Source organism: Syngnathus typhle, linkage group LG4 (assembly GCF_033458585.1).
Source record: "Syngnathus typhle isolate RoL2023-S1 ecotype Sweden linkage group LG4, RoL_Styp_1.0, whole genome shotgun sequence".
Classification (NCBI taxonomy): domain Eukaryota; kingdom Metazoa; phylum Chordata; class Actinopteri; order Syngnathiformes; family Syngnathidae; genus Syngnathus; species Syngnathus typhle.
Window position 1 is genome coordinate 1803634 of NC_083741.1, and position 288358 is coordinate 2091991.

General features: G+C 45.1%; 5 protein-coding genes and 2 long non-coding RNA genes across 24 annotated transcripts in view; 2 read left to right on the plus strand and 5 right to left on the minus strand.

Moving 5' to 3' along the window:
• The window catches only part of LOC133153086 (serine/threonine-protein kinase BRSK2-like), a 180370-nt gene extending 159328 nt beyond the window's left edge, over positions 1 to 21042 (minus strand). Inside the window, exon 1 of the mRNA XM_061277139.1 lies at positions 20677 to 21042. Within this exon, the coding sequence (XP_061133123.1) occupies positions 20677 to 20770 (94 nt within the window). The 5' untranslated portion in view covers positions 20771 to 21042. The remainder of the gene's footprint in view (positions 1 to 20676) is intronic.
• Positions 21043 to 82288: 61246 nt separating this feature from the next.
• On the minus strand, positions 82289 to 108616 carry LOC133152270 (uncharacterized). The gene is made up of 2 exons (XM_061275735.1): positions 108525 to 108616; positions 82289 to 84814 (listed from the first exon to the last, which is right to left on the minus strand). The coding sequence occupies exon 2, from the start codon at positions 84587 to 84589 to the stop codon at positions 83294 to 83296; it is 1296 nt and encodes a 431-aa protein (XP_061131719.1). The 5' UTR covers positions 84590 to 84814; positions 108525 to 108616; the 3' UTR covers positions 82289 to 83293.
• A 49-nt stretch (positions 108617 to 108665) lies between these two features.
• Positions 108666 to 234346, plus strand: si:ch211-220f16.2 (golgin subfamily B member 1). 18 transcript variants are annotated; one of them, XM_061275715.1, is made up of 26 exons: positions 108666 to 108805; positions 111318 to 111371; positions 117468 to 117617; positions 117744 to 117923; positions 118253 to 118375; positions 118496 to 118609; positions 119042 to 119345; positions 133326 to 133441; positions 134210 to 134327; positions 134448 to 134539; positions 134607 to 134757; positions 151086 to 151192; positions 157054 to 157234; positions 162987 to 163120; positions 173649 to 173758; positions 178471 to 178639; positions 190124 to 190228; positions 190367 to 194830; positions 201394 to 201467; positions 202612 to 202639; positions 203781 to 203927; positions 204179 to 204295; positions 220905 to 220999; positions 221853 to 221945; positions 222031 to 222142; positions 230037 to 234346. In XM_061275715.1, exons 2-26 carry the CDS (start codon positions 111327 to 111329, stop codon positions 230193 to 230195), a joined length of 7488 nt encoding a protein of 2495 aa, XP_061131699.1. In that variant the 5' UTR covers positions 108666 to 108805; positions 111318 to 111326; the 3' UTR covers positions 230196 to 234346. The 18 variants fall into 18 exon arrangements, with proteins under 18 accessions (XP_061131699.1, XP_061131698.1, XP_061131700.1 ...); XM_061275714.1 differs by lacking the exons at positions 201394 to 201467; positions 202612 to 202639; positions 203781 to 203927; ... (3 more) ...; positions 222031 to 222142; positions 230037 to 234346 and having other exon boundaries at positions 190367 to 196055; XM_061275716.1 differs by lacking the exons at positions 178471 to 178639; positions 201394 to 201467; positions 202612 to 202639; ... (4 more) ...; positions 222031 to 222142; positions 230037 to 234346 and having other exon boundaries at positions 190367 to 190506.
• On the minus strand, positions 134034 to 137142 carry LOC133152271 (uncharacterized). The gene is made up of 2 exons (XR_009714100.1): positions 136251 to 137142; positions 134034 to 134723 (listed from the first exon to the last, which is right to left on the minus strand). It is a non-coding gene; the product is annotated as an uncharacterized LOC133152271 (long non-coding RNA).
• On the minus strand, positions 203362 to 232890 carry LOC133152272 (uncharacterized). Its single transcript, XR_009714101.1, has 2 exons — positions 232752 to 232890; positions 203362 to 205613 (listed from the first exon to the last, which is right to left on the minus strand). It is a non-coding gene; the product is annotated as an uncharacterized LOC133152272 (long non-coding RNA).
• LOC133152269 (uncharacterized) lies at positions 205596 to 219376 on the plus strand. Its single transcript, XM_061275734.1, has 2 exons — positions 205596 to 218355; positions 218647 to 219376. Exon 1 carries the CDS (start codon positions 214298 to 214300, stop codon positions 216101 to 216103), a length of 1806 nt encoding a protein of 601 aa, XP_061131718.1. The 5' UTR covers positions 205596 to 214297; the 3' UTR covers positions 216104 to 218355; positions 218647 to 219376.
• A 13434-nt stretch (positions 234347 to 247780) lies between the features above and the next one.
• On the minus strand, positions 247781 to 252096 carry LOC133153210 (tubulin alpha-1C chain-like). Its single transcript, XM_061277335.1, has 5 exons — positions 251836 to 252096; positions 250853 to 250877; positions 250052 to 250274; positions 249029 to 249177; positions 247781 to 248953 (listed from the first exon to the last, which is right to left on the minus strand). The coding sequence occupies exons 2-5, from the start codon at positions 250853 to 250855 to the stop codon at positions 247976 to 247978; spliced, it is 1353 nt and encodes a 450-aa protein (XP_061133319.1). The 5' UTR covers positions 250856 to 250877; positions 251836 to 252096; the 3' UTR covers positions 247781 to 247975.
• Between the last annotated feature and the right edge of the window lie 36262 nt (positions 252097 to 288358).

Here is a 288358-nt window from a genome sequence, read left to right on the forward strand (position 1 = left end):
TCCTTGATGGTGTGTTATTGTCAAATATTGTTTGTTTTTTAATCTCCATCGCAGACCGGATATCATACGGAGGCCGCCATGACAGTATGCGCAGTAAGGATGCGCAAGACACGTCAGCTATATAAAGAGCGAGAGTTCAGTTCTCTACCTAATTGTTTCAATTCCCAGTTTAATGAGCAGTTTCAATCAGCAAATAACAAAATGCGTATTACAGGTAATTTTTTTTTTCACAACACTTTGTTCCTTTCTTCTCTGCTGTTCACTTCAAACACGCTCCATACGAACACAATGCTCTCGTATCAGACGCTTGCTTGATCACCTGCTCGTTTGCTGTCACAATGTACCCACACAAATCCGAAACATTTCTTCGCTATCGAGTTTGCTAGCGCATGCGCAGTGATACTGACCGGCAGAATAACATCCGATTGTTCCCAAAGATGATCTTTTTTCTGAAATAATTTTACGTTTACGGACTTAAGTAAGAGTCAAAATTTGGGTGCGTATTATACATGGGTACAGGCTTTTTTCCAGCATCGACATGCCATTTTTAGGGTGCGTATTATGCACGGGGGCGCATTATGCATGGAAAAACACGGTATGTATTTACCCCCTGACAAGGAAGCTCCTCCTGCACTCCCAAGTCGATAATCTAAATGTGCATATTCACTGCGTGGGCTAATTAAAGGTCTTCCCAGGAAACAATAATCACAGTTGTTGAGGGAGAGGGGTCCAAGACATCAGTTGATTGTTTGAATTTTTGCCTTCTTGTTTTTATATTGTGTCGCGTACTTGTATGTCTATCGTGTTATGTGTCTCGTCACCGTGGGATAGAGAAAAACGTAATTTCGGTCTCTTTGTGTGTTGTGACATGTGGAGAGATTGACAATAAAGCTGACTTTGACTTTGACAAGGGAAATCTCTTCTCAATTCCCACACATACAAGGGATTTGGCAAACTATTATGAGGCGATTTAATTAAAAAAATATATATCAGCTGCCCTGGCGGGGAATGTGACAGCTATAACACAAGCCTTTTTTAAAGACGGAATTTCATATAAAATGTAATCATGTAATGAGATATAATCAAAGATGTACAAACAAGATATAAGAACTACATTAACTCTGTATGTTCATGTCACAAATAACGATAATAGTAAAAAACTGAAATGTATTGAACTATTCGTGTGGGGGTTAAAAGACTGCAGAAAGGATAATATTTTCGGAAACAAAATAGATTTTAGTAACCCCCCCAAAAAAACAACATGATCAAACAAAAGGTATTTTATAACCACACACACAGCAGAGAAATACAATAATAAATTACAATGAAGCGCTCCTCCAGGGTATGCCAAGGCCAAAATCCCAAACAAAAAACACCTAACTTTACCCAAATACGCTATCTAGACTCTGCGGGGGGAAATATGAAACAACGATACATTCACTAACTAAGAAAGACAGAAAAAAACAGATGGCATGTTACCGTTACCCTCACTGCTTTGTGCTCTACGTACAGGTAATGAGACAAAAACACTCAATTGCCAAAACAGAAATAGCATTGGACTGAAATAATGACATATCAAATATTTAAAAATACGTACGTACATTATTCTTCAGGGAATGGGCAGATGTTTAACATTCTGAAAAACAAAAGTGTCTACACATGGTACTATAGTTTCATGATTATGTCAGGCTCGGGTATGATCGTGGCTTGAAAATCAGAAGTAAAAACAAACAATATTTGTTGTGAAGTTCCTTACATTCAGCTGTCACTGGATCTGAATTTAATTTTGGGTTTTGGTCTTTAATTTGAATATTTCATTCGGTTAACAACCCTGGTTGCTCATTAAAACTTTCAAGTGGCAACACCTTAACAAAATTATTGCTAATTAACATCTTATTAATTAATTAAACAAATGAAATAGTATTCAATTATGAAATACCACATGACAGCTAGGAATATGAATTATTTTCAGTGGTTGAATTTGTTAAAAGTTAATTTAAGAATGGATCAAAGCCCTATGAGTGCAATACATCGATAAGTTAGTCTGCAAAGTCTTATCTAGATGAAGAAAAAAAAAATACTGCAATTTCTGGACTAAAAAACGCACAATTAAAAGTCGCATCACTCTTGGCATGCGGCCAGTTCTACTTTGTCACACAAGACTTCCACTGAATTACTCAAATGACTGAAATGACCGGATGAGCACAGACTAAAAAAAAATTCATCACTGTGACATGTTTGTTTCTTTCTTTGATCAGAGGTAACAAGACTATCAGGAAATCTATTCGTGGCATGAGGTTCGTTAGTAAAAATCCATAAATTAACCGTGTCATATTTAAAGCCTCATGGTTCAAAGCATGAAAAAAAAAAGGTTTATTGCCCAATAAATATTATGAAAGCTTAAAGGTAAGATGAACTAAATTAGCATTTGTTAACGCTCCCAAATGCGCATTTGTCATCTTGGGAGCTAAAGCTCTAACCCCTGGGCTATCCATGGTCCAGTAGCAAGACAGGGATCTTTTGGAACAAGCAAAGGGCACAGGATTTTTTATTTTTTTTATTGTATATTAATTTACATTTGCTTTATATATCACATCCACAATCTTTTAATTTTTATTCAAAAAGTAATCTGCCCTCTACCCCCCAAAAATATTACTAGAGAACGTCTTAGAAAAGAAGTGCCTGACTTTTAAATAAAAAATGTAATGTTGCAAATTAGATGCAAAATAGAACTGTTCACTGTTATTGGAAAACCGTGCGTGTGTGTGTGTGTGTGTGTGTGTGCGTGCGTGCGTGTGTGTGTGTGTGCGTGTGCATGTGTATGATAGGGGGGGGGGCTCAAAAAGGGGGATGCTGCAAAAAAAGGTGACCACTATTTCAAAGATTAGTGTTCAATTAATTACAATTAATTAATTAATTAATCGACAGTTTAAAATTCCCCATAAAATAACAATTTAAGGAAATGAAGATTGACCCCGTACACAGAGAGAGCGAGAGAGCGGTAGAGAGAGAGATTTATTGATTAAATCAATAAATTTAATAAAATAAATGTGTAGTACATTCAAAATTCCTAATACTCTTACAGTTCTTAATTCAAGTCTGAATATTACTTTTAATCAATTATTATTCTTTTTTGCTCTTACACATCATTTTCAGTTGGTGCCAGGGATGTCAAGCACGTAACACAGATCATGGCAGCAAAGAAGACTAGATACCAGGAAACAGTGCTTTTGCTTATCTGGAAAGAAGCATGTATATATATATATATATATATATGCAAAATATATCAAAACATTTATTGATATCACCTTAATCGTATCAGATCATTAAAAAGTGATATATCGCTTTGTGTAGAATCGTTAGCATTAGAATTAAATTGTCCATCCATCAATTTTCTGTACCGCTTTATCCCCACAGGGGTCGGGGGCTTGCCGGAGCCCATCCCAGTTTTCATTGGGCAGTAGACGGGGAAGAATTAAATTAATAAATTAAATTAGAATATTGTGATTAAGTTCTTTATTTTCTGTAATACAATTAACAAAAATGTCATACATTCTGGATTCATTACAAGTCAACTGAAATATTGCAACCCTTTTATTATTTTAATATTGCTGATTATGACATACAGCTTAAGAAAACTCAGATATATTTTCTCAAAATATTAGAACATCATGAAAAACTATACTAATAGGGTATTCAACTAATCACTTGAATCATCTAATTCACTCGGAACACCTGCAAGGGTTTCCTGAGTCTTGCAAAACACTCAGCTTGGTTCAGTAAACTAAATCACAAGCATGGGGAAGACTGCTGATCTGACTGCTGTCTAGAGGACCATCATTGACACCCTCCATCAGGAGGGTAAGACACAAAAAGAAATTTCTCAAAGAACAAGCTGTTCACAGAGTGCAGTTTCAAAGCACATCCACAAAACGTCTGTTGGAAGGGGGAAATGTGGCAGGAAACGATGCACAACCAAGAGAGATGACCGCACCCTTAACAGCATTGCAAAGAAGAGTCGCTCCCAGAATTTGGGGGAGTTTCAAAGACAGTGGACTGAAGCTGGAGTCCAGGTATCAAAAGCCACTGTTCACAGACGTGTCCGGGAAATGCGCTACGATAGCCGTATTCCCATGGTCAAGCCACTTTGGAACTCAAGACAACGGAAGAAGCGTCTTACTTGGGCTATGGAAAAGAAGGACTGGATAGTTGCAGAGTGGTCCAAAGTCCTCTTTTCAGATGAAAGCAAATTTTGTATTTAATTTGGAAGTTAAGGAGCCGGAGTCTGGAGAAAGGCCGAAGAGGAGCAAAATCCAAGTTTGCTTGAAATCCAGTGTGAAGTTCCCACAGTCAGTGATGGTTTGAGGAGCCATGTCAACTGCTAGTGTTGGTCCACTGTGTTTCATCAAGTCCAAAGTGAATGCAGATTTTAGAGCACTACATGCTTCCGTCTGCTGAAGAGCTCTATGGAGATGCTGATTTTCATTTTCCAGCATGATCTGGCACCTGCCCACAGCAGGGCTGTGGACTCGGTTCGGACTCGGGGACTCGGACTCGGTCGGACTCGGTCATTTTTGCCGGACTCGGACTCGGACTCAGTGCTGATTTTGACCGAGTCCACCGAGTCCGACAATAAAAAAAAAGAGGCAAGACGCAGCCAGAGAGTGTCAGGTTACAGTCAGTGCGGTAGGAGTTGGAAGAAGCAGTAAAAACTCCACCAAACTCGCCGTAATGACTCGTGATATGTTATATCCTTACTGCCGTTTTTTTCCATGTATAATGCACCCCCATGTATAATACGCACCCTAAAAATGGCATGTTGATGCTGGAAAAAAGCCTGTACCCATGTATAATACGCACCCAATCTTTTCAAATTTTTTTATTTATTTTTTTAAGTCCCAATGATCGTCACACACGCAGGGAGGCAATGGGTCCCATTTTTATAGTCTTTGGTATGGTCTTAAATAGGCTGGATGTATTTTTTTCGTTGCCGTTGATTTCTCCGACTGCCCATAAAGGCACCACCGCGATCAGATGAAAAGAGAGGGAAGTGGCGTGCGGACATGTGAAAAAGGCGGCTCTGTATGGGAGAGACGTTGAAGAGGAATAAAAACACCCTTGGAAACCAAAACTTGCCCCACGTCGTGACTCCGAGCCGCAACAAACGTTTTCCCCCCCACACTGATTCACTACAGTTATTGGCAAACACTACCTATCGTCAGGGTCAATTTGGCTGTATATTCTCAGTGACCCTTTGCTGCAGAATGACTTAGCTATAGCATGTGAACACATGTAGCAAATTGGTTATATCAGGTGAATTTATCTTGCAAGGAGGAGCCTGACTAAGACGACAGACAGAGATGCATGAGACTGGTTTAGAAGATACAAATCATGCTCCTTCCTAATAATGACTCATTCGAGCTGCAGGGGCGCTGAGATAGTGTTGACCTTTAGCCTCGGACCGATTGAGAAAATGAGAGGGAACGTCTGGTGTAGCTGGAGTCAGACAACCATCGAAAGAAATGATGGGATGAAACAGAAGTGTCTGTTGTGAGAAGGGGTGGGGGGGGGCGTCATGGCCAACAGGACACCCCCCGGTCTGATAATACATAGACAAACTGCAAAAGTTCGATTAATTATAAACCAAGTATGTAGTCTCTTGAGCCTTTTTATCAAAGTTGAATACACGGCAACTTCTCTTGGCAATGTGGTCATTGATGTTTGAGGGAATGTGTTACTTCTAAAGATGTACACCAGTATGGGAACTTATATTGTCTCTTGTGAATCCAAATATGCTCAATTTCACTGCGATTGACTGGCAACCAGTGCACGGTGTCCCCGGCCTACTGCCCAAAGTCACCTGGGATACGCGGTTCAGAAAATGAATAGATGGATACTCAATTTCAAAATTTTTCTCAAATTGATATTAACAGTCAGTCCCCAAGTTGTCAGTTTTTTACCAATCTTAAGAATTGATAACAGCTTGAAAGAGGAATTGTCAGACTTGGATCAGGGAGAGGACTCGGATGCAGAGTGCCAACAAAAGGTGTTTATTCTAACAGGCTGAAGACAGCACAAAAACAAAAAGCGTCTCAAAAGGAGGGACAACAAGGCTGGAGACAGCAAAACAAAAAGCCCCTCACAAGGAGGGACAAAAAGGCTGGAGACAGCAAAAACCAACAAAGCGAGGGAAATACGGTGGCAAAAAACATAACTAAAAAACACAGAGCTCAGGCTTGACAAAAAGGTATCTTCTAAACTAGGATCTCCAAGGGGATATCTGTTTACTCACGCAATCGCTAGTGTTTAAGACGGGACAAGACGCACTGGCACAAGACAAGGGGAAGACGCAGGCTATATACACACAGAAGGGTGAGGACACAGGTGCAGACAATTAGGACCAACGACACAGGTGCACACAATTGGGATCAGGGAAGTCAAGTGGCCTGACCCACAGAGGAAGGACCCACAAACTGAAACGAGAGGAGAGTTACCAAAACAAAACAGGAAGTGACAATACGACGAACAGGACAAGACAAAAACAACTCACAAAACACGAGAGGATGACATAACCCCCCCCCACTAAGGCCGGATCTCCTCCGGCCCATAACCCTCCCAGTCCACCAGGAACTGCCAGCCCCGACCCCACCTGCGCACCACCAATAACTCCTTGACCGTGTAAGCCTGCCCACCCACCACTGTCCGCGGAGCTGGAGGCGGCACGGGGCCCGGCACCATCCCACTGTCCCTGGCTGGTTTGACCCTCCCGACGTGGAAGGAGGGATGAACGGCAAGGGATCTGGACAGGCGAAGACGCACAGCGGCTGGGGTAACGACCTTGGAGATGGGAAATGGACCCATCACCAAGGGAGACGAGACTCAATACAGGCTGGAGGTTGACCTTCTGACCACGTGGTGCAGGGACAACAACCTCCTGCTGAACGTCGACAAGACCAAGGAGACTGTTGTGGACTTCCAGAAGGGTCACACCCAACACCTGCCGCTGACCATCGACGGTGCTGTGGTGGAGAGAGTGAGCACCGCCAAGTTCCTGGGGGTGCACATCAGTGAGGATCTCTCCTGGTCCACCAACACCGCATCACTGGCAAAGAAAGCCCAGCGCCGCCTGTACTTCCTGCGGAAACTCAGGCGAGCGAGCGCTCCTCCGGCCGTCATGACTACATGTTACCGCGGCACCATTGAGAGCGTCCTCTCCAGCTGTATTGCTGTTTGGGGTGGCGGCTGCACTGACTACAACTTGAAGGCCCTGCAGCGCATAGTGAACACGGCTGGTAAGATTATTGGTGCTTCGCTCCCCTCCTTGAAGGACATTTACACCTCCCATCTCACCCGCAAGGCGACCACGATTGTGAGTGATGTGAGTCACCCCGCTCACTCTTTGTTCGAGCTTCTGCCCTCTGGGAAGAGGTACAGAAGCCTGCGCTCCCGCACCACCAGACTCTCAAACAGCTTCATACTCCAGGCTGTTAGGATCCTGAACTCGCTTCCCCGTTCTGCGTAGCGTCCTGTACTTTTACTGTCTGTATGCGCACTAGCTCTTATTTGTTGTGTTATCTGTTTATTTATTATTTATAATTACTCTTATTATTTATTGTTTGTGCCTTTTTGTTTTTTATATTGCGTCGTTTACTTGTATGTCTATCGTGTAATATGTCTTGTCACCGTGGGATAGAGAAAACGTAATTTCGATCTCTTTGTGTGTCTCGGCATGTGAAGACGTTGACAATAAAGCAGACTTTGACTTTGACCCACAAAACAGGGGGCCAGCTTCCTGGAGTCCCCCTGGAGGGGAAGGTATTTTGTGGACAGCCAGACCCGTTGGCCCCGCCGGTAGACGGGCGCCGTTCGTCGCCTCCGGCCGGCCATCCTCTTGACCCTATCACCTTGGCGGACCAGCGTGGCCCGTGCCGCCGCCCAGATGCGACGACAGCGACTCACCGCGGCGCGCGCCGGGGTAACGGACACCTCCGGCTCACTGTCAGGGAAGACCGGGGGCTGGTAGCCAAATACGCACATGAAGGGGGACATCCCGGTAGGTAGGCAGGGAATTATGGGCGTATTCCACCCACGTGAGGTTCTTGCTCCATGAGGAGGGGTTCTGGGCCACGAGGTAGCGGAGACCTGTTTCCAGCTGCTGGTTTATGCGCTCCGCCTGACCGTTCGCCTCCGCGTGGTAGCCCGAAGTGAGGCTCACGGTGGCCTCTATGAGCTTGCAAAATTCTTTCCAAAACCTGGATACAAATTGGGGACCCCTATCAGAAACGACGTCCCGCGGGAATCCGTGAATTCTGAAAATGCGGTCCATCATGACTTCTGCCGTTTGCTTTGCCGAAGGCAACTTGGGCAGGGCAATGAAGTGAGCCATCTTGGAAAATCGGTCCACCACGGTGAGTACAGTCGTCTTCCCCTTTGACGCAGGAAGCCCCGTGACAAAGTCCACCAAGATTTCGGCCCACGGTCAAGAAGGAATGGGGAGGGGTTGCAGCAGACCCACACGGGCGCCAGGGGTGTTCTTGTTCCGAGCACAGACGGAGCAGGCTGCAACGTATTCCCTGATGTCTGCCCCCGTAGATGGCCACCAGAATCGCTGTTGAATCACGTACAGGGTTCTTCGCACGCCTGGATGACAGGCCCAGTGGACAACCTGGGAACGCAGCCTGGTGGGAACAAACAGTTGATTCTCTGGGCATACCCTAGGGCAGGGGCCAACCCGTGGCTCGCGAGCCGCATGCGGCTCTTTGGCTGGTTTCATGGGGCTCTTTTACGTTCATATCAACATTTGTGTTTATTTTTCGTGTGTATTTGCTTCGCTTGAGTTCAATATGGTATTTTGGTCAGACGTGCATGCGCGGGAGGTGAAATCCCGCAAAGGAGGAGGGACAAACCCATTTGAGGAGTGTCAATTTCGCTCTCAAAATGGCAAGGAAAAACTCCACAGCTAATTGAATATATGACGATGAACACAGGGCAGAGCGTTTGGTTTTGTTGGCTTTTTAATGAATGGCAACTGTGACTACGGGGGCCCATTAGGTCCAGAAAAGCTGACAAGACGCGAAGCCAGGTGTGGCCACCCCGGCCAAAATGGCAAGGAAAAAATGCACAGCTAAACGAATATATGACGATGAACACAGGACGTTTTTAATTGAGTTAAAGTTGTTTTTTGTTGAACGCAATGGCAAGCCATTCTGCCTGATATGTCGGACGTCATTAGCGCATTTAAAAGCTTCAAATGTTCAGCGCCACTTCAGCTCACTTCATGCCAATATCTATAAGGACTTTGCAAAAGGGACTGAATTTTGCAAGCACAAGTTTGGACATTTTGAAAAGTCAGGCAGAAGAATAGTTACAAAAGCCATACAATGAAGTGGAGTTCGTTAATAAATGCCTCAGTGACGTTATTGAAATCTTGTCTCCTGAAAACGACAAACTAAAACGAATGGTCTGTCCCGCCACACATAGTAAGTGAAAAAACGTATATTTTTGTTAGTGGAATTTGTTGAACTGAGAGTTTGTCTGTGTGAGACAATTCACACAAAGTTCATTGTTGAAAATGTGGTCTTTGGTCTGTGGTTTTAGTACTGTAGGAGTCAATTTGTCATTATCATGTTGGTGCGGGACATAATAATGTCACACAATAAATTTGGCTGAGCAGAGGGGTGTGTGTGTGTGTGTGTGTGTGTGTGTGTGTGTGTGTGTGTGTGTGTGTGTGTGTGTGTGTGTGTGTGTGTGTGTGTGTGTGTGTGTGTGTGTGTGTGTGCGCGCGTGCGCGTGCGTGGGGGGGGTTTCATGTGTGCTCATGTGTATGTTGTGGCATCTTTGGCTCTTAGTCTCTGAATGGTTGACCACCCCTGCCCTAGGGGGTGGTTCGTCGCCGTTTGCCTGCTTCACCAGGCCTTCTATGGGCCAAGTAACTGCTCCCACCAAACAGTCAGGGGGGAGAATGGGTTAGGGCTCCTTGGCCACCAGATCTGGACTGTAGATGCGTGATAGCCTGTCAGGCTTAGTGTTTTTGGCCCCCGGTCTGTAAGACAAAGTGATATTGAATCGATTAAAAAAGAGGGACCAACGAGCCTGGCGTGAATTCAGTCTTTTAGCCTTTGAGTGAATTGATTTGAATGAATAATTGAGAAGAAATTTCAGTTCTGAATGCTCCTTTTGTCCCAAGCAAAGTGACAGATGGTGGGGAGGGGGGATAAAAATTGTAAAATTAATTCACTCAAATCATTCTCGTTATGAAAGATTTGATCACAAAACGTGTTTGGCTTTTTCTTAAATGAACACCTTTGACATTGCTATCGTGTCAGCTTTTAATTATACTGTGCTGTCATGTTAAAGCAAATTAATAAATGCAACAATATTAATTTGCTTTGAAAATACCTGCGTAATAAGATAAAATGGATGGATGGATGATTGATGATCACAATTAAGTATAAAGTCTCCTTTGTAATATATACTCCTTATAGCCTGTACCCAAAAAGAGGAGTTTCTTTGCATCGAGGTTTATGCAAAGAGCTCACGTAATTATATTGTTGGATAATGTTTTGTCCAACCTGTATTTAACATTTGTAACCTATCATTTCAGACCGGTATATTTCCAGATAAAATGAAAATAGCAAAAATCATACCTTTGTATAAAACCGGGAACAAACACCACTTCACAAACTACAGACCTGTATCATTGCTATCACAATTTTCTAAAAATACTGGAAAAACTTTTCAATAACCGACTGGACAAATTTATAGATAAGTATAAAGTACTCACTGAAAGTCAATATGGATTTAGATCCAACAGAGCAACATCACTGGCACTAATTGACTCAGTGGAGGAAATTACCGTTTTTTTCCGTGTATAGTGCGCCCCCATGTATAGTACGCACCCTAAGAATGGCATGCTGATGCTGGAAAAAAGCTTGTACCCATGTATAATACGCACCCAATTTTTATGAATTTTTAAAAAAAAAATTTAATTTTTTTTTTCTTTTTTTTTTTTAAGTCCCAATGATCGTCACACACGCAGGGAGGCAATGGGTCCCATTTTTATAGTCTTTGGTATGGTCTTAACTAGGCTGGATGTAATTTTTTTTGTTGGCGTTGATTTCTCCGACTGCCCGTAAACGCACCACCGCGCTCCGTGCGCGCACGGGAAAGAGGCGGCTCTGTATGGGAGAGACGTTGAAGAGGAATAAAAACACCCTTGGAAACCAAAACTTGCCCCTCGTCGTGACTCGGAGCCGCAACAAATGTTTTGGATTTGTGTAGGGTACATTGTGACAGACAGCAAACTAGCAGGTGATCGAGCGAGCGTCTGATACAAGAGCATTGCGGTCGTATGGAGCGTGTTTGAAGTGAACAGCAGAGACGAAAGGAACAAGGCAAAGTGTTGTGAAATAAAATATTACCTGTAATACGCATTTTGTTATTTGCTGATTGAAACTGCTAATTAAACTGTGAATTGAAACTAATAGGAAGAAAACATATCTCGCTCTTAATATAGCTGACGTGTCTTGCGCATACGTTCTGCGCATCTGTAATGGCGGCCTCCGTATGACGTCCAGTCCGCGATGGAGATTAAAAACAAACAATATTTGACAATAACACACCATCAAGGATTGCACCATCGCATCAAACGATGTGTCGTCAATTATGGATTTTTTTGACTAAGTGTGTTGGGCAGGATGGCTGAATGCGATGCGCGATTGACAACAAACAAGAAGAAAGGTGAGTTTTATTTCGGGGGAGATTTGTCATGTCTCGTCCCCAGTTTTGCTATGTGTCTAGGTTGCCATAGTTTCTGTTCGCGTCGCCCCTCTCTTCCTGTGTCACCTCAATCGATGTAACGTGTTTTGTATTTAAGTCCTGTCTGCCCCTCGCTCACCGTTGGATCATTGCATGTGTTACTGTCATTCTGTTCCTGTCTTTGGTAATGTCACCCTGTCTTTTTGTTCCACGACTTTGTCGGTCAGTCCTGTTGTTGGTTTTGTTGTACCATGACTTATGTATATGCATGTATTTTGTCATGTCTTTTATTGTGTACAATAAGCTTATTCTTTCTTTCACATGTTTGAAATAAATAAACGAAATGAAACGAAAGCGCTTACTTTTGCCGGGTCCATTTGCACTTTGCCAGGGGCTATGATGAAGCCAAGGAAAGATACAGTATTGGCGTGGAACTCGCTCTTTTCGGCTTTTACGTAAAGCTGATGATCAAGGAGGCGTTGCAATAGCGTCTTAACATGAGACTCATGGGTCTCCAAATTCGGTGAATAGATCAAAATGTCGTCCAAATACACATAAACAACTACTATCCAAACTATCCAAAAAGTCTCTCAGTGCATCATTAATCATGGCCTGGAAAATAGCGGGTGCATTGGTGATTACTAGGTACTCGAAGTGTCCTCTGGGAGTGTTAAATCCCATTTTCCATTCATCGCCCTCCCGAATGCGCACTAGGTGGTACGCGTTGCACAAATCTAGCTTGGTGAACACCCGAGCTTGTTGCAATTGATCAAATACGGCTGACATGAGTGGAAGGGGATACCGGTTCTTAATCGTGATCTGATTGAGGGGACTGTAGTCTATGCAGGGGCTTAGGGTACCGTCTTTCTTGCCCACAAAAAAAAAACGGCCCCCGCAGGAGACGATGATGGTCTAATCAAACCCGCTTTAAGCGACGCGTCAATATATTCGGTTAGAGCCTGCTTTTCGGGTGCCGAAAGGGAATAAAGCCTCGCATTGGGTATTGTAGCGCTGGGCAAAAGCTTTATGGCGCAATCGTACGGACGGTGGGGCGGTAGAGAGGTAGCCTTTACTTTGCTGAATACCTCCGCGAGTTGATGATAACACACGGGAACCCCGGTCAGATCTGGGGTTTCTGGGTCTGGGACAGGAGGATTAGAGATTGGGTTAGATTACAGGGGTGGGCAAACTTTTTGACTCGCGGGCCGAACTGGGTTCTAAATTTGGACCGGAGGGCCAAACCAGGAGCAGATGGACGTAGTGTTTGTGTGAAGTAATATAAGGGACCTGTAAAGGTCATTGCATAAAAGATTTTGGCCTTTAGTAGGTAGTAAAGCATGGATATTCCAAATAAGTTTTTTGAAAACAAATGCATTTATTAACAGCATTAAAAAAAAAAATTAATAATTCACTAAAAAACTGCTATGAGTGATTTTTTGCTAGTGCGTCATAGTCTGGAGTAAAATTTGTTGTGGCAATTCTTAGGAGAGATCTGAGGTGTTGGTCCGTTTACCTCGATCTGTGACGGGTTGATGTTGACGTTCATGTGGCTAAACGTCACGTCGCGTACGTCGAGCCAAATTGGCCACTCTCTTTTAAACACTCGGCACTGTGTCCACCTTGCTTTTTTCCTTGGGCGACTCATTTTAATGGAAGGATTCCAGGGGAAGGTTTGTGGGTGGCTTTAGCGCAAAACTGCATCTGAAAGCTCAGCGCGCAAATTACAAGAATGCTTTCGTCACAGCCCACGCTCTAAATTTGGGACTGATACAAATAGAGCGCGAGTGCGCCATGTACACGTACACGCACAAAAAAAAAAAGTTTAATAATACAATTTGTTCAGGGCTGGCGGGCCGGATTAAACGGTCCCGTGGGCCGGATGTGGCCCGCGGGCCGTAGTTTGCCCACCCCTGGGTTAGAACCACGTTTAGGGTTTTTCGGGGGGTTAGGTTCAAGACATGACACTTTGCAATGGGGTCCCCATCCCCTTCCCGTCAGGTAAGAGACCATATAAGCCACCCGGGTGGGTTCCGTGGGGAAGTCGCCTGGGGAACCGGAGTATCGTTCCGGAGGAGCCAGTCTGACGCCCATTGCCAGGGGAGCGGGAGCAATGCGGTCCGCAGGGGAAGCAGCTGGTGGACTGGGTGTCGCTGCTGGTACCACGGTCAGAAGCGAGATAACTTCTTGCATCTGCTTGGTCAGCGTTCCCACCTGGGCGGCCACCACCCCTCGGAAGTCTTCCTGAGTCTTCACGAGCCCTTGGACTCCAACACCCAGAGCCTCCACTTGCTTCTGGTGTTGGGCGAACTGCGACGCCTGGGAGCGTACTGCGGCGACCAGCTGCTCCGACTCTGCCGAGTCCATGACTGGCCACTGCATACTGTCAGACTTGGATCAGGGAGAGGACACGGATGCAGAGTGCCAACAAAAGGTGTTTATTCTAACAGGCTGAAGACAGCACAAAAACAAAGAGAGTCTCAAAAGGAGGGACAACAAGGCTGGAGACAGCAAAAACAAAAAGCGCCTCACAAGGAGGGACAAAAAGGCTGGAGACAGCAAAAACCAAAAGCGCCTCAAAGCGAGGGAAATACGGTGGCAAAAAACATAACTAAAAAACACAGAGCTCAGGCTTGACAAAAAGGTATCTTCTAAACTAGGATCTCTAAGTTTACTCACGCAATCGCTAGTGTTCAAGACAGGACAAGACACACTGGCACAAGACAAGGGGAAGACGCAGGCTATATACACACAGAAGGGTGAGGACACAGGTGCAGACAATTAGGACCAATGACACAGGTGCACACAATTGGGATCAGGGAAGTCAAGTGGCCTGACGCACAGAGGAAGGACCCACAAACTGAAACGAGAGGAGAGTTACCAAAACAAAACAGGAAGTGACAATACGACGAACAGGACAAGAAAAAAACAACTCACAAAACACGACAGCATGACAGGAATACTGGGAAATCCAGTCTGAATTCTCTCAGGCGCTACAATATTCATCACAGAGAAGGGCTGCTCATACAGATACTAGCTACGATCTCTCCTGGTCCACCAACACCGCATCATTGGCGAAGAAAGCCCAGCGTCGCCTGTACTTCCTGCGGAAACTCAGGCGAGCGAGCGCTCCTCCGGCTGTCATGACTGCATTTTACCGCGGCACCATTGAGAGCGTCCTCTCCAGCTGTATTGCTGTTTGGGGTGGCGGCTGCACTGACTACAACTTGAAGGCCCTGCAGCGCATAGTAAACACGGCTGGTAAGATAATTGGTGCTTCGCTCCCCTCCTTGAAGGACATTTACGCGTCCCATCTCACCCGCAAGGCGACCACGATTGTGAGTGATGTGAGTCACCCCACTCACTCTTTGTTTGAGCTTCTGCCCTCTGGGAAGAGGTACAGGAGCCTGCGCTCCCGCACCACCAGACTCTCCAACAGCTTCATACTCCAGGCTGTTAGGATCCTGAACTCGCCCCCCCTTTCTGCGTAGCGTCCTGTACTTAGCGCTATGCTTACTGTCTGCTGTACGCACACTGGCTCAGTTTTGCTCCTCTTATTTATTGGGTTATTTGTTTATTATTTATTCATCACTCATTTTATTTATTTATTATTTATTATTTATTGTTTGTGCCTTCTTGTTTTTATTTTGTGTTGTCTGATTGTATGTTTATCGTGTACTGCGTCTCGTCACCGTGGGATGGAGGAAACGGAATTTCGGTTTCTTTATGTGTCTTGACATATGAAGGGATTGACAATAAAGCTGACTTTGACTTTGAATTGATACACAGCATTCGAGCCACATGTTGAAGGAGCAGTGGAATGATTATGGGTACAGCCAATAAAAAAAAGTGTCATTAGTGCAGTGCTTCTCAATTATTTTCTGTTACGCCCCCCCCTAGCAAGAGAAAATCTATTCGCGCCCCCCCTCCCCACCGTGACTATCCTAACTTGTCTTGTAAGTCGTAAAATGTTGCACTGTCGCAAACGTGACAGAAGTAACAATGAGAGCGCCACTGCCCCCTGCTGTAGTAAACGCGCAATTACACTTTATTCTAGTACTGCCAAAAAAAAAGCCTGTTCCCCAGGGTCACACGCGCCCTCCCAGGAATAGCACCGCGCCCCCCAAGGGGGGCGCGCCCCACTATTTGAGAAGCACTGCATTAGTGGAAGAGTCGTTTCCCAGTATGCTTTGCAATACTTAACATTATTATGGTTAATTATGTTATGTTTCTGTAATATATACTGTTAGTGTATACCGACATGGTGTAATAGTTGGGGGTGTAACGATTCATCGATACACATCGATTAATCGATATAATCCTCTACGATTTGTTGGCATCGATGGTAAACGTAAACATCGATCTATATCGCCCGTTTTTGACCTCGGACATTAGAGGCGACTTTATTTTGAAATCCAGTTCATTGTTGCTTGCTTCCTCTTTCCGGGAGCAGTGCGGGGCGTGTTGTGTTGTGAGCAGACCAGGCACGTGAAAGGGGAGCCGACAACTACGCGGCTCCTGGGCTGGTGCTATGGCTAGTGTCCAAGAAGACGAGGAAATTCGCTCCCCTTTGGGCTTCAAGTCATTCGTTTGGAAGCACTTTGTAATTTCCTAAATAAAGAGTTTGCAGTACCTTGTTGATTTTGCGTACGAATTGTTATAAATCAGGATAGTGTTCTATATCGATCGTAGAGCACTATATCGTGATGTATTGTGGATGAATCACACCAGGCTTTAAGATATCGGCAAATATCGTATCGTAGTTCTTTGTATCGATATGATATCGTATCGTGACAAAACCCGCGATTTACACCCCTAGTAATAGTTAATGTGGTGTTGTTTCTAATTTAGTACATTTAAATTATTGCTCGGTGGTGAATATAGCTCTCCACACCTTTTTTTAATTGTCTACACTGTTTGTACGATGTGTCCTCTCTGCATCTATTGCAGCCTGGTCATCCTGGAAGAGGGACCCTCCCATCTGGGGTCTCTTCTCAAGGTTTCTCATTTCCCCTAGCTGGAGTTTTGAGTTTTTCCTTGCCCTCCTGGGAGTTGAAGATCAGGGGATGTTTGAGAATATTTGTCATTTTTCACATGTCCTGAGTGTTGTTAGTCACCTAAATGTTGAACAGAGGTTGTGATGTACCAAAGTCAAATTCCTCGTTTGGCACGCTCAAACATGGCGAATAAAAACTCTTGAATCTTGATTTTCAGGAACAGAGACAGGTCGACCAAATGCAGCACGATCCTTTATTGAAAAGGGGAAAAGGGGAAGTGGAACACTGGACTCGCGATCGGGCTGGCGCCGCAGGAGAGCGCAGCGCGAAGTCGTGGTCGGGGCGAGCAAGTAGTCGGGGCAGGCGGCGATCCGAGAGTGGTCACGGATGAGCAAGTAGTCGGGACAGGAGGCGATCGGAGCGTGGTCGGTCAGTTTACGGAACCGATTGGCAACAGAGAAACGGCACAGGCTGAACGTACAGGGAGCAACGGGTAGCATACAGGAACGAATTGACAAAGGAGTGACTGGATGACAGGTTTTAAATAGAGAGACTGTGTGGGTGATTCAGCTGATTGGGGCGTGGCCGAGTGGCAGGTGACGCAGGAGCTTCACAACGATCAGTTCAAATGTGTTTTTAATGACACGCTGCAATTGTTAAGAAGATAGATTTTTGTGTCTTTTTAAAGTAAAACGTTCTAAGATGAATAAAGATACATGATATATTTTCATGCTTACCTGGTGGACTAGTGGACAGTATTATCAAATGCACTTTAAATTAAAGACCAATCAATAAATCTAGATGTCGAGTATTACTGATTAAATGCCAATAGGCAATACTGATTTTATTTAACTCTTATCTAACAAAATATTTGTGATGCACGGAGATACGGAAATTCGCTGTGCTTCTGTGTCCGTGCTGCCTGCACTCTCTTCCTGAGTTGAGTTGCGTCACACACACAAACTCAGATCGACTCAGATCGAAGAGGGGAGAAACCCTTCTTTTACTCCATGGTGAGGTGTGACTTTGTAAAACAAAACAAAAATTCACTTTTGTGCCTCATGATATATAATCCTCGCATAAACCCGCAGTTAGTTTATTTATTTATTTATTATTTATTTATTTATTTATTTATTTAGAACAAAATTTAGAGAGTGGGTTACATCGCATAAGTTGCATCTTTGTGAAATGTACAAGGATATATTAGTTATCATGGCCACAATTATACTATACAAGACTTTTATGTTGCTATGTTTTTACAGGATATTTGCACCTTTGTGAAATAAAAATTGTACACGTAGGATATGTTTTGTACTCTTTTGCATTAAATGTTAAATTATAAGGGAAGGCCATGTTCGACAAAATATTATACGTGAGTGTGTAATGTGTAATGTTTCGGACATACAATATCAAGCATGTTGCCGCGCGTGTGCTCACACACATACTGAGTCTTCATGTTGAAAGCAGTGTGAGTGGTGCCACCTGCAACCTGCTGATAATGAAGCTGCGTATCTCAGGAACCTAAAGGCAGCCATCTGTGCTGGGCTTTCTCTTCTGCATTTACACGGGCACACGCATGCGCATCATTTTCACAGGATGACACATGAAACCATGGCAACCTTGCCTACAGTTGGCCAAAACAAGCATCAGGCCAAGGGAATGAAAATATGAAGAGGAATTCTTCATCCCCGACATACACGTGCCCACTCTCTCTCTGACTCGCTCTCTCGCACGCGCACACACACACAAACTCCACAGTCTAATTATTCGTTCAGCGTAGCCTTGCGCCATTCAGTCACTAGATACACACCATGATTGCATTGTTCAACTCAAGTCTCAGAGCTGAGAACAGAAAGCTAGCCATTTATCAGCGGTGGTGTTATACATGACAGAAGTGAATCCTGATGGCCAACTTAGCTTGGATGATCCCTACTGAAGCTGTCACAATGTTTGAATAAAAAATAATTCTATTTGAAAAACAGGAGATTTAATTAACAAACAAAGAGTGTCAATTTGAACAAAAACAGAAATGCCGCAAATACAACAAATCCTTATCAACAATGCGGAATTGCTTTGTGTAATATCAATGAATAAAATAAAACGTACAAGAGCGGATGACGTTTACTTCAACAAGCTAAAATAGCCTGGTACACAGCCTCAGATGTCCCCTTGGGTTCAGAACAGACACACGCATACACACACACGCACGCACACATACACACATTGAGCATTATTGAGGAGAGTTTAATGAATGATATACCGTACAGACGTCCCCTTACTGCCAACTAAGTACTGGAGACTTCAATTGATACAAAGTCATCAGCAAACAGATTTTGCCTCTTCTTGAAATTCCACAGCAGCCTCCTCACAAGTACTTGCGCATTCTTTTATTTTTTTATTTAAATTTCATTCAACCAGGTAAAAGACAGGTTGAGATTAAATCTCTTTGATGGTGACCTGGCCAAGAGGCTGTGTTACAAATATACAGAAAAACATCCACAAAAAATCATCACATAAAACATACAATGAGATAAAAGACTAACCATCAATAACAGCAAATCAAACACCATGGCAAGACTCCGACTCTGAAAAAATGGAGGTGAGAAGTTCGACAATTTTCTGCTTAAAGCACGTCAAAGAGACTAGAGAGGCCATCTTAATTCTAGTTTGGAGATCGCTCCAGGGCAACCAGGTGCTGGATCTCAGATTGCGGGAGACTTCAGTAAACACACATTTTGTTTCAATACGTACGTAGTATACTAATAACGGATCCTATGCAATTTTATTGAGAGAATATATAAAACCATATAATACATACATTGGTGAGTCCTAAAAGCAGATTTTGAAATGAATCTCAATACAGCATGACACAATGGGCCAAGACAGTCGGACAAGCAAATTTATAGTGTCACCATAATCAAGCTGCGATGAAAAAAAAGTGCGCTATGTCCACATGCATATGCAGTTAAACTCTCACAAGACTCGAACAGTTTGCATGAATACGAGATGCGAAGGTAATTGATGAGAAGGTAAATCAAAGCTTTGTAGATAGATAGATAGATAGATAGATAGATAGATAGATAGATAGATAGATAGATAGATAGATAGATAGATAGATAGATAGATAGATAGATAGATAGATAGATAGATAGATAGATAGATAGATAGATAGATAGATAGATAGATAGATACGGATGGACGGACAGAGGGGGGGGGAGAGAGAGAGAGACGGAGGGAGGGAGGGAGGTAGGGAGGGAGAGAAACAGACAGACAGACAGACAGACAGACAGACAGACAGACAGACAGACAGACAGATAATATTTTAGTCCCAAACTGTAAGTGTACAGTTCTCATTATAGCTGCAACTAACGACTATTTCAATAATCAATTGTTTTTTTGAGCAATCAGTGCATCTTGAATTTTTAACTTCAGCTCTTGAAATATAGCAAGAATATTAACATCAATTTGTTCTCTTATGAAATTAAAATCCTAAACGCATCACGCAAGAGTACTGGCGAAAAAGTAAAAGAAAGGGAAAAACACAATCGCGAAGTTGAATCAACTTGTCGAGCACATAGAATGAGCCTTAACTGATAGTCGGACAGTGCAGAAGCCTCTGCGGAGAGGAAACCCCTCAGCACGGGGTACCAATGTGACAAATAGATGCTATAAGGGAATTACAGAGAAAAATCTCAATGGTCCATTATCAGCGAGTACTCTCTGCCTGACAACAAGGATTAAAGGCATACTAGCACCGTCATCATCACACAGCCGCAAACGTAACACAGTGCGTACGCTACACATCTGCAATTCCAGGCGTTCCTCACTTCGAAGCAGAATTGGCGATGCTCGCTATGTCAGCAAGACAGGTGCTGCGATGACGAAGACCAACAAGCCAGCAGCATCCGCCGCTATTATCACTAACCTGTTTGTCCTTTTCCCAGCGTCTTCTCCAAGCGGTAGGGTCCCACATAGTTGGCACAATGCCCGCTGTTGGCCTCCTTGCCCGATGATGACATGTTTAGGCGTGATGTGATACGAGGGAGGATAGTGTATTTCTTGTCCAACTTGTACACGTTTCTGGAGAGAGAACCGCTACCTTGCTGCGCAGTGGAGTTCTTCCTCTGTCGGCCTTTCCGAATGTACGCCCGCTTGCGTGTATATCCACGTCCCTTCCTTGCTGTCCTCGGGATATCCTTGGTCCCAATGCGGCTCAGTTTAAGGTTTTGAACCTGGGTGTCATGCTGGTCTAGTCCGCGGAGCGGTGCGCTGCAGCGCCGTTGGGTGTGAACTGATGATGGGACAGCATCTACCGCCGTTGTCTCTATAGGTCCCTACACCATCTTAAAAATTATATGATGGTGTAGTTCCGGCTGGTGCTTTCAAAATAAATGCCTCAAGCCCAGGGATGCACCCTGCACATAACTATTTTTGTCTGCTTCTCAAAGGAGCGCCAGGTCGGTTCTCTTTTTGCCCGAGCCACACTGTCAGAGTAAAATGAAGGGGTATGATACGCACTTTCAAAACAACATACCAAGTCACTTTGGCTCATGTTCATTTGTACCTATTGATTTTTTTTCATTGATTCATTTATTGTGCATACAGACACACAACACGAAAAGTCAAAAGTTTGAAATTAAAAGGAAGATCAATACTAGCCATAGTTGGAATCAGTTTGCCTATTCAAACGGAGTGGGAAGAAGTACAAAATTTAGCTCATCCCACATGCTTGTATTAAGCGGCTTGTTTTCTGTCATATTTCACATGTAAAATACTACCTCGACAGGTTAATTATAATCCAAATGAATACCAAAACAAAAGCAGACAGAAGAAGAAAAAAAGACTCCTATTTCCGTTTTGGCCCGAATATAAGACGATGTTTTTTGCATTGAAATAAGACTGAATATGTGGGGGTGGTCTCATATTCGGGCCCTCGACATTCACAACGCTAGAGGGCACCAGGTACCCAAAGTGAATGCTGAACTTGACTCCCTAGGCCAGTGCTTCTCAAATAGTGGGGCAAAGCGAATCTTACAGTAGACCAGATTATTCTACTCCCCCACATTCACGTAATGCAGTGCTTCTCAAATAGTGGGGCGCGCCCCTCTTGGGGGGCGCGATGCCATACCTGGGGGGGCGCGTGTGACCCTGTGGAACAGGCTTTTTTTTGGCAGTACTAGAATAAAGTGTAATTGCGCATCTTCACAGCAGGGGGCAGTGGCGCTCTCATTGTTACTTCTGTGACGTTTGCGACAGTGCAACATTTTACGACTTACAAGACAAGTTAGGATAGTCACGGTGGGGAGGGGGGGGCGCGAATAGTTTTCTTCTTGCTAAAGGGGGGCGTAACAGAAAATAATTGAGAAGCACTGCCCTAGGCCAAAGCGAACCCGTCACAAAGAAGAAGAAAAAAAAATACTAAAAATAGCGGAAGCACTAAGAAAAATAGAATAAATAAATATAGCGGTAGCACAAAGAAGAAAAATAAAAAATAGCGGTAAGAAAGAAATGACAAGAAAATAAAAGAAGAGATAACAGAAAATGGAGAAACGTAGCGACAATCTGGACAAAAGTGCGTCGAAAATCGGCCAGGTTAACCGGCAGCTGAGGAGAAGTTATGACGCAAACTTCAAGATGATAAATGAGGCAGAGTCTTCAAACATTTGCCAAGCGGCTGTGAAATATGGTGTCACAGTGCAATGTACGGAGATGGAGAGCTAAAATAGATCACTTAAAAAAATGCTCACAGTCAGACAAAAGCTTTCCGTGGTCCTCAGAGCGGCCACTTTCAAGAGTTCGCCAGGAGGGTGCGCGAGAAACGAAAGGAGGGGATACCCATCAGCAGAGCTGTCATTCAGCTCAAGGCCATGGAAATAGCCAAAGAGCTAAACATACCATACAAAAAATGTTGCATATCAAATGCCCTGGACGGCAGTGAGGATGACGTGCTATGGGAGGAGCCAGCGGAGCCAGAGGATGGGAGTGAGGACAGTGACACTGAGCACAGCAAGGCAGAGGATGTTTGTGAGGAGTAATGTTCTGACATGACAGATGTCAGCTACTCTCAAGTTTTATTAATTTTATTTTTTTATTAAATTATTTTATTGCAATGTTTTTTCTTAATCAGATTGTCATTCGTTTCAGATAGACTGTAAATATGTTCTGTATAAAAATTAAATTTGGCGTTCAAAAAATATATGTATATGTATATATAAATATTTTTTTTCAAACTTCAGTCTTGAAAAAGGGGGGTCGTTTTATAATCAGGGCAGTCTTATATTTGGGCCAATACGGTAATAGTACAAGCTGTCATGGGATTAACATTCTATCGCCTATTCTAGAACAAAACAAACAAGCAATAGCCTCATATTAGTATACAGTACTTACTATTTATCTATAACGTTAGATTTTTGTAACACAATATCATTAAACCTCGTTATGAACACAAGAAATTCACATTTTTTCAATTCATTATCACAGTTTTTCCATAAATTGACCCCTTTGACAAAGACACACAATTGTTTAATATTAGTTCTTTTAATTATTTTTTCTAAAGTCTCTTCTGTTTCTTAAGTAATAACAGTGACTTTTGCTGATTTCAAACAGCTTCTAAATATTGTGGCAAAGGTTCTCATTGGATACTTTGTACATTGTGCTATTTTGGACTTGACCAAATCATAGAATTTGAGAGTGTTTAGTTCGATAAATAATTAATTAGTTGGTTTGACATGATTTGAATGGATAATAAAATAGACATGGATGAGGACATCCCGCACAAAGAGCACAGCCATTGTGTTTTCAGTTTAGGCTTTAATGCTAGGATACTTGTAAGGTGGCATAATTAATATGCATGTACTGGACTTTCTCGTGTAATTGTTATTGCTCTCATTATGACGCATTGAAAATGAGAGCCTATGTCAGTCGGTTTCTATTTCCTTTTGATGGTGTTCAAGTGTTCAATCAACTTTATTCCTTTAGTTTGTTCCTATTCAAGGCACACATAATTTCTGTTAAAATCTGTTAATAGTATTTCTGTTAAATACTTTCTGGTGAAGGTTGTCCTGTGGATACATTTTTGTTCTTCCCAAAGTAAAGCACTGAGCCGTGTTACTTTCTTTTATCTGACTTTATTGCCAGGTAGATTTTGGTTGTGTCATTGGGACAAGGTGCTTCAGGTTGATTTGGAAACTAAGCAGAGAGAGTTCATGCAATGAAGATGACATGAAAATATGGCTCCACTTCTCTTGAAACTTCATGTGCTTATCATGCCTCATACTTTATTTTACTGGGAACACTTGACTTTTTACTTGCTCACCGCCTCTCCTGCCTTTTCACATTTTTGTTTTCTACTTCTTCAACCTTTTATTCCCTCATTACCTGTTATATTGTGTGTCTGCCCAACTGGGGTTGATTTTTTAAAGTGATTAATTTGTGCCAGCATCTCACATTAGCCAGCCAGTAGTAACCGAGCAACAACGAACATGCACTATGATCAAGTGTGACAATCTTATAAATGTAAGCAATGCAGATTGTGTTTCAGGTTTGACAGTTCCTTGTTTAGTATACATCATTAATCAAAGTGGACAGCAAATAGTAGCTACAAGGTATGGAAATGCACACACTTAAACCTGTGTATTTAATATTCTCAGTGGACAGTCACACCTAGGCACCTCTTTCTCTTTCTATTAATATTATGGTAAAAATAAAATGTAGTCCTCCTGTTAATCACTATTCAGTGAAAATATTTCTCAAGTCCGGAGTAATGGGTGAGCTAATCAACATACGGAAATGATCAAATAAAATAGACAAAAGTCAAAAGCAGGAAGCTACAAATTCAGATATTTTTATTATCTTTACATTTTCTTATTACATTAAAAAAAAATAAGGAAAATTCAGCCGCAAGAAATGGTCTAAATGTATTTTTTTTTGTTTAGACACATGAAGCATTAGACTTTTCTACAAAATTTGGATCTTCTTCCAACTTGAAAACCCCCCACAAATTTAGGTCTATTTTTAAAGTTTAGATTCAGGATTCAAGAGTTTTTTATTCACTATGTTTGAGCGTGCCAAACAAGGAATTTGACTTCGGTAAATCACACTCTCTGTTCAACATTTAGGTGACTAACACTCAGGACATGTGAAAAATGGCAAATATTCTCAAACATCCCCTGATCTTAAACTCCTAAAAGGGCAAGGAAAAACTCAAAACTCCAGCTAGGGGAAATGAGAAACCTTGAGAAGAGACCACAGATGGGAAGGTCCCTCTTCCAGGATGACCAGGCTGCAATGGATGCAATGGATGCAGAGAGGACACATGGTACAAACAGTGTAGACAAATTCAAAAAAGGTGTGGAGAGCAGGATGTTATTGCACAATAATGACTCTGAGACTCTAAGAGTGGTGTGAGTTCATCAGAGCAACAGCCTGGGGGAAGAAGCTGTCTCTGTGTCTGCTGGTTTTGGCGTACCGAGCTCTATGACGCCGTCCGGAGGGGAGTAGTTCAAACAGACTGCAACCTGGGTGAGAAGGGTCTGTAGAGATGTTCCTTGCACGTTTCCTGGTCCTGGACAGGTACAAGTCTTGGATAGATGGGAGGTTGATTCCAATTATCTTTTCTGCAGTCCTGATTGTCCGTTGCAGTCTGTGCTTGTCTTGTTTGAAGGCCGATCCAAACCAGACAGTGACGGAGGTGCAAAGGACAGACTGGATGATGGCAGTGTAGAAGGTCTTCAGAAGCTCTCGCGGCAGGTTGAACTTCTTGAGCTGTCTCAGGAAGTACAGACTCTGCTGGGCCTTCTTCCGGACAGAGTCTATGTGGCCGGTCCATTTCAGGTCCCGAGAGATTGTGGTTCCCAGGAACTTGAAGGTGTCTGTGGGGAGAATAGTATTACTGCGGATAGTGAGGGGTAAAAGTTGTGAAGGGTCTCGCCCGAAATCCACTGTCATCTCCACGGTCTTGAGCGGGTTCAGCTCCAGATGGTTTTGGCTGCACCAGTGGACCAGTCGCTCCACCTCCTGTCTGTACGCAGTCTCATCACCGTCCTGGATCAGTCCGATGAGAGTGGTGCAGGGCTCGAAACTAACGATTGCCCGATTGCCCGGGGCAAGTAGCGATGGCAGACGGGCAAGTAGAATTTTTCCTCACTTGCCCGAACTTGCCCTGCCATAATACCATGTTTTCAAGCTGTAAAAAGACGATTTTGTGCATAATTTCTCGCAACTTCTGCCGCTTCTGGTCCGACATTTTGTTTTCTAGGGAGCGGTTAGTTTCTCGTGTAAGTCTGCAATACATTGATAACGGCAAAGCGCTTCGTAATTAAATGCATGCTCCCTCACCCGTCCCTGGCTCTTCTGCGCCTGCGCACCAGCAGAGCTTGTTTCCGGTTGGCGCGAAAATACTAATCTATAGACGTGACCTCCAACTGCAAGTTTAACAAACAATGAGCATCTTGAATTACTTCGCCCTGAAGGGTAAGTTTTAATTCCAAAATATTACAGTAGATTTTTTTCTACAGTTCCCAAAATATGAGCCCTGTGGACCTGAGATGGGGTGTTGTGCAGGTGTGGGTGTGGGCGTGGGTGTTTTTTGGGTGTATTAAAACAGGCTGCAGGCACAATATGATGGAATAAAAACATATGAAGGCAAAACTTATAGTGTTGTCTTTTTTATTGCAAAAATGTGTCGGGCAAGTAAAAATCCACTCCAAAAAAATTCGGGCAAGTAAAATTTTGTTTCGGGCAAGTAAAATTTTCTCCAACTTGCCCGAGGGCAACTTGGGCAAAAAATAAGCTTCGAGCCCTGTGGTGTCGTCTGCATACTTCAGGAGCTTCACAGGAGAGTCACCTGAGGAGAAATCATTGGTGTAGAGAGAGAAGAGCAGTGGGGAGAGGACGCACCCCTGAGGGGCTCCAGTATTGGTGGTCCGGGTGTCAGATGTGATGCCCCCCGGCCTCACACGCTATTTCCTGTTGGTCAGGAAGCTGGTGATCCACTGACAGGTGGAGGCAGGCACCGCAAGCTGGATGAGCTTCTGTTGGAGGATGTCAGGAGCGATGGTGTTGAACGCCGAGCTGAAGTCCACGAACAGGATCCTGGCGTACGTTCCTGGGGAGTCCAGGTGGTGCAGGATGCAGTGCAGTCCCATGTTGACCGCATCATCTACTGACCTGTTTGCCCGGTAGGCAAACTGGAGGGGGTCAAGCAGGGGGCCCGTGACCTCCTTCAGGTGGTTCAGCACTAACCTCTCGAAAGATTTCATGACCACAGATGTCAGTGCGACGGGTCTATAGTCATTCAGACCTGTGATGGCGGGCTTCTTGGCCACTGGAACGATGGTGGAGCTCTTGAAGCACGAGGGCACCTCACACAGCTCCAGAGAACGGTTGAAGATCCGTGCAAAGGTGGGCGGCAGCTGCTCAGCGCAGACTTTCAAGCAGGAAGGTGACACACCGTCTGGGCCCGGTGCCTTCCTGGTCTTTTGTCTCCGGAACATCTGGCGCACTTCCTCCTCGCGGATCTGGAATGCGGGCGTGGTTTCTGCAAGAGAGAGAGTGGGTGACAGCGATGATAGAGGTGTGGACAGAGCAGTTGTGGGGAGAGGTGAGTATTTAGATTGTGCTGCAGGAAGTCCCGTTGTGTGGGATCAAACCTGCAGTAGAACCTGTTTAGCTGGTTAGCAAGCCTTGGGCTCTCCACAGGACGGGGGATTCGTTTCTTGTAGCCCGTGATGCTCTGCAGACCTTTCCACACTGTTGAGGGATCAGGATTGGCAGAGAGGTGTCTCTTCAGGTTCTCCCCGTAACACCTCCTGGCTTTCCTGACCTCTCGGTTCAGTGTGTTTCTGGTCTGCCTGAACAGGTCGCGGTCGCAACTTCTGTAGGCCTCCTCCTTAACTTTGCGCAGCCTCCTGAGATTCGGAGTAAACCAAGGTTTGTCGTTGTTGCACGTGCAGAAGGTCTTAGTCTGCACACACAGATCCTCACAAAAACTGATGTATGATGTGACAGTGTCAGTGAGTTCATGCAAGTCTGAAGTTGCAGCTTCGAAAACTCCCCAATCGGTGCAGTCAGAGCAGGCTTGGAGGTCCTGCCTTGACTCCGCTGTCCACTTCCTCACAGTCCTCACCACAGGCTTAGAAGTTTTTAGTTTCTGCCTGTAGGCCGGGATCAGATGAACTACACAGTGGTCCGAGAGTCCTAAAGCTGCACGAGCCGCAGAGTGGTATGCATCTTTGATCACGGTGTAGCAGTGGTCCAGAGTTACGTGCTGTCTGTATCTGGGGAGTTCGTGTGCGAGGTTCGCCCTGTTAAGATCACCCAGAACAATGATTAGTGAATTTGGTAGACGTTCTTCCATGTCTGTTACCTGGTCAGCCAGCATCTGCGTGGCTTCACTCGCACGTGTGTGTGGTGGAATGTAAACAGCCGCCATGACGATCGAGGAGAACTCTCGTGGTGAATAGAACGGCCGGCAGTTTATGAAAAGTGTTTCTAGGAGAGGGCTGCAAAACTCTTTCAACACCGTGACATCAGTACACCAACGTTCATTAATGTAGAAACAGAGACCACCTCCCTTTGATTTTCCGGAGAGCTCCGCGCTGCGATCTGTACGAGTTAGCCGAAACCCCGCTAGCTCCACGGCGTGGTGGGGGGTTCGTTCGCTGAGCCACGTTTCAACAAAGCACAGCGCGGCGGATCTGCCGAAGTCCGTGTTCCTTGAAGTGAGGAGCAGCAGTTCGTCCATCTTGTTCGCCAGGGAACGGACATTCGCCAGATGAATTGACGGTAGGGCAGAACGGAACCCTCTCTGCCTCAGCATTACGAGTGCTCCGGCCCGTTTTCCGCGGCGCCGTCGTCGCGCTAGCTTGTATAGCACCGCCGCACCGGCTAGAATCTCCGACAAGCAGTTTGAATCGAAGAGAACAGGAGAGAAAATACCAGAAGAAGACTGTCCGATGTTTAACAGCGCTTCTCTGGACAGCAGAGGACACAGAAAACACACAAAATAAGACAAAGAAACAGAGCGACTCACCGTGCTGCCATCCGCGGCGCCATCATATGATGTCATTTAGGTGTGTTTTGTCAGGTTTCATCATTAGCTACTTTAAGTTGTTGTTGTTATTGTTTGCAAGCCTGTTAATCAATTTTTTCCCTTCTCAGTGCAAGCTCTATACAAATTAAGAAGAAATTAAACTGACTGGTGTGCTCAGTAATGGTTTGTTTGGCTGGTATTTTATATGTACTGTCCTCACTCTGACATCTGTACTTAGTCTGCGCTAGAAATGATGACCTTAGAAATGTCATCTTTTAGTTTGTGTCACGTCTCGTCACCGGGTGCTTTATTATGTCCAGGTTACCATGGTTTCTGTTCGCGTCGCCCCTCCCCTCCTGGGTTGCCTCACAATCAATGTAATCACTGTCACCTGCCTCTTGTTACCTGTAGAGTATTTAAGTCCTGTCTGCCCTGCACTCCCTGTCCGATCATTGATTTGTCTCTTGTCTTGTTGTTCTAGTCTTTATCTTGTCTTTTTGTTCAGTTGTTCTTGTCCCTCTTGAGTTCTCCAATAAACTTTGGTCCAAGCTGCATTTGGTCACCCTGCTCCATTCCGATCCGTGACAGCCTAAATGTACAGTGTTGACACCAGACAGATCATTTATTCCCATTTGTTGGTTATTTCAATAAAGAAGACACAAATTAGTTTTATTGCTGTTTATCTCGAGCTGTATGTGATATTTTGTACACCTGCATTTATTTTTCAGATGATAATTATAATTAACAAGACAAGCACAAGTAGCTTGGATGCTAGTGTGCCTGATTTATTTCAGATCCAGATAAGAATGGTCTGGAGTGATAGCTGCTATTTAACTTCATTTCAAAATTTGAATGACATAAAAACTAAGGCCAGTTTGACACCAATAAATCAAGTCAAAGTCAAATTTATTTGTATAGCCCTAAATCACAAGTAGTCTCAAAGGGCTTCACATAGACAAAAATTGACAATTAATCTCAAAGCATCCCCTGATCTTAAGCTCCCAAAAGGGCAAGGAAAAACTAAAAAAAAAACTACCAGGGGAAAATGAGAATGGATGGAAGGACCCCCTTTTCAGGATCACCAGGCTGCAATGGATGCAGAGAGGGCACAAATAATACATAATATGAAAATCAATGAAAAAGTGGATGTCCAAATCAAAGCGAAGTGCTGCCAGAGGAAACCTCAACCTTGTCCTGGCAGTGTCTTCGAGGAGGTTGAGCTGCAGTTCCCCCATCCTGAATTGGTCCACGAGAATCCAGATAGCCGCTGTCAGCTTGGGTGCCACCTAAGCACCTCCCCAGCCGGGGAGGGGGGGTGGGGAGAGGGAGAGAAAACAAACTCCAGCCGAATCGGCCACTACAGGTTAATTAAAGGCCATATCATAGAAATGTGTCTTTAAACGTGTCTTAAATGTTTCTACTGAGGTAGCAGTTCTAATATCCATTGGTAGGGCATTCCAAAGGTCTGGAGCCCGAATAGAAAATGCTCTAGACCAGATATGGGCAAACTACGGCCCGCGGGCCACATCCGGCCCACGGGGCCGTTTAATCCGGCCCGCCAAACCTGAATAAATTGTATTATTATTTTTTTTTAGGTCATTTTCCCTGCAATTACTATGTTTCCCCAGTAGATGGGGAAGCGTCCGCCCACGCATTTACTCCCGGGAGCCGTATCAGAAAGCTCGGTGCACACTCACAAGTGTGTGTGCGTACTCAGTAGTAGGTAGTAATTTCATCTATCATTAAAATGAGTGGCCCGAAGAAAACATATGGTGTTTTCCAATGTGTCCACTGAGTGCCGAATGTTAAAAAAGAGTGGACAATTTTGCTCGACCTACGTGTGTGAGAAGACGTTCAGCCACATGAACGTTGTTAGAGTGGTGCTCACTCCAACTTATTTTGCAAGAACCACATGGGAGACAATTAAGTCTTTTAGGGCAGTGGTCCCCAACCTTTTTTGCGCCACGGACCGGTTACATGTCAGAAATATTTTCGCGGACCGGCATTTATATAAATAAATAATACATTTACATAAATAAATAAATAAATAAATAAAGAAAGAATATGTTGGGAAAAATATACTTTTTATCATTGGATTCTATGTATCTACTTATGTGTGCAAGATCTTCTACAGGAGGTGACATTTTGACCTCGTGATGTTGACTTGGGAGCATATGGCTGGCTAAGGAACTTATGTCTGGAGTCACGAGTCGCGCTATACAATAAGCCCCATTGTTAGCTATCCATACACAGGACATGAGGTTGTCATGCGATAAGCTGAAGCAGACAAACGTCCTGTTTAAGTGGAGATCATGAGACCGCCACAAGGGTATCCGTCCCATTTGTCTAGCTAAAGTCACGAGCCGACCATACCGCTTCTGTCCGAGATAGTATCCTGTTGTGCTGTGGAATGTCCTTCCTGTCTAAAGAAGCTATGCATTCATGTACACTTGCCCCATTGTTTGTTCCTCAATAAAAGGCACGACCAAACTGAGGGAAGGCGCAGATCCCATCCACATTCGCTGTGGCTGGGGTGTGTCCTTCTGCAGAAGTCGCTGGCCATCAAAGACATATCCCGCCTCTGTGAGATTCTGTTCAGATAAATGTTGTGAACCCAACAGAATACATTTACAATAAATATATAAATACGATGAAATAAAATGATACGACTGACATAAAAACAAGTACAAATGACAAAAATAAAACTCACCATTACGTTGAATTAGTGGGAGCACTGAGTTTGTTTCTCAGAAACGAGCCGGTCCCATCTAGACGTAATCGGAGACAATGACACCTGAAGTGATTAAGGCTTGTCTTTTATTGCAGGATGCTTGGTCTCCATGTGTTGAAGTGTGTTTTGAATGCTTCATTGCCTTGTTAGTTAGCCTGTCGCCACATATTAGCTTTGCGGGCTCGACTGGGGAAACATGTCACGTGACCGGGACGAGTGTCTTGACCTGAATTAATTGATCATCAATAATTTTTTTTTCTGTGCGGCTTGGCGGCCCGGTACCAAGTGACCCATGGACCGGTACCGGTCCGCGGCCCGGTGGTTGGGGACCACTGTTTTAGGGCACCTGCAGGCGGAGAGTCCATTCGTCACTGTGCGTACAGCAATGATCGGATGACGTCTGACTCTGGCCTCCCACAAGAGCCTTTTTATTAAGAGAAACAGGGTGGGGGTGAGAATGGACTGGATACAGAAGAGAAAGCCCTTGACCTCTAGTCAAAACATACCAAGGGAATGTTTTACAACGTTGTGTAGGACGGGACAAGCTAGGTTATTTATTACTGGTTACATACATTCCAACATGACCATACGATTAAGATAGTTTGGAAAACCCTGACAAACGTCAACAAAGCCCGTCACAGATCTAGGTTAACGGACCGACACCTCGGCTCTATCCTAAGAATTACTACAACAAATTTTACACTAGACTATGATGCACTAGCAAAAAAGGGAAACCAACAATACTATTGATTTCTTTATTACTTTATTTAGATGTATTCTTTCACTGATTCTTCAAGATGATGTATTTGGTCAGAATGTTTGCCGTTGGATGTGATTTCGCCTCATTAGACAAACATATTTCATAAATCTGACCTGCAGGCGCTGAAGTGATGGAAAATGTTATTCATCATAACAGTGTCGTATTTACCGTAATTTTCGGACTATAAGTCGCAGTTTTTTTCATAGTTTGGGTGGGGGGCGACTTATACTCAGGAGCGACTTATATACATATATATGGTTTTTTTTTCACTTTTTTGGGCATTTTATGGCTGGTGCGATTTATACTCCGGTGCGACTTATAGCCCGAAAATTACGGTAATAAGAATCACTGATAGTAGTTTTTTGGTGAAATATTTTTTTTAATGCTGTTAATAAATGCATTTGTTTTCAAAAAGCTTTTTTTAATATCCATGCTTTAGTATCTACTAAAAGTAAAAACCTTTTATGCAATGACCTTTACATGTCATTTATATTACTTCACACAAACACTACATCCATCTGCTCCTGGTTCGGCCCCCCGGTCAAAATTTAGAACCCAATTCGGCCCGCAAATCAAAAAGTTTGCCCACCCCTGCTCTAGACCCTGCAGACATTTTCTTGGCCCTCGGTGTCACTAAAATACTAGCGTTTTGCGAACGAAGGTTACGAGACGGAACAAGAACTAGTTCGACGAGATATGAAGGCGCTAAACCATGCAGTGATTTCCAGGTTAATAGAAGAACCTTGAAGTCACATCTTAAATGGATTGGGAGCCAATGTAAGTTGGCTAATATTGGTGTAATGTGATCAAATTTTCTTGTCCGTGAGAGCAGCCTCGCAGCAGCATTTTGTACTAATTGTAGGCTTTTGATGCGGGACTTAGGAAGACCAGAGAATAATATATTACAGTAGCCCAGGCGTGACGTGACGAACGCATGTATAATAGTTTCCGCATCACCGGTCGAGAGGATCGGACGAATCTTTGCAATATTACGAAGGTGAAAAAACGCAATTCTGGTGATATTCTTAATGTGCTTTTGAAAGGAGAGCGTTTGGTCAAATATTACCCCGAGATTAGTTACAGTATCGCTCTGAGTGATAGTACGGTTATCTATAGTTACAGTGGTTTCCTTAAATAAGTGTTGATAACGAGTTGGACCAATTATCAACATCTCAGTTTTATCTGGGTTAAGACGAAGGAAGTTGAGAGACATCCATTGCTTGATCTCCGCAAGGCACGCCTCAAGATTACAACAACCCCGCGGATCTGTCATCGATAACGGCATATATAATTGGGTGTCATCCGCGTAGCATTGAAAACTAATATTATATTTACGTATTATGTCCCCAAGCGGAATCATATAAATATTAAATAGGATTGGTCCGAGTACCGATCCCTGTGGGACACCACACGTAACATTATAGAGCTCAGAGGACGTATTGCCATGGACCACTCGGTGTGTCCTGTCTAGTGCTTACCCTGAAATACCAACACAACTTTTAAGACGCCCTAATAAAATATCGAAGTCTACAGTGTCGAAGGCAGCACTAAGATCGAGTAGTAACAGTACAGATGAAGTGTTTGAATCCATAGCTATGAGGAGATCGTTAGTCACTTTAGCAAGTGCTGTCTCAGTGGAATGGTTAGCTCTAAAACCAGACTGAAAAGAGTCATATCGATTATTGGCGACCATGTAATCAATAAGCTGCTGCGCTACTACTTTAATAATAATGGAGCCTGTCGTATTGATAGTTTTATATTACTATAAATATATAACAACCTTTCTGAATACCAGTCTGTATAAACTGGTGATTTGTAAAATGACATTTGATCCGTTTAGGGTAGCTGAATAATTATTGAAATTAGGATGAAGTGTGTGCATGCGTGCGTGTGCGTGCATGCCCGTGCGTGCGTGTGTGTGTGTGCGTGTGAAAGTGTGCGCACGAGTGAGAGTGAGCGAGAGAAAGAGACAGAGAGAGGGGGTGGTAAGAGATAGAGGAGGTAGGAAGCGAGGGGAGCAGGGAGGGTGAAAAAGAGAGAGCAAGAGAGGGAGAGCTCTGCCATATTTACCGGATTTGGCAGTTGGTGACAACATTTAGCTATATGTCCCCTCCACAACAAAAGGCAACACTCTTTATGGCAGATGGATCCCGGCTCCTACTACCACCCCCTCCTCTCTCACCCATCCCCATCTGCCTCCCTCTTATCTACCCACAAATCCGACCACCCCTTCACAACTGTATCCCTAACAAAGACAGGGTCACTATGTCATAGCCAGTTGCCAGGAGACAGCTTCTACCCAAATGATTTCCTTCTAATTAAAAGTGACACCAACGACACATGTGAACACTCACCCCACCACACCCAACCAAAATGTGAGTTGGGGGAGGTTGTGACCCTTATGTCCTGATCAATTTAGAGTTTTCTCCTCAATTCAGGACCCCACCCCGTATGTGTGTTCTCCCCATTGGTGGTGGTAATGCACTCTGGCACTGGCAAACCGTAAAGCTATAAAAAGGAGACATTTTAATCGCCTCAGTGTGGAATAATCTGTCATAAACAGTCTTCAAGGGGCCTGACTGAATGTCTGGGTCTCTGTTACTACAACACCTGAGTTTTTGCCGAACCAGGGAGGTCCATTAAGGCAGTGCTTCTCAATTATTTTCTGTTACGCCCCCCCCTAGCAAGAAGAAAACTATTCGCGCCCCCCTTCCCTCCCCACCGTGACTATCCTAACTTGTCTTGTAAGTCGTAAAATGTTGCACTGTCGCAAACGTCACAGAAGTAACAATGAGAGCGCCACTGCCCCCTGCTGTGAAAATTCGCAATTACACTTTATTCTAGTACTGCCAAAAAAAAAGCCTGTTCCCCAGGGTCACACGCGCCCCCCCAGGTATGGCACCGCGCCCCACTATTTGAGAAGCACTGCATTAAGGTAACATAACAGTTGAGGTCTAACAGCCACAAAATTACTACTAGCCAAAAGCTAAGCTGAGTAACAACAAAAAAGCTAATTTAGCTAATGATAACAATTTAAACAAATATAACGTGTATTTTTTTTTCTTAGTTTGGATAATTTTCACAAGCATCTGTTTTTTAGAATGGCACAAGACATCCATCCATTCATTTTTGTATCGGGGGTCGCGGGCTTGCTGGAGCCTATCCCAGTGGTCATCGGACAGTAGACGAGGGACACACTGAACCGGTTGCCAGCCAATCACAGAGACACACAGAGACAAACAACCATTCACACTCACACCGGTGCTCTTCACCCTGCTGACGCATGACTGCGCTGCGACCTACAGCACCAACCGCATGGTGAAATTTGCTGACGACACGACTCTGGTGGGTCTCATCACCAAGGGCGACGAGACTCAATACAGGGCGGAGGTTGACCTTCTGACCACGTGGTGCTGGGACAACAACCTCCTGCTGAACGTCAACAAGACCAAGGAGATTGTTGTTGACTTCCGGAAGGGTCACACCCAACACCTGCCGCTGACCATCGACGGTGCTGTGGTGGAGAGAGTGAGAAGCACCAGGTTCCTGGAGGTGCACATCAGTGAGGATCTCTCCTGGTCCACCAACACCGCATCACTGGCGAAGAAGGGCCAGCGCCGCCTGTACTTCCTGCGGAAACTCAGGCGAGCGTGTGCTCCTCCGGCCGTCATGACTACATTTTACCGTGGCACCATTGAGAGCGTCCTCACCAGTTGTATTGCTGTTTGGGGTGGTAGCTGCACTGACTACAACATGAAGGCCCTCCAGCGCATAGTGAACACGGCTGGTAAGATTATTGGTGCTTCACTCCCCTCCTTGAAAGACATTTACACCTCCCATCTCACCCGCAAGGCGACCACGATTGTGAGTGATGTGAGTCACCCCGCTCACTCTTTGTTTGATATTCTGCCCTCTGGGAAGAGGTACAGGAGCCTGTGCTCCCGCACCACAAGACTCACCAACAGCTTCATACTCCAGGCTGTTAGGATCCTGAACTCTCTCCCCCCTTCTGCGTAGCGTCCTGTACTTTTGCGCTATGTTCTGACTGTCTGCTGTTTGCACACTTGCTCTATTTTTGCTCTTTTTATTTATTATGTTATTTGTTTCTTTATTATTTATTCATCACTCTTATTTATTCTTTGTTTGTGCCTTCTTATTTTTATTTTTGTGTGTATAGATTACTTGTATGTATATTGTGTATTATGTCTTGTCACCGTGGGATAGTGGGAACGTAATTTCGATTTCTTTATGTCTTGGCATGTGAAGAAATTGACAATAAAGCAGACTTTGACTTTTGACTTTGAGAGGAGCCAGATGAGTTGGCCTGGGCATCTCATCAGGAGCCTCCTGGACTCCTCCCTGGGGAGGTGTTTCGGGCATGTCCCACCGGTAGGAGACCCCGGGGATGACCCAGGACGCAACCTGACCCCGGATAAGCGGAAGAAGATGGATGGATGGATGGATGAAACTATCTTATCAGGTATCTGAAATGCTTTCTGTTTTTGTTCACTTTCTATAAATTTCCACAATTGAAAGTAAGATTCAGAATACTGCTGCAAGTTGACATGTAAGGTAAGTGAAATTTTGGGATGTGGATAATGAGAAATAAATTATCATAACCAAGTAATCTATGATATCTATACAGTCGTATGCAAAAGTTTGGAGGATTTTTCTGTTGAGGTGCCCAAATTTATCCACCTGCCTACTTTTGTTTAGGTAATGATTACACACTTTCTGCAAATCATATAAGCTTCATTTCACTTCTCAAACATCACTGTTTTTGTCTACTATATGATATATTTAACTGAAATTGCCGATCCAAACAACCAATGAATTAAAAAGGAAAATCTTGGAAATGATCAGGGTGTCACGTTCGGGAATGGAGCAGGGTGACCAAATGCAGCTTGGACCAGGGTTTATTGAGGGAAAAGAGAGTTGGAAGGGAGGATGAGGGGAACAAACCAACAGGAACCGGGAAACTGACATTAAATCCGGGGACAGAGTGACAGGGGGAACCGACAGACTAACAGAAACCGACTAACAGACGAACACCAAGAGACTAGACTAGAGACGAGGATAACAGAACAGAAAACAAGCTTGCGTTCCAATCACATTGGTAATTTCTGTGATTTACAGAATTATCAACGGTTAACCAGCTACGTGGGTATCTTTGAAGTGAGTTGGTCAAGTGAGTTTTTTTTTTTTAAATGATGTCATTTCAAGTGTTGAGAATGACCTGAGTCCTAACAATGATATTGCCTCTAGGTGTTTAAAGACTAGTCATAGGAGGATGACAAACCATGGCTGCAGTGAACTCTGTACGACAAAACACAACACTTACATTCCTTTTTGAATAACTTTTCAAAATGCACTACCGTATTTTCCGCACCACAAGGCGCACTTAAAAGCCTTTAATTTTCTCAAAAAACGAAGGTGCGCCTTTTGTGTGGACCAAATTCCAAAATCTGTAAAGTTCTTTTGTGTGGCTTCCGTAATATGCAGGCGTAATATGAAGACCTGATGAACCAATCAGAGGACATTACGTTTTCTGTAGATGGGGGCAAAAAAACAATCTGAGGACCGTATGTAAAACGTAGTTTATGTATCTCTTCCGCCATTGATAAATAAATAATATCGTTTGTGCAAAGAAAACAGCATTAGGACCCTCTAAAATGGCATAGACAAAGAGACATGCTTACGAGCAGGGCAGTGGACTCAGACTCGGGGACTCGGACTCGGTCGGACTCGGTCATTTTTGCCGGACTCGGACTCGGTGCTGATTTTGACCGAGTCCACCGAGTCCGACAATAAAAAAAATACGTTCCATTTTATTTTCATCATGCTGCTGAGAATGGGCGTAGGAATACTGTCCACAGCCCTGCTTGCTTGTTATGAAGACAAATTTAGTTGTTGCGTGCGGGCCCGCGCCTGCCTGCCTGCGTGCGTGCACGTACAAGACCCACAATGCCCCGCGCGCAGCCAAGCTGGAAGAACCAGCCGCGGTTCTCCCTTGCCGCGGTAGCGCGCACGCCTTATTTGGAAAGCGAAAAACCGATGTCGTACGGCGTCAGCACTATGTTGTTTTCAATAAAAACATGAACTCACGTTTGCGTCAGTAAATTTTAATTTTTATAAAGGATTATTCTCATTTGATGTCTTTAAATTCATCCGCGTTCTGCCATTGAAGCGGGGTGCATTCAAAGACCAGTCGTACAGACGGAACACTCATTCACTTCACCAAATGCAACAATATAATTACGTGAGCTCTTTGCATAAACCTCAATGCAAAGAAACTCCTCTTTTTGGGTACAGGCTACAAGGAGTATATATCACAAAGGAGACTTTATACTTATTGTGATCATCATTCATCCATCCATCCATTTTAATCAGTGATTCTAATTATTTTTTGTACAATCCCTATATACTACATATGTACTAGTAAAAATCTAAACAATGTGAAATCATTTGTTTCTCAATAAGGACCCGGTAATGAACTTCAATTTGTGATCTATTACGATCATTATCCATCCATCTATCCACTTTCTGCTTATTCTCACGAAAGTCGCAGTTGTGCTGACCAGGCCGGTTCGCAAGCAGGTACGGGTGTGGCCTGAGGGTGCCTCTGATGCACTGCGTGACTGCTTTGGCTCTACTGACTGGGACATGTTTAGGAGGGCTGCCGCTTGCGACGATCGGACAGACATTGAGGAGTATACTGACTCTGTTTCCTCCTACATCAGGAAGTGTATTGATGATGTGACTCTCTCAAAATCCATCGTCACTCGGGCTAACCGGAAGCCATGGCTGACAGGGGCTGTCTTCGGGCTGCTGAGGGCCAGGGACAAAGCCTTTAGAGCAGGGGATGAGGCTGGCTTGAGGACTGCGAGGGCCGACCTGTCCCGGGGCATCAAAGAAGCAAAGAGGGCGTTCTCGTGCAAAATTACCGCCCACTTCAAGGACAGCAGGGACGCACGGAGCCTTTGGCAGGGCATTCAGACCATCACGGATTACAAGCCCGCGCCGCAGAGCTGTGAAGGCGACGTCCGTCTGCTCAATGACCTCAACCGCTTCTTTGCTCGCTTCGACGCTCAGAACAGCACTTGGCCGCTGAAGGCCACTCCCCCTTCACACGAGCTGCCCCTGTGCCTCTCCGCCGACAGCGTGAGGAGGGCGCTTGCCGCCATCAACATCCGTAAGGCGGGGGGCCCTGACAACATCCCGGGTCGGGCGCTGAAGGACTGCGCTGGTGAGCTGACGGATGTCTTCACGGACATCTTTAACACTTCCCTGCAGCAGGCCATCGTCCCGTCGTGTTTCAAAGCTGCCACCATCGTGCCTGTGCCGAAGAAACCCGCTCCGTCCTGCTTCAATGACTACCGCCCCGTGGCACTTACGCCCATCATCATGAAGTGCTTTGAGCGGCTTGTCATGGAGCACATCCGATCCGTTCTCCCCCCCACCACTGACCCCTTCCAGTTTGCGTACCGAGCCAAGCGGTCTTCTGAGGATGCCATCTGCTCTGCCCTCCACTCGGCCCTCACCCACCTGGAGAGGAGGGACTCGTATGTGAGATTGCTGTTTGTGGACTTCAGTTCTGCCTTCAACACCATTGTGCCACAACGCCTCATCAGCAAACTTGACGCGCTGGGCCTCAGTACCTACCTCTGCAACTGGCTACTGGACTTCCTCTGTCAGAGGCCACAGGTAGTACGTGTTGGCGACAAAATCTCCGCCAGCATCACGCTGAGCACGGGGGCCCCCCAAGGCTGCGTGCTCAGTCCGCTGCTCTTCACCCTCCTGACGCATGACTGCACTGCAACCTACAGCGACAACCGTATCGTGAAGTTTGCTGACGACACGACTCTGGTGGGTCTCATCACCAAGGGAGACGAGACTCAATACAGGCTGGAGGTTGACCTTCTGACCACGTGGTGCAGGGACAACAACCTCCTGCTGAACGTCGACAAGACCAAGGAGATTGTTGTGGACTTCCGGAAGGGTCACACCCAACACCTGCCGCTGACCATCGACGGTGCTGTGGTGGAGCGAGTGAGCAGCGCCAAGTTCCTGGGGGTGCACATCAGTGAGGATCTCTCCTGGTCCACCAACACCGCATCACTGGCAAAGAAAGCCCAGCGCCGCCTGTACTTCCTGCGGAAACTCAGGCGAGCGAGCGCTCCTCCGGCCGTCATGACTGCATTTTACCGCGGCACCATTGAGAGCGTCCTCTCCAGCTGTATTGCTGTTTGGGGTGGCGGCTGCACTGACTACAACTTGAAGGTCCTGCAGCGCATAGTGAACACTGCTGGTAAGATTGCTGGTGCTTCGCTCCCCTCCTTGAAGGACATTTACACCTCCCATCTCACCCGCAAGGCGACCACGATTGTGAGTGATGCGAGTCACCCCGCTCACTCTTTGTTCGAGCTTCTGCCCTCTGGGAAGAGGTACAGAAGCCTGCGCTCCCGCACCTCCAGACTCTCAAACAGCTTCATACTCCAGGCTGTTAGGATCCTGAACTCGCTCCCCCGTTCTGCGTAGCGTCCTGTACTTTTACTGTCTGAACTGTCTGAATGCACACTGGCTCTTATTATTTATTATTTGTTATTACTCTTATTTATTGTTTGTGCCTTTTTGTTTATGATGTTTTTTACTTTTGCGCTATGCTTGCTGGCTCCGTTATTTATTGTGTTATCTGTTTATTTATTATTTATTCATCACTCTTACTATTGATTGTTTGAATTTTTGCCTTCTTGTTTTTATATTGTGTCGCGTACATGTATGTCTATCGTGTTATGTGTCTCGTCACCGTGGGATAGAGAAAAACGTACTTTCGGTCTCTTCGTGTGTTGTGACATGTGGAGAGATTGACAATAAAGCTGACTTTGACTTTGACTTATCCCAGTTGACTTCGGGCAGTAGGCAGGGTACACCCTGAAATCATTACTAGTCAATTGCAGGGCGCAGATAGACAAACAACCATTCACACACACAATCACACCCACAGACGAATTAGGTTGCTCAATTTACCTACCATGCATATTTTTTGGAATGCACTGAGGTAGACGTATGAACCAGTTGTCCACCGTGCCGCCTATTATTCTAATTATTAATTTTATTGTTATTTGCAAAAATTACTGTTATTCACAGGATTTCGCAGTATTTCTTTGGGTGTCTGAGAATTGTAAACTTCTAATACAAGGGTGCATCGTCTAAAATTAAGACCATTCATTTAACAAAATACAGTCAAACCTCGGTTTCCGACCACAATCCGTTCCAGAAGTTGGTTTGAGAAGTAAATCGGTCGTATTCCGAATCTATTTTTCCCATTACAAATAATAGAAAAACATTTAATCCGTTCCAAGACTAACAAAACGCCTTTTTAAGCATTTTTTCATTTGCGAATTTTTGTACGATCGCACAACTGCAGCACACCGCCGAACGGGCAACTGTAGCGCGCAGGCCAACCGCGCAACTGCACCGCACTGGTCGCATTATTGTGACAGAGCCGTCGCTGAAATTTAGAAAATGTTTTTAAAGTCCTGATGTACATTCCAAAATTTAAGTGGATCTCAGTGCGGAGGTAGCTTAATTTCGTCCGACCGCTGGCGCTCACTGTCGCATTGCTTTAAGAACGTCTTTCTGGTTTAGGATGGCTTTACTGCTCCCACTTGCTTTCTTTGGAGGCATGATTAGGGGTTAATACAATCCTCAAAGTAACGAAAATACAATAACGAATGGAGTCAGTCGGCATCCGGGCTGCGCGGTCGGGTTTTCTCGGGTCCTCCCGGCTCATCTCGCGAGGTTCGACCTCCGAATTTTGTTCAACAACCAAAGCAAGAAAATCTCGAATTTTTCGTTTGAATTCCGATTTGTTCGAGAACCGGGACGTTCGAAAACCAAGGTTTGACTGTACTGTACTTTCGCACAGCAAGCACAGAAGCGTATGCCTTAAATCAGCATGATTCAGTTAGTATATGTTATGTTAGTTCATATTAATTAGTTTATACTTGGGAAATGATACTTAGTTAATTATGTTATGTTAATTCATATTAATTAGTTTATACTTAGGAAATTATACTTAGTTTATACTTAGGATATACATGTCATTCACCATTCACCAAGTCCAGACACAATTCAATAAGAACACAGATCTGTTTTTTTTAAATGATTCTTTTCACCTGTATATTATTTTATTTGTACATTTGTACAAATAAAACACTTCTTTTTCTCCTTGACAGTTTTGTTGGACTTCCTCTCCAACCTTGGACTACAGAACTAACTAACAACAAAAGCAGCATTTATGAAAATGTTGCTTTATCACTGGAAGAAATACCCTTTCATTTCCTAAGAAAACTGTTCAGAATCAATGCTGTATGCAGGAACTGTACACAGATATTAAGCATTGGTGAAGAACATGGAGACAGCCTTGACTCACTGGACATTTACACAGCATATGAATCAACAAACGCGGTTCATCCTCTTGACTTGATAGTAAGTCTATTTCTGTGTGCCGACAGTTCCTTGAAGCAGGAAATGGTCCTCAAGATGTCTTTATGCCAGTAATCTGATGCTATGGGCTCTGAGAGAAATTGTGAAAGAGTGGTGTCCACACGATTTGTGTCAAGAGCGAGGATTTGTTGAGAACAACATTGTGCAAGCAAATATACCATTCTTTTCCTTTGTGAAGCTACAAAACTGTAGTTTATCTAAATCTCAAATTTTAAATAAACTTTTCAGCCGTGGACAGCAGAATCACAATATGTTTATTCACCAAGACATGGAAGGAGGGGTGCGGACTACAACAATTTCAAATACATTGGTAGAGGTTTGCTGGTTCCTTCCTCGTGGAAGAACAAATCTTGATATATTCCCAGAGCCAATTACCTTTGCCAATTTGCGAGATGTTTGTGAGTCACTCACACAATTTCATTTTCTGTATGAAGTGTCCAATGCAATCTTTGTATTCTTGACAAAATTGAAGAAAAGGAGCACAAACTTCTGACAGCCCTTCAAGAGGCCAAATCCAAACTCTCTTTGTTGTGAATCGCAAAGAAAGTGCTCGTGAGGATGGGCCTTCTGTCAAGAAAACACTGCAAGAACTTGATTTGCCAAATAGCAATATTAAAATGAAAGGGCGAATTTGGCAGAATTTTCTCAGAAACTTTGCGACACCATCAAGAACTCATTGCGTACTGCAGCCCCGCATGGTTGCTAAGATAAGATCCAAGTGCGCCAGGTATCTGATGACGTGTTGTACATGCGACGGGGTGTCGGGCGGAGGAGGAGCAGTTGGATGGTACAGTGTTATGGACGGGTTGGGAGAAAACAAAGTTACGACGGGTGCTTCTGTGGATGTAACGTGGTCTGCGGAGAAGTCTGAGTTGTTGGATGACTGAGACACAGCCTGGAATGGTGTGATTACTCAGCTCCAGCAAGCGGGGGATGGAGTAAGTTAATATAGTGCCGGTTGGAGAACACTGAACTTGAGTGTTAGCCATTGGCTAGGCTAGCCAGGATGCCTTGGCGGGGGGTGGTGGGGTGGGCGCGCCGTAGTAGGCAGCCGGCTCTGTGGAGGTTCGCCGCGGTTCGCCGCGGTCCAGGCGCACTGCACTAATGGCTAAAAATAAATAAATAAATAAATAAATAAATAAATAAATAAATAAATAAATAAATAAATAAATAAATAAATAAATAAATAAATAAATAAATAAATAAATAAATAAATAAATAAATAAATAAATAAATAAATAAAACTAATTCTGGTGGAGAAGCGGCGAACAATCAGCGCCAGTGTCCTTTCCCCAGATTACTTCCGCCTTGGTCCACCAATATACGGCCATAGAACGTGAAAATACATACAAACCGGATTTGGTTGAAGTTGGGAAATTGTGTAAAATGTAAATAAAAACAAAATACAATGATTTGAAAATCTTTTCAACCTATATTCAATTGAATACACTACAAAGACAACATATTTAATGCTCAAACTCATAAACTTTATTTTATTTTTCAAATAATGATTAACTTTTAATAATTAGAATTTCATGGCTGCAACACGTGCAGTAGAAGTTGGGAAACGGCATGTTTACCACTTCGTTACATCACCTTTCCTTTTAACAGCAGCTGGTGCAAAAATGCTAGATCTGTCGCCAACTTCTGCTCTTTGGACATCAAGCTTTTGACTGTCAACTGCAGACCCTTCTACCTGCCCAGGGAGTTTACTGTTGTTCGCATCACGGCCGTGTATGTCCCTCCTAGCGCTAATACTAAAGAGGCCATGAGCGTTCTCTATCGAACAATCAGTGAGCTGCAATCCACGCACACAGAGGGTGTTTTCATCATTGCTGGGGACTTCAACCAAGCTAACATGAAGACTATTCTCCCTCATTTTTACCAACACGTGGATTTTCCAACTCGGGGAGAGAACACTCTGGACTTGGTTTATACCAGTGCTTCTCAAATAGAGGGGCGCGCCCCCCAAGGGGGGCGCGGTGCTATTCCTGGGGGGGCGCGTGTGACCCTGGGGAACAGGCTTTTTTTTTGGCAGTACTAGAATAAAGTGTAATTGCGCGTTTACTACAGCAGGGGGCAGTGGCGCTCTCATTGTTACTTCTGTCACGTTTGCGACAGTGCAACATTTTACGACTTACAAGACAAGTTAGGATAGTCACGGTGGGGAGGGGGGGCGCGAATAGTTTTCTTCTTGCTAGGGGGGGGCGTAACAGAAAATAATCGAGAAGCACTGGTTTATACAAATATAAAAGATGCATTCAGAGCAGCCCCCCGCCCCCACCTCGGCTCTTCAGACCACCTATCTGTAATGCTAATCCCTGCTTACAGGCCCCTGCTGATCAGAGCAAAACCTTCAGTGAAGCAGGTGAGGGTGTGGTCTGAGGGGGCCATGGAGGCGCTCCAGGACTGCTTTGAGTGCTCTGACTGGGACATGTTCAGATCAGCAGCAACATATGACAATCAGATCGACATTGATGAGTACGCCATGACTGTGTCAGCCTACATCAACAAATGCACCGAGGACGTCAGCACCACTAAGAACATCATCACCCGAGCCAACCAACGACCCTGGATGACTGAGGAGGTTCGTCATACGCTGCGAGCACGGAACGCAGCTCTCAAGTCTGGCGACAAGGAGGCACTGAGGACAGCGAGAGCCAACTTGAACCGTGCCATCAGGTTAGCGAAGCAAAGCCACAGTCGAAAAATTCAGGATTTTTTCCACGACGCCAATAACACCAGGAGCATGTGGCAAGGCATACGGGCGATTACTGACTACAACTTACCCTCCCCCCCGGTGGGTGAGGTTGATGATGACTTCCTGAATGGTCTAAACAACTTCTTTGGGCGGTTTGAGGCACTGAACGGCACTCCGGCAGTTAAATCTGTTCCCCATCAGGAAGAAGAGGCACTCTGCCTTGACTCAGCCGACGTGTTGAAGACTCTGAGAAGAGTCAACCCACGTAAGGCCCCAGGCCCTGATAGCATACCTGGGCGGGTGTTAAAGGAATGTGCAGGTCAGCTGGCTGATGTCATCACAGACATTTTTAACATCTCGCTGGGCCAAGCCACGGTGCCTGTATGCTTCAAGGCTGCCTCCATCATTCCGGTGCCAAAGAAACCTCAAATCACCTCATTCAACGACTACAGACCTGTGGCACCGACTCCCATCATGATGAAGTGCTTCGAAAGGCTGGTCAAAGACCACATCGTCTCCAGACTCCCCCCGACATTCGACCCGTTCCAGTTTGCCTACCGGAAGAACCGCTCTACTGAGGATGCCATCTCCTCAGTTCTTCACGTGAGCCTGGATCACCTGGAGGAGAGGAACACCCACGTGGGGTTGCTGTTCCTGGACTTCAGTTCAGCGTTTAACACCATCATTCCACAGCATCTGGTGGGAAAACTGGAACGCCTGGGCTTCAGCACCCCCCTTCGGAACTGGCTGCTAGACTTCCTCACCAACAGACCTCAGTCAGTCCGGGTCGGACAGAACACCTCAGATGTCATCACCCTCAGCACAGGCTCCCCTCAGGGCTGCGTCCTGAGCCCCCTGCTGTTCACCCTGATGACACACGACTGCGTCCACAGGTTCACCACCAATCACATCGTGAAGTTTGCAGACGACACAACGATGGTGGGCCTCATCAGCGATAACGACGACCTGGACTACAGAGAGGAGGTGGAGCAGTTGGTGGGCTGGTGCAGAGACAATGGACTGATCCTGAATGTGGAGAAGACGAAGGAGATCATCGTCGACTTCAGGAAGAACCAGCCTCACCACGCTCCACTGATCATCAACAGCTCAGCTGTGGAGGCGGTCAGCAGCACTAAATTCCCGGGGGTCCACATCACAGACGACTTCACCTGGACTGGGAACACTACGACACTGGTCAAGAGGGCACAGAAGCGCTTGTACTTCCTGCGGAGGATGAGGAGAGCCCACCTGCCCCCACCCATCATGAGGACGTTCTACCGAAGCACCATAGAGAGCATTCTGACGAGCTGTCTCTCGGTGTGGTGTGGGGGTTGGAGCGCCTCCGATTGGAAGAGCGTAAGGAGGGTCGTGAGGACAGCAGAGAGGATCATCGGGGCTCCTCTTCCCTCCATTCAGGACTTGTCATCCCAGCGTGTCCCGAGCCCGAAATATTATTAGTGACCCATCACACCCCCACCAAGGACTGTTATCCCTGCTACCCTCTGGGAAGAGGTTTCGCAGCATCCGCTGCAGGTCCACCAGGTTCTGCAATAGTTTTTTCCCTACTGTCGTCAGACTGTTGAACAGTCAGCTTAGCATTCCCCTGCGCACTTTGTAAATACTGTTTTCGTTTCCTTCATTGCTGCACTTTATATTTATCTTATTTATCTTATCTTATTTCATATTTATATAGAAGTGTCACTTTTTATCCAGCCGAAATATCATTCCTTTGTTGAGAGCCGTATGCAACGAAATTTCATTTTTGTTGTTTACAAAATGACAATAAAGTCTGTCTAAGTCTAAGTCTAATAACACTCAATAAACGTTTTGTAAGAGAGGAGACTCATTCTTTTAGCTTCTCATGTGGAATTCTTTCCCATTCTTGCTTGATGAACCCCTTCAGTTGTTCAACAGTCCGGGGTCTTCCCTGTTGTAATTTACGCTTCGTAATGCGCCACACATTTTCAATGGGAGACAGGTCTGGACTGCAAGCGGGCCAGGGGAGAACCTGGACTCTTTTACTTTGAAGCCACGCTGTTGCAACGCGTGCAGAATGTGGCTTGGCATTATCTTGCTGAAATATAATAATAATAATAATAATAAATTATATTTATAACGCACTATAACGAGGAATCTCATAGTGCTACATGGCAAGTAAAAACAAGAAAACAAAGCAAGGACAAGAATAAAACGACTGGACGACAACCAGGATATGAGAACAGAAATTACGGAAATGCTAAAGTAAAGAGATGAGTTTTAAGTCCGGTTTTGAAAGAGTCAGTGGATTGGGGTGCTCTTAGGTGGTCGGGGAGGGAGTTCCACAGTGTGGGGGCTGCATGGCAGAAGGCCCGGTCGACCATGGTACGCAACCTGGTTTTCGGGACGTGAAGAAGGTGTGAATTGGATGAGCGGAGGCTTCGGGTGGCAGGTTTTGGGGCAAGGAGTTCTTTGAGGTATGGGGGAGCATGTCCGAGGTTACACTGGTGAGTGAGGAGGGCGATTTATTATTCAATTCGGAATTTGATGGGGAGCCAGTGCAGAGAACGGAGGATGGGTGTGATGTGGTCCCTTTTCCGCACCCTCATCAGGATCCTAGCAGCGCTGTTTTGGATGTACTGAAGCCTCTGGAGGTTCTTGCTCGGGATCCCGATGAGGAGTGCGTTACAATAGTCTAGCCTTGAAGAGATAAAGGCGTGGACAAGTTTCTCAGCATCTGTCAGGGTAAGTGTGGGGCGGAGTTTGGAAATATTCCTGAGGTGGAAGAAGGAGATTTTGCAGATGTGTTTTATGTGTGACTCTAGGTTGAGTTGAGGGTCCAGTTTCACACCCAGGTTGGTGACAGTGGCTGAGAGGGGAATAGTGAGACCGGCGAATGAGATGCTTGTTATTGGGCAGGTATGGATCTGATGGGGAGTGCCAATTAACATGGCTTGGGTTTTGTCACTGTTGACTTGCAGGAAGCTGAGATTCATCCACGCCTTTATCTCCTCCAGGCACAGGGAGATGGATCAGGGAGATGGGGGAGGCTGGGTTGCGCAGGGCGGGGGGTCGAGTTTGAGGTATAGCTGGGTGTCGTCCGCATAACAATGATATGAGACGCCGAACTTCCTGATTATATTGCCGAGGGGTAGCATGTAGAGAGTGAAGAGGCTAGGACCGAGTACAGATCCCTGGGGGACACCGGAGGTGACAGTGTGAGTGTCGGATTTTTTCCCTCCCGGGGAAACGTACTCGGTTCGGTTCGAGAGGTAGGACTGAAGCCAGGTTAGAGCAGTGACAGAGAATCCAGTGGAGTGAAGTTGGTTAAGGAGGATATTGTGGTGGGTGTTAGGGTTTACAGAATATCTTCATCGTATGATTATGTTGGGATGTAACCTGTAATAATTTAGCTAGCTTGTCCTGTCTTAACAAAAGTAGTAGACCAAAGTGCTAAGATCTTTTCAGCTGATTGAGTAGCTGCAGAGGAAGCAATCAAATTTGCCTTGTTTACACAACGTCGTATGTGCTATGCTTTGATCAGCAGGCCAGGGACCTCACCCCATCTTGTCCACCCACACCCCCACTCTCAACCTACTCTGTTTCTCTCAATAAAAATGCTCCTGCATGGGGCCAGAGTCAGAGATCACATTCGACCATCGCTGTAAGCACAGCGACAAATGAACTCTCCACCTGCAGGTGTCTGAAACGACTAACTTGTCTCCAGTGTGGTTCTTGCAAAATAAGTTAGATTGAGCACCACCCTAACAGTGGACAGTGTCAAATGCAGCAAACAGATCCAACAGAATGAGGAGTGACGGGGAGCCTGCATCGGCCGCTATGAGAAGGTCGTTGGTGACCCTAACAAGGGCTGTTTCAGTGCTGTGGCCAGAGCGAAAACCGGATTGAAATTTCTCAGCGATGTTATTGCGGGTGAGTTGAGTGTGAAGTTGAGCAGCTACCACTTTTTCCAGAACCTTGGAGAGGAATGGGAGGTTAGATATCGGTCTGTAGTTGGCAAGGTTGTCCGGGTCAAGTGAGGGTTTTTTGAGCAGGGGGGTAATGATGGCTGTCTTCAATGCAGGGGGTACAGAGCCAGCCTGGAGCGAGAGGTCGATGATATTGGTTATTAGGGGACTAATGGCTGAGGTTTGTTGTTTAATGAGGGCTGTGGGGAAAGGGTCCAGGGCACATGTGGAGGGTTTCATCTTTTTGATGATGTCCTCTACCTCCGACTGCAAGATAGGGGAGAAGCAGCGGAGAGGCTGGACTGTCCCGGGTGGAAGGAAGGGGGGAGGAGGTGAAGTGGAGGAACCAGAAGAGGAGAGGAGCTGGGTGCGGATGTTGTCAACCTTAGCGGTAAACAAGGTCATAAAGTTATTGAACACTACCTCTAAGGATTCTGTTGGAGTGGTGGGTTGGGGTTTGAGAAAGTGGTTGATGGTTGAAAAGAGCTGTTTTGAATTTCCAGAGGTATTGTTTATGATATTGGAGTAGAACTGGGCACGTGCAGTCCCAAGGGTTTTTGAGTAGGCCTTCTGATGTTCTTTGTAGGCCTGTTTGTGCACGGTCAGTCCTGAGGCTTTGAGACGACGCTCCAGGATGCGTCCAGTAGACTTCATCAGACGCAGCTCACTGGTGTACCAGGGGTTTGAGCGTGAAAAAGTGACTGTTTGGGTTTTTTGGGGGGCGTGGATACCTAGAAGTTTGGCCAAAGAGTTATTGTAATGTAAGAAATCCACTCCACGTTTTCTGTGCCACATGAAGTGCAGTCCACTCTGTGTTGGAGTGAAATCCAATTCGTTTTGTCCTGGCCACCCGGGCGCCGCTCCGTGTTGGAGTCCGTTCCGTGCTGGAGAAGTATCCACTCCGTGTTGGTGGTTGCAGGTTGCAGAGGAGGAGGAGAGAAGCTGGAGGTCCTGTGCTATAGTGTCTTGGTTGATGTTTTTGAAATTTCTGAATGAGATTTGCCGCTTGGGTTTGGAGTGGGGGCTTGGGAAAGGGAGTTCCATTTGAATAAATTTCCAGCACAATGAAATGATCTTGTGCAAAGAGTGAGAACTATATTTCGAAGACGAGCGAATTATGGTCATTTGGCAGGAATAAAACAGAAGCCTGGGGAAGATACTGATGATTTTCGCTTCAGATTTGAAAAAGCATTCAGGGTGCATAGTGGCATCCCATTCAATGATGCAGCTGAGAGTGCTTATCAGCAACAACTTAAAAATGCGCTCCTTACTAATTTCCGCCCTGAAATAGGCAACTGGGTGAGGAAACATTTGGTGGAAGTAGATATTGCAAGTGTGACAACAACTATGCAATGGGCCAGACATGCTGAAAAAGTGATCAAAAGAGGCAAAAGTTCTGATGTATTTCATCTAGACAATGATGATGATGATGACCTAGATCACTGCTTCTCAAATAGTGGGGCGCGCCCCCCTTGGGGGGCGCCGTGCTATACCTGGGGGGGCGCGTGTGACCCTGGGGAACAGGCTTTTTTTTTTTGCAGTACTAGAATAAAGTGTAATTGCGCATCTTCCCAGCAGGGGGCAGTGGCGCTCTCATTGTTACTTCTGTGACGTTTGCGACAGTGCAACATTTTACGACTTACAAGACAAGTTAGGATAGTCACGGTGGGGAGGGGGGGGTGCGAATAGTTTTCTTCTTGCTAGGGGGGGCGTAACAGAAAATAATTGAGAAGCACTGACCTAGATGAAGATACAACAGTCTTCTTCCATGGGTTCCAGCGGGCCAGAGGAAGAGGTAGAGGCCAGCAAGGTCGCAGGCCGCCATATAATTCAAACCCCCCATCAGATTCTGACAACAGTTGGAACTGTGGGAAACGTGGACACTGGTAAAAAGAGTGTTTTAGAAAAATACAATACCAATCAAAGGGTGGAGGAAGGGGCAGAGGAAAGGCCAAGTTTCCAGCATAACAAGCTCCCCCCCCCTTTTGACTGTTCATGCTAATATAGAGACATTGTAATGCGACATTTAATAGAACTAATTGATTGGTTGTGTTATAAGATTATACAAATTTCTATATGCGAGCTGAATCTGAGAGATTGAGTTCTTCAAATTTAGTAACAAAGAAAAAATTCTGATTAATTTGCCAGCAGTTTTTTTTTTTTGTGTTGAGTTTTTTTTGGATTGGTGGATTGTTCTATCAGGAACCTCGAGTTGAAAATAGTATATGAATGTTGTGTTGGGGGCTTGGATAAATTGGGACCAATGTGATGGAAATACTTCTTTTTGGAGACTATGTGTGAGATGCAAATACGCATTGATGACTGAATGCCTGACTGAAAGGAAAATACAGGTTGAATAGTTGGAGTTGTTGGACACTACTATGGAAAATTAGTAGAGTGACTTTGAAGAAAGAGTGATTTTGAGTAAGTTAAATGCTAAGAAAATAAATAAATAAATACAGAAAAAAAAGAAGGTTGTTTTTGGATTGATACTTAACTAAAGAAAAACTGGAGAACCAGTAACACATGCAGAAGATGTGTGACCTGGGAAATTGAGAAGCGTTTTGGAAAGAAAGTCAAATTGAATGATGATAGAATCACATGTAGTAAAGTACACATCTTCCAAAAAGTTTGCCGAGGTGTGAGGCATGGGCGTTGCCAAGCCTCAGAAGGAGGGAGTGAGTAGGACAGATAGTGAAAGATAGTAAAAATACAACACTTTACGATATATGGATTCTCTGATACATTTAGCGTCATACTATTAAGTTAAAAATTTCTCAAGCTTTTCAGACTTCTGCTGTAAACAGTTGGAAGATGATTGAGAAATGACTAAAGAAGCTGCGAGGAAGTGGTGTATGTGTTTGGAAGGGAACGCGCTTATGCACTTCCCTGGCTAATCAACATTTGTTTGACTGATCAAAGGAACCATTTGACTTAACATCCATTCCCCCAGCCCAGATCCGACCAAGACCAGAGAATCTCCTTTAAAACAGGAGGCAATAAATGGGATAGCCCCTGTCATAAATGGTCTTTGGTTAGGGGTAATCATTAGGAAGTGCTCAAACTCTTCTCGCAAACACTCCTACCTGCCTAGTTCAAAAGGGCAATAAAATTGACTACAAGAGTTGCAAAGAACAGACGAAGAACAGTCCTTGACCCGGCATTTGCGTTTGGCGGTCGTCGATGTGGTTCCAAGACCTGCGTCTTGTGGGTTGTCATTTGTAACGTTTGGCCGTTGTGAACTTCCCAAACAGACAAGTGATTTGGGCTTTTGTTGTTTGTTGTAATTGGTTTGCGAAAGGACTGCAGGAGCTTGCTCCTCCAGTGTCTCACCTGTGCCTTCCTGCCTTCCATTGTCTCCACTGGGACTGGACTGTGGAGGGGGGAGTGTGGTATTGTGGTGTGAAAAGGCTGGAGGAGCCGGTGATGGTCCTGTGGTGTTGCACATGGACCGTTCTGTTCCATTGTCTCCACGGATGTTGGAAGGTGAGTGGGGTGATTGATATTGTAATTTGATTGTGGGGGAGACTGATGTAGGTGTGGGGCTCTGGACTCTGCGGGTAGCTATTTGCTTGGTTGGCGTGGGTGGGGGATGACAGCATTGATTGACCCAGGTCTGGCCAGGCTGGGATAAATCAATATGGATATGCCGGGCCCCCCCTCTTGCTTCCCTTGCTGCGGCTGCGCGCGGAGTGGGGTCGTACCCACTCCAGGGGTGTGCTGAGGGCGTGGTAGCAAGTGAAATTAAAGCAGGATGATGGAAGAATGAATGAGGACAGGCAGGGAATGCATGTATGACATGGGATGTGCACAACTGTAACTGAGGCCCGGTGGACTTCAATGTCTGCCTGCTCACGGCCATCATGAAGTTAAATGTTGTGGGACAGGGGTTGTGCTGTGATGGTGAATGAATGGGTGCCTTTGTGTCTGTTAGTTTGTACGTGTGTGCGCGCCTAGGTAGGTTGACGTGGAGGTGACGTGATCACAATTGAAGATAAAATTCTTCTCGCCTGTAAGTATAGTACAAATTGAGATGAATAGGATTTGATGATTACTCAGGGGCACTATTGACGTCAAATGGTTCAATGGAGAAGGCCCGTTTATTGTGGCTGGACAAGACAGGACCATCTAGTCCAGCCGGGATGGGTATGATAATGTGTCTGGGACACCTTGCTGGTCCCTTTCGCTCCCCAACGACGCTATTGACACATTACGTCAGTGCTTCTCAATTATTTTCTGTTACGCCCCCCCCTAGCAAGAAGAAAACTATTCGCGCCCCCCCTCCCCACCGTGACTATCCTAACTTGTCTTGTAAGTCGTAAAATGTTGCACTGTCGCAAACGTCATAGAAATAACAATGAGAGCGCCACTGCCCCCTGCTGTGAAAATTCGCAATTACACTTTATTCTAGTACTGCCAAAAAAAAGCCTGTTCCCCAGGGTCACACGCGCCCCCCCAGGTATGGCACCGCGCCCCCCAAGAGGGGCGCGCCCCACTATTTGAGAAGCACTGCATTACGTGAATGTGGGGGAGTAGAATAATCTGGTCTACTGTAAGATTCAATGTTTTGTCAAATGTAACTGTTTTTGGAGTCTTAACAGGACATGTAAGAATTCAACACACAGTGATGAGAGGAGCAGAAGAAACATCTCAAATGAGCGCATCTCAGAGTCAGAGTCAGAGTCAGCTTTATTGTCAATTCCTTCATACCAAGACACACAAAGAAATCGAAATTACGTTTCCTCCAACCCACGGTGACGAGACACAGTACACGAGTAACATACAAGTAAACAACGGGGGAGAGAGTTCAGGACCCCAAAAGCCTGTAGATCACAAACTTCGCCAGAGGCGAGCAGTGCTTGCATCCCACCATTCGTCACGGATGTAGACGCGCATTCCATCTCCTCGCGATGTTCCCCCTCGTACAATGGCCCGGTCCGCCCGATAGCACGCTAGCCGCTCCAGATGCACAGCAGTTACGCACTGTCCGGTTCGTAGATCTCAGCAGGCATGTTGATGCCCAGCGATCGAACGTTCGCCAGAAGAAAGGAAGGCACGGCCGGGGGAGCTGGGTTGGCCGCCAGCTGGCCGGCAAAGGAGATACGTGGTATCATCTGTCCCAGTGCGCCCCAGTGAAGGGTTCCTGCAAGGAATCAGATCAGCCATCGACAGTCCCCGCCCCCAGTTCATACAGAGGCAGAATAATCCTCTTCCCCCTTGGTGGCCAGGTAGTCCACCCTGAGCCACTGAAGACAACGACCACGCAGCAGATATTTCCAAGTTCTCCCCGGACGGAGCAGAGCTGCGAAGGGGATGAGAATTGTGCTCACCCTCCACCAGTGGGCGTGCCAAGCCCCCAACGGCTGAACAATCACGAGCAATTTTTGTCTTGAACTGTTATTATTGATAACATTCTGGTCGCCTAAGGCAGAGGGACCGTGTGAGACTTTTCCTGCAAAATAATATCTAGCCACAGGTTTTTCACTCATACAATATTTGGACTGGAGTATTGAGGATAAACATCGTCTTCACTGGAAATTATTGCTGTCATTGTATTTTCTTACTTATGTTTGATTGATCGGGATTGACATAATCATATGATAAAACAGGAGGGATATGTTAGGGTTTACAGAATATCTTCATCGTATGATTATGTTGGAATGTAACCTGTAATAATTTACCTAGCTTGTCCTGTCTCAACAAAAGTAGTAGACCAAAGTGCTAAGATCTTTTCAGCTGATTGACTAGCTGCAGAGGAAGAAATCAAAGTTACCTTGTTTACACAATGTCGTAAAAGACCCCCTTCTATGCTTTGATCAGCAGGCCAGGGACCTCACCCCATCCTGTCCACCCACACCCCCACTCTCAACCTACTCTGTTTCTCTCAATAAAAATGCTCCTGCATGGGGTCAGAGTCAGAGATCTCATTCGACCATCGCTGTAAGCACAGCGACGAATGAACTCTCCACCTGCAGGTGTCTGAAACGACTAACTTAGAGGTAGGACTGAAGCCAGGTTAGAGCAGTGACAGAGAATCCAGTGGAGTGAAGTTGGTTAAGGAGGATATTGTGGTGGGTGTTAGGGTTTACAGAATATCTTCATCGTATGATTATGTTGGGATGTAACCTGTAATAATTTAGCTAGCTTGTCCTGTCTTAAGAAAAGTAGTAGACCAAAGTGCTAAGATCTTTTCAGCTGATTGAGTAGCTGCAGAGGAAGCAATCAAATTTGCCTTGTTTACACAACGTCGTATGTGCTATGCTTTGATCAGCAGGCCAGGGACCTCACCCCATCTTATCCACCCACACCCCCACTCTCAACCTACTCTGTTTCTCTCAATAAAAATGCTCCTGCATGGGGCCAGAGTCAGAGATCACATTCGACCATCGCTGTAAGCACAGCGACAAATGAACTCTCCACCTGCAGGTGTCTGAAACGACTAACTTGTCTCCAGTGTGGTTCTTGCAGAATAAGTTAGAGTGAGCACCACCCTAACAGTGGACAGTGTCAAATGCAGCAGACAGATCCAACAGAATGAGGAGTGACGGGGAGCCTGCATCGGCCGCTATGAGAAGGTCGTAGGTGACCCTAACAAGGGCTGTTTCAGTGCTGTGGCCAGAGCGAAAACCGGATTGAAATTTCTCAGCGATGTTATTGCGGGTGAGTTGAGTGTGAAGTTGAGCAGCTACCACTTTTTCCAGAACCTTGGAGAAGAACGGGAGGTTAGATATCGATCGGTCTGTGGTTGGCAAGGTCGTCCGGGTCAAGTGAGGGTTTTTTGAGCAGGGGGTGATGATGGCTGTCTTCAATGCAGGGGGTACAGAGCCAGACTGGAGTGAGAGGTTGATGACATTGGTTATTAGGGGACTAATGGCTGAGGTTTGTTGTTTAATGAGGGCTGAAAGGCAGTTCCATTTGAATAGGTTTGTGGTCAGACACACCGACCTCGTGAACTTGTAGGTTGCTTATGGCTGATGAGATGATGACAAGGTCAAGTGTATGCCCTTTGTCATGAGTGGGGACATTTACATGTTGAGTGAGTAAACATAGGCTACATAGACTCTGTCCGGAAGAAGGCCCAAGTTCAACCTGCCGCGAGAGCTTCTGAAGACCTTCTACACTGCCATCATCCACTGTCCTCTGCACCTCCATCACTGTCTGGTTTGGATCAGCCTCCAAACAAGACAAACACAGACTACAACGGACAATCAGAACTGCAGAAAAGATCATTGGAATCAACCTCTCATCTATCCAAGACTTGTACCTGTCCAGAACCAGGAAACGTGCAAGGAACATCTCTACAGACCCTTCTCACCCAGGTTGCACACTGTTTGAACTACTCCCCTCCGGACGGCGTTACAGAGCTCGGTACGCCAAAACCAGCAGACACAGAGACAGCTTCTTGCACCAGGCTGTTGCTCTGATGAACTCACACCACTCATAGTCTCAGAGTCATTACTGTGGAATAACATCCTGCTCTTCACTCCTTTTTGAATTTGTCTACACTGTTTTTGCCATTATTCACACGTCCTGAGTGTTGTTAGTCACCTAAATGTTGAACAGAGGGTGTGTTTTTACCGAAGTCAAATTCCTTGTTTGGCACGCTCAAACATGGCGAATAAAAACTCTTGAATCTTGAGTGAGGTGTAAACAGTCCAATAGTTGCAACAGGTCAGAGGCAGGTGGGCGGGAGGGGGTGTCGACATGGATGTTAACATCACCTAGTATGGTTAGATTAGAGGAAGTGGAGGTACAGAGGGTAGTGAGTAGATCGTGTAGTTCTGGAATGAAAGCGGAGTTTGGTTTAGGAGGGCGATAAATAAGTAAAACTGTGATAGGATATGGAGGTTTATATTTGAATGCAAGGGATTCTAATGAGGAGTGATCAGGTAGAGGGAGGGGGGACAGCTCTAGATCAAGACGGTGGAGGCCACCGCCACGGCCAGTGCTGCGAGGTTTAGTTATGTATTTATAACCAGAGGGACAGGCTTCATTGAGGGATTGATAGACATCCGGTGGTTGCCAGGTCTCAGTCAGGCACATTATGTCTAGGCCTTTGTCCAGGATGAGGTCGTGAATAAATGATGATTTACGGGAGAGTACTTGGATATTGAGGAGATCCATTTGGATTGTGGCTGTGGGGCTGTGTTTAGGTAGGGGGAGAAGTAGAGAGAAATCCACTCCACGTTTTCTGTGCCACATGAAGTGCAGTCCACTCTGTGTTGGAGTGAAATCCAATTCGTTTTGTCCTGGCCACCCGGGGGCCGCTCCGTGTTGGAGTCCGTTCCGTGCTGGAGAAATATCCACCCCGTGTTTTCCCGGCAACCGGGTGTCCGTCTTGTGTCGGAGTCCGCTCCGTGTAGGAGTAAACACCAGACCATGTCTTCCAGGCCACCTGGGGTACTGCAGCAGCGCATGGTTGCTACAATAAGATCCAAGTGCGCCAGGTCTCTGATGACGTGTTGGACATGCGACGGGGTGTCGGGCGGAGGAGGAGTAGATGGATTTATTTTTTTTAAAAATTTAGAAAAATTGGGTGCGTATTATACATGGGTACAGGCTTTTTTCCAGCATCAACATGCCATTTTTAAGGTGCGTATTATACATGGGGGCGCATTATACACGGAAAAAAACGGTAAGTGCGAGCGTGGGCTGCCGCACAAGCTGTCCGAGTGGCGACGGTTCCCCGGTCGGATCCGAATCGCGATAATTCGGCCTCTCCACCACGGAGGTCGGTGAGAATTTCAGAATATTTTCTAAGTGCGAGCGTGGGCTGCCGCACAAGCTGTCCGAGTGGCGACGGTTCCCCGGTCGGATCCGAATCGCGAAAATTCGGCCTCTCCACCACGGAGGTCGGTGAGAATTTCAGAATATTTTCTAAGTGCGAGCGTGGGCTGCCGCACAAGCTGTCCGAATTGCGACGGTTCCCCTGTCGGATCCGAATCGCGATAATTCGGCCTCTCCACCACGGAAGTCGGTGAGATTTTCAGAATATTTTCTAAGTGCGAGCGTGGGCTGCCGCACAAGCTGTCCGAGTGGCGACGGTTCCTCGGTCGGATCCGTATCGCGATAATTCGGCCTCTCCACCACGGAGGTCGGTGAGAATTTCAGAATATTTTCTAAGTGCGAGCGTGGGCTGCCGCACAAGCTGTCCGAGTGGCGACGGTTCCCCGGTCGGATCCGAATCGCAATAATTCGGCCTCTCCACCACGGAGGTCGGTGAGAATTTCAGAATATTTTCTAAGTGCGAGCGTGGGCTGCCGCACAAGCTGTCCGAGTGGCGACGGTTCCCCGGTCGGATCCGAATCGCGAAAATTCGGCCTCTCCACCACGGAGGTCGGTGAGAATTTCAGAATATTTTCTAAGTGCGAGCGTGGGCTGCCGCACAAGCTGTCCGAGTGGCGACGGTTCCCCGGTCGGATCCGAATCGCGAAAATTCGGCCTCTCCACCACGGAGGTCGGTGAGAATTTCAGAATATTTTCTAAGTGCGAGCGTGGGCTGCCGCACAAGCTGTCTGAGTGGCGACAGTTCCCTGGTCGGATCCGAATCGCGATAATTCGGCCTCTCCACCACGGAGGTCGGTGATAATTTCAGAATATTTTCTAAGTGCGAGCGTGGGCTGCCGCACAAGCTGTCCGAGTGGCGACGGTTCCCCGGTCGGATCCGAATCGCGAAAATTCGGCCTCTCTCCCTGGAGCTCACGCCAACTCTGGCGAATATTTTCTAAGTGCCAACAGCTCTTGCGCCGTAAAGTGTCCGCTTTGGCTGGTTCCCGCAGTCGGCCGCAAATAGCAGAAAATCAGCCTCTTCCCCTGGAGCTCGCGCCAACTCGGGCGAATATTTCCTAAGTGCCAACAGCTCTTGCGCCGTAAAGTGTCCGCTTTGGCTGGTTCCCGCGGTCGGCCTTAAATAGCAGAAAATCAGCCTCTTCCCCTGGAGCTTGCGCCAACTTTGGCGAATATTTTCTAAGTGCCAACGGCTCTTGCGCCGTAAAGTGTCCGGTCTGGCCGGTTCCCGCGGTCGGCCGCAAATAGCGAAAAATCAGCCTCTTCCCCTGGAGCTCGCGCCAACTTTGGCGAATATTTTCTAAGTGCCAACGGCTCTTGCGCCGTAAAGTGTCCGGTCTGGCCGGTTCCCGCGGTCGGCCGCAAATAGCGAAAAATCAGCCTCTTCCCCTGGAGCTCGCGCCAACTTTGGCGAATATTTTCTAAGTGCCAACGGCTCTTGCACCGTAAAGTGTCCGGTCTGGCCGGTTCCCGCGGTCGGCCGCAAATAGCGAAAAATCAGCCTCTTTTCCTGGAGCTCGCGCCAACTTTGGCGAATATTTTCTAAGTGCCAACGGCTCTTGCGCCGTAAAGTGGCCGGTCTGGCCGGTTCCCGCGGTCGGCCGCAAATAGCAGAAAATCAGCCTCTCCTCCTGGAGCTTGCGCCAACTTTGGCGAAAATTTTCAAAGTGCCAACGGCTCTTGCGCCGTAAAGAGTGGAGTGGAACCGCAGGCCTTGGCGCGACCGTACGGCAGCGAGACCGAGACACCCCGAATCACGCTCCTAGAGGAAATCAACGGAGGCCGAGCGCGCGATCCGATTGCGGCACGCCGCGTGGGCGTCCGCCGGCCGCGCCGGTCTACCGCGAATGCTGTTTCTCAAACCCTTGCCTAACCAGACGGCACCGCGGGATGTGCTGTCCCACTCTGCCCGACTATCCGAATAGCCTTTCCCGACTACCGCGTTGCGGGAGGCCTCTTTCGTGCCGCCGGTGGCGTATGACCTTCCACATGAGGCGTGCGGGCTCGGGGGGGCCGCAACGACCGAGTCTGACTCGGACGGGGCGCAGCTTCCCTCCCGGTCCCAGCAATAAGCGCCGAACGCAGCGTTGGTCACCAGCCCCCCGGCGGGTTCGTACCCTTCCGTAGCTAGTTGCCAGCTGGCCACAGCGGGCCGCACCGACCGAGTCTGACTCGGACGGGGCACAGCTTCCCGTCTGGGTGACAGCGGCGCTGAGAACGGAGGGGCGGCCGGAACCCCTTCGACCCCCCGGCTCCCACCAGTGTCGATCCAAATTCGCATCCTGGCCGCAGCGCGAGACCGGCGGGCCGCAACGACCGAGTCTGACTCGGACGGGACGCAGCTTCCCGCTTGGGCAAGTCGCCGGCACAGCGCCGCGCCCCCGACCCCCGCTCAACGGAAACGAAGCGAGCCTCAGCAGGCCGCAACGACCGAGTCTGACTCGGACGGGGCGCAGATTCCTGCCTGGGTCATCGCACGTTCCCCCAGCTCGGGCCTGGAAGGCCGACGCCTTTCCCCGGACCACCGCCGTGCCCGCACGGTTCATCCTCGGCCCCTGCTGGCCAAGCCCGACCGACGTGCCACCCCCGTTGCCGAGTTTGCTCTTCCCGAGCTTCGTCCCCAACCCTCACGCGAACCGCCCGTCCCCCGACCGACCGACGGGAGCCGCTTGCCAAGCGACGTCAGCGTCAGCGTCTTACGGGTCTGATCTGGCCACAGTACGCGCGCGGCAGACACAGCGACACCGCGGCGGCGGCGGCGGCGGCAGCTAAGGGCGGGCGAGCTCACATGGATGAGCTTACGGAGCGCGGCCCGGCTCCTCTTGTCAAGGCCTCAGCGAGCGGCTTGAAGGTTCCGTTGCCGGCCGGAGGCCCGTCCCACCCGCTAGGCTCGCGAAGACCATTTACCCCAGCAAGCCCCTGCTGACGTGAGTGGCGTCCGGAAAATGCCGCAGAAACCGCTCGGCCGAGCAACCCCTTCTGACCCCCACCCCTACCTGGTTGACCCTGCCAGTAGCATACGTATGCTTGTCTCAAAGATTATGCCATGCAAGTCTAAGTGCACACGGCCCATACAGCGAAACTGTGAATGGCTCATTAAATCAGTTATGGTTCCTTTGATCGCTCCATAGTTACTTGGATAACTGTGGCAATTCTAGAGCTAATACATGCAAACGAGCGCCGACCTCCGGGGACGCGCGCATTTATCAGACCCAAAACCCACACGGTGCCCGGGCGCGCGGGCCAAGGGGTTGCGGCCCTCCACGCGTCCGGCCCGGCCTCTCTTGGTGACCCTAGATAACTTCCAGCCGATCGCCGGCCCTCCGCGACGGCGACGTCTCATTCGAATGTCTGCCCTATAAACTTTCGATGGTACTTTCTGCGCCTACCATGGTGACAACGGGTAACGGGGAATCAGGGTTCGATTCCGGAGAGGGAGCCTGAGAAACGGCTACCACATCCAAGGAAGGCAGCAGGCGCGCAAATTACCCACTCACGACACGGGGAGGTAGTGACGAAAAATAACAATACAGGACTCTTTCGAGGCCCTGTAATTGGAATGAGCACGGTCCAAACCCTTGGGCGAGAACCCATTGGAGGGCAAGTCTAGTGCCAGCAGCCGCGGTAATTGCAGCTCCAATAGCGTATCTTAAAGTTGCTGCAGTTAAAAAGCTCTTAGTTGGACCTCGGGACGCGAGCTGTTTGTCCCAGCCCCTGCCTCTCGGTCCGCCCCCGGGATGCCCTTAACTGGGTGTCCCGCCCGGGGCCCGAAGCGTTTACTTTGAAAAAATTAGAGTGTTCAAAGCAGGCCAGCGCCGCCTTGCATACCGCAGCTAGGAATGATGGAATAGGACCCCGGTTCTATTTTGTGGGTTTTCCCTCCTGAACTGGGGCCATGATTGAGAGGGATGGCCGGGGGCATTCGTATTGCGCCGCTAGAGGGGAGATTCTTGGACCGGCGCAAGACGGGCCAGGGCGAAAGCATTTGCCAAGAATGTTTTCATTAATCAAGAACGAAAGTCGGAGGTTCGAAGACGATCAGATACCGTCGTAGTTCCGACCATAAACGATGCCGACCCGCGATCCGGCGGCGTTATTTCCATGACCCGCCGGGCAGCGCCCGGGAAACCACCAAGTCTTTGGGTTCCGGGTTGAGTATGGTTGCAAAGCTGAAACTTGACGGAAGGGCACCACCAGGAGTGGAGCCTGCGGCTTAATTTGACTAAACACGGGAAAGCTCACCCGGACACGGACAGGATTGACAGATAGACAGCTCTTTCTCGATTCCGTGGGCGGTGGTGCATGGCCGTTCTTAGTTGGTGGAGCGGTTTGTCTGGTTAATTCCGATAACGAACGAGACTCCGACATGCTAGATAGTTACGCGGCCCTCGAGCGGTCGGCGGGCAACTTCTTAGAGGGACAAGTGGCGTTCAGCCACACGAGATTGAGCAATAACAGGTCTGTGATGCCCTTAGATGTCCGGGGCTGCACGCGCGCCACACTGAGCGGACCAGTGTGTGCCACATCCCCTGCGCCGAGAGGCGCGGGTAACCATATGAACCTCGCTCGTGATAGGGACTGGGGACTGCAATTATTTCCCACCAACGAGGAATTCCCAGTAAGCGCGGGTCATAAGCCCGCATTGATTACCGTTTTTTTCCGTGTATAGTGCGCAATATTTTACTAATTTATTGTCCTAAAATCTGGGGTGCGTATTATACATGGGTACAAAGAAAAAAAATTTTAATTTTTTTTTTTTTTTATTTTTATTTTTTTTTTTTTAAATAAAGTCATGGTACAACAAAACCAACAACAGGACTGACCGACAAAGTCGTGGAACAAAAAGACAGGGTGACATTACCAAAGACAGGAACAGAATGACAGTAACACATGCAATGATCCAACGGTGAGCGAGGGGCAGACAGGACTTAAATACAAAACACGTTACATCGATTGAGGTGACACAGGAAGAGCGGGGTGACACGAACAGAAACTATGGCAACCTAGACACATAGCAAAACTGGGGACGAGACATGACAAATCTCCCCCGAAATAAAACTCACCTTTCTTCTTGTTTGTTGTCAATCGCGCATCGCATTCAGCCATCCTGCCCAACACACTTAGTAAAATTCATAATTGACGACACATCGTTTGATGCGATGGTGCAATCCTCGATGGTGTGTTATTGTGAAATATTGTTTGTTTTTTAATCTCCATCGCGGACCGGACGTCATACGGAGGCCGCCATTACAGATGCGCAGAACGGTTGCGCAAGACACGTAAGCTATATAAAGAGCGAGAGTTCAGTTCTCCACCTATTAGTTTCAATTCACAGTTTAATTAGCAGTTTCAATCAGCAAATAACAAAATGCGTATTACAGGTAATATTTTATTTCACAACACTTTGCCTTGTTCCTTTCATCTCTGCTGTTCACTTCAAACACGCTCCATACGAACGCAATGCTCTTGTATCAGACGCTCGCTCGATCACCTGCTAGTTTGCCGTCTGTCACAATGTACCCTACACAAATCCGAAACATTTGTTGCGGCTCCGAGTCACGACGAGGGGCAAGTTTTGGTTTCCAAGGGTGTTTTTATTCCTCTTCAACGTCTCTCCCATACAGAGCCGCCGTGTGCGCACGGAGCGCGGTGGTGCGTTTAGGGGCAGTCGGAGAAATCAACGCCAACAAAAAAAATGACATCCAGCCTAGTTAAGACCATACCAAAGACTTTAAAAATGGGACCCATTGCCTCCCTGCGTGTGTGACGATCTTTGGGACTTAAAAAAAAAAATTAAAAAAAAAAATTAAAAAAAAAATTAAAAAAAATTCATAAAAATTGGGTGCGTATTATACATGGGTACAAGCTTTTTTCCAGCATCAGCATGCCATTGTTAGGGGTGCGTACTATACATGGGGGCGCACTATACACGGAAAAAAACGGTAAGTCCCTGCCCTTTGTACACACCGCCAGTCGCTACTACCGATTGGATGGCTTAGTGAGGTCCTCGGATGGGCCCCGCCGGGGCCGGTCACGGAGCCGGCGACTGCATCGAGAAGACGATCAAACTTGACTATCTAGAGGAAGTAAAAGTCATAACAAGGTTTCTGTAGGTGAACCTGCGGAAGGATCATTACCGGAGAATGGAGCGGGACCAGCGGCCTTAGCCGGGGGCCGTTCGGGGCCGGCGCGCGGGGGGCCCCGGCCCCTAAGACCGAAGCGATGAGCGGAGGATGGCGGAGGATGACGGAGGAAGGACTCCCGCGGCTCACGCGCCCTGCCCCCCAGGAGGGTAACCCAGACGTCTCCGGAACCGGACGGCTGGGACGGACCTGGGGCCACACCTGGGCGGGCCTCCTCGCCTGCCGCGCCCAAACAACACGAGAGAGATTGACCCCCGGCGCCGGCGGCGGCGCGCGGGTAAGCGGTCGGTCGGTATGTGGCCCGCGCGCGTGCGTCGTGTGTGGGGAAGGCCTGGTCGTCACACCGGCGTCGGCCCCCCGCCCACCGTCGCGCGACGTCACCGTCCGCCCCCCGCCCCTGCGCGCCCGCTCGACCGCTCGACTAGCGCCGGGCTGGACTCTCCCTCGCTGTCTTGAATTGGTCTCGGGTTGGCCACGGACGGGGTCGGGCCCGGTGTCATCGGAGGCCTCCCACTCGGAACCATAACCCATTGCGGCGGGTACCCAACTCGCGGCCCGCCTTCGGCGGACCCTGGGGGGTTTAATGACCACACCACACGCACGTTCTGAGGCGGGTGGGTGGCACCCGTTGCCGGAAGGTCGGAAAAACCATATTTTTGATCGTTGGAACTTGGCAACCACGGCGCGCTGCTGAGGGGAGCGCGGCGGTGGACGGCCGCGACCGCGCCAGCAAGCCCCGGCGTCTTTGCGCGCCGGCGGAGGGTCTGCGCGCGGCGTAACGCCAGCTTCCCCGTCCGGCGGTTGGACGGCGGCGACCGCGCCAGCAAGCCCCGGCGTCTCTGCGCACCGGCGGAGGGTCCGCGCGTGGCGTAACGCCATCTCCCCGTCCGCCTCGACGCTCGCGTACCTTTTGTCGGCCGGTGCACCTCTGGGGCCGGTCGGCACCACCACACCAATAAGTGTACAACAGTTGCAGTGTTCAATGAAAAAGTATTGTGGCAAAAGATGTAATTTAAACCATTGTTACACAAACACATTTTTAAAACCTTTTATCGGTCTGTCTGTGTCACACCCCCCCCCACACACACACAAAACTCCAACCAACTAACTGTGTTTTTTTATCATTAAACACTTGCAACAAATGCATTTTCATAAAGACAGATATTATAATCAAATACTGTGTGTGAATGTAATTTGCTTTGCCCTGGGGCGGGGATGATAGCGTCACAGCATCACTAAACAATTTCTGAAAGAAATGCTGAATAATTTTTAAAGGCTGAAATAAGTATGGGAATTGGTTAATTTGTCAGTCTGATCAAATAATTTATTTGTACAGTATACCCACCCTTTTTGGGTGAGGGCATTGGTGCTTAACTTCAGTACAACACAGATTTGCATGGAAAAAGCCAAATGTTGTGGGATAATCAAAACTTGGTTACATACTTGCAAGTACACTAAAACCATATTTCAACAACCAATTAAATTATTGAACTAAATTATGGTGGTGCAAAGCCAAAAGGTGATCCGTTTTTTTCCTTCATCTTCTCATCAAAAATAAAAAACTGTGCACGCTCACGCACACACACGGACACACGCACACAAACACATGCACGCACACACCCACCCACACACACGCACGCACGCACACACACACACGCACGCACACACACACACACACACACACACAGCATTAGCCTGATTAGTGTGTTGTCCTGGTCCTCCCACTAGGAGGACTATGGAGATGACTATCGAGATAGAGAGCGGAGAAAGTGAAATTGAAGAAGGAACATATAAAGAAGGCCCATTGTTTGATGGTGGTGCTGTTGTAAAATAAATACCAGTTACCCAAATACTAACTTGCTTTTTGGAACATAACAATTAGGTACACCAATGTTCTACCTTTGAAAAATGTTTTGTGACAATGTGAGCGCAATTTTAAAAAAATAGTAAATTTTAGTATCCATCCATTTATTCCCAATTACCCCCGCTGTGTCTCCCGGATCGCTGGACAAAAGGTCTCCAATCTGACCAATCAACATGAAAGTCATTTTGTGGACAAGGACATTGAAAAGTTTAATATTTCAAAATATTATTGTTAGATTTTATCAAAACCATTTGCCTTCTGCTTTCAACCAGTTTGCCTGTACCCTGGAATATCTCTGCGTTCTATGTGCATTGAGTCTTGCTTGCTTGTAGTGGGTTCACTCTATGTCATAGGTCACAGATATACTGCAAACGGAATTCTAACATAAAAAGGACCTGGATTAACCATTTCCTGCGAGCAAAACAAAACATGAGATAAAACGCTAAATCATCTCATGATAACTGTTATATTATAACTTGGATTGCGAGGATTATAGTAAAGAATAGAAGACAGAAGGTGGGATGCCCTTGCACCTGTGGTTTTATTGCAGTTCAACTCTCCAACATAATTTACGACATCATACAGATTAAGCAGTGGGTATCACTCCATTTTGCCAAGAAACGTCAGCAATAAATACACAACAATGACGACTGAGAAACAACACTGGACTTGTTTAACTGTATGTTTTTGATGGATATGGCACATTTGAAGAGAGTTGAAAGCCAGAAGCTTGTGTTTTTTTAGGCTAATCAAGACATGAAAAACTAATATTGTACGTTCTAAGGGACTAAGTGAGAACTATGTCGTATTTCTGAATATGTAGTATACTAGTGTGGGGCCCATGGTGGTTTTTGGGACATTTGAATGGACATTCATACTCACCCGCCATGTTATTTTTTTTAATTATTTTGTGATGTATCTGACCACGTTATATGCCGTTACCGTTTTTTTCCGTGTATAGTGCGCCCCCATGTATAATACGCACCCTAAAAATGGCATGCTGATGCTGGAAAAAAGCCTGTACCCATGTATAATACGCACCCAATTTTTATGAATTTTTTTTTTATTTTTTTTATTTTTTTAAGTCCCAATGATCGTCACACACGCAGGGAGGCAATGGGTCCCATTTTTATAGTCTTTGGTATGGTCTTAACCAAAGATGTAACTTTTTTTGTTGGCGTTGATTTCTCCGACTGCCCGTAAACGCACCACCGCGCTCCGTGCGCGCACGGGAAAGACGCGTGCGGACGTGAAAAAGGCGGATCTGTATGGGAGAGACGTTGAAGAGGAATAAAAACACCCTTGGAAACAAAAATTTGCCCCTCGTTGTGACTCGGAGCCGCAACAAATGTTTCGGATTTGTGTAGGGTACATTGTGACAGACAGCAAACGAGCAGGTGATCGAGCAAGCGTGTGATACGAGAGCATTGCGGTCGCATGGAGCGTGTTTGAAGTGAACAGCAGAGAAGAAAGGAACAAGGCAAAGTGTTGTGAAATAAAATATTACCTGTAATACGGATTTAGGTAGAGAACTGAACTCTCGCTCTTTATATAGCTGACGTGTCTTGCGCATCTGTAATGGCGGCCTCCGTATAATATCCGGTTTGCGTGTGTGCGTGTGTGCGCGTGTGTGCGAGAGCAAGAGAGAGCGAGAGAGAGAGCGCGAGCGAGAACGCTCAACCGTAGCGCGCCGCCGACCGCCCACTCTCCGCCTACTCTTTCCGGGAGCAGTGCGCGCGTGTTGTGTTGTGAGCAGAGCAGGCACGTGAAAGGGGAGTCGACAACTAGTACGCGGCTCCTGGGCTGGTGCTATGGCTAGTGTCCAAAAAGACGAGGAAATTCGCTCCCCTTTAGGCTTCAAGTCATTCGTTTGGAAGCACTTTGGATTCCAAAGAAAAGATGGCTCAACGGACAAGACACGTGGAGTTTGTAAATCCTGCCATGCGGTGATCAAATATTCAGGGACCACAAATCTCGCCGCACATTTAAAGAAAAAACACGACATCAAAGTTCAGTGTTAAAATAAGCACTTTGTATACTACAATACTCTTGTAATTTCCTAAATCAACAAGGTACTGCAAAGTACCTTGTTGATTTTGCGTATGAATTGTTATAAATCAGGATATTGTTCTATATTTTTTATTTAAAAAAAAAAAAAATCGATCGTAGAGCACTATATCGTGATGTATCGTGAATGAATCACAGCAGGCTTTAAGATATCGGCAAATATCGTATCGTGTTTCTTTGTATCGATATGATATCGTATTGTGACAAAACCCGTGATTTACACCCCTAGTATCCATAGTACATGAGTACCTGACACACGCACCTAAATTGCCCACAGGGAGAAAATTATTCACCCACACAGGATTTTGTCAAATGTAATTCACATTTCCCCAACATGTGTTTAGGTAACTTTGATATGATCTAATGAAACCATTGTTGGATGTTTTGGCCCTGATTCCACAAGGGATATTTAGCACAAATAGAACACCAAAAGAGCATCATAAATAAATGAAGCATGCTTGTGGCAGCAAGGTTTGGGGCTGTTTTTTATCAGGTGAAATTCTAGAACTACACTAGAAGGCATTGAAGACAGTTTGAAATTCAGTCAGTTTTAGCACCAAACCTTCCCACTTCTTGAAAAAGCCAAACAGATTAACTCTACTTGAAAATCTGAAATGTATGTGGGGTTAGGGTTAAGAAAAGGCACTTTAAATGATGCCTCCCACTTATCATGAGTTTGAAATGTGATTAATTCTAAACAGCCTCGTGGCAGAGGTAAAGATTGTGCAACCACATGGAAAAATGTTTTGTCATTGTTTCTCCAACAAAAATTTGACAGGGGAGTGTATACTGGTGATTTTTTATATCCATTGTGCAGTAATGAAATGTTTGCCCTCATTTACACTGGACAACATTTTTTCAAAAAATGCTCTAAATGGATGTTTACCCTTTGTATATTTTGACATTTTATTAAGACACTTGGGAACTGTTTAGTATGGCAAGAAATGTTTGAGATGTCTCATATTTAGGGAACAAAAGGAAATAAGGAAATATTATTCAAGGCCTCCCACGCCCCCATTTCTTGTCTTCCGGGTTAGAGCAACGCTGGCGTCTGGATTGTTGACTGCCGCTTTTACCCCGAACCGTGTCCGCTATTTGTTTGTCCCCTGTCTGTTTTGTGTTTCCCGTTTTAAGTGTGCCCGTTTTTTCTTTTATTTTTCTCGCCTTTTCACCTGCCCACCGCGTATCTCTGGAGCTCTGCTCGCACCTCTCTGTTCCCGCTCCCTCTGACTACGACCTACGCTAGCCAGCTAGCCAACCCACCACCGGACCCTCCTACCTTCCGGCTCTGAGCCTGTAGCTGCTTGCTCTTGGCTCGGCAAACGGCTTCAACCCAACTTTCTGGCCACTTGGCCGGCGTCCTCGGGGGGAGCACCCGCTCGCTGCGAGCTCGCCGGTCGTGGCTCGGCTGTGTGCCGCCATGACACACTGGGGCGTGCCGTTTGCACGGGTACAGTCGGGATTGACCAACACCACCACCCACTCCACCAACATCACGACTCGGTCCACTGCTGCTTCCATGCATTTCACTGCCTACCAACTTCTAGCTAACCAGCTACTAGCCATTTCTACCACTTATCTGGATTATTCCCAGCTGCTGTCACGTCTCATCTCCATGAATTATCACTTCTGCTACTCCGGGCTTCCATTCCACCAACTTCTCGTCCATTTGTCTACACTGCTGCTGATCTTCATCATCTCAACAATAATCAACGTCTCACTGCTGCCGCTGCCTCAGCTGCCAGCAAGGCTGGGATCCTCCGCCGTCGCGGCTACATCCACCGTAGCTCCGGACTATCGTTTAACCGATATTTCCCTGATGGCTTACCCATCCCCTCTTTCTGGACTACCTCTCACCCCCCGTCACCCCCACCTCCCGTACTGTCAACCTCAACAATCTCCGCTCCCCCATCTCCGCTCCTTCATCCATCTCCCTCGCGCTGTTGAACTGTCGCTCCCTCTCCAACAAATCACTAGTTATTTTCGAACTACTATTGGACAATAATTTGAATCTGCTCCTTCTCTGTGAAACATGGCAACAGCCCCTGGACTATTTTATTCTCAACCGAGCCACTCCGTCCAACTACAGCTACATCGCCACACCCCGCCTCTCTGGGCGAGGAGGTGGTATTGCTGTCCTCCATAAGCGGTCCCTACCCATCACTGAATTGGACCTCAACCTCCCATCTATTTCATCCTTTGAATATCTCGCTTTCTCCCTCCCCAACTGTACTACTGGTGTTCTTATCTACCGCCCCCCCAAAGTCACATCCGTCTTTTCTTTCTGAACTCTCTGAACTCCTCACCATCGTGTCCTCAGTCTCCTATCGCCTCCTACTCATTGGTGACTTCAACATCCACATCGACCAGCCAACTGCTCCACTGACGTCTGACTTCATCTCCCTTCTGGACTGCTTTCATCTCACCCAGCACATCAACTTCCCCACCCACACCAAAGGCCACACTAGATATAGTATGCTGCTCCTTTCCACTCACATCCAACCCCCGTCCTCTTACTTTTCCACTGTCAGATCATCTCTGCATCCTCTTCTCCGCCCCTCTACCCTCGCCTTATAATTCCAGAAAACGCACCATCTCCTACCGCAACATCAAGACTGTAAACCCAATCACGCTTTGCCAGCTCTTATCCTCTGCCCTTCCCTCCGACCCCACTTCTTCCTCCCCTGATGACCTTGCCACCATGCTCAACAACATCCTTTCTGACTCCCTTGATTCCCTAGCCCCCTGGAAAACTTCCTCTGTTAGTCTGCCCCTTGGTACACCCCGGAACTCCGCTCCATGAAACAAGCTGGCCGTCAACTCGAACGCCTCTACAAAAGAACCCGCCTCACCGTCCATGCCGAAACCTTCAAACAACACTTCCTATCGTGATGCTCTTCTTGCTGCCGAATCTGCTTACTTCTCATCTCTCATTAATAACACCAACCGGAACCCCCGCATACTGTTCTCCACCGTCAACAAATTGCTCCAGCCACCGTCCTCACCCGCCCTCTGTAACTCCTTCCTTGTCAAGTTTAACAACAAAATCGCCCAAATCAACAATTCTCTGACCGACACCATCAATAACTCCACCTCCCCTGCTCTACTGCCCCCCCTTCCTGACCTCCCGCCCTTCCCCTCTCTCACTGCCTTCTCCCTTGTCGACTCCTCCACCATCCTAGACATCATTACCGCATCCAAGGTAACCACCTGCTCTCTCGACCCTCTTCCAACGACCTTAACTAAGGCCTGCCTCCCTGTCCTCCTCCCCCACCTCACCACCCTCTTTAATCAGTGTCTATCCCTAGGCCACTTCCCCACTGTCTATAAATTCACAGCCATCACCCCCATCCTCAAAAAGCCCACCTTGGACCCACTCTACCTCTCCAACTACCGTCCCATCTCCAAAACCCTTGAACGCATTGTCTCCGCCCAACTCCACACCCATCTCCAGTCCAACAACCTCTATGAACCCTTCCAGTCCGGATTCCGCCCACTTCACAGCAGCGAAACAGGTCTTGTTAAAGTCACCAACGATCTCCTGATTTCTGCAGACTGTGGTGTTCTCAACACCCTACTACTACTGACCTTAACGCAGCCGTTGACACTGTGAACCATTCCATCCTCCTCCAAAGGCTGCGCCAACTAGGTGTTGAGGGCACTGCACTCGACTGGCTCACCTCCTATCTCACCAACAGAAACCAGTTCATCTCTCTCCGGTCACACATCCATCCTCTCCCCAGTTACACAAGGGGTCCCCCAAGGCTCAGTTTTTGGCCCCCTCCTATTCATCTGTTACCTCTTTCCCCTTGGTACTGTCATCCGCAAACTCAATCTGGACTTCCACTGTGTTTGAAAAGCAATCATTTTTATCTTTTCCTCCACTCCACAAAGCAGTGCTTGTAAACCTGCAAATGACTTTGAATGAACGGAATTTTTAGAGGGTTACCTGTCGTCCATCGACCGAAAGCTTGTCACCTACATCATTCTGACTCTCGGTTTTATATTTAAAAAAAAAAAAAGAAGAAAAAGATAGACAGCCTGCGCCGGCCCACCGGTGAAGTTCCTGCCGAACTATATATGTACCACAACAACCCGTAACCCTTCTCTCACCCACTTTGAAACCTGCATCTCTACAATAAAAACATGGCTGATCCACAACTTTCTCAAACTCAACAGTGACAAAACAGAGGTCCTCCTCATAGGCACTAAATCCTCCCTTAATAAAACTGGCTCCATCACACTCACCATTGACTCCTCAAACATCACTCCCTCCCCTCTGGCACGCAACATTGGCATTATTTTTGACCCCACACTGTCCTTCCACCCTCATGTTAGCTCAGTTGTCAATACCTCCTACTTCCACCTCCGACGCATCACCAAAATCCGGCACTGCCTCTCTCTCCCTGCCGCTGAATCCCTCATCCACGCCTTCATCTCATCCCGGCTTGACTACTGCAACTCCCTTCTCACTGGAATCACTGTTCACTCATTCCATAGACTTCAACTACCGTTTTTTTCCGTGTATAATGCGCGAAATTTAACTAATTTATTGTCCTAAAATCTGGGGTGCGCATTATGCATGGGTACAATTTTTTTTACTTTTTTTTTTTAAGAAAATCATGGTACAACAAAACCAACAACAGGACTGACCGACAAAGACGTGGAACAAAAAGACAGGGTGACATTACCAAAGACAGGAACAGAAACCAAACAGACATCATGACAGTAACACATGCAATGATCCGACGGTGAGCGAGGGGCAGACAGGACTTAAATACAAAACACGTTACATTGATTGAGGTGACACAGGAAGGGAGGGGCGACGCGAAAAGAAACTATGGCAACTAGACACATAGCAAAACTGGGGACGAGACATGACAAATCTCCCTTGAAATAAAACTTGAAATCACCTTTCTTCTTGTTTGTTGTCAATCGCGCATCGCATTCAGCCATTCTGCCCAACACACTTAGTCAGTAAAATTCATAATTGACGACACATCGTTTGATGCGATGGTGCAATCCTTGATGGTGTGTTATTGTCAAATATTGTTTGGTTTTAATCTCCATCGCAAACTGGATATCATACGGAGGCCGCCATTACAGATGCGCAGAACGGATGCGCAAGACACGTCAGCTATATAAAGAGCGAGAGTTGTTTTCTTCCTATTAGTTTCAATTCACAGTTTAATTAGCAGTTTCAATCAGCAAATAATAAAATGCGTATTACAGGTAATATTTTATTTCACAACACTTTGCCTTGTTCCTTTCGTCTCTGCTGTTCATCCTAAAACACAAAGGCGCTCTTTAAGCAATGCGAAGGTGAGCGCCCGGCGCGCTGCGGTTGCGCGACCGCACCAAATTAAGCTCCCTGCGCAGTGCGCACTGAGGTCCACTTAAATTTTAGAAAGTACATCAGGACTTTAAAAATATCTTCTAAATTTCAGCGACGGCTCTGTCACAATAATGCGACCAGCGCGGTGCAGTTGGGCGGTCGGCGGCGCGCTACGGTTGAGCGTTCTCTCTCGCGCTCTCTCTCTCGCTCTCTCTCGCTCTCGCACACACGCGCACACGCACACGCGCACACACGCAAACCGGATATCATACGGAGGCCGCCATTAAAGATGCGCAGAACGGATGCGCAAGACACGTCAGCTATATAAAGAGCGAGAGTTCAGTTCTCTACCTAAATCCGTATTACAGGTAATATTTTATTTCACAACACTTTGCCTTGTTCCTTTCGTCTCTGCTGTTCACTTCAAACACGCTCCATGCGACCGCAATGCTCTCGTATCAGACGCTTGTTCAATCACCTGCTTGTTTCCTGTCTGTCACAATGTACCCTACACAAATCCGAAACATTTGTTGCGGCTCCGAGTCACAACGAAGGGCAAGTTTTTGTTTCCAAGGGTGTTTTTATTCCTCTTCAACGTCTCTCCCATACAGAGCCGCCTTTTTCACGTCCACACCCCTTTTTCACATTCGCGCACGGAGCGCGGTGGTGCGTTTACGAGCAGTCGGAGAAATCAACGCCAACAAAAAAAAATACATCCAGCCTAGTTAAGACCATACCAAAGACTATAAAAAAGGGACCCATTGCCTCCCTGCGTGTGTGACGATCATTGGGACTGGCTTGAGGACTGTGAGGGCCGACCTGTCCCGGGGCATCAAAGAAGCAAAGAGGGCGTTCTCGTGCAAAATTACCGCCCACTTCAAGGACAGCAGGGACGCACGGAGCCTTTGGCGGGGCATTCAGACCATCACGGATTACAAGCCCGCGCCGCAGAGCTGTGAAGGCGACGTCCGTCTGCTCAATGACCTCAACCGCTTCTTTGCTCGCTTCGACGCTCAGAACAGCACTTGCCCGCTGAAGGCCACTCCCCCTTCACACGAGCTGCCCCTGTGCCTCTCCGCCGACAGCGTGAGGAGGGCGCTTGCCGCCATCAACATCCGTAAGGCGGCGGGCCCTGACAACATCCCGGGTCGGGCGCTGAAGGACTGCGCTGGTGAGCTGACGGATGTCTTCACGGACATCTTTAACACTTCCCTGCAGCAGGCCATCGTCCCGTCGTGTTTCAAAGCTGCCACCATCGTACCTGTGCCGAAGAAACCCGCTCCGTCCTGCTTCAATGACTACCGCCCCGTGGCACTTACGCCCATCATCATGAAGTGCTTTGAGCGGCTTGTCATGGAGCACATCCGATCCGTTCTCCCCCCCACCATTGACCCCTTCCAGTTTGTGTACCGAGCCAAGCGGTCTTCTGAGGATGCCATCTGCTCTGCCCTCCACTCGGCCCTCACCCACCTGGAGAGGAGGGACTCGTATGTGAGATTGCTGTTTGTGGACTTCAGTTCTGCCTTCAACACCATTGTGCCACAACGCCTCATCAGCAAACTTGACGCGCTGGGCCTCAGTACCTACCTCTGCAACTGGCTACTGGACTTCCTCTGTCAGAGGCCACAGGTAGTACGTGTTGGCGACAAAATCTCCGCCAGCATCACGCTGAGCACGGGGGCCCCCCAAGGCTGCGTGCTCAGTCCGCTGCTCTTCACCCTCCTGACGCATGACTGCACTGCAACCTACAGCGACAACCGTATCGTGAAGTTTGCTGACGACACGACTCTGGTGGGTCTCATCACCAAGGGAGACGAGACTCAATACAGGCTGGAGGTTGACCTTCTGACCACGTGGTGCAGGGACAACAACCTCCTGCTGAACGTCGACAAGACCAAGGAGATTGTTGTGGACTTCCGGAAGGGTCACACCCAACACCTGCCGCTGACCATCGACGGTGCTGTGGTGGAGCGAGTGAGCAGCGCCAAGTTCCTGGGGGTGCACATCAGTGAGGATCTCTCCTGGTCCACCAACACCGCGTCACTGGCAAAGAAAGCCCAGCGCCGCCTGTACTTCCTGCGGAAACTCAGGCGAGCGAGCGCTCCTCCGGCCGTCATGACTGCATTTTACCGCGGCACCATTGAGAGCGTCCTCTCCAGCTGTATTGCTGTTTGGGGTGGCGGCTGCACTGACTACAACTTGAAGGCCCTGCAGCGCATAGTGAACACTGCTGGTAAGATTGCTGGTGCTTCGCTCCCCTCCTTGAAGGACATTTACACCTCCCATCTCACCCGCAAGGCGACCACGATTGTGAGTGATGCGAGTCACCCCGCTCACTCTTTGTTCGAGCTTCTGCCCTCTGGGAAGAGGTACAGAAGCCTGCGCTCCCGCACCTCCAGACCCTCAAACAGCTTCATACTCCAGGCTGTTAGGATCCTGAACTCGCTCCCCCGTTCTGCGTAGCGTCCTGTACTTTTACTGTCTGAACTGTCTGAATGCACACTGGCTCTTATTATTTATTATTTGTTATTACTCTTATTTATTGTTTGTGCCTTTTTGTTTATGATGTTTTTTACTTTTGCGCTATGCTTGCTGGCTCCGTTATTTATTGTGTTATCTGTTTATTTATTATTTATTCATCACTCTTACTATTGATTGTTTGAATTTTTGCCTTCTTGTTTTTATATTGTGTCGCGTACATGTATGTCTATCGTGTTATGTGTCTCGTCACCGTGGGATAGAGAAAAACGTAATTTCGGTCTCTTTGTGTGTTGTGACATGTGGAGAGATTGACAATAAAGCTGACTTTGACTTTGACTTAAAAAAAAAAAAAAAAAATTAAAAAAAAATCATAAAAATTGGGTGCGTATTATACATGGGTACAGGCTTTTTTCTAGCATCAGCATGCCATTTTTAGGGTGCGTATTATACATGGGGGCGCATTATACACGGAAAAAAACGGTATATCGATTAATCGATGTGTATCGATGAATCATTACACCCCTAATGGATACGTATCTAAACTTTGTTGCAATGACAAATTAGGATGAAAAATCACATTGTGGAAAAAAATATTTGAGCAATGAAAATTTCAATATAATTCTTATTCACTAAAATATGTGTGTTTTCTGCACAGATTATCTACAAATTAAAGAAGCACACTGACTCTGGAGCTCCAGACATTGAAGATATCTGTGATAGAATATTTACCCAAGTGGACAAAAATTAAGACAGTGAGGCTGGGGGGCATCACATCTGACACCCGGACCACGAATACTGGAGCCCCTCAGGGGTGCGTCCTCTCCCCACTGCTCTTCTCACTCTACACCAATGATTTCTCCTCAGGTGACTCTCCTGTGAAGCTCCTGAAATATGCAGACGACACCACTCTCATCGGACTGATCCAGGACGGTGATGAGACTGCGTACAGACAGGAGGTGGAGTGGCTGGTCCACTGGTGCAGCCAAAACCACCTGGAGCTGAACCCGCTCAAGACCGTGGAGATGACAGTGGACTTCAGGCGAGACCCTTCACCACTTTTACCCCTCACTATCCGCAGTAATACTATTCTCTCCACAGACACCTTCAAGTTCCTGGGAACCACAATCTCTCGGGACCTGAAATGGACCGGCCACATAGACTCTGTCCGGAAGAAGTCCCAGCAGAGGCTGTACTTCCTGAGACAGCTCAAGAAATTCAACCTGCCGCAAGAGCTTCTGAAGACCTTCTACACTGCCGTCATCCAGTCTGTCCTCTGCACCTCCATCACTGTCTGGTTTGGATCGGCCTCCAAAGAAGTTAAGCACAGACTGCAACGGACAATCAGGACTGCAGAAAAGATCATTGGAATCAACCTCCCATCTATCCAAGACTTGTACCTGTTCAGGACCAGGAAACGTGCAAGGAACATCTCTACAGACCCTTCTCACCCAGGTTGCAGTCTGTTTGAACTACTCCCCTCCGGACGGCGTTATAGAGCTCGGTACACCAAAACCAGCAGACACAGAGACAGCTTCTTCCCCCAGGCTGTTGCGCTGATGAACTCACATCACTCTTAGAGTCTCAGCGTCATTACTGTGCAATAACATCCTGCTCTCCACACATTTTTTGAATTTGTCTACACTATGTGTACTCTCTGCATCCATTGCAGCCTGGTCATCCTGGAAGAGGGACCTTCCCATCAGTGGTCTCTTCTCAGGGTTTCTCATTTCCCCTAGCTGGAGTTTTGAGTTTTTCCTTGCCCTTTTTGGAGTTTGGGATCAGGGGATGTTTGAAAATATTTGCCATTTTTCACATGTCCTGAGTGTTGTTGGTCACCTAAATGTTGAACAGAGAGTGTGATTTACCGAAGTCAAATTCCTTGTTTGGCACGCTCAAACATGGCGAATAATAACTCTATAATAATACCTAATAATACCAGCTCAGTGGCCTAGTGGTAGAGTGTCCGCCCTGAGACTGGAAGGTTGTGGGTTCAAACCCCGGCCGGGTCATACCAAAGACTATAAAAATGGGACCCATTGCCTCCCTGCTTGGCACTCAGCATTAAGGGTTGGAATTGGGGGGTTAGATCACCAACTGATTCCCGAGCGCGGCACCGCTGCTGCTCACTGCTCCCCTCTCCCCCAGGGGATGGATTAAAATCACATGGGGATGGGTTAAATGCAGAGGACAAATTTCACTACACCCAGATGTGTGTGTGACGATCATTGGGACTTTAACTTAACTTGAATCTTGAGTCTTGAATCTATACCGGCGGGCGTGGGGGCCGGCGGGACGCGCGGGCCTGGCCAGACCGTAGCGTCGACATTGATACGCTGACCCCCCCTTGTCCAGGGGCGCTGTGCCGAGGAGTCCACAAAGGCGGGGCTGGGTCCCCCCAGGAGAGGTCACTGTCGAGGAGAACTGAGGCAAGACGAGGGGAGATCAAATGTTGATGAGCAAAGGGTGCATGACCAACAGTGAACGTGCATGATTGAAACTGAAACATCACTGGCACTAATGTTTAACAGTTTGCCAATAGGCGAGAGAGGGTCATGCTTGCACTAACTATTAAAGTACTAATGTATGTATGTGTACCTGTTTGTCTTAAGAGAAAGCTAGGCCGTGGCAGCACTAATTCATGGCAGGACGCCACCAATGCGGCCCCAGACAGATAGAAAGAGGGAGTGAGCGAAGAAAGGGGGCTAACTCGTAAATAATGAGGAGATATTGGGAGTAATATGTTGGTCCTTTCTTTAAGACCCTCTAAATGGTTTCCTGGTGTAGATAGGTTAGCAACACGAGAGATTTAGAGGTTCAACAGAAAGACAGTTAAAAGAAAATAACATTTTTGAACAGGACCATGAGAAAGAAGAGCTGAGAAGCGGGATCCAATTTGATTGGGGAGATTGGAAATTCACAGCACCATATTCTAAGTCACATTTTCAAGCAAGCATGACACAGGTAATAACGTTTGAGAGGTCAAGACATAGATCAAGGCTACATGTGGAACGCAGACCTCTGAGTTAATTTTGAATCATGATACTGAAGACACAATGTACTGTCCCATTAAATTGGAACTATAGATGAAACGTAGCTCGGAAATAGGATGAGTTGCAGGACTTACAATATAAAGACGAGATCGCCGTTACTAGGAGAATTTGACATTTGGTAAACAAACGTTACAAGTGAATGGATGGCAGCAGCTTCATTTGGAGATAGTCTTACAAGTTTGATGTCCCAGTCTGTCACTCTCAGTGCCAGGATCCCTGACACTCGATCCCGAGACTCCGCCTGCATCCGTGGACGACTACAAAACGGTGCCTGGCTTTGAGGCACCTTTGACCTTTGGCAAGGACAAAGAAAGACTGTTGTTGTGCTTGGAAGGGGCAAGTACACCCCGGAGGAAAGATGACATCCTCGGGGACGGGAAAAGACAGTGAGAAGCGGAGGAACTCACAATGATGAAAATGGACTCATTTGGACAATGGACTCATTCAAGAGTGATGGATGGGTTGGCTCTGAAGCAACAACAAAATAATACTATCTTGAGAGTGTGAGGTGCTGCAAAAGAAGTGTCCGACGGCCAAATCGCACTCCTTGCTGTGGCGTTGCTAAACTTGGTGGAGCTTGGGTCAAAATAGACAGGAGCTTCATTGTGCATTGAGTTTGACAGAACTGAGGCGATTTGATAAAAAGTCGAATAATGCGTAGAACTACAGAGAGAAGCATCATGGTCAGAGATTGAAGAGATTTGAATAAAACAAATAGGCTAAAACGGCAAGAAACAAGAGCAAGATCTGATATTTTGGCTCGTCAGGCTTAAGAAGTAGAAGTCGAGTTAGATAAATTTTAGAATAGGACATTTGGACTAAATTGGATTCAGTCAAGAGGAAGCTAGGACGCTCAATGTACCTACTCAATACGATAGAAGTTTGTTGCACCATAGTGGAGGTTGGGTGGTCAGGAAGTTGGATACGTTAAATGTTTTACTTTCACACAATCATGCATAGGAGTCGTACAAGGCCACAGGTAACAAGATAATGACTGAGATAGGGCTCAATTTCAACTGCACCGACATGGTAAAGTAGAAGCAAGAAAGCTGTGTAAGGGATTATATGCTAAACAGTCCGCTATAGAGTTACCAATAGGAGATTCTATCAAAAGAAGTACTAAGAGGTGTAGGTGAAGATAACAGGAGGACGTAGATATTCAGAGGTTTGATAAGGGCAAACTCCATTGTCAAAGATAGGATTAGAGCAAGTAGGAACGGGGGTATTTTGGCATTTTAACAGGGATTGACAGCAAGGGAGATTGAGGATAGAAAGAAGATCTGGACAGCAATGACGTAAATTACATTAAGAACTGCTCATTCGAGGGAGAAGGCTTGGCGCTCCCTGTGTGGAGCTGTAGCTTTGCAGAGGGGGGCAGACCGCGCGAGTGAGTGGATGGAAGGAGTGGATATAGGCGACGACTTAAGGAAGCAGGGAGAGGTGCTGGATGGTTTGACAGGCAAGATTTTTAGGGAAAAAAAAAAGGGGGGGAGTGAGACTCGCCAAGAGGGGCAATAAAGAGAAGCAGACTGAGAAACATATTTGAGCAAGACAACAGGAAAAAGGAGGAGAGACAAATGATGACGTAAAAAGCCAGAGGGGATAGTCTGACCCATCTTTATTGAATTTAATTAGGATAAGTAATAGAGATTGAGTTTGTAGGAGCAATCTGAGGTTATGGAGGCTCCCTCAAAACGCGGGTCCCACAGTTAGTCCCTCAGATGGACATATATGACAATTTGCGATGAATCTAATGGGCGAGTTTATGGAAAACTGAATTGGAGATTCTACAATAGGTCATGTTGACGAGTATGTCCGAATGTGAAGAGTTACTGTTAGGAGTCAATGTTTGCCTGCACACTAACATACCAACTTTGCTTAGTGTGGGAGGAGAGCTGAGTGATAGAGACGAATGAAACCCTCGAGTGTGTCTGTGAGTGTGTGGATGGGTGCGTGCGCGTGTGATCGTCTATGACTGTGTGTGAGAATAAAATTCCTCTCACCTGAAGGGGTGGTACAGATCGGAGGGACTGGAACTGGTAAGTGATGAGTTCTGAGCGGAACCATGGTTCAATGATCAATCAGGGGCACCATCGACAACAAAATGGTTCGATGGAGAAGGCCCATTTCAGTGATATGGTCAGACAAGACAGAACTAGTATCGAACATCAAGACTTTGGACGATTTGACGCGTGACGACTTTGAGCTCACCCGGCGGGATGACGGACTAGGTGGACAGTGACCAAATGTTTGACGCTTGAGCTTGCTTGCGACAAGAGCACGCTCTGCTTTGCTTTTCTGTGTGAGTTGATTTTTTTGCAGCATCATGTCATACGCGGATGGCAGCCACGGTGAGTCGCTCTCTGTTTTTTGTCTTATTTTGTGTGTTTTCTGTGTCCTCTGCTGTCCATCCCGGATCACTTTTACCAGAGAAGCGCTGTTAAACATCAGACAGTCTTCTTCTGGTATTTTCTCTCCTGTTCTCTCCGATTCAGACTGTTTGTCGGAGATTCTAGCCGGAGCGGCGGTGCTGTAGAAGTTAGCGCGACGACGGCGGCGCGGAAAACGAGCCGGAGCACTCGTAAGGCTGAGGCAGAAAGGGTTCCGTTCTGCCCTACCGTCAATTCATCTGGCGAATGTCCGCTCCCTGGCGAACAAGATGGACGAACTGCTACTCCTCACTTCAAGGAACACGGACTTCAGCAGATCCGCCGCGCTGTGCTTTGTGGAAACGTGGCTCAGCGAACGAACCCCCCACCATGCCTTGGAGCTAGCGGGGTTTCGGCTAACTCGTGCAGATCGCAGCGCGGAGCTCTCCGGAAAATCAAAGGGAGGTGGTCTCTGTTTCTACATTAATGAACGTTGGTGTACTGATGTCACGGTGTTGAAAGAGTTTTGCAGCCCTCTCCTAGTAACACTTTTCATAAACTGCCGGCCGTTCTATTCACCGCGGGAGTTCTCCTCGATCGTCATGGCGGCTGTTTACATTCCACCACACGCACGTGCAAGTGAAGCCACGCAGATGCTGGCTGACCAGGTAACAGACATGGAGAAACTTCTACCAAATTCACTGTTAGAGTGGTGCTCACTCTAACTTATTTTGCAAGAACCACACGGAGACAAGTTAGTCGTTTTGGGCACCTGCAGGCGGAGAGTTCACTCGTTGCTGTGCTTACAGCGATGGTCGAATGAAGTCTGACTCTCGCTTTCCACAAGAGCATCTTTATTAAGAGAAAAAGGGTGGGGGTGACAGTGGACTGAATAAACAAGTTAAAGCTATTGACCTCTAGATTAGCAGAGCAGGGGATGTTTTACGACATTGTGTAGGATGGGACAAGCTAGGTTATTTATTACCGGTTACATCTTAACACAAGCATAAAACTAATCTACCTAGGTTATTTATTACCGGTTACATACATTCCAACATAATCATAGATCAAGATAGTTTCGAAACCCCTGACATATCCCTCCTGTTTTATCATATGATTATGTGAACCCGATCAATCAAACACAAGGAAGAAAATATAAAGAAGAATAGCAAAAATAATAAAAACAATAATAAAAAAAGATCAATAAAAAAACTGAGATGACAGCGGACGTGTAGGGTGAAACACGACAAAAACAACAACCAATGATAGCAACAACTTCCAGTGAAGATGAGGTTTTTCCTCAATACTCCAGGTCAAACTTATTGTGTGATCTAAAAACCTGCTGGCCGATGTTAATATGCAGGAAAAGTCTCACACGGTCCCTCTGCCTTAGGCGACCAGAATGCTATCAATAAAAAATAAAAAGAAAGACACAGAAACAGTACATCATTGTATCCATCACTTGCGAAGCATTTTCGATGGTCAAATCATCAAGTTTCTGTGAAACATGCACAGTATAACAGCACCTACGCAATCCGCGTTTCATCATGGTCATCACATCCGTCACGACTAAGAAGTTGTATATGTACGTGTGCTACGGTAGAAGAGACAACCCTCGTCACAGTAGACTTCAAACATGGGATAACACAGGTCGTAAACAAGCACAACAACACCAGCACAACAAGCACAGGAGACACTAGTTTCAACAGCAGTTGCCACCAGTTGCCACAGAATAGCCATGAAAAGAAACCCCACTGTTGTGGAACTTTGTCATTTGACATGGCCTGCTGTAAGTTCTTCAGTGAAGCCATGGCGTCGTAGATGTGTGTCATTTTCTCCCGGAATGTATGTGCAACAGGAAGTCCCAATGATGTGGCACACACCACCTTGTGCTGCCGTCAACAAGTCCAGAACCATCCTGTTTTGCAAGACCATGAGCCTAATAGCCTGAATCTCTCTATTTTGTCCATCGTTGACTTGTAGTGAGAGATTCCCAAAGGATTGAAAATGATAGTTCAGTGTCTCGATGAAGAGTGAATGTTTCCCAATTCCGACACAGGGAAAAAGCGCATGAACAACTTTGTCTCCAACGGACCATACTTTATGGTCGTCTGGAACATTCGCACCCCAGATAGGGTCATGAGGGTCAAAGGTTGCAACCGCCCTGCGTTGACGTCCAGAAGAGTTGTGTGCTGTCGTCAGCTGTCGATGTCGTAATCTGTAGGTGTGGTCTGTCACCCACACTGGTGCACACACTCCTGTCCAGTTGGCGGGCAGCATCGGATAAACCTTGTGACCACAAGGCCACCAGCCATTCTGTATGAAGTATGTTCCGTTCGATGGTGCAGACATGTTAGTCGGAGAGCCCTCCCCAACTGAAATGGCTCTCCTATCCTGACACTCAGCGGCGATGTCCATAGCTCCCATCCAGTTTCCTCCTGGAGAGCAGTCACTGTCAATGCATTTGTGGGTCTTACTTCCTTGGATGTAACACGTATAGTTCACTCCAGGTCGCCGCTCTGTGTAGGCCACCTGCGGTAATGTTCGTCCTTTAACAGTCACATTGAGATTTGTCCAGAAAAGCTGATCACAGGTGCCTTCCACAAGTCCAGGGCGGAAAGGGTTGTCATCACTCACTTTGACAGCAGGGTGTTGATATCCAACTCCTCCCATGGATGCCATACATTTTGCTTCAGTGACATTCTCTGCTCTGGCCTCCAAGTGAACTTGCGTGGAGGAAGGGGGGAGTTTCGAACACACATAACATCCCTCCTGTGTCCGGGCTCTCACAGTGAACTTAACGTACCGGTACCACATGTTGGTTTCGTATGGGTTTTTGGGGTCCCATGACCAGTCCTCAAAGTTCTCATCGTGTGAACATCGTTTTCCACGGTCAACAATGTCACTTGGTCTCTTCAAATGAGTCCATAGACCATAGCACGCTCCAACCACAACGCAGCAGAGGATCCATCTGCCATATGGAGCCCCGTTGCTACTATGATGGCAGAGACACCGGGACATCCCCTCGCCTAGCGGAGTGGGGATCGTTGTTTTCTTCACCAACATTGAGACGTCCCACCCTAAACGATAGGACCCCTTTGAAGTCAGCCTTCCCCACCACTCCGAATTAGGGGTCCAGCACTCTCTGCAACTTGCAGTGGCTGAGGTGAATCCAGCTGGTGGGGGTAGTCAGCAAGACTTGAAATGGTCCCTCCCACCGTGGGCTGACCCAGTTCTTTCTTTTAACGACCTTTTAACAACCCAGTCTCCTGGATTGATGGGGTTGTCGACCTGTGAGGAGGAAAGATCAGGCGACAGTAAATTTGCATTTGACACATCTTTCAGTTTGAGCGTCCTTATCATATAGTCTGCCAAGGACTGTTCTTCATCTGCTTTTTGCAAATCTGCAGGGAACACAGGTAGTCTATATGGTTTCCCATGGATGATTTCAAAAGGTGTTAGCCCTTCTGAAGTGGGAGTAATTCTCATATAGAGCTTCACTAAGTCTAGGCACTCTGGCCAAGATCTGCCTGTTGTTTCCATGCATTTTTTCAACCTGCTTTTGATAGTGGAGTTTGCTCGTTCAACCAGGCCAGCGCTCGCAGGATGCCAAGCGCAGTGGTTTTTTAATGTTATCCCAAGGTGTACAGCCATGTTCTGTACAACCTGGTTCACAAAGTGTGGACCATTGTCACTGTAAAGGGTTTGGGGGATGCCATGAGTTGGTATGATGGCTTTGCAAATGGCTTTTGCCACTGTTAAGGCATCTGCTCGTTTAGATGGAACTATTCCCACCCATTTGGAAAATGCATCAATCATCACTAAGCAGTATTTGTGAGGTCCACTTTGTGTGAGCTCAATAAAATCCATGTGCATGATTTGAAATGGGTAAGACGGTTTTGGAAATGAGCCTCTCTTAGGTCTCATATTTCCTTGTGGATTATGTTTCACACAAACAGAACATGCTTTTTAAAAAAAATTTAAGTAAGCATCTAAACCAAAGGTAGTGAATTGTTGATGTATGATAGACTTCATCCCTCCTGTCGACACATGGCAAGGCCCATGTGTCGCAATCGCTGCTGCCTTAAAAAGTGATTTTGGTAAAACAGATTTGTCATTGATGCGGTGGATATCAAAGTCAAAGTCAAAGTCAGCTTTATTGTCAATCTCTCCACATGTCACAACACACAAAGAGACCGAAATTACGTTTTTCTCTATCCCACGGTGACGAGACACATAACACGATAGACATACAAGTACGCGACACAATATAAAAACAAGAAGGCAAAAATTCAAACAATCAATAGTAAGAGTGATAAATAAATAATAAATAAACAGATAACACAATAAATAAGAGGAGCAAAACGGAGCCAGCAAGCATAGCGCAAAAGTAAAAAACATCATAAACAAAAAGGCACAAACAATAAATAATAAGAGTAATAATAAATAATAAATAAACAGATAACACAATAAATAAGAGCCAGTGTGCATACAGACAGTACAGACAGTAAAAGTACAGGACGCTACGCAGAACGGGGGAGCGAGTTCAGGATCCTAACAGCCTGGAGTATGAAGCTGTTTGAGAGTCTGGTGGTGCGGGAGCGCAGGCTTCTGTACCTCTTCCCAGAGGGCAGAAGCTCGAACAAAGAGTGAGCGGGGTGACTCACATCACTCACAATCGTGGTCGCCTTGCGGGTGAGATGGGAGGTGTAAATGTCCTTCAAGGAGGGGAGCGAAGCACCAGCAATCTTACCAGCCGTGTTCACTATGCGCTGCAGGGCCTTCAAGTTGTAGTCAGTGCAGCCGCCACCCCAAACAGCAATACAGCTGGAGAGGACGCTCTCAATGGTGCCACGGTAAAATGCAGTCATGACGGCCGGAGGAGCGCTCGCTCGCCTGAGTTTCCGCAGGAAGTACAGGCGGCGCTGGGCTTTCTTTGCCAGTGCTGCGGTCTTGGTGGACCAGGATAGATCCTCACTGATGTGCACCCCCAGGAACTTGGCGCTACTCACTCTCTCCACCACAGCACCGTCGATGGTCAGCGGCAGGTGTTGGGTGTGACCCTTCCGGAAGTCCACAACAATCTCCTTGGTCTTGTCGACGTTCAGCAGGAGGTTGTTGTCCCTGCACCACGTGGTCAGAAGGTCAACCTCCAGCCTGTATTGAGTCTCGTCTCCCTTGGTGATGAGACCCACCAGAGTCGTGTCGTCAGCAAACTTCACTATACGGTTGTCGCTGTAGGTTGCAGTGCAGTCATGCGTCAGGAGGGTGAAGAGCAGCGGACTGAGCACGCAGTCTTGGGGGGCCCCCGTGCTCAGCGTGATGCTGGCGGAGATTTTGTCGCCAACACGTACTACCTGTGGCCTCTGACAGAGGAAGTCCAGTAGCCAGTTGCAGAGGTAGGTACTGAGGCCCAGCGCGTCAAGTTTGCTGATGAGGCGTTGTGGCACAATGGTGTTGAAGGCAGAACTGAAGTCCACAAACAGCAATCTCACATACGAGTCCCTCCTCTCCAGGTGGGTGAGGGCCGAGTGGAGGGCAGAGCAGATGGCATCCTCAGAAGACCGCTTGGCTCGGTACGCAAACTGGAAGGGGTCAATGGTGGGGGGGAGAACGGATCGGATGTGCTCCATGACAAGCCGCTCAAAGCACTTCATGTTGATGGGCGTAAGTGCCACGGGGCGGTAGTCATTGAAGCAGGACGGAGCGGGTTTCTTCGGCACAGGTACGATGGTGGCAGCTTTGAAACACGACGGGACGATGGCCTGCTGCAGGGAAGTGTTAAAGATGTCCGTGAAGACATCCGTCAGCTCACCAGCGCAGTCCTTCAGCGCCCGACCCGGGATGTTGTCAGGGCCCGCCGCCTTACGGATGTTGATGGCGGCAAGCACCCTCCTCACGCTGTCGGCGGAGAGGCACAGGGGCAGCTCGTGTGAAGGGGGAGTGGCCTTCAGCGGGCAAGTGTTGTTCTGAGCGTCGAAGCGAGCAAAGAAGCGGTTGAGGTCATTGCGCAGACGGACGTCGCCTTCACAGCTCTGCGGCGCGGGCTTGTAATCCGTGATGGTCTGAATGCCCCGCCAAAGGCTCCGTGCGTCCCTGCTGTCCTTGAAGTGGGCGGTAATTTTGCACGAGAATGCCCTCTTTGCTTCTTTGATGCCCCGGGACAGGTCGGCCCTCGCAGTCCTCAAGCCAGCCTCATCCCCTGCTCTAAAGGCTTTGTCCCTGGCCCTCAGCAGCCTGAAGACAGCCCCTGTCAGCCATGGCTTCCGGTTAGCCCGAGTGACGATGGATTCTGAGAGAGTCACATCATCAATGCACTTCCTGATGTAGGACGAAACAGAGTCAGTATACTCCTCAATGTCTGTCCGATCGTCGCAAGTGGCAGCCCTCCTAAACATGTCCCAGTCAGTAGAGCCAAAGCAGTCACGCAGTGCACCAGAGGCACCCTCAGGCCACACCCGTACCTGCTTGCGAACCGGCCTGGACGCTCTCACCATTTGTCTGTATGCGGGCAAAAGCATAACAGTGATATTATCTGTATCCATTATTGCACCTTTTGTCGTCCACATTTGTTTTTCCACCATTGGAGCATTGCCCTGCATATCTGTCAGCATTGTCTTATCTATGAGTTGCGTGTCCTCTGAATCTATTAAAAACAATTCATGGCCATGTTTCCCTGCTGCTGCTTCTTTAGCAATTTTGTCTGCTAATCTGTTTCCATTTGAGACTTCATCTGTGCCAGTGGTGTGAGCAGCACATTTACACACAGCTAGTTTAGCAGGTAAATGAATGGCCTGCAACAAGTCTTTTAACAAGGAGGCATGGGTAACCGGCTTACCGGTCGATGTTGTCATCCCTCTGCGCTCCCATTGTTTCGCAAAATAGAAAATAGTAGAAAACGCATACTGACTGTCTGTGTATACAGTGACTTCCTTATCTTCCGCTAATTGACAAGCTCTTGTTAGCGCAATTAGCTCAGCAGCCTGCGCTGACCTGTTTGTATGGAAGCTTCTCTGCTTCAACAATCTGGTTTGGCAATTTCACAGTTGCATAACCACTTTTATTGTTTCCTTTAGGATCCTTTGAACATGATCCATCCACAAACCACTTTTCCCCTTTGTCAAGTGGCGTGTCATGTAAATCTTCTCTGGGCAGCTGTAGATGTTCTGTGGCATCCAAACAGTTATGTGGGGTACCATCCCCTGGCAACGGGATCAACGTTGCTGGGTTAAGGACTGTGCACCTCTTTATCACAATGTGTGGTTGTGACAGAAGTGTAGCAGTGTAAGACGGGTGTCTGGCTGGCGACAAAAGGTTCATTTTACTTTGCAGTAGCAACACGTCTACAGCATGTGGAACTAGCAGCTCCATTTTGTGAAAGAGCACCACATCTGCAGCCTGTCTCACTGCAAGCGCTGCCGCGCACACTGCTTGGACACAGTCTGGCAAAGATTGAAGGTAAACGCAAACCAAAACTGTGAGTCTGGGTGAATTGGCACTGAGAAAAACGCATCGCTAAGATCAATTACTGTGAAAAACTTCTGGTTAGGTTTCAAAGTGTTCAGAAGAGTGTGTGGGTCAGGCACATTAGGTGCTCTTTGTCTGCACTGCATCATTCACTGCTCGTAAATCTTGTATCATTCGCCAATCAATTTTATTGGCCTTTTGGACTGGAAAAATAGGAGTGTTGCAAGGAGAATCCGAGCACTTCCTAATGATTCCTCCTGTCAAAAGATCATTTATAACAGGGGCAATCCCGTTTATTGCCTCCTGTTTTAAAGGATATTGCTTAACTCTTGGACGCCACTCTAATCTTGGTTTGATCTGTACTGGTGGAATGGACGTTAAAAGTCCTACATCAGATGGGCCCTTTGTCCACAGTTTGTCGGGAAGCCCAGCCAATCCCCCCTCCTTCTTTTCATTCAAACAAATGTTAACTAGTCAGGGACGCGCACAAGCACCTGCCCTACCAACAGCTAGTTCACACACTGTTTGCTTCCACATGTCACAACTGGTACTGTAGCTCCACCCATCACCTTTGTCCTCATAATCAGTGACAGATCCAGCAAATTTAATTCGGCAACCCACATCTGCCCATGTTATACTGTGAGGTTTGAACAATGAAATGTGGGGTACAGCCGACAACTTGTATTTGTCTTTCTGAGGAGCGGGCAGGAGCACAGCAGCAGCTGCAAATGACCCGCGATCTGTGTACAGAGCAGTGATTGTTAAAGTTACTTCTGTGACACTGAGAAAACTTTCAATATAGTCATCATGTGGATCAGTGAGGATATTCATGGTGACATGTAATTGATTACAAGTCATTTCTGATTCAGGTCGGGACAATTGTTTTCGAGCTTCACTCAGCAATCTGCTTGGTAGCTTGGGATTCCGTTCGGAAGTGATGTCATAGGAGCAGGAAATCTGTTCACCTGCTTGTGCAGCATATGAGTCTACATCTCTCACTCTACATGCTCGCATGCCATCCTTTACTGGAATTATTGCAATTCCCAACCGAGTCATCAGATCTCGTCCCAGCAGGTTTATGGGACATTTTGGGGATAGAAAAATCAAGACTGAAGCTATGACTCCTGTTTCATCATCTCTCACTACAACTGGATTGGAGATACTCTCCTTGTGTACCTGCCCATCAGCAGATTTTACCCAAATTGTATTTTGGGAGGCCTTCAGATTAGGGACTTTAGTTTTTATTACGGTTTTACAAGCTCCGGTATCACACAAAAACTCTACTTCACTTCTTCCAATATTTAAGGTAACATATGGTTTTTCTTTTAATGCACTCAGAATGTCCCATGCTGTATGGACATCTACTATTTCTTCCTCTGTAGGAGCACAAGAGGTCATAGGGGGGCAATCTAGTCATGCTGAGAATTTGGCTTTTCCTCTCCCCCTTCCTCCACCCCTTGATTGGTTTTGTTTTTTTCTAAAACACTCTTTTGACCAGTGTCCACGTTTCCCACAGTTCCAACAGTTGTCAGAATATTGTGGGGGTTTTGAATTGTATGGTGGCCTTCGACCTTGTTGGCCTCTACCTCCTCTGCCCCTCTGGGACCCTTCCAAGAAGACTGTTGTATCTTCATCTAGGTCATTAACGTCTAGATGAAATACATCAGAACTTTTGCCTTTTTTATCACTTTTTCAGCATGTCTGGCCCATTGCATAGTTGTTGTCACACTTGCAATATCTACTTCCACCAAATGTTTCCTCACCCAGTTGCCTATTTCAGGGCGGAAATTAGTAAGGAGCGCTTTTTTAAGCTGTTGCTTAAAAGCACTCTCAGCTGCATCATTGAATGGGATGCCACCATGCACCCCGAATTCTTTTTCAAATCTCAAGCGAAAATCATCAGTATCTTCCCCAGGCTTCTGTTTTATTCCTGCCAAATGACCATAATTCGCTCGTCTTTGAAATATTGTTCACACTCTTTGCACAAGATCATTCCATTGTGCTGCATACTCCCCTCCCAATTGATTTCCCTCAACGGGATAGGGAAAAGGCCCTTGATTATTTCTACCTGTGTAATTTCCTCTAACCTTTGCCCAGTCTTTTCCCAAGGAAGACATTGCAGCTTCTCCTGCCTCATGTCCATTTAGTCTATAGGAATGTATGATTCCAGCCATGTCTTCTGCCCATTTTTCTGGGTCTTCAGCAACAGGGGTAACCCCTTCAACTGCTTTCCTTGCCTCTTCCAAAGTCCATGGCCGAAAAACATATGTATGTGGAGGTTGGCCTTCCCCTACAATAGGGTTTGGCACTTGGATCATTGGGCACACATCAACATTGTCTAAATTTTGGGAAAGTCTAGCAGCAGTGGTCAAACCTCTTGTTTGTACAGGGCTTCTAATCATTTGACCCTGACCTTTTATGCTGTTATATGGGGGAGGGCGCAGGTCTGTTAAGCTTGGATACAAGTTTTGCGCACAAGCGGACAGCCTCTCTTGCTCCTCTGCTTGCGCTGCATCCGGGACAGTGTGCCTGCACACCGTGGCCTCATTGTCTTCCGGCCTGACAAACATGGTCGCAGCCTCATCACTTTTCATCTTTCTATCTTTTGTCTTTTGGATTTGTTCTCTTCTCTCTTGTGAAGCATTCAACCATATTCTAGCACAAATCCATTCTCTCTCTTTTCTTTTCTTTTTCAGTCCTTCTGACTTCCTATTCACACTCTCCTCCAAAACATCAACCACTATCTTCCACACTTCAACTTTCAACTTCCCTTCTACTCCATACTTTTCTTCCACTTCGGCATGTATTGCATACAATTAACAAATTTACTCGCCATGTACTTCTCATCTCCGTCAAGAGCTAGGGATTTACCGTTTTTATTTCCCATCTTAGTTTGGTATTTTAGGTTTATACAATTTAAAAAAAAAAAATGTATTCTTTTTCTTTGAGGATCCTCAATGCAGGTTTAAATTGACCTTTCAACAATTACTAGCCTGTATCATTGCCGTGGATCAATGCTAGAACTGCTATTTAGTCAATTTATCCTACCAGTCACTTTCTCAACCACACAAATTTCTTATCCCTGCCTACGCAAAGTCCTCTTTTAAAAATAAAAGAGCTGCTTCATCCGGATGGGGGACTCTCCAACACCCCTTCCTCCCCTGGGAACTAAAGACAACCGTCCAGTTACCCAGCCCTGCCAACGCGAAGTTGTCCCCTTAGAACAGTGGTTGTCAAATGAGGGTACACGGAGGTACGTGAGATTTTACAAAAATATATAAAACAGTTTGCAAACCACTGCTCCAGAAGAGCCACTTCATCCGGAGGGGGACTCTACAACAGCCCTCCTTCCACAAGACTTATTATCTTCTGTCTTGCCTATTTTTATTCCTGTGCACTTTTACTTTTACGCGTTTCACAACAACACAATCCCACAACTTTAGGGCTTTAATTTACTTGTCCCCTTGATTCGCTGCACTGCCAGGTTCCGTCAATCCACCTCTGTCAGACGAAGGCAGACCTAAGCTGCTGGCCCAGCGAAGAATTTCCTTCCCAGGTCTTTCTTTACCAGGTCCGGCTAAATGGACGCTGGCCCGTCGACGGTATACAGCGTGTCGTGTATGAGGGATCCCGGGTTTCGGCACCAAAATGTTAGAGTGGTGCTCACTCTAACTTATTTTGCAAGAACCACACGGAGACAAGTTAGTCGTTTTGGGCACCTGCAGGCGGAGAGTTCACTCGTCGCTGTGCTTACAGCGATGGTCGAATGAAGTCTGACTCTTGCTTCCCACAAGAGCATCTTTATTAAGAGAAAAAGGGTGGGGTTGACAGTGGACTGAATAAACAAGTTAAAGCTGTTGACCTCTAGATTAGCAGAGCAGGGGATGTTTTACGACATTGTGTAGGATGGGACAAGCTAGGTTATTTATTACCGGTTACATACCAACACAAGCATAAAACTAATCTACCTAGGTTATTTATTACCGGTTACATACATTCCAACATAATCATAGATCAAGATAGTTTGGAAAACCCTGACATTCACTAATCATTGTTCTGGGTGATCTTAACAGGGCGAACCTCACACACGAACTCGCCAGATACAGACAGTGTCCCACCAGAGGGGCACAGACTCTGGACCACTGCTACACGTGATCAAGGATGCATACCACTCTGCGGCTCGTGGAGCTTTAGGACTCTTGGACCACTGTCTAGTTCATCTGATCCCAGCCTACAGGCAGAAACTAAAAACATCTAAGCCTGTGGTGAGGACTATGAGGAAGTGGACAGTGTAGTCAAGGCAGGACCTCCAAGCCTGCTTTGACTGCACCGATTGGGGAGTTTTCGAAGCTGCAACTTCAGACTTGCATGAACTCACTGACACTGTCACATCATACATCAGTTTTTGTGAGGATTTGTGTGTGCAGACTAAAACCTTCTGCACGTACAACAACGACAAAACTTGGTTTACACCGAACCTCAAGAGGCTGCGCAAAGTCAAGGAGGAGGCCTACAGGAGCGGCGACCGCGACCTGTTCAGGCAGACCAGAAACACACTGAACCGAGAGGTCAGGAAAGCCAGGAGGTGTTACGGGGAGAACCTGAAGAGACACCTCTGTGCCAATCCTGATCCCTCAACAGTGTGGAAAGGTCTGCAGAGCATCACGGGCTACAAGAAACAAACCCCTCGTCCTGTGGAGAGCCCAAGGCTTGCTAACCAGCTAAACAGGTTCTACTGCAGGTTTGATTGGTCCTCTCACACAACAGGACTTCCTGCAGCACAATCTACATACTCACCTCTCCCCACAACTGCTCTGTCCACACCTCTATCATCGTTGTCACCCACTCTCTCTCTTGCAGAGGCCGTGCCCGCACTCCAGACCCGCGAGGAGGAAGTGCGCCAGATGTTCCGGAGACAAAACACCAGGAAGGCACCGGGCCCAGACGGCGTGTCACCTTCCTGCTTGAAAGTCTGCGCTGAACAGCTGGCGCCCACCTTTGCACGGATCTTCAACCGTTCTCTGGAGCTGTGCGAGGTGCCCTCGTGCTTCAAGAACTCCACCATTGTTCCAGTGGCCAAGAAGCCCGCCATCACAGGTTTGAATGACTACAGACCTGTCGTACTGACATCTGTGGTCATGAAATCTTTCGAGAGGTTATTGCTTCTTCTTCTTTCGTGTAACGTCAGGTGTCAGATGTCCAACTCGGTGTCGCGTAGCCATGCCCGCATCTCTGGACCAAGTCGAAGAGGCTGGCTTCCGAGGGTGGTCCATATAAGGGGCAGATGTTGATTATATGGTCGGCGGTCTGCTCAGGGTCACCACACTCGCATGCCGCACTGTCAGGTTAGTGCTGAACCACCTGAAGGATGTCACGGGCCCCCTGCTTGACCCCCTCCAGTTTGCCTACCGGGCAAACAGGTCAGTGGATGATGCGGTCAACATGGGACTGCACCACATCCTGCACCACCTGGACACCCCAGGAACATACGGCAGGATCCTGTTCGTGGACTTCAGCTCGGCGTTCAACACAATCACTCCTGACATCCTCCAACAGAAGCTCATCCAGCTTGCGGTGCCTGCCTCCACCTGTCAGTGGATCACCAGCTTCCTGACCTACAGGAGACAGCGTGTGAGGCTGGGGGGCATCACATCTGACACCCGGACCACCAATACTAAAGCCCCTCAGGGGTGCGTCCTCTCCCCACTGCTCTTCTCTCTCTACACCAATGATTTCTCCTCAGGTGACTCTCCTGTGAAGCTCCTGAAGTATGCAGACGACACCACTCTCATCGGACTGATCCAGGACGGTGATGAGACTGCGTACAGACAGGAGGTGGAGCGGCTGGTCCACTGGTGCAGCGAAAACCACCTGGAGCTGAACCCGCTCAAGACCGTGGAGATGACAGTGGACTTCAGGCGAGACCCTTCACCACTTTTACCCCTCACTATCCGCAGTAATAATATTCTCTCCACAGACACCTTCAAGTTCCTGGAAACCACAATCTCTCGGGACCTGAAATGGACCCGCCACATAGACTCTGTCCGGAAGAAGGCCCAGCAGAGGCTGTACTTCCTGAGACAGCTCAAGAAGTTCAACCTGCCGCGAGAGCTTCTGAAGACCTTCTACACTGCCATCATCCAGTCTGTCCTCTGCACCTCCGTCACTGTCTGGTTTGGATCGGCCTTCAAACAAGACAAGCACAGACTGCAACAGACAATCAGGACTGCAGAAAAGATCATTGGAATCAACCTCCCATTTATCCAAGACTTGTACCTGTCCAGGACCAGGAAACGTGCAAGGAACATCTCTACAGACCCTTCTCACCCAGGTTGCACTCTGTTTGAACTACTACCCTCCGGACGGCATTATAGAGCTCGGTACGCCAAAACCAGCAGACACAGAGACAGCTTCTTCCCCCAGGCTGTTGCTCTGATGAACTCACACCACTCTTAGAGTCTCAGAGTCATTACTGTGCAATAACCTCCTGCTCTCCACACCTATATTTGAATTTGTCTACACTGTTTGTACTATGTGTCCTCTCTGCATCCATTGCAGCCTGGTCATCCTGGAAGAGGGACCTTCCTATCTGTGGTCTCTTCTCAAGGTCTCTCATTTCCCCTAGCTGGAGTTTTGAGTTTTTCCTTGCCCTTTTGGGAGTTTAAGATCAGGGGATGTTTGAGAATATTTGCCATTTTTCACATGTCCTGAGTGTTGTTAGTCACCTAAATGTTGAACAGAGGGTGTGATTTACCGAAGTCAAATTCCTTGTTTGGCACGCTCAAACATGGCGAATAAAATCTCTTGAATCCTCCATCCATCCATCTTCTTCCGCTTATCCGGGGTCGGGTCGCGGGGGCAGCAGCTTCAGGAGGGACTCCCAGACTTCCCTCTCCCCAGCCACTTCATCTAGCTCATCCCGGGGGATCCCAAGGCGCTCCCAGGCCAGCAGAGAGACATAGTCTCTCCAGCGCGTCCTGGGTCGTCCCCGGGGTCTCCTACCGGAGGGACATGCCCGGAACACCTCCCCAGGGAGGCGTCCAGGAGGCATCCTGATGAGATGCTCGAGCCACCTCATCTGGGTCCTCTCAACGTCTCTCCCGGATGACCGAACTTCTCACCCTATCTCTAAGGGAGAGCCCGGACATCCTGCGGAGAAAACTAATTTCTGGTACAGTGTCCGCATTACTGCCGACGCTGCACCGATCCGCCTGTCGATCTCGCGCTCCATCCTCCCCTCACTCGTGAACAAGACCCCAAGATACTTAAACTCCTCCACTTGGGGCAGGATCTCATCCCCAATCCGGAGAGGGCATTCCACCCTTTTCCGATCGAGGACCATGGACTCGGATTTGGAGGTGCTGACCCTCATCCCGACCGCTTCACACTCGGCTGCGAACCGCTCCAGTGAGAGCTGGAGATCACGCCCTGAAGAAGCCAACAGCACCACGTCGTCTGCAAAAAGCAGAGACGCGATGCTGAGGTCCCCAAACCGGACACCCTCAACGCCTCGGCTGCGCCTAGAAATTCTGTAATTAAAAATTATGAGCAGAATCGGTGACAAAGGGCAGCCTTGGCGGAGTCCAACCCTCACTGGGAATGAATTCGACTTACTGCTGGAAATGCGGAACAAACTCTGGCATCGGTGACACAGGGACCGAACCGCTCTTATCAGTTGGCTTTGTACCCCGTACTCCCGAAGCACCCCCCACAGAACCTCCCGAGGGACACGGTCGAACGCCTTCTCCAAGTCCACAAAACACATGTGGACTGGTTGGGCGAACTCCCATGCACCCTCGAGGATCCTGCTGAGGGTGAAGAGCTGGTCCACTGTTCCACGGCCAGGACGAAAGCCACACTGCTCCTCCTGAATCCGAGGTTCGACCTCCCGACGGATCCTCCTCTCTAGCACCCCTGAATATACCTTACCAGGGAGTGTGAGGAGTGTAATTCCCCTGTAATGTGAACACACCATCCGGTCCCTCTTCTTAAAAAGGGGAACCACCACCGCCAATCCAGAGGCACTGTCCCGGATGTCCACGCAATGTTGTAGAGGCGTGTCAGCCCCAACATCAAGAGCCCTTAAGAACTCCGGGCGGATCTCATCCACCCATGGGGCCTTGCCACCAAGGAGTTTTTTAACTACCTCAGTGACTTCGACCCCAGAGATTGGAGAGTCCGCCTCAGAGTCCCCAGGCCCTGCTTCCACAATGGAAGGCGTGTAGGTGGAATTGAGGAGGTCTTCGAAGTATTCTCCCCACCGACACACGACGTCCCGAGTCGAGGTCAGCAGCACGCCAGCCCCACTGTAAACAGTGTTGACGTTGCACTGCTTCCCCCTCTTGAGACGCCGGATGGTGGACCAGAATTTCCTCGAAGCCGTCCGGAAGTCATTCTCCATGGCCTCGCCAAACTCCTCCCACGCCCGGGTTTTTGCCTCAGCAACCGCCAAAGCCGCGTTCCGCTTGGCCATCCGGTACCTGTCAGCTGCCTCCGGAGTCCCGCAGGCCAAAACGGCCCGATAGGACTCCTTCTTCAGCTTGACGGCATCCCTTACCGCCGGTGTCCACCAGCGGGTTCGGGGATTGCCGCCACGACAGGCACCAATGACCTTACGGCCACAGCTCTGGTCGGCCGCCTCAACAATGGAGGCGCGGAACAAGGTCCACTCGGACTCAATGTCCCCCGCCTCCCCCGGGACGTGGATAAAAGCTCTGCCGGAGGTGGGAGTTGAAGTTCTTCCTGAAAGTGGATTCCACCAGACGTTCCCAGCAGACCCTCACAGAGCGTTTGGGTCTGCCAGGTCGGACCGGCATCTTCCCCCACCATCGGAGCCAACGCACCACCAGGTGGTGATCAGTTGACAGCTCCGCCCCTCTCTTCGCCCGAGTGTCCAAAACATGCGGCCGCAAACCCGATGACACGACTACAAAGTCGATCATCGAACTGCGGCCTAGGGTGTCCTGTTGCCAAGTGCACACATGGACACCCTTAGGTTTGAACATGGTGATCATTATAGAAAATCTGTGTCAAGCACAGAAGTCCAATAATAGAACACCACTCGGGTTCAGATTGGGGGGCCCGTTCCTCCCAATCACGCCCTTCCAGGTCTCACTGTCATTGCCCACGTGAGCATTGAAGTCACCCAGTAGAACGATGGAGTCCCCAGAAGGAGCGCTCTCCAGCACTTCCTCCAGGGACCCCAAGAAGCGTGGGTACTCTGAGCTGCCGTTTGGTGCTTAGACACAAACAACAGTCAGGACCCGTCCCCCCACCCGAAGGCGGAGGGAGGCTACCCTCTCGTTCACCGGGGTGAACCCCAATGTGCAGGCGCCCAGCCGGGGGGCAATAAGTATACCCACACCTGCTCGACGCCTCTCACCATGGGCAACTCCAGAGTGGAAGAGAGTCCAGCCCCTCTCGAGAGGGCTTGTACCGGAACCCAAACTGTGCGTGGAGGCAAGTCCAACTATATCTAGTCTGAACTTTTCTGCCTCGCACACCAGCTCGGGCTCCTTTCCAGCCAGAGAGGTGACATTCCATGTCCCAAGAGCCAGCTTCTGCAGCCGGGAATCAGACCGCCAAGGTCCTTTCTGCCTTTCTTGCGTGTTGCTTGCGTAACTTGTTTTCGTTCTTGCAGGTTGTCGATTGCGTTTGTGGAAAGTTTGTGTTGAATTTACAAGAATATGTTAACCATTGCCCTTTTGGTTTTTATGATGAACTTGTTGATGACATGGTTTTCAGGACATGATCCGCGGGCGCCAGGATTCATTTTATTTTGATAATTGATGTCTGTTTTTGTGTGTACAAATGTCCGCTGTCATGTCAGCTATAAGCTCACTGACAGGAGTGTGATGATTTTTGTTTGTGTTGCCGAGTGTGTGGTGGACAGTCAAGTTTCAAGGACTTGGGGTGACGGTCCCGGGGGCCAGATGGGAGTTAGAAGTTCCGCTGGCCTGGCTACAATGAGTGTGGTGACGAGGGGGGACGCTTTGCAGGTTCCTTTTGATACGTAATGACACATTGGGTGAATGTGTCAAAGGGGGGAGTGGTAAAATAGAAATGGGTGAGTAGGTTTCAATTTGTAATTGTGATATACAAAGTTTTTTCCAAATTCCCTTGTTTTTTAAGTTTAACAGGACATGCCAGAATTCAACCAGCAGTGATGGAAGGAGCAGAAGAAGCATCTTGAAAGAAAGGGAGTTAACGGGAGACAACAACCTGGAATGGATGCGAAGCGTGGTAACAATTTAGTGACAATAAGGTTTAAGGTTTTTCAATGACAAAGCACGAAGGACAAATCATACAGTGATTAAGGAATGGACACAATACACAACGAAAGTTTGGAAGGTCATTGAATGTCGGAGGAAGACGGGGCCAGAAACAAGGAATGGGGAAATTTCTGAACGTGTGACTGCATTAAAGCTGCTATTACAGGGCAAATGTTTAATTATACATTTTAGGACGATTAGTTTGCATAACGAATAATGAAAGGATTTGAGTGGTTGTACCGTTTTGGAAAGATTACATGAGCGTTATTTCAGAATTATGACTGATTTGAACAGTGAGGTGGCTCGAACATAAGGTACGGATACATAAATGTACAGATCTAGGAAACTACAGTGTTGTGAGGGGTACCGGTTTAAGAATTCTACGCATCTTTAAACTGAAGAAGGAATTTGGGTGTGAAAAATAGTATTTGGACGGGGAAAAGCGCAGTTGAAGTGACATGACTGACGGGACTTCAGAAAGTTTGATTGAGACAGTGACATCGGCGGCAGGAAAGGCTACCAGGAACATGTAGAATTAACATTGTGACTGGGGGGGACCTAGCAACGCTGTCGGCACGACGAGAAATGAGGGGAATGATTAATAAGTCCTGGAGTGTTTGTTTGTTTGTTTGTTTGAGGGACCGCGTGGACCTCTGGAAAAGGGAGCCCTCGGGCGTTCTGATGAGATTTCGATGAGACGATTGACACAGCTTTTTCCGCGTTGCTCCATCATCGCCAAAGAATTATTTGAGGGAGCCGGTAACACTGGAGCTATTGGGTTGTGTTGCCCCACCAGCGGTGGCCGACGGGGCCGGAAGGACGTCCGGCCTGGGCTGCTGCCTTTGCCATTATGACTCCACATGTTTGCACTGGTAACGTCACTTGATACAGACAGTAGCTATAGCTTGTCGTAGGTCCCCTGGCTGCTGACCGGGGCCTTGCACGGGATTCAACGGCCATCATGAGCAACGGGAGGACGTTGAACAGACTGCCGGCCCGGGACAGTGCCGTCTAGTGCTACTCCTCACTGACGGCTCAGTGGACTGGATTTCACATCTGCATGCGCTTGTACATGCAAGGGGGGCAGCGCGACAGGGGTTTTAATTTTCTTGCATGCTTTGAGGATTCGTTTTTACCTCACTGTGTTACCTCGTTTTTTTTGGTCATGTTATTTACTTTGTTACGTGACCTCATTTGTTTACCCCGTGGCATGTTTACCATACGACATTGCATTTTGACCGATTTGTATTTGAGGGCTATGGTTCTGTTTGTTTTTGGGGCTTGTGCTACGCTTTGTCCAATGTGGTGAGTGCCGGAGCTCCTTTCAGGTGAGAGGCGTCTCTGGGGGTGTAGAATGGGCCTCCCTCTTTTTCCTCGTCATTAGATTGGCGAAGTTTTTTTCGACGGCGGTCAGGCAACTTTTTGGGGCTTCTAATGGGCCACAGCAAAATTTTCCTCTCCAAATTGATGCCGTTGTTGTTGTTACCAAAGGGGGGTGCGCGGACGGCGTCAATTAGTTAATGAGGGTCGGGGGATTCAATCTTGGTCAAATGTGGTTCCTGAGATGCCTCAGATTGCTGTCAGGGAGGAATTCAATATTAAATTAGGTTGAGCTTTCCTCGTTAATGTAACCTTAAGTACCATGTCTTGAGCATGATTTAGGATGAGACAAATAGGCCCAAATTGTAGACGAAAGGTTTTTGGATGTACCGATGTCATTTCTTGTCGGGTTGTTGCCGGGGCACTTGTTGTGCCCCGTCAGGGGGGAATGTTGTGAATTTTTATTCTGGTATCATGCAATGTATAGCTCACTAGTAAGCCTAAGTGTGACAGGGTCATGTTCGGGTCAGGTTCGTGTGGGATTGTTTGGGGCTTGGGCCAGGAATGTAGGCTCATTGGCACCAGACACATCTAGTTTCCATTAACAACTGCTAAGATATGCACCGTGTAGAGTTAGGGAGGCTGCCTGGGGGGTCATAGATCACCCAACAGCCCCGTCTGCGCGCACTCGAGTGAAGGGAAGTGCAGGGATATAAATTTTAGGGCGAGAGTAGACAAAGGGACTCAACATCTTGGCTAGGGCGCGAGACACTTCTCTCTGACATCGGTTGAATAAACTCTTTCCCAAATCAGCCGTGTGTGACTGAAGTTTTCCTTCCCCAAGCCAGCCATTTTTCACCGTTTGTTTGGAAGACCGGCTGACCATCAAAGAGAATTCGCCACATTATCAAACCATCTGTGTCACTCCAAATCAATAAATCCATCGATCATCCTTTGTCAACAATGGGTGTGAGCAGCTGACGCCGCTTGCACTTCAAAATATTCTACAGGCCCATATAACAATATATAAATTAGAAATCAAGTAACTATTATATAAGCAATAATATTATCAAACCATCTGTGCACTCTAGATCCTTAAATCCACGATCAAATTCCTCGTCCCTTGTCAACAACGCCGTGCGTGAGCCCTGACGTCAGCCTCGTCGTTATTCCACAGATCTAGTATATACTAACTGGTATATTGTAGCCTTAACAAAGTACAAGGAAAGACGTGGGTTTGGTAAACGGCTTTTTATTTAACAAAACAAACTTCCAGGCGTGTGGCGGCGTGGACTTCCAGCCACGGAAGTGGAAGAGAGATCCATAGAATAGGACCGGGCGTCCGTAAAAGCCATGACCGAGCCCCATCTATCGTACCCGGACAGCCACCCGGCCGAGCGCCGGCCCTCGACTTCCATCCATGAAGGTGAAAGAGAGCTCCCTAGAGTAGGACCGGGCGTGCGTAAAAGCCATGTCCGAGCCCTATCCACCGTCCCTGGACAGCCACCCGGCCGAGCGCCGGCCCCCGACTTCAATCCACGGTGGTGAAAGAGAGCTCCTTCGAGTAGGACCGGGCGTGGGTAAAAGACATAATAGTTTTTCTAACCTTCTGTGTCACTCCAAATCCTTAAATCCTTCAAACTCTTCATCCACCGTGTCACTTAGAAACAAAGCCGCTAATGATGCCGGTAGTACGTGGGGCCCTTCGTCATCTTCGTCATCCCGTGATCAATCTTTGTCCTTTATGTAAACAACCGCCGCGCTGCTGACGTCACTTGAAATTCAAATTACAGTAATCCCTTGCTACATCGCGGTTCGTTTATCGCGGTTTCAATTTTTTTGGGGGGGGGTGGACATTTTTTGAAAAAAAACATATATAAGTCGCTCCTTATTATAAGTCGCCCCCCCACCCAAACTATGAAAAAAATGCGACTTATAGTCCGAAAATTACGGTAACTTAATTATAAATAATATCTTATTTACAAAATAAATTGATAAATAAAGATTTGCTCATAAAAAATAATCAACTTTACCTCTTTTGGGATACAAAAAAAGAAACTTTTTTTTCTTAAAATTGAATTGTTGCATTGAACATTTGATTTTGATTTGACAAGCATTGAACAGGCGTTGAACAGTCTTGAAGCTTGAATGAGTCTTTTGCACTCGTACTACATTTTAGTGAGAAACATGGGCTTGTACCTCACTGAGGATCTTTGTCATCCTTGGTGGCAGGGAGGCAACTGCTGTGATCAAGTTCTTCTCCAGCCTCAGTCTGTTTATTTGCTTTGTTTTGATCACAGTCATTGCAGAGAAGGAGGTCTCACATAAATATGTGGAGGCAAAGGGCAGCAACTGCTCCAAAGCTTTCTTTCCCAGCTCAGGGTGCTCCTGCCTCACACACACCCCAAACTGTGTGAGAGTGGGTGCGCCAAACTTCATCTGGTCAGATGCCACTTCCATCATTTTTTCCTGGTGAGTGACAGGAAGCTTGCTTCTCATTGCCTCAGACAAGAGAAATGGGTTTCTCACCCAATTCAGCTATGCAGATTTCTCCTCCATGTCAGCAAAGTAGCAATGAAAGCCCTTTATCAAGTTAGCCAAATGTCCCACTATGACTAACTTCACTGGAGCTGTCTCCACATCTTCATTGGAGAGAAAAGCATCCACCTGAGGAAAGCAGGTGAAATTCTCCTGACAACATGCCCTTTTCCACAGCTCTGCTTTCTTCAGGAAACCACACACCTTGGCATACAGGTTCAGGATGCTGGTGTCTTTGCCCTGCAGAGACACATTCAGTTCGTTCAGTTTGCTCAATATATCTGCCAGATAGTAAAGCTTTGCAAGCCAGTCCATTCTTTCAAGCAAGGTGTAATGGGGAGATCCGTGCTCTGTCAGAAAGGTGTGCACTTCAGCTCGTAACTCCAACAGCCAGTTGAGTATCTTCCCTCGAGAGCCAGAGCACTTCTGTATGCAGGAGGAGTTGCGCGTGTTCAGCTCCCATGTTTTCACAGAGGCGGCAGAACAAACGTGCATTAAGTGGCCTTGACTTGATGAAGTTCATCACTTTGATGCTGTCATTCAAAACATCATGCAACACGGGGCTCATTTTCTTGGACGCTAACGCTTCCCTGTGAATCACACAGTGAGTCCACTTAATGTCGGGATTTTCCTTTTTAATCCGCGCGATGAGCCCTTTCGCACTGCCCGTCATTGATACAGTCGCATCTGTACACACGCTGCTGCAGGATTTCCAGCTGATACCATTTTCAAAGAAAAATGCGTTAACGACATTAAAAATGTTTTCTCCGGTTGTTCTCCCCCCCAGACTTTTGCAGAAAAGTATGTGTTCACAAATGTCGTCAGTCTCAATGTATCTCACAAAAGCAACAATCTGTGCATTCCCACTGACATCTGTGGATTCAGCCAGCTGGAGTGAAAAAGAGTCTCCAAGTTTTCCCACAACTTGTTCGACAATGTCTGCACCCATTTTGTCTATTCTGCGGCAAACGGTGTCATTAGAAAAAGGCCAAGTTTTTAATGTATCCGCAGATTTTTTTGTCTAGAATAGTTTCTGCCAATACAACAGCGGCGGGGAGCAGCAGCTCTTCATCAAAGTCAAAGTCTGCTTTATTGTCAGCAGGGTGAAGAGCAGCGGACTGAGCATGCAGCCTTGGGGGGCCCCTGTGCTCAGCTTGATGCTGGCGGAGATTTTGTCGCCAACACGTACCACCTGTGGCCTCTGACAGAGGAAGTCCAGTAGCCAGTTGCAGAGGTAGGTACTGAGGCCCAGCTTGTTGAGTTTGCAGATGAGACGCTGCGGCACAATGGTGTGGAAGGCAGAACTGAAGTCCACAAACAGCAATCTCACATATGAGTCCCTTCTCTCCAGGTGGGTGAGGGCCGAGTGGAGGGCAGAGCAGATGGCATCCTTAGAGGACCATTTGGCCCGGTTCATCTATGGGGAACGTTTTTTTGGCTTTAGCTACGAGCAAAGGAACCGCATAAGAAGTCTCCAGGGCTTTGGCCAATGTAGTGGAGGCTTTTAGCATTGTGTCTTGGGATGACTTGAAGTCAGAAAGTTTCCTCCTGAAGAACTCCGGTGGCTGACCAACATGGCATCCGTGTTTTGTGGTGAGATGCTGCTGGAGATGTGCCGGTGTTGTGCTCGATTTGGTTCCCCCGTGAGATTTTGTTCCCCTTGCCGCGGGAGCGCGCACGCCTTGTTTGGAAAGCGAAAAACCGATGCCGTACACTGCGGTATCTTGAAGAAAACAAACAACAACAAAAATACTATTTTGAAACACTACTATGGCTGCTGCTTATTCTGGCTGTGTTGCTTGTGACTAGGGGTGTAAATCGCGGGTTTTGTCACGATACGATATCATATCAATACAAAGAACCACAATACGATATTTGCCGATATCTTAAAGCCTGCTGTGATTCATTCATGATACATCACGATATAGTGCTCTACGATCGATAGAGAACAATATCCTGATTTATAACAATTCATACGCAAAATCAACAAGGTACTGCAAACTCTTTATTTAGGAAATTACAAAGTGCTTCCAAACGAATGACTTGAAGCCCAAAGGCGAGCGAATTTCCTCGTCTTCTTGGACACTAGCCATAGCATCAGGCCAGTAGCCGCGTAGTTGTCGGCTCCCCTTTCACGTGCCTGCTCTGCTCACAACACAACCCGCCGCGCACTGCTCCCGGAAAGAGGAAGCAAGCAACAATGAACTGGATTTCAAAATAAAGTCGCGTCTAATGTCCGAGGTCAAAAACGGGCAATATAGAGCGATCTTTACGTTTAGCATCAATGCCAACAAATCGTAGAGCGATTAATCGATGTGTATCAATGAATCGTTCTTTATTTCGTGGTCCCGTCTACTCTTGGAGGTATACGTGTCGCTCGCTAGTTTAATGTAATTTAGCGCTTCGTGCATGAATAAAATTACCATGAACAGACCCTCATCACACTCGAGAGGCTGTAGTGGGTTGACATAATTCACCCGGAACCTAAGTTCACGTTACATAGTTCCGGTGGGACAGTTTACACGTGTGGGAATTTCCTGTTTAGTTTAGTGTGTGTTAGGATCTCAAGGGGAAAGGAGTCTGGCCGTTGTCGAATGAGAATATCTATAAATGTCATTAAAACAACTGCCGTTGGCACCGTCGTTTGTCACTCCGCCTCCAACTCCAGTCCTTGCACACCGCAAGGCGAAGGATATCTAACGCTATTCCAATCGGAGGAAGGCTTCGATGGTTTCACTATTGCACAGGAGGAAGATGAAGACAATGAAGCTCTTTTTTTACATTTACTGGTATGTTTTTTAACAAGCCCTGTTGGTGCTGTACTACCATGTTGCTGCTGTGTTACCGCCGCGTCTCAGTGACTTTTACCGGGTATGTTTTTCTTAATCCAGCCCTATTAGTCTTGTGTTACGTCCGTGTTGCTGCGGTATTACTGCCGCGGCACGGGCAGTGTTTGGAAAATGTTAAGGTATGTTCTTAAAACTTTAAAACAGCTTTCTGGGTCCAGTCTTTCTTCGTTAATAACTTGCGTTGGAAAGAAATGTTAAGGTATGTTATTAAAACTTTAAAAAAGCTTTCTGTGTCCAGTCTTTCTTTGTTAATAACTCGCGTGCACACTTCCGTGTTGCTGCGGTACTACTGCTGCGTCACAGGCAATGTTTAGAAAGACATGTTAAAGTATGTTATTAAAACTTTAAAAAGGCTTTCTGTGAATGGTCTTTCTTTGTAAAAAACGCGTGTGCACGTGCGGCTTATAGTCCGGTGCGGCTTATATAAGAAAAAACCTAAAATATCCCCCAATTTTAGCTGGTGCGGCTTATAGTCCGGTGCGGCTAATAGTCCGGAATTTACGGTAATTTGGCCTAGGAATGAGGGAACCTGTTCAAAGTTGCCACACTACCTGAACAGACCCCCAAGAAGACAGAAAAAAAACCCAGTTGGAGTCCAGCACTCACCATTCTCAAAATAAGGGGGGGAACATATCCTCACGGGGCCGCCGTGAGGATGTGTTCCCCCCCTGTAATTTGGCCGAGGAATGAGGGAACCTGTTCAAGTTTGCCACACTACCTGAACAGACCCCCAGGAAGACAGAAAAAAAAACAGTTCGAGTCCAGCACTCACCATTCTCAAAATAAATAGTAAACATATCCTCACGGCTTGACATTTTATATAGAGTTCTTGTTACAATTTTTATCCCCCCTCCCCACCATCTGTCAGTTTGCTTGGGACAAAAGGAGCCTTCAGAACTGAAATTTCTTCTCAACTATTCATTCAAATCAATTCACTCAAATCATTCTCGTTATGAAAGATTTGATCACAAAACATGTGTGGCTTTTTCCTAAATGAACACCTTTGACATTGCTATAGTGTCAGCTTTTAATTATATTTCGCTGTCGTGTTAAAGCAAATTAATAAATGCAACAATATTATACAACAATATTGCTTTGAAAATACCTGAGTAATAAAATAAAATGGATGGATGGATGAATGATGATCACAATTAAGTATAAATTTCCTTTGTAACGCGAATGAGTTTAAAGACATAAAATGAGAATAATCCTTTATAAAAATCTAAATTGACTGACGCAAACGTGAGTTCTTCATGTTTTTATTGAAAACAACGTAGTGCTGACGCCGTACGACATCGGTTTTCGCTTTCCAAATAAGGTGTGCGCGCTCCCGCGGCAGGGGGAACAAAACCTCACGGGGGAACCAAATCAAGCACAACAGGGGAACCAAATCAAGCACAACACCGGACGTCATACGGAGGCAGTATCACTGCGCATGCGCACTATGGATCCGATGCGCAGAACGGATGCGCAAGACACGTCAGCTATATAAAGAGCGAGAGTTGTTTTCTTCCTATTAGTTTCAATTCACAGTTTAATTAGCAGTTTCAATCAGCAAATAACAAAATGCGTATTACAGGTAATATTTTATTTCACAACACTTTGCCTTGTTCCTTTCGTCTTTGCTGTTCACTTCAAACACGCTCCATACGACCGCAATGCTCTCGTATCAGACGCTTGCTCGATCACCTGCTCGTTTGCTGTCACAATGTACCCTACACAAATCCGAAACATTTGTTGCGGCTCCGAGTCACGACGAGGGGCAAGTTTTGGTTTCCAAGGGTGTTTTTATTCCTCTTCAACGTCTCTCCCATACAGAGCCGCCTTTTTCACGTCCGCACGCCTTTTTCACATGTCCGCACTGATCGCGGTGGTGCCTTTACGGGCAGTCGGAGAAATCAATGCCAACAAAAAAAATTACATCCAGCCTAGTTAAGACCATACCAAAGACTATAAAAATGGGACCCATTGCCTCCCTGCGTGTGTGACGATCATTGGGACTTAAAAAAAAAAAAAAAAAATTTTTTTTTTTTTTTAAAAATTGGGTGCGTATTATACATGGGTACAGGTTTTTGTCCAGCATCAACATGGCATTTTAGGGTGCGTATTATACATGGGGGCGCATTATACACGGAAAAAACAATATATATATATATATATATATATATATATATATATATATATATATATATATATATATATACACACTTTTAAATTATTTCTGTTTGTCCAATAAAGTTAGATGTTGCAAAAGCAAGTCACTCACATGATTTGTTAAACAATAACGAAACAGTCTCATGACTGTTATTTTGTTAAGATTTTTTCAATTTATTTGTTATATTCTAGCATTAAAATGCATTATTTATGCATTAAAGATAAAAGTTACCAATTCGACTATTTTTGTAAGCGTAAAATATCTCGGCAAAAATATCTCCCACAGAGATGAGACTGACTATCCACGGTCACTTAGAAAAACAACAATAACGCATTAATATAGCATCGTCAAAGAAAGCAACGCATTTTCAATATGGTAAGTCATGTTTTAAAATAACATACCCACGCGAGGACTGACAAATAGTTTCGGTGTTTTCCCCCTCTTATTTTCACACTTGAAATGCTGAGTGGTATGCCATTGTGCAGGCTGGCAGCATAGCGGAAGGATTTGCGCATGCGCCAATTCCACAGCTGTAGTGTCTTGTTGACAATTTTGCTCGATTCATTTTGATATTCTAGGTGCAATGTTGTCGTTGCTGGAATAAAATGATCATGCATTCCTGGCGATATGCTCAAATGGGGAAACTCTCCATGAAATCGTCGTAAACGTATGTGCCCGGCCGGTAAGTACATTTTCATGATCGATTGTGGGTAGCTTGTAAGAGCTCATTTGCTCATTCGAGTACGACGCTAGTTGTATTAGCTTTGTGCTAGCGCGATAAATTGTCAAGCCCCGTAGATTTTATTAACTTGTATGCCTTGAGCTGGTGGTCTATATGTGGACAAAGGCCCATATCAAATCGAAGTTATTGTAAAGGCCGGCTCTATTATGGCGCAAGTTAGCAAGTAGCAAGCTCGGAGGAGCAGGTATTAATTTGGGATTTAAGTGGCTTGACGATAAACTACTTCTATCGTGTGGTTTAACAAAGAGCACTTGCTAATGCCAATGCAATAGTTCAGTTCTTGCGTCTTTTTCCAAGTTACTAATACACGCAGTTTTCTGTGGTATGTGAAGAGAAACCGGTCAGACCTGATTGTTCCTGTATCAGCCAGGTCTGTTTAACGAGCTCAATGTCAATTTATTGGCTGTGTCCGAATGTTCACCATTGTCAATCACTTTAGTCCCACACTATATTTCTCACTAAAAGTGGTTCCCTCATTCTGTTCCGATTTGGACAGCCAGGTCACTACCGACTCTTGGTCTCGTATGTAAGGTTTCGATGTTCGGTAAAACTCCCACAGTCCCATGCGGTGGACCATACTGGACGTCAACCCCGTATTTTCCTTGTGAACGCGTACGCTTGTCAGTTAGATGAGTTTACGCTACTATGGGGCAAGATTTGTGTCAAAATTATTCATTGATTTTTGCATTTTTTTTAATCCTACAATTATATGCGATTTCCCTAATTTGTTTTTCAGATCCACAAATACATCCATGATTGTCGAGTTTTTTGGATCCGCTAATGTATTTGTGATTTTACATGTTTTTTTTTTTTCTTATCAATCCCTAAATTCAATCTTGGTTTTTACATGTTTCTCCAATTGACAAATTATCTCAATTATTATCAGCATTTATTTTTTAAATTGTTTCCAAATGGTCTTTTTTTAAAGTGTCTGCACTGAAAACTGAAGAAACTAAAAATTACTTCAACTTTTTATGAACAAACAAAGAACGTAACAAAGCAAATTAAATTAAATTAAAACACAAACTAAACCTCTGAACTGTGAGGCGGACTTGCTCACGTGTGGCACTGTGCCACCTTAGATGTATTCATCGTTATAAATTTGCTCCTCATTCTAGCTAAATTCTATCTCCATAAATGCTCTGTCATTTGTGTAGCAAATACAATAACCAGAAACACTGTGGACGTCACATTCCCTTTGATGCAACCACCGGTAAATTAGTTTGTTTCTTCATACAGGCGATGGAAAATGGAGACTTAAGTGAAGTAAAATGATTTTTCTAAAATCCTATTTGAGAGATTAACAATGACTGAAACAAAATTGACTGCAACCAAATATTAGTAACGCATTAATCCCTACTTTTTTGTTTTTCTGCCGTGTCGTACAATGTCTTACAATATCTTATAACGTCATCATCATGTAAATGGTAACCTAAAAATAGGTTCCCTAAATTAAATGGATTTGAATTGTAAATTAGCCTAATGTTGAGTTTTAAATGTTTATTATTGTGTATTATGAAACCTCAGATTTGATTCTACACTTGGCTACAATGCAGAGTGGGATCCTGGTCAAAGTAAGCCATTTTAAACGTACAACTTTTTGCCGCTTTAAGGTTGTAAGTATAAATAAGCGAATGTGAGGCTTTGTAAAGCTATTTGGCAGTCACTTTATAGTGTAGGTATATGCACTCCACCATTTTAATCAAATTGGGTGTTGGACTATGACTTTTCCCACACTGACTATGTACGACCGTATGGCGCGGTAACAGAAGCCGTTTTCAATGATGAGGATGGACGGGGATGGGGTGGGATTATTTTATTAATATGCATAAAGGGATGATGATGGAAGGGTGGCCAGGTCAAGGACTGAGGACAGACAAAATAAATGCACATCTCTGCAATTACTCTATCAATTTAAGTTCAATTTGATCAAACTGCAATTTTCTGAATTTAATGTTGACAAGTGATGTAAAAATGATTGGACATCTCTGAAAAAAACAATCCAACATCCTCAAGAAGACACCCCTAAAATTTGAGGAATTTGTATGGAGCAATTTCCCTCATCAATACTGGGCCAAACTAACTGTTGAGACATGCTGAATGAGAGTTACAGAAATTGTTTGCAATGAATGAATCAATCAAAAGATTGCAGAATAACAAATTATGGGTACCACATTGTACCCGTCCAGGCATTTTTATTTTAGAGTAATTCTGTTGCAACACAAAAATAAAACAATGCCTGAATTTTGCTGGTTAATTTTCAGTGGTTTTGTTTTTAAACTTATTAATGTCAGTTTTAGGTTATGTCAGTGACCTTTGTGTTTTCTTTTCTTTGACTCGTTTGTTTTAATAGCATGTTCCACATGATAATAAACCTCAGTCTACTAAAGCCTTGATGAATGACTGCTTATGGATTTTCAAAGTTTAAAGTTTGTGTTTGCTGTGTTTTAAGGTCTGAACCATGCTGAAGTGGTTTTCCAATGACGAGGCAGAGTCTGGCTCAGGAGTAAGTATCTGTGTTTGACCTTTAATGGCGTGAGTGCTCACTGGTCATATTTTTGCATCAGATGACTGGCATTAGTGCCCAGTGAGAAACTCAGCAACATTTAAAACTCATTATTAGGTATGTGTGAGTCACACACAGCTTCATTCTAACATGTTTTCTTGCAGTTGGTTGAATTTGTCGAATTTGACGGTTTTCTTGAATATTGACTCGTTTTGAAAATACACTGTTTATCATAAATGCTTCTGGGGGTCATTTCTCAACATCAACAATTATATAATAGAATATAATACAACTTTTTAATGTTAATGTATTATTAATGTGTGTTATTAATGTTGCGCAATTTACAACAGCAGCAGCTATAGCAAAGCGCTTTACACATGCTGTATAGCAATGGGACAACCATAAAGTCAACAATAAATTGAAAGACAAATTCATATACAGTAGCAGAACAGTAACAGTTTCTAGTCAGGTGAAAGCCAAACAATAAAAACAGGCCTTTAAATTAGTTTAAAAAATGAGCGAAGAGGGGGCTTGCCTAACATGTAAGGGGGAGGTCATTGTAGAGGGAAGGACCTGCAACAGAAAAAGCTCGATTCTCTCTGAGGCTCCGCTTAATCCTCTGCAGACCTGAGGCACTGGGCTGGTGCATAGGGGTAGATTATGAATGAGATGCTCCATTACATATGCTATTTTTCACTCTAAATCAGGGGTGTCAAACATACGGCCCGCGGGGCGGAACCGGCCCGCAAGGAGGTTCGATCAGGCCCGTGTTCGATCAGGCCCGCAGGATAATTTAAAAGTGAAAAAAATGCATAAAATACACGGAATTAATATTTTTAATAATATGCAATTCATGGATTATCCGCTATGGGGCACACTGTTTTGACCAGAGTAGAAGACAACACTGTTTTGATCAGAGAAGACGAACCCAACACAGCAGACTGTAACAATGCGCCGATTGCTGCTTGTTACGATGTTTCTACCCTGGTCTCTACCCCTCCCCTACACCCTCATTCGCCAAAATGTCATTATCCTAACGGAGAAAATTAGATACGGAGTGTAGAATTTTCAATGAAAAATGGACCACGTCCTATTTATTTATAGATAAGCATGAAAAACCATTGTGCTTGGTGTGTTTGCAACAAGTTTCGGTATTGAAGGAATATATCGTAATTTTCAGATTAAAAGTCGCTCCGGAATATAGGTTGCATTAGCCATAAAATGCACAATAACGTGAAAAAAAACATATATAAGTCGCTCCGGAGTACAGGTCGCATTTTGGGGGGAAATTTATTCGACAGAATCCAACACCAAGAACAGACATGAACGAGCAACAACAGGCTAAATGATAGGTATGCTAACGTGACATAAACACAAACGAAGAGCTGAGAACAGGCCTGACGTAACATTCAGAGTTATTAAAAAAAAACTATTACATAAATAACACGTTTATAAAACCATCTGTGTCACTCCAATTCATTAAATCCATCGATTTGTCCTTTGTCAACAATGGGTGCGCGCCGCACTTCAAAATTGAAAATTCAAAATTCAAAAAACTTCACCAGCTAAAATTGGGGGATATTTTAGTTTTTTTCTTATATAAGCCGCACCGGACTATAAGCCGCACGTGCACTCGCGTTTTTTACAAAGAAAGACCGTTCACAGAAAGCCTTTTTAAAGTTTTAATAACATACTTTAACATGTCTTTCTAAACATTGCCTGTGACGCAGCAGTCGTACCGCAGCAACACGGAAGTGTGCACGCGAGTTATTAACAAAGAAAGACTGGACACAGAAAGCTTTTTTAAAGTTTTAATAACATACCTTAACATGAACGTGTTGTGAGCAGAGCAGGCACGTGAAAGGGCCAACTACAACTACGCGCCTCCTGGGCCGATGCTATGGCTAGTGTCCAAGAAGACGAGGAAATTTGCTCGCCTTTGGGCTTCAAGTCATTCGTTTGGAAGCACTTTGTAATTTCCTAAATAAAGAGTTTGCAGTACCTTGTTGATTTTGCGTATGAATTGTTATAAATCAGGGTATTGTTCTATATCGATCGTAGAGCACTATATTGTCAGGCTTTAAGATATCGGCAAATATCGTATTGTGCGTCTTTGTATCGATATATCGTGACAAAACCCGCGATTTACACCCCTAGTCACAAGCAACACAGCCAGAATAAGCAGCAGCCATAGTAGTGTTTCAAAATAGTATTTTTGTTGTTGTTTGTTTTCTTCAAGATACCGCAGTGTATAAAAGTGAAATTTATTTTTTATTTTTTTGCCATTTTTCACATGTCCTGAGTGTTGTTAGTCACCTAAATGTAAAATTCCTTGTTTGGCACGCTCAAACATGGCGAATGAAAAACTCTTAAATCTTGAATCTTGACGTGATCAAGTCATCACAAAAATCACAAAAAAATCCTTATATATATCCTGGGGGTGCACATCAGTGAGGATCTCTCCTGGTCCACCAACACCGCATCACTGGCAAAGAAAGCCCAGCGCCGCCTGTACTTCCTGCGGAAACTCAGGCGAGCGAGCGCTCCTCCGGCCGTCATGACTACGTTTTACCGCGGCACCATTGAGAGCGTCCTCTCCAGCTGTATTGCTGTTTGGGGTGGCGGCTGCACTGACTACAACTTGAAGGCCCTGCAGCGCATAGTGAACACGGCTGGTAAGATTATTGGTGCTTCGCTCCCCTCCTTGAAGGACATCTACACCTCCCATCTCACCCGCAAGGCGACCACGATTGTGAGTGATGTGAGTTACCCCGCTCACTGTTTGTTCGAGCTTCTGCCCTATGGGAAGAGGTACAGAAGCCTGCGCTCCCGCACCACCAGGCTCTCAAACAGCTTCATACTCCAGGCTGTTAGGATCCTGAACTCGCTTCCCCGTTCTGCGTAGCGTCCTCTACTTTTACCTTACTGTCTGTATGCACACTGGCTCTTATTTGTTGTGTTACCTGTTTATTTATTATTTATTATTACTCTTAATATTTATTGTTTGTGCCTTCTTGTTTTTTATATTGCGTCGTTTACTTGTATGTCTATCAAAGTCAAAGTCAAAGTCTGCTTTATTTTCAACTTCTTCACATACCGAGACACACAAATAGATCGAAATTACGTTTTCTCTATCCCACGGTGATAAGACATATTACACGATAGACGCTCGCTCGCCTGAGTTTCCGCAGGAAGTACAGGCGGCGCTGGGCTTTCTTTGCCAGTGATGCGGTGTTGGTGGACCAGGAGAGATCCTCACTGATGTGCACCCCCAGGAACTTGGCGCTGCTCGCTCTCTCCACCACAGCACCGTCGATGGTCAGCGGCAGGTGTTGGGTGTGACCCTTCCGGAAGTCCACAACAATCTCCTTGGTCTTGTCGACGTTCAGCAGGAGGTTGTTGTCCCTGCACCACGTGGTCAGAAGGTCAACCTCCAGCCTGTATTGAGTCTCGTCTCCCTTGGTGATGAGACCCACCAGAGTCGTGTCGTCAGCAAACTTCACTATACGGTTGTCGCTGTAGGTTGCAGTGCAGTCATGCGTCAGGAGGGTGAAGAGCAGCGGACTGAGCACGCAGCCTTGGGGGGCCCCCGTGCTCAGCGTGATGCTGGCGGAAATTTTGTCGCCAACACGTACTACCTTTGGCCTCTGACAGAGGAAGTCCAGTTGCAGAGGTAGGTACTGAGGCCCAGCGTGTCAAGTTTGCTGATGAGGCGTTGTGGCACAATAGTGTTGAAGGCAGAACTGAAGTCCACAAACAGCAATCTCACATACGAGTCCCTTCTCTCCAGGTGGGTGAGGGCCGAGTGGAGGGCAGAGCAGATGGCATCCTCAGAGGACCGTTTGGCTCGGTACGCAAACTGGAACGGGTCAATGGTGGGGGGGAGAACGGATCGGATGTCCTCCATGACAAGCCGCTCAAAGCACTTCATGATGATGGGCGTAAGTGCCACGGGGCGGTAGTCATTGAAGCAGGACGGAGCGGGTTTCTTCGGCACAGGTACGATGGTGGCAGCCTTGAAACACAACGGGACGATGGCCTGCTGCAGGGAAGTGTTAAAGATGTCTGTGAAGACATCCGTCAGCTCACCAGCGTAGTCCTTCAGCGCTCGACCCGGGATGTTGTCAGGGCCCGCCGCCTTACGGATGTTGATAGCGGCAAGCGCCCTCCTCACGCTGTCGGCGGAGAGGCACAGGGGCAGCTCGTGTGAAGGGGGAGTGGCCTTCAGCGGGCAAGTGCTGTTATGAGCGTCGAAGCGAGCAAAGAAGCGGTTGAGGTCATTGAGCAGACGGACGTCGCCTTCACAGCTCTGCGGCGCGGGCTTGTAATCCGTTATGGTCTGAATGCCCTGCCAAAGGCTCCGTGCGTCCCTGCTGTCCTTGAAGTGGGTGGAAATTTTGCACGAGAACGCCCTCTTTGCATCTTTGATGCCCCGGGACAGGTCAGCCCTCGCAGTCCTCAAGCCAGCCTCATCCCCCGCTCTAAAGGCTTTGTCCCTGGCCCTCAGCAGCCTGAAGACAGCATCTGTCAGCCATGGCTTCCGGTTAGCCCGAGTGACAATGGATTTTGAGAGAGTCACATCATCGATGCACTTCCTGATGTAGGAGGAAACAGAGTCAGTATACTCCTCAATGTCTGTCCGATCGTCGCAAGTGGCAGCCCTCCTAAACATGTCCCAGTCAGTAGAGCCAAAGCAGTCACGCAGTGCATCAGAGGCACCCTCAGGCCACACCCGTACCTGCTTGCGAACTGGCCTGGACGCTCTCACCATTTGTCTGTATGCGGGCAAAAGCATAACAGTGATATGGTTAGAAAGTCCAAGATGGGGGAGGGGGGCGGCTTTGAAAGCTCCTTTTATGCGAAGAGTAGACCAGGTCCAGGAAGCTGTCGCCACGCGTAGGAAAATTAACATGCTGGTGAAGCCTCGGAAAAACAGACTTCAGGTTAGCATGATTAAAATCCCGAGTGAAGATGGTGAAACCGTCAGGGTGCGCTGTCTCTTGTTCACTGACAGCCTGGTACAGTTCACTAAGAGCCGCGATCCTTTCGCCTTCGATGTTGGAAGGCGGGATGTAAACCGCGACGAGCAGAATCGCGGTAAATTCCCTTGGCAGGTAAAAAGGACGGCACTTAATGATCACGAACTCCGCCAGTGGCGAGCAGTGCTTGCATACCACTACAGAGTCCCGGCACCATTCGTCACGGATGTAGACGCATATTCCACCTCCACGAGATTTCCCCCCTTGTACAATGGCCCGGTCCGCCCGATAGCACGCTAGCCGCTCCATATGTACGGCAGAGTCCGGAATGTTGACAGTCAACCAAGTCTCAGTGAACACGAGCACACAGCAGTCCCGCACTGTCCGGTTTGTAGATCGCAGCAAGCGAATGTAATCCATTTTGTTGTCCAGCGATCGAACATTCGCCAGAAGAATGGAAGGCACGGCCGGGCGAGCAGAGTTGGCCGCCAGCCTGGCCCGGACGCCCCCGCGTTTGCCCCTCTTCAGCCTCCTCGCACACCGCTTTCGTGTAATATGTCTTATCACCGTGGGATAGAGAAAACGTAATTTCGATCTCTTTGTTTGTCTCGGCATGTGAAGAAGTTGATAATAAAGCGGACTTTGACTTTTGATAAACCGCACCTGACTATAAGCCGCACAGTTCAAAATTTTGGAAAAAAGTCGCGGCTTATAGTCCGGAATTTACGGTACATGGGTACAGGCTTTTTTCCAGCATCAACATGCCATTTTTAGGGTGCGTATTATACATGGGGGCACATTATACACGAAAAAAAAACGGTATATATATAATCTTCTGTGTAAAAAATCTTATAATATATATGTATACTTATATTCATAGATTATATATAATCTTATACAAATATTAAATATAATTTATAATATTTAATTCACAATATTTTATTATAATATTTACACTACCGTTCAAAAGTTTGGGGGTCACAAAATTGTTTGGGTGACCCCAAATCTTTGAACGGTAGTGTACATACTCTCCTATACTCTCTGTACATCTAAATGTATTAGCATACGTGCCTTTATAAGGAATTTTAACACATTGACAATTTCAATGTTTCTTTAGAGGACAGAGGTAGAAGCACAGCAGCTACGAGGTGAAGAAATGGATGCTATGCTGACAGAGAAGGACAGGAAGCTGGCAGAGAAGGAGCCCTACATTATTCATTTGCAAACAGCAAGGGCAGTAGACCAGTCCGTTACATCCACACCGCAGGTTCTTTTTCACAGAAACAATTTGCACAATCATTTTTTCAAGTTTAATCCAATGATTTTTTCAAGTTTAATTCAATGACTGTCACGTATGTTATCCACATTTTGACATTCCACTATAATTTCTCAGGTAGATGAAGACCATGGAGTAATGCATGAACTTCAGCAGCTGGTGCAGAGCCTGACCAAGAAGGTTGGAGAAGCAGAGGAACGCTATAGTTTGCTTCAGGAGCAGACGGACAACCTGAAGGAGCTTCTGGACACAGAGAAGGAGCAGTACAGTCAGAAAGAGAACATGTACAAACAAAATGTACGTGTCTGTGCTGTTGTTATTCAGTTATTTCATCCTCCAAAAAAAGGCACAGAATGTATTCTTCTATTTTAGCACTGCTAACATATATATATATATATATATATATATATCATTTATAATAATCATTCAGGGATTCAATTGACAATTTAGTAAACCGCAGTTTTGAATAAGTGTCGCATAAAAGTAGTTCTGCGGTTTAAGTGTCAACCGCACAATCCATCAACATACAATGTGGGTTGGAAACCTATGACCTATTGCTGTTGTGGGTTTTCTTTGAAATAATCTTCATTTTGGAACCCAACAATGTATTTTGTCTTTGAATTCAGATTCAGACTTTCAAAGAGATAATCCTCCAGAAAGATAATCAATTAACTGAGATCAACCAGATGCATGAACAGGAGCTCTTCAAACTTGCCGCAAAGTCTGATGCCAGTGCTGATCTTGAGCAGGTTTGGATGAGAACGTTGTTGATGAAGTGTTCTTGAATTTTGGTAGTAAACAGTAAGTATTGAAGAACCTGTTTGATTTCCTTTTCACGCATTATTTCTTCTTTCCAATTTTCTTATCAGCTTCTGAAGGCTTTAAAACAGAAACTTCATGAGAAAGAGGAGGTGCTGATTGGAAAAACACAGGTCATTGATGTTCTTCAGAAAGAAGTCGACGTCGGGGACCAACAGATAAAGGTTAGGAAATGTACTCGTTGCAAAGTTATTTGGCACCTTTGTTATTTGGACTACAAAAGTCTCTCCGAGCAATAAAGATGGTGAATTTGGGAAACTTTTTGCAACACTCATTACCTTGTTTGGTTTGTCCCACCCCAACGGGCGTAACGTAATAGATAAAAATTCGTAATAGAAAACGGAGAAATCTGAATGGAGTAAAAAATAGCCACCCAAACAGATCATAAAATTATCTTTGTAGCACCTGGAGGGATTACACTTTTCTACACTCCTGGACACTCCAAATACACAAGAAAATGATTTTAAAAGCAAAAAAAGTCGATTTTCCATGAGATGTCTCCTAGGGACATGGAATATTCTTGTATAGCAGCTCGTTTCTGTATATGATAGAATCCCAGAAACCCCCCGTGATGACATTCTTCATTCTGTTGCCAGGAGCTAACAGAGCGGATGCGGAGACTAAACATTGAACGAGAGAGCCTTGAATCCAAAATGGAGGCAGAAAAGCATGTAATGCGAGCCCAACTTCGCAACCTGATGGAGAAGCACCAAGTTGAGATTCGGCAAATGACAGAAAAGCATCAAGCGCAGTTGACTCGAACACAGCAGGACCTACTTGGCCAACTAAATGAGCTGAGAAGAAATACAGTAACACTACAATCTGTCAGTCAGGAGTCCCCAAAAACTGAAAACATATCTGATGATTCCGCTTCTTTCCAGAGGATAGCAAACTTAGAAGGTAGGTGTTTTTGTGAACCCAATCACTCTTTATGAAAAAGGAATCACAGTGGTTAGAGATGTTTTGCTGTTAATACAGTGGAGCCTCGGTTTTTGAACGTCCCAGTTCTCGAGCAAATCTGTATTCAAACAAAAAATTCAAGATTTTTTTGCTTCGGATGTCGGACGAAAATTCGGTTGTCGAACCTCGCGAGATGAGCCGAGAGGACCCGCATGCCAACTGACTCCGTTCGTTATTACATTCTTGTTACTCTGAGGATTGCATCAACTCTAATCATGCCTCTAAAGCAGGGTTGTCCAAACTACGGCAGTTGGCCCGCGGTCCAGTTTTTATTGGCCCGCAGCAAAGAAGTAGTACTGGGCAGGCTAACGAGTTAGCGGAAAGATTCTAATTCGCGATTGTGCTAACGCGCAAACGGACCTCTAAAGGAAATTAAACGAACATTTGGAGCAATACTACATTGTCCTAAAGGTTAGACACATGTGATCATTCATTTCTCTTGTTAGGAGACACACTTAACATCGCCAATGACTCCTGTACCACTGTAACCGACATATGTACATAACGTAAAAAAGGAAGTGGTATCGCCTGAAAACTGCCTTCAAAATAAATCACCCTACCTCAAAGCAAAGCATGGCCAAATAACATGGAGAATTCTTAACACAAACTGTAAATGTGTTTTTAGAACAACTTTTATAATTATATTTTTTTTTTATAAAAAGGTAGAAGTGTACATAGTGTAAATATGTTCTTAGAACTCTTTTATTATTATAACGATTTTCTATAACAAGGTACAACACTGTAAATATGTTTTTTGAACTCTTATTATAATAACCTTTTTTTTTAAAAAAAGGTACAAATGACGTCAGCCTCCTCGTAATTCCACAGATCTAGTATATAACTATATTGTAGCGTTAACGAAGTACAACGAAAGACGTGGGTTTGGTAAAAGGCTCTTTATTTAACAAAACAAACTTCCAGGCGTGTGGCGGCGTGGACTTCCAGCCACGGAGGTGGAAGAGAGATCCATAGAATAGGACCGGGCGTGCGTCAAAGCGATGACCAAGCCCCATCCACCGTCCCCGGACAGCCACCCGGCCGAGCGCCAGCCCCCAACTTCTATCCACGGAGGTGAAAGAGAGCTCCGTAGAGTAGGACCGGGCGTGCGTAAAAGCCATAATAGTTTTTCAAACCTTTTGTGTCACTCCAAATCCTTAAATCTTTCAAACTCTTCGTCCTCCGTGTCACTTAGAAACAAAGCCGCTAATGATGCCGGTAGTACGTGGGGCCCTTCACCATCTTCGTCATCCCGTGATCAATCTTTGTCCTTTTTGTAAACAGCCGCGCTGCGCCGCGCTGCGCTGCATTGCTGACGTCATTTGCGCTGCTGACGTCACTTGAAATTCAAATTACAGTAATCCCTTGCTACATCGCGGTTCGTTTATCGCGGTTTCACATAAGTCACTCCTTATTATGAGTCGCCCCCCCCACCCAAACTATGAAAAAAACGCGACTTATAGTCCAAAAATTACAGTACACATGACTCGGACAGAGTGGTATTCGAACAGCTGACCCTCCAGTTACAGAACTACCCACTCTTCCTCATGAGTCATAGACGCACATCATATTTTCATTTTAAGCCATGTTTAGGTGGACTTGCTTTAATGAACATTATTTTTTTATTTGGCTTCCGTTTTTCACTGGACTGGACTTTAGTAATGTTGGGGAATTCCTATTTAATCTTCAGTCCTCTGGTCAGAAAGTCTTTCAGATACTTTTGGGCAAACTCCATCTGGTCTACCATGCGTCTTTTACTAAAGAGTGACTCCAATTTGGTCATGCAGCCATATGGGCCTGAATGGTGGTGTCAGGTTTAAATCGCTGACTGAATAACTATTAAGAGAAGAGCAACAGCAAACAAACCACAAGTGAGACAGAATATTAAGTCTTTTCTTGCGAGGAGTGCAGTACAGATCCTTCACAACAATCTCACTACACTAAATATCTGTATGCACTCCCGCTCTTTTTATTTGGATTTGCCCTACCCACAGTGTGAGACATAAGCCACTAAAGGGGAGGAGGAAAGCATGTGGGCCTTGTCTCGTAAGGAAAAATCACTAGGTGTTTACATACTGATAAGAACATCTGGGAAGAGGAGTTTGAGTGGACTGGATACAGAAGAAAAAAACTTTGACCTCTAGTTAAAACATAGCAAGGGAAGTTTTACGACATTGTGTAGGATGCAACAAGCTAAGTTATTTATTACTGGTTATATACATTCCAACCTAATCCTATGATAAAGATAGTTAGGAAAAACCCTGACTTTAATGGTCACTTGGAGGTTCACCTGGGGTGCAAGACAGCAATGAGGCATGTTGTCTAACAAAGTGGTCTTTGTTACATCATAAAAACAGCAAGGCCAAACAGCAAGCATATATTGCAGTAATATTGCGGTAAAGCATTGATTAGAGAACGCATGATAACATATATATACATTTTTCTAACACTTCCCCAGCATAGTACGGCTGCAAAGTACGGGATTTTTTTTTTTTTTGTACATCTTGGAAGGTGCATTAATTTATTGTCTGGTTATTGAAAGTAAATAACCTAGCACAACCAATTGAGCAGGTCATGAAAGTAAAAAATAACGTTTTCATCCATCTTAGGGGGCAGCCATTGTCTACTTGCTGTCGACTGAAGCAGCTCTTGGGTCCCTATCCCCAAAGCGGGAGTTTACTATTTTTAAAAGTAATAATGTAATTATTTACCTTGTTGTCATACACTTAGACCAGGGGTGTCAAACTCATCTCACATTGGGGGCCACATACGGCCTCGGTAGATGTCAAGTGGGCCGGACCATTCAAATTAAACCATACTCTGCTATAAATAACCAAAATATAATGTATTTCCTTTTTTTTTTTTTGGTGTAAAGAAGCACAAGAACATCAGGAACATGTTGAAATTTAATTAACATTCCTTTTACAAAACATTAATAGCATTACATTAACATTAACATAACTTAAAACATTAACAGTAATGCACTTAAAGATTAAACGAGATTTATAAAGAACTGAATTTAAACCATTTACCGTAATTTCCGGACTATAAACCGCACCGGACTATAAGCCGCACCAGCTAAAATTCGGGGATATGTTAGTTTTTTTCTTATATAAGCCACACCGGACTATGAGCCGCACGTGCACACGCGTTTTTTAACAAAGAAAGACAGTACACAGGAAGCCTTTTTAAAGTTTTAATAACATACTTTAACATGTCTTTCTAAACACTGCCTGTGACGCAGCAGTAGTACCGCAGCAACACGGAAGTGTGCACGCGAGTTACCGTAATTTTCGGACTATAAGTCTTGGAGCACATCCGATCCGTTCTCCCCCCCACCATTGACCCCTTCCAGTTTGCGTACCGAGCCAAACGGTCCTCTGAGGATGCCATCTGCTCTGCCCTCCACTCAGCCCTCACCCACCTGGAGAAAAGGGACTCGTATGTGAGATTGCTGTTTGTGGACTTCAGTTCTGCCTTCAACACCATTGTGCCACAACGCCTCATCAGCAAACTTGACACGCTGGGCCTCAGTACCTACCTCTGCAACTGGCTACTGGACTTCCTCTGTCAGAGGCCACAGGTGGTACGTGTTGGCGACAAAATCTCCGCCAGCATCACGCTGAGCACGGGGGCCCCCCAAGGCTGCGTGCTCAGTCCGCTGCTCTTCACCCTCCTGACGCATGACTGCACTGCAACCTACAGCGACAACCGCATAGTGAAGTTTGCTGACGACACGACTCTGGTGGGTCTCATCACCAAGGGAGACGAGACTCAATACAGGCTGGAGGTTGACCTTCTGACCACGTGGTGGAGGGGCAACAACCTCCTGCTGAACGTCGACAAGACCAAGGAGATTGTTGTGGACTTCCGGAAGGGTCACACCCAACACCTGCCGCTGACCATCGACGGTGCTGTGTTCCTGTACCAAGTTCCTGGGGGTGCACATCAGTGAGGATCTCTCCTGGTCCACCAACACCGCATCACTGGCAAAGATAGCCCAGCGCCGCCTGTACTTCCTGCGGAAACTCAGGCGAGCGAGCGCTCCTCCGGCCGTCATGACTACGTTTTACCGCGGCACCATTGAGAGCGCCCTCTCCAGCTGTATTGCTGTTTGGGGTGGCGGCTGCACTGACTACAACTTGAAGGCCCTGCAGCGCATAGTGAACACGGCTGGTAAGATTATTGGTGCTTCGCTCCCCTCCTTGAAGGACATTTACACCTCCCATCTCACCCGCAAGGCGACCACAATTGTGAGTGATGTGAGTCACCCCACTCACTCTTTGTTTGAGCTTCTGCCCTCTGGGAAGAGGTACAGGATTCTGCGCTACCGCACCACCAGACTCTCCAACAGCTTCATACTCCAGGCTGTTAGGATCCTGAACTCGCCCCCCCTTTCTGCGTAGCGTCCTGTACTTTGCGCTATGCTTACTGTCTGCTGTACGCACACTGGCTCAGTTTTGCTCCTCTTATTTATTGGGTTATTTGTTTATTATTTATTTATCACTCATTTTATTTATTTATTGTTTATTAGTTATTGTTTGTGCCTTCTTGTTTTTATTTTGTGTCGTCTACTTGTATGTTTATCGTGTACTGTGTCTCGTCACCGTGAGATGGAGGAAACGGAATTTCGGTTTCTTTGTGTGTCTTGACATATGAAGGGATTGACAATAAAGCTGACTTTGACTTTGATATACAGTTTTTTTCCGTGTATAGTGAGTGCGCCCCCATGTATAATATGCACCCTAAAAATGGCATGCTGATGCTGGAAAAAAGCCTGTACCCATGTATAATACGCACCCAATTTTTATGAATTTCTTTCAATTTTTTTTTTTTTAAGTCCCAATGATCGTCACACACGCAGGGAGGCAATGGGTCCCATTTTTATAGTCTTTTGTATGGTCTTAACTAGGCTGGATGTAATTTTTTTTGTTGGCGTTGATTTCTCCGACTGCCCGTAAACGCACCACCGCGCGTGTGTTTGAAGTGAACAGCAGAGAAGAAAGGAACAAGGCAAAGTGTTGTGAAAAAAAATATTACCTGTAATACGGATTTAGGTAGAGAACTGAACTCTCGCTCTTTATATAGCTGACGTGTCTTGCGCATCCGTTCTGCGCATCTGTAATGGCGGCCTCCGTATGATATCCGGTTTGCGTGTGTGCGAGAGCGAGAGAGAGCGAGAGAGAGAGTGTGAGAGAGAGCGCTCAACCGTAGCGCGCCGCCGACTGCCCAACTGCACCGCACTGGTCGCATTATTGTGACAGAGCCGTCGCTGAAATTTAGAAGATATTTTTAAAGTCCTGATGTACTTTCTAAAATTTAAGTGGACCTCAGTGCGCACTGCGCAGGGAGCTTAATTTGGTGCGGTCGCGCAACCGCAGCGCGCCGGGCGCTCACTGTCGCATTGCTTAAAGAGGGCCTTTGTGTTTTAGGATGAACAGCAGAGACCAAAGGAACAAGGCAGTGTTGTGAAATAAAATATTACCTGTAATACGCATTTTGTTATTTGCGCACTATACACGGAAAAAAACGGTATATACATTTTTCTAACTATTCCCTCCTTTTTATCATAAGTTCTCAGAGACCATCTTATCACCTAAAAGCGGCCATTTCAAAAAGATTTTCAGCCGTAGGATCAAAATCCATAAGAACAAATTTACACCCGGGAGATCGAGCCTTAATAATCAATGTCAGAGTCGGGAAACAAATCGGACAGGTTTACCACAGGAGCTTCAAAGATGGAGCCGTCGCTAGAGCGACAACCCTCGTCAGTCGCAAAGTCGTCCCCTTGGAGCAACGGAAAAGTCTCAGCTGCTGGAGAGATAGCAGTTGTAATTAATCTGTTAATTAGAGACCGGAGACACGGAATACAACAACATCCACACAAGGTCAAAACAGCAGAAAAAACGTCAATGGAGACTAGGACCGAGGAAACCAGGGTACGGTACTTTCCGAACACGTTTAGCCAGTCGTTCCAAACCTCCGTGTTCACTCCACTGTGTTCCTTCATTTTCCCATTCAAGGTCCTCAGGCCCTCAAGGGCCTGGGACAGGCTTCCATCAGCGGCAGTATTATTTGGAATAAATGTGCAGCATTGCTCACCAAGCATGGCGCAGACACCACCCTCTTTTGAGAGTAGCATGTCAAGGGCCATTCGGTTCTGTAAAGCCATGAGGGAAGTCGCGGCCAGTTGGGAGTGGACCGCCCTGAAACCCGCCTCGGTCCAATTTCCATGCTTCTGCACGTTGTAATGGATGTAGTTGATCCTGTCGACATTTTTGTTAAGAGTACACCACCAACACAGGGTAGATTCAAAACCAGCTGCTATCTGATTCACCAGCTTACACTTATCCGGTACTCCTCTGGGAACACCAATTGCATCAATTTCGGTCAGATCATCGTCGGCTCTCAAATTCAAAGATATTTTGTTTTTTACCAGCTTTTTTTTTTTTTTTCAGATCTTGGGATGGTGATACATATACAATTTAGCTTGACTACATTCTCTGAAAGCAATGGCTTCTTTTTTCTTTCTTCAATGGGTATTACTATATAGAGTGCAGGGCTCGAAGCTTATTTTTTGCCCAAGTTGCCCTCGGGCAAGTTGGAGAAAATTCTACTTGCCCGAAACAAAATTTTACTTGCCCGAATTTTTTTGGAGTGGATTTTTACTTGCCCGACACATTTTTGCAATAAAAAAGACAACACTATAAGTTTTGCCTTCATATGCCTTCGTATCCGCCAACCGGAAACAAGCTCTGCTGGTGCGCAGGCGCAGAAGAGCCAGGGACGGGTGAGGGAGCATGCATTTAATTACGAAGCGCTTTGCCGTTATCAATGTATTGCAGACTTACACGAGAAACTAACCGCTCCCTAGAAAACAAAATGTCGGACCAGAAGCGGCAGAAGTTGCGAGAAATTATGCACAAAATCGTCTTTTTACAGTTTGAAAACATGGTATTATGGCAGGGCAAGTTCGGGCAAGTGAGGAAAAATTCTACTTGCCCGTCTGCCATCGCTACTTGCCCCGGGCAATCGGGCAATCGTTAGTTTCGAGCCCTGGAATGCTCTGTCACACGTTTCACAATCCAATAGAGGTGATAGATTTCACACAATCTTTGATCAATGGTGACGGTACAACATAAAGCAATGGTCGCAAACCCATACATATGACATATTCAATTGTCTTTACAGCTTGTTTTGCCATTAGCAATCAATTGTTTCGTTTAGCAGTTTACTCTTATACTAGTTATCTGAAACAAATTATCCACATTCACTTTAGATATATTCATCCCATTCGTTAACATCTACAGCGGTTGTTGACAAAGTACACATATAAACATCATACTTTCATGGCAGTCCAGATCTGACACAGCAGATCATCCTGCAAAGGTCAAATTGATCTTTTAAATCGCTACAATGCAGCATATTTTTTTTTCCTTTTTTTTTTTTTTGGAGTGATCAAAATAAGTTGTTCACTCATCTCTCCCCTACTCATTATGACATTATAAATATAAAATGTAAATGGCAAATTTAAATCATCCTTAGTTTCCCACTTTATTTTAAAACATGGTAATCTATATTGTCGCCCAAACAATTTTTCATACGGGGTTAAACCCACAGTACTTGTAGGTCTAAACATTTTGTCCATGATCTTCCATTTTTCCCATGCCCATTTTCACACTTCATACCAGTTCCGTCACGAGAATTAATTTCCGAAATCCCATATCTCGGTATTATTGTTTTTACATAACGTTTTTGCCACTGTTAAGGCATTCAGTGTTTCTATTTAAACCAAATCAAACCATTTTGAGAATGCATCTATTATGACCAGGCAGTATAACCCTGTGGATTGTGTTTAGCACATGTTAAACAAGCTCTACGATTTTTTTTTTTTATAAATGTTTTGAATATGAATCAAATTCATATGTTGTATAAAGCTGACTGAACTGCCCCATTATCCCTCCTCTTGAGCCATGCGACACACACTATGGCTCAATATTACTGCCCATTCGTATAGGTTCTATGGTAGGACAGCTCTGTCTTCTGGTCATTTATAGATACCATTCTCCACTCCTGCCCCTCTTTTCGTCCCTAATTGAATTTCAGTCTATGGACTTTGTCGCTGCACTTCTTTAAAACGTTTCAGTAGTTTAATCTGCTTCTTGTGTGTATAAAATTTGAAGCATCTCTTGGACCACAGCTATGCGGTTCCGTCTGCAAGCTTGTTACCTCTTGAATTTAATCACCCTCTTGTGTGTGTGCCCTGCACACGTGCATATAGCTATTTTTCGTGGCAATTGGACTGCTTCCACAACTAGCTTAGTTGTAGTTTCTTGTTACTTTTCAATCATTTTCTCATCGTTTATCACAAGAATCTTAGCAATTTGAATAAAAATCAAAATGTATGTTTTATTTTACTCAATAGTACGATTTAGAGAATCCATATGTAGTAAAGTGTTGTATTACTACATATGATTTCATCTTCATTTAATTTTGACACACCTTTCAAAATGCTTCTCAGTGTCCCAGTGCACACATGCTTTGCGTGTGTAATGGTTCCACACCCTAATCTTTCCTCCCTCCAGGTGTCAAACCAATCAAGATAAAGATAAGAACCAACAAAGTAACCGCCAGTAAATTAATATAATAGTCAATTGTTGTTATTTCTTAACTTTAACTACCGTTTTTTTCCGTGTATAGTGCGCCCCCATGTATAGTACGCACCCCTAACAATGGCATGCTGATGCTGGAAAAAAGCTTGTACCCATGTATAATACGCACCCAATTTTTATGAATTTTTTTAAAAATTTTTTTTAATTTTTTTTTTTTTTTTTTTTTTTTAAGTCCCAAAGATCGTCACACACGCAGGAAGGCAATGGGTCCCATTTTTAAAGTCTTTGGTATGGTCTTAACTAGGCTGGATGTCATTTTTTTTGTTGGCGTTGATTTCTCCGACTGCCCCTAAACGCACCACCGCGCTCCGTGCGCACACGGCGGCTCTGTATGGGAGAGACGTTGAAGAGGAATAAAAACACCCTTGGAAACCAAAACTTGCCCCTCGTCGTGACTCGGAGCCGCAACAAATGTTTCGGATTTGTGTAGGGTACATTGTGACAGACGGCAAACTAGCAGGTGATCGAGCGAGCGTCTGATACAAGAGCATTGCGGTCGTATGGAGCGTGTTTGAAATGAACAGCAGAGACGAAAGGAACAAGGCAAAGTGTTGTGAAATAAAATATTACCTGTAATACGCATTTTGTCATTTGCTGATTGAAACTGCTAATTAAACTGTGAATTAAAACTAATAGGTGGAGAACTGAACTCTCGCTCTTTATATAGCTGACGTGTCTTGCGCAACCGTTCTGCGCATCTGTAATGGCGGCCTCCGTATGACGTCCGGTCCGCGATGGAGATTAAAAAACAAACAATATTTGACAATAACACACCATCGAGGATTGCACCATCGCATCAAACGATGTGTCGTCAATTATGAATTTTACTAAGTGTGTTGGGCAGGATGGCTGAATGCGATGCGCGATTGACAACAAACAAGAAGAAAGGTGAGTTTTATTTCGGGGGAGATTTGTCATGTCTCGTCCCCAGTTTTGCTATGTGTCTAGGTTGCCATAGTTTCTGTTCGTATCACCACGCTCTTCCTGTGTCACCTCAATCGATGTAACGTGTTTTGTATTTAAGTCCTGTCTGCCCCTCGCTCACCGTTGGATCATTGCATGTGTTACTGTCATTCTGTTCCTGTCTTTGGTAATGTCACCCTGTCTTTTTGTTCCACGACTTTGTCGGTCAGTCCTGTTGTTGGTTTTGTTGTACCATGACTTTATTTAAAAAAAAAAATGCAGTGTGGACCAGTTTCTGCCCACAAAAAAATTGCTTGCCTTTCTTTTCTTCTTATTTTCACAAAATTGCTTTTGTTTTGCGGTGCAAATCAGATATACTACAGTCTAGCAAATTCTTTTGTGCACCTACATTAGCCAATTTTAACACATAACCCTGACAGCACACAGACAACACAAAAACTTACAGCAGAGACACAGCTCACAAACAAACAACGCTGCGCAAACGTCATCCTCTATTTTGACGTTTTGGTTATACTTTTGTTTTCTCATCAGTGCCTTTTATCCTTCATGCAAATATTGTCACATCTTCCTTAAGCATCACCCTGCTTCAAATATTCAAACATTCTCTGAGAAACTCGCACTTTCCCTGCTTCGCCTGCAGCCACAGCACCCCTCGTGCGAGGGGGGAGGGGGGGGGCGCAGCATCAATGTTGATTGTCACAGGCTGGCCATTTCCTGCAACAACCATGATGCCGGCCCACCGCCCACACCAACATAGCAATGGCCCCGCCCCGCGACTACGCGAGAGCGTAGGCACGCTTATCAGTCTCACCTTCTCAAAGGGCAGGCCAACTTTGCTGTTGCCCCCTTCATCATGTTCACCTTCAACATCTTTCAGTCTTCTACAAAACATTTGCTGTCTCTTAGTCTCGTCCTATCAAGCCACCATTCTAGTCACTTTCTGCCACACACATCTTATTTTCTTTACTGCCACACACTGCTCATTTTAGTTTCTCCAACCAACCTAAACACACCATCATCCACTTCTCAATTTCCCTATTATTGCTTAACAGCCTCCAGAACATTCTCCATTACTGATTTCTTCCATAGGACACACATCTCACTCGCACTCATACACACACCCATTCATGAGGATCTTCTCCGCACACACGCACACACACCAGCACAAAAGGATGACGCACAACATATAGAACACATAGAATGCACTAAGAACACCTTTTTGCTCGTATTACTTGTCAGATTTATTCTCTATTTTACTTTTAGAAGCTATTTGTAATTCCTTTCCATTTATTTTGCAAATTTTAACTTCAGTGTGTCTTTATATTACTTTATCCGTTTAACACAAATATCTCCTGTATATTTAAGCTAATTTCTCCTTAATTTTGGCAGCCAGGTTCCCACTTCATTACATGGAAACCTGATTTGATTTGATTTTGGCCTAGTCATATCGAAATCTTCTTTTAAGTCGGTCGGGATCCTGCCTTTCAATTATTTTCCAATCTTTGCATTTTAGTCCATGTTGGGGTAGGGACTTTCGCTTACTATTTAAGTTTCCCATGGTTTATTTTTCTAAATTTTGGAGTTGGTAGTTTGAATGGCACCTACAGTGTCCTAAAACCAACTTTATTCACAGGACAGTGGTTAGAAATTCGATGTGTGGAAAGTCTCCTTTCACCTCCCCGAAAAGAGCGGAGAGTTCTTGCCTCTGCACCCACACAAAGCCACTGTTTACAATCCTGTGTGTTTATATAGAGGAGCGCTCAAATGAGATCACTCTCAGTCAAACCGTACACAAGCATACCACGCGCGTTTTTTAATAACAGAGGAGTCCGCCCCTCCTGCTGCGGAATTTAACTAGCTTGAAAGCTAGGGGGCTCCACACCGCCCCTGCGGAATCTAACTGTTTCTAATTGCACTTGATAGGGTCTAGAATTCTCAAGGTTTTAAGTGTATTAAGTGACCTCTTGTCACAGCTCATTCATTCCTTTCTAGTAAGATTAATATTCCTACTCACGGTACCATATTTGTGCATGTGTGTGTGCGTGCACGTACGTGTGTGCGAGAGTGTGTGTGTTGGGGTATTGCAGTGCTTCTCAATTATTTTCTGTTACGCCCCCCCTTAGCAAGAAGAAAACTATTCGCGCCCCCCCCCCTCCCCACCGTGACTATCCTTACTTGTCTTGTAAGTCGTAAAATGTTGCACTGTCGCAAACGTCACAGAAGTAACAAAGGGAGCGCCACTGCCCCCTGCTGGGAAGATGCGCAATTACACTTTATTCTAGTACTGCAAAAAAAAGCCTGTTCCCCAGGGTCACACGCGCCCCCCCAGGTATAGCACGGCGCCCCCCAAGGGGGGCGCGCCCCACTATTTGAGAAGCACTGGGGTATTGATTCCTTAGTGACAGATCCTGGCATAATGATGTCATACATACTCCGTCACAAAGGGTAGCAACATAGTCATGATGCCGTATTTTCCGTACCATAAGGCGCAGTTAAATGCCTTTAATTTTCTCAAATAAACGAAGGTACGACTTTTAATAAGGGTGCGCCTTTTGTGTGGATCGAAAATCTGTAAAGTTGTTTTGTTTGGCTTCCGCCACACAGAGGGGTAATATACAGGCGTAGTATGTAGACCCGATGAACCAATCAGAGGACATTACGTTTTACGTAGATCGGGCCAACTTTGATGAATTCGCGTATTACCGGTTTTTTTCATGTATAATGCGCCCCCATGTATAATACGCACCCTAAAAATGGCATGTTGATGCTGGAAAAAAGCCTGTACCCATGTATAGTACGCACCCAAATTTTGACTCTTACTTAAGTCCGTAAACGTAAAATTCATCCATCCATCCATTTTCTGTACCGCTTAGTCCCCACGGGGGTCGCGGGCGTGCTGGAGCCTATCCCAGCCGTCATCGGGCAGTAGGCGGGGGATACCCTGAACCGGTTGCCAGCCAATCGCAGGGCACACGGAGACAAACAACCATTTGCACTCGCACTCACACCTAGGGACAATTTGGAGTGCTCAATCGGCCTACCAAGCATGTTTTTGGGATGTGGGAGGAAACCGGAGTGCCCGGAGAAAACCCACGCGGGCCCGGGGAGAACATGCAAACTCCACACAGGGAGGGCCGGAGGTGGATTCGAACCCGCACCCTCCTAACTGTGAGGCGGACGTGCTACCCAGTGCGTCACCGAGCCGCCTGTAAACGTAAAATTATTTCAGAAAAAATATCATCTTTGGGAACAACCGGATGTTATTCTGCCGGTCAGTATCACTGCGCATGCGCTAGCAAACTCGATAGCAAAGAAATGTTTCGGATTTGTGTAGGGTACATTGTGATAGCAAACGAGCAGGTGATCGAGCAAGCGTCTGATACGAGAGCGTTGTATTCGTATGGAGCGTGTTTGAAGTGAACAGCAGAGAAGAAAGCGCATCTGTAATGGCGGCCTCCGTATCATATCCGGATTAAAGAAAAAAAAAAAGATTTTTTTTTTTTGTATCCATGTATAATGCGCACCCCAGATTTTAGGACAATAAGTCAAAGTCAAAGTCAGCTTTATTGTCAATCTCTCCACATGTCACAACACACAAAGAGACCGAAATTACGTTCTTCTCTATCCCACGGTGACGAGACACATAACACGATAGACATACAAGTACGCGACACAATATAAAAACAAGAATAAATTAGTTAAATTTTGCGCATTATACATGGAAAAAAAACGGTAATATCGATTAACAATGTGAGTACTCATTCAAGTTCACACGCATTGTTAAACGATGAAGAGTTGAGTTTCCTCCAGAGCCTGACTCTTCTCCCTTATGATACTTTTATGATTTAAGTAGGTAAATGGTACCACACCACAGTGTCTATCTTATCCTTGGTTATTGTTCATAATTTAGCTCCTTGGCTAAACTTGGCAAATACTACTCGGAATGCTGTTCTTGATGTATTGGGAAATTTGGAAACATCAGAAAAGTGACATCAAAATCATTGTAAATTGAAAAGTGGCTGGTTGGTTTTCTTTTTTGTCAAAGTGAAGGCTGATTTTAACTTTCTTCCTTTACACCCACATTGGTTTTGTTTTAATATACCGTTATTCCTACTTCACTGAATCACTCACTTTGAGTCCATGCCCTGAAACAATACTTATCTAATTGAAGTTTCCCAAAACCGCATGATGCACAACATTTTTTTTTATCCTGGCACCTTTTATTGTTTGATGGGTTTCAGTGACTTCTATCTGTTTGTGATTTGCTGATACTGCAGCAGTGTGGTGAGCTGATTCAATTAATTTAATTTCTCTTTTCTTTATATAGCCAAAACTAAGCAGAAAATAGAAGAAGCCAGCAGATCGGAGGTGAAGTTCCTGAAAATGAAAGCCTGGTCTAAATCTCGAATCAGACAGCTGGAGGAAGAGCTGAAAAAAAGTCAGGTCAGATGATAACCCCAAAACTTTATCAGTTGTATTTTTTTTGGTAATCTTTGTTTTTGTTAAAATGTTTGAAGTTTATTTTTCATAAAATAAATGTAAAGGGATACTTTACTGAGTTGGCCAGTTCAGCAGTAAAAAGTTACTCATTTGTCTATCATTAATTTGATGACAATTTGTTGGCAATTTACAATTGCAGCAACTCCAAACTGAAGCAAATAAATAAAAGGTCATCTCTGATTGGATGTTGTCACGCATGTATGTGACCAAGTTTGTCTTTGAGTATTTGCATCTATAATGTTGCATTAGCACTGTTTACTGGAGCATATGTGTATTGCAACCAGATACATGCTTAATCGAGAAATACGGACACACTTGAGCACAGTAATCGACCTGAAATTTATTGCGATCAGTAATCACGATCATATAATCGCCCAGGCCAAGCGGAACCTTTAGATTTAGACTTAGACAGACTTTATTGTCATTTTGTAAACACTTGGTGCACACAAAACGTAAGGTGTATCACCACTCACCCTGGCCACCTTGCTGAAAATGTTCTGGCTAGGCCTATGACAAAAACAGTAGCGTTTGTGTGTTATGACATAGTTCACACAACAGATTGAGTCTCTCAGGAGAACTCCAAAAATGCAGCTTTGCCAATCAAGTGATCGGTTTTCTCAAAATCATGATTTTGATCAGAAAAAAATACATCTTTGAGCCCTAGTCCTAACATATGCAAGTATTACCTTCAAGCCATGTGTTCTTTTTAAGGCTGGTATTGCGCCTCCTGATCTTACTGCCTTGCGAAGTCAGATTACAGAACTGGAGGTGGAACGTGAGGAAAACCTTTGGAAAGTGGAGCAGTACAAGGAGCTCAAAGCAAAGAATGGTACTTAAAACTGCATTTTTGGGTGCACATTTTATCATTTCAGTTTTAATTTTCAATGTTACCTAAATCACAATCATATGAAACCGTCCTCACACAATGTGTTGATTCTTTCACCAACAGACATGTTGGAGGCTAAACTGGAGGTATATGAGGACACACAGAGGACATTGCAAGCAGATCTGGAACAGTTTACAAAAAGAGCTACCTCCCAGGTCTGGGTTCCAGGATTAAATTTCAAATGAGTGCTCTTATTGTTTCTTGACTTCTCATACTGTACAGGCAAGTGAGTCTGGGAGTGCTGATGATGCTCACAGCCAGGTGTTGGAGTGGCAGGAGATGGTAAATGAGGCAGTGAGTGCCAGGGATCAGGTCAGGGAAGAAAAGGCTGCCATGGTCCTTCACATTACACACATGGAAGAAGAAAGAGAGGGTAAGGGCTTTGCCAGAGGATGATGACTGTTGGGCTCCCTTCAGATAGTCAGCCAAAACCCAATTTTTAGTCCATTCAGATTCAAACAGGAAGGCTCCTGTGAAGTCTCAACAGCCACAATGCAATGAAATCCAATTTTTGCAAGATGGATTAAAACCAATTCTAGGAAGTAGTTTTATATGTGATTTGGATGGGATGTGTCTGTCTGAAGTGCTCCAAACACACAAATCCGTTTTGACTGTCTGTGATGGCACTCTACGCAACTCAAGACCCCATACACCAATTGAAGTGGGGAGCGGTAAAGAATGGAGCACATCGCAGAAACTGAAAACGACACTCCCTATACAGTGGAGGAAACACATTGCCTTATCGGTCTGTGGGGCGAGTCCATTTATGAACATACCGTTTTTTTCCGTGTATAGTGCGCCCCCATGTATAATACGCACCCTAAAAATGGCATGCTGATGCTGGAAAAAAGCCTGTACCCATGTATAATACGCACCCAATTTTTATGAATTTTTTTTAATTTTTAATTTTTTTTTTTTTTTTTAAGTCCCGTTCCTTTCTTCTCTGCTGTTCACTTCAAACACGCTCCATGCGACCGCAATGCTCTGGTATCAGACGCTTGCTCGATCACCTGCTCGTTTGCTGTCCCGTGCGCGCACGGAGCGCGGTGGTGCGTTTACGGGCAGTCGGAGAAATCAACGCCAACAAAAAAAATTACATCCAGCCTAGTTAAGACCATACCAAAGACTATAAAAATGGGACCCATTGCCTCCCTGCGTGTGTGACGATCATTGGGACTTAATAAAAAAAATTAAAATAAATAATAAAATAGAAAATACATTTTTTTTTTTTTGTACCCATGTATAATGCGCACCCCAGATTTTAGGTGTCAAACGTGCACTTTTTATCGAAGTGCCTCCGGCTCCCCAGTAACGGGTTCAATAAGCCGGGGCGGAAGGACTCGTCCGTAGCTGACCACCCGAGTTAAATTAATTCTACCAGAATCAATCTAACTTCTATACGACGCCAACCCCTTTCAAGTCATCCGACGCGCAAGCCGAGTAACTCAATTCGAGACAAGTCGCCGGTATGACCGCGCCGTAATGATGGCTCCCTCCTGTTGTTTGATGCTGGTATTACGTTACGGATATTTTTTAGATGCCTTTGTTAAGACCTCAAGGATTCGTTAATTCACTAGAGCGCCCTCGCCCTAGCTGAGCTCAAGATAACTACTTCGAACCAGATCTGACAATTCCTGATGTTAAGGATTAAAGCTGTCTTCACTTTAAAAAGAATTGAACGGACTTATTAAAGAATGACTATGATAGGGAAATAAAGATATTTTAAAGTTGTAATTACCGCATATAAAACCATGCTCGACATAGTTAATACGAAATAATCAATACTGAATTAAGGCTCAAGAAGAGATTTAATGAATAAGCAAGAAAAAGAATTGCAAGTCGAAAAAACTAAATAACAAGACTCACCCAGACAGAACAAGAGAGGAGACTAAAGGTCTAAAATCTTATTTGGTTGAACAAGTCGAGTGATCGGCTCTCCTTTGTTCCAAAATCCGAATTCTGTTTAAAAAAGAGGAAAGGTCTGGCCATGAGGAGAAAGTAAAAGTGGCGACTTCCCCTTTCTGCCAGGATCGGCTCTCTCCTCTGCTTTCCTCAAAGCTTAAAATTTGACAAAGTCCAATTCGAAGACTCTGGAAATTCATCTTAGTAGATTTTGGTTCAATCTTAAAAAGAATGCAAAATCCATCTTCGTTCTTTTACTCCGGGCAGCGTCACGGCCATCGCCCTGACTAGGAAGAAGCGCGCCCGCTCTGTATCCGGGCAACCTATTTATAGGCTTCTGGTATTACCTCATTGGAATGACATCATCCCGCACGTCAGGTGGCCTTCCTGGAAGTTTCTAGAAGTTTCGAGAATGTTCCTTAGCTGATGCCTGTCCAGGCCGGCTAGAAACCACTGGTTGTCTTGGCAACCTTGCTTCAAGCAGCAATCACCGGAAACAGGTGTTTTCTGTTTTGCTCGCTCTTTACTTCTAGTATCAGCCCTTAAGTCTCCTCTCAACTTAATGCATTCAGGTATGGATGGAACACCAATATTAAATACAGGTTGGACAAAACATTGCAACATGAATCACATATATCTTGTCTAATAAAGATCAATCTCATCACATAATAGTACTTAACACAATAATGGGTTCTTCCAACCTAAACACATATATTGATATTGCTCAAGCTGTTGCATCTTAAAATTATGGCATAGCAAATTCATATTCCAAAATTGTGCGTATCTACGTGTTTGAACAGGTCGTGTCCTCCCAATTGCTAACTGTTTAATTTGTTAGATTTGTTCATTTCCATCAGGTCACACCCCTATGTCAAGCTTTAACACCATCTCCTGGTGAAATTTTGAACTAGTACATTTTTTGGGATAGCCAATGTGCCTAGGCCAAATTCACTACCTAATTTTACACCATCTCGTACCACCATGTCACTTGACATAGGACAATAAATTAGTTAAATTTTGCGCACTATACACGGAAAAAAACGGTATTACACGTGTCTCTACTATCACAATTATGTGACGTCAAACACTTAACGTGCTGGATGACGCCTCTGTTCTGACAATGTTGCAACAGCAATCTGTCAGATAGGTCAGTGAGGTGAACAGATCATGAGGAGGAGTCTGATTTGAACCATATGGCTGTGGTCTGAATGCAGCCTTAATGTCACAGGTCTTGGAATGAAATTAAAACATCCCCCTACATTCAGTGGTTATTTGTTTTTTCCTCAAAATATGGTGCAAACAGCAATAAAAAAAAGACAAGTGTAATGAATTGTATTGCATAGTGACTCATGGCCAAGCATTCATTCATTCATTCAGAGCAATATAGTTCAAATCCCTGGCCTGGTCAAATTGAAGTTAAATTGATGTATTCTTTGCTATAGAAATATAAATTCCACGTTAATTGCCTCATTAACTGGCAACTAAGTGAATTCCATCTCTTCTTTTGTCCTATCACCTCACCACCACCACCCACTTTTCTGATACCGTTATTAGTGCTACAGAGGGAATTAGAATGTTTTTATTGTTTACCGTATTTTTCGGACTATAAGTCGCGTTTTTTTTCATAGTTTGGGTGGGGGGGCACTTATTTTGAGGAGTGACTTATATGTGAATTTTTTCATAAATTTTCAAAATTTAAAAAAAAAAAAGTGGAACCACGATGTAGCAAGGGATTACTGTAATTTGAATTTCAAGTAACGTTAGCAGCGCGGCGGTTTTTTACATAAAGGACAAAGATTCGATCACAGGATGACGAAGATAACGATGGGCACCACGCACTACTGGCATCATTAGTGGCTTTGTTTGTAACTGACACGGAGGACGAAGAGTTTGAAGGATTTAGTGATTTGGAGTGACACAGAAGGTTTGAAAAACTATTATGGCTTTTACGCACGCCCGGTCCTACTCTACGGAGCTCTCTTTCACCTCCGTGGATGGAAGTCGGTGGCCGGCGCTCAGCCGGGTGGCTGTCCGGGGACGGTGGATGGGGCTCGGACATGGCTTTTACGCACGGCCGGTCCTACTCTACGGAGCTCTCTCACCTCCGTGGATGGAAGTTTGGGGCAGGTGCCCGGGGACGGTGGATGGGCCTCGGACATGGCTTTTACGCACGCCCGATCCTAGTCTATGGAGCTCTCTTCCACCTCCGTGGCTGGAAGTGCCACCTCCGGAAGTCCATGCCGCCACACGCCTGGAAGTCGACGCCGGTGCTTGGGGCTGTGTGGCGGCAAACTATTTTTTACACCAGCTCAGTGGCCTAGTGGTGGAGTGTCCGCCCTGAGACTGTAAGGTTGTGGGTTCAAACCCCGGCCGGGTCATCCCAAAGACTATAAAAATGGGACCCATTTCCTCCCTGCTTGGCACTCAGCATTAAGGGTTGGAATTGGGGGGTTAGATCACCAAATGATTCCCGAGCGCGGCACCGCTGCTGCTCACTGCTCCCCAAGGGGATGGATTAAAATCACACAGGGATGGGTTAAATGCAGAGGACACATTTCACCACAGCCAGATGTGTGTGTGACGATCATTGGGACTTTAAAAAAAAAAACTTTTTTATAATTCTTTGGTATATTTTATTTCGTGTAGCAACTTGTATATGTTTTTATCGTTACAGTTCAGTAGTTGTTGGCTCGTTGAAATCTTGTTTTGTTAAATAAAAACCCACGTCTTTCCTTGTACTTTGTTAACGCTACAATATAGTTATATACTAGATCTGCACCATCACCTCCCCCACCGTCTGTTGTCTTCCGGGTTAGAGCACGCTGGCGTCAGTTTTGTTGACTGCTGCTTCTGTCCCGGACCGTGTCCGTTACTTGTTTTTCGTTTTCCCGTTTTCAGTGCACCCGTCTCTTCTTTTATTTTTCTCGTGTTGTCTTCCATCCACTTCGCATTCCCGCAGCTCTGCTCTCACCTATCTGTTTCCTCTCCCTCGGACTACCAGCTACGTTAGCCAGCTAGCCAACAGCCAACTGGCCAAAACCACCTGCCTCCCGACTCTGAGCCTGTGGCCGCCTGCTGTGGACTCTACGGCAGCTCTGGCCTGGCTCTCTGGCCTTCCGTCCGGCGTTCTCGGGTGATGGGCTCCACTCCCTGCGGGCTCGCCAACCGTGGCTCTGTTGTGTGCCGCCGTGGTGTGTTGTGGCCTGCCGTTCGAGCGGGTGCAGTCGAGGTCGACCGGCATCACCATCTGGTCCACTGCTGCTTCCACACGAGGCTGGGATCCTTCGCCGTCGTCGCTACATCTGGACCGGCACTTCCCCGATGGCTCACCCATCTCCTCTTTTTGGGCTACCACCTCCCGTCACCCCCACCTCCCGTACTGCCAACTTCAACAACCTCCGCTCCCGCCTCTCCTGCTCCTCCATCCATCTCCTTCGCACTGCTGAGCGATGTCCTGTTATTAACTACCGTTTTTTTCCGTGTATAATGCGCCCCCATGTATAATACGCACCCTAAAAATGGCACGTTGATGCTGGAAAAAAAGCCTGTACCCATGTATAATACGCACCCAATTTTTAAAAAAATATATATTTATTTATTTATTTATTTTTTAAGTCCCAATGATCGTCACACACGCAGGGAGGCAATGGGTCCCATTTTTATAGTCTTCGGTATGGTCTTAACTAGGCTGGATGTAATTTTTTTTGTTGGCGTTGATTTCTCCGACTGCCCATAAAGGCACCACTGCGATCAGTGCGGACATGTGAAAAAGGTGTGCGGACGTGAAAAAGGCGGCTCTGTATGGGAGAGACGTTGAAGAGGAATAAAAACACATCACATTCATTGTCAGTCAAGAAGAGAAGAGGACTATTCGCATCAGATCCATAGTGTGCATGCGCAGTGATACTGCCTCGGTATGACGTCCGGTCCGCGATGGAGATTAAAAACCAAACAATATTTGACAATAACACACCATCAAGGATTGCACCATCGCATCAAACGATGTGTCGTCAATTATGAATTTTACTGACTAAGTGTGTTGGGCAGGATGGCTGAATGCGATGCGCGATTGACAACAAACAAGAAGAAAGGTGATTTTAAGTTTTACCGTTTTTTTCCGTGTATGTATAGTGCGCCCCCATGTATAATACGCACCCTAAAAATGGCATGCTGATGCTGGAAAAAAGCCTGTACCCATGTATAATACGCACCCAATTTTTATGAATTTAAAAAATTTTTTTTTTTTTTTTTTTTTTTTTTTTTTTTAAGTCCCAATGATCGTCACACACGCAGGGAGGCAATGGGTCCCATTTTTATAGTCTTTGGTATGGTCTTAACTAGGCTGGATGTAATTTTTTTTGTTGGCGTTGATTTCTCCGACTGCCCGTAAACGCACCACCGCGCTCCGTGCGCGCACGGGACAGCAAACGAGCAGGTGATCAAGCAAGCGTCTGATACGAGAGCATTGCGGTCGCATGGAGCGTGTTTGAAGTGAACAGCAGAGAAGAAAGGAACAAGGCAAAGTGTTGTGAAATAAAATATTACCTGTAATACGGATTTAGGTAGAGAACTGAACTCTCGCTCTTTATATAGCTGACGTGTCTTGCGCATCCGTTCTGCGCATCTGTAATGGCGGCCTCCGTATGATATCCGGTTTGCGTGTGTGTGTGTCCGTGCGCGTGTGTGCGAGAGCGAGAGAGAGCGAGAGAGAGAGCGCGAGAGAGAACGCTCAACCGTAGTGCGCCGCCGACCGCCCAACTGCACCGCGCTGGTCGATTATTGTGACAGAGCCGTCGCTGAAATTTAGAAGATATTTAGTCCTGATGTACTTTCTAAAATTTAAGTGGACCTCAGTGCGCACTGCGCAGGGAGCTTAATTTGGTGCGGTCGCGCAACCGCAGCGCGCCGGGCGCTCACTGTCGCATTGCTTAAAGAGCGCCTTTGTGTTTTAGGATGAACAGCAGAGACCAAAGGAACAAGGCAAAGTGTTGTGAAATAAAATTTTACCTGTAATACGCATTTTGTTATTTGCTGATTGAAACTGCTAATTAAACTGTGAATTGAAACTAATAGGAAGAAAACAACTCTCGCTCTTTATATAGCTGACGTGTCTTGCCGATTTCTGTGCATTTTATTTCACAACACTTTGCGTTGTTCCTTTCTTCTCTGCTGTTCACTTCAAACACGCTCCATGCGACCGCAATGCTCTTGTATCAGATGCTTGCTCGATCACCTGCTCGTTTGCTGTCCCGTGCGCGCACGGAGCGCGGTGGTGCGTTTACGGGCAGTCGGAGAAATCAATGCCAACAAAAAAAATTACATCTAGCCTAGTTAAGACCATACCAAAGACTATAAAAATGGGACCCATTGCCTCCCTGCGTGTGTGACGATCATTGGGACTTAAAAAAAAAAAAAAAAAAAAAAAATTAAAAAAAAAAAAATTAAATTTTTTTTTGTACCCATGTATAATGCGCACCCCAGATTTTAGGACAATAAATTAGTTAAATTTTGCGCACTATACACGGAAAAAAACGGTATTTTGAGGGAGATTTGTCATGTCTCGTCCCCAGTTTTGCTGTGTCTAGGTTGCCATAGTTTCTGTTCGCGTCGCCCCTCCCTTCCTGTGTCACCTCAATCAATGTAACGTGTTTTGTATTTAAGTCCTGTCTGCCCCTCGCTCACCGTTGGATCATTGCATTTGTTACTGTCATGATGTCTGTTTGGTTTCTGTTCCTGTCTTTGGTAATGTCACCCTGTCTTTTTGTTCCACGTCTTTGTCGGTCAGTCCTGTGGTTGGTTTTGTTGTACCATGATTTTCTTAAAAAAAATAAAAATAAATAAAAAATAAAAAAAATAATTGTACCCATGCATAATGCGCACCCCAGATTTTAGGACAATAAATTAGTTAAATTTCGCGCATTATACACGGAAAAAAACGGTATATCCTATTGTCCTCCCCCCCCCATACTAACCCCCCCCCCCCTTTTTTGTGCCCTGTAAACCGTCTTTGGGTCATTGAAAAGCGCTATATAAATTGAATGAATTATTATTATTATTATCTGTGGAATAACGATGAGGCTGATGTCAGGGTGCACGTGCGGCGTTGTTGACAAAGGAGGAGGAATTTGATCGATGGATTTAATGATTTGGAGTGACACAGATGGTTTGATAATATTATTGGTTATATAATAGTTATGTTATATAATTTATATATCGTTATATGGGCCTGTGGAATATTTTGAAGTGCAATGGCGCGCACCCATTGTTGACATAAAGGAAAATTGATGGATTTAATGAATTGGAGTGACACAAATTGTTTTATAAACGTATTATTTATGTAATAGTTATTTGAATAACTCTGAATGTTACGTCAGGCCCGTTCTCAGCTCTTCGTTTGTGTTTATGTCACGTTAGCATACCTATTGTTTAGCTTGTTGTTGGTTCATGTCTGTTCTTGGTGTTGGATTTTGTCGAATAAATTTCCCCCAAAATGCGACTTATACTCCGGAGCGACATATATATGTTTTTTTTCACGTTATTGTGCATTTTATGGCTAATGCGACCTATATTCTGAGCGACTTTTAGTCCGGAAAATACGGTACTATTTGTCCTATTGTCTGACTGAACATTACCTTCCTTTTTTTATTTTATTCACTGGTTTCTCCATTGTTAATGAGGTGTATTTCATTGACCCTGTGCTGTCCCATCATGAGGACTGCCCCCACTTGCCCTCCCCAGCTCTTGCTCCATGGATGGGAGTAGCCACATAGAACAGTTTCCCATCAGTTTTGTGCATGCAGGCTCTTCCTGAGCTGTAGTGTTGTACTTCCTATCTGTACTGGCTGAAGCTTCCCACAATTTTGTCTTTAATGGGTTGAGCTGCAGCCAGTGCAGTTGCAGACAGCACATTTGAGTCTTAATTTCAGTTGCTTCCCCACTCTTCGGTGTTATTTTCCTCTTATTTTTTTCACTTTTAATATTTAAATGATGTCTCCAATATTTTTTGTTGACCAAAATGAAATTATAATTAAAAATAACAGTTCATGAAATCCAGTTAACAATAAACAATCACCACTAAATATTTAGAATCACCAGTCTGAGATGTTCATTTAGTGGTTTAATTATGTAAAAAAACAAAACTGAAATCACATTTATTGGCAACTTTCTGGCTTCAAGGTACGCTAAATGAAATCAAGAAAAAAAAAAAGTAACAGGTATTTATCTAGACCAAACACGGGAAAAAATATGGACTCGCTAAATTTTGAAGGAAGAATTATGGGAAAACAGAACAAGAAAACATCAACACATCACTAGTACTTTGTTGCACTACCTCTGGCACAGTCATACTCCCAGTCTCAGAGGCATGGTGAGTGATAAATAATACCCTTCATCAGCCTGACTCCAACTTTTTCTGATTGCTTGTTGTCACCTTGTGATAGACTATTTTCTTCAGCTCCCATTAAATTTTTTCAGTTGGATTAAGATCCAGACTATTTGCAGGCCATGACATTGACATTGACATTGTGTGTTAAGGAAAGGTAACATTCAAGGAAACTTTTTACATTGCTTGCTCTATGGCTAAATGCAGTATCATCTTGATTTTCTTTTTTCCAACTTCCCCAATGTTCTTTCAATTGATGATGATGAGAAAATCCTCGAAAATGTCAATGTAAATCTCTAGGCCACCCCCTAGGGGTGTGAGAATGCTTCCTAGGGGGTGCGAGGATACCCTGGGGGAAATTTTAAATCTTTCGGGGATAATGGTCGGGGAACCGAAAAAAGTGAAAAATTCTGGAAATCAAGAAGTCATTGTGTTAATTGGCATTAGGGATAATGCTAATTAAGCCTTATAGCTGTAAAGTAAATCAATTATTATTATAATTATTTAATATATATGATATATAATAATTTTTATTGATTTATTATGATTATGATATCAATATTGCTTTTCATCAATTCTGGAAGGGGGCGCAAGAACTGGTTGGTGAATTGAATGGGGTGCGCACAAGGAAAAAGGTTAAGAACCACTGCTCTAGGCTATACAAAATTTGGGCATGCCTGTGTCCAAAATTCACGGTGGCATATGGAAAAAATGGTAGGTTGTACATATACAACCATCCAGTCACCTTGACTCTAAAAAAACATATTTGTGAGAAAAACTAGCTTGGGCTGAAATATTTGGTGAGTGGACACTACTGGCTGGGTCCTGTTCACTTGAATGAGAGCCGCAATCTAGGCTCCCTGGTCAATGGTTGAGGGCGAAGGGCTCAGATGCTGGAGCGTGATGACGACCGAGCTGTACCTTTTCCTTTTTATCTGTACTGTAACTTTTGTTGCTGGATATTACAGTAAAATCGTGGAATTAATCGACATTACAGGACTGTCTCAGAAAATTAGAATATTGTGATAAAGTTCTTTATTTTCTGTAATGCAATTAAAAAACCAAAAATGTCATACATTCCGGATTCATTACAAATCAACTGAAATTATGCAAGCCTTTTATTATTTTAATATTGCTGATTATGGCATACATCTTAAGAAAACTCAAATATTCTATCTCAAAATATTAGAATATTTCCTCAGACCAAGTAAGAAAAAAAGATTTATAACAGCAAAACAAAATCAAACATTTGAAAATGTCCATTAATGCACTCCTAAATCCGTATTACAGGTAATATTTTATTTCACAACACTTTGCCTTGTTCCTTTCTTCTCTGCTGTTCACTTCAAACACGCTCCATGCGACCGCAATGCTCTCGTATCAGACGCTTGCTCGATCACCTGCTCGTTTGCTGTCTCACAATGTACCCTACACAAATCCGAAACATTTGTTGCGGCTCCGAGTCACGACGAGGGGCAAGTTTTGGTTTCCAAGGGTGTTTTTATTCCTCTTCAACGTCTCTCCCATACAGAGCCGCCTTTTTCACGTCCGCACGCCTCTTTCCCGTGCGCGCACAGAGCGCGGTGGTGCGTTTACGGGCAGTCGGAGAAATCAACGCCAACAAAAAAATTACATCCAGCCTAGTTAAGACCATACCAAAGACTATAAAAATGGGACCCATTGCCTCCCTGCGTGTGTGACGATCATTGGGACTTAAAAAAAAAAAAAAAAAAAAAAAAAAAAAAATTAAAAAATGTTTGTACCCATGTATAATGCGCACCCCAGATTTTAGGACAATAAATTAGTTAAATTTTGCGCACTATACACGGAAAAAAACGGTACTAAGTCAGACGCTTCACAAGTGGCTTGACCATGGGAATACGGCTATTATAGGCCATTTCCTGGACACGTCTGTGAACAGTGGCTTTTGATACCTGGACTCCAGCTTCAGTCCACTGTCTTTGAAGCTCCCCCAAATTCTGGAAGCAACTCTTCTTCACAATGCTGTTAAGGCATTCTCATCTCTCTTGGTTGTGCAGCGTTTCCTGCCACATTTCCCCCTTCCAACAGACTTTTTGCGGATGTGCTTTGAAACTGCCCTCTGTGAACAGCTTGGTCTTTGAGAAATTTCTTTTTGTGTCTTACCCTCCTGATGGAGGGTGTCAATGATGGTCCTTTGGACAGCAGTCAGATCAGCAGTCTTCCCCATACTTGTGATTTAGTTTACTGAACCAAGCTGTGTGATTTTCAAGGCTCAGGAAACCCTTGCAGGTGTTTCGAGTTAGACGATTCAATTGATTAGTTTAATACCATACTAGTTTACTTTTTCATGATATTCTAATATTTTGAGATAGGATATTTGCGTTTTCTTAAGCTGTATGCCATAATCAGCAATATTAAAATAATAAAAGCTTTGCAATATTTCAGTTGATTTGTAATGAATCCGGAATGTATGACATTTTTGTTTTTTTTAATTGCATTACAGAAAATAAAAAACTTTATCACAATATTCTAATTTTCTGAGACAGTCCTGCATATCACCTTGCATCATGTTCATATTCCCGATGCTTAAAAATAAAATGTAGGGGCAAAAGTGAATTTTCCTCGCTATATTATGACCAATATTGCGCAACTATTAAGAACAACTTTTTTGCACACTTGGACTCCAGTGAGGATAAGTGTTTCAGAAAATGAATGGATGAATAGATAACAAACAGTATGACACTGTCTTTTACTGTCATGTTCAAGTCAGTTTTAGTCACTTTTAGTGTTTCTTAGAAGTTAGAAAGTTACCATTTGAAATTACTATAGTTTTGTGTCATATCTGTGATCTACTGATCCTTTTGTTTCTATAAATTTAAACAATGGAATGATCATCTTCTGAGACTGGTAATTCCATATTTAGTGTCAGGGGTTTTAATAATGTCAAATAATGATCATTCACCATACTACAATTTCAGCAGTTAACTGCACACACAAACTATATTTTTTTAATCACATCGTAGAGTTATTTCATTTAGAATACTACAACATTCTAAAAGTTGGTCATGCCCAATATTAATGTTCAGTAAATGTTTACACTATAGCTGTTCTTTTCGCAGCTGAGATTAATCCCTCAAAACAAAGGTGGGCAATTAATTTTGCATGAGAAGCTCGAACATCTGTATTTAGAAAAAAAATGTGCTGTGTGCAGATACGTTTGACGTGATGAGATGGTGGCTGACATTAGCATTTATTGCTTCCGATCAGTACAAGTGGCCTTCGATGGCTGCAAATAGAAAGCCCAATTCCAATGAAGTTGGGGCATTTTGTTAAACATAAATAGAAACCAAATACAATATTTTGGAAAATAATGTTCAACCTCTATTTAATTGAATACACTAAAAACACAACAAATTTAATGTTAAAACTGAACTTCTGTGATGGTATGGGGCATGGGTTACTTACAGATCTGTTGACTCATTTAAGCTGAAAGATACAAACAGGTTTGAGAAACATATACTACTTTCCAAGCAATGTCTTTTTCATGGACGCCCCTGCTTGTTTCAGCAAGCCAATGCCAAACCCCATTCTGTACGTGTTACAACAGTGTGGCCTTATAATAAGAGTGCAGGTACTAAACTGGGCTGCCTGCAGTCCCTACCTGTCTCCCATTGAAAATGTGTGTGCATTATGAAGTATAAAATATGCCGCACTGTTGAACAGCTGAAGCTGTACATCAAGCAAGAATGGCAAAGAATTCCATCGACAAAAGTTCAACCATTAGTGACCTTGGTTTCCCAAATATTCATTGACATTTTTAAAAAAAAAGGTAACACAGTGGTAAACATGACCCTGTCTCAGCTTTTTTGGAATGTGTTACAGACATAAAATTCAAAGTTAATGATGGTTTATCACATTAAATATCTTGAGCATCCATCCATTATCCATACCGCTTGTCGCCACGAGGGTCGCGGTCGTGCTCGAGCCGATCCCAGCAGTTTTTGGGCCCGTGGTTAAGGTACACCCTGAACTGATTGCCAGCTAATTGCGGGGCACACATATAAAAACACATCACACAATTCGGACTGCTCAATTGGCCCACCATACATGTCTTTGAAATGTGGGAGGAAACCAGAATACCTTAGGAGAGCCTGCAAACTCCACACAGGAAGGCCAGAGCCAGACTCAAACCTCTCCAGCTCACACATGAGACCAAACACACATCTGAGCTGTGAAGCGGATGTTCTAACCCAGGGGTGGGCAAACATTTTGACTTGCGGGCAATGTTCCCTCTAAGCTGCGCGCGTGCGCAATCGCGCACTGCCCGCACATTGTCAGCGCACAAGAAAATCTATCCAGCGCATAACCAACAACCCCCCCCCCCCCCCTCGGAAGCGAAGCGACCACGCAGCGTTTGACGCCCCGTTAACCCCCCCCCCCCCCAGCCGTCCCCACCCCACCCCCACCCCCGTCGGGTTGGCCACCCGATGTTGCTCACAGTAGTCCTCAGTTTGCTCAGGGAGCTTGTGTGTATGCCCAGATACATGAAAAGTTAGAGGGAACATTGCTTGCGGGCCAAGTTGGGTTCTAAATTTTGACCGGGGGGCCGAACCAGGAGCAGATAGCATATGTAGTGTTTATGTGAAGTAATATAAATGACATGTAAAGGTCATTGCATAAAAGGTTTTTACTTTTAGTAGATACTAAAGCATGGATATTAAAAAAAGCTTTTTGAAAACATATGCATTTATTAACAGCATTAAAAAAACATTTCACCAAAAACTACTCTCAGTGATTCTTATTAAATACGACACTGTTATGATGAATAACATTTTCCATCACTTCAGCGCCTGCAGGTCAGATTTATGAAATATGATTATCTAATGAGGCGAAATCACATCCAACGGCAAACATTCTGACCAAATACATCTAAATAAAGTAATAAAGAAATCAATAGTATTGTTGGTTTCTCTTTTTTGCTAGTGCATCATAGTCTGGAGTAAAATTTGTTGTGGTAATTCTTAGGATAGAGCCAAGGTTAACCTAGATCGTTGACGGGCTTTGTTGACGTTCATGTGGCTGAACGTCTTCTCACACACGTAGGTCGAGCCAAACTGTTCACTCTTTTTTAACATTCGGCACTTAGTGTCCACCATTCTTTTCTTTGGGCCACTCATTTTAATGGAAAGATTCCAGGGGAAGGTTTGTGGGTGGCATTAGCGTAAAACTGTATCTGAAAACTATTTCGAATTACGAGAATATTGACGTCACAGCCTACACTCGAAAATCGGCACTGATAGATGAAATTACTACGTACTACTGAGTATGCACACGCACTTGAGAGTGTGCACCGAGCTTTCTGACACGGCTCCCGGGAGTAAATGCGCGGGTGGGCGCTTCCCCATCTACTGGGGAAAACATAGTAATTGCAGGGAAAATTACCCCCAAAAAATTAATACAATTTATTCAAGTTTGGCGGGCCGGATTAAACGGCCCCGTGGGCCAGATGTGGCCCGCGGGCCGTAGTTTGCCCGTGGCTGTTCTAACCTGTGCATCACTGTGCCACCTTCTTTGTAGTATATTACCGTAATTTCCGGACTATAAATCGTGTTTTTTTTCATAGTTTGGGTGGGGGGGCGACTTATACTCAGGAGCGACTTATATAGTATGTTTTTTTTTTCACAAATTTTTACTTGATCATTAACACATCACTTACTTATAAGTATAGTTGACCACTTCACATGTTATTTTTAGTATAGTTGATCACTTCACATGCTTTGATATCTTTATCTTGAACATATTCAAAACATGAAAAATAGAGAGAAAAAAATCAAATAAAGTAATTAACACTTTAAAGCGCCATATCCTCTGGACATGTCCTCTGTCACCAGGATGACATAAAGGACAAGAAATTTGATCGATGGATTTAATGATTTGGAGTGACACGTGGTTTGATAATATTGTTGTTTATGTGATAGTTATTTAAAATCTAGTTTATATATCGTTGTATGGGCCTGTGGAATAATTTGAACTGCGGCGCGGCACACGGCATTGTTGACAAAAGACGATCGATGACTCATCGTTCCTCTCCACATCTCACACCTCTGGGTTTCAGATTGACGATCCTCTCTCTTAATCCTCAACTCTACCAGCCTTCCATCCAGTGGTATTAACGTAGACTGTCCAACAGCGGCAACACTTCCGCTGAAGAAAACATGTCTGTGAATAATGGTGTCCATTACGGACGCAAAAAACACAAGCACCCCTTAATCATCGAGCGACGAAAGTCGATTAGAGTCAACAACCCCCCAATAAAATTTCCACATGCTGCCAAAAAGTCGCAACGATCAAGCACCGATATTCTCCTTTGACAAATGTCATTTCCAAAATGCTAAAAACAGTTCTCAGGTAGAACAGTAAACATCACATAATACCAAAAATTTTAAAAACAATACAGACAGCAGAGCTTTACTCTTAAAAAGAAATTAAGTTGCACAACCACATATCTTTATTTATTTATTTATTTATTTATTTATTTATTTATTTATTTATTTATTTATTTATTTATTTATTTATTTATTTATTTATTTATTTATTTATCTAAATTCATTATATTGCGCGTTCTGAGCAAAATGTAGATCAAACATCCCTATTTGTTTTCTGTAGCATATTTAATCCGCATATTTAATCAAACGTTTAACGGATGTGATGCCTTGGATTCATATCTTCAAACAATTTTGTAAGGCAGGCCTGTTGCTACATCATAAGTATCTCCTGTTCTTTTGTTTGGTGCAATTATATAAGGACAACTTACGCAATTACCTTACTTCGACTATTTTCTTCTTTTGGTTTGAGCTGCCCCCTCTGCCTACATTTTGTCAGCCTGTTGTCACAAAACAGATGGGAACATGTTTTGTACATGATTGGGAAAAAAGCCACATCACAGATCACCTATCTGAATCCTCACTTAAGTCAGTGATCCTGGTGATTATGGCCTTCTATGATGATTAATGAAAATTTCTCTGGTCTTTCTGCCATCAATGATTTTTCTTGTCTCCCAAATACTTGAAGGCAGTCACTTTTTCTTTCCACTAAACATGTGCAAGCTTGAACAGCAGATTTTCACTAAGTGTTCTTTTCACATTGTTCTTCTTCCTGAAATTCACTCCATCTTTATCTCCATTATTTTGCCTTTTACTCCATCCACTGTTTCTTGAAACCAGTTCTAATGGCAATCTCCCTTCACCCACTACAACCACCATCTGTGATCACAATTATTTAACACTATCAGTATATTTTTGTCTTAGCGACAGTTTTATCCAAACCCTGTTTTATGCCATTTCCATCCATACCTACATCCTCAATTCAACCCAAATATACCTGTGGCACAAAACTGATTGAGGATGACTGGTTCTTTCCTGGCTGCTCCGATCCAGCACTGGCCACTCGGCAGCAGGAGTTGGAAGAGGAGCTGGCTCAAGCTCAGGGGCCCAGCCAACACGGGCACAAGAAGTTGGCTGTACCAGCCCAAAGAAGCATGCAGGTATACACGTACAGCATATTATCGTCCCCAACATAAATTATTTGTAACCATGAAATGTGAACATGCTTATCCTTTACCATAATCCAGCTCAGGTTTGCCATCTCAATTTTGAGACATTGCCAACTGAATATGGTCGTTAAGAAAAAATCCCCACCAAATTTTCACTCACTCCTCGCCTGTATTTGACTTTCTACTACATACACACATTTATGTCAAGCCGGTTTTCTCGACAAAACTAATATTCCTTGATAGCATCTTCTCCATTCTGTATTTTGGCAGCCTGGAAAGATTGTGATACGCTTATTGCTGTGTTTGCACATTTTTGTTTTGCTCTCAAAGCAATATCATCTGACTACCGTAATTTCCGGACTATAAGCCGCACCTGATTATAAACCGCATCAGCTAAATTTAAAGGAAAATCTTGTTTTGTTCATATACAAGCCGCACCGGAACATAAGCCGCAGGTCTTTTAATATTTAATTACCATTTTAAAAATAATATACACAAACTTGTCAGAGATGGTTCTTTGGGGACGCATACCTTTTATTAGCAGAGTTTAAGATCAGGGGATGGTTGAGAATAATTGTTAATTGTTAATTTTTGCACATGTCCTGAATGTTGTTAGTCACCTAAATGTTGAACAGAGGCTGAGATCTCCTTGTCAAATTCCTTGTTTGGCATGCCCAAACATGGCCAATAAACATCTTGAATCTTGAACATAACCTTTATTGACAGAGATGAAGGAGATCAGCAAACATACAAACATGTATAAATCTCAGCGACGACCAAAACTTAATAAACTTAATGTGCAGGAAACACTAGCAACACACAACTAATAATAAATAAAATGGGACCGCTTACAGGGGTAAAGTTGGCAATGTGATATGAGCTCCACGTATAGCTCCAGAGTAGACATGACCGGGAAATAAAGAAAGAAAAGTGTGACACAACAAGATGTCATCGACAATACCCCAGTGCCCTCTAGTGACCGCAGGAAACCTCTACAGTGCTCTAGTTCCTTTGTTGAGAGCCAAATTCACTGCCTTTAACATAAATGCAGCATCATATGCATTTCTTTTATCCTCCATAGGGAGGGTTTGTGTTTAAAAGCTTCCTTTCCTCAGTAATGTTTGTCTTGATCTCGTTCTGTCCCTTCTTTATGGCACTATTTGCCTGGCGGATAGACATGCGATCAACACACCATTCTTCTCCCCAGTGACAGTGTGTCTGGTCACTTATCCCTCCGCCCAGCAAAGCGGTGCCGCACAACAGCGGTCCACAAACGTTTTACGAGTGTATAAGTGTATTAGTCATCACAAAAATCGCAAGAAATCCATAGATACGCCGCACTGAATGACAAGCAGCAGGGTTCAAAGCTTGTGCAAAAAGTAGCGGCTTATAGACCAGAAATTACGGTATATGACATAAGTCACCACGACCTATAGGCTAGGTTCAGACTGTAAGGCCGTAATGCTCAATTCAGATTTTTGGGGATAAAATCCGGTGTGTGCATCCTGGTTTGTGTGGTCACAATACATAATAACCTCAGACACTCTGTGGTGTGTACCAAATGTCTCCCTTAAGCGGCCTGCATGTGCAGAAGAAGAGATGCGATCATACACAATTTCGTATTTACCAAAGTAAATGCAGTGGTACCTCTACTTACGAACGCCTGTACTTCCGAACTTTTTGAGATACAAACCGGAGCCTTGTGATTTTTTTTGTAACTACTTACAAACCAATTTTTGACTTCCGACCCGAAGCGCCGAACAAACCCCCCCCTCCTTCCGCCTTGTCTCCTTTGCTTTGCCATTCCCTGTTTGTCTCGGCGTGTTAGCAGTGTAAAAACAGGTATAGTGTAAAACAGGTAAACCGTATGTACCCTAAGGCTATCGATATAAAACTCGAAATCATAAAAGAGCATGGTGAAGTCATGCGTATCGTTGAGCTCACGATGGAGTACAGCCGTTGTGCCAAAGTGAAAACCCCCTGTTGCAGGAGCACACACGCATTGACTGAGAGGTGGAAGCTGTTGCTGTGTGGGAGATAGTTTGTTTTCAATAAAAACATGAAGAACACACTTCACATAGCAAGGAGTAATACGTGGAAGCGAACCATGATTTATTAGTCTGACTTTTTGTGTTGTCTTCTCAGGGGTACTTTTAGCAAGTGTAGAAAAATTAGAACAGGTTACTCCCAATCAAAGTTAGAAGGTTAAGAATAAAGTGAGATTTATTTTTTGTTATAAAAGTTTGAAAAAGCAAAAATAAAACTGTTGTTTTGGTTTTCCCTATTTTACACAGAGCAATAGAGCAAATAGTGTGACTTTTGGGATAGTCCAGCATGCATTATTTGCTTTTACATTGATTTCTATAGACAATGTTGCTGCTACTTACAAAGTTTCTACTTACAAACCCAATCGCAGAACCAATTCAGTTTGTAATTAGAGGTACCACTGTATGGTTCAGCGTGTAGGGGCTCAATTTTTACTATTCTGTATCTACCGAGAAGTGATTTGGGAGGAGGTAGAAATAAAATTATTTTTGGGAAATAAGGCGAGGCTTTTCATGGAGATGACGTTGCTACTAGGGGTGTAACGATTCATTGATACACATCGATTAATCGATATAATGCTCTACGATTTATTGGCATCGATGCTAAACGTAAACATCGATTTATATCGCCGTGTTTGACCTCGGACATTAGACGCAACTTTATTTTGAAATCCAGTTCATTGTTGCTTGCTTCCTCTTTCCGGGAGCAGTGCGCGGCGTTGTTGTGTTGTGAGCAGAGCAGGCACGTGAAAGGGGAGTCGACAACTAGTACGCGGTTCCTGGGCTGGTGCTATGGCTAGTGTCCAAAAAGACGAGGAAATTTGCTCCCCTTTAGGCTTCAAGTCATTCGTTTGGAAGCACTTTGGATTCCAAAGAAAAGATGGCTCAACGGGCAAGACACGTGCAGTTTGTAAATCCTGCCATGCGGTGATCACAAATCTCGCCGCACATTTAAAGAAAAAACACGACATCAAAGTTCAGTGTTAAAATAAGCACTTTGTATACTACAATACTCTTGTAATTCCCTAAATAAAGAGTTTGCCGTACCTTGTTGATTTTGCGTATGAATTGTTATAAATCAGGATATTGTTCTATATTTTTTATTTAAAAAAAATCGTAGAGCACTATATCGTGATATATCGTGAATGAATCGCAGCAGGCTTTGAGATATCGGCAAATATCGTATCGTAGTTCTTTGTATCGATATGATATCGTATCGTGACAAAACCCGCGATTTACACCCCTAGTTGCTACAGATGAAGTTACTTCATTGCCGTATGTAATAAATAAACCACCTGTGTCGCTGAATTACCGTTTTTTTCCGTGTATAGTGCGCCCCATGTATAGTACGCACCCCTAAAAATGGCATGCTGATGCTGGAAAAAAGCTTGTACCCATGTATAATACGCACCCAATTTTTATGAATTTAAAAAAAAATATATATATATATATATATATATATATATATATATATTTTTATTTTTTTTTATTTTTTTTTAAGTCCCAATGATCGTCACACACGCAGGGAGGCAATGGGTCCCATTTTTATAGTCTTTGGTATGGTCTTAACTAGGCTGGATGTAATTTTTTTTGTTGGCGTTGATTTCTCCGACTGCCCATAAACGCACCACCGCGCTCCGTGCGCATGGAGCGTGTTTGAAGTGAACAGCAGAGAAGAAAGGAACAAGGCAAAGTGTTGTGAAATAAAATATTACCTGTAATACGGATTTAGGTAGAGAACTGAACTCTCGCTCTTTATATAGCTGACGTGTCTTGCTCATCCGTTCTGCGCATCTGTAATGGCGGCCTCCGTATTATATCCGGTTTGCGTGTGTGCGAGAGCGAGAGAGAGCGAGAGAGAGAGCGTGCGAGAGAACGCTCAACCGTAGCGCGCCGCCGACCGCCCAACTGCACCGGGCTGGTCGATTATTGTGACAGAGCCGTCGCTGAAATTTAGAAGATATTTTTAAAGTCCTGATGTACTTTCTAAAATTTAAGTGGACCTCAGTGCGCACTGCGCAGGGAGCTTAATTTGGTGCGGTCGCGCAACCGCAGCGCGCCGGGCGCTCACTGTCGCATTGCTTAAAGAGCGCCTTTGTGTTTTAGGATGAACAGCAGAGACCAAAGGAACAAGGCAAAGTGTTGTGAAATAAAATATTACCTGTAATACGCATTTTGTTATTTGCTGATTGAAACTGCTAATTAAACTGTGAATTAAAACTAATAGGAAGAAAACAACTCTCGCTCTTTATATAGCTGACGTGTCTTGCGCATCCGATCTGTGCATTTTATTTCACAACACTTTGCCTTTCTTCTCTGCTGTTCACTTCAAACATGCTCCATGCGACCGCAATGCTCTCGTATCAGACGCTTGCTCGATCACCTGCTCGTTTGCTGTCCCGTGCGCGCACGAAGCGCGGTGGTGCGTTTACGGGCAGTAGGAGAAATCAACGCCAACAAAAAAAATTACATCCAGCCTAGTTAAGACCATACCAAAGACTATAAAAATGGGACCCATTGCCTCCCTGCGTGTGTGACGATCATTGGGACTTAAAAAAAAAAAAAAAAAATTAAAAAAAAGAAATTATTTTTTTTTTTTTTTGTACCCATGTATAATGCGCACCCCAGATTTTAGGACAATAAATGAGTTAAATTTTGCGCACTATACACGGAAAAAAACGGTATCATACGGAGGCCGCCATTACAGATGCGCAGAACGGATGCGCAAGACACGTCAGCTATATAAAGAGCGAGAGTTCAGTTTTCTACCTAAATCCGTATTACAGGTAATATTTTATTTCACAACACTTTGCCTTGTTCCTTTCTTCTCTGCTGTTCACTTCAAACACGCTCCATGCGACCGCAATGCTCTCGTATCAGACAAAGCTTGCTCGATCACCTGCTCGTTTGCTGTCTCACAATGTACCCTACACAAATCCGAAACATTTGTTGCGGCTCCGAGTCACGACGAGGGGCAAGTTTTGGTTTCCAAGGGTGTTTTTATTCCTCTTCAACGTCTCTCCCATACAGAGCCGCCTCTTTCCCGTGCGCGGTGGTGCGTTTACGGGCAGTCGGAGAAATCAACGCCAACAAAAAAAATTACATCCAGCCTAGTTAAGACCATACCAAAGACTATAAAAATGGGACCCATTGCCTCCCTGCGTGTGTGACGATCATTGGGACTTAAAAAAAAAAAAAAAAATAAGAAAAAATTAAAAAAAAAAAAAAAAAAATTTTTTGTACCCATGTATAATGCGCACCCCAGATTTTAGGACAATAAATTAGTTAAATTTTGCGCACTATACACGGAAAAAAACGGTACTAATTATTACTATCACCACAAATGTCTACTTTATGATTCATGTTTCAAGTGGGAGTAAATTAACGTCACCCCACCTCAATGCGCACTGAATATTGGGATTTAGATCACGGATAGTTTGGATACAATATGCGACCTGGTCATTCACACTGAGGTCGTCGCATTGCACATTCAATTCAGGACTACATTAGAAAATGACCCAGATTGGATTTGCAAATATCAGAATTGAACCTTTCAAACTATCAGACAAGAAATCAGATACATGTTGCATATAGGTTAAAACAATCCAAAATAGCTCCCGTTTACCTCCAATGTGAATCTATCCTTAGACATAAGGTATGCATTACCAACAGCTCAACCTCTATAATAAAAAAAATAATAATAATCTCTACCCTGAAAATGGTTTTACTTGCCAGAGTTAAAACGGTACTGTACTACCTTGAATATAGTTTTACATCACCTCTTTAATGATTTCTTCTTACACATAGGAGGATTTTGAATTTGATGGAAAAGCCTCATTCCAGGACTACCACAGCACATTGGAGAGCACAACTCCAATGGAAGGAGAAAATATGGGAGGTTGGTGGCCTGAGTACAGTACACCTGACACAGGTGGGAGAACCCCTAGACAGTTTACACCAGCATGCAACTGGTTGTCCTCACATTTGGGTTGGTCTTTTGTTTTTCATTTTCATCAATGATAGTTTTGTTTGTTTTTTTTGTCGATGTTCATTGTTTTCATCTCTCACCATTTGTCACTTGTGTTACTAAGTAAGGTGTCAGTTTGCAAAAGTTATGAATAATGTTCATTTTCTGAAAACTCCCCAATCAAATCACATTAGGACATTCAGAATGTTTTGCATTTTCATTACAACGTGCATACTGGTTGAACTGATATAATTATGTACACAACCTGTCATAAAATGTTATTTTTTATTGGTATGTAGCAAAACCTGAAAATCACGTTTCAGGTGGACCAGGAGCCTATACATGATGGCCAATATAAGGGTAGTATGGTCAGTTTGTAGTCTTGAGCGTGAGTCTTGCTGCAGCATTTTATACAAACAAATGTTTCAAGAATTTTGCAAATAAAGGGGATATTTGACAATGGTCTATAATGACTAAGTACTATGCAAATAGTCATGGTTGACTTAAAGTGCCAGGAGAGAAAGACAAGTTTTTTATGTTAAGAGTTAGGGCTGGGCGACATGACATCAAATGTATATCACAGTATCAATTGCATCCTTTCACAGTAACAGTATATGTATATCATGATATAAGATTAAAGGTAAAAATATTCAATAATTTGCTAAATCAATCATTTCTTTAAAGGGTTAATTATATTTTTCACTAAAGAAACTAATGATAAAATAAATATGATCAAACAACTGTGAATTAGGATAAGATTTATTGTGCAAATGCAAAGAGCTTTCCGGTTGGCGTTTTCTAACCATGAGGAGTAGTGACAATCGCCTCCAATAGTAAGGAGGGGTATTACATTTCACGGATATGCAGAAGGTACTTAATGGTCAGCATTGCTGCCTGTCTGTTGCGATGTATTTTTGTCTTTTTTTAGAATGTGACAGTCAGTACGATGCCACGGGGTAGGCTAATGCTGGATTGGTCTTTCTAGGCTTTTACCTGAGTCATTTTCATTTGATAAGTTGCAAAATGACGTCTGAGATGGATTTAATTCATATTTCACAAACACAATATTAATTGCAATACGTTTACACTAGTGGGGTCGCATAGAACATATTGAGATGATTAAAGAGCGTTTTTGAATTGACCTTCCCTTTAATAAAGCTTCAGTCATTATTTAGAAACTGCATTTTGTATTGAGTTCATTTTCAGTTAATCAATCTTTAGTCATCATATAGAAACTGCATTTTGTATTTAGTTCCTTTTCTTTGTGAGATATTGGCTTGATGATTTGAAACGTTTATGCAAAGACACTCAGGTAGTCACCAAATACAGTGCCTTGCGAAAGTATTCGGCCCCCTTGAACCTTTCAACATTCCGCGACATTTCAGGCTTCAAACATAAAGATATAAAAGTTTAATTTTTTGTCAAGAATGAACAAGTGGGACACAATCGTGGAGTGGAACAAAATTTATTGGATAATTTAAACTTTTTTAACAAATAAAAAACTGAAAAGTGGGGCGTGCAATATTATTCGGTCCCCTTGCGCTAATACTTTGTAGCGCCACCTTTTGCTGCAATTACAGCTGCAAGTCGCTTGGGGTATGTCTCTATCAGTTTTGCTCATCGAGAGACTGGAAATCTTGCCCAATCTTCCTTGCAAAACAGTTCGAGCTCAGTGAGGTTGGATGGAGAGCGTTTGTGAACAGCAGTCTTCAGCTCTTTCCACAGATTCTCGATTGGATTCAATTTGTGCAGTGCACGACTGATTGTTGTCCTATGGACAGACTCTCCCACCTCAGCTGTAGTTATCTGCAGTTCATCCAGAGTGATCATGGGCCTCTTGGCTGCATCTCTGATCAGTCTTCTCCCTTTTTGAGATGAAAGTTTGGAGGGACGGCCGGGTCTTGGTAGATTTGCAATGGTCTGATACCGTTTTTTTCCATGTATAGTGCGCCCCCATGTATAGTACGCACCCCTAAAAATGGCATGCTGATGCTGGAAAAAAGCTTGTACCCATGTATAATACGCACCCAATTTTTATGAATTTTTTAAAAAAAAAAATTAATTTTTTTTTTTTTTTTTTTTTTAAGTCCCAATGATCGTCACACACGCAGGGAGGCAATGGGTCCCATTTTTATAGTCTTTGGTATGGTCTTAACTAGGCTGGATGTATTTTTTTTTGTTGGCGTTGATTTCTCCGACTGCCCGTAAACGCACCACCGCGCTCCGTGCGCATGGAGCGTGTTTGAAGTGAACAGCAGAGAAGAAAGGAACAAGGCAAAGTGTTGTGAAATAAAATATTACCTGTAATACGGATTTAGGTAGAGAACTGAACTCTCGCTCTTTATATAGCTGACGTGTCTTGCTCATCCGTTCTGCGCATCTGTAATGGCGGCCTCCGTATGATATCCGGTTTGCGTGCGTGCGAGAGCGAGAGAGAGCGAGAGAGAGAGCGTGCGAGAGAACGCTCAACCGTAGCGCGCCGCCGACCGCCCAACTGCACCGGGCTGGTCGATTATTGTGACAGAGCCGTCGCTGAAATTTAGAAGATATTTTTAAAGTCCTGATGTACTTTCTAAAATTTAAGTGGACCTCAGTGCGCACTGCGCAGGGAGCTTAATTTGGTGCGGTCGCGCAACCGCAGCGCGCCGGGCGCTCACTGTCGCATTGCTTAAAGAGCGCCTTTGTGTTTTAGGATGAACAGCAGAGACCAAAGGAACAAGGCAAAGTGTTGTGAAATAAAATATTACCTGTAATACGCATTTTGTTATTTGCTGATTGAAACTGCTAATTAAACTGTGAATTGAAACTAATAGGAAGAAAACAACTCTCGCTCTTTATATAGCTGACGTGTCTTGCGCATCCGTTCTGTGCATTTTATTTCACAACACTTTGCCTTTCTTCTCTGCTGTTCACTTCAAACACGCTCCATGCGACCGCAATGCTCTCGTATCAGACGCTTGCTCGATCACCTGATCGTTTGCTGTCCCGTGCGCGCACGAAGCGCGGTGGTGCGTTTACGGGCAGTCGGAGAAATCAACGCCAACAAAAAAAATTACATCCAGCCTAGTTAAGACCATACCAAAGACTATAAAAATGGGACCCATTGCCTCCCTGCGTGTGTGACGATCATTGGGACTTAAAAAAAAAAAAAAAAAAAATTTAAAAAAAAAAAATTTTTTTTTTTTTTTTTTGTACCCATGTATAATGCGCACCCCAGATTTTAGGACAATAAATTAGTTAAATTTTGCGCACTATACACGGAAAAAAACGGTACTCCTTCCATTTCAATATACCGTGTTTTCCCATGCATAATGCGCAAAATTTAACTAATTTATTGTCCTAAAATCTGGGGTGCGCATTATGCACAATTTTATTTTTATACAACAATTTCTGAAGAAAATCTAACTCGAAATAATAATAATAATAATTCATTAGATTTGTATAGCGCTTTTCAAGAACCCAAAGACGCTTACAGGGAACAAGGCAAAGACATACATGAGGGGGGGGGGGGGGGTGACGGGGAGGAAACAATCGGATAAACTTAAGAGGAGGAAACCAGTTATGGGTAGGGGAGGTCATAAGCTTGGGAGAAGAGGTACGTTTTTAGACGGGACTTATTCATCACTCTTACTATTGATTGTTTGAATTTTTGCCTTCTTGTTTTTATATTGTGTCGCGTACATGTATGTCTATCGTGTTATGTGTCTCGTCACCGTGGGATAGAGAAAAACGTAATTTCGGTCTCTTTGTGTGTTGTGACATGTGGAGAGATTGACAATAAAGCTGACTTTGACTTTGAAAAAAAAAAAAATATGGGGAGTGAGGGTGAGTCACAGACAGACTGGGGGAGAGAGTCGGGGTGATGTGCAGGAGAAGGCTCTGTCACCGAAGGATTTGAGTTTGGATTTTGGGACTGTCAGACGTGAAGTATTGGAGGATCGGAGGGGACGGTTGGGGCAGTAGGGGACAAGGAGGTCGGATAGGTAAGTGGGAGCCAGGTGGTGAAGGGCTTTGAAGGTGAGGAGGAGTATCTTGAAGATGATACGCTCCTTCATGGGGAGCCAGTGAAGAGAGTGGAGAACAGGAGTGATGTGTTCACGGGATCGGGTGTGGGTAAGGAGGCGGGCAGCAGAGTTTTGGACTAGTTGAAGTCTATGGAGTGAGTGAGCAGTGATTCCAGTGAGAAGGGAGTTGCAGTAGTCAAGCCGGGATGAGAAATAAAACTTGAAATCACACCTTTCTTCTTGTTTGTTGTCAATCGCGGATTGCATTCAGACGGCCCAACACACTTAGTCAGTAAAATTCATAATTGACGACACATCGTTGGATGCGATTGATGGTGTGTTATTGTCAAATATTGTTTGTTTTTTAATCTCCATCGCAGACCGGATATCATACGGAGGCCGCCATGACAGTATGCGCAGAACGGATGCGCAAGACACGTCAGCTATATAAAGAGCGAGAGTTCAGTTGTCTACCTATTAGTTTCAATTCACAGTTTAATTAGCAGTTTCAATCAGCAAATAACAAAATGCGTATTACAGGTAATATTTTATTTCACAACACTTTGCCTTTGCCTTGTGTGAAAGGAACCTTTCTTCTCTGCTGTTCACTTCAAACACGCTCCATACAAACACAATGCTCTCGTATCAGACGCTTGCTCGATCACCTGCTCGTTTGCTGTCACAATGTACCCTACACAAATCCGAAACAGTTCTTCGCTATCGAGTTTGCTACCGCTACTGACCGGCAGAATAACATCCGGTTGTTCCCAAAGATGATCTTTTTTCTGAAATAATTTTACGTTTACGGACTTAAGTAAGAGTCAAAATTTGGGTGCGTATTATACATGGGTACAGGGTTTTTTCCAGCATCAACATGCCATTTTTAGGGTGCGTATTATGCACGGGGGCGCATTTTGCATGGAAAAACACGGTAATTGCTTGCATAGTGCTCCTTGAGATGTTTAAAGCTTGGGAAATCTTTTTGTATCCAAATCCGGCTTTAAACTTCTCCACAACAGTATCTCGGACCTGCCTGGTGTGTTCCTTTGTCTTCATGGTTCTCTCTGCGCTTTAAACAGAACCCTGAGACTATCAAAGAGCAGGTGCATTTATACGGAGACTTGATTACACACAGGTGCATTCTATTTATCATCATCAGTCATTTAGGACAACATTGGATCATTCAAAGATCCTCACTTAACTTCTGGAGTGAGTTTGCTGCACTGAAAGTAAAGGGGCCGAATAATATTGCATGCCCCACTTTTCAGTTTTTTATTTGTTAAAAAAGTTTAAATTATCCAATAAATTTCGTTCCACTTCACGATTGTGTCCCACTTGTTGTTGATTCTTGACAAAAAATTAAAATTTTATATCTTTATCTTTGAAGCCTGAAATGTCGCGAAATGTTGAAAGGTTCAAGGGGGCCAAATACTTTCGCACTGTACTTTCCACAGCTCTGTACATGGAGACTAATTTCTAATAGTTTTATTCACTGATATGCTAATGACCTTTTCTTGTTTAAATCATCAGTCATTGACAATGTTTGCCGTATGGTCAAGCAACCCAGAAAAATAATGGTTCTTAAAAAAAATATATCCCAAATGAATGACATTCTTGATGAATGTGTGTAAACTTCAGTGTGTGCCTATACTTTATCTCTATATACCTTGTAGACCTTGTGTAGATATCGAGCAGACAAATTGCTGTCTGTATTTCCTTCTAAAACTTAATAATTTTCTTTCTTCCTTATTTCTTCCTAAAAATTGAAGATGGTTTGCGGACTGTGGTGGAGGAGCTGGAGGTAGAGAGAAATCAATTACAAGAGCAGATACTGAGACTGGAAGAGCGTTGTCAAGGTCTTGATGATCGTCTACAGCTGCAGGCACGCTTTGAGACCTTACAGGTAACCTCATCCCTTAACCCAGTGCTTCTCAATTATTTTCTGTTACGCCCCCCCCTAGCAAGAAGAAAACTATTCGCGCCCCCCCCCCTCCCCACCGTGACTATCCTAACTTGTCTTGTAAGTCGTAAAATGTTGCACTGTCGCAAACGTCACAGAAGTAACAATGAGAGCGCCACTGCCCCCTGCTGTGAAAATGCGGGATTACACTTTATTCCAGTACTGCCAAAAAAAAAGCCTGTTCCCCAGGGTCACACGCGCCCCCCCCAGGTATAGCACTGCGCCCCCCAAGGGGGGCGCGCCCCACTATTTGAGAAGCACTGCCTTAACCACACGTGACTACAAATTATGATAAAGGTTTCAGGAAAGGTCAAGCCATATCCCGCCATAACAGCACAACATACGCTAACAAAATTCATTTACCCACAGGGCTCGAAACTAACGATTGCCCGATTGCCCGGGGCAAGTAGCGATGGCAGACGGGCAAGTAGAATTTTTCCTCACTTGCCCGAACTTGCCCTGCCATAATACCATGTTTTCAAGCTGTAAAAAGACGATTTTGTGCATAATTTCTCGCAACTTCTGCCGCTTCTGGTCCGACATTTTGTTTTCTAGGGAGCGGTTAGTTTCTCGTGTAAGTCTGCAATACATTGATAACGGCAAAGCGCTTCGTAATTAAATGCATGCTCCCTCACCCGTCCCTGGCTCTTCTGCGCCTGCGCACCAGCAGAGCTTGTTTCCGGTTGGCGCGAAAATACTAATCTATAGACGTGACCTCCAACTGCCCAAATTTTCAAGTTTAACAAACAATGAGCATCTTGAATTACTTCGCCCTGAAGGGTAAGTTTTAATTCCAAAATATTACAGTAGATTTTTTTCTACAATTCCCAAAATATGAGCCCTGTGGACCTGAGATGGGGTGTTGTGCAGGTGTGGGTGTGGGTGTGGGTGTGGGTGTTTTTTGGGTGTATTAAAACAGGCTGCAGGCACAATATGATGGAATAAAAACATATGAAGGCAAAACTTATAGTGTTGTCTTTTTTATTGCAAAAATGTGTCGGGCAAGTAAAAATCCACTCCAAAAAAATTCGGGCAAGTAAAATTTTGTTTCGGGCAAGTAAAATTTTCTCCAACTTGCCCGAGGGCAACTTGGGCAAAAAATAAGCTTCGAGCCCTGACCCACTGATGTGTACATGCTGAGTCATTTCCATGTCCCTGTCCCTGAGGACTTGGATATTGTAATAAACTCTTCTAACACAGATGATGTTTGATATACATGAAGATGAGCAGCCAAATTGGGTCCCTCAGGTTTGTTTGGTTTCTCGTGAATGTATGCGCTGGAGAGCATCTCTGGCGGTGACTACTAATAGTGTGCTGTGTGTGTTTAACCATGAACATTACATTATTATGTTTTGTGAACAATGTTGATTAAAAAAAAGTCCAATATCCCATCTCAGAATCACTGGGTGACTTTCTGTTGAACATGAGAAATTAATAGGGAAAATACAGTAAGCGAAAGAAAGGGAAAGAGAAAGAAAAGACAGAGGTCTGGCCAAAGGAACTAATCCACATCGCAGTAAGCGACATACAAATACAGACTTCTTCAATGGTATATGTACAGTATCCACTCCAGATTTACATACTGTGTTGTAATAGTAGCAACTACTATCATAGAGTAACAGTCGGATTTTGAGCATAGAAGTGTACTGAAAGTGTGTGTAGGTTGCACGTATGCCGATGTCAGGTGACACAAATGCCTGATAAATGAGCGTTTGAATGTAGTGAGTCGTGGCCGATTTTGAGTTGTCTTGACATGTCGTAGCCCGTGTAGTGTGAAATAAACAACGACCATGACGGCGAAAGTTTGGCATGTCAAAATTTGTATTCATCTTGCGGCATAACGTAACATGTTCTACGACATTCTTCAATTGTTTTTTAGGCAGAGATAAGAGACTCAGCCGCGCACAAACAAACTGAATGGCTAAACTAAATGTTCGAGCTTCTGCCCTCTGGGAAGAGGTACAGAAGCCTGCGCTCCCGCACCTCCAGACTCTCAAACAGCTTCATACTCCGGGCTGTTAGGATCCTGAACTCGCTCCCCCGTTCTGCGTAGCGTCCTGTACTTTTACTGTCTGAACTGTCTGAATGCACACTGGCTCTTATTATTTATTATTTGTTATTACTCTTATTTATTGTTTGTGCCTTTTTGTTTATGATGTTTTTTACTTTTGCGCTATGCTTGCTGGCTCCGTTATTTATTGTGTTATCTGTTTATTTATTATTTATTCATCACTCTTACTATTGATTGTTTGAATTTTTGCCTTCTTGTTTTTATACTTTGTATATTTTTTATATTGTGTATATTGTCGCGTACATGTATGTCTATCGTGTTATGTGTCTCGTCACCGTGGGATAGAGAAAAACGTAATTTCGGTCTCTTTGTGTGTTGTGACATGTGGAGAGATTGACAATAAAGCTGACTTTGACTTTGACTTTGACTCTGAAAAGGAATGGACTGAATTTTGTAAGATGCCCGCAACGATTGGGCGCAATCTGGTCGGTGACTGATTTAAGCGCGACATGACGCTGCTTCAAGACACTGAACAATATTCATCTTGTAGTCAGCACGACCATTGTGAACTACAAAATAGTCATGTAGTATGAGAAAGCCATTACTTGCACATACCGATATCTTAGTTCTTTGACTCTGGCAGAGTTGCTCTCAAAAAGGAGTCTGTACATTTGTTTCATGCTGATGCTGTTGCGTTGGAGGACATGGTCAATTAGTTGATAAAGACACATTGTTGATTCAATCAGAGTTGACATTGTCTTCAAGAGCTCTGCTGGATTTTATGGAGTCGGGTGACAGTATTCTGAAGGACCACATGAACAATCAATCTTGTGGTTGAGAGAAAATGGCTCCCCTTTCACGTTTATTTGGTCGTCTTTCAGTGAGAAAATGCACTTAGCGTATAAAGCCTGTAAATAGACCTTACAGTAGGCTATAGTATTCTGTATGTTACAGTGAATTTTGTACAAGACACAATTACCGTATTTTTCGGACTAAAAGTTGCTCGGAGTACAAGTCGTATCAGCCATAAAATGCACCATAAAGAGGAAAAAAACATATATAGGTAAGTCGCACTGGAGTTTAAGTCACATTTTGGGGAAAATTTATTTGACAAAATCCAACACCAAGAACAGACATGAACCAGCATCAACAGGCTAGACGATACGGTATGCTAACGTGACATAAACACAAACGAAGAGCTGAGAACGGGCCTGACGTAACATTAACAGTTATTCAAATAACTATAACATAAATAACACGTTTATCAAACCATCTGTGTCACTCCAAATCATTAAATCGATCGATCGTATTCTTCGTCCTTTCTTGTGCCGCTGATGTCGGAGTCGTCGTCGTTGTCAGTTGCAGTTCAAATTATTCCATACAACGATATAACGATATATAAACTATATATCAAATAACAATAATATAAACAACAATTTTATTGAACCATCCGTCACCCCAAATCATTAAATCCATCAGAATTTTCATCTTCTGTCATTTAAAAAAAACAAAAAAAAAACACTGATGTTGACTCCGGAACTTTGTGTGCCGCTGACATCAGACGAGATATATCAAATAAATGTAATATAAAAATTTTTATCGAACCATCCGTGTCACTCCAAATTATTAAATCCATCGGAATCTTTTGGGAGCTTAAGATCAGGGGATGCTTTGAGAATAATTGTCAATTTCTGTCAATGTGAAGCCCTTTGAGACTGCTTGTGATTTAGGGCTATACAAAGAAACTTGACTTGACTTGACTTGACTTGTACTGTCACTTAAAAAACAAAAACAAAAAAAAACACAGCTGTTGACTCCGTAACTACGTGCGCCGCTGACGTCAGGCTAGATATATTAAGTAAATGTAATATAAACAGCAATTTTAACAAACCATCCATGTCACTCCAAATTATTAAATCCATTGGAATATTCAACCGATGTGTCATTTAAAAAAATAAAAAAAAAAACAGCTGTTGACTCCGGAACTACGTGCGCTGCTGACGTCAGCCTCGTCGTCAGCCTCGTCGTCAGCCTCGTCGTCAGCCTCGTCGTCAGCCTCGTCGTCAGCATCGTCGTCAGCCTCGTCGTCAGCCTCGTCGTCAGCCTCGTCGTCAGCCTCGTCGTCAGCCTCGTCGTCAGCCTCGTCGTCAGCCTCGTCTGCCACGTCGTCTGCCTCGTCGTCAGTTGCGGCTCCAATTATTCCAGAGATCTACGTATATAACTATATTGTAGTGTTACAAAAGTACCAGCCAAGACGTGGGTTTGGTAACCGGCACTTTATTTCACAAAACAAAAGCTCAACATATGAGCCAACACACAGTGCTATAAGCAAGCGCCCTGGATCGCTCTTCCCGTCTCCCCCCCACCTGCTGCCTTCACGGCCTTGTTAGACAATCGGAAACTACTGAAGTCTAACAACATAGACGTTGCTACTCTAAATAAACGATATATCAAATAACTATAACACAAATAAGTTTATCGAAGCATCTGTGTCACTCCAAATCATTAAATATCCTCACTCCGGAAGTCAGTGAATGGAACTCATTGTCAGTGAGGCTCCAATTATTCCACAGCCATAGTGGGCCCTCATGCGTTTTAAAGTGAAAATAACATGTGAAGTGATCAACTATACTAGTAAGTAAGTAATGTGTTAATGATCAAGTAAAAATTTTGTGAATAATTACACATGTAAGTCGCTCCCGAGTATAAGTCGCACCCACCCAAACTATGAAAAAAAAAATGCGACTTATAGTCTGAAAAATACGGTACATGTTCTCTTCTCTGAACGATGGTGGCCACTAAGAAGATGCTCAGATTAGACTGAAATCTCTGTCCTGCTTCCCTCATGGTCATACCATGTTGCATGAATCTCCTCAGTGATAATTGTTCTGGGTTTGCCTCTACCGCTTCCTCGTCTCTTCTTCGAAGTCCATCACCTCGCATATGAATTCCTCTGGCTCTCTGTAATTTTACATCCATTGTGGATCACAATTTTGCAACACAAGTGTTTCATAGTGTGAAATGTGTTTACTGACCGAGAATATGTTTAAGGTTTGCAAAAAAAGCAGATGTTTTGCAAATCGAGTCTAAGAGTTGAACAGTGTTTAAAGTTTGGCCAAAAAAGTGTTTGATTTGAAACATTAGTTTCAGCTACTCATGGTTTGGTTTAAAAAATGGGGTTTGGTGTTTTAGACCAGTGGTTCTCAAACTTTTTTCAGTGATGTACCCCCTTTGAAATATTTTTTCAGCCAAGTACCCCCTGACCAGCGCAACATATTTCTGGTCGAAAAGAGGTCCAGGATTGTCCCATCAGTGTTTGATTTATTAAGGTTAAACAACTTGTAGCAATGTACCTGACAGACACATTTGTTTCAAACATTGCATAAAGAAACAAAAACGATAAAACAGTAAACAGTGACCACCAAGAAGGCATAAACCCTTTCAAAACTCAAATACTGTATGCAGAACACTGCTAATTTATATTAATCTTTCTTGTATTAATCTCTTGCAAGGAAATAGAAATATATATAACTAAAAATGTGTTCATAAAAATAAACATAATTATAAATAAATACCGTTTTTTTCCATGTATAATGCGCCCCCATGTACAATACGCACCCTAAAAATGCCATGTTGATGCTGGAAAAAAGCCTGTACCCATGTATAATACGCACCCAAATAAACGTAAAATTATTTCAGAAAAAAGATCATCTTTGGGAACAACCGGATGTTATTCTGCCGGTCAGTATCACTGCGCATGCGGTAGCAAACTCGATAGCGAAGAAATGTTTTGGATTTGTGTAGGGTACATTGTGACAGCAAACGAGCAGGTGATCGAGCAAGCGTCTGATACGAGAGCATTGTGTTCTTATGCAGCTGCCCTATTGTCTAATTTTTCTGTCACTTCAATGACTTTCTTTTGAAATGCTATACTATAACTTGCTCTCTTAACCATCTTGATGAAACTGCTAATTAAACTGAATTGAAACTAATAGGTAGAGAACTGAACTTTCGCTCTTTATATAGCTGACGTGTCTTGCGCATCCGTTCCGCGCATCGGAGCCATAGTACGCATCCGCAGTGATACTGCCTCCATATGATATCCGGTCTGCGATGGAGATTAAAAAACAAACAATATTTGACAATAACACACCATCAAGGATTGCACCATCGCATCAAACTATGTGTCGTCAATTATGAATTTTACTGACTGTGTTGGGCAGGATGGCTGAATGTGATGCGCGATTGAAAACAAACAAGAAGAAAGGTGTGATTTCAGGTTTTATTTTGAGGGAGATTTTCTTCAAAAATTGTTGTACCCATGCATAATGCGCACCCCAGATTTTAGGACAATACATTAATTAAATGTTGCGCATTCTGCACGGAAAATGACAGAATATATTTTTGTAAAACCCCCTGGAGTATCTCCACGTACCCCCAGGGGTACGCATACCCCCATCTGAGAACCACTGTTTTAGACAATGTGAAAAACTGTGAAACTTTATTTTTGTGATCATTAGGTCATTTGCAGTGGTAATTGTACACGTGGACAAAGTTGCTGGTGCTCTGATAATGAAAGACTAACCAACAGTGGTAATAGAAATACCGTATTTTTCGGACTATAAGTCGCGTTATTTTTCATAGTTTGGGTGGGGGGTCGACTTATACTGAGGAGCGACTTGAATGTGAATTTTTTCATGAATTTTCAAAATTTAAAAAAAAATAAAAATTGAAACCGCAATAAACGAACCACGATGTAGCAAGGGATTACTGTAATTTGAATTTCAAGTGACGTCAGCGGCGCGGCGGGGCGGTTGTTTACATAAGGGACAAAGATTCGATCACGGGATGACAAAGATGATGAAGGGCCCCACGTACTACCGGCATCATTAGCAGCTTTGTAAGTGACACGGAGGACGAAGAGTTTGAATGATTTCAAAGTCAAAGTCAAAGTCAGCTTTATTGTCAATCTCTCCACATGTCACAACACACAAAGAGACCGAAATTACGTTTTTCACTATCCCACGGTGACGAGACACATAACACGATAGACATACAAGTACGCGACACAATATGAAAACAAGAAGGCAAAAATTCAAACAATCAATAGTAAGAGTGATGAATAAATAATAAATAAACAGATAACACAATAAATAAGAGGAGCAAAACGGAGCCAGCAAGCATAGCGCAAAAGTAAAAAACATCATAAACAAAAAGGCACAAACAATAAATAATAAGAGTAATAATAAATAATAAATAAACAGATAACACAACAAATAAGAGCCAGTGTGCATACAGACAGTACAGACAGTAAAAGTACAGGACGCTACGCAGAACGGGGGAGCGAGTTCAGGATCCTATTTAGAGTGACACAGAAGGTTTGAAAAACTATTATGGCTTTAAGTCAGTGGCCGGAGCTCGGCCGGGCGTCTGTCCGGGGACGGTTGATGGGACTCGGACATAGCTTTTACGCACGCCTGGTCCAACTCTACGGAGCTCTCTTTGACCTCCGTGGATGGAAGTCGGGGGCCGGTGCCCGGCCGGGTGGCTGTCCGGGGACGGTGGATGGGGCTCGGACATGGCTTTTACGCACGCCCGGTCCTATTCTATGGAGCTCTCTTCCACCTCCGTGGCTGGAAGTGCCACCTCCGGGGATGGAAGTCCACGCCGCCACACGCCTGGAAGTCCACGCTTGGGGCCGTGTGGCTAGGAACTATTTATGTTATAGTTATTTGATATATTTTATTTCGTGTAGCAACTTGTATATGTTTTTATCGTTCCAGTTCAGTAGTTGTTGGCTCGTTGAACTCAGGTTTTGTTAAATAAAGAGACGTTTACCAAACCCACGTCTTTCCTTGTACTTTGTTAACGCTACAATATAGTTATATACCAGATCTGTGGAATAACGACGAGGCTGACGTCAGGGCACACGCGCGGCGTTGTTGACAAAGGACGAGGAATTTGATCGATGGATTTAATGATTTGGAGTGACACAGATGGTTTGATAATATTATTGCTTATATAATAGTTATTTGATATATAATTTATATATTGTTATATGGGCCTGTGGAATATTTTCAAGTGCAAGTGCCGTCAGCGGTGCACACTCGTTGACATAATATCGTTGTTTATATGATAATTATTTGATATGTACTTCATAATACGTTATATGGGTCTGTGGAATATTTAGAATATTTAGATGTCAGCGGCGCGGCGCATACGCGGCATCATTTCCATAAAGGACGATCTATGGATTTAATGAATTGGAGTGACACAGATGATTTTATAAACGTGTTATTTATGTAATAGTTTTTTTAATAACTCTGAATGTTATGTCAGGCCCGTTCTCAGCTCTTCGTTTGTGTTTATGTCACGTTAGCATACCTATTGTTTAGCCCAGATATGGGCAAACTACGGCCCGCGGGCCACATCCGGCCCACAGGGCCGTTTAATCCTGGCCGCCAAACCTGAATAAATTTTATTATTAATTATTTTGGGGGTCATTTTCCCTGCAATTACCATGTTTCCCCAGTAGATGGGGAAGCGCCCGCCCGCGCATTTACTCCCGGGAGCCGTGTCAGAAAGCTCGGTTCACACTCACAAGTGCGTGTGCGTACTCGGTAGTACGTAGTAATTTCATCTATCAGTGCCGAATTTCGAGTGTAGGCTGTGACGTCAATATTCTCGTAATCCACGCGCTGAGTTTTCAGTTACAGTTTTACGCTAATGCCACCCACAAACCTTCCCCTGGAATCATTCCATTAAAATGAGTGGCCAGAAGAAAAGAAAGGTGGACACTGAGTGCCGAATGTTAAAAAAGAGTGGACAATTTGGCTCGACCTACGTGTGTGAGAAGACGTTCAGCCACATGAACGTCAACAAAGCCCGTCACAGATCTAGGGTTACGGACCGACAACTCGCCTCTATCCTAAGAATTACCACAACGAATTTTACTCCAGACTATGATCCACTAGCAAAAAAGGGAAACCAACAATACTATTGATTTCTTTATTACTTTATTTAGATGTATTTAGTCAGAATGTTTGCCGTTGGATGTGATTTCGCCTCATTAGATAAACATATTTCATAAATCTGACCTGCTGGATGATGGAAAATGTTATTCATCATAACAGTGTCGTATTTAATAAGAATGCATTTGTTTTCAAAAAGCTTTTTTTAATATCCATGCTTTAGTATCTACTAAAAGTAAAAACCTTTTATGCAATGACCTTTACATGTCATTTATATTACTTCAAACAAACACTACATCCATCTGCTCCTGGTTCGGCCCCCCGTCAAAATCTAGAACCCAATTCGGCCCGCAAGTCAAAAGGTTTGCCCACCCCTGGTTTAGCCTGTTGTTGCTCGTTCATGTCTGTTCTTGGTGTTGGATTTTGTCGAATAAATTTCCCCCAAGATGTGACTTATACTCTGGAGCACTTATATATGGGTTTTTCTTTCACGTTATTGTGCATTGTATGGCTAATGTGGAAGTACGGTAAGTAGATTTTGACTAATAATAAATTGAAATTGCTTGAAAATCAACAAATGAAAATCGGATATCACTTTGAATTGTGATTCAAAAGAATTATTTATACAAACCCACGAAATGGCCTGGATGAAAAATTATGATACCTCTAAAAAATACAAAAATAATTAACCACAGGGACATAGTCAACCAAGATGTGTCCTGGACTTAGCATCTTCTTGGGTCTTCAAACTTTTAATCAGTCAGTCATTTAAAGGGTAACAAGTACTGTTTGAAGGCATAGTGTGCACTACACTAAACATGGTCCAGCTGAGAAGAAAGACAGTCTCGGTATATTAGAAAGAACTTTCAGACAAGCACATTAACAGTAAAGGCTACAAGACAATGTCCAAGCAGCTTGATATTATTCAAAAAGTTAAGATCCATGGGCCTGTAGCCAACCTCCCTGGAAATGACTGAATGATAAAAATTAAAGACAACTTGATCACACCATACCTCGTTGCTTGAACCAAAATAGAGTTTGAGACGACGACTAAGGATGAACTTTTGTCATTTATTTAGCGAGACTGGAATTTGCCAAACACTACGTTAACAACCACAAAGCTTCTGGGATAATGTCAGCACTTTAATGCCATCTGGACAAAACGCCCTTGAAACCCGAGACAACTGGAGCAGCATACAAATGAAATGAAAATAACCTGCTGAGAGGTGCAGACGTTTCATTGAAAGTTACAAAATTTGTTTGATTGGAATCACTGCCTGTCGAACCACAATTATAAAAAAATGCCTGATTTGTATTTAATTCAATTTTTAAAACCGTTAACTGATTACTTTAGTCAGATTCAAATTATCGTATTTTCTCTCATTGACAGCGAGATACCCAACATTTTGTCCATATGCATATAGCCAGAATTGTATTAAAATGTTTAAATCCTGACTGTGCTGGTTTAATGTTTTTTCTGCCTTTACAGAATGAAACGGATAAATTACAGACCCAACTTGCCAGTGTGCGTAGTCAGCAGAACAGGGAAGCAGAAAAACATCAACTGTTGGTTCGTAGTCTCAATGAACAACTTAAGGGGTAAGTTATTCCATTGATAATTAAGATGTACGTATACATTTTTTTCACCATAATCTTGGGAATATGATTGCAATGATTTCGTGCCGTTTTGTAAATGAAAAGATTACATTATTTGTAGTTGTTAGAAATAGAGGTTAATTAAAAAATGTATTTAATATTTAATTAACTCCTCAAAATATGCATCTGTGTAAAAAATAAAATATCAATATCAAAAATGTAGTCAAACAGTCAAAATTATTTGTTTAGTTTTTTGTAAAGTTAGAAACAGTTACCATTTGTAGCAAGGACAAAATGCAGATGTTAAAATAAAGAAATGTTTTGGTAATAAAATCATTAATTTTGTTGGAAAAAAAGATTTGTCAAAGTCAAAGTCTGCTTTATTGTCAATCTCTTCACATGCCAAGACACACAAAGAAACTGAAATTACGTTTCCACTACCCCATGGTGACAAGACATAGTACACGATATACATGCAAGTAAACAACACAAAATAAAAACAAGAAGGCACAAACAATGAATAATAAGAGCGATGAATAAATAATAAATAAACAAATAACACAATAAATAAGAGGAGCAAAACGGAGCAAGTGTGCACACAGCAGACAGTCAGAATATAGCGCAAAAGTACAGGACGCTACGCAGAAGGGGGGAGAGAGTTCAGGATCCTAACAGCCGGGAGTATGAAGCTGTTGGTGAGTCTGGTGGTGCGAGAGCGCAGGCTCCTGTACCTCCTCCCAGAGTGCAGAAGATCGAACAAAGAGTGGGGTGACTCACATCACTCACAATCGTGGTCGCCTTGCGGGTGAGATGGGAGGTGTAAGGTGTTTATCAAGGAGGGGAGTGAAGCACCAATAATAATAATTGAATCAAATCAAAATCGGAACTGTAAATTGAATGGGACCATGGCTTGAGTGAATCGTTACATCCCTATTACCGTATTTTCACGACGTAAAGGTGCACTGTACTAAAAGGCGCAGTGTTAGTTATGTGTGCCATAACTGTATTTAACACACATATAGGGCGCACCGCATCATTTTATCTATACAGTGGAGCCTCGGTTTTCAACCACAATCCGTTCCAGAAGGCTGTTCGAGAAGTGAATTACAAATACAAACATTACAAATAATGGAAAAGAATATAATCCATTCCAAACAAAAAACCCGCCTTTTTTAAGCATTTCTTTATTTGCGCATTTTTGTCCGATCGCGCAACTGCAGCGCACCGCCGAACGCCGAACCGTAGCGCGTTCGCCGACCGTGCAACTGCACCGCGCTGGTCGCATTATTGTGACAGAGCCGTCGCTGAAATTTAGAAAATATTTTTAAAGTCCTGATGTACTTTCCAAAATTTAAGTGGACATCAGTGCGCAGGGAGCTTAATTTTGTGCGATGGCGCAACTGCAGCGCACTGCGGAACGCGCAACCGTAGCGCGTCGCCGACCGCGCAACTGCACTGCACTGGTCGCATTATTGTGACAGAGCGGTCGCTAAAATTTAGAAAATATTTTTAAAGTCCTAATGGACTTTCCAAAATTTAAGTGGACCTCAATGCCCAGGGAGCTTAATTTGGTCCGATTGCGCAACCGTAGCGCGCTGGGAGCTCACTGTCGCATTGCTTTAGAAGCGTCTTTGTGTTTTAGGATGGCTTTACTGCTCCCACTTGCTTCGTTTGGAGGCATGATTAGAGCTGATGCAATCCTCAGAGTAACGAGAACGTAATAACAAACGGAGTCAGTTGGCATGCGGGTCCTCTTGGCTCATCTCGCGAGGTTCGAAAACCGAATTTCGTCCGACAGCCGAAGCAAAAAATTCTGGAATTTTTTGTTCGAGTACCGATTTGTTTGAGAACCGGGACATTCGAAAACCGAGGCTCCACTGTTCAATCCACGCCCACACTCCACCCTTTAACATTCTCTCATGGTGCTCTTTACTACGTTCACCTTACAACAACAACACACACACAAACATACAAGTGTGCTTATTTAAAAATAGAGCGGGAGCAAAACTGAGTTTGGTTGTGTTTTATAAAAGTATTGTTTATAAAGTACTAACACTTTTTTAATTGTCAATCAGCGTGGGCATGGTAAAACACACGGATAAAACAAGCACACAAGTGTGCGTATTTAAAAAAAAGAGTGAAAGCAAAACTGAGTTTGGTATTCACATTTTTATTACCGGTAATCTTCATCAATCAAACCCATCGAAGTCCTCCTCCTCTGTTTCTAAATTGAACAGCTGCGCTAAATCTCCAACAGACATACCATTTCTTCACTGTCAGAGTATTTTTCCGTGCCGTGCGACTCCTCGGATATGATGCCGGCTTTTGCGAAAGCTCGAACAACGATGTCAGCAGACATGTTAGCCCAAGCATCTACAATCCATTCGCAAATTGTGGCGTAACTCGTCCGGGGCTGCTTTCCACTCTTAGTGAAAGTAGTCCTGGTCCGGATGGAAAAATGCCACCGTTTCATGAAACGAAAGCACCAAGACGGACCTCCTTGGAAATGTTCAATTTTCATTTCTTCTGCTAGCGTTAGTCGAATGGTGACCGTCGAAACGCTTTTCCCACTCGTTCTTTGCTCGATGATCCACTGTTTGAGTCTTTCCTCCAACTCGGGCTACTTCGCCTGACGTCCGCGCAAAGTCAGCTGTGTCTTCTTGACCTGTCGGAGCTTGTTTTCCAGCTTCCTCCACTTGCAAACCATCGATTCATTGATTTTAAAATCTCTTGCGGCTCCTCGATTTCCATGTTCCTCCGCGTAGCTGATGGCTTTCAGTTTGAACTGTGCTTGATAAGCACGTCGCTTTGCCATTTTCAGGGTTGTTATAACAACGATGTTTTGCATGACGCATATACACGTTCTTTTATTTACTGTATTTTTCGGACTAAAAGTCGCTCTGGAATATAGGTCGCATTAGCCATAAAATGCACAATAACTTGAATAAAAACGTATATAAGTTGCTCCGGAGTATAAGTCGCATTTTGGGGGGAATTGATTCGACAAAATCCAACACCAAGAACAGACATGAACGAGCAACAACAGGCTAAACGATAGGTATGCTAACATGACATAAACACAAACGAAGAGCTGAGAACGGGCCTGACGTAACATACAGAGTTATTCAAATAACTATTACATAAATAACATGTTTATAAAACCATCTGTGTCACTCCAATTCATTAAATCTATCGATTGTCCTTTGTCAACAATGGCTGCGCGCCGCTCACGGCGCTTGCACTTCAAAATATTCCACAGGCCCATAAAACGATATACAAATTATATATCAAATAACTATTATATCAGCAATAATATTATCAAACCATCTGTGTCACTTCAAATCATTAAATCCATTGATCAAATTCCTCGTTTTTTGTCAACAACGCCGCGCATGCGCCCTGACGTCAGCCTCGTCGTTATTCCACAGATCTAGTATATAACTATATTGTAGCGTTAACAAAGTACAAGGAAAGACGTGGGTTTGGTAAACGGCTCTTTATTTAACAAAACAAGAGTTCAACGAGCCAACAACTACTGAACTGGAACGATAAAAACATATACAAGTTGCCACACGAAATAAAATATATCAAATAACTAACATAAATAGTTCACCGCCACACAGCCCCAAGCACTGGCGTCGACTTCCAGGCATGTGGCAGCGTGGACTTCCATCCCCGGAGGTGGCACTTCCAGCCACGGAGGTGGAAGAGAGCTCCATAGAATAGGACCGGGCGTGCGTAAAAGCCATGTCCGAGCCCCATCCACCGTCCCCGGACAGCCACCCAGCCGAGCACCGGCCCCCGACTTCCATCCACGGAGGTGAAAGAGAGCTCCGTAGAGTAAGACCGGGCGTGCGTAAAAGCCATGTCCGAGCCCCCATCCACCGTCGCCGGACAGCCACCCGGCCGAGGGCCGGCCCCCGACTTCCACCCACGGAGGTGAAAGAGAGCTCCGTAGAGTAGGACCGGGTGTGCGTAAAAGCCATAATAGATTTTCAAACCGTCTGTGTCACTCCAAATCATTAGATCCTTCAAACTCTTCGTCCTCCGTGTCACTTACAAAGCTGCTAATGATGCCGGTAGTACGTGGGGCCCTTCATCGTCTTTGTCATCCCGTGATCTAATCTTTGTCCTTTATATAAACAACCGCCCCGCCGCGCTGCTGACGTCACTTGAAATTCAAATTACAGTAATCCCTTGCTACATCGCGGTTCGTTAATCGCGGCTTCACTTTTTATTTTTTATTTTTAAAATTTATGAAAAATTCACATATAAGTTGCTTCTCAGTATAAGTCGCCCCCCCACCCAAACTACAAAAAAAAAACGCGACTTATAGTCCGAAAAATACGGTACAATCCACGCCCCCACTTCCCCCTTTAACGTTCTCATGGCGCTCTCTAGTACGTCATCTTTACAACAACACACAAAGGGCGCACTACATGATGGGGCGCGCCGCACATTTTGAAGAAAATCTAAGACTTTTATCCGCATCCTATAATCGTGAAAATACGGTAGTTGTTGGTCAGTGACAGTGTGAGTTTTCTGCATATAAATGACAACTCCACTTTTGCAATACTTGATGTCAAAACATTGCTTGATGCATCGTCTCGTGTTTTACCAGTAAACAGGTAATTACTATTCATTTTGGAAGATAAGTCACCTGTTATGATTGATTGATTGATTGATTGATTGATTGATTGATTGATTGTTTTTAGGCTCAGTGACACACAGGAATGCCTGGAAAGCTCACTCATTGAGAAGGAAAGCACTTTAGCCAAGACATCAGAAAAACTGGAGCTCATCAACAGCCTCAAAGAATCTTTGAGTGAAAAAGGAATTCAGTGCAAAGAGATGTCTGACAAACTCCTTCAGACTGAGCAAGCTGTAAGGTTTTGGATTTTTTTTCAGCTAAAGCTGGGCATATGCACTGTGCAAATCACATTTTTTTCAAGCACAAGACCAACCCATCCATCAATTAAGGCCATTTTATAAATCATTCAAACAAATGAATTTCTTCAGTGATTATCTGGCTTAGAATTGACCCTGCCACACAAGCACACATGCAAACACACACATAAAGGTTAAGAATAAAACCTTAAGGAGTTTATAATCCCGAGAGTGAGTACAGAGCATCTTGGTGAGAAAACATCTCAAGAAATGATCATTTTCAAAGTTTTGAAAACAGATTTGGCTTCCTTGACCAAGCTGGGTCTTCCAGAGGTGTCCATAATATCAGATGATTTAAAAAAAAAAAAAGGAGCATTGCTCTGTGATGCACAAGGTAGTGCTGACAACTCATTGAGGTAATTGCCGAAGCTAACATTTACAAGTTGAGTTGGAGGGTTTCAAACCCCTTTTCACTGATGTGGTGACATCACACTAGCCATTCAGATGACTTAGATTTACTAGACTAAAATGATGAAAACATGAAAAATCATACCTTTGAACATTGAAACAACACAAAGATGGAACTCATTCATTCATTCATTCATTTTCCAAATTGCTCATCCTTACGAGAGTCACGGGTCCCAAGTGTTTGTATCTATCCCAAGTGTTTGTGAAGATTCATACCGTCTATTTCAAGTTGACTATATTAAACAGTTCTTTTAGTCAGGGAAGGTTTTTACCTACTTTATGTATCGGTTACTTAGCTGTCAAGACCTTAATGCATCTGTGTAACTATGATGAAAATTACAAGCATCTCTCATCTTTCAAGTGTGAGAACTTGCACAATTGGTGGCTGACTAAATACTACACTGCTCAAAAACATTAAAGGAACACTTTGAAAACACATCAGATTTCGATGGTGAAAAAAAAAGTTGGATATTTTGATGGAAATAAAAGTTTTCCGCCAACAGACGGCTCAGTATATAGACACCCCAAAAATCAAAGTGAAAAAATCTGTCAGACTCGTCCATTTTGCCTAAATCCAATTTCTGCAACTCAAAATTATTTTCAATATCTTGTGTGGCCCCCACGGGCTTGTATGCATGCTTGACAATGTTACGGCATGCTCCTAATGAGACGACGGATGGTGTCTTGTGCGATGTCCTCCCAGATCTGTCTAAGGCAGGGGTGGGCAATTATTTTGACTCGCGGGCCGAACTGGGTTCTAAATTTGGACCGGAGGGCCAAACCAGGAGCAGATGGACGTAGTGTTTGTGTGAAGTAATATAAGCGACCTGTAAAGGCCATTGCATAAAAGATTTTAGCCTTTAGTAGGTACTAAAGCATGGATATTCCAAACAAGTTTTTTGAAAACAAATGCATTTATTAACAGCATTAAAAATAATAATAATTCACTAAAAAACTGCTATCAGTGATTCTCATAAAATACGACACTGTTATTATGAATAACAGTCTCCATCACTTCAGTGCCTGCAGGTCAGATTAATGAAAGATGTTTATCTTATGAGATCACATCAAACAGCAAACATTCTGACCAAATATATCATCTTGAAGAATCGGTGAAAGCATACATCCAAATAAAGTAATCAAAACAGCAACACGGTGAGGGGTATCTGAAAATCAGAGCAGAGTTTTAACTCGCAAACACCTGGTAACAGAGGTGAGGAAACGGGAAACACTTCCTTAAAGTAAGCCTTAAGAACTTTACAGGTTAAGATTAGTCCCAAACAGGTGTCCTTGAGCACCCTGCATTGTTTGAAAATGAGAATGGCAGTTTCAATCCCTGCTATGTGTACAAATCATATTCAAAATGCATTTTTTTACAACAAACTTGAGAGCCTCCCCTTCATTTTCAGTGGGAACAGTGTTGTTGGTCTCCCTTTTTTGCGAGTGCGTCATAGTCTGGAGTAAATTTTGTTGTGGCAATTCTTAGGAGAGATCCGAGGTATTGGTCCGTTTACCTTGATCTGTGACGGGTTGATGTTGATGTGGCTGAACGTCACGTCGCGCACGTCGAGCCAAATTGGCCACTCTTTTTTAACATTCGGCACTCACTTCTTTTTTTCGGGCCACTCATTTTAATGGAAGGATTCCAGGGGAAGGTTTGTGGGTGGCATTTGTGGGTACGTACACGCACTTGTGAGTGTGCACCGAGCTTTCTGACACGGCTTCCGGTAGTAAATGCGCAGGCGAGCGCTTCCCCATCTACTGGGGAAACGCAGTCATTGCAGGCAAAATGACCCAAAAAATGTTTAATAATACAATTTATTCAGGGTTGGCGGGCCGGATCAAACGGTCCCGCGGGCCGGATGTGGCCCGCGGGCCGTAGTTTGCCCACCCCTGGTCTAAGGGCATCAGCAAGCTCCTGTCAAGTCTGAGGAGCAACTTGGCGGCGTCTGATGGACCGAAACATTATGTCCCAGAGGTGTTCTATCGGGTTTAGATCAGGTGATCGTGAGGGCCATTCAATCGTGTCAATTCCTTCATCCTCCAGATACTGTCTGCATACTCTTGCCACTTGAGGCCAGGCATTGTTGTGGATCAGGAGGAACCCAGGACCTACTGCACCAGCGTAGGGTCTGACCATGGGTGAAAGGATTTCATCCCGATACCTAATGGCAGTCAGACTGCCGTTCTCTAGCCTGTAGAGGTATGTTCGTCCCTCTATGGAAATGCCTTCCCAGACCATTACTGACCCACCACTGAACCGGTCATGCTGAATGATGTTGCAGGCAGCATATCACTCTCCTTGGCTTCTCCAGACCCTTTCACGTCTATCACAGGTCCTCAGGGTAAACCTGCTCTCATCTGTGAAAAGCACAGGGCGCCAGTGGCGGACTTGCCAATTCTGCTGTTCTATGGCAAATGCCAATCGAGCTCCACGATGCTGAGCGGTGAGCACAGGGCACACTACATGACGTCGTGCCCTGAGGCCACCCTCGTGAAGTCTGTTTCTGACTGTTTGGGCAGAGACATTCACACCAGTAGCCTGCTGGAGGTCATTCTGTAGGGCTCGGGCAGTGCTCAACCTGTTTCTCCTTGCACAAAGCAGCAGATATCGGTTCTGCTGATGGAATGAGGACCATCTACGGCCCTGTCCAGCTCTACTAGAGTAACTGCCTGTCTCCTGGAATCTCCTCCATGCTCTGGAGATTGTACTGGGAGACACATCAAATCTTCTTGCAACAGCACGTATGAATGTGCCATCCTGGAGGAGTTGGACAATCTGCGCAACTTCAGGAGGGTTAAGAAATCGCCTCATGCTCCCAGTCGTGATAATGACCAGCTCAGTGGCTGAGTGGTAGAGTGTCCGCCCTGAGACTGGAAGGTTGTGGGTTCAAACCCCGGCCGGGTCATACCAAAGACTATAAAAATGGGACCCATTGCCTCCCTGCTTGGCACTCAGCATTAAGGGTTGGAATTGGGGGGTTAGATCACCAACTGATTCCCGAGCGCGGCACCGCTGCTGCTCACTGCTCCCCTCTCCCCCAGGGGATGGATTAAAATCACATGGGGATGGGTTAAATGCAGAGGACAAATTTCACCACACCCAGATGTGTGTGTGACGATCATTGGGACTTTAACTTTGACTATTTAGCTAAAGCCAATCTTGCGTTCGTGAAGATTCACGACGTGGAACTCATCTCCCTGATCCTAAAGTAAGTTTGAATATTTTTATTACACTGTTCAATCTTTTTACTACACAGTGGTAAGAGAGAGCGGAGGCTTCGTGGCCGTTTGTCGATCTTCAGACACAAAGTATGACTGCGGATCAAGAGGTTTGTACGGCTTCGTGCACCAACTGCACCCTTTTCTTAGAGAGGTTGTCCCTGCTAGAGGGACGTGTCCGCCAGTTAGAGCAGAATTGCGCGATAACAGTAGATATGGCGGATACAGATGCGGACTGTAGTCAGCCCCTACAGCATTAGCATTAGCCCCGAGCGGCTTGCTAATCGCGATGAGCCAGGTAAGACGCATAGCCGTCCAAAGTCATCTTGGTCTACTGGCCCTCGCACTTTGGTCATAGATGACTCCATTACCCGAAATATTACGCTTAAAAATCCAGCCATGGTAATGTGTATTTCTGGGGGCAGAGCACCCGACATAGAAGATAATCTGAGGGAGCTGACTCGCAATAGGTCTAGTCAACAGCGTAGTTCCAACAACACTAGCTACTCGGACATAGTGATACACGTCGGCTCCAATGATGTCAGGATGAGGCAATCAGAGATCACAAAGAAAAACATAGCCAGGACTTGTGATCTTGCCAGAAAGATAAGTCGGCATCGAGTATTTGTCTCTGGCCCCCTGCCTGGGAGAGGCACTGATGAGAGGTTTAGTAGATTACCGTAATTTTCGGACTATAAATCGCGCCGGAGTATAAATTGCACCAGCCATAAAATGCCCAAAAAAGTGAAAAAAATATATATAAGTCGCTCCGGAGTATAAGTCACATTTCGGGGCGCAATTTATTTGACAAAATCCAACACCAAGAACAGTCATGAACGAGCAACAACAGGCTAAACGATAGGTATGCTAACGTGACATAAACACAAACTAAGAGCTGAGAACGGCCCTGACGTAAAATTCAGAGTTATTCAAAAAACTATTACATAAATAACACGTTAATAAAACCATCTGCGTCACTCCAATTCATTAAATCCATCAATCGTCCTTTGTCAACAATGCGTGCGCACCGCTGACGGCTCTTGCACTTCAAAATATTCCACAGGCCCATATAACGATATATAAATGATATATCAAATAACTATTATATAAGCAATAATGTTATCAAACCATCTGTGCACTCTAAATCATTAAATCCATCGATCAAATTCCTCGTCCTTTGTCAACATCGCCGCGCGTGCGCCCTGACGTCAGCCTCATTGTTATTCCACAGATCTACTATATAACTATATTGTAGCGTTAACAAAGTTCAAGGAAAGACGTGGGTTTGATAAACGGCTCTTTATTTAACAAAACAAACTTACAGGCGTGTGGCGGCGTGGACTTCCAGCCACAGAAGTGGAAGAGAGCTCCATAGAATAGGACCGGGCATGCGGAAAAGCCATGACCGAGCCCCATCCACCGTCCTCGGACAGCCACCCGTCTGAGCGCCGGCCCTCGACTTCCATTCACGGAGGTGAAAGACAGCTCGATAGAGTAGGACCGGGCGTGCGTAAAAGCATTGTCCGAACCCCATCCACCGTCCCTGGAAAGCCACCCGGCCGAGCGCCGGCGCCCGACTTCAATCCACGGAAGTGAAAGAGAGCTCCGTCGAGTGACGCGCGACGTTGTTTACATAAAGGGCAAAGATCGACTCGTCCAGGGACGGAAGAATGGATGTTGCTGGAAGGAATTGCTTTAACCTGTAGTGTGTCTGACAAATCAAAATGCAAAAAGCTCCTCACCGGTGGTCTTCCGTCCTGGACGACGTCGCGCGTCACTCAACGGAGCTCTCTTTCACTTCCGTGGATTGAAGTCGGGCGCCGGCGCTCGGCCGGGTGGCTGTCCAGGGACGTTGGATGGGGCTCAGACAATGCTTTTACGCACGCCCGGTCCTACTCTACCGAGCTGTCTTTCACCTCTGTGGATGGAAGTCGAGGGCCGGCGCTCAACCGGGTGGCTGTCCGAAGACGGTGGATGGGGCTCGGTCATGGCTTTTAGGCACGCCCGGTCCTATTCTATGGAGCTCTCTTCCACTTTTGTGGCTGGAAGTCCACGCCGCTACACGCCTGTAAGTTTGTTTTGTTAAATAAAGAGCCGTTTACCAAACCCACGTCTTTCCTTGAACTTTGTTAACGCTACAATATAGTTATATAGTAGATCTGTGGAATAACGACGAGACAGCGCGACTCTGCGTCAGCAGCGCGGCGGTTGTTTACATAAAGGACAAAGATTGACTCGACGAGCTGCTGCTGACGCGACGTTGCGCTGCTGTCGCCACTTGAAATTCAAATTACAGTAATCCATTGCTACGTTGCGGTTCGTTTATCGTGGTTGCACCTTTCTTTTTTTTTTTAATTTTTTGAAAAAAACAACATATAAGTCGCTCCTGAGTATAAGATTTATAGTCCGAAAATTACGGTAGTCTCCCTTAATCGATGGATGGCTGGGTTCTGTAAAAAGCAGGGACTGTATTTTATAGATAACTGGCCCTCCTTCTGGGGCCACCCCAACCTGCTGAGGAAGGACGGCCTTCACCCTAACCGTGAAGGCGCCTTCACTCTTTCTAGGAATATAGATTACTGTTTGAGCCACTCATGACAGGTCACTTAAGAGCAGGCCGGGGCACAGGTGATTAGACCACCTGTCAGGATGGTTTTGGAGTCTGTTAAGCTAAAATTAACTAGTGCTAGGCTAGACTTCCAGCATGCACATAGCTCCTCGTGTAGACTAGAGCGTGACAGTTTGAATAGTACTACAGTACACATAAACACACTTTCTACTGGGGTAGTAGACAAATTCAATCACTTCACCCCGACCGGTTTTGCTAATGAAACTGTGCCAGTTTCAGATAATTTTACATGTGTAACAAATATTTACTATCAAATTCCCGCTAACAAACATTTGAGAGGTGATGTCAGGCCTAGAGAACACAATCTTACTTGCATCTTGTTTAAAAATCCTTCGATAGATACGCACCCTGATCGACCGATTACACTTAAACTCGGTTTTATAAATATTAGATCGCTTCATACGAAAGCAGTTCTCGTTAATGACCTCATCACAGAACATAATCTAAACGTTTTTGGTCTCTGCGAGACCTGGTTAAAACCTAATGAACTGCTGGCGCTTAAAGAGGCCTCGCCTCCAAATTTTGTGAGCTCGCATGTGGCGCGTCCTCAAAAAAAGGGTGGGGGTGTCGACCTCATCTCAAATTCCGAGCTTAGATTTAGGCCTCGTTCGATCAACGTATTTAAAACATTTGAAATTCTCACTGTCCGATCCACCCCTTTACCGTCAATTTATTTATTTACCGTCCACCCGGGGCTTACTCTGGCTTCCTGGATGAATTTTCAGAATTTCTGGCTGATCTAGTAACCAATGCGGATAATATAATTATCAGGGGCGATTTCAACATCCACATGAATTTACCGTCAGTGCCACTTACTTTGGCGTTTCAGACTTTAACTGATACGTTTGGTTTTACGCAAGCCGTACAGGCAGCAACGCATAAGAATGGAAATACCTTAGATCTGGTATTATCCCGAGGACTTGCAACCTCAAATATAGCAGTACTGCCATACGCTACTGCTCTGTCTGATCATTACTTAATAAAATTAGAAATTTTAGTTCCTTGTCAAAGGCAAGAGAGGAAACAGAATTATAGGAGCCGTAATTTTAACTTCATGACTGCAACTACGCTATCTGAGTTACTGTCGCCAGCAACCGCCATATTTTCCGCATACATCGGCTCTATTGATAATCTTCCAAATGAATTCAATGCAACATTGTTAAATGCCATTGACTCTGTGGCGCCGTTACGTCTGAAAACTCGCCGTAGATTGCCTACTCCGTGGTTCACAGATGAAACGCGTACGCTTACGCTTAAGCAATTATGTAGAAAGCATGAGCGCAGATGGCGTTTAACCAAACTTGAGGTTTTCCATCAGGCATGGCATGATAGCCTCCTGAAATATAAAGATGCGCTTATCTTAGCAAAAACTCAGTATTTTTTGCAAGTTATTAATCTCAATAAAAACAATCCTAAACACGTATTTGATACAGTGGCAAAGCTGACTTTACGCTAGTCGACCCCCGATAGTTCCTTCCACTCAGCTGACGAGTTCATGAAATTTTTTGCTCAAAAGATTGAATCCAGTAGGGATCGAGATCAAGAATACCATTCCAATTGCTCAGTCGAGACCGCCGTTTACCAGCGCTGATGATCATGCAATAACATTCTCAAATTTTAAAAGCGTGTCCCTTGAAAGGCTTACACAATTGGTTAGTGCGGCTAAACAAACATGTTTACTCGACCCTCTTCCAGCCAAAGTACTTAAAGAATTATTTAAAATTTTAGGACCGTCCGTCTTAAATATAATCAATCTGTCTGTCTCCTCTGGGATAGTGCCAACAGCCTTTAAAACCGCTATCATTAAACCGTTACTTAAGCGACCAAATCTTGACCTGGACTGTCTCAGTAATTATAGGCCAGTTTCAAACCTCCCATTCATAGCAAAACTTCTTGAAAAAGTAGTAGCGCAGCAGCTTATTGATTACATGGTCGCCAATAATCGATATGACTCTTTTCACTCTTTTCAGTCTGGTTTTAGAGCTAATCATTCCACTGAGACAGCACTTGCTAAAGTGACTAACGATCTCCTCATAGCTATGGATTCAAACACTTCATCTGTACTGTTACTACTCGATCTTAGTGCTGCCTTTGACACTGTAGACTTCGATATTTTATTAGGGCGTCTTAAAAGTTGTGTTGGTATTTCAGGGTCAGCACTAGGCTGGTTCCATTCCTATCTATCAGACAGGACGCACCGAGTGGTCCATGGGAATACGTCCTCGGAGCTCTATAATGTTACGAGTGGTGTCCCACAGGGATCGGTACTCGGACCAATTCTATTTAATATTTATATGATTCCACTTGGGGACATAATACGTAAATATAATATTAGTTTTCAATGACACCCAATTATGTATGCCGTTATCGATGACAGATCTGCGGGATTGTTGTAATCTTGAGGCGTGCCTTGCGGAGATCAAGCAATGGATGTCTCTCAACTTCCTTCGTCTTAACCCAGATAAAACTGAGATGTTGCTAATTGGTCCAACTTGTTATCAACAGTTAGTTAAGGAAACCACTATAACTATAGATAACCGTACTATCACTCCGAGCGATACTGTAACTAGTCTCGGGGCAATATTTGACCAAACGCTCTCCTTTCAAAAGCACATTAAGAATATAACCAGAATTGCGTTTTTTCACCTTCGTAATATTGCAAAGATTTGTCCGATCCTCTCGACCGGTGATGCGGAAACTATTATACATGCGTTTTTCACGTTCCGCCTGGACTACTGTAATGTATTACCGTTTTTTCCCGTGTATAGTGCGCAAAATTTAACTAATTTATTGTCCTAAAATCTGGGGTGCGCATTATACATGGGTACAAAAAATGTTTTAAATTTTTTTTTTTTTTTTTTTAAGTCCCAATGATCGTCACACACGCAGGGAGGCAATGGGTCCCATTTTTATAGTCTTTGGTATGGTCTTAACTAGGCTGGATGTAATTTTTTATGTTGGCGTTGATTTCTCCGACTGCCCGTAAACGCACCACCGCGCTCCGTGCGCGCACGGGAAAAAGGCGGCTCTGTATGGGAGAGACGTTGAAGAGGAATAAAAACACCCTTGGAAACCAAAACTTGCCCCTCGTCGTGACTCGGAGCCGCAACAAATGTTTCGGATTTGTGTAGGGTACATTGTGACAGACAGCAAACGAGCAGGTGATCGAGCAAGCGTCTGACACGAGAGCATTGCGGTCGCATGGAGCGTGTTTGAAGTGAACAGCAGAGAAGAAAGGAACAAGGCAAAGTGTTGTGAAATAAAATATTACCTGTAATTACCGGTATTCTCTCCTAAATCCCGCATCAAAAATCTACAATTAGTACAAAATGCTGCTGCAAGGGTGCTCTCACGGACAAGAAAATTTGATCACATTACCCCAATATTAGCCAACTTACATTGGCTCCCGGTCCATTTAAGATGTGACTTCAAGGTTCTTCTATTAACCTATAAATCACTGCATGGCTTAGCGTCTTCATATCTCGTCGACCTTATGTTCCGTCTCGTAACCTTCGTTCGCAAAACGCTAGTCTTTCAGCGACACCGAGGGCCAAGAAAATGTCTGCAGGGTGTAGAGCATTTTCTATTCGGGCTCCAGAGCTTTGGAATGCCCTTCCAATGGATATTAGGACTGCTACCTCAGTGGAAACATTTAAGACACGTTTAAAGACACATTTCTATGATATGGCCTTTAACTAACCTGTAGTGGCCGATTCGGCTGGAGTTTGTTTTCTCTCCCTCACCACCCACCAACGGCCGGGGAGGTGGTTAGGTGGCACCCAAGCTGACAGCGGCTATCTGGATTCTTGTGGGCCAATTGGGGAACTGCAGCTCAACCTCCTCAAAGGCACTGTCAGGACAATTGAGGGCTCCTCCGGCAGCCCTTCGCTCTGACTTGGACATCCACTTTTTTTCATTGATTTTCATATTATGTATTATTTGTGCCCTCTCTGCATCCATTTCAACCTGGTGATCCTGAAAGGGGGATTCTTCCATCTGTGGTCCCTTCTCAAGGTTTCTCATTTTCCCCTGGCAGGGTTTTTTGAGTTTTTCCTTGCCCTTTTGGGAGATTAAGATCAGGGGATGCTTAGAGAATAATTGTCAATTTTTGTCTATGTGAAGCCCTTTGAGACTGCTTGTGATTTAGGGCTATACAAATAAACTTGCCTTGACTTGACTTGACTTGTGGAAAAACAGTAAAGAAAAGAGGGAGGACCTTGAAATGGCCTCCACCTGCAAAACCAGTCCTGTTTTGGGGACCATCTCGTCGATTCCCCTCTAGTGCACCTGTTGTTAATTTCATCAACACCAATGCAGCTGAAACTGATTAACAACCCCTTCTGCCACGTACCTGACCAAAATCTTATCAGAAAATTCTAATTGAATTCATGCCATACCCCGATAAAAAACTGTTCCTTTAATTTTTTTGAGCAGTGTATTTTGCCCCACTGTATTAGTTGAAAGTTTGTTTAAAAATGTAGGTCTTGAGGCTGTTCTTAAACATAAACGTTTTCTGTAGCCCTGAGGTTCTCATTTCTAACCCCTATCCCACAGAGTGGTGGTTAGTGCTTGCAAATGTTGCCTTTGTCAGGTTTCGTTTAATTTCTCAAAGGTTTGCAATTTGGTCACCAGACATTAATTATACAGTACTTTTCTTCTTCCAAGGGAATTTTGAACATATTTCATATTTTCTTGCAACAAAAAAAAACCTGCAATTTTTTTTGGCAAATATTTTGTAAACATTTGTGATTGTGAACGTTCATTTTGCAACCTTCAGCAATTGTTCACCCCTCAGTGGGATAGCGGCAAAAAGTCTGGTTGGGTATTGTTGGGTATCCTCAAAAGGTGACATGAGGGGTTTATGGCAATCCATTGGGTAAAATTAAGTCATTTAAGTTAGCTGTTTCGTAACAGTGGTGCAGAAACAGAGAAGGGCTTGCTCATGACACATTTTCAATTTGGCAGATAAACTTTACGTGGTTCTTTAATTTCAAATTTAAAATCACACTCAAGTATTTGTTTAGAAGCAAATTCAAATTAAATTTTTCATAGTATGTCCCTTTTTAAACGACTTCTTATGACAATGTATGCCCAGCTTTAGGCAGTATTAGTGTTGTTGGCTTGATATTAATTAGTCTAATTCTCTTATTTCTTGTACTCAGCTTGAGAATGTTTCCAAGAAAAGCAGTATCTCAGAGAAGCTCTGCTCTGAATTAAAAGCAGAAGTCACTGATGTCACACAGAGGCTGAGTGAGCTGAGAGACAAGGTGCGCTTCTCTCTAATCTATCTCTTTTTAGATATATTTAACCAATTTTGCCAAGTTTCCATTACTCTTTTATTGGTGAGAAAAAGTAGAAATTACCCAGTCTTACCTAAAAGTTTGATTTATTTGTTTATTTTGCAGAGTCAGAAGCAAGATATCATCATAGACACATTACAAACTGAGTTTGACCAAACGAATGAGGAATTAGACAAGTTAAACATGTCCCACCTGGAAGAAAGGGCCCAACTCATTCATGATCTTCAAAGCTGTGAACGGGAGATTGATAGTCTGAAAGATACTCTGTTGGAAAAAGACAAAGCACTCAACACCACCATGTTGGAGTATTCAGAACAGGTTACAGTTCTCAAAGAAGAGCTTCGACTCAAGGAAGAAAACTTGATTCAAGTAGAAAATGCATTGACAAAAGCAGGTCGAGAGGTCACAGTTATTAGCGATTCGCAGACTGCAGATCAGCAATCGCTTAATAGCAAGATTACAGGGCTTGTTGAGAATCTAAAGGATGTTAGGATGGAATTAGACAAGACCAAAGAAGAAAGCAAATCTAAAGTAGCAGGGATGGACCAACTAATCAAACAAGCCAAAGAAGATAAACAAACTATTCAGGACCTCCGATCTCAAACTCAGAAACAAACTGTGAGCCATCATGTCCAGCTTTCTGGATGTGAAACACTGATCTCTTCACTAAAAGAACAACTGGAATTAGCTAACCTAAGGCAACACGAGTCTGATGAACTCATGTTGCGGCTCAAGGAAATAAATGCTAACAATGAGAAAAATATTCTTCAAAAAGAAGAGATGTATGAAAATGAACTAAAAACTATAAAGGATGAAAAGAACAAACTTCTATCTCACGTGGAAAAATTCAATCATGACATGGAGCTGTTGTCCAAAGAATTAAAGGAACGAGCACAAAGTAAGGACAATGTTCAACAAGAGATGGAGAAATATAAGGAGATCATAATATTGCTGGAAAACCAACTGAAGGCAAATGATGAACAGGCAAAGGATGAGCGACAGAGCTATAATGCAGAGTTACAGGTCAGGGAATCTGAAAATAAGAAGTTGCGCAAAGAACTTGATAACAACATTGAAAATGTCTCAAAAATGAAGGATCTCTTAAAACACATGGAGACTGAGAAAGAACAGTTGCAAGAAAAGCTTATAAATCTCACTGAAAACCTTGAAGTACAGAATCTGAATGAAAACCAACTTAATGAAAAGATTACATCTGTCCTCGAACTTAACAACAATTTAAAGAGACAAGTACAAAACTTAACAAAGGGAAATGAAAGACTTGAATTTGAAGTAACTGAAAAGGTTGCGACAATTTCAGAAATCAAGTTCGAAAGAGATTCTTTGCATGCAAAGTTATCAACATTAAAATCACAATATTTCCAAAACAGTAGTATGATTCATGAATTAGAAAAAAATAAAGAAGATTTAATTTTACAAGCTACTGATTTAAAAAAAGATCTTGAACAACACACATTCTCAAACAATGAGGTTGTCCTGGCCAAAACAAAAGAATGTAGTAACCTCAACCGGTTACTCAGGGAAAAGGAGGACATCATCACACAACTGCAAGGGCAACTGCAAAGCCACATTTCTGAGGCAGATGAGTTGCGCGTTACCATAGAAAAGAACCACCAGGTTGCCTCTGGACTTCAAGCAGAACTGGAGGCCCGAAAAATTGATCAAATGCAACTTAAAGAAACATTCAATCTTCTTCAAGCACAAGATTGCAGTCTGAAGTCTGGGCTATTGGAGAAGGATTCAACTTTGAAGGAAAAACAGGAAGAGTGTCATGGTTTGCAAAGTGAGATTATTTTCCATAAGGAATCTGTACGTAAACTCCAAGAGGAAGTTGAATCACTAAATTCGGAACGCTCGCAGTTTTGCAAGGATCTCGAAGAAAAAGAAATGATGATGAAAAGTATGGCACAGCAGTGCCAAAAACCCAAAGATGACTTTGATGATGCAAACAATAATATGAATGCTCTCAAAAACGAAATCAATGAAATGAAAGAAAAATCCAGAAAACTCAAAACAGAAGCAAACTACAGGGAAACCGAGCTGAGAACCCTTAAAAGTAAAATGCACACAATCATGTCAGAAAGCCAACAACTTCATGCAGTTTTAAAATCCATAGAAAATGAACTTGACAAGAAAACACATATTATTTCAAACCTTGATACAGAACTCAAAGCCACTCTTGAGCAGAACTCCAGTTTTAGCATGAATGTAACTCGTCTAACCGAAGATAATGAACGACTACAAAAAGAGGTGTCAGAGAACAATGCATTGGCTTGTCAATTAAAAACCGAGATTAGTCTCCTCAAAGAACAGAAATCTGAACTTGAGGAACAAAACACAAATGATAAGAAGATAATCAATGATCTTCTGAATGAAAAAAATGATCTTATTGATTCCGTAAGTAACACAAAACAGGTCATCCAGGAAAGGGAAATCTCTAACAAAGTATGTTTGCTTGAGAAAACAAATGAATGTAATACCCTTTCAAAAACACTGAGTGAAAGGGAACAACAGATTCAAACATTGCAAGAGCAAGTAAATGACCTAAAAATTCAGATAAATCAGTTGAAACTCTCTATGGTTGAGAAAGAAGAAATCCTGTTAGAAAAAAAATCACTCTTAGAAGCCCAGCATATCCAACAACTGCAATTGCAGGACACCATCTCTATGCTTCAAGAACAGGCCTCTGTCCTAAAGACAGGGCTAATGGAGAAGGACACAATGCTTCAGCAAAAATCAGATGAATCTATTGTTCACCACAATGAAGTCATGCTGCAGAAGGACCTTGTGTTGCAAATGCAGTGTGAGGTTGAGTCAGTCAGGCAAGAAATCTTAGAGACAAAGCAACAGTTAGAACAAAAGGACCACATGTTAAAAGATCTAACAAAAGATTTTGAAAACCAGCAAGAAGAGCTCAATGAACGTATTCAATCCATGATCAAACTTGAGAGTCAGCTCGCAGCCGTGAATAACAGCGTAGAAGAGATACAGATTGAAATTACCAATCTCAAGGATTCTGGAGAGACGCTTACTTTTGAAAATTGTCAACTAAGACAAGAGAATGAACTGATGAAAGCTGCGGTAACTGATTTAAAAGATGCAATTCAAGCCCTAAATGATCAGAATGTAAGCTTGAAATCTGAGCTTCAGAAATCTTGTGTAGAGCTTTCCAAAGCACATGAAGAACTAGCACATAGAAAAAAAGCAGTTAATGAAAGTGAACTCCAGCTCAAAACTACACAGTCAGAAAAGGAACATCTTAATTTAACCATCCAAGATAAAGATGATTCCCTGAAAGAACTTGAAAGTAGGATATCTGAGCAGGAGGAGCAGTTGAAACTGAAAGATAATGAAATGTTTAGTTTGAAAGTCCAAGTTACAGACCTTGGAGATTCTGTCTGCAAATTTAGAGGTCAAATCCACAGTCTTACCTCAGAATCAACAACTTTAAAAAATATGTTGGAAAAAAAAGAGCAGTCTAGTCTTGAAGATCAAAGAAATGTCACGCTTGTGAATGAAAATTCTAACGTTAGTCTTCAAGACAAAGAAAAAGAGTGTGAGATCTTAAAAGAAAAGCTTTCACACCTTGAAGAAGAGTCTTTTAAGATTAAGAGCATCCTCCAAATGCAGATAGTAGAAACAAAAAATCTTGAAAAAGCCTTGGAAGAACGAGACTTTCGTCTTATGGACCAGTCACAGTCTCTTCAAGGTTTACAGAGAACGGCCGATGAGTTCTTGCTTTTCAAAAGTCAGTTTGTCAAAAGCACAGAGTTAATGTCACAATTACAAAATCAAATACAGATACTGTCATTGGATGCTTCCAACCACAAAACATCAGCTGAAGAAAAACAAAGTGCCCTCATTAACCTGCAAGAAAAATATGCAGCCAATTTGAAGGATTTGCAGGATATGAGAAAGGAGCTGTCCCAAAGGACTGAAGTGTTGAGCCTAAAGACTTTATCAGATGAACACAACACAGCAAAGACCACCATAGAAACTTTGAGAAATAATCTTTCCTTTATCCAAAATAAACTTGAGAAGACACAGAACCTGAATTCCAAGTTCTCAAAAGAAAAGGATGAAGCATTTGCCTCTCATCAAGCAAATGTCTCTCATTTGACTGTTGAAATTGAAAAACTAAGAGCTCAACATCTTCAGGTTGTGGGCCAAATGAATGCATTGACAGAGAACCTGGAACAGAGAGAAATGGCTTTACATGCAATTAACAATCAGTACACAGCCCAAGCCAAACATACATCTGATCTTATTTCTGAAATGCAGAAACTAGAACTGCAAAATAAGAAGCTGAATGAAGAGATTAGTTTGTCAAGAAAAGAGCACCACAGCGCCCTCACAGCTGTCAACAATGAAAATATACACTTAGTTGAGGATATTAGGAAACTTCTTGCAGAAAAGGAAGGGCTGGAGAAGCTACATCATCAAATTTGTGAATCCAAGGGGGACCCCAAGGTTCAGTTGGAGCAGCAGTCCAGCAGCATAAGTGAAAGCATCCAGCAAATGGTGTATGACAAGGAGAGCCTCCAAACCAAGGTTAGTGCTCAAGATGAGGAAATTTCTCAATTGAAAGATGGTATTCATAAGATGGACCAAATGCTGCAGGACACTGAAAAAGAGTGGCTGCTTGTCGTAGATAGAGAAAAACATGATAAGGCACTACTTGTAGAACAATTGAATAATGTTGAAAATGAAATTTCATCCAAAGATGTGAAGGTAAATGCTTTGAAACAGGACCTAGACCATTTGCAAGACAAACTGGCTGAAGCATTCTCCGCTCTGAAAAAAGGTTCTGATCTTCTCAGTGCAAGAGAATTTGAGGCATCAACCTCTAGGATACAACTTGAAAAGGTCATGGCATTAGTCAAGGAAAAGGATAACGAGAACAAAACTTTGCAGCAGGCTCTTGAGGCTGTGGAACTTGAGTTAGAACATCTTGTAGCAAAATTCAGTGGTGCAAGTCAGCAAAAAGAATTACTTATTGGGCTTAGTCAGCAGTTAAAAGATAAAGATGCAACAATTTTGCAAGTCATAGAGTCTGCCTTAAATGAAAGAGTGAAACTTGGTGAGGAAAATGACCATTTATCAAAACAACTAGCGATTATACAACAAGATTACAACACATCCACTAAGCAGTATGAGGAGATTTTCCTCCAGATAGAAGAACATAATTCATGTACCCTTAGGGAGAATGAAATTAAGAACTCAGAAAAACTTGAGCTGGTAAAACAAAACAGTGACCTAAAATGTGAGATAGCAAACATTTCTGAAGAAAAAGATACAGTGAAGAAAAAACTTCAAGTGTCTCTCATTATTCGAAAGGATCTGTTGAAAAAAAATGAAGAGTCTGAAAAAAAATGTGACGGTCTTAACAATGATATTTCATGTTTACAAGACAAATTAGTGGAAACCACAACACAAACTCAGTCTGAAGCAAAACTGCTTGATGAAAGGATTGCTTTCCTTGAAAAGGAATGCTTTGATAAAGAAAGGGAGATCCATTATCACAAAATGCAAACTGAAGAACTTGCTGAGCAACTTGAATCTGAAAAAAAACTTTTTCACTCGTCAGAAAGCGAAACAGAGTTGCTTAACAGAAATATTGCAACAACTCAATGAGAAACGTGTCCAAATCCAACATCTTCAGGCATGTGCTGCTGAGCAACAGAATAGTTTTGAACAAGAAAAGAGACTGATAGAATATGTCGAAGAGCATCAGAATAAAATCACAGGATGTAAAAATCTGTCTAAAGACAAAGCTTTCCCCAATGATAATGCTGATGTGTTAGAGAACAAGCTTGCACAAATGAAGCAAGAAAAGGTACTGCTGCAAAAAAAGATCCAGGCTGCATTACTAGCACGTAAAGAGACTCTACAGAGAGCTCAAGAAAATGAGAAGCAGTTAACCAAAGAATTAAATGAACTGAAAGATAACTATAAGACACTCTTGAAGCAACACTGTCAGCAGCCAAATGAGCTCACTGCCATCCAGTTCAAATATAATGAGAATCTTGGCGAACCGGAGCAACTCCAGAGAACCGCATTGTCTAATTTGGATGAATTAAAGATTTTAAGAGAGCTTGTTCAGGAGAAGGATGAAACGGTGCAAGATTTAAAGATTTTTCTGGCAGAGAGCGAGAGACAGTGTCATTCAAAATTGCAAACCCAATTGGAAATTAAAGACAAGGCTCTCATCTTGATGGAGGAAAAATCAGAGACTCAGGCTTCTAATTCCCAACCTGACAGGATAATAGAGCAAGGTAAGCTGAAAACAAATGAAGTAAAGTTTCAAGATTCAATGGAAGAAAACAAGACTCATTTGGATCAAGTGTCAACCATCCAGAGAGTTTTGGCAGAGGCACAGCAACGGCTGTGTGAGGAGTACAATTTGACGAGTATGCTTGAAAAAGCACAGTTAGATTTCACTGAAAAAGAAACAAATTTGGTATCGTTGAATATAGACAATATGAAGGCCTTGAGACTAATTGATGAACTCAAGATAGAGTTAGACACGCTCCATACTCAGCTGAACCAGTCCAAGCATGTCAAAGAGCTGATGTATGAAGATATTGCTGAAGCGTCCATCAAGGAAGAACATGTAAATAAAGATGCAGTAAACACTATTGACAGATGTGCTGAAGACTTAAAAACAGTTCCAAAACATGAAAATAGGTCTGCAATATCAGAAAAGGATGAGCTGATTGCTGCACTCCAACTAAAATTGCAGCAGATAAGTAAAAAACATGACATTTCCACTATCAGCATGAAAAGGGAAATTGACCAACTTCATCAATCTCAAAAAGATTGTGGCAAAGTAAATAATCAGGATAATCATAATAAAATGACCCTACTAACTAAGAAACTTCAAGCAGCTTTAGTCTCAAGGAAAGAACTCATGAAGGAAAATGCATCATTGAAAGAACAAGTTGGAAATCTGTCATTAACAATCAATGCAAAAGAAGTTGAATGCCTTGCCCTAGAATCCTCATTTTCAAGGCTAAAACAACAAAATGTAGTCCTTGAAATAGATATGAAATCTGTTAACACTGATAAAGAGAAGCTAAGGTCTGAAGTTGATCATGACCTTAATGACAATTGTAGTCTATCAGACGCATGTGAAAGCTTGAAGCAAACTATAGAGAATATCACACAGCACAAGCAAGCATTTTCCTGCCAGCTAGAATCTCTCAAAGACTCTCAGACAGAGGAGTTGACCAAATGGAAATCAAGGCATTCAGAACTTGAACAAGAATATGAGACCCTTTTACAAGCATATGAGAATGTTGGTACTGAAATGGACAAGATGAGACAACATTTGGAAGGAGCCAAAAGTGATAGACAGGAAGCCCTCCGAAAATTGCTCAAATGTGAGACTGAGATGGTATTTATGCATGGCCAAGCCAGACAAGTAGAGGAGGAACATGAAACACTTAAAGAAAAAATGCAGACTTTTTCAGAACAGAAACAGCACATAATTGAAGAACTGCAGCAAGAAAATGACACCATTAAAAAAAGAACTAGTCGAAATCATTGAAACCCACAGGATAGCAATATTTGAGCTGACTAACAAAAATCAGCACTGCGAGGCCAAAATTTAACAACTGAAGTCTTCACTGGAGGCTTGTAAAGATAATATTGCAGATATGCATGTTAAAAACAGAGAACTGACTGAAAAGCTAAATGGTAGTGATTCAAAACAGTGCATGGAATCAAAATCTCACGCAAAGAACGTGTAACTTAAACTTGATGAGACATTAAATGAGAAAAATTTGTTGATTACCCAGATTGAGGCCCAGAACGCTGAATTTATGGCTCAACTTGAAAGGAATAAGGTTTTACTGAAAGAAAATAAATTTCTTTCTGAAAGACTTGAAAAAATACACAGTAGTCATGAAGTGCAGCTGCAAATAAAAGAGGATGACATTATTGAGCTTCAAGCCATGATGAATCAGCACATCCAAGAAACAATTAGTCTCAATGAGAAGGTTAAAATTTTAGAAGATGATAAATGTCTTCTGCAAGAGGAGCTAGAAAATGTTCAAGAATCATCAGACAGAGTGAAAAATGAAAACGAGTACCTGGAAACTGTGGTCCTCAACAAGTCTAAAAGAATGGATTCACTGTCTGAATCCCTCAGTGCTTTGCAAGCTCAAAACATTCAGCTGTCTTCCCAGCTTGCAATTAGCAAAGAGGTGAATGACACACTTTGCCAAGAAAAACAGGATGGACATCTAAAATTAATCCAAGACTTTGAGGAAAAACTCAAGGCTGTGCAGCGAGAAAAGGAGGGGTCCAAAAACACCAATAAAGAACTGCAAGAGCTTCTAAAAGAAAAGCATCAGGAAAGAAGTCAGTTGCAACAAAACTGCATTAAATATCAAGAGCACATTTTGCATTTAGAGAATTCTTTGAAAACCATGAAAAAAGTTGAAGAGCAGAACAAAGAAGGTGAAGCCAAGTCTCACATCCAGGAGGCCACAGTGAGAACTGGGAGGCTTCAGGAAAAAGACCACCTTAAACTAGACCGAGTAAATGTTCCATCTGAAGATTCGCTCACAGAGAAAACAAAATTAAAGGAAGCTCCGGTTGAAAAACAGCTAAACTCATTTAAAAACAATGACGTTATTTTACAGAAACAAATGGATGATCTAAAGAATTTACATATTAGCGACAGTCGAAGAGTTACTGAACTAAAGCGACAAATGGACTCTCAAATTATGAAGATGAATAATCTAAAGCGAGCATTTGAGACTAATGAAGCAAAACTGTCTGCTTTATCATCCACTCCTCATGGGGCAAATGCTACATAACTTTGGAATGATTTGTACCAGAATGCTTTACAGGAGAAAGATAACGAGCTCATGGAACAAGGTTCTGCAATGAAAGAATTACTGGAGGATATGCGATTGTGTGAAAAAGAGATGAATGAACTTAAAATAATTAATTCAAGACTGAAGAGTGCGCTTAATGGATATTCAGTTGCTTCTGCTTCTCATCAGAGGGAAATCTTGATTCTGAGTGCTAGCAATGCCGATCTCAATGAGACTGTCGAACTTTTGGCTGTACAGTTAAATGAACTCAGTGCTCAAGTTAAAACAGTAGACCAAGATAGAAGCGCTCATGAAATGCAGATTGCCAACAAAGATAAGATTTCTCATTTTCATCTTCATAATTTGACAGAAAAGATTAATGCTGAGTTGGATGCTGAGATGCTTGTTTTGAGGGCTGAGAATGATAAAATGCAGGCTGAATTGGAGAACCAGAAAGGAATTTCCTTTCAACTGGAAAGCCTACTTCAAAGCAAAGATGCCGAGATCTCCTCTCTCTTGTCCTGTAGGGATGACTATATGTCAGGATATATTGAGCAACTTCAGGCTAATTGTCAGTCCCAAGAAGCTATCTATGAGGACAGGTTAAGAACTTTACAACACCAAAGGGAACAGGCTCCTAAAGAATTCAGAGAACTTCAGGCCAAAGTCAGAAGTCTGCAAATTAGCTTGAACAGGTCAGGCCAGGAAAAAGAGCAAGTGTCAGCTAAGATGGAGGAACTCAAGATGTCACTGGTGTCTGCACAGAGGGAAAAAGAACAATTGATGTCTGAATACAGAATACTTGAGGCAAAGAGTCATTTAGAACTTAAACATGTAGAGAACTCGATTGATAATGGTGACACAACCAGAGGCCTTAAAGAAGAAATTAAGAAATTATTACATCAGACGGATGACCTAAATTCTGAGAACGCGATGCTCAGGGCCCAACTCATTCATTACAGAGAGGATTTGAACCAGGTTTTATCCTTAAAGGACAACCAGTTGAAAGTTTTGCTAAAAAAGTGGGAGGATGTTATACAAAATCTTGAAAACCAAAACACGACAGCTGAAAAACAGCACACAAAAGCTTTGTCAGAGCTCCAAAACGAAATAGAGATAAGTTATACTTTGAAGGCAGATGTTTCTAAACTTGAAACACAGGTGGCAAAACTGCAAAATGATATAGCGAGTCAGAAGGATACAAATGAAGACAAAGTTATTGCTGATCTGCAGCGAACTGTGGCGGCTAAAACTGCTGAATGTATTGATCTTCAGCAAAAACTTCTCACACAGGAAGCTCAAATTGCTGACATAACGAAACAAATGGACCTGGTTGAAAATGAAACTGACAAAAAACTAACACATTCAGATGATAAATACAATACTGAACTGGATGCCTCTGAACACGAAGTGAACCGAATGAAGACTGAACGACAGAGGGCTGAGCAAAAGCTTGCAAAGGGTCTGCTGGAATCAGAGCAGCAATTGTTGGAGGCCCAAGGGCAAAATAAAGATCTAAAGGTTCAAAATGAGTCCCTTTGTAAAGCCATGGCTGCTTTGCAGAATGACCGTGACCAGCACGTTGAAGACTTCAAGGTCTTGCGAAGCAGGTATGATGGAGAGCTCAGAGACACTCGGGTAGCTCTGAACAAAGTTGAGCGCCATTTCCAGGATACTACATCTGATGTAGCCATGTTTACCAAAGAAAGGGAGATTCTTGTTCACAAATTAAGAGCTTTGGAGAGCAAAGATACTCATGCAGAGCTGAACAAGTTATTTGGCGAGCTAACGAAGGCTTTTTCAGAAAAGGAAAAACAACTGAAGCGGGTTATCCTGGAAAATTCCACCTATAGCAGACAACTGTCTGCTTTCTCCAAGTCCATTGCCAGTCTCCAAAATGATCGTGACAGGCTGGTTGATGAGTTGGCAGAAGCGAGAAAAGTGGTTGAGTCCAGGCAAGGGTCAGGCCTAAACACTGTCAGGACAAGGAGTGAGACAAAGTCAAAAGGAAGTACTTTCCAAATTGAAAAGCATGGGGTGGTAAGTCATGTCATCAGCAGTGGTTTGATTGTGGCTGTGACTTCCACTTCACTGTCACTACATTGTTTCCTTTGGCATAAGCACGTGAGGGTTGAGTCAAATTTGCTTTTTTCAACGTTCTATTGGTACTTCTTGCATGGTGTTAGGACGTGATGCACATCAGCTGCTGCCCATAATACTTAGTGTTTGGTGGGATTTGAAGATCCATTTTCACAACAAGCTGTTGGTCTACTATTGCTTCTCTTGCAGATGAAAGAGCTGCAGCCTCGACAGACACCCGAAAAAGAAGGCAGCAATTTGCCAAATGAAACTGCTCTTCAAAGGTAAAAGTAGACTTGATAGATGTGTCTGTTTGAAATGCTTGTGTTTAATGTCTGTTTGTAGAGGAATAAAGCTATGCTGTCGAAACTTTTAAAATATGAATATCTTCATTATCTGATGCTTTTCTACTTTGAAAGTTTTGAGATAGGCGGCTCGGTGACGCACTGGTTAGCACGACCGCCTCACAGTTAGGAGGGTGAGGGTTCCATTCAACCTCCGGCCCTCCCTGTGTGGAGTTTGCATGTTCTCCCCGGGCCCCCGTGGGTTTTTTCCGGGCACTCCGGTTTCCTTCCACATCCCAAGAACATGCTTGATAGGCCGATTGAGCACTCCAAATTGTCCCTGGGTGTGAGTGCGAGTGCGAATGGTTGTTTGTCTCAGTGTGTCTTGCGATTGGCTGGCAACCAGTTCAGGGTGTCCCCCGCCTACTGCTCGATGACTGCTGGCATAGGCCAGCATGCCCACGACTTAATTCAAACTTAATTCTTATTCCACCAATGCAATAGTAATCAGAGTGCTGTGTTTTGAGCAGTGTTGGTACATACAAGATATCCATCCATCCATCCATTTTCTGAACCGCTTAGTCCCCACGGGGGTCGCGGGAGTGCTGGAGCCTATCCCAGCCATCATCAGCCAGTAGGCGGGGGACACCCTGAACCGGTTGCCAGCCGATCGCAGGGCACACGGAGACAAACAACCATCCGCACTCACACCTAGGGACAATTTGGAGTCTTCAATCGGCCTACCAAGCATGTTTTTGGAATGTGGGAGGAAACTGGAGTGCCCGGAGAAAACCCACGCGGGCCCGGGGAGAACATGCAAACTCCACACAGGGAGGGCCGGAGGTGGAATCGAACCCGCACTGTGAGGCGGACGTGCTACCCAGCGCCGAGCCGCCACACATACAAGATACTCTTGCAAAAAAAGGTTTAGTCCCTTTTAATATTAATAGTTTAATAGTAAACAGTTGTGGATAACCGCCATCAAAAACAAAGCTATCAAGTCTGTGTTTATTCAGCTTCATTTACCAGCATGTTTACAACATTTAACCCTTGTTGTACACTTCATAATAGTGATCATATTTTGACACTTCTGTAGCAAAGTCAAAGAAATTTCAACAAATGAATGCTGTTTTACTGCTTGCAGGTCTGAAAGAGACACACAACCAGTCAAGGTAAATTTGTATACTTTCATGTTCTGACTCCAAGGGATGATGCACATTGTGCAAACTGTGTGATGCTTTGGAATAAGACCTAATCATCTAAAAAAAAAAGAAAAAGACAGCTGGACAACTCATTGACTGATTTAGCATAAGGACTCATTGTGATGTGAAATGTACAAGGCTGTATTGCGCTCTAAGTCTCGTTATATAATATGCGGTACTGTATCACCTTTTTTAATCCACGAAAAGACTTGGGGTCAGTATAGAAACAAGTTGCTAGAGGAAGAGGACTTGGGTGAGAATAAAGTTGAAATAATATATATGAAATGGCGGGGATGGCTCCCATTCATTTGAATGTAATCAGCGTAATACATGCAACGCTCGGTTCCGTGTATATTTACCAAAGCTTTGCCTTTTCATCCTCAGTTGTAGAACCGTCAACACACGCTACACGACAGCTCAGTCATATACAGCCTTGTCGCTCAGTGTGCAGCTGGCTTTTTGTAACATCATGCATCCAGCTTGATCCCTAGACTATTTGTGATAGTCAATAATGGGAAATTGAGGGACTTTCTGAAGTTTACCACTTGCAACATTTGAATGAAAGTTTTTATTTTGTCCTTGAGATTCAATAATACAAGGCCTCTATTCTGTTACAAGTTTACTTTTTAATATGTGTTAGGGTAGTGCTCACTCTAACTTATTTTGCAAGAACCACACTGGAGTCAAGCAAGTCATTTCAAACACCTGCAGGCGGAGAGTCCATTCATAGCTGTGCTTACAGCGATGGTCGAATGGAGGTCTGACTCAGGCCTCGTCAGGTGCTTATTTATTGAGAGAAACAGAGTGGGGTTGAAAGTGGGGGGGTGGGAACACACAGGATAGGGTGAAGACGCTCCCCTGCTGATCAAAGCATAGCAGGGGGCCTTTTACGACTTTCTGTAAACAAAGCAACTTTGATTGCTTCCTCTGCGTCTGGTCAATCAGTTGAAAAGATCTTAGCACTTTGGTCAACTACTTTTGTCTAGACAGGACAAACTAGTTAAATTATTACAGGTTATATTCCAACATAATCATACGATGAAGATATTCTGCAAACCCTAACAATATGGTTAACCATTCATCACCGTTAATATTTGTGGATAATCATTAGGAAACGGTGAATCCGGTAAGCCAGAAGGAAATGGAAGAGTCGGTGAGTCGATTGGAAGCAGAGAGGGTCCAGCTGCACAGAGAGCTGCAACTCTGCTTGTATGACATCCAGCAACGAGACCAGTACTTTCAGCAACTTAACTCAAAGGTTTGAAACAGTTAATGACACAACACAACTCACCTCTACATACTATTCTAATTGCTAGGAGGGGTAACATGATTGGTGGTTTACTGATAAACTGATATAAAATATGAATAATATTAATGTTTCAAATGTGAACTAACCTTCCTGCCATATTTTTCATTTTGTGTTGTGCTGCAAATGTTTCAGCACATTGTTTGGTCTTCTGAATTAATAACGGAGCGGCAAACCTCTTATGTTCTTGTCCCCATCCACAGCTACAGCAAGCAATAGAGGAGAAGGGTGCTGTCACCGCCCAGCTTAGTGCTATGTCCCAAACCCTGAGGGACACCCAAAATCGATGCCGCTGGCTGGAAAGCCAAGGCCAGACCCAGGTAACATTTCCCAAAAAGATCGTGTATTTACTGTTCTGTTTAGATAGTGTACGCCGCTCGTTATGAATTGTCTTTTGTTAGGGTGGTGCTCACTCTAACTTATTTTGCAAGAACCACACTGGAGTCAAGCAAGTCATTTCAAACACCTGCAGGCGGAGAGTCCATTCATAGCTGTGCTTACAGCGATGGTCGAATGGAGGTCTGACTCAGGCCTCGTCAGGTGCTTATTTATTGAGAGAAACAGAGTGGGGTTGAAAGTGGGGGTGTGGGAACACACAGGATAGGGTGAAGACGCTCCCCTGCTGATCAAAGCATAGCAGGGGGCCTTTTACGACTTTCTGTAAACAAATCAACTTTGATTGCTTCCTCTGCGTCTAGTCAATCAGTTGAAAAGATCTTAGCACTTTGGTCAACTACTTTTGTCTAGACAGGACAAGCTAGTTAAATTATTACAGGTTATATTCCAACATAATCATACGATGAAGATATTCTGCAAACCCTAACATATCCCTCCTGTTTTATCATATGATTATGTCAACCCCGATCAGTCAAACATAAGTAAGAAAATACAATGAAAGCAATAACTTCCAGTGACGATGAGGTTTTTCCTCAATACTCCAGTCCAGATTGTGTGTGTAATTTAAAAACCTGCGGCCAGATTAAATGCAGGAAAAGAGTTACACGGTCCCTCTGCCTTAGGCGACCAGAATGTTATCAATCAAGATAAAAATTGCTCGTGATTGTTCAGCCGTTGGGGGCTTGGCACGCCCACTGGTGGAGGGTGAGCACGATTCTCACCCCCTTCGCAGATCTGCTCCGTCCGGGGAGAACTTGGAAATATCTGCTGCGTGGTCGTTGTCTTCAGTGGCTCAGGGTGGACTACCTGGCCACCAAGGGGGAAGGAGATTATTCTGCCCCTGTTTGTACTGGGGGCGGGGACTGTTGATGGCTGATCTGGTTCCTTGCAGGAACCCTTTACTGGGACAGATGATACCACGAATCTCCTTTGTCGGCCAGCCGGACGGCATGTGAGATGTGCTCCACCAATTTATAGGGTCCAGTCGACGCAGGCTCCGTCCCCCTCCTTCTTGGGACCTTCAGCCAGAACGTTGGGGTGATCTGGACCTCGGTCTTTGCTTCCGTATCCGCAGTAGTTTGCTGACCAAATCCCGATCTGGATCCACCACCGAAAGAACAGCAGCACGTCCGGAGAACAGCAAAAAACAGCACCTTTTCTGCAACCTTTGCATTAGTCATTTGAGATGTTTCTTCTGCTCCTCTCATCACTGTTTTGGTTGCCCTGGTTACAGAGGCGTTGCTACACCAAAGGGAGGGAAGATTGTGTCTGTAGCAACGTTGATTAGCTAAGTATGTAAGTAAAATGTAGGGTAACTGGTATGCAGTTCCTTAAACAAACATTGAGTAAATATAGGATAACTTGTACGCAACTACTTCAAACTGTGTTTAACACTTAACAAAGAAAAACAGTTCTGATCAACAACAATCTATGAACCAAACCTACAGTTAACTAAAATGAATGAAGTTTCTTTCAACCAAATAAGAAAATTTCGCCTATGCAAATAAGCTCTGCTCATTGTTAGTAAAGGCCTCCTACAGGAACAAAAACACACAGATAACATAAGGACAGGAAGGATACATATGGCTGACAGGGATCAAAAGACATCCCTGTCACTAAAGAGAAAGAACCTAGATAAAAGGAAAGCCATAAACTTGTAAATGACAAGGCTTTACTTAAATTATTCCAACATTTCCCTCCTGTTTATCACATATTTGCTCAATTTTTACATCACCAAAAACAACCACTTCTCTCGATTTTCAGTTGTCGGATCACAAGTATGCGCACAAATATTTCCACCAAAGAGATAAATGTTGCGACATCATCATTCGGAAACACAGATCTGGGAAAAACCCTGTAAACTCAAGTGCAAAAATTGCATCATCATCATCGTTATCATCAACATGCTGCCGTTCAGACATTAGGCATACCCGGGCCATCTCGTCTTCCATGGGCGATATTGCTGTAGTGATGAGACGGTTGAACAGAGCACGGAGACACGGAATACAACAACATCCACACAAGATGAGTATAGCAGTAATTGAGGACACAATGACTTTATACTTCCCAAAAGCAGTCATCCACTTGTTGTGCTCTTTCATCCTCGTGTTGAGGGATTGCAAGCTTGCAATCACCTTCGTCAGGCTCCCATCAGGGGCGGTGTCATTCTGGATGAAGGTGCAGCATTGTTCCCTGAACATTGCGGTTCTGGATTGACATTAGGGAAGGCGTGGCTAGCTGTTTGTGCACTGCCTCAAGTCCCGCTTGTGTCAGTTTGCCCAATTTCTGCATGTTGCAATGGATGTAATTTATCCTGTCAACATTCTTGTTCATCGTCCACCAGCAGCAAATGGAGGACTCCCATCCCGCTTCAATTTGGTCAATTAATTCTTATTAATCAGGAACTCCTCTGGGGACTTTAATTGCATCAATTTCAGTCAGATCATCGCCGCCTCTCAAATTTATAGATATTATGTTTTTGTTTTTTCCAGCTTTTTCCCAGATCTTGGCATGTCGGTACATATACAATTTTGGTTGACTACATTCTCTAAAAGCAATGGTTTCTTTTCTTTTTTTTTTCTTCAACGGATATTATATAGAACACTCTGTCGCACATTTCACAATCAGTAGACGTGACAGATTTCACACAATCTTTTATCAATGGCAACGGTACAACATTAAAGATTAAAGTCCCAATGATCGTCACACACACACCTCGGTGTGGTGAAATTTGTCCTCTGCATTTGACCCATCCCCGTGTGGTTTTAATTCATCCCCTGGGGGAGAGGGGAGCAGTGAACAGCAGCGGTGCCGCGCTCGGGAATCAGTTGGTGATCTAACCCCCCAATTCCGACCCTTAATGCTGAGTGCCAAGCAGGGAGGCAATGGGTCCCATTTTTACAGTCTTTGGTATGACCCGGCCGGGGTTTGAACCCACAACCTTCCAGTCTCAGGGCGGACACTCTTCCACTAGGCCACTGAGCTGGTCAGTGAACATAAAGAATTGGTCGTGAACCCATACACATGACATTCATTATTTTTCCTGTCTTTGCAGCTTGTTTTGCCATTGGCAATCAATTGTTTATTTTACCAGTTACTCTTATAGTCACCTAAAATAAACTATCCACATTCATTTTAGAGATAGTGATTCCATCCTTTAACATCTACAGCAGTCGTTGACAAGGTATTATTTCTTTACATAACGTTTTTGCCACTGTTAAGGCATTCAGTGTTTATTTTGAAGCCAATTCAATCCATTTTTAGAATGCATCTATTATGACCAGGCATTATAACTCTGTGGATTGTGTTTAGCACATGTTAAACAAGCTCTACAATTTTTTTTTTTTATAAACGTTTTGAATATGAATCAAATTCATATGTTGTATAAAGCTTCCATCCCCCCTGTTGAGCCAGGTGTCAACGGCACGTGACAACACCATGGCTCAATACAGCTGCCCATTTGTATCGTTTCCTTTCCTTTCTCAACGTAACAACCCAATCCACCTATCAAATAAAAAAAATAAAAAAAATAACTGCTGGTAAAGTAATATAATAGTTAACTGTTGTAGTTTCATAACTTTAACTAACTCAATCGCTCTCTTATTCTCAAATTTTAAATTTAGCTTTGAAATGTCGGTATTTCATAATTGTACATCATCCAATTCCAGAAAGCAAGTTCTTTCCATCTCTCAAATTTTGTCTAACCAAGGCTAGGCATTAAAGGAGCGTGGACCAGTTTCTGCCCATAAACAAATTGCTCGCTTTTTTATTTTTCCTTCCTATCTTAACAAAATCGGTTTTGTTTTGCGGTGCAAATCAGATAAATACTATCCATCCATCCATCCATTTTCTGTACCGCTTAGTCCCCACTGGGGTCGCGGGCGTGCTGGAGCCTATCCCAGCCATCATCGGGCAGTAGGCGGGGGACACCCTGAACCGGTTGCCAGCCAATCGCAGGGCACACAGAGACAAACAACCATTTGCACTCGCACTCACACCTAGGGACAATTTGGAGTGTTCAATCGGCCTACCAAGCATGTTTTTGGGATGTGGGAGGAAACCGGAGTGCCCGGAGAAAACCCACGCGGGCCCGGGGAGAACATGAGATAAATACTACAGATAAATAAATTCTTTAGTGCACCTATATTAGCAAATTTCATCCTTTTAACACATAACACAACACACAGACAACACAAAAAGAGCAGAGACACAGCTCACAAACAATACCAACAAACTACGCTGCGCAAACGCCATACTTTTTTTTGACGTTTTGGTTGTACTTTTTCCCTTTTCTTTTCTTTTTTTTTCTTTCCTCAGTGCCTTTTATCCTTCGTGCAACTATTGTCACACCTTCCCTAGGCATCACCCTGCTTCAATATTACTTGCTACCACGCCCTCAGCACACCCCTGGAGTGGGTACGACCCCACTCCGCGCGCAGCCACAGCAAGGGAAGCAAGAGGGGGGGGCCCGGCATTTTCATACTGATTTATCCCAGCCTGGCCAGTACTGGGCCAATCAATGCCGTCGTCCCCCACTTGCGCCAACCCAGCAAACAGCTACCCGCAGAGTCCAGAGCCCCACACCTACATCAGTCTCCCCCACAATCAAATTACAATATCAATCACCACAGGAGCCGGCTCCTACACCCTTTTCACACCACAATACCACACTACCCCCTCCACAGTCCAGTCTAAGTGGAGACCATGGAAGGCAGGTAGGCACAGGTGAGACACCGAAGGAGCAAGCTCCAGCAGTCCTCCCACTAACCAATTACAACAAACAACAAAAGCACAAATCACTTATGTATTTTTGGGAGGATCACAACAGCCAGACGTTACAAATGACAAACCACAAGAGTCTTGTGACAAGACGCAGGTCGTGGAACCACATCAACGACCGCCAAACGCAAATGCCGGGTCAAGGACTGTTCTTCGTCTGTTGTTTGCAACTCTCGTCAAAAGCAACCGTTATTTTTCTTTTGTTTGTATTTGTTTCTTTTTTTTTCCTTTCTAGCATCTAACTTACTCAAAATCATTCTTCCTTCAAAGTCGCTCAACTACTTGTCCATAGCAGTCTCCAACAACTTCAACCATTCAACCTGTATTTTCCCTTCAGTCGGGCATTCAGTCATCAATACTCATTTGCATCTCACACAGCCTCCAAAAAGGAGTCTTTCTATCACATTGGTCCCAATTCATCCAAGCTCTCCACCCAACATTCATATACCATTTTCAACTCAAGGTTCCTGATAGAAGAATCCACCAATCCAAAAAACTCCACACAAAAAAAACTGCTTGCAAATTAATCAGAATTTTCTCCTTGATTTCAAATTCAAAGAACTCAATCTCTCAGATTCAGCTTGCATATAGAAGTCTGTATAATCTTACAACACAACCAATCAATAATTTCCATTAAATGTAGCATACAATGTCTCTGTATTAGCATGAGCGGTCAAAAAGGGTGGGGAAGCTTGACATGTTGAAAATTTGGCTTTTCCTCTGCCTCTTCCTCCACCCTTTGATTGGTATTGTTTTACACGACGACACACTCTCGCCAAGTGGCCCCGTCTCCCACAGTTCCAACAGTCCAAATTTGAGCTGGAGTTTGAATTGAATGGCGGCCTGCGGCGTTGTTGGTCTCTGACTTCCTCTGCCCTTTTGGGAACTTCGGAAGAAGACCGTTGTAGCTTCATCTATATCATTACCATCATCTAGATGAAATACATCAGAACATTTGCCTTTCTCAATCGTCACAACGCAAGCAGTGCCTGCTTCCACCAAGTGTTTCCTCACCCAGTTGCCTAAGTCGGGGGGTGAAACAGTGAGGAGCACATTTCTAAGATGTTGCTGATAAGCACTCTCAGCTGCATCATCGAATGGGATGCCACTGTGCACCCAGAATTCTTTTCCAAATCTTAATTGAATGGTGGTCTTATCACTTTTAATCTTTCCATTTTTTGTCTCTTGAATTTGTTCTCTTCTCTCTTGTGAAGCTTTCAACCACATTCTAGCACAATTCAACTCTCTCTCTTTCCTTTTCTTTTTCTGTCCCTTTGTCATCCTATCTACACTCTCCTCCAAAATATCAACCACTATCTTCCACACTTCAACTTTCAACTTCCCTTCTACTCCATACTTTTTCTTCCACTTCGGCATGTATTGCATACAATTAAGACATTTACTCGCCATGAACTTCTCATCCTCTTCAAGAGCTAGAGATCTACCGTTCCTATTTCCCATCTTAATTTGGTATTTTAGGTTTGTTAGATAAATTGTATATATATGTTATCATGCGTTCCCTAATGAGTACTTATTAATAAGTTATTGCGCAGAATGCTTGCTGTTTCGCCTTGCAGACGTCCACCAGTCCACAACAAGTCATACGATGCTGTCTGGGGCTTCCTGACCTTCTACACCTCTGGGAATCCAAGAAAGTTGCTGATAGCTCAATCTACTCTGTTGATGTCTGCACATGGCATTCTGTCCTTGCACTCCTTTCCCATGGCGTCCTGTCTGTAACTACTTGTTTCACATAGAATACTTGTTTATGTCCTTGCGCTCCTTTATTTTCTCATGAGACTAGGCCATGCTTTCCCCCCCACCTGTTAGGGGCTGGTCTCACATTGTAGGTAGGGCATCCCGAAATAAAAAGAGCGAGGGGTGTGACAGATCTTTAGTGTTTTCTGGACTGCTGTAAGTCTGGTTGCACTCCTCGCGAGAAAAGACTCAACATTCTGCCTCACTGGTTTTGTCTGCTGATCCTTTTGCTGATTTTGAACCTGACAGATTTTTGGGGGCTCGTCCGGGATCTCAATAGACCTACTTCGGGTTCCGGCTGACTTTTCGACGCAGGACAAGTCCTTGGCCAAGGCATAGAAAGGAAACCCTTTTCACGGGGCTGTCTCGATCAGTCAGCTGGACGCCGGAGTGGTTGACGAGATCGTCCGAGGGAAAGGCCCAGCGGACTGTGAGTATGAATGTTGATTCTGTTGAAAGGAATGGAAGTGTAGTGGCAAGAGGTCACTTGAAACCTTGACAATTCTAGACCCTATCAAGTGCATATTTAGAGACAGTTAAATTCTGTATGGGATGCTGGAGTCCCCTGACGTAAACGTCAGTTAAATTCCACAGGAGGGCAGACTCCTCTGTTTTCTAAAGAAATAAAGAAGTACAGGTAGTTGGAGCAGTTAAATCCCGCTGAGGTGTGGTGGGGCCTCCTCACTAACCTTCCTACTGTGTTAGTTTTCTGCTGCCATCTGTGGTGGGTTTTCCTTATCCCTTGTTTAGCTGGTTTGGCTTCTTTCTCCGTGAAAAGATAGGTTTTATATTTACTTTGGGAAAAAGGTAAAGATAAGTTTTCCTTACACAATAGGAAGGTTAAAGAGTTGTTAAAATCCACTGGAGGGCGGGCTCCCCTGCTTGCCTGTGAGACGATAGGAATGCGCATTGTGTGTGTGTGTGCGTGTGTATGGTTTGACTGAGAGTGACCTCATTTGAGCTCTGATTTGAGGTTTGAGTCCTCTGTATAAACACGCAGGAGTGTAAACAGTGGCTTTGTGTGGACGAAAGCAAGGATTCTCCGTTTCCTCCGGAGACCCACCACACATCGAACATTTATCCACTGTCCTGTGAACTAAATTGGCTTTAGGACACTGCGGGTGCCATTCAAATTGCCAAATCCGTAAACTAAACAAATAAATCATGGGGACAGCAAATAGCAAGCAAAAGCCGCTGCCCCGACATGAATTGAAATGCAAAGATTGGACATTGATGGAAGAAGTTGACCCCGAAAATGTAAAATATCTTGACAAATGGATAACCGATTACAAATTTGACGGTCAGCTGAAAACAAATTCGTTGAATAACCTAAAGCAATCGATTGATGCTAGATGTGGTGTAAAGAGGAATAACGTCGGATATCATCTAATAGTAAAATGGGAATTGGAGGCTGAGAAGAGAAAATGTGGGCAGATAAGAGAAAGACTGAGAGATAAGGAAGACGGAGGAAAGATAAAAAAGAACTTGTTGTTGCACAGGCAGGAGGATGATGAGACAGTGTCAGCGCGGGCTCGCTTGAAGGCCAAAGCTGACGATGCGATGAATGAGGATGAAAAAAAAATGATCAATCTATAAAGACGGAGATTGCAGCACGCCAAAGTGAACCAATTTTCCCGTCTCTGTACCCCAAATTACCAAGCACAAATCATCCTCCTGAGTATGGTGCTTCTGCTCGTGGTGTGTTGACGCGGAGCCGTGCTCGTGGTGTGTTGACGCGGGGCCGTGCTAAGTTGGTTCCTTCGGCTGACGCAGACGCATACCCGATGATTGAAGTGGCAAATCCTCATGATGAGGGAGGACCCACAATTTTAGTATACAGAACATGGACCCACGCTGATATAAAATCAGCAATTGAGGGTATAGCGTTGCCCACTGAAGATGTTGATCAATATTGTACCGACATGAGACAACTCATTGCTTCATACAATTTGAGAGGCGATGAAGTACAACAGGTTTTTATGGCATCTTTAACCAAACATTGGGCAAGCGTTAAAGGCACCTGGGATCCCTTTGATTCCCGGGGCCGTCCATTGGAATGTAACGGGGTGCCATTACAAAGAGAAATTGACCAACTATTGGGCAGGATCAAAATAAAATTTGAACGTAGAGCAAATTACACAGACATTGGCCGAACCAAACAAAAAGAAGATGAGTTGTTTGAAGACTTTAGGCACAGACTCGAGAGAGTGTTCAAGGCCAATAGTGGCTTGGAGCATGGATCTGATGTTTATGACCAACAACTCAAAAACGCTCTACATGCAAATTCGCGACCAGCAATCCAGAGCTGGATCACTAAACATATGATCACTTTCCCGACATCTACCTTGCCACAGTTCATTGATCATGCTATACACGCCGAAAAAGTTGTCAATGCAAAAAAAAGCAAAAGAGAAGGGGAAAATGGGCACCGTGTTTTTTGTTAAAGGATCATCACTATTAATTTGCTAGGTAGAGACGCTCTCACTGCCCTTGGGCTTTCCCTTGTGTCTCTTAATGGTCAAATTGCTGTCAAAAGGCGACACCAGTTACAGATATTTGGCCAATTTCACTGCTACTATTTTTATTCATTGGATTTGGCTGACGCAGAAGTGATGGAATTTGGTTCCCCTCTTTTGGCCCGTGTGGCCACCCTTTTGCGCTGCCCTGAACAAGCAATGGAAGCCAATCAACTACACATAACTATGTGGCATAAAGACACACCGGGTCCTGATCACAACTACGAGAACATGCTTGAGGCTGCTACACCTGCCACCTTGACAACTTCTTTCCTTCTGCACGATGGTGAGAGCCGTGCTTGTGTAGTCATACAAGCGGCTCCCCCTGCTGTGCAGAAGTTACACGTGTCTCCCACTCCGCTCCACATCTCTCTCTACAGGCCTCACACCGCAGCCTGGCAGAGTTTAGGATTTATGGCTGGTGATGCCTTGGCAGCTTCTGACTGGACTCAGGTTAATCCTGACTCCTTTTACAGTCCTTCCACCAAGCTCTTCAAACAAAATATGACTAAAGCCTTGTCATTCATTAGTGGAATCCACGCTGATCCTGGTGTTGAGCAAACACCCTCATCTTGAGATTATGTGTTGACGTCCGATGACGAGCACATCCTCGCTGAGGTCCCAAGTCATCTTTGGTCTGCGGGTCCTTCTGACGTTGGTTTAGTGAAAGGTGCGCTTCCTGTTGTCATAAGACCTAAAACTGAATACCGCCCTTGTGTGAGGCAGTATCCTTTAAAACCTGATGCCTTACAGGGTATAGCACCTGTTATTTCTGATTTATTAAAAGCAGGTGTCATCGTTCCTTGCCCGGATTCTCCTTGCAATACCCCAATTTTCCCTGTAAAGAAGGCACCCCCTTCTGTGGGGTGGAGAATGGTGCAAGACTTGCAAGCTGTAAACAATGCTGTTATTCAGAGAGCACCTTGTGTCCCTGACCCGCATACTTTGTTGAATTCATTGACACCTGATGCGAAAATCTTCACAGTGATTGACATTAGCAATGCTTTTTTCTCTGTCCCTATTGCAAAAGAGAGTCAGTTTTGGTTTGCGTTTACATATGCTGGCTCAAGGTACACCTTTTCAAGGTTACCACAAGGGTACTGTGAAAGCCCGACAATTTACTCCCAGGTGATGGCAGCCAGCATGGCTAAATTTGTCCCGCCAATGGGAAGTCAGATCTTGCTTTATGTTGATGACATTTTGATAGCATCTCCTGATTTTGCCTCTTGCCAAAAAGACACGCTTGCAGTGCTGCATCACTTGGCAAGTGAAGGCCACAAGGTCAGCAAGAACAAGCTTCAACTGTGGTCTGCTGAAATTAAGTATCTAGGCCACAATCTAAGTTCCCAAGGTCGATCCATAATTGAAAGCAGAAAAGCCTCTATTTTACAAGCTCCTAAGCCACTAACAAAGAAGCAAATGATGTCTTTTTTGGGTCTCACAGGTTATTGTAGAAACTGGATACTTGATTATGCCCAAATTGTTGCTCCTCTGTCCAAATTGATGTATGTGGAAGACATCTCAATGTCCGCTCACTTAAAATGGACTCCTGAAGCCGAGGATGCTTTTGTTTTGATCAAACAGGCTTTGGTCTCCAGCTCCACTCTAGCCTTACCCAACTATGATAAGGTGTTTGTCCAGACTGTTGACTGCAAAGGTCATTACATGACCTCTGTTTTGCTCCAATCACATGGCTCAAAATTGCGTCCTATTGCTTTTTATTCCTCTAAACTGGACAGTGTTGCATGTGCTCTCCCACCATGCGTGAGGGCCGTGGTGGCAGCCTCCATGGCTGTGGAGAGCAGTGCTGGTGTTGTGTTATTTCATCCTTTAACACTGAAAGTTCCTCATGCTGTCTCGGCTCTTCTGCTACAGACTAATATGACCTTTCTGTCGCCTGCGCGTCATCTTTCTTGCATGGCTACGTTGCTGTCTCAGCCGCATCTGACCGTTGAAAGATGCACGACACTCAATCCTGCCACTCTCATTCCCCTTCCTGACGATGGCGAATTCCATGATTGTGTCGATGCTGCCCAACAGATTGCAAAGGCTCGGCCTGATTTGGAAGATACGCCTCTGCCAGATGGTCATGTGGTTTTTGTTGATGGGTCTTCTAAGAAGAATGAGTCTGGTGTGACCCTTACTGGGTATGCCATTGTTACTGCCGACGTGGTTTTGGAGGCTGCTAAACTGCCATCCAATATGTCGGCACAGGCCGCTGAGCTCATTGCTTTGACTGGGGCCTGCAAATTGTTTGCAAACAAGTCCGTCACTATCTGGACTGATAGTCAGTATGCTTTTGCTACAGTGCATGTTTTTGCTCAGCAGTGGAGCAACCGTGGCATGATAACTTCTACAGGGAAGCCCGTCTCCCATTCCGCTATACTAACTCAACTTTTGGATGCTGTCCAGCTGCCTTTGAAGGTAGCGGTTTGCAAGTGTGCTGCTCACACTGCGGGCTCTGATCCTGTTTCTCTCGGTAATGCTTTTGCTGACAAATCCGCTAAGGCCGCTGCGGAAGGCCTGCTTCATGTCCTCTCGTCTCTCACGGCTCATGATTCAATGTCACACATCTCCCCTGATGTGTTGCTTGACATGCAGTCTCAGAGCCCCTCCCAGGAACGACTCTCTTGGGAAAAGCGGGGTGCAACTAAAAACACCGATGGTCTTTTTGTGTGACCTTTGGGCAAACCTGTCTTGCCTCGTAGCTTGTTCAAATGGGCTGCTATTTCAAGTCACGGGGTCACCCATGTCTCGGCGGGAGGTATGGTGAAACAAGTCGAGGCTATTTATACAACATACGGCTTTGCCGCTTTTTCACAACGATTTTGCAGAGCGTGTTTGATCTGTGCTAAACATAACCCACAAGGCAATTTAAGACCTCAGAGAGGGAAATTCCCGACTCCATTGTGCCCGTTTCAGACAATACATATGGATTATATCCAATTACATAAATGTGAAGGGAAAGAATATTGATTGGTCATAATAGACGCATTTTCTAAATGGGTAGAAATATTTCCTACCAAACATGCAGATGCACTCACAGTGGCAAAAGCCTTATGCAAAGACATCATTCCAAGGTACGGTATTCCAGAAACAATTTATAGCGACAATGGTCCACATTTTGTAAATCAAATAGTGCATAACATTGGGAGAATGTTCCACATAGATGTAAAGAACCATTGTTCATACAGACCGCAATCCGCTGGCCTGGTTGAGAGAGCGAACCAGTCTATAAAAAACAGATTAAAGAAATGTATGGAAGAAACAAAACGACCGTGGACTCAGTGTTTAGACCTGGTTAAAATGTACATAAATATTACAAGTACAACAGGGCTAACTCCTTATGAAACTATGTTTGGGAGACCTTACAGGCTTCCTCAGTTCAAAAACACATGGGAGATCCCCGAGGAAGCCACGTTAGCTGATTACATGAGAAAAATGTTGGAACGTCAAAAGAATCTAACCAATAACACTGATGATGAACCCATTTCTCTGCAGGAAGACCCCAAAGTGGTACCGGGAGACTGGGTTTTGATCAGGAGTATCAAGAGGAAGAATTGGCATTCACCCAAGTGGGAAGGTCCCTTTTTGGTACTACTCACGACACCTAATGCTTTAAAAATAGCCGAACGCAACACGTGGATTCATTTAACTCATTGTAAAAAAGTGATCTCCGCAGACCCAACCTAAGTACGGAAGGTGAGCAAAGTCTGGTAATAGTGCCTGATCCTGGTGTCAAGATCCAGGGTTGACACGAAAGCTAGCAGAAGAATTCCAAGACACCAACCCGAAGCTCAGGGTGTTGACTCTGGGGAGATCCAAAACATGAGCATCAGAGAGTCATTTGGTGAGTGCTTTAATCGGGCTGTAGCCTGCGCGAAGTCTACCATGTGCTTTTGGTTGTTTTTGCTGGTTTGTGTTACCATTATATTTTTTCCGGGGGTTACTTTATCTGGAGGGATAGAGTACCATGAGCCTCGCACATTATTCTCTCAGGCGACTGCTAACGCTAATTCTAGTCGATGTGGCTCATGGGGAGAACTTGCTAGACATAAGCGCGACACTAAATCCCCTTTTGGTCATGTTGTTTGTGTTCCAGGAGCCGTCCGTGTTCCAACCTGTGTACCATGGCTTTTGTCTTGGGCTTATAATAACTCATTAATGTTTACTGTGGCTCCTAACACATCTTCTTCTATTATTTTACCTTTGAAAAGTTTGAAAGGGTTTCGTAATGGTCGCCCCACTACTGGAGATAGATGGCTCGGGTATTGGTGGTATTTAACTGGCCACCCGGTTAACACCGGCTGGGGCACCCTTGTCACCACGCAAATGCGAGGGTATTGGCCCTCTGGTTCCAGTGACGAGGCTGTGTTCTTTGCTAAACGAGTGACTTTGATAAATCGGGGCCCCTTTTTTGCCCATTGCTCGTTGTGATATTTGGTTTTGGTGTAATAGTAACAAACTTTATGATAGGTTGCCTTTCAACAGCGCTGGAATTTGCGCTTTGGTAACCCTATTGCTACCTGTTTATTTGATACCGATGTCCTCTTATGATCTAACGTCTTTTGCTAAGTCCGTAGTGCCCAAATTCTGGCCGAGAACGAAACGAGACGCCGAATGGCGGGGCACAGCTAATCCAACCTACATCGACGCCATTGGTGTTCCTAGGGGAGTGCCGGATGAGTATAAGCTGGTGAATCAGATAGCAGCTGGTTTTGAATCCGCCCTGTGTTGGTGGTGTACTCTTAACAAAAATGTTGACAGGATTAACTACGTCCATTACAACGTGCAGAGGCTTGGAAACTGGACCGAGGCGGGTTTCAAGGCGGTCCACTCCCAACTGGCCGCTACTTCCCTCATGGCTTTCCAGAATCGAATGGCCCTTGACATGCTACTCTCAAGAGAGGGCGGTGTCTGCGCCATGTTCGGTGTGCAATGTTGCACTTTTATTCCAAATAACACTGCGGCCGACGGAAGCCTGTCCCAGGCCCTTGAGGGCCTGCGGGCCTTGAGTGGGAAGATGAAGGAGCACAGTGGAGTGAACACGGAGGTTTGGGCCAACTGGTTGAACGTGTTCGGAAAGTACCGCACCCTGGTTTCCTCTGCCCTGGTCTCCGTTGCCGTTTTCTCTGCCATTTTGACCTTGTGTGGATGTTGTTGCATCCCTTGTCTCCGATCCCTATTTAACAGGCTAATTACGGCTGCTATCTCTCCACCAGCTGAGACTTTCCCGTTGCTCCTAAGGGATGACCTTTCGGTCGACGGGGGTTCCTTCTCTATTGACGGCCCGGTCAGCGAATCTGTTGTGGTAAACTTGTCCGATTTGTTTTCTGACCCGGGCTTTGCCGATTGTGACTCAGTTTCCTCCCGTGTGTAAGTTGGTTCCTGCGAATTGTGATCCCTGTGGCTGAAAATCTTTTTGAAGTGGCCATATGGGTGATGGGTTGGTCTCCGGGAACTTATGATAAACAGGGGGGAATTGTTAGATAAATTGTATATATATGTTATCATGCGTTCCCTAATGAGTACTTATTAATAAGTTATTGCGCAGAATGCTTGCTGTTTCGCCTTGCAGACGTCCACCAGTCCACAACAAGTCATACGATGCTGTCTGGGGCTTCCTGACCTTCTACACCTCTGGGAATCCAAGAAAGTTGCTGATAGCTCAATCTACTCTGTTGATGTCTGCACATGGCATTCTGTCCTTGCACTCCTTTCCCATGGCGTCCTGTCTGTAACTACTTGTTTCACATAGAATACTTGTTTATGTCCTTGCGCTCCTTTATTTTCTCATGAGACTAGGCCATGCTTTCCCCCCCACCTGTTAGGGGCTGGTCTCACATTGTAGGTAGGGCATCCCGAAATAAAAAGAGCGAGGGGTGTGACAGATCTTTAGTGTTTTCTGGACTGCTGTAAGTCTGGTTGCACTCCTCGCGAGAAAAGACTCAACATTCTGCCTCACTGGTTTTGTCTGCTGATCCTTTTGCTGATTTTGAACCTGACAAGGTTTATACAATTTATACATTTTTTTACATTCTGTCTTTTTTTTCTTTGAGGATCCTCAATGCAGGTTTAAATTGACCTTTCACAAAATCCTCTCTGCAGTCAATTTATCCTACCAGTCGCACTCTCAACCACACAAACACCAACGCTTTTTGTTTTTAGGCCTATCCAAGATGGGTGTAAAACCCTCCAACACAGCTTGGAAGAACGGACAAAAAAAAGAATCTACGCCCTCCTTCAATTAAGAAAAAGAAGCTCTGTTTTTTCTTAGCCCGTTCCTTCCACTGGGACTTGAACCCAAGCTGTTCTTTGGGCGGAAAACGTACAAAGAAAAATCTACACTCTTCTTTGACTAACAAAAAAGAAGCTCCGTGTTTCTTAGCACGTTCATTCCACTGGGACTCTAACCCAAGCCAGATCCCTCAGCTTGGAAAAACAGACAAAGAAGAATCTACACACTTCTTCGATGGACGAAAAAGAAGCTCTGCTTTTCTTAGCCTGTTCCTTCCTCTGGGACTTGAACCCAAGCTGTCTCCCGTGCACCCTTTACGCGTTTCACAACCACACAATTTTTTAACTTACCTGACCCCTGGTCCGTTGCATTGCCGGAACCCGTCAATCCACCTCTGGCAGACGAAGGCAGACCTAAGATGCTGGCCCAGCAAAGAAATTCTCTTCCCAGGACTTTCTTTTCCAGGTCCCCCTAAAGGACGCTGGCTTGTCGACAATGCAGCACGTCCTCCTCCGTCAGCCAGATGGCGGGTATGAGGGTCCCGGGTTTCGGTACCAAAATGTTAGGGTGGTGCTCACTCTAACTTATTTTGCAAGAACCACACTGGAGTCAAGCAAGTCATTTCAAACACCTGCAGGCGGAGAGTCCATTCATAGCTGTGCTTACAGCGATGGTCGAATGGAGGTCTGACTCAGGCCTCGTCAGGTGCTTATTTATTGAGAGAAACAGAGTGGGGTTGAAAGTGGGGGGGTGGGAACACACAGGATAGGGTGAAGACGCTCCCCTGCTGATCAAAGCATAGCAGGGGGCCTTTTACGACTTTCTGTAAACAAAGCAACTTTGATTGCTTTCTCTGCAGCTAGTCAATAAATTGAAAAGATCTTAGCACTTTGGTCAATCAGTTGAAAAGATCTTAGCACTTTGGTCAACTACTTTTGTCTAGACAGGACAAGCTAGTTAAATTATTACAGGTTATATTCCAACATAATCATACGATGAAGATATTCTGCAAACCCTAACATCTTTCATCTTCAAGTTTTGAAAATGTCTCTATAGTAAATTGCCAGTTAGATTTTCTGCCAATGGGTCAAGTGAGAGTGACCACAGTAATTTACATTGCTGCTTTTAGATTATGCTCATGGTGGCTATTAATTGAGTGTTTGTGCAATTCCCACTTTATATTTTTAGCTAAAGCTGTTTTGAATCTGAAAACAATTGTAGTATTGTAGTATGGTCTTTTAGGGTGCAGTTGAAGCACAGGTGGCTCCCGGAGGTCCTCAAGAAAAGAACAGCACAGTTGTTGCTCAAACAATTGAAGTTGACCAGCTCAGAGAAAGGTGAGGTCACATCACCAATGATTACAGTGGCCCTGAAGTTCAATGCACAGAAAGAAATATCTAAACAGACAAAAGAAGTAATTGCAAAAACAAATTAAAAAACACACACATTTAAAAACAGCAAACAAAATTTGCAAAACTAACCAAATAATTGTTTTTATTTACAAACACGTCCTTATTCATAATAGAATTGTCCGTCCCTCCGTCCTCGTTATTTTGAAAGTGTTTCCATCATGGCTTCTCAGTCAGTCAGTCCGTCAATCATCATTCCCTTAAGATGGGGGGAAAAAAAACTTACGTGCTACTTTCCGCACAACTTGGGAATCGTACCTGGTGTTTTGTTTGGTTCTTAGCACAGAGCACTAGCCAATGTACCAATCAGCCACAGAGAATGGTAACTCAATTCCCTAGTGCTTCAAGCAAGTCATTAACACCAAGAAGGCTGAGAATTTTTGGGACGTCAAACGCTTTTATGTTTTCAGAATTTGCTGCGGGCCAATAAAAACTGGACCGCGGGCCGCAGTTGGCCCGCGGGCCGTAGTTTGGACACCCCTAGTCTAGATCAAGCAGTCATCCTTGGGCGAACAACAGCCAAACTTGACAAGCCAGCATGTTTTGTACCAGGCATACCACATCCATCCATCCACTCAATTCCCCGCCAACCACAAACCCATCCATCCATACATGCCTCACCCTAGCCGCAGTTGAGTACATGAATGCTCCACCTCAACTATTTTGTAGATATACGTAGTTTTTCAAATGTAGCACAAGTAATCCTCCATACTACTTCTATGTAGCGCTGTCAAAAGGGTTCTTGACTCTGACTGTAGATGTTACTTTGCTCCGCATTTAGGCTTCTTGAGGTACAGCGGAGTCTGGCAGATGAACGGTACCGAAGAGAGACTGCCGAAGAGGCTTTGCATCTTGCTGAGGCCAGCACAAAAAGGTGTTGACACAAAAACACCCTTTATCAACTGTCACATACTCACAGTGATGTGCTCAAAGGTAAATGTTATGTTCTGCACCATCAGTTCAAGTCTGTCTCAAGATCTTCGGAGAGACTTCAGCAGTATCGAGATGGAAGCAGACGATGAGTGGGAAGCTGTGAGCCTCAACCCAAACCAGCCACTGATAACACGGAAGGTAGAAGCTTTTATGATCTTAAATCAATTGGATTTTCCCAGTGGGCCATATTAGGTGATGATATGATATGAAGTTTACCATGTTTTTGAATACACTTTCTGATATGTAAACGTCTTTTTGCTCGTCCTTATTTTGTCATTGAAGCAGACGCAACATTGTATTTTTTCTTTTCATATAGATACTAGATCAGGGGTGGGCAAACTTTTTGGCTCGCGGGCCACAATGGGTTCTAAAATTTGACTGAGGGGCCGGGCCAGGAGCATTTGGATGGAGTGTTTGGGCCGGATATACTAGAGCATTACATGTAGTGTATGCAAACCTCATAGGACAGTAAGAACACTACAACCCAATTTATTAACTATCTTTCAAATGTGAAAATAGCCCTTATCAGTTAATAAGTTTGTCTCAAGCAATATGCAAGATATAGCGTTTACATACTATTTTGCATGATACTGGGAGGAGAAAATGTAAATAGATTAAAATAGCATACGCACTGTGATTTATCAAGATTGCATATGTTTTTAATAAGTTTCAATCGAAGGTGCAAAGTTAAATAAATCAACATTTATTTTAAAAAAGAATCACTTTCAACATTCAAAACATTATTACACAACAATATACTCAAGCTCAATAAAATCTACTTGTGTTAAACTCCGCAAAATCAAACTCTGCAAACTCGTTTTTCATAACAGCAGAAAAACTCACCAATTTCAGTGGGAACAGTGTTGTTGGTCTCCTTTTTTTGTCAGTGCATTAAAGTCTGGAGTTAGTTTTGTTGTGGCAATTCTCAGGACAGATCTGAGGTGTTGGTCTGTTAACTAGGATCTGTGATGAGCTTTGTTGATTTTCATGACGCTAAACGTCTGCTCACACACGTAGGTTGAGCCAAACACCAGCATCTTCTGTACAGTCCTTCGAAGGTTTGGAAACATGGTCTCGTTAAGTGAAGCATAAAAGTCATTCAGTTTAAGAGACTTGAACTTCTCCTTTGAGACGGAGTCAGACTGAAAATCGATCAGTTCCAATTGCAGCTTCTGCAGTGCTGATTCGGGGTCTTGTGACAGGGGACAGGACACCAGTTGAAGTGACTTGTCAATTTTTTCCAAATCACAGAACCGACGGCAAAATTCTCTGTGCAGGTCGTCCAGTGATTTGCAGTATTTCTTCGCATTTCGGGCGGCCTCTTTCTGCACGGCTAGTGTGGGGAAATGTGCGAAAGATTTGTTTAACATTCGCCTGGAGAATAAACCCATCTTGGATTTGAAGGCTCTCACATTTGTGTACATGTCGTGCACAAACTGATCTTTCCCCTGTAGCTTCACGTTCAGCTCATTCATGTGTGAAAATATGTCCACAGCAAATGCAAAGTCACAAAGCCAGTTTGTGTCGCTCAGCTCAGGGAATTCGTCGGATTTCCCCATTAACAACAAAAATGAGTGAATCTCCTCTTTGAGCTCCCAGATTCGTTGAAACACTTTCCCCAAACTTAACTAGCGGACGCGAGAGTGGTAAAGTAGGTCCTGGTGATCCGCATCAGTTTCTTCCAGGAACGTAATGAACTGACGATGATTAAGTCCCCTTGCTCGTATGAAGTTAACAAGTTTTATAACTGGATCCACGACGTGATTAAGCTGCAATACAGACTTACACAGAGACTCCTGATGAATGATGCAGTGAAGAAAAACAACATCCTGGTCAGGGTTTTCTTCTTTCACTTTATCCTGGATTCTGTTCAGCAGCCCGATGTTTTTTCCAGTTAAATTTGGCGATCCATCCGTAGTGACATTAGCAAGTTTACTCCAAAATAGCTTCATTCTCTCTGACAGCAGATACCTGTTCATATAAGTCCTCTCCTCGCGTTTTCCCTTTCAGTGATTCCATGCTCAAAAGCTTCTCCGTTATCTCAAAACTGTGGTTAATCCCTCGGATAAAAATTAGGATCTGAGCAGTTTCTTTTATGTCGTTACTATCATCCAGTGCTAGTGAATATAACTTAAAGGACTCTGCCTTTTTGCTTAACTCGCTCACTATATCTGCGTCAATCAGTTCCACGCGGCAAGTCACTGTCCTGTGTGCTAAACTGATTTTTTCAAACTTGGCTTTGCTTTCCGGACACAAGAGACCTGCTCTCTCTACTATGCACGCTTTCGAAAACTCGCCTCCGAAGAAAGGCTTGCTAGCCTTTGTTCATTTGAATGGCAGCAAATAACTCGCCTTGGTACTTGACTCTTGAATTGAAGTTTGTCTGTGAAAAAAGTTCTGTTGACTCTGTAAATTAGCTGCCAACCTTTGAGCAGTAGCCGCCCGTTCTTGTGTTGACTGCTTGCTAGCATGGTTTGCATGCTTCGTGGCAAAGTGACAGCTGATATTGTACTCTTTGAAAACCGCAACAGCTCCTTGGCCTATCAGACATACAGCCGTTGATCGGACTTCAGTGAAGAAGTATTTTGTTGTCCACTCCTTCTTAAAAACCCGGCATTCACTGTCCACTTTCCTTCTCTTTGGTCCACTCATTTTCACAGAAGGGCTCAAATGGTGACATGAAACGAAGTGAAAATTAAAGTTAAATAAAGAGAAACATGCGACACTCCAACAACGGTCAATGTGTTTTAAGTAGGTATTGCAGGGAAAGGGGAAAATGAAGGTTTTTTTTACTATAATTTTGACAAGTTCGGCGGACCGGATTAAAAAGCGGGTATGTGGCCCGCGGGCCGTAGTTTGCCCACCCCTGTACTAGATGTTCGTCAGCTAGCCTTAGCGAGTGCCATTTTAGATGCCCATTCATACGAGCACTTATTTTGTCGTATTTGAAGAATGATTGACTTGCATATTTCATTTCATGTATATTTGCAAAGAGACAAATTCCACACCATAGACAAATGAAAATGAAAAATCTCAAATGCACAGCATCACAGCAATATGTAATGGCCGTAATTTTCGGACTATAAATCGCTCCGTAGTATAAGTCGCACCAGCAATAAAATGCCCAAAAATGTGAAAGAAACATATATAAGTCGCTCCGGAGTATAAATTGCATTTTGGGGGTGAATTTATTCGACAAAATCCAACACCAAGAACAGACATGAACGTGCAACAACAGGCTAAACAATACGGTATGCTAACGTGACAAACACAAACGAGGAGCTGAGAACGGGCCTGACGTAACATTCAGTTATTTAAAAAAAACAATAGCACGTTTATAAAACCATCTGTATGACTCCAATTCATTAAATCCATCGATCGTCCTTTGTCAACAATGCCGTGTGCCGCGCCGCAGTTCATTATTCCACAAGCCCATACAACGATATATAAACTATATTTTAAATACCGTTTTTTTCCGTGTATAGTGCGCCCCCATGTATAATACGCACCCTAAAAATGGCATGCTGATGCTGGAAAAAAGCCTGTACCCATGTATAATACGCACCCAATTTTTATGAATTTTTTTTTATGAATTTTTTTTTTTCTTTTCTTTTTTTTTAAGTCCCAATGATCGTCACACACGCAGGGAGGCAATGGGTCCCATTTTTATAGTCTTTGGTATGGTCTTAACTAGGGTGGATGTAATTTTTTTTGTTGGCGTTGATTTCTCCGACTGCCCATAAACGCACCACCGCGCTCCGTGCGCGCACGGGAAAGAGGCGTGCGGACGTGAAAAAGGCGGCTCTGTATGGGAGAGACGTTGAAGAGGAATAAAAACACCCTTGGAAACCAAAACTTGGTGATTTCAAGTTTCATTTCGAGGGACATTTGTCACGTCTCGTCCCCAGTTTTGCTATGTGTCTAGGTTGCCATAGTTTCTGTTCGCGTCGCCCCTCTCTTCCTGTGTCACCTCAATCGATGTAACGTGTTTTGTATTTAAGTCCTGTCTGCCCCTCGCTCACCGTCGGATCATTGCATGTGTTACTGTCATGATGTCTGTTTGCTTTCTGTTCCTGTCTTTGGTAATGTCACCCTGCCTTTTTGTTCCACGACTTTGTCGGTCAGTCCTGTTGTTGGTTTTGTTTTCTAAAAAAAAAACAAAAAAATTAAAATAAAAAATTAAAAAAAAAAAAAAAAATTGTACCCATGTATAATGCGCACCCCAGATTTTAGGACAATAAATTCGTTAAATTTTGCGCACTATACACGGAAAAAACGGTAACTATCACATAAACAACAACATTATCAAACCATTTGTGTCACTCCAAATCATTAAATCTATCGATCAAGCGCTTTAAAGTGTTAATTACTTTATTTGATTTTCTTCTCTCTATTTTTCATATTTTTAATATCCATCCATCCATCTTCTTCCGGTTATCCGGGGTTGGGTCGCAGGGGCAGCAGCTTCAGGAGGGATTCCCAGACTTCCCTCTCCCCAGCCACTTCATCTAGCTCATCCCGGGGGATCCCAAGGCGTTCCCAGGCCAGTCTCCTACCGGTGGGACATGCCCGGAACACCTCCCCAGGGAGGCGTCCAGGAGGCATCCTGATGAGATGCCCGAGCCACGTCATCTGGCTCCTCTCAACGTGGAGGAGTAGCGACTCTACTCCGAGTCCCTCCCGGGTGACCGAACTTCTCACCCTATCTCTAAGGGAGAGCCCGAACATCCTGCGGAGAAAACTCATTTCGGCCGCTTGTATCCGGGATCTCGTTCTTTCGGTCACGACCCATAGCTCGTGACCATAGGTGAGGGTAGGAGCGTAAATCGACCGGTAAATTGAGAGCTTTGCCTTTTGGCTCAGCTCTCTCTTTACCACGACGGACCGGTACAGAGTCCGCATTACTGCCGACGCTGCACCGATCCGCCTGTCGATCTCGCGTTCCATCCTCCCCTCACTCGTGAACAAGACCCCCAGATACTTAAACTCCTCCACTTGGGGCAGGATCTCATCCCCGATCCAGAGAGGGCATTCCACCCTTTTCCGATCGAGGACCATGGACTCGGATTTGGAGGTGCTGACCCTCATCCCGACCGCTTCACACTCGGCTACGAAGCGCTCCAGTGAGAGCTGGAGATCACGGCCTGAAGAAGCCAACAGCACCATGTCGTCTGCAAAAAGCAGAGACGCAATGCTGAGGTCCCCGAACCAGACACCCTCAACGCCTCGGCTGCGCCTAGAAATACGGTCCATAAAAATTATGAACAGAATCGGTGACAAAGGGCAGCCTTGGCGGAGTCCAACCCTCATTGGGAACAAATCCGACTTACTGCCGGAAATGCGGACTCTGGCATCGGTGATACAGGGACCGAACCGCCCTTATCAGTTGGCTCGGTACCCCGTACTCCCGAAGCACCCCCCACAGAACCTCCCGATGGACACGGTCGAACGCCTTCTCCAAGTCCACAAAACACATGTGGACTGGTTGGGCGAACTCCCATGCACCCTTGAGGATCCTGCTGAGGGTGAAGAGCTGGTCCACTGTTCCACGGCCAGGACGAAAGGCACACTCTTCCTCCTGAATCCGAGGTTCGACCTCCCGACCCTCCTCTCCAGCACCCCTGAATAGACCTTACCAGGGAGGCTGAGGAGTGTAATTCCCCTGTAATTGAAACACACCCTCCAGTCCCCCTTCTTAAAGAGGGCAACCACCACCCCAATCTGCCAATCCAGAGGCACTGTCCCCGATGTCCACGCGATGTTGTAGAGACGTGTCAGCCATGACAGCCCCACATTATCCAGAGCCCTTACGAAATCCGGGCGGATCTCATCCACCCCCGGGGCCTTGCCACCGAGGAGTTTTTTAAGTACCTCAGTGACTTCAACCCCAGAGATTGGAGAGTCCGCCTCAGAGTCCCCAGGCCCTGCTTCCGCAATGGAAGGCGTGTAAGTAGAATTGAGGAGGTCTTCGAAGTATTCTCCCCACCAACACACGACGTCCCGAGTCGAGGTCAGCAGCACGCCATCTCCACTGTAAACAGTGTTGACGTTGCACTGCTTCCCCCTCCTGAGACGCCGGATGCTGGACCAGAATTTCCTCGAAGCCGTCCGGAAGTCATTCTCCATGGCCTCGCCAAACTCCTCCCACGCCCGAGTTTTTGCCTCAGCAACCGCCGAAGCCGTGTTCCGCTTGGCCACCCGGTACCTGTCAGCTGCCTCCGGAGTCCCGCAGGCCAAAACGGCCCAATAGGACTCCTTCTTCAGCTTGACGGCATCCCTTACCGCCGGTGTCCACCAGCGGGTTCGGGGATTGCCGCCATGACAGGCACCAATGACCTTACGGCCACAGCTCCGGTCGGCCGCCTCAACAATGGAGGCGCGGAACAAGGTCCACTCGGACTCAATGTCCCCCGCCTCCCCCGGGACGTGGGATAAGCTCTGCCGGAGATGGGAGTTGAAGCTCTTCCTGACAGGGGATTCTGCCAGACGATCCCAGCAGACCCTCACAGAGCGTTTGGGTCTCCCAGGTCGGACCGGCATCTTCCCCCACCATCTGAGCCAACCCACCTCGAGAGGGCTTGTACCGGAACCCAAACTGTGCGTGGAGGCAAGTCCGACTATATCTAGTCTGAACTTTTCTGCCTCGCACACCAGCTCGGGCTCCTTTCCAGCCAGAGAGGTGACATTCCATGTCCCAAGAGCCAGCTTCTGCAGCCGGGGATCAGACCCCCACGGTCCCTGCCTTTGGCCGCCACCCAGCTCGCACTTCACCCGACCCCTTTGGCCCCTCCCACAGGTGCTGAGCCCATGGGAAGGGGGACCCACGTTTCCTTTTCGGGCTGTGCCCGGCCGGGCCCCATGGGCGAAGGCCCGGCCACCAGACGCTCGCCTTCGAGCCCCGCCTCCAGGCCTGGCTCCAGAGGGGGGCCCCGGTGACCCGCGTCCGGGCGAGGGAAAACGAGATCCATATATTTTATTCGTCATAAGGGGCTCGTGTTTTGTCTGGCCCCTCACCTAGGACCCGTTTGCCATGAGTGACCCTACCAGGGGCATGAAGCCCCAGACAACATGGCTCCTAGGATAATAGGGGCACGCAAACCCCTCCACCACAATAAGGCGACAACTCACGGAGGGGATGTTTTGAATATGTTCAAGATTAAGATATCAAAGCATGTGAAGTGATCAACTATACTAAAAATAACGTGAAGTGGTCAACTATACTTGTAAGTGATGTGTTAATGATCAAGCAAAAATTTGTGAAAAAAAACATATATAAGTCGCTCCTGAGTATAAGTCGCCCCCCCACCCAAACTATGAAAAAAACGCGACTTATAGTCAAAAAATTACGGTAATATTAATTTCCAATTCCCGTCCCTAGGCCCATGCTGCCAGTCCCATTTTCATTCAAGTATTTACACTCACTTGAGGGGCCGCTTCTAGTTTACTGCCCCAACCAATCACCTTTTTCAGCTCAGTTCTCCATGGGTTTAATGCAAATACATGATTGGCAATTAATCACCTTCATTCGTCATTCAGCGCAATGCCGCATCTTCTGGAGTTGTTTGAAAGTGACACCAAGGATGAAGATTTAATTGGATTTAGACTGACACGGATGGTTTGGTAAACTTGTTAACATGTTATTTATGCTATAGTTATTTGAATAACTCTTAATATGTTAAGTTAACAAACCAGGCACATTCTCAGTTCGTTGTTTATGTGCCATGTAATGTTAGCATACCGTACAATTATTATTAGTACTACAATTCTGTACAATTATTCAGCCTCTATTCTATTTTTATTTTAAATTGCCTTTCAAGATGACATGTCCGTTCTTGGTGTTGGATTTTATCAAATAAATTTCCCCCCAAAATGCAACTTATATTTCAGTGCGACTGATATGTCTTTTCTTTCTGTATTATGCATTTTATGGCTGGTGCGACTTGTACTCCGGAGCGACTTATAGTCAGGAAAATACATACTTTCTATACCAGTCAAATTTCTGTGTCTGATTTGTGTGTGACTTGTGTGCCAGGTGAAAGTCGGAATGGTGGCATGCAGACGTTGGTTCAGAGGAAGAGGCCTGTACTTTTCCCGGTTGCTGATGAGCCGTGCACGCTCACGTTACTTCTTTCTTGCCTACTTGGTCGCAATTCACGTGCTTGTCCTAATGTGCCTTACTGGTGCCCTCTAAAAAGGTAATCAACAAGTTGGAAGTTGGTTGAGAAGTTTAAAAAAAATAGCTAAGTCCCTATTAATTTATTTGTAAATTACACACTAGCGTGTCATTTGCTTTATAAACACTGGCACAGTCAGGTAACTGCGATGTTCGTCCTTTGAGAGTCAATTGTCTTTTTTATTCACAGCTTTGATAATAGTTGCACAAATTGCAAGATGTAAATAGATTATCTGTAAAAGTGGTTTACCGCACAAAGCCTTAAAAGAGTGATATCACAATATAGGGACAAGGCTAAAGAACCCTTAGATGTAAACACTTTACAAAATCCTCTTAACAATAATGTCATCTCTGCCATGTTACTCACTAGAGGAAATCAAACCTCTCAACTTGGTTTCCCTGTCAACAACAATACATTGTCTTGGGGTTGTTTAATTTATTTCCAAAATACAAATGTTGGTACAATTTTCCTGTTTGTCTAATACATTGCACATGATCCTTATGCTGAGTAAATCTATGCACTGTAACTGCATTTGGGTGTATATATTATCTCAATGACCCTCAAAGCACTGAATCATAACAGCAGTGAGATCAATACGATGCTACATTTCAATTCTTGTTGGATTGAAGAGCAAAGCAAAAAATGTTTTGAGGGTATATTTTTTTCTATTTATGGATATTACTGATGTTATTTGGGCTGATATCTGATGACTTGTTTATTCTATGTGTTGTCAAACGTGCACTTTCCAATAAAGTGCCTCCGGCTCCCCGGTAACGGGTTCGATAAGCCGGGGCGAAGGGACTCGTCCGCAGCTGACCACCCGAGTCAAATTAATCCTCTTGGAATCAACCTAACTTCTATACGACGTCAATCCCGCTTAAATCATCCGACGCGCAAGCCGAGTAACTCAATTCGAGGCAAGTCGCCGGTATGACCACGCCGTAATGATGGCTCCCTTCAGTTGTTTGATGTTGGTAATTCGTTACGGATGCTTTTAGATGCCTCGGTTAAGGCCTCAGGGATTCGTTAGTCTATAGCGCCCCGTAGCGCTGCTCTCGCCGAAGTAACTTTTAATATGGCCCTGCTCTGGCCGGGTTGGGGAAGTAACGAGATTACTTCCCTTTTTTCCGTGGAAAGTCAGATTGACTAAAGTATGACAATGATAGAGTTGAAAAGAGAACTTTAATACATTAATCACTAATTCCAATGTTATCTATATAAACACTTAACCGTACAGGCGTAATTACTTCTGAAGGCAAATTAACCCCTCAAAATCATCCAAAGTGGCTCTTAATGCGGCCCGAGTGAATTAAATACTTTTGCTCAGGCCCCGTTCCGCTTTTGCTGGAGGAGCGAGCCTACTTCCCTTTTTTCCGGGAGCCAGTCCAAATAGCAGAAGTAGGACTATGACAGCGCTTAAGAATAAGTTTATCACATTATTCACTAATCCTAACGGCATATATAAACACTTAGCCGCAAAAGCGCTTCCTCGCACTCAATTGTTTCCGACGAAATGATATTTTACTTAATACGGGTTCAAGAGATTTAATCGAATTATTATTATCCGGTAATAAACTCTGCAGGCAATTTAGTCCCTCAGAATCATTCAAAGTACTTTTGACGCGGCCGGAGTAAATCAAACACTTTGGCTCAGGTTTTGACGCGGCCGGAGTAAATCAAACACTTTGGCTCAGGCCCCGTTGCGCTCTTGATGGAGCCGCAAGCCTACTTCCCTTTTTTCCGGGAGCACGTCAATTTAGCAGAAGTAAGACTATTACAGTGTTTAAGAATAAATTTAATACTTTATTAACTAATTCTAGCGATATATATATATATAAACACTTAACCGTAAAAGCGCTTCCTCGCACTCAATTGTCTCAGACTACACGATATTCTATTTAATACGGGTTCAAGATGATTCAATCGAATTGTTATTATCCTGTAATTAATTCTGAAGGCAAATTAATCCCTCAAAACTGTTCAAAGTAGTTTTTGACGCGGCCCGAGTAAATTAAATACTTTTGATCGGCCCCGTTCCGCTTTTGCGAAAGCCGCAAGCCCACTTCTCTTTTTTTCGGAAGTAAATCAAATTAGCAGAAGTATGGCAAAAACAGAGTTTGGAAATAAATCTGATTCTTTAGTCTCTAATTCTTAAAATCTCCCGTTAATAAATCGACTCATCAACCCATCCACAAACAATCGACTGCATAAATTATACAAATTAGCGCACAACGATTTAAATGAGTATATACAACTCTTTTTATTGAAGAAACTTGAAATAAAATTACAAATCACAATCCTCCAAAAACTGAACAATTCCACTCACTGATGCCCTTGCAAATACAATCATTCAATCCCGGAGTAATTTTGATTGCAACAATGAAATCAGAAAAGAGGAAAATGAGGGTACCAATTGGGGGTTATTTTTTGGTGGAAATAAAGTCGAGTGATCAATTCGATCTTATCTCTATAAATCTAATTTAGAAACTAGTTTTGGCCATGAGGGGATCCCACTACCCCGATAATTTGGCTCCCTTCCCGCACGGAGATACAGAAGGAGTCGGTCCTCTCACCTAGTTTCTCAAGCAAAATTGTCCAGTCCAATTCTTTTGAGTGAATCCAAGTTAATCCGTGCCAGCAATCTTGCGTCTCACACAAAAATCTCGAAGGCTTTGGAAAAAGTCTTGAAACTCCTACCGGCTTCTGTTCATTATGACCGCGGTCAGGAGAGAGCCCTGTCGATGGCCAGGGTGGCCTTTTTATAGACTTTTCTGGCCCTTCCCTTTTCCGCTTGTCTCTATACCGTCCAGTTTCCCACGCCTACGGCTTCTATACTGTCCAGTTTCCCACGCCTACGGCTTCTATACTGTCCAGCTTCCCACGCTCATCCCCTGCGGTTTTTCCGGGCAGCTCGTTTCCGGCTCACTCTTTCCACTGAAATTCTGTGAAAACCCCCTTGGCAGGCACCCTACTTCCTCTTTTCTTTACTTCTCCTTTTTTTAAAACCAATACTTTAAAGTCAGACTTTGGTCAACCATTAAATCAAAATAAATCAAAGCCTTTGAATTGATCTCTTTCTTTTCTCTTTTTAACACACCCCTATTCTCATAAGGGTGGGCAGCTTAGTCCAATTCTGTGATAATATTGCTTTAAGCCGTTACAGAATATATTTCAGCCAAGCAATTGAAATAAAACATAAAAAATAAAATGAAATAATAAAACCAAGAACTCATTTGTTTTACCCTTTTTAACACACCCCTATTCTCATAAGGGTGGGCAGCTTAGTCCAATTCTGTGATAATATTGCTTTAAGCCGTTACAGAATATATTTCAGCCAAGCAATTGAAATAAAACATAAAAAATAAAATGAAATAATAAAACCAAGAACTCATTTGTTTTACCCTTTTTAACACACCCCTATTCTCATAAGGGTGGGCAGCTTAGTCCAATTCTGTGATAATATTGCTTTAAGCCGTTACAGAATATATTTCAGCCAAGCTGGTAAAATAAAATACAATTAAAAGAATAATAAAAACCACCTTTGTGCTCTCGTGTGTGTTCCCTCGATCAGACCACGCTCAATTTTGGTTTCTGGCAACGATTTGGCACCATCTTTTGGAATATTTTGGAATTTCAGTTTGGCCAATTCACTCACTAATACCCTACTCAGATTTTGCCCCATCTGCTGTTTAAAATTTGGAATGTCGGCCCTGCCAATTTATTCCTGGGAGCAATCCATACTCACTTTCTTGCACCATTTGTTTCCCAATTCCCATGTTACATGACAGTGTATATATGTATTTCTATCATCCTTCAGTGTGAATGTCATTGAGAGAACACCTTTAGACAAAAAATAATGATGAGTTGCAATAGGTTTGTATATTTCTTTGAATTAAAGAAATTTGGTTTATTATCCATTTTTACAGAATTTCACTGCTCTGATATGTTAATGTCACAAAGGCCTCATGCTCTGTATATAAAGATGTGATGAGCAAACAGAATGACTACTGAAAATTGTGCAGATGCGTCCTCAGTTTTCAAGAGTTTATGATACTGTCGGCCTTGATGACATGAGGCTCTGCTTGGTGCAATATTGTTACTGAACTATTTTCAGATCACCATATTTAAAGATATCATTAAAGCTCGTTGATTTTCTTTGTTCTCTTCAGATGTGACTAATTATTGTTTCAAATAGTTTGATTTTGACGAGTCCTGGTAGTAACATGGACCACACTCATTCTTGAAACAAAATGGGGTTTCAAATATAGAAGACCTCACAAACATTTTTCTCAAAACTGCTGTTTCTCTTGTGCAATAGCATCAACAGCTTTTTCACGCACCTAATTGGTCATTAAATTTGTTAAATTAACACTGGTGCAAAAGGAATGGGACAAAGAGTTTATAGGGGTAATATTTGTAAATAAAACCATAAACCCCCTCCCCCATCTTAGACATTCTGACCATATCATTGTTATGCTTTTGCCCGCATACAGACAAATGGTGAAAGCATCCATGCCGGTTCGCAAGCGGATAAGAGTGTGGCCTGAGGGTGCCTCTGATGCACTTCGAGACTGCTTTGGCACTACTGACTGGGAAATGTTGAAGCAGGCGGCCGCTTGCAACAATCGGACGGACATAGAGGACTATACTGACTCTTACATCACGAAGTGCATTGATGATGTGACCCACGCAAAATTCATCGTCACCCGGGCTAACTGGAAGCCATGACTGACAGGGGCTGTCCTCAGGCTGCTGAGGGCCAGGGACAAAGCCTTCAGAGCGGGGGATGAGGCTGGCTTGAGAACAGCGAGGGCCGACCTGTCCCGGGGCATCAAGGAAGCGAAAAGGGCATTCTCTTGCAAGATTACCGCCCACTTCAAGGACAGCAGGGACGCACGGGAGAGCATTCAGACCCTCACAGACTACAAGCCCGCGCCGCAGAGCTGTGAGGGACACATCCGTTTGCTCAACGATCTGAAGCGCTTCTTTGCTCGCTTCGACGCTCAGAACAGCACTTGCCCGCTGAAAACCCCTTCCCCTCCACACGAGCGGCCCCTGTGCCTCTCTGCCGATAGCGTGAGGAGGGCGCTTGCCGCTATCAACAACCGTAAGGCGGCGGGCCCTGACAAAATCCCAGGTCGAGCGCTGAAGGACTGCGCTTGGGAGCTTATGGCTGTCTTCACGGACATCTTTAACATTTCCCTGCAGCAGGCCATCGTCCCTTCGTGTTTCAAGGCTGCCACCATCGTACCTGTGCCGAAGAAACCTGCTCCGTCCTGCTTCAATGACTACCGCCCCGTGGCACTGACACCCATCATCATGAAGTCCTTTGAGCGGCTTGTCATGGAGCACATCAGATCCATTCTTCCCCCACCATAGACCCCTTCCAGTTTGCGTACCGAGCCAAACGGTCCATCTGCTCTGCCCTCCACTCAGCCCTCACCCACCTGGAGAGAAGGGACTCGTATGTGAGATTGCTGTTTGTGGACTTCAGTTCTGCATTCAATACCATTGTGCCACAACGACTCATCTGCAAACTCGACAAGCTGGGCCTCAGTACCTACCTCTGCAACTGGCTACTGGACTTCCTCTGTCAGAGGCTTCAGGTGGTACGTGTTGGTGACAAAATCACCGCCAGCATCACGCTGAGCACAGGGGCCCCCCAAGGCTGCGTGCTCTGTCCGCTGCTCTTCACCCTGCTGACGCCTGACTGCACTGCAACTTACAGTAGAAACTGCGTGCTGAAATATGCCGACGACACGACTCTGGTGGGTCTCGTCACCGGGGGCGATGAGATTCAGTACAGGTCGACCTTCTGGCCACGTGGTGCAGGGACAACAACCTCCTGCCGAATGTCAACAAGACCAAGGAGATTGTTGTTGACTTCCGGAAGGGTCACACCCAACACCTGCCACTGACCATCGACGGTGCTGTGGTGGAGAGAGTGAGCAGCACCAGATTCCTGGGGGTGCACACCAGGTAGGACCTCTCCTGGTCCACCAACAGCGCATCACTGGCAAAGAAAGCTCAGGGCCGCCTGTACTTCCTGCGGAAATTCAGGCGAGCAAGTGCTCCTCCGGCGGTCAGTGGCACCATTGAGAGCGTCCTCTCCAGTTGTATCGCTGTTTGGGGTGGTAGCTGCACTGAATACAACATGAAGGCCCTTCAGCGCATAGTGAACACGGCTGGTAAGATTATTGGTGCTTCACTCCCCTCCCTGAAGGTCATTTACACCTCCCATCTCACTCGCAAGGCGACCACGATTGTGAGTGATGTGAGTCACCCTGTTCACCCCGTGTTTGATCTTCTGCCCTCTGGGAAGAGGTACAGGAGCCTGCGCTACCGCACCACCAGACTCACCAACAGCTTCATACTCCCGGCTGTTAGGATCCTGAACTCTCTCCCCCCCTTCTGCGTAGCGTCCTGTACTTTTGCGCTATATTCTGACTGTCTGCTGTGTGCACACTTGCTCCGTTTTGCTCCTCTTATTTATTGTGTTATTTGTTTATTTATTATTTCTTCATCACTCTTATTATTCATTGCTTGTGCCTTGTTGTTTTTATTTTGTTTTGTTTACTTGTATGTACTGTATCGTGTACTATGTCTTGTCACCGTGGGATAGTGGAAACGGAATTTCGGTTTCTTTGTGTGTCTTGGCATGTGAAGAGATTGACAATAAAGCAGACTTTGACTTTGAAAAATCTTTTTTTCAAACAAAATACTTGTACTTTTGCGCTATATTCTGACTGTCTGCTGTATGCACACTTGCTCCATTTTTGCTCCTCTTATTTATTATGTTGTTTGTTTATTTATTATTTATTCATCACTCTTATTTATTCATTGTTTGTGCCTTCTTGTTTTTATTTCTTGTGTTGTTTACTTGTATGTATATTGTGTACTATGTCTTGTCACCGTGGCATAGTGGGAACGTAATTTCGATCTCTTTGGCATGTGAAGAAATTGACAATAAAGCAGACTTTGACTTTGAAATTCTATTACCGTACTGGCCCAAATATGAGACGAGTTTCTTTTGCATTGAAATAAGACTGAAAAAGTGGGGGTCGTCTTAAATTTGGGGTCTAGCCATTATACCCATTTTCACTTGTGCGCAGCGGTAAGTTAAAGGTTGTTGGTATCGACTGAGTATGTTGCTGTGATCGTGTTGTCCGATCGCGGTTTGCTTTGTGTGCCGGCCGTTTGATTGACAGCTCCGGCGCGCTCAGAATCGACTGAGTATGTTGCTGTGATCGTGTGCGTCTTTGACAGTAAAGGAGTATATACATTTCATTGTTACTACGGTCCACTGTTGTACCGTTTGTCCGATCGCGGTTTGCTTCGTGTGCGCGCCGTTTGATTGGCAGCTCCGCCGCGCTCCTTTGTTTGCCTCGCATCGTACGAGTACCCATTACGCAGCGGCACGGCGACTAACGGTCGCCAGCAAATGTATTTTGTTGTCTCGATCAATGACTTACAGTGCCTTGCGAAAGTATTCGGCCCCCTTGAACCTTTCAAAATTTCGCCACGTTTCAGGCTTCAAACATAAAGATATAAAATCTTAATTGTTTTGTCAAGAATCAACAAGTGGGACACAATTGTGGAGTGGAACGAAATTTATTGGATAATTTAAACTTTTTTAACAAATAAAAAACTGAAAAGTCGGCCGTGCAATATTATTCGGCCCCTTTACTGTCAGTGCAGCAAACTCACTCCAGAAGTTCAAAGTCAAAGTCTGCTTTATTGTCAACGTCTTCACATGCCGAAACACACAAAGAGATCGAAATTACGTTTTCTCTATCCCACGGTGACAAGACATATTACACGATAGACATACAAGTAAACGACGCAATATAAAAAAACAAGAAGGCACAAACAATAAATAATAAGAGTAATAATAAATAATAAATAAACAGATAACACAACAAATAAGAGCCAGTGTACATACAGACAGTAAAAGTACAGGACGCTACGCAGAACAGGGAAGCGAGTTCAGGATCCTGACAGCCTGGAGTATGAAGCAGTTTGAGAGTCTGGTGGTGCGGGAGCGCAGGCTTCTGTACCTCTTCCCAGAGGGCAGAAGCTCGAACAAAGAGTGAGGATCTTTGAATGATCCAATGTTGTCCTAATTGACTGATGATTATAAATAGAATGCACCTGTGTGTAATCAAGTCTCCGTATAAATGCACCTGCTTTGATAGTCTCAGGGTTCTGTTTAAAGCGCAGAGAGAACCATGAAGACAAAGGAACACACCAGGCAGGTTCGAGATACTGTTGTGGAGAAGTTTAAAGCCGGATTTGGATACAAAAAGATTTCCCAAGCTTTTAAACATCTCAAGGACCACTGTGCAAGCAATTATATTGAAATGGAAGGAGTATTAGGACTAGTTTGTATCAAATTATAGTCATGATTTTGTTCAAATCTGGATTTTAATTCGTTCCCATCCCCAACAAGACCACAGACTGTTGTTTTTTTAATTGATATAGCAGAATTGCTATTGCGACGACACATTATCAGTAGGGTAAAACTAACCTGTGTCTAACCTGTGAAGAATTCATGGTGGAGAATTTGATCCAGCGTGAGTCTGTCGCTTGGGGCTTTCTGCAGACCACTGCAAATCTACCAAGACCCGGCCGTCCCTCCAAACTTTCATCTCAAACAATGAGAAGACTGATCAGAGATGCAGCCAAGAGGCCCATGATCACTCTGGATGAACTGCAGATAACTACAGCTGAGGTGGGAGAGTCTGTCCATAGGACAACAATCAGTCGTGCACTGCACAAATCTGGCCTTTATGGAAGAGTGGAAAGAAGAAAGCCATTTCTCAAAGATATCCATAAAAAGTCTCGTTTAAAGTTTGCCACAAGCCACCTGGGAGACACACCAAACATGTGGAAGAAGGTGCTCTGGTCAGATGAAACCAAAATCGAACTTTTTGGCCACAATGCAAAACGATATGTTTGGCGTAAAAGCAACACAGCTCATCACCCTGAACACACCATCCCCACTGTCAAACATGGTGGTGGCAGCATCATGGTTTGGGCCTGCTTTTCTTCAGCAGGGACGGGGAAGATGGCTAAAATTGATGGGAAGATGGATGGAGCCAAATACAGGACCATTCTGGAAGAAAACCTGTTGGTCTGCAAAAGACCTGAGACTGGGACGGAGATTTATCTTCCAAAAGGACAATGATCCAAAACATAAAGCCAAATCTACAATGGAATGGTTCACAAATAGACGTATCCAGGTGTTAGAATGGCCAAGTCAAAGTCCAGACCTGAATCCAATCGAGAATCTGGGGAAAGAGCTGAAGACTGCTGTTCACAAACGCTCTCCATCCAACCTCACTGAGCTCGAGCTGTTTTGCAGGGAAGAATGGGCAAGAATTCCAGTCTCCATACCATACCAGACCATAACTATCCAGGGTAGACAAACTTTTTGACTTGCGGGCCGAATTGGGTTCTAAATTTTGACCGGGGGGGAGACCATAACTATCCGAGCCAACCCCCTATACCAGGGGTGGGCAAACCTTTTGACTTGCGGGCCGAATTGGGTTCTAAATTTTGACCGGGGGCCGAACCAGGAGCAGATGGATGTAGTGTTTGTGTGAAGTATTATAAATGACATAAAGCTCATTGGATAAAACGTTTTTACTTTTAGTAGATATTAAAGCATGGATATAAAAAAAAACTTTTTGAAAACAAATGCATTTATTAATAGCATTAAAAAAATATTTCACCAAAAAACTACTATCAGTGATAGTAAATACGACACTGTTATGATGAATAACATTTTCCATCACTTCGGCGCCTGCACATCAGATCTATGAAATATTTATCTAATGAGGCGAAATCACATCCAACGGCAAACATTCTGGCCAAATACATCATCTTGAAGAATCAGTGAAAGAATACATCTAAATGAAGTAATAAAGAAGTAAATAGTATTGTTGGTTTCCCTTTTTTGCTAGTGCATCATAGTCTGGAGTAAAATTTGTTGTGGTAATTCTTAGGATAGAACCGAGGTGTCGGTCCGTTACCCTAGATCTGTGACGGGCTTTGTTGACATTCATGTGGCTGAACGTCTTCTCACACACGTAGGTCGAGACAAATTCTCCACTCTTTTTTAACATTTCTTTTCTTCGGGCCACTCATTTTAATGGAAGGATTCCAGGGGAAGGTTTGTGGGTGGCATTAGAGTAAAACTGTATCTTAAAACTCAGCGTGTGAATTACGAGAATATTGACGTCACAGCTTACCCTCGAAATTAAGCACTGATAGATGAAATTACTACGTACTACTGAGTACGCACACGCACTTGTGAGTGTGCACCGAGCTTTTTGACACGGCTCCCGGGAGTAAATGCGTGGGCGGGCGCTTCCCCATCTACTGGGGAAACATAGTAATTGCAGGTAAAATGACCCAAAAAAAATGAATACAATTTATTCAGGTTTGGCGTGCCGGATTAAACGGCCCCGTGGGTCGGATGCGGGCCGTAGTTTGCCCATGTCTGCCCTATACAGTCCTCAGCCTCCCCAACAATAGCGGGAGCAGTTTGTAGAGATGCACCGATCCGATATCTGGATCGGATATCGGCCCCGATATCAACAAAATAGATGGATCGGGTATCGGAAAATACAGCCGATCTGTGAGCCGATACTTTCCTTAATCTATTGGGACGCGGGCTACGTCATACGTCAGCAGCACGTGTGCCGCATGCCACGAGAGTTTTCTAAACAAACGCAAACATGGAGCGAACGTTCGCTTCTCTTCCCCGGGTTGCTAAGCGGACGTCAAACCCTGCGCGTTCGCTTCTCTTCGGGTTGCTAATGGGACGTCAAAGGCTGCGCGTTCGCTTCTCTCCCGAATGGGGGGGGGGGGGGAGGCTAATCGGATGTCAAACGCTGCGTGTTCGCTTCTCTTCCGGGGGGGTGTTAATGGGACGTCAAACGCTTTGTGTGGCGGGCTTCATCTAGTGTGGAAACTGAGAAGCTGAGCTCAAGCTTCTTGTGCGGGCCATATTCAATTATGTTTTCAGAATTTGCTGCGGGCCAATAAAAACTGGACCGTTAGTTTGGACACCCCTAATTTAGAGCAAAGAACTGTGTAGTCTGCCTGATGCCATTGCCTTTGGTCTTTTCTGTTCCACATGTAGAGTTATGTAGCTTGTTAAGTCAACCATAATATCGGATCGGTATCGGGTATCGACCGATACGCAAAGCCACGGCATCGGTATCGGTATCGGAAGTGAAAAAGTCGGATCGGTGCATCTCTAGCAGTTTGCATTATTTTATTACAATGTTTTTCCTTATTCAGATTTGTTTCAAGGCTAGTTAGTTAGACTTCACTTTAATGGTTAATGCAGTTATTGAAATGTTGTTTTATCACAGTAGATTGGTTTATTTACATTTCATTTGTTTCAAATGTACTGTATTTTTTTTCTGTATAAAAAATTTAATTTGGTGTTCAAAAAGTCTTTTTTTCAAACTTGAGTCTTGAAAAAGAGGGAGTCGTCTTATAATCGGGGCCGTCTTATATTCGGGCCAATACGGTAGTACTTGAAAGTGGGCCTTCACGCCCTCTTGAGCTACCTTTATTTCATGCTTGTTTGTGGTCTCATTTCAGTGGGTTTTTTTTCTTATCTTTGGGGTCTTTATTCCCCTTCACTGTGAAACACCAAACACCCATTAGCAATGCATTATTGATGTTAGTAATCATAATAATGATAATTATTACTTTTAGAGATTATGGCTAAATGTAAGCTTACCTTAGACTGCTCTATCTGCATCAAAATTATAACTTGATAATTATAACTTAGGGCGTAGGTAGTCCATTGGTTAGCACGTCCGCCTCACAGTTTGGAGGGTGCCAGTTCGATTCCACCGCCAACCCTCCCTGTGTGGAGTTTGCATGTTCTTCCCGTGCCCGCGTGGGGTTTCTCCGGGCACTCCAGTTTCCTCCCACATCCCAAAAACCGATTGAGCACTCCAAATCGCCCCTAGGTGCGAGTGCGGATGGTTGTTCGTCTATGTGTGGGCTGTGATTGGTTGGCAACTAGTTCATGGTGTCCCTCGCCTACTTCCCAATGACTGCTTGGATAGGCTCCAGCACGCCCATGACCCCCGTGGTTACAAGTGGTATAGAAAATTGATGGATGGATATTTATAACTTGAATTGTAACTTCATCTATGGGCAGGTAGTGAACTGAACAGTTTTAGCAGCCACATCATGCCAATGAACTGCCATTGCTGATGTAGTATTTTAAAAATGAATAAAACTGTTCATTTAATTTTCTGCCTTGAAATAATGGCCTGGATTTCACTCCTTAAAAAGACATTCAGGACATTGGTGCCCTTTTGAAAAAAAAAAATATTATGAAAAACTTGTTTCTAATACACAAATACATGCTGCATAACCTGGTTTAATTTTTTTTTTAATATTCATAAAAAGAATCAGCATTATTTTTATGTGGATTTTTTGTGCATTGCAGTGGGCATCAGTTGTATGCGGATTTTCGCTTTTTGGTCCAGTGTACTCTGAAATTTATGACTTCTCTCAACCAATGTTCTCTCTAATTTTTCATGTATCTGGGCATACACACAAGCTCCCTGAGCAAACTGAGGACTACTGTGAGCAACATCAGATATGCACGCTTTATTTTTAAATAAGTAATTTGGTCCACTTAAAAAAAGACAAAAATCTGAAAAATGGGATGCGTAGATGTTATACAGTATGTGAGAGTCCTGCTTTGGCCATGGGAAGAGTCCTGCTTTGGCCATAAGAAGAGTCCTGCTTTGGCCATGGGAAGAATCCTGCTTTGGCCATGGGAAGAGTCCTGCTTTGGCCATGGGAAGAGTCCTGCTTTGGCCTGGCTCAGGGTCCTGTTCTGGAAGATATGAGACATATACACCTTTCAGACATAACATTTTGCTCACATTAAAACATTCACATTTTGCACAATGACTTGTGCTGTAGCTTGTGATACAGTGCAAATTCCTGTAACATTGTCTGTAAAATATCTAATCACAGTTTTTCTTGGCATTTCTACTACCCATAAATGATCTAATAGTAACAACATTTAATGATTAATATCAGTAAAGACAAAATCTTAATAACCGTCACTAGAATATGCACAAATCTCACTTAAAATTTACCTTATTTTTCACGTCTGTCCTTCTCACTTCTCCAATGGTTGTACACTTTGTCCAGGTTGATGGCGACTTTATGCGCATGCTGGTCCAAATGTGTCACTTCTAGACGATTTCTGGATTTTGTTTTGATATGATTCATTAAACTAAACCCTCTTTCACAGTCGGCACTGGAAGCTTGAAATGTAGCACAAATATCCACAAGCTGTGAGATCTCCTTCAGCTCCTCACATCTAAGTAGACCTTTCTCACTCTAAAAGGAAAAATCTCACCCAAATTCACCGCTTTTTCTTCAATTTGCACATACTCCGACAGCCATTCCATCATAAAAGAACTGCATTTCTTTTTTACTGTGGCTTGGTGAGTGGATGTATCGCCGCCTGTTCGTTTCGCCATGATGCGGGGTTTGTATTAGCATCAATGAACCGCTTTTTCTTCAATTTGGACATACTCCGACAGCCATTCCATCTTAAAAGAACCGCATTTCTTTTTTACTGTGGCTTGGTGAGTGGATGTATCGCCGCCTGTTCGTTTCGCCATGTTGCGAGGTTTGTATTAGCATCAATTAACCTACTAGCTAAGCTGCAGGGCCCAGACGCAAGCACCGTCAATGCCATGATTGGCTTCGTACCGTAAGTGAACCGTATCGTATCATTGGCTGGACACCTGTCACTCACTGAGTGAGAAACAAAAAAAAATTTGTTATATATTATTGGGCGAATTAATTAGATTAGGTCTAATATTAGTATAATATTATAATTGATATATTATAATAATATATTATAATCTAATATTAATTAATACGTTATGTCGATGTTGTTTATGCGCTGGATAGATTTTCTTGTGCGCTGAGAATGTGCGGGCAGTGCGCGATTGCGCACGCGCGCAGTTTAGAGGGAACATTGCTCTCAACCCTCATCCTGTTTTAGCTACCGTTTTTTTCCGTGTATAGTGCGCCCCCATGTATAGTACGCACCCCTAACAATGGCATGCTGATGCTGGAAAAAAGCTTGTACCCATGTATAATACGCACCCAATTTTTATGAATTTTTTTAAAAAAAAATTTTTAATTTTTTTTTTTTTTTTTTTTAAGTCCCAAAGATCGTCACACACGCAGGGAGGCAATGGGTCCCATTTTTAAAGTCTTTGGTATGGTCTTAACTAGGCTGGATGTCATTTTTTTTGTTGGCGTTGATTTCTCCGACTGCCCCTAAACGCACCACCGCGCTCCGTGCGCACACGGCGGCTCTGTATGGGAGAGACGTTGAAGAGGAATAAAAACACCCTTGGAAACCAAAACTTGCCCCTCGTCGTGACTCGGAGCCGCAACAAATGTTTCGGATTTGTGTAGGGTACATTGTGACAGACGGCAAACTAGCAGGTGATCGAGCGAGCGTCTGATACAAGAGCATTGCGGTCGTATGGAGCGTGTTTGAAATGAACAGCAGAGACGAAAGGAACAAGGCAAAGTGTTGTGAAATAAAATATTACCTGTAATACGCATTTTGTTATTTGCTGATTGAAACTGCTAATTAAACTGTGAATTGAAACTAATAGGTGGAGAACTGAACTCTCGCTCTTTATATAGCTGACGTGTCTTGCGCAACCGTTCTGCGCATCTGTAATGGCGGCCTCCGTATGACGTCCGGTCCGCGATGGAGATTAAAAAACAAACAATATTTGACAATAACACACCATCGAGGATTGCACCATCGCATCAAACGATGTGTCGTCAATTATGAATTTTACTAAGTGTGTTGGGCAGGATGGCTGAATGCGATGCGCGATTGACAACAAACAAGAAGAAAGGTGAGTTTTATTTCGGGGGAGATTTGTCATGTCTCGTCCCCAGTTTTGCTATGTGTCTAGGTTGCCATAGTTTCTGTTCGTGTCACCCCGCTCTTCCTGTGTCACCTCAATCGATGTAACGTGTTTTGTATTTAAGTCCTGTCTGCCCCTCGCTCACCGTTGGATCATTGCATGTGTTACTGTCATTCTGTTCCTGTCTTTGGTAATGTCACCCTGTCTTTTTGTTCCACGACTTTGTCGGTCAGTCCTGTTGTTGGTTTTGTTGTACCATGACTTTATTTAAAAAAAAAAAAAAAAAAGAAAAAAAAAAATTAAAAAAAAAAAAATTAAATTTTTTTTTTCTTTGTACCCATGTATAATACGCACTAGAGATGCACCGATCCGACTTTTTCAGTTTCGATACCGATACCGATGCCGTGACTTTGCGTATCGGTCGATACCCGATACCGATCCGATATTATGGTTGACTTAACAAGCTACATAACTACATGTGGAACAGAAAAGACCAAAGGCAATGGCATCAGGCAGACTACACAGTTCTTTGCTCTAAATTAGGGGTGTCCAAACTAACGGTCCAGTTTTTATTGGCCCGCAGCAAATTCTGAAAACATAATTGAATATGGCCCGCACAAGAAGCTTGAGCTCAGCTTCTCAGTTTCCACACTAGATGGAGCCCGCCACACAAAGCGTTTAACGTCCCATTAACACCCCCCCCCCCTCCGGAAGAGAAGCAAACACGCAGCGTTTGACATCCGATTAGCCTCCCCCCCCCCCCCCATTCGGGAGAGAAGCGAACGCGCAGCCTTTGACGTCCCATTAGCAACCCGAAGAGAAGCGAACGCGCAGGGTTTGACGTCCGCTTAGCAACCCGGGGAAGAGAAGCGAACGTTCGCTCCATGTTTGCGTTTGTTTAGAAAACTCTCGTGGCATGCGGCACACGTGCTGCTGACGTATGACGTAGCCCGCGTCCTAATAGATTAAGGAAAGTATCGGCTCACAGATCGGCTGCATTTTCCGATACCCGATCCATCTATTTTGTTGATATCGGGACCGATATCCGATCCAGATATCGGATCGGTGCATCTCTAATACGCACCCCAGATTTTAGGACAATAAATTAGTAAAATATTGCGCACTATACACGGAAAAAAACGGTAATTGAAAAGCAAGAAAATATCCAAATCTAAATATATTATTTTAAAAAATCAATAAATACTGCCCTAAACATGACTACCTTAAATGAAAAGCTTCTGATATCTCGCCACAGGTTTTTTCATCTGTTCCTGTAATCGTCCCGTCCCGGGTCAAGTGCCAACTATAGGCCTCTTTATACCCATACAACAACAGCCGCATTGCATTACGTGGCCGATACATTGTGTTGTGCGGCACTTTTACAACTAGTCTGCAACACAAGATGCTCTCAGGACAGCTGATACGCGTGGAATGCCATCATATCTCAGGATTTCTCCGTTTAATCACATGATGCGATGATGTAATGCAACCAGCTTTATTGTCGTTACACGTCACCAAGCAACGAGATGTAAACAGGCTCAATTCACACAAGGGCCAAGCAACAAAATAATGCAGCTTTTCCCAGCTATGTTCCACAAGGCCTCTATATGTCACCAGAGAGGTGAGGATTTGCACAGTCATAGATGGATGTAAATGAGAGAATCCGTTCACTTTCAAGGGAATATTTTTCCCCCCTTTCATTTGTGCGACCCGCTGCGGACCACCTTTAACCAGGCAGTGGTTGGGGATCACTGATTTACATGATTACCATGCATGTCATTTCATCCATTTCACTTCTCACCCAGGTTGCAGTCTGTTTGAACTACTCCCCTCCAGACGGCGTTACAGAGCTCGGTACGCCAAAACCAGCAGACAGAGACAGCTTCTTCCCCCAGGCTGTTGCTCTGATGAACTCACACCACTCTTAAGAGTCTTGGAGTCATAACTGTGCAATAACATCCTACTCTCCACACCTTTTTTGAATTTGTCTACACTGTTTGTACTATGTGTCCTCTCTGTATCCATTGCAGCCTGGTCATCCTGGAAGAGGGACCTTCCCTACTCTCCACACCTTTTTTGAATTTGTCTACACTGTTTGTACTATGTGTCCTCTCTGTATCCATTGCAGCCTGGTCATCCTGGAAGAGGGACCTTCCCATCTGTGGTCTCTTCTCAAGGTTTCTCATTTCCCCTAGCTGGAGTTTTGAGTTTTTCCTTGCCCTTTTGGGAGTTTAAGATCAGGGGATGTTTGAGAATATTTGCCATTTTTCACATGTCCTGAGTGCTGTTAGTCACCTGAATGTTGAACAGAGGGTGTGATTTACCAAAGTCAAATTCCTTGTTTGGCACGCTCAAACATGGCGAATAAAACTCTTGAATCTTGAATAATGTCCTTTTCCACTAGAATAGCAATGTAAATACAATAGTTACATGAGAATTTTTTGCATCTACTTATTCTGCCTTCAATTACATCACGTAGATTATCATGTTGACAAACCTGTAACTATCTGACTTTTTAACAATTCTTTTGTAGTTTAAAAAAATCTAGGTTGGTTTTCTCAAATCATTGTGATGGACTGCGGTCTTCAAAGATGTCTGGCATCTTGACGAGAATGTCTGGAATACAATGAAGGAGACCATTTGAATAACAAGGTTGGTAATTTCTTTTAATTGTCAATTTTGTCCTAAATGCATAAACAATTTGAAGGAAAAAAGGTATTTATCTTTTAGTGATCCAACTAATTGTCTGGTTTGCACAATCAAACTAATCAGCAAATACATTCAGGATCACAGAGGAAACATTGTTTCCTGCAATCTAGTTCCTTTGTACGTCTTTAATATTCCTCTCCTTCCTCACCCTGATCATCAACTGAGTCGGCCCCAACCTCCTCATAGTCCTTCTCTAGAGCTGCCATGTCCTCTCTGGCTTCAGAGAATTCTCCCTCCTCCATACCCTCCCCCACATACCAGTGAACAAAAGCGCGCTTGGCATACATCAGGTCAAACTTGTGATCGAGCCGAGCCCAGGCCTCTGCAACGGCTGTTGTATTGCTCAGCATGCACACAGCTCTCTGTACTTTGGCCAGGTCGCCACCGGGAACCACAGTGGGGGGCTGATAGTTGATGCCCACCTTAAAACCAGTGGGGCACCAGTCCACAAACTGGATGGTGCGCTTGGTTTTGATTGTGGCAATGGCGGCATTTACATCTTTGGGCACCACATCGCCACGATACAAAAGGCAACACGCCATGTACTTGCCATGACGAGGGTCACACTTCACCATCTGGTTGGCTGGCTCAAAGCACGCGTTGGTGATATCAGCAACAGTTAATTGCTCATGGTAAGCCTTCTCAGCAGAAATGATGGGGGCGTAGGTGGCCAGAGGGAAGTGGATACGAGGATATGGTACCAAGTTGGTTTGAAACTCTGCAAGATCGACATTGAGGGCGCCGTCGAAACGAAGGGAAGCCGTGATCGAGGAAGTGATCTGACTGATCAATCTGTTCAGATTGGTGTATGTAGGACGCTCCATGTCTAGGTTTCGGCGGCAAATATCATAAATGGCCTCATTATCCACCATGAAGGCACAGTCAGAGTGCTCCAGGGTGGTGTGTGTGGTCAAGATGGAATTGTAGGGCTCCACCACAGCCGTGGACACCTGAGGTGCTGGATAGATGGAGAACTCCAGCTTGGACTTCTTTCCGTAGTCCACAGATAGACGCTCCATCAACAGGGACGTGAACCCGGAACCGGTGCCACCGCCGAAACTGTGGAACACCAGGAATCCCTGAAGGCCGGTGCACTGGTCAGCCTGGTGACGCGGAGGGACATGAATCGAACATCACATTTGTCTTTGTAATCACAAGTTCTTGACATCAGTGCTCACCAGTTTGCGTATTCTGTCCAGCACGAGGTCAATGATCTCTTTGCCGATGGTGTAGTGACCACGGGCGTAGTTATTTGCGGCATCCTCCTTGCCGGTGATTAACTGTTCAGGGTGGAAGAGCTGCCGATAGGTTCCCGTACGCACTTCGTCTGAACAAAACAAACCAATGCCTCTGCTTTATTTTATGTTAAGTTCAAGATTGAACTTTTGTAATTCCTCATAGAACACGGTCTACTTTCTTTTGGGGGGGGGGATGTAATGGGGAAAAAAAACTTGTAAAACAAACTAATAGCCATCAAATGGCAGCAGTGAGTAGCTCTTGGATTAGTTCACCATTTATCAAAACAATGGACGCTTCTGAACATGGCGCCTCTGAATCCGACCGTTGCAATCAACTTTTACAGTCAGTGATGGTATCGTTAGATCTATGACAGATGTCTCACATGAGATAAAGTTTATTTTAAAGTTTATTTAAATTTCATTTTATTAAATTTCAAAGTACAAATGAACTATCGTACGTAGTGTACATATGCACGCGTGCATAGCATGACGCACAAACACACTAAACACTACTACTAAGTTGCGTGCAAATCGTTTGATTCAGTTGATACACCGATATTTTGTTTCGATAAACTTTTTACTGTTGCTTTTGGTATTTTACACACAAAAAGAACTACAGATGTACAGCTGTTTGAGGCGTCACTAAAAACTACAAAAAGCTTTTTTTGGACGAAAATAGAAACAAAATCATATTCTACTGATTACTAAAAGAAAATTATTAAGGTAAAAATATTTTGGAATTAAGAAGGCTAATCTTTTATTTGTTAATTTCTGTGTGATAGTTTTTACAACTATCACTATAACACTTTGAAATTATAAAATTCTGTGAGCCTTGAAAGATCAGTCATAAAGCTTTAAATTGGATAGCACAATATATGTTATTTTATTTGGAGGGTGGAGGTGGCCTGGCAGTAAAAGAGTGAACGTTTTGATGTGCAGCAGTTCAGAGATTAGCTAGTTTACCGATGACTGTGGGCTCCAGGTCCACAAAGACAGCTCTGGGGACATGCTTTCCCGCTCCGGTCTCACTGAAGAAAGTGTTGAAGGAATCGTCTCCTCCTCCAATTGTTTTGTCACTGGGCATCTGTCCGTCCGGCTGGATTCCATGTTCCAGGCAGTAAAGCTCCCAGCAGGCATTGCCAATCTGAACGCCAGCCTGTCCAACATGCACCGAGATACACTCACGCTGTAGGAGGGAAAAATTATGTTAAGGCCATTTAAAGGTTATAATATATTGTTACAAGTTGGGTAACACATTGGGTAATGATTTTCTAATGATTTTCTAAGCAGTTCAACAAACGTGAGTAATTAATTCTCCGTGGCGACCCTTGAAGGGACAAGCCATCCAAAAGTCCACAAAGTCAACAACAAAAGTTTCCAGGCGAATTAATGGTATGGTGATTCATGGCACTGTATAAAAATATAAGGAAAGAATAATCTTTAGAACAGTTAATCAATTGTATTGTCCGAATTGGCCAGACAAGGTAAGATATAGATCGTTTTAAATAGTTTGCGTAAAGTCCCCTTAATTTGTTGATTTGCTTTCAGTGGTCCTCACTGGGAAGTGTCTTATTGAATATTTTCTAAGTTCCACATCTAAGTTTCCAATAGAAAGTTTTCAGCACCTTTTTAACATTGGTTGAGAAGTAATCTTTTTCAAAAGAAAAAAACTAGTGGCACAGTCCGCCATATGCCTTGTCAGTTTATGAAATAAAAATGTAAACAACATAAGTCTCAAAAGGAAATAATCCCATGCACACTCACCATATTTCCTTAAGGAGAGGAGTTTCTGAAAAAATAAGCAACAGTTTGGACAGGTGAAAACCATGTGATTGAATTCATTTAGGCATCAAGTGATGCATACTGGAGTAAACAGAGCAAGGTCACCTACATGGTTTTGTCAGGTAGCCCCCAAGGACCACGAGTAGCCTGCAAGCCTGTCCAAGAACTAGTAGTTGTGATATTCTAGGCATGTTGTAGAAGTTTTCATTTGAAAATGTGAACATGGGCAGATTTAAAAAAAAATGTTTTGATATTCATTGGTTTTATAATTGTTATAAATCATCAGCAATTCATCAGTTTTGTCATTGTTAGAAATCATGAGCACGATCAGTGTCTTCACATAATTTAGTATAAAAAATGTATCAAAGGTAATTTGATCAAATTGGTTACTTTAGAATTGTATCAAACTGGTAGCCCTCCGGCATTTGTTACGGAAGACACTTCAAAAAGGTTGGTGAGAGTTGGTTAGAGATGTTATCAGATCCTCACACAAAATACAGTACAAACCAACCTTGGAGAGAACCATTAGTTGGGCAACCATCTGTCATCACCATGAACACACAAATTAAAATCTGTAGAAATCTCTCTAGACCAAACGTTTGACGAACTGTAATTCCAGTTGGCGATTCAATGACGGATTTTTTTCCCCTTGTTATTGTAAATATCACTTTTAAAATTACACCACCCAACTAGATGATTGAGTCAATTTCGACAAGCTAAACACCTTTTGAAAATAATGACTCGGAAGTTTTGCTTGATCTTTGCATGCTAGTATTCAAAAACTTGTATTAGCAGTAGCAGCGCTCAGTGGCTTCTTCTCTAGTGCTACAATTGATTGCATCGTTTAGTCAATAGTTATAAAGGACAGTACTCCATTTTGAATATTCTGTAGCCATGGGATTATTTTAGTAGACGGACAAAAAAGACAAAAATTCTACAGTATTATAGTAAATAATTAAGCTTACCGATAACCAACTCCGAGCAATCAGTTGATTGATTTGCGATGTGGTTTGACTGACTTTGTAAAAGAGCAGCAAGTACTCTTATGGATGGTCAAACGCTGGCTTTCCACAAAGAAGTTCCAAGCGTATACAAGCTCTGAAGAGAAGATGCCATAAAAGAAAAAGAACGTCATAAAGGATTCGGGTGGAGTGACGTCATCGCCATGCACGTGACAAAGACTGACGTGAACAGTCACGCGTATGTCAAATATGGAACGCCGTCATGATACGACGTATTCGGAAACAACCACTTGCACTGCTGTCTCAAAGTGAATAATAATGATCAAATAATTATTTATTCATTCTTAGTATGCGTTATTTAATAAATTATTTATTACTAATCAGTTATTATACAATTTTCTGTCTCAAATATTCTTCCCGAAATTATTATCGGTTGCAGTTTGCTGTGGAGAAAAACTACTGCATCATATTTAGAGTGTCGAATATGTTTCATTCACGCAGCTGTTTCAAGTAAGCAGAGAGTAATAATATTGAAGAAAATGGGTTCCAAAAAGTCCCGCCTAGCTACAAGAACAGATATGCTCACACCTCACTGATTAAAGTACATAACTATATAATTATATTCACACATTAAATCAATAAAAGAAACATTTTAAGCATATAATTATACCTACACACAAGATCAATATAGAAAACATATTTTCAGTTTAAAAGAAGACATAACTAGACGTTTTTTGATGTGAAGCGGTAAAGAGAAACTTCATGATCTGATATGAAATTTTGTGCACTTTAAAAGAAATGTTTTTGGGTATATTGCTTGATATTGTGACTTATTATTTGCCTTGTTCTTTTATTGACTGGTTTTGAACAGGTTTGGTTTGCAATCACCAATATTGTATTTGCAATGCAGTTGTCTGCTTGATCATCTTGGTTTCTGGCTTCCCACGCGTCTTGGGAAGGAAAGCCACAGAATAATCAGTACCTTATAGTGACAACCAGTAAATGTACATTTTTCATACTGTTCCCCTCTTAATGAACTGTTCATTTTTCTGTGGTCAGCAATGTTCCCTCTAATTTTTCATGTATCTGGGCATACACACAAGCTCCCTGAGCAAACTGAGGACTACTGTGAGCAACTTCAGATATGCACGCTTTATTTTTAAATAAGTAATTTGGTCCACTTAAAAAAAAGACAAAAATCTGAAAAATGGGATGTGTAGATGTTATACAGTATGTGAGAGTCCTGCTTTGGCCATGGGAAGAGTCCTGCTTTGGCCATAGGAAGAGTCTTGCTTTGGCCATGGGAAGAGTCTTGCTTTGGCCATGGGAAGAGTCTTGCTTTGGCCATGGGAAGAGTCCTGCTTTGGCCTGGCTGAGGGTCCTGTTCTGGAAGATATGAGACATATACACCTTTCAGATGTAACATTTTGCTCACATTAGAACATTCACATTTTGTACAATGACTTGTGCTGTAGCTTGTGATACAGTGCAAATTCCTGTAACACTGTCTGTAAAATATCTAATTACAGTTTTTCTTGGCATTTCTACTACCCAAAATGATCTAATAGTAACATTTAATGATTAATATCCATAAAGACAAAATCTTAACAACCGTCACTAGAATATGCACAAATCTGACTTAAAGTTTACCTTATTTTTCACGTCTGTCCTTCTCACTTCTCCAATGGTTGTACTTTGTCCAGGTTGATGGCTTCGTCTGCTTCTTGCTTTGATTTTATGCGCATGCTGGTCCAAATGTGTCACTTCAAGACGATTTCTGGTATGATTCATTATACTAAATCCTCTTTCACAGTCGGCACTGGAAGCTTGAACTGTAGCACAAATATCCACAAGCTGTGAGATCTCATTTAGCTCCTCACATCTAAGTAGACCTTTCTCACTTGAAAAAGAAACAATCTCACCCAATTTCATCGCTTTTTCTTCAATTTGCACATACTCCGACAGCCATTCCATCTTAAAAGAACTGCATTTCTTTTTTACTGTGGCTTGGTGAGTGGATGTATCGCCGCCTGTTCGTTTCGCCATGAGGGGTTTGTATTAGCATCAATTAACCTGCTAGCTAACCTGCACGGCGCACATAGGCAGGGCCCAGACGCAAGCACCGTCAATGCCATGATTGGCTTCGTACCGTGAGTGAACCGTATCGTATCATTGCCTGGACACCTGTCACTGAGTGAGAAACAAAAAAAACAATATTATTGGGCGAATTAACTAGATTAGGTCTAATATTAATATAATATTATAATTGATATAATATAATAATATATTATAATCTAATATTAATTAATACGTTATGTCGATGTCTATGCGCTGGATAGATTTTCTTGTACGCTGAGAATTTGCGGGCAGTGCGCGATTGCGCACGCGTGCAGTTTAGAAGGAACATTGGTGGTCAGTTAGTGAATGGGAAACATCTGCACACCTGAGAGATAATGTGTGTCATATCTCATTGTTCGATTAATTTTACTTGAAAAATGAATATGCCAAGGTTGGTCTTCACATGGAAATTCTTATAATGGCCTAATGTAAGACTTGTTCCACTACTGTGAACAGAAGAGTTAGCTACTGTAGGCTATTGAACCAATCAGAGAACAGTTCTTTCTGTTCACTAATGAAGTGCTTTGTCTCATACACAAGTATGCTCTATGACAAGGAATCAATTATTCTCTGATATTTGACACCAAAGGTATGATATAAAGGTTTTTAGATCCCTGGGAAAGGATGTGGAAGCCTTTTAGATAAATCTGTGGGGATGCAATCATTAGTGGCCCCACTGTGATCTCATCCTCCCAGTTGGATCGATGGCATTAAGTGCCATCCTCTTCACAATTGTCGGCCAGGTACTTTGCATGATTAATGTCTGATGAATATCCTATTTTTTCTAACATTCAATTTCACCAAAAGTGTGTAGAGTATACTGTGATTATCGTAGCATTTTGAAAACAAGCTTGATTTGCTTTATTCTTTCATTCATCTCAGTGATGAGACGATCTAGCAGCTAGAGGAAGTAATGATTGTGACAGGGCTAAAATGGGACCAACAATTGCAAGATGAATACAAACCGATGGCCAGAATTTATTTTATAGCTATAATTGCAAGAAAGTGATTTAAAGAGTTTAAAGAACTGAGTGATTTCCATCTGAAATGAGGACGTGAGCCACTAAATCTGCATGTTCACATAGCTTCAGTATTATTTAATGGTGCATTTTTATGGCCAGCTCATTATCAACCAATACATTCAGGCCTTGACCTAGAGGGAGGATGAATGTAGTTTGTTTGTTTTTTGAACAATATATTGTCACATTGATCAATTAGTTGATATGATCTCATGTTTTTTTGTTTTCTGATTTTTAAATCCATACATTACATCCCAACACTGGACAATCTCTATTTAAATATGTTTATACAATAAGAAGTGTGATAAAGACATATTCTTTGGTCAATTACCTGCTCTGTAAAACGAATCATAATATTAAGTCATTATCTGTCAGTGTTCTTCAAATTATTTGTGCCATTTTCAGCCAATTATTAATTAACATGATCACATACTGTATTGTAATACAGTGTGCGTCAACATTAAAATTCTCTTCTAATGAGTACTTGTGGTTTCTGTGTTAAGTCATAGTATGTGCAGGGTCGGACACTACACTGCATCACTGCTCTTGTTTGCCGCCTATCCTCTTTTTAGCCCTTCATTTTTTTTCCCCGGCGTGCCCTATATTGTGGCCCACTTTGCAATTAGGTCTGCTGCTACTGCTACTGTATATGTGGAGGAACAACCAAATATCTACCCTGTGTGCTTGTGTGTGTGCACGTGTGTGCATGCATGTGTGCGTGCTGTTTCAGACCATACACTGGTCATCCTGTGATTTTATTTCACAAGGATAATTTTAAGTTGATTCAGGAGGCAGCGTAGTATATTGATTGTCAAACACACCTTACAAAGTTCACCTCAACCAATTTTCAAATCCCAAGTCATTCAAATGGGGCTTTTTGACTACTGTATTTTCCGCACTATCAGGCGCACCGGATTATCAGGCGCACCTTCAATGAACGGCCCATTTTAAAATTCTGTCCATATATAAGGCGCACCGGATTATAAGAAGCATAAAATAGAAGCTATACTGCAACAAACTGAGGTTGACTAGGGTTGCGGTATGCATCCACTAGCCAATAACCAACGAGCCCTCTGTAAACAATCGCGTTTCTCAAACGATCTCCTATAAAATGATCGGAACTGACTAAAGTTGGCAACAAAATCTCCGCCAGCATCACGCTGAGCACGGGGGCCCCCCAAGGCTTCACCCTCCTGACGCATGACTGCACTGCAACCTACAGCGACAACCGTATCGTGAAGTTTGCTGACGACACGACTCTGGTGGGTCTCATCACCAAGGCAGACAAGACTCAATACAGGCTGGAGGTTGACCTTCTGACCACGTGGTGCAGGGACAACAACCTCCTGCTGAACGTCGACAAGACCAAGGAGATTGTTGTGGACTTCCGGAAGGGTCACACCCAACACCTGCCGCTGACCATCGACAATGCTGTGGTGGAGAGAGTGAGCAGCGCCAAGTTCCTGGGGGTGCACATCGGTGAGGATCTCTCCTGGTCCACCAACACCGCATCACTGACAAAGAAAGCCCAGCGTCGCCTGTACTTCCTGCGGAAACTCAGGCAAGCGAGCGCTCCTCCGGCCGTCATGACTACATTTTACCGCGGCACCATTGAGAGCGTCCTCTCCAGCTGTATTGCTGTTTGGGGTGGCGGCTGCACTGACTACGACTTGAAGGCCCTGCAGCGCATAGTGAACACGGCTGGTAAGATAATTGGTGCTTCGCTCCCCTCCTTGAAGGACATTTACACCTCCCATCTCACCCGCAAGGCGACCACGATTGTGAGTGATGTGAGTCACCCCGCTCACTCTTTGTTTGAGCTTCTGCCCTCTGGGAAGAGGTACAGGAGCCTGCGCTCCCGCACCACCAGACTCTCCAACAGCTTCATACTCTAGGCTGTTAGGATCCTGAACTTGCCCCCCCTTTCTGCGTAGCGTCCTGTACTTAGCGCTATGCTTACTGTCTGCTGTACGCACACTGGCTCAGTTTTGCTCCTCTTATTTATCGGGTTATTTGTTTATTATTTATTCATCACTCATTTTATTTATTTATTATTTATTTATTGTTTGTGCCTTCTTGTTTTTATTTTGTGTCGTCTAATTGTATGTTTATCGTGTACTGTGTCTCGTCACCGTGGGATGGAGGAAACGGAATTTCGGTCTCTTTATGTGTCTTGACATATGAAGGGATTGACAATAAAGCTGACTTTGAAAAGTTCGATCTAACGCATTGGTACTACTTTCCTATGTTTCCCTTCCATATCGATCCGTAGATTTCAAGGCTGTGGACTCGGTTCGGACTCGGTCGAACTCGGTCATTTTGCCGGACTCGGACTCAGTGCTGATTTTGACCGAGTCCACCAAGTCCGACAATAAAAAAAAGAAGCAAGACGCAGCCAGAGAGTGTCAGGTTACAGTCAGCGCGGTAGGAGTTGGAAGAAGCAGTAAAAACTCCACCAAACTCGTCGTAATGACCCGTGATATATGTTATATCCTTACTATTTTCCAGGTTCTTAGATAGCAAGAATAGGTCGGACAACGACCTGAATGATAACTGCTTTATTCCTTACTCACAGTGCGTTCACAGGGCGTACCACAACAACACAGAATATGCCCATCCCACTTCCGGGGTTTTTCTACTACGGAATTTGAGTTAGCCCAAAATACACAACATCTCTTCCCCTCTTACAATGAACGTGCTATATGCACCTATAACTTGACATCTTCAAGATACTGACTCTGTTTCCTCCTACATCAGGAAGTGCATTGATGATGTGACTCTCTCAAAATCCATCGTCACTCGGGCTAACCGGAAGCCATGGCTGACAGGGGCTGTCTTCAGGCTGCTGAGGGCCAGGGACAAAGCCTTTAGAGCAGGGGATGAGGCTGGCTTGAGGACTGCGAGGGCCGACCTGTCCCGGGGCATCAAAGAAGCAAAGAGGGCGTTCTCGTGCAAAATTACCGCCCACTTCAAGGACAGCAGGGACGCACGGAGCCTTTGGCAGGGCATTCAGGCCATCACAGATTACAAGCCCGCGCCGCAGAGCTGTGAAGGCGACGTCCGTCTGCTCAATGACCTGAACCGCTTCTTTGCTCGCTTCGACGCTCAGAACAGCACTTGCCCGCTGAAGGCCACTCCCCCTTCACACGAGCTGCCCCTGTGCCTCTCCGCCGACAGCGTGAGGAGGGCGCTTGCCGCTATCAACATCCGTAAGGCGGCGGGCCCTGACAACATCCCGGGTCGGGCCCTGAAGGACTGCGCTGGTGAGCTGACGGATGTCTTCACGGACATCTTTAACACTTCCCTGCAGCAGGCCATCGTCCCGTCGTGTTTTAAAGCTGCCACCATCGTACCTGTGCCGAAGAAACCCGCTCCGTCCTGCTTCAATGACTACCGCACCGTGGCACTCCCCCCCCACCATTGACCCCTTCCAGTTTGCGTACCGAGCCAAACGGTCTTCTGAGGATGCCATCTGCTCTGCCCTCCACTCGGCCCTCACCCACCTGGAGAGGAGGGACTCGTATGTGAGATTGCTGTTTGTGGACTTCAGTTCTGCCTTCAACACCATTGTGCCACAACGCCTCATCAGCAAACTTGACGCGCTGGGCCTCAGTACCTACCTCTGCAACTGGCTACTGGACTTCCTCTGTCAGAGGCCACAGGTAGTACGTGTTGGCGACAAAATCTCCGCCAGCATCACGCTGAGCACGGGGGCCCCCCAAGGCTGCGTGCTCAGTCCGCTGCTCTTCACCCTCCTGACGCATGACTGCACTGCAACCTACAGCGACAACCGTATAGTGAAGTTTGCTGACGACACGACTCTGGTGGGTCTCATCACCAAGGGAGACGAGACTCAATACAGGCTGGAGGTTGACCTTCTGACCACGTGGTGCAGGGACAACAACCTCCTGCTGAACGTCGACAAGACCAAGGAGATTGTTGTGGACTTCCGGAAGGGTCACACCCAACACCTGCCGCTGACCATCGACGGTGCTGTGGTGGAGAGAGTGAGCAGCACCAAGTTCCTGGGGGTGCACATCAGTGAAGATCTCTCCTGGTCCACCAACACCGCATAACTGGCGAAGAAAGCCCAGCGCCGCCTGTACTTCCTGCGGAAACTCAGGCGAGCGAGCGCTCCTCCGGCCGTCATGACTGCATTTTACCGCGGCACCATTGAGAGCGTCCTCTCCAGCTGTATTGCTGTTTGGGGTGGCGGCTGCACTGACTACAACTTGAAGGCCCTGCAGCGCATAGTGAACACGGCTGGTAAGATTGCTGGTGCTTCGCTCCCCTCCTTGAAGGACATTTACACCTCCCATCTCACCCGCAAGGCGACCACGATTGTGAGTGATGTGAGTCACCCCGCTCACTCTTTGTTCGAGCTTCTGCCCTCTGGGAAGAGGTACAGAAGCCTGCGCTCCCGCACAACCAGACTCTCAAACAGCTTCATACTCCAGGCTGTTAGGATCCTGAACTCGCTCCCCCGTTCTGCGTAGCGTCCTGTACTTTTACTGTCTGTACTGTCTGTATGCACACTGGCTCTTATTTGTTGTGTTATCTGTTTATTTATTATTATTACTCTTATTATTTATTGTTTGTGCCTTTTTGTTTATGATGTTTTTTACTTTTGCGCTATGCTTGCTGGCTCCGTTCTGCTCCTCTTATTTATTGTGTTATCTGTTTATTATTTATTCATCACGCTTAGGGCCGGTGGCGGTCGGGGCTGGCGCTTGGGGCCGGTGGCGGTCGCCTTGTGGCGGTCGCCTTGTGGCGGTCGCCTTGTGGCGGTCGCCTTGAGGCGGTCGCCTTGTGGCGGTCGGGGGGTGGCAGTCGGGGCTGGCGCTTGGGGCCGGTGGCGGTCGCCTTGTGGCGGTCGCCTTGTGGCGGTCGCCTTGTGGCGGTCGCCTTGTGGCGGTCGCCTTGTGGCGGTCGGGGGGTGGCGGTCGGGGCTGGCGCTTAGGGCCGGTGGCGGTCGCCTTGTGGCGGTCGCCTTGTGGCGGTCGCCTTGTGGCGGTCGGGGGGTGGCGGTCGGGGCTGGCGCTTGCGGCCGGTGGCGGTCGCCTTGTGGCGGTCGGGGGGTGGCGGTCGGGGGGTGTCGGTCGGGGCTGGCGCTTGGGGACGGTGGCGGTCGGAGCTGGCGCATTGACCAACAATTGCAAGATGAATACAAACCGATGGCCAGAATTTATTTTATAGCTATGATTGCAAGAAAGTGATTTAAAGAGTTTAAAGAACTGAGTGATTTCCATCTGAAATGAGGACGTGAGGCACTAAATCTGCATGTTCACATAGCTTCAGTATTATTTAATGGTGCATTTTTATGGCCAGCTCATTATAAACCAATACATTCAGGCCTTGACCTAGAGGGAGGATGAATGTAGTTCGTTTGTTTTTCGAACAATATATTGTCACATTGATCAATTACCGTTTTTTTCCGTGTATAATGCGCATCCATGTATAATACGCACCCTAAAATTGGCATGTTGATGTTGGAAAAAACCCTGTACCCATGTATGTAGTACGCACCCAATTTTTTTTAATTAAAAAAAAAAATTATTATTATTATTATTTTTTCTTAAGTCCCAATGATCGTCACACACGCAGGGAGGCAATGGGTCCCATTTTTATAGTCTTTGGTATGGTCTTAACTAGGCTGGATGTAATTTTTTTTGTTGGCGTTGATTTCTCCGACTGCCCGTAAAGGCACCACCACCAAATCCGAAACATTTGTTGCGGCTCCGAGTCACGACGAGGGGCAAGTTTTGGTTTCCAAGGGTGTTTTTATTCCTCTTCAACGTCTCTCCCATACAGAGCCGCCTTTTTCACGTCCGCACGCCTTTTTCAAATGTGCGCACTGAGCGCGGTGGTGCCTTTATGGGCAGTCGGAGAAATCAACGCCAACAAAAAAAATTACATCCAGCCTAGTTAAGACCATACCAAAGACTATAAAAATGGGACCCATTGCCTCCCTGCGTGTGTGACGATCATTGGGACTTAAAAAAAAAAAAAAAGAAGAAAAATTAAAAATTATTTTTTTTAAAAATTGGGTGCGTATTAAACATGGGTACAGGCTTTTTTCCAGCATCAACATGCCATTTTTAGGGTGCGTATTATACATGGGGCCGCATTATACACGGAAAAAAACGGTAGACCTTTCTCACTTGAAAAAGAAAAAATCTCACCCAATTTCACCGCTTTTTCTTCAATTTGCACATACTCCGACAGCTATTCCATCTTAAAAGAACTGCATTTCTTTTTTACTGTGGCTTGGTGAGTGGATGTATTGCCGCCTGTTCGTTTCGCCATGATGCGGGGTTTGTATTAGCATCAATTAACCTGCTAGCTAACCTGCACGGCGCATATAGGGAAGGCCCAGACGCAAGCACCGTCAATGCCATGATTGGCTTCGTACCGTAAGTGAACCGTATTGTATCATTGGCTGGACACCTGTCACTCACTGAGTGAGAAACAAAAAAAAACAATATTATTGGGCGAATTAATTAGATTAGTTCTAATATTATTATAATATTATAATTGATATAATATATTATAATCTATTATAATCTAATATTAATTAATACGTTATGTCGATGTTGTTTATGCGCTGGGTAGATTTTGGCAGAGCGCTGTGTACAACTGCGCTTAAACATTTTGAGTGAAAAATCACAGCATGTAAAACACCGCTCTGCCAAAATGTTTCAGTACGTTTTAGTACGACTAGTAAATTACTAGGTCGCATTGCTTCTCAGCATTGCGGCAACTGTGGTCAGGGGGCGTCACTAAATAGCTGTTATATGGACCAGTATGGATCAACAAATTCATCAATTGATCCATGTTAGGGTTTGCAGAATATCTTCATCGTATGATTATGTTGGAATGTAACCTGTAATAATTTAACTAGCTTGTCCTGTCTAGACAAAAGTAGTTGACCAAAGTGCTAAGATCTTTTCAATTTATTGACTAGCTGCAGAGGAAGCAATCAAAGTTGCTTTGTTTACAGAACGTCGTAAAAGGTCCCCTGCTATGCTTTGATCAGCAGGGGACCGTCTTCACCTTATCCTGTGTGTTCCCACACCCCCACTTTCAACCCCACTCTGTTTCTCTCAATAAATAAGCACCTGACGAGGCCTGAGTCAGACTTCATTCGACCATCGCTGTAAGCACAGCGACGAGTGAACTCTCCGCCTGCAGGTGTCTATAATGACTTGCTTGACTCCTGTGTGGTTCTTGCAAAATAAGTTAGAGTGAGCACCACCCTGACATTTTGGTGCCGAAACCCGGGACCCTCATACCCGCCATCTGGCTGACGGAGGAGGACGTGCTGCATTGTCAACAAGCCAGCGTCCTTTAGGGGGACCTGGAAAAGAAAGTCCTGGGAAGAGAATTTCTTCGCTGGGCCAGCATCTTAGGTCTGCCTTCGTCTGCCAGAGGTGGATTGACGGGTTCCGCAATGCAACGGACCAGGGGTCAGGTAAGTTAAAAAATGGTGTGGTTGTGAAACGTGTAAAGGGTGCACGGGAGACAGCTTGGGTTCAAGTCCCAGTGGAAGGAACGGGCTAAGAAAAAACAGAGCTTCTTTTTCTTAATTGAAGGAGGGCGTAGATTCTTTTTTTTGTCCGTTCTTCCAAGCTGTGTTGGAGGGTTTTACACCCATACGGGAGACAGCTTGGGTTCAAGTCCCAGAGGAAGGAACAGGCTAAGAAAAGCAGAGCTTCTTTTTCGTTCAATCGAAGAAGTGTGTAGATTCTTCTTTGTCTGTTTTACCAAGCTGAGGGATCTGGCTTGGGTTAGAGTCCCAGTGGAAGGAACGTGCTAAGAAAAAACAGAGCTTCTTTTTCTTAATTGAAGGAGGGCGTAGATTCTTTTTTTTTTGTCCGTTCTTCCAAGCTGTATTGGAGGGTTTTACACCCATCTTGGATAGGCCTAAAAATAAAAAGCGTTGGGGTTTGTGTCGTTGAGAGTGCGACTGGTAGGATAATGTGACTGCAGAGAGAATTAGGTAAAAGGTCAATTTAAACCTGCATTGAGGATCCTCAAAGAAAAGAAAGACAGAATGTAAAAAATTGTATAAATTGTATAAACCTAAAATACCAAATTAAGATGGGAAATAGGAACGGTAGATCTCTAGCTCTTGAAGAGGATGAGAAGTTCATGGCGAGTAAATGTCTTAATTGTATGCAATACATGCCAAAGTGGAAGAAAAAGTATGGAGTAGAAGGGAAGTTGAAAGTTTAAGTGTGGAAGATAGTGGTTGATGTTTTGGAGGAGAGTGTAGATAGGACGACAAAGGGACAGAAAAAGAAAAGGAAAGAGAGAGAGTTGAATTGTGCTAGAATGTGGTTGAAAGCTTCACAAGAGAGAAGAGAACAAATTCAAGAGACAAAAAATGGAAAGATTAAAAGTGATGAGACCACCATTCAATTAAGATTTGGAAAAGAATTCTGGGTGCACAGTGGCATCCCATTCGATGATGCAGCTGAGAGTGCTTATCAGCAACATCTTAGAAATGTGCTCCTCACTGTTTCACCCCCCGACTTAGGCAACTGGGTGAGGAAACACTTGGTGGAAGCAGGCACTGCTTGCGTTGTGACGATTGAGAAAGGCAAATGTTCTGATGTATTTCATCTAGATGATGGTAATGATCTAGATGAAGATACAACGGTCTTCTTCCGAAGTTCCCAAAAGGGCAGAGGAAGAGTTAGAGACCAACAACGCCGCAGGCCGCCATTCAATTGAAACTCCAGCTCAAATTTGGACTGTTGGAACTGTGGGAAACGGGGCCACTTGGCGAGAGTGTGTCGTCGTGTAAAACAATACCAATCAAAGGGTGGCGGAAGAGGCAGAGGAAAAGCCAAATTTTCAACATGTCAAGCTTCCCCCCCCCATTTTTGACCGCTCATGCTAATACAGAGACATTGTATGCTACATTTAATGGAAATTTTTGATTGGTTTTGTTGTAGGATTATACAAATTTCTATATGCAAGCTAAATCTGAGAGATTGAGTTCTTTGAATTTGAAAACAAGGAGAAAATTCGGATTAATTTGCAAGCAGGTTTTTTTGTGTTGAGTTTTTTTTGGATTGATGGATTGTTCTATCGGGAACCTTGAGTTGGAAATGGTATATGAATGTTGTGTGGAGAGCTTGGATGAATTGGGACCAATGTGATAGAAAGACTCCTTTTTGGAGGCTGTGTGAGATGCAAATGAGCATTGATGACTGAATGCCCGACTGAAGGGAAAATACAGGTTGAATGGTTGAAGTTGTCGGAGACTGCTATGGACAAGTAGTTGAGCGACTTTGAAGGAAGAATGATTTTGAGTAAGTTATAGAAAAGTGAAAAGAGTAAGCTAGAAAGGAAAGAAGAAAAAACAAAAAACAAAAACAAATACAAACAAAAGAAAAATAAAGGTTGCTTTTGACAAGAGTTGCAAAGAACAGACGATGAACAGTCCTTGACCCGGCATTTGCGTTTGGCCGTCGTCAATGTGGTTCCAAGACCAGCGTCTTGTGGTTTGTCATTTGTAACGTTTGGCTGTTGTGAACTTCCCAAACAGACATAAGTGATTTGGGCTTTTGTTGTTGGTTGTAATTGGTTAGTGGGAGGACTGCTAGAGCTTGCACCTTCGGTGTCTCACCTGTTCCTTCCTGCCTTCCATTGTCTCCACTGAGACTGGACTGTGGAGGGGGGAGTGTGGTGTTGTGGTGTGAAAAGGGTGTAGGAGCTGGCTCCTGTGGTGATTGATATTGTAATTTGATTGTGGGGGAGACTGATGTAGGTGTGGGGCTCTGGACTCTGCGGGTAGCTGTTTGCTGGGTTGGCGGGGGTGGGGGACGACGACATTGATTGTCCCAGTACTGGCCAGGCTGGGATAAATCAGTATGAAAATGCCGGGGCCCCCCCTCTTGCTTCCCTTGCTGTGGCTGCGCGCGGAGTGGGGTCGTACCCACTCCAGGGGTGTGCTGAGTGCGTGGTGGCAAGTGATATTGATGCAGGGTGATACTTAGGGAAGGTGTGACAATAGTTGCACGAAGGATAAAAATACTACCAAAATGTCAGAAAAAAAAAAGGGGATGGCGTTTGCGCAGCGTTGTTTGTTGGTATTGTTTGTGAGCTGTGTCTCTGCTGTTTTTGCGTTGTCTGTGTGTTGGGTTATGTGTTAAAAGGATGAAATTCGCTAATGTATAGGTGCACTAAAGAATTTATTTATCTGTAGTCTATCTGATTTGCACCGCAAAACAAAACCGATTTTGTTAAGATAGGAAGGAAAAATAAAAAAATGAGCAATTTGTTTATGGGCAGAAACTGGTCCACGCTCCTTTAATGCCTAGCCTTGGTTAAACAAAATTTGAGAGATGGAAGGAACTTGCTTTCTGGAATTGGATGATGAACAATTATGAAATAACGACATTTCAAAGCTAAATCTAAAATTTGAGAATAAGAGAGCGATTGAGTTAGTTAAAGTTAAGAAACTACAACAGTTAACTATTATATTACTTTACTAGCAGTTATTTTGTTGATTTCTTTTGATTTTTTTCTTCGATTGGTGAATTGGGTTGTCACGTTGAGAAAGGAAAGGAAACGATACAAATGGGCAGCTGTATTGAGCCATGGTGTTGTCACGTGCCGTTGACACCTGGCTCAACAGGGGGGATGGAAGGGCAGTTCAGTCAGCTTTACACAACATATGAATTTGATTCATATTCAAAACGTTTATAAAAAATTTTTTTGTAGAGCTTGTTTAACATGTGCTAAACACAATCCACAGGGTTATAATGCCTGGTCATAATAGATGCATTCTAAAAATGGATTGAATTTGCTTCAAAATAAACACTGAATGCCTTAACAGTGGCAAAAACGTTATGTAAAGAAATAATACCTTGTCAACAACTGCTGTAGATGTTAAAGGATGGAATCACTATCTCTAAAATGAATGTGGATAGTTTGTTTTAGGTGACTATAAGAGTAACTGGTAAAATATACAATTGATTGCTAATGGCAAAACAAGCTGCAAAGACAGGAAAAATAATGAATGTCATGTGTATGGGTTCATGACCAATTCTTTATGTTGTACCGTTGCCATTGATAAAAGATTGTGTGAAATCTGTCACGTCTACTGATTGTGAAAGGTGCGACAGAGTGTTCTATATAATATCCGTTGAAGAAAAAAAAGAAAAGAAAGAAACCATTGCTTTTAGAGAATGTAGTCAACCAAAATTGAATATGTACCGACATGCCAAGATCTGGGAAAAAGCTGGAAAAAACAAAGACGTACTATCTTTAAATTTGAGAGGCGGCGATGATCTGACTGAAATTGATGCAATTAAAGTCCCCAGAGGAGTTCCTGATTAATAAGAATTAATTGACCAAATTGAAGCGGAATGGGAGTCCTCCATTTGCTGCTGGTGGACGATGAACAAGAACGTTGACAGGATAAATTACATCCATTGCAACATGCAGAAATTGGGCAAACGGACACAAGCGGGACTTGAGGCAGTGCACGAACAGCTAGCCACGCCTTCCCTAATGTCAATCCAGAACCGCAATGCTCTTGTTATGTTGTTGTCTGGGAAAGGAAGGGTCTGCGCAATGTTCAGGGAACAATGCTGCACCTTCATCCGGAATGACACCGCCCCTGATGGGAGCCTGATGAAGGCGATTTATTTTGCAAGCTTGCAATCCCTCAACACGAGGATGAAAGAGCACAACAAGTGGATGACTGCTTTTGGGAAGTATAAAGCCCTTGTGTCCTCAATTACCGCTATACTCACCTTGTGTGGATGTTGTTGTATTCCATGTCTCCGTGCTCTGTTTAATCGTCTTATCACTACAGCAATCTCGCCCATGGACGACGAGATGGCCCGGGTATGCCTAATGTCTGAACGGCAGCATGTTGATGATAACGATGATGATGATGCAATTTTTGCACTTGAGTTTACAGACTTTTTCCCAGATCTGTGTGTTTCCAAATGATAATATCGCAACATTTATCCTTTTTTGGTGTAAACTTATTTTTGCTCATACTTGTGATCCGACAACTGAAAATCAAGAGAAGTGGTTGTTTTTGGTAATGTAAAAATTGAGCAAATGTGTGATAAACAGGAGGGAAATGTTGGAATAATTTAAGTGAAGCCTTGGCCTGCCAGACCTGTAGTTCTTGTCATTTACAAGTTTATGGCTTTCCTTTTATCTAGGTTCTTTCTCTTTAGTGACAGGGATGTCTTTTGATCCCTGTCAGCCATATGTATCCTTCCTGTCCTTATGTTATCTGTGTGTTTTTGTTCTTGTAAGAGGCCTTCACTAACAATGAGCAGAGCTTATTTGCATAGGCGAAATGTTCTTATTTGGTTGAAAGAAACTTCATTCCTTTTAGTTAACTGTAGGTTTGGTTCATAGATTGTTGTTGATCAGAACTGTTTTTCTTTTGTTAAGTGTTAAACACAGTTTGAAGTAGTTGCGTACAAGTTATCCTATATTTACTCAATGTTTGTTTAAGGAACTGCATACCAGTTACCTTACATTTACTTAACATTTGTTTTAGTGTTTAGGACAAGTTACCTTTTGTTATTGAGTATTAATTTACTAAGTAGATAAAGTCTAGCAAAGGTCTAGTTGCATTGTTCCACAGGAAAGCGGCAATTGAAGTTATCTGATCTCACTCGCGGACGACTCGGCCAACAACTGGAGAAGAACAGGTGGACAAACTCTGCGGGGGTCACGGGGCGACAATGAAGTGCTAAATCACACCACACTACATTCCTTAGCTAATCAACGTTGCTACAGACACAATCTTCCCTCCATTTGGTGTAGCAATGCCTCTGTAACCAGGGCAACCAAAACAGTGATAAAAGGAGCAGAAGAAACATCTCAAATGACTAATGCAAAGGTTGCAGAAAATGTTCAGTTTTTTTGCTGTTTTTCCGGACCTGCTGCTGTCCTTTCAGTGGCGGATCCAGGTAGGGATTTGCTCAGGAAACTACTGCGGATACGGAAGCAAAGACCGAGGTCCAGATCACCCCAACGTTCTGGCTGAAGGTCCCAAGAAGGTGGGGGACGGAGCCTGCGTCGACTGGACCCTATAAATTGGTGGAGCGCATCTCACATGCCGTCCGGCTGGCCGGCAAAGGAGATTCGTGGTATCATCTGTCCCAGTGCGCCCCAGTGAAGGGTTCCTGCAAGGAACCAGATCAGCCATCGACAGTCCCCGCCCCAGTTCATACAGAGGCAGAATAATCCTCTTCCCCCTTGGTGGCCAGGTAGTCCACCCTGAGCCACTGAAGACAACGTCCACGCAGCAGACATTCCCAATTCTCCACGGACGGAGCAGATCTGCGAAGGGGGTGAGAATCGTGCTCACCCTCCACCAGTGGGCGTGCCAAGCCCCCAACGGCTGAACAATCACGAGCAATTTTTATCTTGATTGATAACATTCTGGTCGCCTAAGGCAGAGGGACCGTGTAACTCTTTTCCTGCATTTAATCTGGCCGCAGGTTTTTAAATTACACACACAATTTGGACTGGAGTATTGAGGAAAAACCTCATCTTCGCTGGAGGTTATTGCTTTCATTTTATTTTCTTACTTATGGTTGACTGATCGAGGTTGACATAATCATATGATAAAATAGGAGGGATATGTTAGGGTTTGCAGTATATCTTCATCGTATGATTATGTTTGAATGTAACCTGTAATAATTTAACTAGCTTGTCCTGTCTAGACAAAAGTAGTTGACCAAAGTGCTAAGATCTTTTCAACTTATTGACTAGCTGTAGAGGAAGCAATCAAAGTTGCTTTGTTTACAGAACGTCGTAAAATGTCCCCTGCTATGCTTTGATCAGCAGGGGACCGTCTTCACCTTATCCTGTGTGTTCCCACACCCCCACTTTCAACCCCACTCTGTTTCTCTCAATAAATAAGCACCTGACGAGGCCTGAGTCAGACTTCATTCGACAATCGCTGTAAGCACAGCGACGAGTGAACTCTCCGCCTGCAGGTGTCTAAAATGACTTGCTTGACTCCTGTGTGGTTCTTGCAAAATAAGTTAGAGTGAGCACCACCCTAACATTTTCCCTTCCATATCGATCCGTAGATTTCAGGGCTGTGGACTCGGTTCGGACTCGGACTCGGTCGGACTCGGTCATTTTGCCGGGCTCGGACTCAGTGCTGATTTTGACCGAGTCCACCGAGTCTGACAATAAAAAAAGCAAGACGCAGCCAGAGAGTGTCAGGTTACAGTCAGCGCGGTAGGAGTTGGAAGAAGCAGCAAAAACTCCACCAAACTCGTCGTAATGATCCGTGATATATGTTATATCCTTACTATTTTCCAGGTTCTTAGATAGCAAGAATAGGTCGGACAACGACCTGAATGATAACTGCTTTATTCCTTACTCACAGTGCTTTCACAGGGCGTACCACAACAACACAGAATGCGCCCATCCCACTTCCGGGTTTTTTCTACTACGGAATTTGAGTTAGCCCAAAATACACAACATCTCTTCCCCTCTTACAATGAACGTGCTATATGCACCTATAACTTGACATCTTTAAGATCTATCAATAACTACCATTAAACAATTATCATATATGGTCCAGACCAGAGCCGTAGCCAGGAATTTTTCCAGTAGGGGCGTGCGCCCACAGACCCCACAACCAGATGTTTCAATGTAAAAAAAACTTATATTTTTAACATATAGTTCCAAGGTAATAAAGCACCGCGGAGGAGAAGATGGAGCCATATTTAGGATTAATATTAGACTTCCAGCGGGCCGCGAGCGCACCGAAAGCTGTCCGAGGACACTCTGGGCCGGCTCCACACGGTGCCGGGCTCGCCGGGAGGCAGTGCGCACGCGTGAGATGGCCGAAAAAAGCTCCAGGAGAGCGGGTGGACGATTTTTAAGCACCGCGGAGGAGAAGATGGAGCCATATTTATGATTAATATTAGACTTCCAGCGGGCCGCGAGCGGCTCGGCTGACGGCGCAGCGCGATCTGGTACCGCGCACGGGACGAAACACGCCCTGCACAGAGTTCCAGGCGGCCGGGAAGACTTTTAAGCGCTGCGGCGGGGAGTTGCCTCCCTCCGGTGGACACTCACGCCCGGCAGGAGAGCTCGACAGGCGGACTGACTTTCAAGGAAGCACCGCCAGCCGGTCCGCGGGCCAAATAGGGTTCCATAGAGTACCGGGCGCGGTCTCTTACTCAAGCCCGGCGGGACGGCTCGGAGGGCGGACTTGTGGCGGTCGCCTTGTGGCGGTCGCCTTGTGGTGGGAGGGGGGTGGCGGTCGGGGCTGGCGCTTGGGGCCGGTGGCGGTCAGGGCTGGCGCTTGGGGCCGGTGGCGGTCGGGGCTGGCGCTTGGGGCCGGTGGCGGTCGCCTTGTGGCGGTCGGGGGGTAGCGATCGGGGCTGGCGCTTGGGGCCGGTGGCAGTCGCCTTTTGGCGGTCGCCTTGTGGCGGTCGGGGCTGGCGCTTGGGGCCGGTTGCGGTCGCCTTGTGGCGGTCGAGGGGTGGCGGTCGGGGCTGGCGCTTGGGGCCGGTGGTGGTCGCCTTGTGGCGGTCGCCTTGTGGCGGTCGCATTGTGGCGGTCGGGGGGTGGCGCTTGGGGCTCGTGCTTGGGGCTGGCGTCCGCCTATAGTGGTTTAATTTCGGGAGGAAAATTGATTTTCGTCCCAAGCCCGCCGCTGGAGAAAATTTTAGGTACCAGGAGTGGATTTGGAGCAGGACCCACAACCGAGCACATCGGTACGGAGTAGGCTTGCGTCTCACACCCAGACCCAAGGCGCTACTAACCGAATCTTCAACACACTGCCAGTCCGGGAAGACTGGCACGCCCACAGCAACAGCCTGACGGCGCCCCAGTGCCGGCCCGCGACACACCGCCAGGTTTCCTCGCTCCAGGGCCCGTACACCTACTGGGCAGGCTCCTGCACTGCCTCAAAAGCTTAAGGATCATACCAACCAGTCGAAAGACTGACAGAGTTTTTAGGCGCACCAGACCTGTAAATGGGAGTCAAGGCGGATAGCAAGGAGGCCCCCCATGCCACCGCGTGCACGCGAGTTGGTGGCCGCCCAGACCGTGAACTAGCCTGCGCGTACCACCGCGTCGCACTATCCGCCCCTTCCCTTCCACACGCACCCCCTGGTTACAGACCCATACCCGATTCTGTCCAGTGACCCGCCCCTAGGAGTAAGACTACGTCCTTCCGCAAGGCAAGTCATCTGGGTAAGCCCATAGGCATGAGCCGGCGCGGCGAGTCGGCAGTCGCCCCAGCAAATGCGGTGTTAGCGTTCGAACGTATGGATGAGAGAATCCACACTGAATTACGAGTTGAGCACCGGTGCTACCGCAACCCATCCTGTCGAGCAGTCCACGCTCAGACGACGAATCGCCCGATTCCATGTCAAACTTCGCCCAATTTCCCAATACATGCAGGATATGATCATAAGAAACCGAGCCACAGAAACCCTCTCGGAGCTGATGAACGCGACCATCGGTGCGCAGCCCACCCCGCCACTACAGGTCCGCACCTGTCGCGGCCCCCGGTCCCAGGGGCTAGCTAGCAACTACAACGACCGGGTCTCGGCCTCTTCGAGCGTTCAGGGAGTGGCTCCACGTGTTATCCATGTTGCAAACATCCTCGCAGTTGCTTCCTCGTCTGACCCAGCCCAGGGAGCCCGTCCCTGATCCTGCCTGGGCCCGCCATTGAGCATTCTCGCTAACCAAGACTGACACCATGCAGCCCCGCGGCCCGACATGATATCCGAAGCAGGAGACTCGGTCAGTACAGGCCCCTGACCTACTTCCTTGATTAGCGCAGCAGCGGCCCCTCAATTTCACCCGCTGCCTGCCGTACCGTCGCACAGGGACCTCCCATTCCTCCTCACTCGTTGTGCCTTACATGCTCTTACCCTCATTCAAGCAGTCTTCTCGGTGCCCCTCCGACCCCACTGCGGTCCACTCCGCATGACCCGGGGGGGGGGGGGTCCTGTCTACCACAACCCTCCTAACGAGTTGTGGCCCATGTACGACGCCCGCCGACCCTACTCTCATTCCCGAGAGGACGGACGTCATGGTCCACCGAGGAGTTGTCAGAAGCTTCGCCAGCCTGTATCCACCCGCTCCTACGGCCAGACTGACTGTGGCTCCGACTCTGTGCAGCTGCTAGTACGGACTTCCGAACCAAAGGACTTTTCGCAGCCGTGGCCTGTAGAAGTGACTACAGACCGATTGAGGACCCCAAGCAATCATCCGGTGGTTGGTCCCCATGGCCCCCGGAGAGGTTGTCCCGCAACACGACGTGCCCAACCTCAAGCACGCCGCGGGGGGTAACTCGAGCAACACAGCCCCCCTCCGAACTGCATCTCCGCCACTCTAGATATCCCAGGACAGCGCCCCTGGGTACATGTCTTCCCCTCCACACTTCGGGATCAACTTAGTAGGGGCTCAGAGCCCACGGCCAGTCCAGACTTCCACGTGGCCGATTCTTGTAAAAAGTTATCACATCTCATTAGGGTTTGAGAAATATCACCATTAGCGGACCCAAGTTAGGCCAGCGAGCGTCACGCGACGCCTGCCTAACCCACTCAGTATCCGATCTTCTCCACTTAGTGTTACTGCCTAGATATGCAGTTACGGGTCGTCTCGGTCTCGCTACCATACAGGTCACACCAGGCTTACCAGTAAGGCGCTGAGCCGGCGCACAGACAGCTCACCAGGTGTTAGAGTGCGACTCACAGGGGGAGGAACTGGTCCGCTCAGCGCCGACCAGAGGCCGGGGCTGGCAGGGGCCCTTTCCAAGGTAAGTCTTAAGTGCCAGTCGGTCAGTTTGGAAGGGGTGTGGTACACGGTGGCTGCCGGGAACAGGCAGGGACCGGGGAGGTGGGGGGGAAGCGTGATCGCTGGGAACAAACGACCACCCTGGGGAGGGAGTACACACAAGCCCATGCCGGGAGCAGACACGAGCCTGGGATGATTCCAGCCGTCCCAAATTTTCATCCCCACCATCAGGGATATCAGACTGCCGCAAGATCCGAGCCACTACCGAACTTGTAGGGCTCACGGAGAAATTCTCACCTTTCGGGTCGGGAAGGTTACCAGGTCTTGCAGCCCCTTCCCAAAGTCTGCACGCCTGCCGATTTGATGAGCCAGCACGGCAATTCTGACCGGTACCTTGTCACGCTTCTTTGGGCTATTGGGAGGGGGGGCGCCGTTCCCCTTAGGCTGGTTGCCGAATTGCCAAGAGCTCCGTGTTACGTGTGTATGTCCCTACCCGTCAAGGGTGGATTAGACCACGTTGTTTCCGGGCCTCCTCCTGTAACAGTGTAGACACAAGTTAGAAAGGCATACTTACCTTAAGGTATGTGCGTGGGGGGGGGTATGTCAGGAAGACCCCCCCTCCCTCCTATAGGTCCTCTCGCTCAGTCGTCTGGTGTTTCCGAGTTGGTCCCCTCCGTCCGGCCTGCGTACTCTCAGACAGCACGGGTTGGGAAGGTCCATCCAACCCTCATGATTATTCCAGGTGCCCGTTCGTGCTAGTCTTTTCCGCCAGTATGTCAATTGAGTACAGTAGCGTTCTTCGGCTCACCAAAGCCGCAAAGGATTTTTGCCTGCCACTAGGGATCCCTAGTCTTCCCAGGACACCGAAGTTCCGTCTTGGCCATTTCCCGCGGGCCCCCACAGGGAAACCCATGACCTTTACCTCGTTCCCGCCAACGGCCTCCAGGACCTGCTGCCTTATTGGTCGATAGCGGGCCACTTTTTCGGCTGCTGCCCGCTGTAAGGTGTCTCCTCCCTCGTAGCGGATGGTAACATCTAAGATCAGCACCTTTTCTTCCTTCTTTAACACCAAGTCCGGAATACTGACACCTACTCCAGGAGCCGACACGCGCAGCTCCTTAGTCACTCTCCATCCCCACCGTTCTGCCTCGGTGGTCACCAGCTCGCATATCTTGTTATGGCGTTGTATCCTGCTCCGCTTCACAGAAGCGCACTGGCCCAGAATGTGCGAACACGTCTCCAGTCCAGCATTGCATCGCCTGCAGGTTGCCTCCACTTCAGTCCGGCCCCTTGCACGAAACTCTCTGGTGGGGTATACCCCAGCTCTCAGTGCGAGTGCGACCAGATAGTGTCTCTGACGAAACCTCACAGCTAGAGGTTCCGCGATCCACGTGTTACTGATTGCATCGTTACGGAACAGGTCGACACCCACACCCTGGACCCTCAAGGCCTCCCAAGCCAAATTTTCCGCTCGCCTCCAGTCAGGGAGGACTGGTTCGCTTGCAACCGCAGCCGGGACGGCGCCCCCTGTGCCTAGTGTCGGCACTCCGTCCGGCTCCCCTCCTGCTGCGCCACACAGTTTCGCCCAGGCAGGCTTCTGTACTGCCTCAGTAGCCAGAGACCGAAGCCAACTATCCGAAGACCAACAGAGTTTCCAGGTACGCCTGACCTGTATTCTGGGAACGGTGACTGACAGCTTCTGGATGCCCAGCCCACCATCTCGTGCCCGTGAGTAGAAGATCCCTCCGCCCGTAGACGGGTCGAGACGCAACCACCTCTTCACCGCCATCCGCACCTTCCCGTCCACCAACTTCATCCTGGTCACCGGGACCTTGCCAACGTCCATCCGGAAAGCCACTCTCGGGAGTAAGAACGAGTTACATATCTTCACTTTCTGTGAAGGCTTCAGGGAAGCCTTCGAAATCCTCCGCAACCAATCGTCCACCTGTCCCGTCATATCTGGAGAGACAATTCCTTGCCACGGCACTATGTCAGCTCCCAGATATCGCACCGACTCGCCCGGGGTGACCATGTGTATCTGCTGCCCACACAGCGCCCAGGCTTCTCGGCCCTCATCTTCTGAACCCATCCAGATACCGTGGCACTTACTGGGCTGGACAGCCAGCCCCGTAAGCTGTCAAAAGTCTTCCAGGATCTCCAAATTTTTCCTCATTCCTTCCTCCGAGCAGCTCACCAAGACTAAGTCATCAGCAAAGGCCAATGTGGCGATACGGCGGTCGCCCCAGTGGAAGTGGCATCCCTCGCGTTCGAGTCTATGGATAAGGGGGTCCATAGCAAGATTGAAGAGCATTGGGGACATCGGGTCGCCTTGCTTCACTCCAACTTTCATGAGAATGGGCTTGGTAAAGGTGCCACCACAGCCCACTGTCGAGCAATTGACATATGACTGACGAATCAGATCAATTAAACGTTTGTCCACGCCCAGTTTTCCCAACACACATAGGATATGATCATGGGATACGGAGTCGAAAGCCTTCGCAAAGTCAATGAACACGACTGCCAGCGGCTCGCCCACCAACCTCGAGTGCCCCATAATCCGGTCAAGGATCATAAAGTTTTCCTGGCATCCACTCGCGTTGGCGACAAAACCACGCTGCCGGGGGTTAACGGGACAGGCTCGAGCCAGCCTCATCGTCATTATCCGCCCAAACAACCTCAACACGACCGACCCTATTGTTACAGGCCTCCAGCCTGCTACAGTACCCAGCTCACTCAGGTCAGTTGATTTGGGTAGCAATCGTGTCTTGCACTCCTTGAAGGCTCGGGGAACGACTCCACGTACCATCCATGTTGTGAACAGCTTCGCCAGTTGTTTTCCTTCCGGGTCCCAGCTCTTGAGAGCCTGTCTTCTAATCTTATCTGGGCCCGGTGCTGTGTTCGTTCCCCATCTTAGCCAAGCTAGCCATAACTTCGGCCGCAAGAATCGGGTGGTAGAATGGCTCATTGTCAGCGGTAAATCCCACATGGAAGTCTCCCAGGCCGTGAAACGGCTTCAGCGTTTCCCATTTGTCACGGAATTTCTCGTACACCAGGGCTTGCGGCAAGTCACATCTCAGGGGCGTCAGGCCATCAAGGACCCGCCGTGCCAGCCCCTTCATCGCTTCTGAGTAGCCCTTCTGCTGGTGATAAAACACCGTTTTCTTTCGGACGAGCCGCCTCTCCCAACCTTTCATGTTCCGACCCCGCATTCCGGATCTCGCTGGCCTTTCTGGCCATCCCACCTTTCCCCCAGGCGCCGTCATGACCTCAATAGTGGAAGACGACTCGATCTTATCAGGCATCCGACCTGCTTCTCGGATTATGTCGTCAGTGGCTCGTTGTTCCTCATCACCAGTGCCTAAGACTTCCAGAACTCTACTCTCCACCAAATCTGGAAGTGTCGATTGTGGGGACCATCTAGGGGGTAGAGCCCTGTCCGCTAGTGCCCGCCTTCTTGAACAAGGCAAACTGCCCGTCGAATCACCACGCAGGGCCTTCCACTTACTCCTCACTTGCTCTTTAGTCTTGCCCGTACCCAGCAACCGGGAGACTATCTCGTTTTTCTTTCGATCATCATCATGTTCCTGCATCAGTTCCTTCAGGCGTTCCACCTCCGCCACACTCCAGAGCTTTGTAGCATTCGGGATCCCCAAGACCAGGCTCCTTCTCCTCTCAGACCCGAACCATTCCTTTGCATGGGCATGCCGCTTGTGTTGAGATTCTCCGACGGCTGTCCGGAAACAGCGCCCACAGAGGTCACAGGCGACCCCTCGGTCATCATTGCCCTTTCGCATTCCCCCACACTTAGGGGCGTGGCACAGAATAGAATGGCTATTCTCACTTCGCTTATCACATTTGCGGCATGCATACTCAACGACTACGCCCGCGTGTCGGAACGCCAAGTGCTGCTCCAGCCTGCGGACGCCTCCCTTCTCCGCTCCACACATTGGGCAGCTCGAGTCCAATCGGGGTAGATGCACCAAGATCCGTTCAGGGGCCCGTGCCACCACTAGCCCCGGGGCTGACAGGTTAGTGTCTGCCTCACCCTCCGTCTCCATTCCATCGTCTGACTGAGCAATTTGTGAGGAATTCTCGCAACCATGGCTCGTAGGAGCGACTACATGCCATTCGGGGACCCTGAACAATGCCTCCGGTGGTTGGTCCCCATGGCCATCGGAGAGGTTGATTCGTTGGCCGTCAACGTGCCCAACCTGAAGCACGCCACGGGGAGGTCGCTCGAGCAGCAACAGCCCCTCTCCGAGCTGCGCCTCTGCCGATTTTGATAACCCAGAACGGCAATCCTGGGCGTTTTGTTTACTCGGAAACATGCCTTACGGCCATACTACACCGAGGGCGGAAGCCAATTTCTGCTTCCCGTCTCATCAGGATCACACCTCGGGACCATCCCAGAGTAGCGGCTCCAGTCTTCTGGTCATGATGGACTCCGGCCATCACCTAGAACAGTTAGCACACAGGTTAGAGATATACTTACCTTTAGGGTCCCTTAGGTCCTAAGCAGGAGACTCGGTCAGTACAGGCCCCTGACCTACTTCCTTGATTAGCGCAGCAGCGGCCCCTCAATTTCACCCGCTGCCTGCCGTACCGTCGCACAGGGACCTCCCATTCCTCCTCACTCGTTGTGCCTTACATGCTCTTACCCTCATTCAAGCAGTCTTCTCGGTGCCCCTCCGACCCCACTGCGGTCCACTCCGCATGACCCGGGGGGGGGGGGTCCTGTCTACCACAACCCTCCTAACGAGTTGTGGCCCATGTACGACGCCCGCCGACCCTACTCTCATTCCCGAGAGGACGGACGTCATGGTCCACCGAGGAGTTGTCAGAAGCTTCGCCAGCCTGTATCCACCCGCTCCTACGGCCAGACTGACTGTGGCTCCGACTCTGTGCAGCTGCTAGTACGGACTTCCGAACCAAAGGACTTTTCGCAGCCGTGGCCTGTAGAAGTGACTACAGACCGATTGAGGACCCCAAGCAATCATCCGGTGGTTGGTCCCCATGGCCCCCGGAGAGGTTGTCCCGCAACACGACGTGCCCAACCTCAAGCACGCCGCGGGGGGTTACTCGAGCAACACAGCCCCCCTCCGAACTGCATCTCCGCCACTCTAGATATCCCAGGACAGCGCCCCTGGGTACATGTCTTCCCCTCCACACTTCGGGATCAACTTAGTAGGGGCTCAGAGCCCACGGCCAGTCCAGACTTCCACGTGGCCGATTCTTGTAAAAAGTTATCACATCTCATTAGGGTTTGAGAAATATCACCATTAGCGGACCCAAGTTAGGCCAGCGAGCGTCACGCGACGCCTGCCTAACCCACTCAGTATCCGATCTTCTCCACTTAGTGTTACTGCCTAGATATGCAGTTACGGGTCGTCTCGGTCTCGCTACCATACAGGTCACACCAGGCTTACCAGTAAGGCGCTGAGCCGGCGCACAGACAGCTCACCAGGTGTTAGAGTGCGACTCACAGGGGGAGGAACTGGTCCGCTCAGCGCCGACCAGAGGCCGGGGCTGGCAGGGGCCCTTTCCAAGGTAAGTCTTAAGTGCCAGTCGGTCAGTTTGGAAGGGGTGTGGTACACGGTGGCTGCCGGGAACAGGCAGGGACCGGGGAGGTGGGGGGGAAGCGTGATCGCTGGGAACAAACGACCACCCTGGGGAGGGAGTACACACAAGCCCATGCCGGGAGCAGACACGAGCCTGGGATGATTCCAGCCGTCCCAAATTTTCATCCCCACCATCAGGGATATCAGACTGCCGCAAGATCCGAGCCACTACCGAACTTGTAGGGCTCACGGAGAAATTCTCACCTTTCGGGTCGGGAAGGTTACCAGGTCTTGCAGCCCCTTCCCAAAGTCTGCACGCCTGCCGATTTGATGAGCCAGCACGGCAATTCTGACCGGTACCTTGTCACGCTTCTTTGGGCTATTGGGAGGGGGGGCGCCGTTCCCCTTAGGCTGGTTGCCGAATTGCCAAGAGCTCCGTGTTACGTGTGTATGTCCCTACCCGTCAAGGGTGGATTAGACCACGTTGTTTCCGGGCCTCCTCCTGTAACAGTGTAGACACAAGTTAGAAAGGCATACTTACCTTAAGGTATGTGCGTGGGGGGGGTATGTCAGGAAGACCCCCCCTCCCTCCTATAGGTCCTCTCGCTCAGTCGTCTGGTGTTTCCGAGTTGGTCCCCTCCGTCCGGCGTGCGTACTCTCAGACAGCACGGGTTGGGAAGGTCCATCCAACCCTCATGATTATTCCAGGTGCCCGTTCGTGCTAGTCTTTTCCGCCAGTATGTCAATTGAGTACAGTAGCGTTCTTCGGCTCACCAAAGCCGCAAAGGATTTTTGCCTGCCACTAGGGATCCCTAGTCTTCCCAGGACACCGAAGTTCCGTCTTGGCCATTTCCCGCGGGCCCCCACAGGGAAACCCATGACCTTTACCTCGTTCCCGCCAACGGCCTCCAGGACCTGCTGCCTTATTGGTCGATAGCGGGCCACTTTTTCGGCTGCTGCCCGCTGTAAGGTGTCTCCTCCCTCGTAGCGGATGGTAACATCTAAGATCAGCACCTTTTCTTCCTTCTTTAACACCAAGTCCGGAATACTGACACCTACTCCAGGAGCCGACACGCGCAGCTCCTTAGTCACTCTCCATCCCCACCGTTCTGCCTCGGTGGTCACCAGCTCGCATATCTTGTTATGGCGTTGTATCCTGCTCCGCTTCACAGAAGCGCACTGGCCCAGAATGTGCGAACACGTCTCCAGTCCAGCATTGCATCGCCTGCAGGTTGCCTCCACTTCAGTCCGGCCCCTTGCACGAAACTCTCTGGTGGGGTATACCCCAGCTCTCAGTGCGAGTGCGACCAGATAGTGTCTCTGACGAAACCTCACAGCTAGAGGTTCCGCGATCCACGTGTTACTGATTGCATCGTTACGGAACAGGTCGACACCCACACCCTGGACCCTCAAGGCCTCCCAAGCCAAATTTTCCGCTCGCCTCCAGTCAGGGAGGACTGGTTCGCTTGCAACCGCAGCCGGGACGGCGCCCCCTGTGCCTAGTGTCGGCACTCCGTCCGGCTCCCCTCCTGCTGCGCCACACAGTTTCGCCCAGGCAGGCTTCTGTACTGCCTCAGTAGCCAGAGACCGAAGCCAACTATCCGAAGACCAACAGAGTTTCCAGGTACGCCTGACCTGTATTCTGGGAACGGTGACTGACAGCTTCTGGATGCCCAGCCCACCATCTCGTGCCCGTGAGTAGAAGATCCCTCCGCCCGTAGACGGGTCGAGACGCAACCACCTCTTCACCGCCATCCGCACCTTCCCGTCCACCAACTTCATCCTGGTCACCGGCACCTTGCCAACGTCCATCCGGAAAGCCACTCTCGGGAGTAAGAACGAGTTACATATCTTCACTTTCTGTGAAGGCTTCAGGGAAGCCTTCGAAATCCTCCGCAACCAATCGTCCACCTGTCCCGTCATATCTGGAGAGACAATTCCTTGCCACGGCACTATGTCAGCTCCCAGATATCGCACCGACTCGCCCGGGGTGACCATGTGTATCTGCTGCCCACACAGCGCCCAGGCTTCTCGGCCCTCATCTTCTGAACCCATCCAGATACCGTGGCACTTACTGGGCTGGACAGCCAGCCCCGTAAGCTGGCAAAAGTCTTCCAGGATCTCCAAATTTTTCCTCATTCCTTCCTCCGAGCAGCTCACCAAGACTAAGTCATCAGCAAAGGCCAATGTGGCGATACGGCGGTCGCCCCAGTGGAAGTGGCATCCCTCGCGTTCGAGTCTATGGATAAGGGGGTCCATAGCAAGATTGAAGAGCATTGGGGACATCGGGTCGCCTTGCTTCACTCCAACTTTCATGAGAATGGGCTTGGTAAAGGTGCCACCACAGCCCACTGTCGAGCAATTGACATATGACTGACGAATCAGATCAATTAAACGTTTGTCCACGCCCAGTTTTCCCAACACACATAGGATATGATCATGGGATACGGAGTCGAAAGCCTTCGCAAAGTCAATGAACACGACTGCCAGCGGCTCGCCCACCAACCTCGAGTGCCCCATAATCCGGTCAAGGATCATAAAGTTTTCCTGGCATCCACTCGCGTTGGCGACAAAACCACGCTGCCGGGGGTTAACGGGACAGGCTCGAGCCAGCCTCATCGTCATTATCCGCCCAAACAACCTCAACACGACCGACCCTATTGTTACAGGCCTCCAGCCTGCTACAGTACCCAGCTCACTCAGGTCAGTTGATTTGGGTAGCAATCGTGTCTTGCACTCCTTGAAGGCTCGGGGAACGACTCCACGTACCATCCATGTTGTGAACAGCTTCGCCAGTTGTTTTCCTTCCGGGTCCCAGCTCTTGAGAGCCTGTCTTCTAATCTTATCTGGGCCCGGTGCTGTGTTCGTTCCCCATCTTAGCCAAGCTAGCCATAACTTCGGCCGCAAGAATCGGGTGGTAGAATGGCTCATTGTCAGCGGTAAATCCCACATGGAAGTCTCCCAGGCCGTGAAACGGCTTCAGCGTTTCCCATTTGTCACGGAATTTCTCGTACACCAGGGCTTGCGGCAAGTCACATCTCAGGGGCGTCAGGCCATCAAGGACCCGCCGTGCCAGCCCCTTCATCGCTTCTGAGTAGCCCTTCTGCTGGTGATAAAACACCGTTTTCTTTCGGACGAGCCGCCTCTCCCAACCTTTCATGTTCCGACCCCGCATTCCGGATCTCGCTGGCCTTTCTGGCCATCCCACCTTTCCCCCAGGCGCCGTCATGACCTCAATAGTGGAAGACGACTCGATCTTATCAGGCATCCGACCTGCTTCTCGGATTATGTCGTCAGTGGCTCGTTGTTCCTCATCACCAGTGCCTAAGACTTCCAGAACTCTACTCTCCACCAAATCTGGAAGTGTCGATTGTGGGGACCATCTAGGGGGTAGAGCCCTGTCCGCTAGTGCCCGCCTTCTTGAACAAGGCAAACTGCCCGTCGAATCACCACGCAGGGCCTTCCACTTACTCCTCACTTGCTCTTTAGTCTTGCCCGTACCCAGCAACCGGGAGACTATCTCGTTTTTCTTTCGATCATCATCATGTTCCTGCATCAGTTCCTTCAGGCGTTCCACCTCCGCCACACTCCAGAGCTTTGTAGCATTCGGGATCCCCAAGACCAGGCTCCTTCTCCTCTCAGACCCGAACCATTCCTTTGCATGGGCATGCCGCTTGTGTTGAGATTCTCCGACGGCTGTCCGGAAACAGCGCCCACAGAGGTCACAGGCGACCCCTCGGTCATCATTGCCCTTTCGCATTCCCCCACACTTAGGGGCGTGGCACAGAATAGAATGGCTATTCTCACTTCGCTTATCACATTTGCGGCATGCATACTCAACGACTACGCCCGCGTGTCGGAACGCCAAGTGCTGCTCCAGCCTGCGGACGCCTCCCTTCTCCGCTCCACACATTGGGCAGCTCGAGTCCAATCGGGGTAGATGCACCAAGATCCGTTCAGGGGCCCGTGCCACCACTAGCCCCGGGGCTGACAGGTTAGTGTCTGCCTCACCCTCCGTCTCCATTCCATCGTCTGACTGAGCAATTTGTGAGGAATTCTCGCAACCATGGCTCGTAGGAGCGACTACATGCCATTCGGGGACCCTGAACAATGCCTCCGGTGGTTGGTCCCCATGGCCATCGGAGAGGTTGATTCGTTGGCCGTCAACGTGCCCAACCTGAAGCACGCCACGGGGAGGTCGCTCGAGCAGCAACAGCCCCTCTCCGAGCTGCGCCTCTGCCGATTTTGATAACCCAGAACGGCAATCCTGGGCGTTTTGTTTACTCGGAAACATGCCTTACGGCCATACTACACCGAGGGCGGAAGCCAATTTCTGCTTCCCGTCTCATCAGGATCACACCTCGGGACCATCCCAGAGTAGCGGCTCCAGTCTTCTGGTCATGATGGACTCCGGCCATCACCTAGAACAGTTAGCACACAGGTTAGAGATATACTTACCTTTAGGGTCCCTTAGGTCCTCCTGGTTCCCCACTCCTTCTGGCACTTCAGATGGGTGTGGCGTCTCTTGTTGGTTCTTGGCACCGGAGACGTGCGGTGTCCTTGTAGTCCCTCAATCTAGTCGCTACATGGGCATACGCCTCCCATTCCACCCGTGGTCATATGGTTACCCGCGCCTCTCCGGGGACGGGCGGTTCGCGTGAGGGTTGGGGGCGAAGCTCGGGAAGAGCGAACTCGGCAACGGGGGTGGCACGTCGGTCGGGCTTGGCCAGCGGGGGCCGAGGATGAACCGTGCGGGCACGGCGGTGGTCCGGGGAAAGGCGTCGGCCTTCCAGGCCCGAGCTGGGGGAACGTGCGATGACCCAGGCGGGAAGCTGCGCCCCGTCCGAGTCAGACTCGGTCGTTGCGGCCCGCTGAGGCTCGCTTCGTTTCCGTAAAGCGGGGGTCGGGGGCGCGGCGCTGTGCCGGCGACTTGCCCGCACAAGGCACGTGCGCCGAGGCCCAAGCGGGAAGCTGCGCCCCGTCCGAGTCAGACTCGGTCGTTGCGGCCCGCCGGTCTCGCGCTGCGGCCAGGATGCGGAGTTGGATCGACACTGGTGGGAGCCGGGGGGTCGAAAGGGTTCCGGCCGCCCCTCCGTTCTCAGCGCCGCTGTCACCCAGACGGGAAGCTGCGCACCGTCCGAGTCAGACTCGGTCGATGCGGCCCGCTGTGGCCAGCTGGCAACTAGCTACGGAAGGGTACCGGCGCTCCCGACGAACCCGCCGGGGGGCTGGTGACCAACGCTGCGTTCGGCGCTTATTGCTGCGACCGGGAGGGAGTCAGACTCGGTCGTTGCGGCCCCCCCGAGCCCGCACGCCTCACGCGGAAGGTCATACGCCACCGGCGGCACGAAAGACGCCTCCCACAACGCGGCAGTCGGGAAAGGCTATTCGGATAGTCGAGCAGAGTAGGACAGCACATCCCGCGGTGCCGTCTGGTTAGGCAAGGGTTTGAGAAACAGCATTCGCGGTAGACCGGCGCGGCCGGCGGACGCCCACGCGGCGTGCCGCGATCGGATCGCGCGCTCGGATCGCGCGCTCGGATCGCGCGCTCGGATCGCGCGCTCGGATCGCGCGCTCGGATCGCGCGCTCGGCCTCCGTTGATTTCCTCTAGGTGCGTGATTCGGGGCATCTCGGTCTCGCTGCCGTACGGTCGCGCCAAGGCCTGCGGGGGCGGCGCATAGCGCACGCTCTCGCAACGGCCGAGGCGCTAGAGTGCGACCCGCAAGTGGGGAGGAACCGTCCACCCAACGCCGGCGCGAGCCAGGGCCGGTGGGGCCCCTACCAAGGCGGGTCATGAGTGCCAGTCGATCGGTTCGGGAGAAGGGGAGGGTACTCGGAGGCCCGCCGGGAGCAGACGGGGGTCCGGAAGCTGAGGGGGTGAAGGACGGCGGCCGGGAGCAGACGGCCGTCCCCGGGAGGGGGGTGTTTGTTCACGTGCGGACGCCGGGAGCAGGCGGCTGTCACGCGATTCTGGCAACCGTTCCACCGGCCTGTGTTTAAGGAGGCGGCCGGTCCTCCACGAGATTCTGCCAAACGTTCCACCGGCCTGTGTTTAAGGAGGCGGCCGGTCCTCCGTCCTTGGATGGATAACATTCGCAGATTTTCGCCCGGCCTGTGTTTAAGGAGGCGGCCGGTTCCTCCGTCCTTGGATGGATAACATTCGCAGATTTTCGCCCGGCCGGTGGTTTAAGGAGGCGGCAGGTTCCTCCTTCCTTGGATGTAGAACATTCGCAGATTTTCGCCCGGCCTATGTTTAGTGAGGCGGCCGGTCCTCCACGGAGAGCGACCCGCAAGTGGGGAGGAACAGTCCACCCAACGCCGGCGCAAGCCGGGGCCGGTGGGGGCCCTACCAAGGCGGGTCTCATTGCCTGTCGGTCAGTTCGGGAGAAGGGGCGGTACTCGGAGGCCCGCCGGGAGCAGACGGGGGTACGGAAGGTGAGGGGGGTGAAGGACGGCGGCCGGCAGCAGACGGCCGTCCCCGGGAGGGGGTGTTCGTTCACGTGCGGACGCCGGGAGCAGGCGGCCGTCACGCGATTCTGCCAACCGTTCCACCGGCCTGTGTTTAAGGAGGCGGCCGGTCCTCCACGAGATTCTGCCAAACGTTCCACCGGCCTGTGTTTAAGGAGGCGGCCGGTCCTCCACGATTTTCTGCCAAACGTTCCACCGGCCTGTGTTTAAGGAGGCTGCCGGTCCTCCCCGTCGTTCCGCCGGCCTGTGTTTAAGGAGGCGGCCGGTCCTCCACGAGATTCTGCCAAACGTTCCACCGGCCTGTGTTTAAGGAGGCGGCCGGTCCTCCCCGTCGTTCCGCCGGCCTGTGTTTAAGGAGGCGGCCGGTCCTCCACTGTTCCTTCCTTGGATAGAAAACATGTAGCACTTTGAAAATTTTCGAGCACTGTGGCACCTTTTCGAGAGTTTTTGTACTTAGACAAATTTTCGCTCTTGCACTTCCAGTTCTTTGCCTTTCGCTCCTAGGTTCGCTGTCCGAGCAGGTGAACACTTTTTGGGGGGGAATACAAAGCTAGAGACACCAGCCGCCTGGTTCTCGGGGCAAAATTTTCTGTTCCCCACACTCGTTCTGACTATATTTTGCGATTTGGGGGTAAAGGTAATGTTGGAATAATTTAAGTAAAGCCTTGTCATTTATGAGTTTATGGCTTCACTTTTATCTAGGTTCTTTCTCTTTAGTGACAGGGATGTCTTTTGATCCCTGTCAGCCATATGTGTCCTTCCTGTCCTTATGTTATCTGTGTGTTTTTGTTCCTGTAAGAGGCCTTCACTAACAATGAGCAGAGCTTATTTGCATAGGCGAAATGTTCCTATTTGGTTGAAAGAAACTCCATTCCTTTTAGTTAACTGTAGGTTTGGTTCATAGATTGTTGTTGATCAGAACTGTTTTTCTTTAAGTGGTAAACGCAGTTTGAAGTGGTTGCGTACAAGTTATCCCATATTTACTCAAGTCTTGTTCAAGTGTTTAGGACAAGTCACTCATTGTTATTGAGTGTTAATTTACTAAGTAGATAAAGTCTAGCCAAGGTTTAGTTGCATTGTTCCACAGGAAAAGCGGCAATTCAAGTTATCTGATCACACTCGAGGACGACTCGGCCAACAACTGGTGAAGAACAGATGGACAAACTCTGCGGGGGTCACGGGCCGACAATGAAGTGCTAATTCACACCACACTACATTCCTTAGCTAATCAACGTTGCTACAGACACAATCTTCCCTCCCTTTAGTGTAGCAACGCCTCTGTAACCAGGGCAACCAAAACATTAAATAGAGGAGCACGTGGAGGGAAAACTCAGAATTGATGGAGATTGTAACCGAGTTTCCTCTCTCTATCGTTCTCCTCGCGAGAAAAGACTTAATATTCTGTCTCACTTGTGGTTTGTTTGCTGTTGCTCTTCTCTTAATAGTTATTCAGTCATTGAAATAAACCTGACAGGTATTGAGTACAGTGACTAGGGGGACCAACTCATCGTACTCTGGCGCACCAACAGACCAAAGCTGGTACTGCACCTACCCCTGTTACCTCAGAGTTTACCCCTGGTACCCAAGAGCTTCCCCCTGGTACCTCAGCGCCCTTCCCTGGTACCTTACGCATACCCCTGGTACCTAAGCGCGTACCCCTGGTACCTCAGAGCTACCCCGGCTGCCGCGAGCGATGCCCGGCGAGGCTTCCAGAGCCTCGGCTAAGCATTTTCGACGGCCCGCTGGTCTTCCAGCGGAGCTCCGGCCGGTCCTCGGGGGGGCGCTCCGCCTAAATTTTTACGCCCGATTAGGCTTCCAGGGCCGCGGCTAAGCATTTTTAACCGATTCTGGAGCTTTTTGCGGACCTCCAGCTGGAGCTCCAGGGCCGTTCTGCCTAACTTTTTACGCCCGATTAGGCTTCCAGGGGCCGCGGCTAAGCATTTTTAACCGATTACGGAGCTTTTTGCGGACCTCCAGCTGGAGCTCCAGGGCCGTTCCGCCTAACTTTTTACGCCTGATTGGGCTTCCAGGGCCGCGGCTAAGAATTTTTAACAGATTATGGAGCTTTTTGCGGACTTCCGGCTGGAGCTCCAGGGCCGCTCCTCCTAACTTTTTACGCCCGATTAGGCTTCCAGGGCCGCGGCTAAGCATTTTTAACCGATTATGGAGCTTTTTGCGGACTTCCAGCTGGAGCTCCAGGGCCGTTCCGCCCAACTTTTTACGCCCGATTAGGCTTCCAGGGCTGCGGCTAAGCATTTTTAACCGATTACGGAGCTTTTTGGGACCTCCAGCTGGAGCTCCAGGGCCGTTCCGCCCAACTTTTTACGCCCGATTAGGCTTCCAGGGACGCGGCTAAGCATTTTTAACCGATTATGGAGCTTTTTTGGGACCTCCAGCTGGAGCTCCAGGGCCGTTCCGCTTAACTTTTTAAGCCCGATTGTGCTTCCAGGGCCGCGGCTAAGCATTTTTAACAGATTATGGAGCTTTTTGCGGACTTCCGGCTGGAGCTCCAGGGCCGCTCCGCCTAACTTTTTACGCCTGATTAGGCTTCCAGGGCCGCGGCTAAGCATTTCTAACCGATTATGGAGCTTTTTGCGGACTTCCAGCTGGAGCTCCAGGGCCGTTCCGCCTAACTTTTTACGCCCGATTAGGCTTCCAGGGCCGCGGCTAAGCGTTTTTAACTGATTATGGAGCTTTTTGGGACCTCCAGCTGGAGCTCCAGGGCCGTTCCGCCTAACTTTTTACGGCCGATTAGGCTTCCAGGGCCGCGGCTAAGCATTTTTAACCGATTACGGAGCTTTCTGCGGACCTCCAGCTGGAGCTCCAGGGCCGTTCCGCCTAACTTTTTATGCCCGATTGGGCTTCCAGGGCCGCGGCTAAGCATTTTTAACCGATTATGGAGCTTTTCGCGGACTTCCGGCTGGAGCTCCAGGGCCGCTCCGCCTAACTTTTTACTCCCGATTGGGCTTCCAGGGACCCGCTTTTTTAACCCTAAGCTTTTTTAACAGATTATGGAGCTTTTTGCGGAGCTCCAGCCGGTGCTTATGGGGGCCCTCCCACTCACTTTTTACGCCCGAGGAGGCTTCCAGGGACCCGGCTAAGCATTTTTTAACAGATTATGGAGCTTTTAGGGGACTTCCAGCCGGTGCTCTGGGGGGATCTCCGCCTAACTCTTGTCCCACGCTGACAAGACAGTGCACAATATACATACAAGTACACAACAGCAACAGTAAAAAAAAAAAAAAAAAGAGAAGGCCAAAACAATGAATAAAGAAGAGCGGGGAGTAAATAGTAAATAAACAAATGATGTCATCGATAAGAGGAGAGGAAATGGCGCACGTTTGCGTACAGCCATGCCCGATTAGGGTACCAGGAGGTCGGCTACACGCGTGTCCGCTCTCGCCCGTGCTCTGCTGGAAGATCGGCGCCGTCTGGCGGACGCGCTGTGGTAAAGCGGGCAAACGGCGAGAGTAACTATGACTCTCTTAAGGTAGCCCTGAGGTGAAATTGTCTCCGGTCCGACGGAACTTTGCGACTTCCCCACGCGCTCCCGGGGCCACTGGGAGGGCGTGCACACGGGCGAGGTGGCCGAA

Bases quoted from the DNA above. Each gene is read 5' to 3' on its own strand.
- LOC133152270 (XM_061275735.1), bottom strand. From the start codon at position 84,589: ATGTTGGTGAAGAAAACAACGATCCCCACTCCGCTAGGCGAGGGGATG.
- si:ch211-220f16.2 (XM_061275714.1), top strand. From the start codon at position 111,327: ATGCTGAAGTGGTTTTCCAATGACGAGGCAGAGTCTGGCTCAGGA. The intron at 117,924-118,252 runs GTACGTGTCTGT...CTTTGAATTCAG, and splicing joins AGAACATGTACAAACAAAAT to ATTCAGACTTTCAAAGAGAT. The intron at 119,346-133,325 runs GTAGGTGTTTTT...TTCTTTATATAG, and splicing joins GAGGATAGCAAACTTAGAAG to CCAAAACTAAGCAGAAAATA.
- LOC133152269 (XM_061275734.1), top strand. From the start codon at position 214,298: ATGGTGCAAGACTTGCAAGCTGTAAACAATGCTGTTATTCAGAGAGCA.
- LOC133153210 (XM_061277335.1), bottom strand. The intron at 249,178-250,051 runs GTAAACTAGCTA...TGTTTTGTTCAG, and splicing joins CCTGGAGCCCACAGTCATCG to ACGAAGTGCGTACGGGAACC. The intron at 248,954-249,028 runs GTGAGCACTGAT...CCGCGTCACCAG, and splicing joins TGGACAGAATACGCAAACTG to GCTGACCAGTGCACCGGCCT.